Source organism: Magallana gigas, chromosome 9, assembly GCF_963853765.1.
Source record: "Magallana gigas chromosome 9, xbMagGiga1.1, whole genome shotgun sequence".
Classification (NCBI taxonomy): Eukaryota; Metazoa; Mollusca; class Bivalvia; order Ostreida; family Ostreidae; genus Magallana; species Magallana gigas.
In genome coordinates, this window is record NC_088861.1 from 32,803,817 (window position 1) to 33,092,174 (window position 288,358).

Here is a 288,358-nt window from a genome sequence, read left to right on the forward strand (position 1 = left end):
ACCAATGATATGATTATTAATTGGACACATGTATAACGCCCCACTGTTTTATTGTTATCTCTCCTGTTTGACAGATATAAACTGATAATTTCCTACATTCATTTATGTCTATACTTTGCTGAACAAGTGGGGTAAATGGATATACATGGGTACAATCTTATCTGATCATAAACACCATTATAAAAAAGCCACTGCACAGGGATTTTGTTATGAGATATTTAAATACTTCTAGATTTACGCGACACATTAAATATCATTTTGAGTCAAACGGCTCGACTGCGAGGACGTGATTACTTATATACGGTAGGTTATTTACCTGTTAAACTTGCATTTATGTTTTATAGCATTTCTGGACCGATATATTTTTCTTATTTCCCCCCTCCCTCTTTTTCCCTCAATGTAAACGTACAATGTTTAGATTTTGTGTCGTTTAAATTAACTTCGATTATTAGTAACGTTCAAATCTAATAACTTATAACTAAGAATAAATAATTGAGTAGTTACACTGATAGGCGAATCTACTATGGTCAGTACCAAAAAATTGTGTACAAAAAAGTGAAGATATTATTTCCACTATGTAAACATTGAACGTGCCTTTTTTTTTTCCCTCAACAATTTGAATTCCGGGCATATGCGAACAGTATACAAATCTTTTTTATTATGGTAAAAAGAAATTAGAGATGAAATTATGCACCGTTGGATGTAAGGAAAAGTAGGTCAAAAGTACAGCTCCAATGTAAAAAAATATTAAAATTCTTTGTAGAAATACGTGTGGGAAATCACAACCGCATAACAAACTGTTACACTGTGGGATTCTAATAATAATTTTTTTTTCACTGTTTTTCAAAGACAGTTTAGTGTCTTACGGTAAGTAACACATCATACACTTACTGTAAGAAACTAAACATTCTCTGAAAAAAACAGAAAAAAAAACATGTTTAGAATCCCTACAGTAACAATTTTAATGCGTCTTGTGAAACTTTCGATTCCCTGACGAAATCCAATCCTGTGATTTGATAGCAAATTAAAATGACTGTAAATGTTTACGGACCATAAACCAGACTGGTGTATTACCGCCATCTCAGTAGCTAACAACGAGAGGTTATCAGTGTGCAGGGGTACATAGTTGTATTTCCCTCAGTGATATATGTTCATATTTTATTTCGGTACAGTTTATCAACACTAAACATTGTGAAGGTTGTTCCGTGCACAAACCCTAATACGACACAAAATCATTCCTCTTTATTTGTCAACACATGCATTTTTATATATTTAGATAGAGTTTTTGGAAGTTTTTGGAAACATTATACTTCCTAAAGTCGGTAAGATAACTAAGCAATTTATCCCAAAATACCAATCTACATTAAATTTACTTCCTCATATATTCCACATGCATATACTGTTCAGTGTTGGAGACTGTGTGTCATTTTTATTTTAAACTTTTTCGAGATTTTTTTTTTATTTAAGTATGTTGAAAGAAATTCACGTTCTGCACAAACAGCTTATTGGCTCGGGTGTTTTATGCATTGCCCACGGTATTGGGAAATCACTGTGCTCAAAATATAGATAAATTAATCGTTTCTCAATCAATCGATACAGACACGAGTCTAGATTAAATTCAAGTCACAGATTTGCAACTCAATCCACGAATATTGACGTCCAAGTACCTTTACGGTGCCATTTTTTTGTAATACTACACTGAATGATCGCACTGTATCGTTATGTTACTGTTTAAGAGTTACGTTGTAGATGATTGTCGCATGATCGTATATAAGAATAGGACTGCTTCGCCAGATTTTTTTCCGTAGTTACACTTACCCTTTATGAATGTCTTCTACGACAATTGCGATTTACTACACTGTCGATCGTTTGGTGTCTACCTACAATATATAAGGTTAAGCATTATACATTCTTCGCTTTCTGACAGTACAGTCTTTTTTTAGAACACTAAATGTGTGAGATGTCATGAATTCAAATTGATTAAATTAGGACCTTGGTATCTGTTTGAATCATTTTTTATCACAGAAGTTAGTGGCGTTCGTAGTTTCCTTTTACTATTTAAATATTCTTTTTAAATAAACTAGCACTCTCTGTAGGTATATAATAAGTCGTTTAAAGTTACTGCTCAATAGACGCATTCAGGGAGATTTAAATACAAAATAACATAGATAAACATTCGTTTAATCGAATTTGTGTTGAAGAATCACTCAGATATCTCTGTAGGGGTTCGTTAATTTACAGCTATTCAGTTTCTGTTTGTTTTTGTCTGCATGTGTAACTACAAACGTAGTTCACTTCTTTTCTCTCTTTTGACATCAGACGAGTAACTACTGGATGAAAAGGATCGGATGACATATCTGTCAAGGTAAGGAAAGCATATGTACACACATGTACAATACGGTGTGCCTTGTTTCACAGAATGGTACAATTCTTTTACCTGTACATACTTAAGAGCCATAATAATGATTGTAAATAATTTTGGTCCCTTTTTATATTTTACTGAAATATGACTAACTTTGTACATGTTTTAAATTAAACCACTGTGTTAATAATGCATACTGAATGAGACATCAAGTTCAACCATATGTAACATTAATTAAATGACAGCTCTATTGAGACCAGTAAATGTATTTGTAGGACATGAGTTTTGTGGGTGAGGAACGAGAGAGAAGGAGAGTGAGATCACCTCATTTTTTTTTATCTAGACAAAGGTATGATTAACTGTGGTCCATTATCGTTTGTATACCTTTATATATACACCGATTTATGATATTGGTTCAGCACGACCGCTGTCACTCTACATAAATTTTATTTCTTACACCTACTTACATGTATATCAAGATTTCACCCATTACAATTTCAAGTAAAACACTGTACTGATTTTACTTGCAGTGGGCAAATAAAAAAAATAAAAGAAATTGTTAAGTTTACTTTTTTTTCAGTTTTATTTTAATTATATAAAATATATGTATGCGATGATCGTCCTTCGTATTAGCTAAACCACGATGTGTAAGCCTTCCGTTTTCTTTATCTACTTGAGGATCAACTCAAACTTAGGAATCACCAAATCAAATTGTTGGTTACCATTGTCCAAGCAGTTTATTAACAAGCGTGATCGTATAATTTTGTCAAAGTTACAACAATTATAAGCAGTCCAAATCAAAGATCTGCTTAACATCATTTTACATGGATATATGAAATTTTACTTATAATTGACTGAATAGTTCGGCCCATCTATCATGAGTGAACATTTAGTGTTCAATTACCAGAGTTATATTTTATTTCTAAATAAAGTAACAAAACTGTCAGAACTGTCTATCAAAGAGAATGAATGCAGGTTTTGAGTCTCCAAGTTCCAGGTCTCTGAGTCCCCCACCTGGGTATGGGGCATTGCTTACGCATAATACATTCATTAATACATGGTTTTGAGGTTAAAAAGGTTAGATAGATGGAAAAAGCATTACATGGCCAACGTGCAGTATCAAGGCCTTACGTACAATATTAAAAGGTCATATATAAAAGTATACACGAGTTCATGGTTTAAAAGGTTACAAAGAATATATAAAACATGCAATACATGACTCGGTATAGAGTACCAGAGCTATCGATTCAGACACTGAATCTAACAACTTATTTATAAACTCCCAATTTGGATATTATTGTGCCCGCATTCTGCTTCTGGTTGTACAATATTTAGGAATACTGCGCAGTGCTACAAGAGTCACAGAGTTCTTTCTGTTAATCATATCATTACCACAATCCATTGCGCAGTATCTAGGTATACATTAGTATTACAGTGACCAAGTTATAATATTAACAATTCAAGGTCATAACATGGTTATCTGTTTACAGATGTTGTGTAACATTTGTTCAGTAGAAATATAAAAAAATGGCATACACATGTACTTACACATGTATATACACATGTGCACATACAATGTATCGGAAGCCCTGTTTCAGAAAGGGAAATTGGAATGTTAATTCGATTTTGCATATGCATACATTATCTGTTTTGCATTATACATACGAGTATAGTGATTTTAATTGAAAAGCCCGTCAAAAAGAAATAAACAAAACAAACAGTGAACATTAAAAAAAATAAACATTAACAAACCGGCAAAAGGAAAATACAAATTTATCAAGAACAAGATATTGTTGTAAAAAATATCCTATGTAATTATAGTTAAGTTTAAATTGATAAATTTTAAACTTTTAATGTAACAGTTATGATTAACATGAATTTATAATTCATGATATTTTTGATTTTATATTTTGGATTAATTCTAATATTCAATTAGGATTTTCCTCATGTATGAGTAAATTTTATTTTATTTTAGTTTAATAATATCTACTATTTCGCACAATTTCCTTTAAGTATTTTTCGGAAATTCTCTTTGTTAGCTAATTCATTCGCACATCTTTTGTAAACTTAGGATGACATTCCCAGCTGTTAGATACTAAGAAAAACATTCTTATTTCGGTTTCTTTGGAGGTAAATTCCTTTGCGCTTTGGCTTGACACTTCGAAATTCCACATAGATAAACTTATTTACTTTGTTTCGGCTTCGAGTTAATCCTGTCTTTGTTACAGGCCTTCTCCGCGGAAATACGAGTAATTGTTGTAACACCTTCTTTGGCTTAGCTAATAGTGTCAAGCATCAAACAAATTTTGAATTAGAACAAGTCATATCTCAACACCGCAAAGAAATCTGTGACTTGCGAAACCACTTATACCCCAACCATAGCAACGGTTACAACGGACACTACGGGAACGGACACTTCTACCGCTGATAGTTCCTTTCAAACACGAGGACGTGTTTTACCGGAGCGGGAGGATATTATCACAGTGCAAAATTGACTGTTCCATAATTATCTTTATTTCGGACTTTACTTTTATTTTGTCATATATTCTTAGAATTTAATGTTTACAAAGTGAATTAGCCATTGACACTCGGCAGACTCTTTATTTAATTGTTATTACAAATCAGACAGATGTTTCTCCCAAGAACTGCTAATCTCTTGAAACAACATTGCGTAATTATATGCCTTTCATGTCTTGGCCATCAAAGACTCATTGAGTTAATCTAATTATACCTAATACCTGTGAATCTTTCACTCAATTCATTTGATGTCATCAAATTGTCACCTTTACTCATTGTTTAGATTCTTATATATACTGAATCGTATTTGTCAATCTTCAGTTCGGAGGCCTGACGCATTACCGGCCACTTCCGTCTGTGTCGCTTATTTGTTTGTTATTGTTCATCTTTTAAATTCGATTGATAATAAATACGGAATCCTTCATCACTTGGTTTTACTTCTCTGGAATTGCATATTGGTGGACCCTTGGGAATACGACATACATAACCTTCGTTTTTTACTTACGGCCCACAGCGCGCCTCAACCTTATAATTTGTTCCTTTTATGCCAACATTCCCTCACCCGGTTCGTACTGCACACGACCGATGCAGATTCAGAAGAATTCCCTAGCACCGTCACAATTATACTATTGGATTACACGAGTTTTCGGAGGATAGACACAAAGTAAACGTTTCAATGAACATGAAAGGTATTCAAACACCGGGTACCTCTAAAACTAAAAGGTTGTTTAAACGGGCATTTGGGGTTATATATCGATATTCAAATTTACACAATAGAATTTAAACGAGTGTTTTGTACTTTACAACCTCTTGATTAGTTCCGCGCCAATACACTTATTACTTGCATTCTTTATCCACTTATTTCAACGAAAATTTAATTTAAGGGTACAACTAGAAAATCATTGATTGGTGAGTTAATGTTTACACTTTTGCTAAGATAGGAATATCTTTCTGTAGAATATTTACTCAATATGTATATCAAAATATATAGGGTACTTTGAACAGGTCTTTTAAATCTCATGTAACCAGTTGTTTTTTTTTTAATTTACGGCATTTCAGATTGCGAAATGTAAAATAAATTCAGGTAGTTGAAAAACCGTCCTATTCATTGAGGGAAACTCTTCTCTCTCTACCTGGTGTCATTTTTCATCCATGCAGAAAAGGAACGATAGTATATAGAGTATAACATGTACAGCATAGTCTATCCCAATTGATTTAGCCGGCGTTTAAATGGCCGAAAAACCTTTCAAATCTCTTTTGACACAAATAAATCGCAATAAGTCTTTAAGTGAGGATTAAATAATAACAGCGGATGATTTTATACAACTATGTATAATTCGAGAACATACTCAACAAGTTCTAAATACATAAAATGATGTCTAAATTAACTTAAGGATTTTTTAGACTTCAGATAGCTGCTGATTGCTGTTACCGTAGCTGGGATATAATACAATGCATATCTATACATGTACTAGTATTGGAAACTCTTAAATGACTACAAAACTACATGTATATTACATTGTATATTTATCTTAAATCTAAACATTTACTTCCTCCATATATTCAATTCAATCAATAAATATTCAAGTAAAACAATTTCTTTTAACTTATGAACGTCAGAAGCATGTGCATCTTAGCAACCAGGTATCTGAACAAGCAAAATCAATTCGCCGAACTTTTAAAGGTGATCGAGTATTTATTTTCTTATCAGATGATTATACATCATACTTGTATGCTACAAGGGAATATAAAATTAATTTGATTCTAAAGTATAAATTTATCATAAACGTTAAACTGCATTTGGACTATCTTTAAGATGTCTATGGAATACTGAATGATTTTTTTCTGTAATTTGATATCAACATGTATGTGTCAGTCTTCTTTTTTGTAACAATGTGAACTGTCATATGTAATACATTACGCAATGCATGCTTGGGTTGCCGCGTTCGGAACACTGTATATAAAGCACATAGATATAAGTTTTTTCTCGAGTTGCTCCTACTTGCAATCCGAGAGGACCACACTGAAACTATTTATTGAATTACAAACAGTGCGGTGCTTTTAATTTCTCACAAAAAGCAACTGGGCCCCAATACACATTTAAAATCTTGGCTTATGGATTTTAAGGCGAACACAGTGAGAGATGTGCGACTAAAATCTAGTATTACAAGGAAAATTCTTTCTTTAGCTTGAATTTTGTGGCAATTTAATTAATATATGTGACATGTTTTTTTTTCTTTCAGAAACACGTACTGTACAGCTGAACAGGCGTTGGGTGTGGGAAGGATGCTCCTAGTTCACGGAGCAGGAATGAAAAGTGCGTATATACGTTATAAACATTTGCAGTATGACAATTGTATAAATAATATGCTTGCGTGAATAATCAGACGAATTGAAAATTAAATGTTTCTTTAATTTTATTCATAAAAAGTCATTACTTTCCAGTTATTTTTATATAACTTGTTAAAACATTTCAGGCATCAGACTTTGGGTTGATCAGAAGAAAATGCATGCCTGTCCCTCTGTACACGTGGCCACATCGTGCGATCCGTTTTGACTCAAGTTTTTCACAAATGGGTATGTAATAATATTATTATAAAATGAAACGAATATATACAATTAGCAACCATTTGAGGCGTTATGCAAAAGTATAGATATATAATTTGAAGATGTAGCGATGTTTTGCCAGCTTTACTCTCTTTATTTGCACATGTAAGAATCACTGATCCAATGGTGATATGTAACATATTTTTTTTTAATTGACCCTAAAATAACTCGATCTTGTTTGCTATATATTGCGATGTTGTTGTTTTTTTAAATTTATTTGTAGAGATAATTAATTGCAATTATAGCACTTGGCTTTTTAATTGGTTTTGTATGGCAGAGAAATAGTTAAAAAAATAAAAATAATTTTCTGAGTCATTCATGATGCAATATGTAATAGATTAGTAGATTCCAGTTTTGTAATACACAAGGAATAGTATTTTAAAACGCTATTCAAATGTTATTAATTTAGTTCGCAAAAAAAAAAATCACCGGGGGGGGGGGGGGGGGGGGGGGGTTATAATTATGTTTGCCATAGGATTCGGGGGTCTATTTACGCTAATTTTACTGTGTGAATTCAAGATATTTGAATCTTCCAGGGGTGGGGGTAGGGGGTCCGGAACCCGACCCTCTCCCCTTTCTCTCTAGATCCGAACACGAAACATGCAGTTATATTTCGTTCATACTTTTAATCATATACACAGGCACGTAGCATCGTTTTTGAAAGTGGGGGGGGGGGGGGCAGACCCATCCAAAAAATCTTGACAAGCAAAAAAAAAAAAAGAAAAAAAATTTAAATTTTCCAAAAATCTTCCAAATCCTAATCCGTCGGGGGGGGGGGGGGGGGGGGGGGGGCTAGACTCAACTATTCTTCCAAAAAAAAATTCTTCCCTACAAATTTTTTTTCCCCTCCAAATCATGAAATTCCTAATCCGTGGGGGGGGGGGGGGGAGTTCAATTTGACTACTCATTTCCTTATTTTCATATAATTTTTTTACTAGCTTCCAAAACAAGTGGGGGGGGGAGGGGGGGGGCAACTCCATTATAATTCAGTTTTTTATATGTAAATTTTAAAAAATTTGTTGCTGCGAGAAAAAGTGGGGGGGGGGGGGGGCAGGCCCCCCCCTGGCCCCCCCTGATGCTACGTGCCTGATACATGTAGTATTTTGTGAAATATATGCATGCAGTTTTAATACTTGTGCCTTAATTATTTTGTCCTATTTTCCATTACATAGTGTTGAACGTGCAGATTAGAAATCCCATTCTTACGTACCATGGTTCAACGAATTACGGGATCAGTAAAAATCACAATAGCTGCACAGGTAAGTTAAATTGTGTGATTTCACGTTGCATTTTGTAGCATGAGGTCCATATTGGCCTATTGTCTTTAAATTATCTGGTAATTAATCATTTACATGTACAAATATACATGTACATGTTTATGGATATTCTGCTGTCAACTATAATAAAACGATCGGTTTTCATGGCTTTTGAGTAACATATTTGCTTTCTTTTTCATAGTATTTCGTCGTGTCGCTAACTTGCCAATGTAAACAAGTTACTGTCTTGGTCTTGGAAGCTGATGCTTACAAAAAATAGAAAGAAAGAGCCAGCGAGACCGGATCCAATCACTGCTGTTGTGAATAGACGGTGCGCCAGAAAAAAAAAATCTATTACCCGGTCCGCGTAGGTGTGTCGACTCGGAGGAATTCACCTATTTGTGGATTCTTATGAAATACTTTGTTAGGGCTTTTGGTAACGAATTCCAAATGTTAACATCATTATTATTATTATTTTAATTTTGAAATAAAAGTAGAACATTCTCTGTTATAGGCCTAGTTGTTGTCACTATGACTAGGGTTCCATCATGCGTGCAATATCTAAATGAACGACAGGTGCGTTCAGCATGTAACGTGTATATGAGGTACAGTATTTACGGTTTATCTCGTGTCATTATGGCAAATATGTGGGGAATAGGGTAACCTGAATATTTAAGGTCATATACATTCATATTCCACAGCCGAACTACCAATACTTCTATTTCATTATTTGTCTATATAATGATTTTATATATTCTTTATTTTATTTACATGTACTCTTACATAACGTTATGTAGTTAGCGGCTGGAAAATTATGTTTTATTCACTTCGTGTTATGTATCCACTTAAAATATACGCTATCCATTTCTTTAAAACATTTTTGCATTTACAAGTTTAAGAGTTGCCGCATTGCTAGATAAAAACTCTAACGACGTAAGCCGGTTGATTTTATTACTACTTGGTGCGTTTGAGATTGAACTTCAATATCAAACGCACCCATACGGATCAGTCTGATTACCGGAGTTGTCATTGATACAGTTTGGAATCGCATGAGTTTTGCTGTCGATGTGGTTTAAAATAATGTTTCAGAAAAAATAAAACCTGCATAAATTATATAATAAGGCTTCTGTATCATCTTATTAAAAAGAGAGAAAATATAGAGAAAATGTGTGTATTTTTTTGTTGTTACAAAAAGCATAACGTTAATCTACTAAATAACATTATATTTTTCTCAAGGAGAAACTGTGCAAAATATGTGATTATAAAAAGATGCCCCCAAAAACTGATCAAATTGGAGTGTATTGTCTCCAGATGCATCTATCGGATGCTTTCAAGAGCATAAGACTACAATGTACACAATTTCATAAGCTTTTGTTATGTGCACGTGTAATTTTTATTTGACACAAAATCGCAATTTTTTGGCTTTTCGGATTTTAAGTAAAAAACGGTAACATATATCATCCCAAATATTCATTAACCGCTATTATAGTCAATTCCATGTACATTTCATGAACCATTTTGTAATTCCATGCTCCTTTGGTGTTACCGTTTGGCTTTTTAAGGTTTTGGTGTCTTTTGGGGTAACTTGATGTAACCTGGTGTGGACTGAAACCGAAACATAAATTCCACGATGATATCATAATCATAATAGTTGTTTTAAACATCTGCGCCATTAGATTTCCAAGCTTTATATAATTTATATTTTGTAATTACGACTGCACGTTTAATGAAGAATGGATGGTTTTTACAACTCATGCAAACGCATGCGAATAAATCTGGCGATGTTCCTAATGATTGGATCTTGTGTGCAGGTATTCTTATTGGCCCTGTTCTTACAGTTCTGTATTTTGTGTTCGATTCCACTTACGCTGAACTTTCCCCCCAAAGTCAGAAAACTTCAGCACAACATTTTCTGCACTTAAACTGTCACAACAATGCTATTTTGGAACAAAAAAATGATAAAAAATTAAACATGTATACCTAACTCCACTAGCAGTGATAACTAACGGGATTGAAGTTCTCTAATTACAAACAACTTTCAACTGTAAAGGTGTGGATCTTAGTTCTTACAAAGTACCAAACACACGTTATCAAAAAGAAAGGAAGAACAGGTAGCAAAGATAAACTTAAGGATTATCATTTATGGAAAGAAATGTAATTTATTTTAGGTTTCATTCATCATTGATAGACTATGATGACTTTCCATGTTTAGTTTAAAAAACAGTTGAGAAATCAATATAAGAGTTATATGTATTTTAAAACATGATGCTAAATTTAAAATGTCTTATAATTTGCCATGACAAAGCTACAGCTGACAAATCATGTTTAATGTTGAATGGAACCAATACATTTAGGAAAGACACTTTAAGTTTCCATTTAAGAAGTCAGGTTATTAATTATGGCAAGAATAATCAATAAATGACTTTATTTTAGTAATACACAACTGTAGTTTTCAAGTTGGCAATATTTGATCTTTAATATTGAAAATTTTTTGGACAAGTGAAGTTGAAGTTCGGACAAGTAAATATCTTGGTCACTTGTCCGAATGGACAAGTAGGAAAAAAGTTAATGTAGAGCCCTGAAATCTGATACTGCCATCATTATTAAAAAAGGAAATAACTCAATTTTGCAATTTTGGGTTAAAACATGTAATTGAGTTATTCCCCAGACTTGCAGTTTTTTTTGATAATCATGAATTTTCAAAATTAAATGTTCATCTGCCGCATTACACTTTGATTTTTTTCTAGAGAAGCTAAAAGGCTTAATTAAGTTTATTTTTGTTTTTGTTGATCCCATCCAGCTCTTCTGACTCGATATGTCTTCCCCACCCCTTCCTACTTTAATTTTGATAATTGTTTTGGTACATTATTCTTTTAATACTCTTTTTTACTTCTAATGTGCTATTATATTTATATACAATGTACAATACACTTTTAAAAACAAGATTTCCCTAATTTTTATATCAATAACAACAGTCACAACCAAAAGTTTGTGTTCAATGAATGAAATCAAAACATCTAGAACATGCATGGGATAACATGGTTGCACTTAAAATATTACCCATACCAAAACATTCTCACAATTTGCTCATGAGCAGCTCACGTGAGGACTAACAAGATTTCCTCACGTGAGTTGCTCATGTGAGTCTTAAGTGCAATTTAACATGTAAATTAGGTAAAATGCTCACGTGAGAAAAATTCTGCACATGAGCATTTTTTGCTCACGTGAGGAATAGATCTGCTCACCAAGAGTTTTGCTAACATGAGGCTCATGAGGCTTATGAGACTCATGAGGCTCATGTGCAACAGTTGCTCACGTCAAAGACAATGGACAAAAATTGAAATTAAAATCATCAATATATATTTACATCAGTCATTTTAAAAATACAATTTCATACATTGTTTAACATTACATTTACATAAATCCTTAGAAAATTTACCAATAATAAATGCTGGCATGTTGAAACTTGTATTGCAGTTTGATTACACAAAGCAGTGTAGCACACAGACGGACTTGGAAAAAAAATCACAGTTCACAGTAAGCAAAGTTCAATTTAACCATACAAAGTAGTTCATAAGTGCTGCACGAACACTGGCTGCATTACAATCGATCGAGGCATTCGTCTCCAACATTCCAAATGTCCTTTCTTTGACAGTCTCGTGTCTCACATGCTCTCTGATTTCACACATAAACTGTAAACCACACAAACAGCTGACTACCAGAACATCACAATAATATCCAAATTGACACAACCAGACTTCAGCATGTATAACTTCTCCATTACTTAAAATACGTCTTCATTTTTTTTATTGCATCATTCATAAAATCAGCGAGCTTTTCATGGTTTTCTTCAGGTCTGTACAACTCAGGACAGGCCTATTGGAAAGATAAATAAATTTGATATCAGTGAAATTGTTAAAAGTTTTCATATTTCAAGCAGTTTTTAAGAAAATCATTATATAATACTGCAACTATTAATATTATCAGATTCTACACAAGAAAAACATGAACTCTTTTCTTCATGTCATAAAATCGTTAATCAGTCAGTGTTAATAATAAAAAAATGTAGTTAGAATTATTTGTTCAAAAATTATTGTCAAGTAAAATGTCAAAGAAAAAAATAACGTGTGTTTTACATTCGAGACACCGGTATTTGCCCGAGGGTCAGTAATTGTAAATTGTTTAACCCCGTTTTAAAGGTAGATGCTAAGATCACAGTATTTCGTTTCATATTCATTCTAATTACAAACACGTTTAACTGCCATTCAAGTGATTCAAAGAATATATTTTAACAAGTTAATGCTCAACTTACTTGAAGTGCTCATACAGAAGATGCAGGGGGTGTCGACACTCGATTCATTCAATCAGATTCTTCCTCTGTTCAGCCGTGGATTTTTCACACTAAAACACTCCATAGACGAATACCCCATTGACAACGTAGTTTTTAACCTTATCAACCGGTAGTACTGTACAGAATCAGATAATTCCCTTTTTAATTCATTTCACCGTCATCTGTGATGGTAGACAACATGGCGGAATCGAATATGAAAATTGGCGGCTGGCATTTAATCGACCAATGAGCGCGCGCGTAGCTTAGACTGGTTCCCCCGCCACTGCGTTATTTACTTCGTTTTGGGCGGGAGCGAGAACCAGACTAGCAGGTAACTTTACATTAAAACAAAAGTAAAAGTAGAAACAAACAGCTTACGAAAAATCACAATATCAAACGGTTTTGTCAGATTCTCATATCTAAATAGTAAGTTGAGTGATAATTGAATTTAGGAAAAAAAGAATATAACTGTAGTGTTTGTGGACTCGTTCCCCGTACGGGCTATCTATTAGCCGGTGACGTCACCACGCGGGGAATCTGCACGAGCGAGGATTCTACCGCCTGCAGCCAGCGAGAGAGGACATGTGCTAGACGAGGCGACAGGCAAGTCCAGCGGCAACCCACGGATATCATCAGTGATAGTAACTGAGAAATACTATATTGGCACCCAACTCGAGGCCCTGGACTTGCCAGTTATTCCGAGAAATTTTTTTCCCGTAGAGTAAGCCTGTATCATTTTGTTTAGGGAGTTTGAGTAAATCGCGTTGAGGCCGCCATTTTGGGGGCCCTCGCGTGGTCAGCTTACCTGTTAGTGTTTGTAAACATTAAGCCAGTTTTAGCTTTGTGTTACTTGCTTTAATTTATCATCATGTCATTTGAAGAGGCTCTGTTTGCTTTGGGGTTGGATGAGAGATCGCCCCGTTTTATGTCTATGGCTCAGGGTAGGGTTGAGTTGTCACGGGATATTAGGCCCGGCTGTGTGTACGGGCCAGATCCCGTATGTATTGTTAAGCAACCCACATACTTAGGCACTACAAGTCATGTTAGGGTAGGCTATGTTGAGAGAGCACCCCACAGTGATTACATAGGTCCTCCCCATGTTTGGGTTGAGTCTCCTGAAAGATTTGAGGGGGGGAGTGGTGAAACTATAGATCCTGTTCGTTTGTCGGCCAAGGGTTTAAGTTCGCCAGTTGGTGTTAGGGACTTTGTTCCACCTAGTGACTATTTAGGGGTCCCCATTTCACAATGTTCCCATGTGGCCCTTAACCCTGGGGAGGCACCTACTGTCAGGGATACTACTTTATGCCCACCTGAGCCTCAGGGGCAAACCCCAAATTTGTTGGATTTTGACCCCCTTACTACCCAGGATTCATCCCCCAGTACTCCAATGTCCACCGGGCCTACATGGCCCGGATGCAAGTCCTCAGATAGCCAACCTGTCTATTCGCAAGGGGTTACACCAGAGTCTATGGATGTAGGTCAGGGGCAGCAGTATGATAGACCAGTTCAGGCAGTTGATTTAAAGGCCCAGGTTCCACCCACCCAGAACCCCACTGTCCCAGATGCACAGTCTCAGCTCAGTGGTGGCCATCGAGATGATCGGTATTCACCAGGCCCGTTTGTTATGGGCGGGTATTCGGATCATCTGCCTAGTAGTTATCCTGTATTAGTACCTGAGGTCCCCTCCCAACCTTGTCATTTTGGGGGTGAAGGAGGGGGGAGAATGGTACATACATATGAGCCCCCACCACTGAAAGACCTTCAAATGCAAGTCACGCGCGGATTCCCGCAGCGTCTCAATGTCCCTCGGATTACGCGCGGATAACCGCAGCGTATATCCATCCCCTGGAATACTCATGGAGACCAGCAGCAGCCTATGGTTTACCTGGAGATGTGCAGACCCCTGCAGCGCGCTACAACCTCCAAGAGTTTGTTGCACCGCCCACCAGCTACCACAATCCGACAGCCTGGAGCAGGCCGAGGTATAAGGATCTGCATTTTGATGGAAGATCCAGCTGGAAGGCATTCCTGCTCAAGTTTGTTAGACTGTCACGAAGCCAGCGCTGGACAGAGACTGAGCAACACGACCAGTTCTGCTTCTTCCTGGAAGGAACTGCTAGCGAGTACTACACTCTGTTACTAGAGACCAGCCCTGACTTGTGCTTCGCTGACATCCTGAGGATGTTCGACAAGCGCTTTGGCTCAGCAGCGCCTGATTTGGCCCACCAGCTCAACTTCCAGTCAGCAGTCCAAAACAGCGGTGAGTCCCTGAGGCAGTGGTCAGACCGAGTACTGAAGTTGGCTACTCTCGCCTTCCCCCACCTACCGGATGTTCACACTCAGGCTATACCCCGCCTGTGTTATGGGGCAGAGGACCGGGAGGCAGGCCTGTATGCCCTGGATGGCCAGCCCAAGACCGTCGATGAGGCTGTAGACCGGATGCAGTTTTACCGGCATTCCCGACGGGGCAGACCCTCATGCAATGACTACAATGCAGTGAGGAGTTTGGTTGTAGATGAGGAGTCAAGTAAAAGAGATGGGAAAGCCTAGAGTCAGATACGGGAGTTGAAAAGCCGAGTGCAGCATCTTGAGAAGACCCTGAAGGAAGTTCTCGATTCGGTCCGGCTTGGGATCCCGACGACTTGTTTCCCTAGATGGCAACCTGGCCCAAGGACAGGTCAGTGTTTCAGATGCGGAAAGACTGGGCATTTCCGTAAAGAATGTCCTGCTGTCCTTAGACAGAAGGCGGAAGGAAGCGCTGGAAAGGTTGTAGGTCACTCCCTGCGTAGCCGTGGTGCCTGTCAAGGAGTTGCAGATGAAGAGACCAAGACTTGCAGTCAAGCGCCCAGGGGGCAGCTTCGCACTGTGTGCTTACTAACCCAGGATGATGAGGTCAGTTTAAGGAAGCACCCTGCAGATGACTCATGTGTTGTGGACAAGGACGCCCCTTGTCCCAACATAAGGCGCAGGAGGAAGCGTGGTAGGCGTAGGATGCGACACAGGAGACCAAACTTGCTGAAGTCCTTCTCCACAGATCCTGATGTCCCTGAAGGGGAAGTTACTCCAATGGACAGTAATTGTCGGCTGAAAGTGCTGAGCAGCAAGGTGGTTCCTACGGAATCCAAGTGCCCTGAGGCCAAGGGCAAGGATGACATAGTGGGAGACTCTTGGCCCCCAACCCAGGGGGCCGTCTCGAATGATCTGTTTGTCATGGCAGCTCGGACTGCCAGTACAGCCAAGCTGAACATACCAGGAAGCAGTCTTGAGACAGCGGTTGAGGATGTCCATGTTCCTGCAACTAGGAACTCCCTTGCTAGGGAGTCAGTTGGAAGAGGACAGCCTTTAGGAGCAGAACCAAACTTGGAGTATCTCCCTTCTGGTGTCCAGACTAGGGTGACAGACGCACGGGAGATCGCCATCTGGATTGTGCAGGGCGTGTCTCGTGGATCAGACGTAGTAGAGCTGCCCTTCCCGGACTGAACCCGTAACCTAAGAACGACTTGGACTGTCCCTGGATTATCCTTGTTGTGTGTAGAGGCCCTTGTCATTTGGACGGGCCCTGCTCTAGTGACTTAGAATCCCGGCTGTTGCTGGGATTGGTGTTACCGCAGGTGGGACTTGGTTCCCTGGAAGTTATCCCGGCTGTTGCTGGGATGGGGTTCCCACGCCCATTGTTATTTGGTGGTCCCGTTGGTTCTAGATGTGGACCTACTCCCCTCAAGGAAAACGGAGGGGAGTGTAGTGTTTGTGGACTCGTTCCCCGTACGGGCTATCTATTAGCCGGTGACGTCACCACGCGGGGAATCTGCACGAGCGAGGATTCTACCGCCTGCAGCCAGCGAGAGAGGACATGTGCTAGACGAGGCGACAGGCAAGTCCAGCGGCAACCCACGGATATCATCAGTGATAGTGACTGAGAAATACTATATAACGTTACCAAAAAAAACCCAAAAAACCTGACAGTTTGGTGTTCACGAAAAAAAAATGGGGTGCGGGAGGGGGTGTCAAAATGTACTTGTTAACAAAATTTTGCAATTGCTTACGTGAGGAAAAAGGATGTAATTTTTTTTCTTTCATTTTGATTTAACTTTGATACTGCATATACTGACTAAGTCCAATTTACTAACCTCTTGCTCACGTGAGAAAGTTGAAATTAGAAAAAAAATCAATGTATCTGTATAGCCTGTTGCTTACGTGAGCAATTCGAATAGAATTTTGCTCATGAGCAATTAGGTGAGCAAATTTTTGCACATGTGCATTTTGGTTAGTATTTTCCTCCCTAACAGAGACTAACAATCTGCACATGAGCAAAATGAATTCCTACCTAATTTGCATACATTTCTTACTAGATTCTCATGTGCTTCTCATGAGCTGCTCATGAGCATTTGTTAGAATGTTTGGTACGGGTAGATATGTACACACATGGGGGGGGGGGGGGGGGGGAGCGAAGGGACAGAGCCCCTTCTTAAATAGTTGCATAAGTTTTACTGAATATGATCTGACTTACTGTATAGAACTTAACATGCTTTTTCATTGGCTGATCAAAAGTTTTGTGCCAATCAAATACATGTATCACCTGAATCTTTTGTTTAGTTGTTTAGATATCTACATGTACGGTGTCAATTGAAAATGGCATCGCTGTGAACTAAGAGAAAGTATTAACTATTTAAACATCACTTAATAGAATATTTAGTGACTGCTGATGGGATCAAAAAGTGGGTAATGTTCCAAGACTAGATAAATCAGCTATGATACATAGCTATAAATATTTTCTTATACAATTGTACCGAGAAGAGAATCTGTGTCTAGTAAAAATTTAAAGGGACTTTAAAAGGGTCTTATATTCATGCACTTTCAATCTGTTGTATTTTACATGTAATATACATGTATATCTGTCTCTCTTTCAGATATCAATAGCAATAGATGGTTCCTGTCCAGTATCTCCATCAACTGTGGAGATAGTTGATAACTGTCCAGACAGTGAGGAGAGATGGAGGCAGGCTGCAGCAAGGAAGAACTGTACAGCTCATGCCAGCAGTTGTAGTGAACCTGATAGACTTGTGTATCACTGTCTCATCAATTCATTTGTCAATCAAACATTAGAAGTATGCGCATATGGCAGGATCATAGTGTTAGGTAGGATTTGATATATTAGCTCATTTTAAGTGTTTTAAGGCACAATAATGTAACCCCATATTTTTATTTATTTGAAATGTTTTACAGAGACATAAGAGAGTCTTACAACAGTATTCTCTACGATCTTTATATCCGTCTAAAATATTTTGTACAAAATATAGTACTGTGGGTGCATGGACAAATTTGGGGGGGGGGGGTCGCTTTTGAGTGAGGCGTGATGAAATTTTAATTTATGAATAAATCATAAGGTAACTTTATTTACTTTGTATATAAATTTAAAATTAAAATGTTTAACCCCTATTTTAAAACTAATCAATAAAAAGGGCTCAACATGAAGGAATGAAACGCATGGCTCAATGGTCATAGGCATTGGACCAGTATTACCCAAACATTGCTGGTTCAAACCCTGCTGTGGTTTCTTGGTTGTTTGTTCTGCACTTATAGCTCACATTTGACATTTGTTTTTGTATATAGCCAGTTGCTGCACATTGATATTACATATGGATATGCAGCATGCCTTCAACCTGCATTCAACTTGCTTGATTCTCTTACCAAATTTCAGTGTTAAAAAAATTTGGAATATATTAAACATATTAAAGTTTAATTCAAATAAGTAATTTTGGTTGCGATAAAACCAGGACAATTCTTGTCCCAAAGTTCTTTCAAAAAGGCAGTGTTGCCCTCTTTTCCCATCATTTTGCCTCTCCGTCATATAAGTTTCCCATTAAACTATTTTAGCAGCATAGATATAATGATTTACTACAGTTATTGCCAAGATCAAAGAGATGCTGCAGCTTTTTATACCCCCGCTCCGAAGGAGAGGGGGTATACTGTTTTACCCTTGTGTGTCTGTCCGTCTGTCTGTCTGTCCGTCCGTAATAAAAATTTCTGTTGCATTTATCTCAGCAACTATTTATCGCAGATGCTTGAAATTTTATGCCACTTTCTGTTAAATGTCGACTTTGCTTATTTTGCATATTCACATCAGAGCGGGGGTATCACTAGTGAGCATTGGCTCACAGATATCTTGTTTGTCTAGAATATACCACAAATGCTATTAGTTAAATACTGGATCAGAAACACATATTTGCCTCGCATTGATCAATGAGTATGTAAGACCAAATTTAATAAAATTCAAAACCATGTCAATTTCAACTCTGGCTGTTGGTACATAATAGTATGGTACTGGCTGTTCAGAGTACCACCCTTAATAGCACCTTTACTTTGTACCTTTTACATGAAACAAACTGTATATAAAAGTATAGTCTATTATAAATTATATTTAATTTAGTACCCAAGAATTAAAATAAGAATATAAATAAAATGTCTACTCCCTATCAAGTGATTTATAATTAGTGCTGAAACGAATACCATAAATCAGTATTCGAATATTCGTGAGTACTATTCGATTCGTATTCGAATATTCGTAGACGTCATAGACAATATATTAAGCATATATGATAGTTTGTATTACGAAGTGGGTGTATGTGTAGACTGCTTAAACATGTCAGTTCGAAGTTGACACTTAATGCATGAGTATCCATTGAATTGGGTGCACATTTAATTTTTAAGCAAATAGTAATAAACTGATTTTTAAAAAATTTCCATCAACTACAATCAAAAGATTTATTACTTCTTTAATAATATACTGCAGTCCTGACTCCTGGATGAGACCGATACGTAACTTCGTAAGTCAGTCCAAATATTTCCGCCATGTTTGATATTGTATTAATTAAAACAGAAAACTGATAACGCTCATAACTCCGGAAATGTTCTGTTTATTTAAATAAAAAACTGATTATATCGAGGTATCTTTTAGAAAAAAACTTTCGATGTACCTTTTGATATTAACTCTCCGTAGCTCACACTCGTTCAAACAGTTAAGCAATTTTTTTTCTCAGCGTCTGACATAAATTGAAAAATCCAGAATGTTTGTCTCCGTTCGATGTAAACCCTGCTTTTACTTTCAAGGTAAACAAGCATGGCGGAAGAGTCTATTACTGGGTTAAGTAATAGACTCTACCAAGCATGGCAGTCATAGATGGCTTTATATTTACTTTTGTTCCGAGTACAATGAAATAACACGATGCTGCATAGTTTACAGTGCTTGATATGGGTGTTTAACATGTGATCGAATATTTGAATGCTAAATATACATTCGAATATTAGAAAGTTACTATTCATTCGCGAATATTCGAACATTCGTTTCAGCACTATTTATGATAAAACAAACTGTTATGCTTATCTATTTGCAGGTTACTGTACAGAATACAGTTTAGGTGGAAATATTGTTCAACAAAGCTTCAGAGCAACATGTACACAGTTTACAGAAGATCCATGTCCACTTGGATATCCATCAACAGATGCCTACAAGTGTAAGTCATAAATGTTTCTTCAGTTTTCTACTTATCTATGAAATTCATTTAATATGTTATTGTAAAACAAGAATGAGTGAAGACATATATTGCTCAGTCCCCTGTTAGTAAGATTTGTTGCGCAAAATTTTTTGAAAATTTGTTGGTAATAAGGACACAATATTTAAGAAAATGATCACAGGATATTACAATTCCATTGTTTTCCCAGGAATTTTGCCCTTCGTGAAATTATAAAAAATAAACCACAAATACATGTACCGTATTTTCCCGACGATAAGTCGGTATTTTTTTTCTCTGAAGCAGAACACTCGACTTATCGTCTTGATCGACTTGTCTAAGGCTTGATGTCAGAAAATTGTGAAAAAAAATATTTAAAAATCTTGGTTTTAATCATCTTGAGCTGGCTGTGTTATTGAAAATTATGTTGTTGAATTCAATGTTCATCTTTAATTATTATCATTTTCACTCATCTGTTAACACTAGAACACATATTAACAACAGTTATTGAACAATGGTGTATTTTTTTAATCAATTAAAAGTTTTACCGTTCCGTTTTTATAAATACATTGTCACATGATTCCATATATCACTATAGTGGGAAGATAATATTGCGCAGTAAAATTGAAACCAAACTTGGATGGAAAAAAATATTGCAGTAGGTCTGGGGAATGTTTTAAAGTTTTATTATCTTATTAGTAAAGAGTTATTAGTGGAAAGTATAAATAAGAAATATTTTATGGTCAAAATCAATCTTAAAATACGTAATCGGCAATTATCAACTCTATTGTTTATACGGTAGACTGATCCCGGTTGTGTTAATAATCTTGCTAGGGCTGACATCTATACGGCAATTTCACTCACTGTGTACATAAAGAGTACCGTTATAAGAGGGATTATAGTTCATTAATTAATTATTGTCCAATTCTTTGATTATTGTTTAATAAAAAATTTAGGAAACGTATGTATGTCGTATATCGTCATTATCAAGTGGTACAAATGATCGATCTATTTTAACAGTGTCTCTTTAAAATAATAGCGTGTAATTGTATTACTGGATACAAAGTAAACAAGTTTCATAAAATCATAGTAATTGCTATTCTTCTGCACTTGAGATCCCCCTTTGAAGTCCGACACGAGACAGGTGCATGCCTCTGACACCGGAAATTGTTAAACAAACATTGACCACGCGCCGAGTCAACAGGTGGCTGGTTACGTAATGGCGAATACACTGGCGATGGTCAGAGTGGGTGATTATTTTAATGCATGGGAATAAAATATTTCTGTCAAAGTAAGTTTAATTTTGCATAACACCCGATATCGGGAATTGTTTACATTGCAAGCGACTTTGTAGATGTTGTCGGTATTTGAAAATATGATGCATAAATATAAAGAGTAATTGTTTAAATGTGAATCATTAATAATAATTGGTAGCAATATCGGGGACATCGTGGCATCATACACTGATAATGTTACTGCAGTTTTATACACCATTTTGAAGCGATAAGTTCGACGTGTCGTCTGAATCGACGTATCGTAGGATTTTGTTAAAATTTTGGCTAAAAATGAGCAAGTCGATGCAGACGACTCGTCGGGAAAATATGGACAGGTATATAGTTTTGACCAATAATGATAAAACTTTAAAACACTTGGTAGTTGATAACGTTAAAAACATATCTGATCATATTTTTGCAGGGAGTTTTGATGCTGAAAGCTCAGCTCAATAAAGCTTTCTAATCACTTTTTGTCTGGCACTTGTATGTCTGTCTGTCTGTCCATCTGTGTGCCTGTCAAAATGTATGTCTGTCCATCTGTCTGTAAACTTTTCACATTTTTGACTTATTTCTAAGAACTAAGTGATTTAGAGAACAGTTTTTGACTGGTATCTGTAATTATCAATGGGGATGTAAGATAAATACAGTTATCATGAGTAACTGTTCTTATAAATAACTTGTATTGTGGTTAACCCTGCCTACTTTTTGTAAGACCACCTTGATTCTTGAGGCCTTCGGACTGTTTTAATGAACTCTAGAAAAGTCTAGAAATTTATTTTGTTAACTCCGCCCACTATCTCAAAGCACTGCGGTATAGCACAACTTGCAAGCTGATGACATTTTCTTTAGGACAACGCAAGATGGATGACATATGAGACAATCAATTTTGATGAACTTGACATTTTGTGCTATTTACTTAGGACAACATAACTCTTTCACAGATTTGTGATGCAATTAAAAAAGAAGAGGAACTAATTGACTGTATGCTTGAAATCAATTTTGGAAACAGGTTCGTTATGAACATTGATATTCGGTGTCCCCACATGCTGAAATGCGGAATGTAGATATTGAAATGTTTGGAGATTTTGATTTGGACAGAGATAGATTTAGTACCATTAAAATAAAATTAATGATTTTGAAACAAACACTGATGTATCAACAAAGTCGCGTTTTGGAGTAATTTCGGATTTGGAAATAAAGAAGTTTAATTTCAAGTCAAGAAAATCACTGTCAATACAAAGAAAAACACTTGATGGGCACTTGGTGTTTTCAAAAACTGGCACCAAGAGAAAAACAGGAGTGTGTCACTTGAAATTGCAGTACCAGATTGTCTGCGCATGGATGTCTCAACGATGATATATTCATTCACGCGCTTTGTATGTGATGCTCGTAAAAAGGAAGGAATTGAATAACCACCCAAGTCGGTCTATTATCTCGTCTGTGGAATCCGAGGTATTTAAGGGACAACAAGAGACATAACATTAACTTTTTCTCAGACTTGAGATTTGCAAATTTCAGAAAAACTCTCGACGTTAATATGAAGTCTCTCCTATCCAAATGACTAAAAATAAAAGTGAAACAAGTAGACCCAATTACTCAGGGAGAAAAAGAGTTACTATGGGAGAGGGAAGTACTTGGAAACATTTTTAAGACTGCAGAAACTTCGCAATACACTGTCTTCTTTTACATGTGTTAACTTTTCGGGCTGAGCGGATTGGATGAGCATAAAACATAGAGAGTTTTACGGACTCCTGTTAGCAGGCAACCCTATTCGATATGGTGCGCAAGTTGTTGGTGTAAACAAAATAAAGAGCTTCATGAAGATCATATGTAAAAGGATGGTCTTGTTGGAAACTTTACTAACCACAGTCACTGTGGCAAGCGTACTTGTGCCAGTCAGTTGTACAGCGCATGGATGGACAAGCAGGCTATCATGGAGAGAACGGGTCGTCACTGTGGCAAGCGTACTTGTGCCAGTCAGTTGTACAGCGCGTTGCACCATAATAGGGAGGGACGAATTTTTACATCGTAAAATAAAGTTAAAAATCCTTTAAAATGATTTTTCTAAAACGATGAAACTTGAGTGGGATCAAAATCAATTTTATTTCAGAAGAAAACTTGTATTTGTACAGGCTAGTAGATATATCGTAATGCATATTGCTTTTGGGTCTCTTGTACATTTTTTCTTAATCAGTTGTATTGTATTTTTCTTTTGTACAGATCCAAGTTGCTATGGTTTAACAAAAAAGACAACAGCAACGTCTACTCTTTCAACAACAAATGCCACTTATATGAATAAGTATGACATTTATTTATCTTTCAAGTGTTTCAGTAACTGTTATTATAGTAAATTAAATGCTTTCAACTTGTCAATTTCTTGTGAGTCATTCTCATTTTTTTGCAGGATACTTATATAATCTCTACTAGTTGTGAGCAGTGGGGTTAAATTTTGTATGAGTTTTTACCCACTAGGATTTTGAAGATTTGATAATCAAACATAAATGATAATAAGACATGTAAAGACATTAATTTAGAAATAAATTGGACAGGTTTTGGGGCAATTCTTGTGATTTGACTAAACAACAGAAACCTCCTGCTCTCAGTCAAGAAGAAAATATGATATATTATTAACAATACCTTGACTTCAATAAAAAAAATTAACCAATATACATTCTTCATCTTGTTAAAAGAATTCAGGCACGATTTGAGCTGATTCAGAACATTTTAATTGTGTGGAACTATGATATAAATGGGTTATTTAATGGCTCATCAAAATTTGTAAGTCAAAAATTGAGTAACATTAGCAAGATACAGAGTTTGAATTTTTTTGTTTTGTAAATAAACCTCAATTAAGTCGTTTTATAGCTGCAAGTCTGTTAATAATAACTGCATAACTTGATTCTAAAAGGAACCTTTATATAACTGAAATTTGGTTGTCTTTGTTTATCTTAAAGTTTGTTTTTAACATGTTTAAGGATAACATGTTTGGTTCATTGATATTTTTTGCCATCTATTTCAGTGAAAAAAAAGCCGATGGAGGGTCATCAAAAGACTTCCTATTGCCAGTGATTCTAGTTGTAATTGTGGCGTTGATTTTTGCTGTGATTGGCATGTACTTGACTTGGAAAAAAGAGAAATTTTCTTTCTGCAGAAAAAAAGGTAATATTATGATTGATGTTGATGTTATATACCGTGGTTTTATTAGTTTCTCTGGGCATGAATATAACAGCATTCAAGAATACATTTATCCTAGGAAAATGTTTTTATCAATTCATCTTATGTCTAGATATACTGTACACATGGTAAAATGAGAACTTTCGGCACACTACAAATTTAAGCTTTATTGGCATGTAATAGTGTGCCAATGGTTATATAGGAATCACCTTGTCTGTCTGTCCGTCCGTCCATCCCTCTGTTTGTGCTAAACTAGTGTCAAGTCCATATCTTTCTTATGGAGAAGAACTGGAAGTTCCTACATCACACAAAGATTGTTGTCAAGGAAAGTTTTTATTTCACACAAAGATTGCTTATGACCAGCGGGTGTGTCATGACCTTGACCAAAGGTCATTGGGGCAAGTTCAAGGTCATTGTTTTTAAAAATGTCTAATTTCTGTCTGTGTCATGTATTTTATTTAGTGAAATGATTAGAAGGTAAAATTTGACAAAGCTTGCTAATGTTAGCGTACCTCAAGTTAATCATTATTATTAATAATTAATTATTATCCCCCTCCCATTAAATATTTCTTGCCCAAATGTTTTTCATCCTTTTTTATGGCATTGTACAAGGCTCAAAAGCCATTTAGGGATCGTATGACCGGAAGTTCTTCGGAGCTTAACAATGCATACTATCAATAAATCTGCGGAAATGAGTGCAAAGTTTTCTTTTGTATTTGAAGAATAAAAGATGACATACTTCCATTTAGAGCAGAACTATACATCAATATAACAAGTTGGCAGATAAAAAGTATTTGATGTCTTTGATCATGTTCATATTTTATTGTAAACATTATGTCTGGGTTTCAGTTGATGAATACACTTGCACTGAGACACATGCAATAGTAAGGCCTACATACTCAATTTGTTTATAAGATATACCTGCCTGCATGCAAAACAGATTATTTTTTATCCATATCGATCAAATGTTGACAATGCACAAATGTATGATCTTTTAGAAACAAAACTTCTTGCACAGAGCGATAAGTATATCTACAACCAAAAGTAACTTTAAACCAACTACTTTCACTTTTAATTTGTAAAATTTAATGTAAACAACGGGTGCTTTCTTGTAGTTATCTACCCCGATCTTTTCGTTCCATGTCATTTCAACTCATTTGAACCCATATGATAAAAAGAGACATAGTTTTTATCAGCAATAAACAATATGAAGAATTAACTACAATCATACTTTTAATACTTATTAATTTTATTTGCATAGAGAAAAAAATGTTTACAATTTTTTAACTCAAAGAATATTTCTATATATGTAACTTAAGATTTTTAAGTATCGTTCAGAACTTTTTGGGAATAAGGTGAGTCAATTTATAATGAATTCTAACAAAATTAATTATGTGATAAAAACATAATTTTTATTTATTTGAAAGTAGTCGACTAATGTTTTTATCTTTTTATTTGTTTTTAAAAAAGTAAGTATAATTTAAACCAATTTCTAAATGAATGGCCAATAACCAATTTGGAATGATTTTTGAAAAAAAAAAAAATCACACTCCATTTTGATATTTTGATTATTTCAATTGACCGCATAAAATCCATACTAATTTTATTTGTGTTAGATTGACCGCTCGACTCAATTTTTATAAAAATTAATCTCCATCAAAACAGTAAGATAAGTTGGTCTAATGTTAATGTACATACATTTCTTAAGAGCTACAGAATCATAATTTGTTTAAAGGATTTATTTTAGGTCACTTGAGCTATCCATTTTCGTCCGTCGTCTTGCGTTAACAATTTAACATTTTTAACTTCTTCTTAAAAACGACAAGGCTGATTGTTACCATTTTTGGTGTGAGGCATCTCCATAGTAAGAGCTAAATTGCGAAATTCATGGCTCTTCCACCTCCAGGGCGCTACATGGGGGCCAAATATGCCGAAAAAAGCAAAATTTTCAAAAATCTTCTCTTCTTGATGAGGAAAAACCTGGGTCTATGGTGCCCTCTACCAAAATTGTAAAATTCATGGCCCCTCGGTCAAGGGTTCTGGCTCTAGGGTGGGGCCAATATGGCTAAATAATAAAAATATATGAAATCTTAACAAAATTTGTGAAATTCACAACCCCTGGGTCAGGGGTTCAGGACATGGGGGGGGGGGGGCAATATGGCAACATAGTGTTAATGCATATAATGTTTAAAAATTTAAAATCTCTATTCTCACAGATCTGTATAAAAAACTGACTTATAATTATGTTTACCAATGTCTATGTAGCCCTCTACCAAAATTGTGAAATTCATGGCCCCTGGGTCAGGTGTTCTGGCTCTAGGGTGGGGCCAATATGGCCATATAGTAAAAATGTATTAAATCTTAGAAAATCTCCTTCTCTACTCTCATATATATTTGTTAAAAACTAAATGCATGATTATGATGTCCATGAAGCCCTCTACCAGAATTGTGAAATTCATGACCCCTGGGTCAGGGGTTCAGGCTCAAGGGTGGGGCCAATAGGACCATATAGTTAAAATGTATTAAATCTTAGAAAATCTTCTTCTCTATTCCCATATACATGTGTATATTTGTTAAAAACTAAATGCATGATTATGATGTCCATGAGGCCCTCTACCAAAATTGTGAAATTCATGACCCCTGGGTCAGGTGTTCAGACTCTAGGGTGGGGCCAATATGGCCATATAGTAAAAATGTATTAATTAAAATCTGACTCTTAGAAAATCCTCTTCTCTACTCCAATATATATTTGTTAAAAACTAAATGCATGATTATGATGCCCTCTACCAAAATTGTGAAATTCATGGCCCCTGGGTCAGAGGTTCAGGACATGAGGTGGGTGGGGGGGGGGGCAATATGGCAATATAGTGTTAATGCATATAATGTTTAAATAATTTCTTCTCTCTTCTTACACATCTGTATTAAAAACTGACTTATAATTATGTTTACTAGGAAGTCCTCTTCTGAAATTTTAATTTTCATGTCCCCTGAAGTATGGGTTTTGACTCTAGGGCAGGGCCAAAATGGATGTATAGGTGTTAATGCATATAATGTTAAAAATTATCTTCTTAACTCCCACACACCGGAAAGGAAAACTGAATTCATGATTTTCATAGTTTTCATAGTTGTTTTTGACAGATTTTAGGCAGGGAGGTGGTCGTCATTACAAATTTATAATTTTTCTACTCCAGAATGAAACCTAATTAAATGCATATATGAGACCACTCAACAAGTTTGTGTATGGGTTATATGCTACTCAGGTGACCGTTAAGGCCAATTGACCTCTTGTTTTTATAAAATATAATAACTAGCTAGTACAATGTAGTTGAAATGAATATGTACCTATATGCATATTCTCATATATAATTTGATCGTTTTATAAAGTGAGGGGGCAGAACTAAGTTAAAGTGAATTGGAAGTTGACAGTGTACCCGTACCAACAATTTAGTTTATATCTTGCATAGGATCTTATTTTTAGCTCACTGAGACAAAGTCAGAGGGAGCTTATGCTATACCCTCGGCGTCGGCGTTAAGACCTGGTTAAAGTTTTTGTTGCAGGTCCTGTATCTAAGCTATTACTTGTCCTATCTTCACCAAACTTGCACAGATGATGCATCTGGACCTACTTATGGACTTGAAAGACTTGGATGCTGAATCTGATTCATAAATTTCAGATGCTGGAGGAGGTTAAGGTTGTTGGACCAGGTTAAAGTTTTTGTTGCAGGTGCCCTTCGATAGCAATATCTAAGTTACTGCAGGTCTGTACTTCACCAAACTTGCATGGATGGTGTGTCTTATGATACTGATGCACCAGACAGGCTTGAGTGCTGAATCTGAGCAATAGGTTTCGGATGCTGGAGGAGGTTAAGGTTTTTGGACCAGGTTAAAGTTTTTTTGCAGGTACCCTTTGATAGCAATATCTAGTTACTGCTGGTCTGTACTTCACCAAACTTGCATTGACGGTGTGTCTTATGATACTGATGCACCAGGCAGGCTTGAATGCTGAATCTGAGCCATAGGTTTCGGATGCTGGAGGAGGTTAAGGTTTTTAGAGCTGGTTAAAGTTTTTGAAACAGGTGCCCTCTGATTATTATATCTTAGTTATTACTTGTCCTAACTGGATGGTGTGTCCTATGATACAGATACACCTGACAGGCATGGATGTTGAATCTGAGCCATGGGTTGCGGATGCTGGAGCAGGTTAAGGTTTTAATTGCTTGTGCCCTCTGATGATGATATCTTAGTTATTACTGGTCTGAACTTCACCAAACTTGCATAGAGATGCGTCTTATGTATACTGATGCACCTGACAGGCTTGAATGCTGAATCTGAGCCATAGGTTTCGGATGCTGGATGAGGTTTAGTTTTTTGGAACAGGTCACATGTTTTATAGATGATAGCTTGCATATTTGATTAAACTATATTATAAATGAAACGCAGAGGTTGCATTAGATGCAGAGCCTGATCTCCATTATCAAGGATGCTAAAGAAATCTCCTACCTCACTCAAACCTGCTCGATAGATAGATGTGTTTGTTGATAAATGATATAACATGATTCATATGATATAGTATTGTATGGTATGAAACAATATTGTTTAATATGATACAATATAATATCATATTTTATATTATAAAAAGTTATATAATACGATATGATATTGTATCAATTTTTTTGATATTTTATGTTATGATATTGTATCATGATATCGTTATGTATAGTATTGTATATTATGATACAATATTGTATAATATTATATTGTATTATTTATTCATTATTTTATCACATGATTCTATTACATAAGATATTGCAAAGTATAATACTGTATCCTATGATACAATATTGTATAATCTATAATATTGTATCATACGATATTGTATAATATGATTATCATATTGTTTTCTGTAATATAGAATTATATTATATGAAATTGTATAATATGATACTGTAATACTATATAATATCGTATCATACGATATTGTATAATATAATATTGGTTTATAATATTGTATATTATCACATCACATGAAATTGTATTTTATGATATTGTAAAACATATTATATCGTATGATACAATATGTATAATATGATATTATATTTTACTTTATCACATAATATTGTATCATTTGATATGAAACAATGTTGTATCAACTTATATTGTATCATATGATACAATATTATATTATTTATCAAAGATGATACAGTATCATACAATATCATATTATATAATACAGTGTAATATCATATGTTTCAATGTTACGATGTATTATGTAATATGATATTGTAATGTAATACTATATTGTTTTATATATTATGATTATGTGATCAAATACAATGACATATAAACATATGATTATTATACAATTTTTTAACGGATGATATATGATATTTTGTCAAAACAGAATCCATGAATATCCAAGATCATAAAGTATGATTTTCATTTAATATGATAAAGGTGGTCTCATAAGGTGAAGTCTCTTAAGGGCGATGTCTTGTCTCGGTGAGATTTGTAATCTGTGATTACCTACATGTATGTTTGGAAAAAATGGTATTTCATAAGGGTACATTGTCAAAGATTAAGTGTAGGAAAATAAGTGTAAAATTTGGATAGAGTTTATTTTATGGTATTCTTTTTTTTTCTACCGAGGGGCCATATGGCACAATATCCTTTGATCACTAATATAAAGCCATTGTTGCTCAGGTGAGCGATGTGGCCCCATGGGCCTCTTGTTGAGAAAACATGCGTGTTATCTCCTGAATAAATAACTAATGAATAAATAACTCTTAACAACAAGAAATGTTTAAATTGTTTGAAAATGAATGCATTACATGTTCTTAAAACAAACCAATTATGAATTTTGTGTAACATTAAATAAATCTGTTCATTCGTTGATAATTCATATTGCTCAAGAACTTGTTTGCTGAACTGTATATATTAGTAAAGATGAAATGTATTATCTAAATAAATAATTTTTTAAAGATCACAGAAATATATATGAAGAGGAATCAAAGTCTTTGAGAGTCCCAGTGGATACAGAAACAGGTATGAAATTATTTTGTTAAGACTAAGATCACCATACATTGACCAATCATTAATTGTCAATCTTTTTAGTATATCTTTGTGATGTCAATAAATGTGGTCTTGATTCATCTTGTTTACCTTTAACATTTGGTATTAGATTAATAGTTATAGAAAAAATAGACCCTCTAAAATGTAAATAACTTTATAGTACAGAGACTGTACTGAAATACTGCATTTCATATTTTAGAGGACGTTCATATTGCACCATCTGGACAATTCATTGGAAATGGTATTGTATCTTTCTAAATCATCATTCATTGAGTGTTCGTTTCAATGGCAACTGAAAGTTTAGAGCTTGTTTCAAAATACCGTCGATTTTCCCATTTGGTGACAGACTTGTTTTCGTCAGCAGCTCGCGAGATCCAGACGCCCGTCGTTTCGCTGGCATCAAAGACATGCCGCCGAAACTCCTACGTAGTATGACCGCATTAGAGCTGGCTGGGTCCCTTTGCCGGCCTCAGAAAAAAGCCGCTATCTTAACAATAATTCTACATAACTTTTAAAAGAAGGATTGTTTACTATGTATATATATATTGCATGCATATATACATGCGTTTGCTAACAAATATATTTTATATATTGCCTTTAGGTCACCATAGGTCACAGATTATTTACGTGTTTCAATTGTATCCTTACTCTCTATCTCTTTTCTCTCTCATCCAAGTCACGAGCGGTAAATGTCATGATTCCGCCTACTACGGTTTAATTTGACAAGTTTTTTCAGCAAAGATGTTACTGCAAAGCTTCTTACTGTGACGTGAGCGTAGCCTGGTCACGGTAAGACTATTCTTCCAAACACACAAGTAGTTCACTATCTGAATGGGGTTCAGGGGTTAAACCCAGAAAGATGTCGATACTTAAAAGTGCATTATAATTACCTGTAGCACAGTTGGCTTCAACTATAATTAACAACATAACATATTCAACGTGCTATTAAAAGAAAAAAAATGTTTTGAAATCTGCCTCCTCCGTCACGAAAAAGGAAAATCACCCAACCCATTGTCCAACTCAAACTCTTTTTTTTTTAAATCATAAATTTGATATCAATACTCAGACTTGAGACAGAGTATTGACTTTAGAAAAGTTGATGACGGCGGGGCCTAATGAAACCCTGTTTCTCTCTAAGTTTTGCAGTACCCTATCTTTTATGCAGTTGCAAGTATCAACCGCATGCATGTTCTCTCTCTCTCTCTCTCTCTCTCTCTCTCTCTCTCTCTCTCTCTGCTAAGTTACATTTTTATAGAGTCATTTCAAATATGTATATAAATAATACCAAATATATATAATCGTTACCATCTCGTGTGCAACTGCACTGTTTTAGCCTCTTGCGTTGTTGTAGCGGCGGCATGCCTTTGATGCCGGCGAGGTTACCAGCCGACTGAGTCTAGCGAGCGGCTGACGTAAAGACTGTCACGAAGTTAAAAAATCGACGGTACTTTGAAACGAGCTGTAGTTAAATGATAGCAAGTGCAAAGTGAATGTTTATATTTCTTGTTTAATTGGTCCAAATGAGCATCCTTATGTAGGTTGTAAACAGTGGTGATGTATCCAATGCGCAATTTGTGATACATGGGGAAGGGGCATGTTTTCAATTTTGAGCATTTATTTCTAAAATTAACGTAGATGAGAGCTGTTATTAAGAATTTTCATATTATTCACATTACATTGCCTTCAAGGTCATAGAGAGGTATGTTTTTTTTTAAATCAATTGTATTTCAAGTCTCAGTCATTTTCAAACTATATTACAAACTATATCTGAAGATGAAGCTATTAAAGAATCATTGTAGATCAATAGAGAAACGCTTAGCTATCAAACATGATATATATTTATGTCCCAACTGTTGTTACCCAAGTTTATAGATCATTGGTCTTTGTTTTGATTAGTGTTAAAATCATAAAATTTAAATGTTGGGTTTTTTTAGGAATCAAAACCAAAGAAATAAAGATTGTTGATGAGGAAATATTACCTGGTAAGTTTGCATTGGGTTTATTTGTTATTTAAAGCTTAGTACTTAGAATAGTCTCATAAACGTATTTGGTTGCCCCAATAATTTTTTTCATTAATTATATTGTTCACATTTATAAAAACTGAGAAAGTTACTCTCTCTTGCTTTTGAATGAAGCATAACAAACAAATGCCAAGGTCAACCTCACATATAGTAAAATGTCTATCTAATATATATGACTGTTAATACTAGTATATTTGGTCGTTTTCCTACTTCTTTTATGTCATGTTGATTGGCAATGGGAGATGTTTCACTCCTCTATGATGAATGGTTCAAAATGGTTTTCTTTCGTACATTTAATTGAGAAACGTTCAAAGTAATACTGCTAGAAGTGCGCCTTGATCCTCTGTATGACTTTATTAAAGGACCCACAAGTTGTTTATTAACTTAAAACATTTATTAAAGCTCTAAGTATCTGTCTTATGGTTTTAAAGGAGAATCGATAGTAACTTTTATTACAAACTGGTAGGGACCTAGAAAGAAAAAGTTGCCCCAAGAACAACAGAAAAACTTAATTTGAATTAAAAAAAAAACCCACTAAATGCAAGTCTGAGGTCTTTCAATAGCTGAATTAGATTAAAAGACCAACAAATTTATGCAAAACAAATCAAGTTGTGCTGCTTGTTTTCTAACAGTTTACTGTTTTTTTAATTTTTAAGAACATTATTTGAAACCAGAGGAAGATCTATTTGAGGTATGTTTGATTATTTTTTTAAAATTTGACTGTATAAACACCATGGTCTTTGAAATTGTTTGACTTGTAGTCAGTAATGAATATCATAATTTAAATATGCATAAATGTTTTTTCAAAACACCATATAAAGAGTGAATATATGCACATTGTATATGTTCTATCCAAAAACATCAAATATATAATAAATGATCTAACTTCAAAAATAGATATGAAAATTTAATTTAACGATAGAATTTAAATGCTAGAATTTTAATAGATATCGGTATTTGCTCTATTAAGATTTTGATAACTTGATACTTTTTTTTTCAAGGACTGCCAAATATTGCTTAACAGTATCAGTGATGGATTAACAGGACTTGCAATTATCCTTTCTGAAAAGGGCAATGAAGACAACCAACTCGATCTTGCAAACCTACATAATGGGTATGACAACCCAGATTTCTCCTTCTCACAGGAATCAAGACAGACATATGAAGATGATCTTGCAGAAGTGAAATCTACGATTGAATATTTCAATACACGAAGAAATAAACAGGGGGTTTGCAAGGAATGATTTAAATGCAACAATTTGTTTCAAAGTAAAACGTTTAAACGTGAGAATATACTTTATCCACACTTTTTATCGTTTTGTGTATCCAGTGTGATGTCCTTTATCCTGATGCATGAAAGCGTGTATATTATTTATTGGGTTGTCAAGAACGATGAATTAATGAACATATTTCAGTTTATTTAATTTTAGCCCATTAATCAATGCAATTAAGCTAACCTTTTTAATCGTAATATGTTTAGAATTTACGTTTCTTTATACAGTGTAGCTTATATGGGTCATTATCAAAATATTCAGACTTTTGAAAACTGTAAAACATGAGAATATTATTGCTGAAAAAATTACTTTGATTGCAAAAAACACTTTTAACAAACAATGAAGTATAACATCTAAAAATTTGCAAACATTGGAATCTACCATTTTGTTGATAATTAGACTGAAATTTAATGAACTGTGAACATTTTGTCAGTGGTGTAACAGGTATCTAGTATAGGAAAAAATTCTTAAATAAAATAAAATAATTCTTTTAAAATGATGGACATTAAGTTTTTATCAACAAAAATCATTTAAAGTTATCAGAATTAGATAACAGAAAATATTTGACACATTTACATAGTGACCAACATAACATTTGAGACAAAGCCTTGATGTTACTCAACAAATTTTTAATTTGAGCATTAAAAAGAACACAACTGGATTTTTCTTTCAATGGAGCATAAAAAAGACATTACTATAAATGCACTGATGTTTTCATATATACATGTATTATTGTCAGTTAATTTTATTTGGAGAAAAATGTACATGTTACACCACTGATTATTGTGTTTTACCACTGACATAAAAGTTACACCACTGACCTAGCGATAATAAATAAGAGAAAAGCGTGTTAAATTTTGTAAAATAAACTAATTTCTATTTTTGATTGCATTTAAAACATGATAAAATTGATCTTAAATAAAAGTTTTTGTGACTCATTCTTTCATAATCTGAAGATAGACACACTGACAGAAAAATTGCATGTAGATTTTTTTTTACATGAATTCACTCATTTTTTGATGTTATATTTTTTACTATTGGCATCCACACACTTTTATCCACCTTGTACCGAGTTCGAACTTTCTTTGCCTCATCAATCTCACAAACAACATCGTCAATACTATACCAGCTCATATCAATCATACATTTTGGACAATAAAATTGAATTTTCTCCAATTTTTTCCAAAATCAATGCATACAACGCATATACACTTCCTCTTTTTCAATATATGTTTGTTGAAGCTCAGCTAGCATTTGATACCTTTAAGCATTTGAAAGATTTTAGTGTAACATAATAGGGAATGTGAAATCTCAGTGGAATAACATATCTTATAATACACTATAAGTCATTAAAAAGTTTGATTTTTTAATAAAAATAAAATGTGGATAATTTCATTTCTTTATTAGAATAAATTTGTTTTTACTTTTATCTTTTAATCAAGTATTTAAATGAGTAAAACATAATTAGAGCACACAAAATGTCAATGGTGTTTCAAATAATGTCAATGGTGTAACAGGTCTCATTTTCCAGGTTAAGAAAACACAATTGCAGTTAAATAGTCAAACTTTCTTTATTGTGACAGTGTCTAACTTGTAAAATTGATAAATAACAATTGTTCAAAATGCTCAAAATATATATGAAATGGAAGAAAAAGTAAAATAATTAAATAATGTCATGTGGTGTAACAGTTTTTTCAGTTGTGTAACAACAATATATGGTTACACCACTGACCGTTATACCACTGATGTATCCATTGTAAATGTAGCAGTATGACCCAAGAGAATAGATACTACACAAAGCTACATAGCCTATGTTATAATGTGATAAACATTCATTATTTATGTGAAAAACTTTTTTGTTCTTTCATAATAGAAAACCTTAAATAGCACGTTATCCCACTGACACAGTTTACATTGTATTGCATACTAACATTTTTTGCCATATTTTCTATCACAATGATGTCATCACTGATACATTTATCTTTTTAGTAGCAGGTAATGATGTCACTATGATCTGGGGGATTCCAACTGTAGTACAATTTTATTTACTTGATGTATTTTAAGATATTTTTATATAATTTGCCTTGTAACACCAATGACAAAAATTTTTTGTACAAGCATATATCTCATCAAATTCATTGTGAATGTTGTTTTGAAAATTAATGGTGTTTTTTGGAATAAAACATCAATATTATTGAAGATATTGTAGGTTAAAGACGTTGGAAAAATTTAATGACAACATAAATTCACTGAAATCTCATAACAAATAATATTTTTTTTATACTTTAAGCAGTAAAATTTTCGATTTATTTGTTCAATAATATAGGCTGAAGTTTCTAAAACCCAATGGTACTGTATATATTCCCCTGAACATTATTTTTCACCCTTTAAATTGACACTACCACAAAAGGCTGCATATTTTGATAATGACCCATATATATTAACCGTTGCTTGTCAAAACTTTCAACAAATTGTATACTTGTATATACCGATTGGCGTGTGTTAATCTTGATATTGCTGTTGTGTTTTTCTATTATATATAAGTTATTAATATACTTGATGTAGAAGTCAACAATTACCGGTGATTCAAAATAAAGTTAATTTGTGTCATAGTGAGAAACTGGCTTCCAATTTATGCAACAAAGAGTCTACAAAAAGGTGGACAAATATAGTTGGCAGAAGAAAAATGATCATACATCTGTTGAAATAACAAACGAAAGGAACAACTCTTCAAAGGCGGTAAAGCACTTATGTATCCAAAGGTGTCAACTTCACATTTTGACATTCTTTTGTTGAATGTTTTATGCAAATATAATGTGAAAATTGAAAGTGAAGACAATCGAAAGTTTTGTAAAGAGTAAAGCTATTTCTTATGCAATTCTATGTTAGAATCGCAGAATTCACAGTTGTCTTCTTCAGATATTTAATGATCTGTTTGAAAAAGGGGTTATATAGTAGGTTGATATTGGTCCTGTTGATCTTTTGAGTTGTATATTGTTTGAATGTTCAGAAGACGAGGAAGTGTACGCGACCAGAACTCGGAAGCTTATCGCCACACAAACATCAACCTTGCTATCGGACACCTAAAATGGACCTTCCTGTGATCAAATGTTAGGGAACAAGGCCATAACCTTGAAATGCTGCGTCGTATATTTACTGCCAAACTGAAACAGCCAAAGAAAACCACGTTATCCAAGTTTTAATGTCGATAACATTCGAAGGAATGTGTTTCGTTATTAAAGTTTAGTTATCGCTCTTGTTCTTTAACTCCATTTCAGTACATTGACATGTATATTTTTAGCTCAGCAAATGCAAAAAGATAACAGGCAAACAGCCTTCAGAATCAATTGAGTCGTGTTATCCCCTCACACAACTTGTTGCGAAGGGATATAGTATCGCTGATGTGCGTGTATGTATGTATGTATGTGTGTCCATTGTCAGCTCTTTAGCAAAATTCCAAGAAAACCCTCTAATGAATATTCATCAAACTTTGTACACGTCTTTTGCATGGTATTAAGACAAACCTTATTGATTTCCAAGTCAATTGATTCAATGTTTTTTAAATTATAGTAAAAGAAGCGAAGTTAAAACATCAGTTTTATGTACGGCTTGACAAAAGACATTTCCGGTAATTTATGTACGACTTCATGTAAATCGCTACCGTATGCAGTTCAAATCAACAACTTTATATTTTGGGGTTTTTATCTAGTAAAGGAAAAGAAAGCGTTTTGTAGCATTGGAGGGTTAGAAGATTGCCCATAGGTAAAAGTTGAAGCGAGCATGAAATTAAAGTCATCCAATTGACATCCAAACAAGCAGTTGACTTTCGGACAAATTTTCCCGTATTATTTACAATAGAAGTAGTCCAAAATTCAGAGGAGACTTTGACACATATCGCACATTTATCAAGATTGTTTCATATAAATAATAGCTGCATATCTACTACTTTGGGTTGACATACCACAAGCAACTAGAATTGTCCATCAGAGCAGACTACAGATCGCTAGATCTTCAGCTACGACAAATAATATATACGGATCGTTTATGTATGCTTATGTAAAAATGAATGACAAAGTTATCTGTACAAATCAAAGTAAACTCATGCGCTCAGAAATGTATATTTGTATATTATAAGATTTCAAAGTGACATGTAGGTCCAATGGGCCAGGTGTAATTCGATAATGTATAATATTGTATTGTACTTTATACTCATGACATACACATGTCACTATAATAAAATATTTACTTACTTACTTACAATTCAATGGATTCAATACTTTTTAAATTATCGTAAAAAAGCGAAGTTAAAACTTAAAATTTTATGTGCGACTTGACAATAGACATTTCCGGTAATTTTATGTTTGACTTTTAAAAGTAAATCGCTTCCGTATCCATTTCAAATCAAGAATTTGATATTTTTTGATTTTAATGTAGTAAAGGTAATAAAAAAACCCAAACGTTTTGTAGTATTGGAGGGTTAGAAGATTGCCCATAGGTAAAAGTTGAAGCGGGCAATCCGATTGACTTCGAAACAAGTAGTCGACTTTCGGACAAATTTTCCCGTATTACTTATGAGCCGGTCCTATGATATCGCGAAAACATATCTATCAATACGGAAATATTTCCAGAAACTAATGTTATTGTGAGTTTCCTCTCAGTGATGTTTAGCGTCCTCTGTTTACTTTGTCTAAAATATCCTGACGTCAAATGTTAATTAATTTCAGCGCGTGCTACCATACGTAAACAGAAATACCGCGTAGTACCCGCGATATGATATGAAACAAGTATACAATAGAACTAGTCCAAAATTCAGAGGAGACTTTGACACATATCGCACATTTATCACGCGAAGATTGTTTCATATTGATAATAGCTGCATATCTACTACTATGGGTGGACATACCACAAGCAACTAGAATTGTCCATCAGCGCAGAATACAGATCGCTAGATCTTCAGCTACGACAAATAATATATACGGATCGTTTATGTATGCTTATGTAAAAATGAATGTCACTTAATGAATCTAAATTTTTTAACTTTAAAGCTTATGTGTACATGTGTTGAGTTTTTGCTACAAAGTAAACTGAGCAACCACGTGCACGTACAAGTACACCCCTCCCCCCTAATTAATACACCACAAAAGCTATGGGATTAGGATTAAATAGATATTATGATTTCAAAGTGGTTTTTAGAAAGACGTGTCATATTTGTTTTGATCTGATAAGTTTTTTGATCTGAAAAATTGGCATGTATTTTCTTAATTTATGCATTTCCCCCTACAACAAGTCATGTCGCGAGGGGATGCTCCGCTTTGCGGTGCCCTTGTTAATTATCAATTGATCTCACCGCTATGAAAATATCAGGTAGAGAGACAGCTTCCAGATGACTACTGGAGAGTTGTTTTCCCGTACCCTAGTTTTTATGAGCACGGACACTGCGCTACAATATTTCCAAAGTGAATGCTATTAAGTCCATGCTAATAATCTGACGCATCGTCAGTGGTAGAAGTTTATTCTGAACCAGAGCAGCAGGCTGTTGCTGTTATTTTTTTTTTAACTTGTCTTTCTGTCTGCTATAAATTATTAAATATATATTTTCTTTTTAAAAATGCTTCAGTTTGAAAAGAAGTCTTGCTAGTATATATTTGGTAATATATTTATAAATATATTAGTTTATTTGTTCATGTACTTTGATTAATTCATGCAACGGAATATAATAATGTGTGGGTTTTTTTTGACGATCCCTATTAATTATTGCTATAAACTCAAATTCCAAATGGAAATAGCACATCATAAAATACTTAGTCTTGAACAAACTCCTTTTTATTTTTTTTTTCTATTTGGTGGTTGGGGGCTGGAGGGGTTGGGGTTTTGGTTCTTCTTTCTCAGTTGTAGGGTAATTGGTGTTAGAGTTTACGTTGACTACGTCAAGAATTTCATTCATTCAGTTAATTTCTGAATCACCATCAGAATGTTATTTCTTTAAAAAAAACATATTAAGGTGGCTCACTACACCTTGAAATATTTTCTCAAATCAGCAGAAAATTACTTGATTGTGATAGATATCATAATGGATAAGAAATGTGCAATTTTGGATGAAAAATTACATTATCAAAAATTTAGTTCAGTAACAATGAACAAATTAGAGCTCCAGGCGAATTCGAACTCATGATCTGCGGTTCAGAAGCCCAATATGTTAACCACTGACCTATGACGATATACAATCCTGTCGAAGGATAGAAATAGTTTAACAAAACATTTATATCGCCATTTTGTGACGTAGTGTCTTAAAAAGTATAAGTCCAGGTGTAGTGAGGTACCTAACTATCCATACTCTTCTTCTTACTATTTCTTTATCAATTAATACCTTGTTTTATATTATGGAATGAAAACTGACAACAACAAACCGTCAACCGTCTCATAAATCATCTAAGCGAAGTACAAATTCAAAGCAGAGCAAACACGGACCTCTAAAAAATAGATGTGGGGTCGGGTGCCTAGGAAGAGAAAGCATTCCTTGTTGACCGGTGTAATGAAGAATAATGACCCCCGTAGAATAATGACCGGGTGTCATTTTTCTACGTAGAATAATGACCCCCCGGTCATTATTCTTCACAGAAAAATGACCCCCGGTCATTATTCTACGTAGAAAAATGACCCCTTTGCCTGAAGAATAAGTGTCATTTTCATAAAAATGAGCTAGCACACTCCACATGAAGAAAAGTGACCCCTGTAGAATAATGACCCCCTTGTAGATTAAAATTTTTCAGTATATTTTTATTATTATTTGTGAAAAAGTCTTTACAATATTGTAATTTTTACTGCTGCAGTTTACAGAAATTAACAGAAATTATAATTCATATGCAAATAAACTTAAAGTGAAAGAAGGGGTATATATCTTAGAAAATAAAAATCCTTCCGTTATAACAAGATATTGAGGTATTGCATCGGGGTATGGTTGTCATCTTTAACAATTACATTTACATATATCTATGGTGTTCCGATAGGGCCACTTCGACCTAAGTTGCAAGGGCGATAGTGCGAAGGCGAAGGAGCAAAAGTGCGAAGATGCGACGACGAAGCGAGAAGATGTGATGCCTAAAGTGCGAAGGTGCGATGGCGAAGGATACCACTATCGCTCCTTCCCAACTTTGCACTCTGGCCTTCGCATCTTCGCACTTTCGCCTTCGCCTTTTTTGATTGCATTCAGGAAGTCTCGGTCGATTACATAGAATTTAATACAGGCACCGTACTCGGCAATGTTTTCCGATTAATCCATGCTATTATTGGTACGCATGCGCTAGACCATCGCGCTTACTATGAATGTTTATAAATATTTTAATGTGTACATGTAACATATATGTTTACCAGTGCTGGCTTTGCCTAATCATTATCTACACCACACTAAATTTTATGTCTGCCATAATGTGTACATATGCACTTCTAGATTCCTGTCGCTTACCAGCCGTCTGTTTACCGTGGACCAAACACAGTAGCATTCTAATTCCATTATGCGACACTCCTCGCTCATGCATGGATCTAGAGGGGGAGAGGGGGTCCGCCCCCGGAAAATTCATTATTCATAATTTTACGCAGTAAAACGGAAGAGGGAGTCCGGACCCTATCCCCCTGGATAATTTAATTTTATTAATTTTATTTTAAAAAATCCCAAAATATGCCTCGGAACCCTTTAAACGATGGAGAGCTCCGCAATTATAAAACATAGGTAATCACAGATTACAAAGCTCACCGAGACGAGGCATCACCTTTATGAGGCATCCCCTTTATTGGACCACCGTTATCATATTATATGAAAACATCCTTTATGATCTTGGATATTCATGGATTCTGTTTTGACACAATATCGTATATCATCTGTTAAAAAATCGTATGATAATCATATGTCCATATGTTAATCAATACAATAATATAAAATTAAAATTGCATCGATCCTATCATACTTACAATATACCGGTATATCATATAAAACCATAACATACCGTAAAAAATTGTGAGATATGAAATAGTAACGTATGATATGACATTGTATTGTGATATACATTATAGTCGTATTTGATCCAATAATAGAATATCATAAAACATGATACAATATAGTATTATATGAAACAATATCATATTGCAATAATACATCATAACATTGAAACATATGATATTATATTGTATACATGTAATTAAGCATTGAATCATTTTTTTTTTAAAGATGTGGTCTCATAACTGCAACGATTTGCGCATTCAAATTGTATAACGCGCGCTAGCGCGTTATGAAAGTTCGTTTGCACTCATCGTTGCAGTTTTCAAAAAATAATGAATCAATGCTTATATTTACGTTTTTTAAACATGTATTTCCTTACCGCAAATATAGATATGATTCGTTTGTTAAAAGCTCTGTCTTATTCAACGAGTTATGCGAAATTAACGGAATGGCCACTGGAACAGCCGAAATATGCTGACAAAAATAGTGCACAGCGTTTTAAATTCTAATAACACAATTTTATTTTTCTTTCTGTAATTTAATGAATTTTCTCTTGGTAAACTAAGAAATGAATCAATTGAATTCATTTAACTGTCAAAATATATATACATCAATGAAATATTAATCAGCGTAAGTATAATAACAGGTCGTTATCCGGTTTGAAGTCGCGAGAAGAGTCAGTTCCTGTTCTTCAAGAAACACTGAGGGAATACTAAATGTATTCATACGCACCAGATTTGATGATTGGGTCAAAATCAAGCGGGATATAAACCCCTAATATATGGGCCCTAACCTCTTATCAACGGTTTTAGAAACAATCTTTTCTTATTATAATCGAGCAGTGTTCATTATCTATTTAGATTTACTATAGTCAGGTACTCTTCACAAATCTGCTTTAAAAGAATAAAGTCTATTCATGATCACAAAACAACGTAACAACAAATGTTTAGAATATTGATGTTCATGTATTACGTAGAAGAAAACAAAACTAACGCAGAATGATTTTTTTTTAAATCACTTTCCCCAAGAAATGTAAATAAGAAGTATTCATATTCCTACGTTACCTGCCCCTTAGTCTTTTCCCATAAAGATATATACATGTCCTGTTCTCAAATACATGTGATCTACTGTACTTAAGACAGAGTTAGCACAAACGTTTCAAGTGTTCTATGCTTCTAATAGTTTTAATAACTTTAAGCCAATTTGGCATATTTCAAATTCATGGTAATCGATTGATCAAAATATGCATGATTTGCGAAATATACGAAGTGCAATAACTCATTTTGCATTCTTTATTTGTTTTCGATTATCATTATAAATCGAGAGTATTATCAACAGTAACTAGAAAAAATAAAGCAAACAAAATGTCAAGTCTGTAGCGTTATGACCGACTGCTTAACTAACGATAACAACAGAGGTTTTTGATAATTAAATTCAACTTGTGGAGTAAAAGTAATGTAACAATTTTATGTTATGTAGTCATGCGTACGGCCTATAATGACTGTTTGTATAGTTGCTAAGCAACCAGCGAAGATTGTCACATTTACCACAAAGGGTACATGTATATAAACAAGCCGGTCGCAACTACAGCGTTCATTCTCCTATCGGCATTCAAGAAGAATAGAAGAGAGAAATTTCAAGACAAATTAAGACCTAGTTGGTGGATTTTCTTGAAACAGAGGCTTGCCACATTAATACTTGTAATAATACCACTCGTGTAAAGCCGATCTGTAGTGTTGGATATTATAGAAGTTATCTCTTATATTTGTCGTCTCTGGTGTTCTAAAGTACTAGGATAGGGGTACACCTTTGGTTAGAGGTGGTACATTGTCCGTCTTGTAAAAGACGTTATCACAGTGACTGCCTCTGCTAAGAGTTGACCTCTTTTGTAGGCTAGGACGTGTTGCAGGTGATCATTACTGCCTTAATAAAACCAAACTAGTGTTTACCTTGTACATGTAGAGCTATAATGTAATTTCCGATCCAGGCTGACAATATTTAATTTCTTAGTTTAACCCTAAGTAAGGGAAGGCCATTTTGTATATATTTGTATGTCAATTTTTTTTAACAATCATTTTAGAGAGGTAATTTTTTATATTGTAATATTATTATATTAAAATGTATACCCTAGAATTGACTAGCCAATGGACCCCTTGACACGCTAGAGTAATCAGTTATTTTTAATGGACAAACAAAATACTAGAACATACATATAAGTATTAAAATATGAATCATCTTAAATTCCATTCATATGTTTCAATACAAAAATGAAATTGACTCGCACTTATTTCAAAATATAGTTGAAACAAACACAAGAAAAAAATATAGACGCAAGCGTCAATTGGGCCGCCTAAAATATATTTGTTGTATGAATCATCATTAGTTGTTTACATAAAAACTCACCACAAAGAAGAAAAAAGAGAATTGGTTGTACTAATACTCTTTATTGTAAATTTTAATATATTTTTCAGCAACACGTTTTGAAGTGTAACATTTTACTATTATTATTAAGAATCGAGTTTGTTGCTGTAAGCATTTTTAATGGCAATTGTATGACCATCACCATAGAATGAAGTAATGGAGAACACATTGATTTGTACATTATTCTAAGACAAAGTTCAAGTCATCATTATTATCTTGGATATTGAGTACTTCAAACCGATTTTATATTTTGTATTGTATTAAATCTTGTAAGATCATCTGCTCATCCGGTAGAAACTGCACAATTTTAAAGGTAAAAATAAGCTGGATTATATTTTTTTCATCCAAAATGGTATAATAAATCTTATCTACAAATCATTTATGAAGATAATCATCCTTATTTAATTTCATGAGGTTCTCAAGGAAATTAAAAATTAATCCAGTCAGTATAAATTTTCAGGTCTTTCATATTTTTGCGTAAATTATTGATATGGACATCATTTTATTGTATTTTTCTACCACATTTCATATGGAAATATTCATTTGAGGCAGAACAAAGAAATTCAAATATATCATTTATATAAAATGTTATGTCATTCAGGTCTTCAGTATTTCAGGTCACTAGAATGTCCCGTATACCGATCCCAATACAATGAAAAACTCCGAAATTTTCCAAAAAGATAATAGTCTCTGTAAAATCGGTCAAAACAAAAAAATATGTAATTTTTCTTTAGGGCATAAAACATATTTCTACATGCAAATTTACTTGGCGGCCCGTAACAAGTAAAAAAACTTTTTAATAGGTCTACAGTCACTGTGGTAATATAGTCATACACTTTACGAACAATAAAGTTGTGTATCTCAGCAAAAGTGTGGATTACAATCAAATCATAAAAATGTAAATGTATACATATTTATTTTATCTTTACGCATACATATGACTGCAAATCAGAGCTATACCCATACAACTGCAGATTTTCAAAATCAAAAGTAAATGTCAAAGCAAAATCCTCTGAAATGATTTTTATCACATTATTTACTATTTGAGCGGGCCGTTTGGAATGAAAACCATCTTAACGATGTCCAGTTTTATTTTTTATTAACAAATTGTTACTGGCCTTTTTTCAGATTCCCAGTAAGTAACAATTATTCATATTTTCAAGTCATTGTTATTATCTTTATTATTAGTATATTGAAGCTTGATTCGAACAAAAACCTTCATTTAGCTGATTTTTTTTTCTTCTGAATTTGTTATTTAGTTGCCTTTTTTTATCTAAAAGTTTGCATTCAACATGTTTAATGATAACATTATACATCCGTACATTTCAGGAGAGTGTTTGGTTAATTAATATTCTATGCCATCTATTTCTGAACCAGTGAAATACAAGAAGATGGAGGGCCATCAAAAGACTTCCTATTGCCAGTGATTCTAGTTCCTGTTATAGTGTTTATTTCTGCCGTGTTTGCCATGTACTGGAGAAAAAAGAAATGTTCTTTCTTCAGAAAAACAGGTAATATTATCATTGATGTTGATGTTATATACAATGGCTTAGTTAGATTTTTTCTAGACATGATTATTAAATAGAACAGTATTCGAGAATACATTTATCCATGGAAAATGTTTTTATCAGTACATTTTAATTTCATATTTACTGTAAACATGGTAAAATGAGAAAATATGGCACACTACAAATGTAAGCGTCATTGGCATAACTGTTCCTGAGCGCTTAAATTACATGTAATAGTGTGCCAATGGTTATTCATATGTTTTATTTTTTTCACGTTAAAAACAATAAATTCATTCGTTTTGGGGTTTTTTTTATATTAGAAGTGGGTTTACACAAGTTTATTTGTTTACACAATTACACAATCAACAGTATGGGTCATTTCAGCCAAAACATAAATTCATTAATTAAGTTTTATTGCTAACTATACTCCAGCTTTGAAGAAAAAGAAGGTATACTGTTTTACACTTGTGTAGCCAGCTGTCTCTCTGTCTGTCAGTAGGAACTATTTCAGCAACTATTTATCAGAGATGCTCTAAATTTTATCACTTTTAGTTAGGCACACCATATATTATTTTGTTATACCAATCGGATATTTACTTTCTGTTAAACGATGACTTTTGTTTAGTTAGCCTAAATTCTTAAGAAAATTTTCGTTCAAGATTTATCACCATCTATTTATCCCCGATAACGCACTCTTTGTTGAGGAAGGCAAAATGGGTGGATTCATTTCTTAACAAATTTGATATCAACTTCCTGACTTCGCTTATTATCTATATTCACGTCAGGGCGTTCGCGTCGGTTAACGATGGTTTTCTCGGGGTGTCAATTTCAACAGTTACCCTCCCAAACAGGCACTATTTATTTTATTATACTGGATGTCTTATTTTTAAAGAAAATTTTACTGCTTTTATATAAAAACTTAGTGAATTCTGCGGCGAACTGTACGTGCATGATTTACGCCCATGTAACAGTTCGTTATGTTACCCGTTGCCAAGTGTGTCTCTGACGCTGAGGGTAATAGAACGGATTACCAACTGCGTCTAAACCAATCAGAGTTCAGTATTTTACATGAAAGTATATTACTGAACATTGGCTCACAGATAACTTTTAAGAAACCTGCCCTGCGGGCGCCTTATAGTGATCAGTCTGTCTATCTGTCCTTCTGTTTGTCTATCCATCCTAAAGTCAATCTGTCCGTCCAAGATATCTTGTCCAGAACATATCTTCTCTTACCTTGGCCAAATCTGGCTCATACTTCGCCAACTGTTAAAGGGTGTCCAGTGACCATGAATCATCTTGATAGGTAAAAGGTTAGGTCATAGCAGAATTTATCTTATCCTCGTTCGGAACTGTTTTCTCTCCCCTCGATTCAATGTGGCTCATGGTTAAATGTTGTGCAGTGACCTTTAATGATGTTTGAAGGTCAAGTGTCAAGTTCATATCGGATCACACAAAGATCCTTTTCGGTTCCAGTCACGTGATGAGCCGAATATAGTGGGTTTTTTCTGAGCTCTGCTGTTTTTGTCCGATTTTGTTTCTTTTACGACTTTTTTTGAGATTTTGAAGCTTCCAAAATAAATCCAGGGTGAGTGAAATCGCACAAAGTGAATTTCATCGTATTTATGTGTGCAAAGTTGGAATTTGTGTGTTATTTCTCTCCATTTTCCTTTACTTGGACCGTGAGTACTCGCCCACCATGGCACCAACTCAACCGCAGGGAGACCCCGGGCTTGAAAAAAAAAAGTTCTTCGAACGACAAAAAAACTCCTGACAGAAGGTTAGTACAACTTAACCTCAAATCAGTACCTGCATCTATTAAGAATTCTGTCGTGTCTGAAAAAAGTGCCGCAAAAAAAACAAAAAGAAACAGTAGCACGGACTGCGACTCCCCTAATGGCCCCCCTGATTTAGACACTACAGGTGACATTAGGCTAATACACGAAGGCATTGCTGATATTAAAAATACAATGGTCAGAAAAACAGACGTAAAAGAAATCGTAACTTCTATTATCTCCGAATTGAAAGCGAAATAAAAATCGAAATCCTAGCCGAGGTTAAGGCCACGATCATGCCCGAATTAACACAGAGTGTGACAGACAAAATAAAAACAGAGTTTAATGACAAAATAGACACTAAAACAAAAGAATTTGAACATCAAACGAAAGAAATATCCGACGGCTTTCAACTTGAATTTGAAACTCTGCGAGAAAAATTTTCTACACAGGCAAAGGAACTCAGAGAGCTAAAACAAAACTTAAAGGAATGTCAACACGTAGCCGACGCTGCAGTTGTCCTAGCCAACAACAACCAACAATATTCGCAGAAAAGCAATATTAAATTTACTAATTGGCAGGAGAGCGAACATGAGAACCTCCGTTCCGATCTCTGTAGAATTCTGAAGGAGACGGTCAACATAGATCTGGACGCGTCCGACGTATTAGCCATACATAGAGTACCGGGAGGAAACAGAGGAGGACCGCGCCCCGTCATTGCGAAGTTCCGCGACACAGACACAAAAATTAAAGTGATCAAAAATCGTTCCAAAGATGAAATTAAGAAGCGCTTTGTGATGCACGACCACCTGACTCAGATGAACGCGCAACTCATCAAAACTCTAAATCTGGACGAGCGGATCAAAGGCGCGTGGTACTATAACGGCAAAGTATTCGCGGAGGACCACGGTGGGAAGAGGCATCGATTCGACATCTTGGACAAGGTGTCAGATAAAGTCAAACATCGTCATGAGGAACAGCGGAGCAGTTTTTCCAATCGTTAAGATCGGGATCTGGAAACGAAACTTGGACCTTTTGTGATCGGGATCGAAATGTGCATATTAGCGTGTGAGTGTGTGTGTATGAATGTCGTGTTGTGTTTATCGTCTTTACTACCAAATACCAGTTTACCTCACTATTTCACTACCATTAAACTACAGGTAAATTTCTTACATAGTCAACCTTGTTTGTCTACAGTCTCAATGTGTTCAAGTGAACGAAGAGTTATATATACAACATAAAGTCTGTCAATTTTTCATGACATTTATTTTCTATTTTTTTTTCGTTTTGTGATTGTTAGAAATGGCTGACCTCATAAGAATAGCGTCTGTAAACTGTCAGGGCTTAGCTACGAGCTCAAAAAGACAAGATGTACTTAATTATTACAAAAAACAAGGCTACTCTATCTTGTGTTTACAAGACACCCATTTTATACGTGATATTGAGCCACTTATTGAAACTCAGTGGGGTTATAAATGTGTCTTTAATTCTTTTAAGTCAAATTCTAGGGGTGTCAGTATTTTTTTTTAATAACAATTTTGAGTTTAAAATACACAATGAAATGAGGGACGACGATGGAAACTTATTGGCTATTGATACTACCATTGAAGACAATCATGTTACTTTAATAAATATATATGGCCCAAATGCAGATAATCCGGGTTTTTATGAAAAAGTTAGAGATACCTTTTTGAATTTAGACAATGACTATTTTATATTATGTGGGGATTTTAATCTTGTTTTGAACCCAGAGGTGGATACATTCAATTATTGTAACATTGATAACCCAAAAGCCAGAGAAAAGGTATTAGATATTATGAAAAATCTTCAGTTAGTTGATTACTTTAAAATTCTTCATCCTGACAGAAGAATCTATACATGGCGAAAAAAAAATCCTCTGAAGCAAAGTCGCTTGGACTACATTTTAATATCAGAAAGTTTAACAAATATGGTAGAAAAGTTCTCTACTAAGCCTGGGTATAGATCTGATCATTCAGCTGTGGTTTTAGAGCTGAAATTTAATAAATTTTCAAGAGGTCGAGGGCTTTGGAAGTTCAACAACAGTCTTCTCACAGATCAAATATATGTTGAAAAAGTGAAAAAAACTATTTTTGAAGTACGGAATCTATATTTACAAGGTAACAATCTAAATATTTTTCAAAATCATAGCTTATTTCTTGAAGTTCTTCTCATGGAAATTCGGAGCATCACTATTTCATACTCATCATACAAGAAAAAAGAGAGAGATAAATTTGAAAAAATCTTGCTTGAAGAAATTGAAACTATTGAGGCAATGTGTAACATAGATTTGGATCTTTTAGAGGAAAAGAAGTTAAAACTCGAAAGGTTAAGGAAAGAAAAATTACAGGGTCATATCATTAGATCACGAGCAAAATGGGTTGAAGAAGGGGAAAAGCCTAGCAAATATTTTTGTTCTTTAGAATCGCGGAATTTTTTGAATAAAACTATAAAAAAAAAGTAGAAATTGATGATAAAACTATTTATGATCAGTTTGAAATCTTAGATCAGGTCAGAACTTTTTATAAAACCCTTTATGCTAGCAAAGATTCAGATACCATAGATAGCAACTTAGAGGATTTAATACAAAATTTGGGGGTTCCAAAGTTGGACAAAAACACCTCTAATATTTTAGAGAGTAGTATATCTGAGAATGAAATACTTACTGTTTTAAAAGATATGAAAAACAACAAATCACCGGGAAGTGACGGCTTTACAGTAGAATTTTTTTAAGTTTTTCTGGAGGGATCTCAAAGACCATATTGTTTTAGCTGTTAATCATATTTTTGCTAATAGGGAGCTGCCTATATCACAAAGACTTGGAATCATTACATGTCTTCCAAAAGGTGACAAACCTAGGCAATTTTTAAAAAACTGGCGCCCAATTACTCTTTTGAATGTTTCTATAAACTTATTTCAGGGTGCCTTAGTTATAGAATTAAATCCTCCTTAGATTTTTTAATATCGGAAACCCAATCTGGCTTCATTAAGGGTCGTTATATTGGTGAAAATACTAGGTTTGTCTATGATTTATTATCCTTCACTGAGTCTAAAAATATACCTGGTTTACTGGTGCTCATAGATTTTGAGAAAGCTTTTGATTCTATATCCTGGAAATTTATTTATAAAGTTTTAAAATATTTTGGTTTCGGTGAAAATATAATCACTTGGATAAAAATCCTAAACACCAAGATCACAGCTTCTGTTTTACAGTGTGGTGTGCTATCTGAACAATTTCCTATATATATAGGTTGTAGACAAGGCGACCCGATTGCCCCATATCTTTTTATTCTTTGTGCAGAAATATTAGCTATCCTTATTAAACAAAATGTAGATATTAGAGGCATTGTAGCCAATTGAAAAGAACACAAAATATCCCAATATGCTGACGACACAACCTTGGTGCTTGATGGTTCTTCAGAATCTCTTTTTGCTGCTCTGGATACCATAGATCTTTTTTCAACTTTTTCAGGATTGCAGATAAATAGTTCAAAAACAAAAATTGTGTGGATAGGTTCAAAAAAAAATTTCTAAACAAGTATACCATCATACAAGATGGAAACTGGAGTGGGGTTGTACAAAATTCAATCTGCTGGGAATAGAATTCTCTGTTGAGTTAGAAAAAATTGTTAGTCTAAACTATAGTGTTCAAATACCTAAAATCAAAGCTTTAATACAACAGTGGAAAAGGAGAATTCTTACTCCTTTTGGTCGAGTTACTGTAGTTAAAACATTACTTCTTCCAAAACTCAATCACCTTTTTATTTCCTTACCAAGTCCAGATAAAGAAATTATTTCTTCCCTTACCAATCTTTTTTATGAATTTATATGGAATTCAAAAATAGATAAAGTCAAGAGACAACTCATTACTCAAGACTACTTAAAAGGTGGTATTAAAATGTTTGATATTAACAATTTTTTAGTGTCGTTAAAATGTTCAAGGATAAAGAGGTTAACAAAAGATAATAAACCATGGACGGATATGTTTTTAGACATTCATGGCAACAAAGTGGTAAAGCATTTGTTAGACTTTGGTGACAAATATGTACAAAACATAATAAATCATAGTAATAATTTTGGAAAGATGTTTTACACTCATGGTTAAAGGTTTTAAGAACAATTGACTATTCATTATCTACAACAAATGTATGTGCTATGCCAATCTGGTACAATACAAATATATGTGTTGGTAATAAACCTATCATTGTTTATAATTGGTATGAACATGGTATTAAAACTATAGGTGACTTTCTAAATGAAGATGGTCAGTTTTTGAAACAGCATGATTTTGCACAAAATTATAGACTGTCTAATGTATGTACAATGCTATACAACAGTGTTATTAATGCAATATCTAGTTTCCTTAGATCTCAGTCTATAAAAAGATCTGATGTTAGAAAATATTACTATCCATACATTCCATTTTACTTTGAGTATGTTTTACTGTTTGAAAAATGTTCGAAAATCTTGTACAATCTTATTAAAAGTAAAGATATTATACCAAGTTCCATTCAGAAATGGAACACTGAACTATCCATGCAACTAGAAATTAATGTTTCTGTTAAAGAGTTCTTTAAAGTATGTTTTAAAACGAGTGCTGATACCTCAGTACAATGGCTTCAGTACAGAATTCTTTTCAGAATGTTGCCTACAAAATACTATCTTTAAAAAATCAATGTAAGCACTGATGATTGTTGTTCTTTTTGCAAAGAAGATGTAGAAACAATTCAACATGTATTTATTAAATGTTTAGAAATACTGCCATTATGGAATAAACTCAGCATGCATATCTATTGTAAAACTACAAATAGAATTGGATGTAATGTTAATAATGTAATATTTGGTGAAATACCTCTAAATCAGGGTAACAAAGTTGTAAACTTTATAATTTTGTATACCAAACAGTATATTTTTAACTGTTTGAAACAAAAAAAGATCCCTCACTTAAAGGGACTATTACAACATATCTATTTCAAATATAAGGTTGAAAGATACATATCAATTAAATCATGTGAAATGTTAAAATTTGACAAACAATGGTCAAACTGGAAAAATATTTTTGAAATTTAATTCTCCTGTAAACAATTAGAATGTGTTTCGGATATTTATGTGTGCAAGTGTATGAAAGGGTGTGTGAGTGCCAATAAATATTTGCTTTGTCTTTTTGAATTCCTTGTAATAATTATGAAAATGACAATAAAAATTTAATAAAAAAAAAAAAAAATCCTTTTATCACAGCATATATGACATCTCTTCTTAGCCCTTCTTGGCTCATTCTTCACATAAGCAGATCGTTTATGGTGTGCAGTGACATTGAACCAAGTCAATGTGAAATTGAACCAAGTCAATGTGAATGTCTTGACAGATCTCAGTTTTAGACCGTAGATTACTGTAAACACATAATATTTGGCGTGTACGATATTTGGCGAAGATACGTTTTTGGACAAGCTGGGGTGGATTTGAATTAGTGTATTCCCGAATGTGACTATGGATACATGCCATTTAGCCATGTACTTGATTTAGCGGAAGCAGTATTCCGCCTAGAGCGCTAAATAGAATACACAGCCAAATGTAATACGTTTACAGTATTTTTCATCTACTTAATAATGCTCATATTGAACAAATAAACCTGTATGAAAGGGTAGTGAAACTGTATTCAAGGTTTCTGCAAGCTGGAAAATTGCTAATATATAGTTCAACGTTGAATCAATATTCTCTAAAATGCTTTTCATCCTATTGTCCATTATTCAAATAGAACCATTTGAGATTGTCACCATCTCAATGTTGTCTAGTTAGTGTATGTCATAACACCTTCAAAATTGGGCTTCTCACCCATGTCACTTCTATTTAGGCTCTCGTTGTGAAAATATGATCACACCTGGCAATCAAACAGATACAGTAAGAATTGATTAATTTCTAGCTGTCAAATTAAAGGGTTAAAATATATACTTACTGTGCAAACATGTGGTGATCGAAACTAACTGGTAGCATTACGTTTCCCTCACTTTTTATATTTTTAGTTTCGAAACTTTTCTAGTGTTATTCAAGTCACTATGTTAAATTCTAGGTCCGATAACTTAAACATGTTTACCAACAAAAAATATACAACATCTCCAGTAAATGAAGTTTTTATATCTATCTATTGACGGTTTGGTTTAAGTGAGTATATTTTTTTTAACGAGTACACGAGTTGGAAATCAACGTCCTTGTATTTACGTGCTTGAGTACACATAAAATTTAAATTTGAACATAACCTTTGATTAATCAAAAACATATCTTATTTGAATTTTCTATTATTACAATCTAAAAATTCACCGCATACAGAAATCGGTAAATGTATAACATATGAATAAGTTCTAAAACTTGGATTGTTTTCTTTGTCAACTAAAATATTATTTTCAAAATTATCATATTGTTTTAATCATGCAATCCGATAATTTGTTTGTTACAAATTGACAATCAGTTTAAGCGGGAAGCCTCTGTATACTTTAATTATTTTATGTAATTCATTTTGTCCCATCTGAAATTAGCATTGTATGGGTATAAATGCAATCAGGACACTTCTAATTGGTTTTTTTTAGAAACATGCATGTTTTCTCATAAATAAATAACTCACAACAACAAAGAAATGTATGGATTGTTTGAAAATGAATGCAATTTTTGTTCTTACTGAAACAGCCATTGTGCTTTTATAACATTACATGTATATTAATCTATTAATTTGTGGGTGATTTGTATTGCTCAAGAACTATGGTAGTAAATGATGAAATTTGTAATCTAAATAATTAATTTTTTTTATTGATGAAATAAATATATATGATGAGGAATTAAAGTCTTTAAGAGCAACAGAGGATACAAAAACAGGTATGAGATATTCTTTACTCTTAGATCACCACATATTGACCGATAATATATTGTCCATATCCTTAGTATATCTTTATGATGTCAATAACTTTACTCTTGGTTCATTTTGTCGGACTTTAAAACTCGATATTAGATAGGAAAAAGAGAAAACAGTTGCCAAGTTTAAAAGTAAATAACTGTATATTACATAAATTGTACTGAAATACTGGTATTGTATCTTATTTTTCAGAAGACATTCATATTGCACCATCTTGACAAATCATCGGAAATGGTAGTTTACCTATCTAATCATCGTTGAGCGCAATGTTTGTTTCAATGGCAATTGAAAGTTTAGTTTAGTGATAACGTTCAAAATGAATGTTCATATTTCTTGTAAAATTGGTCCTATTTGATCAGCATCCTTAAGTAGTTAGTAAACAGTGATGATGTATCCAATGTGCAGCTTGAAACATGGGAAATGGGCATGTTGTCAATTTTGTAGGTTTATATCTAAAATTAACATAGAGTAGAGCTGTTATAAAGAATGTTCATACTATTCCCATTACATTGCCTTCAAGGTTATAGAGAGATAAATCAGGTTTCAATACACGTCTAAATGACGAAGTATATCCTAAATTTTTTAACAAATTTTCGTCAAAGATTAGTCAGCATCTGTAAATCGCAGATGCTTGACATTTTAACACACTCTTTGTTTTGGTAAGTCTTATGTTGAAATGTCAGGATTCAGTTTTATGCTAATTAGATGTTTCTTTACTATTCAATAACAACGTTGATTATTTGTTATCTTAATTTTTAAACAAATGTTCGTCAAAGATTTCCCAGCAACTATTTGCAGATGCTTGAAATTTTAACATACCCTTGTTTAGGCATGCCATATGGAGAAATTTATTTTAGTAAAAATCAGACGTCAACTTCCTGTTAAATGAAGACTTTGCTTATTTCTTATATTCCTATCGGATAAAAAAGTCAAGTGAACAATGATACGCATATATTTTGTTATTTTAAAGGTTAAATTAGAATTTTTACTCAAAAATAGACATTGGGTGGTCAAAAAATATAATTGAGAATAATCTTAAACATTGACAGAGTTTATTATGCAAAAAGCATTTAAATCGACTGACTAAAATAATAAAACATATCATGTAATTTTTTACTTTATACGTGGATTTTGAGTTTTCAAATATAGTAAAATGTCTCTCTAATATATGGCTTTTATTGTTGGTCGCATTCCTTCTTCTTTGAATATCTTATTACATTTTAGTATTTGCCGAAATAAGTTTTTGATCACTCGATACTTTTTTCCTAGGACTGGCCAACATTGTTTAACGTATCAGTGATGAATTGACAGGACTTGCAATTATCCATTCTGAAAACAGTTATGCAGACAACCAACTCAAACTTGCAAACCTGCCTAATGGGTATAACAAACCAGAGTTATACTTCTTAAAGGAATCAAGACATACATTTGAAGATAATCTTGCATAAGTGAAGTCTTTGGTTGAATATTTCAAAAAACAAAATAATAAACAGAGGATTTTGAAGGAAGGATAAAAGCCGTAACGAGTTGTTTCAAAGTAAAACCGTTTAAATGACTATGTGAAAATACTTATACCGCACTTTTTTATTCGTTTTGTGTTTCTAGTGTGATGTCCTTAAACCATATGCATGTTATTGAATATATACTGATTGACTTGCGTTAATCTTAATATTGCTGTAACAGTTGTGTTTTCTTTTATATTGAAGTTGTTCATTGTTTAACAAATTCAATTTCAACTTCCCGTTAAATGTCTACTTTGCTTATTTTGTATATTAACATCAGAGCGAGGGTATCACTTGTAAGCATTGGCTAACAGATATCTGACTTGTGCCTTTAAAAATCATAACTCCAGTTTTCTGATTTCCAAGGATTACACTGAAAATTGTTATATACCTTAACATGCTTCCACATGGACGCTGTTTGTTTTTATGTCTGATTTGTTCATATAATGTTTAATGCATTTAAATGATGAACACATGTAGACCACCTATTGAATTAAACGTTTCTGATTCACAAGATTGTTAGCATTGTATTATTACATTCAATTTAACACTAGGTATTTTTAAGGACGTTGTTTACGCAGTGTTTGAGTTTTCAAATACAGATTGTTATAAAGTTCAGTGTCTTGAGTAAAATTTGTTCTAAACACAAAAAGTATTTATGAAATGAATCATTATTGACATAATATTCGATATTTTTAATATATTATGGAATAAGGCTAAAAAAAATTAGGTCTTTTAGCAAAACAGAGGAAATTCGCACTCAATTTCGCAGATTTTGTTTTTCCCTTAAAGATTTTTTAGTACTGTAATATTCAAAGTTAAGATGTAATTTTGTTAGTCAACATAATTTTACATATTTTTTTTCTCATTTTTCATTTAGAAGATCGTATGGCATACACTACATGTACAAAAAGATTGAAAAAGCTTAAAAACGAAAAAAGACACCATATCTCAAAATTTTGATCGTTGACCACATATAAACTTTATGCCAGCAATATATTCACTTTTATACTATTTAATAGAATCATCATTCAGGTTTTTTTTTTGTTAAATTGAATCAAAAATGGGTAGGGATTTGAAAACTGATAGAGGTAATTCGGACTGGAATATCTATAAAAATTGGGAGTGAAAAATTAATGCTTAGTATATCAATATAGCTATCAACCGTTTTGGGTATCATTGAATGAACTTTCGCATATTTTGATTGATTAATACAAATATTTTGTTTAACAAATTATTCTTTAAAATTACAATTTAATGCTATATGCAAAATAAATTATTTTTGGTTTATTCAGAAATTTGTCAACGTATTTTTTTTACATGAATACACTGTACACATGTACGATATAGAAAACGTGTAACATGAATAAGAAAAATACAAGACAAGTGCACTCGATAAAATGGTTGCGGGCATTTATTGTTGAAAGAATACAGCCGGTAACATTTAAAAAGCCCAAACCTTTTTTATGTAACATAAATTAGATGTTTTGAATAATGTGTTCCATTAGGTTCCATCCTAATCTCCATGTATTTCATATAATAAATATTCATTATTGTCATGGTCTGGAAACTAAAAAAAAAATAAACAAAGTGTTAAAAGAATCAATTTTGGCAACATTTATATATTCATCAAACATATAATCAATGCAATTTCTTAAGAATATGTTACTGAAAATGTAATATCTTCTAATATTGTACATATAACCTCATTTTGCTTCTATTTTTAAACGAAGCTCACCATTTCTTTATCTTTATATACAATGTTTAAAGACAGTTGCATTACTTTTAGTTTCTTTAAAAGCGTTAAAATGCATTTTAGTCTAACAAAACCCTGAAGATTTGTAAACTTGAATTACAAATGAAATATGTACTATTATACCGATAAATCACATGTGATATACTTTTTAAAGCAAAATAACTTATGTAACAAAATCAGGGTCAATCAAGTCTGTACTATCAACATTCTATGTAGACCTTAATCAGATTGAGGCAATAATAACAGTTACAACAAATCTGAAAAACCCATTTCCAGCATAAGAAATTCATGGGATTTCTACAAATCCCATTATCTTATATTCTATATCCAATATTTGTAGAAACTGACTACATATACTATAAAACACCTGCATTCACATTTTATACCAAAACATGTCGGTTAGTCACATTTTACAACGAAACTTAATTACAAACATTTAGGTATCACCGGTAGTAGAATTAATGCATTGTATGTTTTTTTAAAGGTATTTATCTAGTTGTAAGTATATTCAATGTAAGTATATTCTTACCGTTATATGACTACCCTCTAGCACGTTTTAGATTGTTGGCAAAATCGAGGAATGTTGTCAGGCAATGCATGCTGAGCAATATTTAACGAGATAGGGCTAATAAATAAAAAAAAACTTCGAATTCACATTAATTAACAATTGTTCTGCAACTTTAAATACTTTCAAAAAAGCTTGCCTATAAAAAAACATAAGCTTTTACTTACTTTTTTCGATCTAAACCTCTCTCTCTCTCTCTCTAAATGTGCAAGATTCGAACGGGTCTCGTTAAAATATCGTGAATGATATAGTTTAGACATTCTCGTTTTTTTAGTTAACATTAAAATCAGAACGTGATACAGACAGGTGCTTTCAGCTGTACTGTCTCTTTTAACATGATCACAGCGAGGCATCACCTTTAAAGTTAATGTTCCTTTTTTCTAATAAATCAAAGTAGAAACAATGACTAAATTCTTTTGTACATGTACATTAACTCCAAATATGAGTTAACATATCAGGAAAAGTTAAATCTTAGGAATTGTTGAATTAATTTGATTATAAATTAACAGGTATTAAAAGCATACAATTGTCATATTCAGTGTCCATGCTAAATTGAAATGTACATACGAATACACAGTGATCCCAAAAACATTTCGTTCGTCTGACTTTAGTAGAGCATTTACTTAACGATTAGAAAAATTGACAAATCAGAATCATAATATCGAGAAAGGGATGCTGGTTCCAAAGACAAAACCATATCGACATTTTCATAACTTGAATTCTTTCCGGGCATAATGACACATGACACGTGTTTGTTACTCTATTTGATAGTATTTGTCTGACGTACATGCATACATCAATATACAGAAAAGATATAGATATATCGACACCTCCAAATATTTTGATGAATAATAGAAACGAATCGTTGGTTGAATATGACTCTAATTTTTTATTATTATTATAATACGTGCAACTTTTTGTTGAGAGGGCGTTGTTATCTATAGATAGAAATCCTTTCCCAGAGGTTGTGGTCGTATCTTGAAAAACAAATATAAAAAAAGATAAATAATAATTGGCTACCAAAATAACTTCAATTTCAGTAAGATAGCCGTGGTTATTTTAAACTTCATTACATTAAATTCCTGAAATACAAGACTTTGTCTAAGATATAGGACAATTTTCAAAAAATTTAAAGCTAATTTTTCATTGACTCATTGTGCATAACTAAAATTTTCATCATTTAGTAGCATATTATTTTCTTTTTTTTAACATGTTGAAAATTGTGCTAGAAAATGCTGGAACAGATTTCATTTTTTAAGAATTTGCTATAATATATTTGAAATGTTTCTCAAACGATGTAAGTGTTCCTATGTCTTCTCTGTCTACTATAAAAAATAAATACGTTTGATAAAACCAATTCAATTTATTTCAATATGCGTATTTAATAGGTATATACACTACTAATTTGAGCAATGTCTTAGTAAACACAATATATCTAGTAAAGGTTACGTTTTATAAGTCAATTTGAATATAAAAGACTGGTTGTAAAAAATATTAGTGTTCTCTGACCACTAGATAATTAGAGACTTCCATTATCATCAAAATATTTAATAAAGTAAGGGATATGACTCATTACTGATGTTAGCTCTAGAGAATCAGTAACATATCAGTTGTCTAATTAATCAGGAATCACACTAAGTATATTGCAGATTGGCATCTACTTTCTTGTTTCACATTGAATTATACATTCATTTTGTAGAAATATCTTATAATAATAACCGATGCATTGTCTTATGCTAAAAAAATGTACAAAAGTGAAAATACCTCTGTAAACAATTTGGCATCCAAACGTAACATCACACAAGTCTTTGATACAAGTGCACTTTTGTTGACATTGGTTTCCGAAATAAGGAACAGGACAGGATATCGAGCAGTTGGAGCCATTGTAACCTGGCATACATGCTAGAAAATATAAGGCAAAAATAAATGTCTTTGTTTTTGCTATATATAAAGATAACCCGATGCCTGTTGGGGATATTGTACATTATCATGTTTTAATCGTTTTAAAAACAAACTAATTGAATTGTTAAGAAGTTATATGATGGCAAACTCAAGCTAGTGACAATATACATGTCATGATAATGTGATCTTGTCAGAATTTACTAAATTAATATAGATCCACTATGATGCTTTAAGTAATACAAAAATCGGTATATTCCAAATTTGGTTCGACAAACATATTTATCTTATTCTTGTTAACCATAAAAATAGTAGACGTTTACGTACGGTCGCATAACTGAGTCCAACTATTCCAAAAATAATCCGGACAGCAACCTTTGGAATAGCTGCAATCAATTGCCAGAAAAAGGTTAATCGTTCAAATGTATTGTTGACCAAGGAATGCATAGACATTTAAAAAAAACCACAACTCAAACCTTTGCAAATGAAACAAAATCATACAAACATTTAATCTTATTTATAAAGTCACTCTAATAATATAATAACTACCCTCTACACTGTCCTTGTGTAGGTACACCTGTACAGCCAGTGTATGCTGCAACAAGGATTACGAATTCTGAAAATCTTTCATACGTCATTGGTTGTCGGTTATTTGAATCACCTGCTATTCTAATAGACGTCTAACAATATTGACAGGCAACATGGAACTTTGAGTTTACATGTTATATATATATATATATATATATATATATATATATATATATATATATATATATATATATATATATATATATATATATATATATATATATATATGAGAGAACAACTTCCTTCTTCCTTTCACTTTAGATTAAATTAGTTTTGATTTACTATTTCAGGAAATAATTCATATGACATTATTTAGACGGATTTGTTCTAGCTTTGAAAAGACAGACAGAACAAATTTCAATTTTAATGACCAGACCGAATCAAAAGAAACCAGGTTAATTTTTTTTAACATAACGTCACTTCAGTCTAACTTTGACGATGATAAGTCATATTATTTAAAGTATAATCCGCGTTCTGTATAAATAATCTTTATTAAGAGTAGTGTTCATTTTAAGTGACGTAAATTTGTTGTGTCTGGAGCAGAATAAATGTCAGCGTTGCTCAAACATCTGCATCTTCGCAAGCTAAGGGTTAACGATTCAATCCGCTCCTCCACAACCCTTGGCAAATTTAGACAATAATTTCAGAAATAGCACAGCGCCGTCTAGCGATTGAGTTAAATTTTAGCAGATAACATACGTATTTTCATCTGAGAGGTAAAGGAAGAAATTGTCTTGAAAAAAGAAAAAAAATAAGAATAAGCAAACCCATATATTTGTAACTATATATCGTATGTAATTCATTAATTACGTAAAAATTGTAACAATGAATTTAAATTATGTATATAAACACAACAAACTAAACCGATAATTAATAGATTCCCGGATATCGCCTGGCTTCGCAGCCAATCAGATTCCGTTGCGCAAGTTTTCATTTTCTCGGCTAAATCTGCCAAGGGTTGTAGAGGAGCAGAGTGATTCGTTAACACTTGGCTAGCGAAGATGAAACATCTGGAGAGGAAATTTAAAAAAAATGTCGAAAATTAAATAGCAACAAAACATTAAATGTTAACAAATGTGCATGAAAATTGTCCATGGTATTTATAAGTTGACTATGAAAATATTGAAGAGGTCCACTGTGTAAAAGTTGAAGAGATGTATTGCCACTATAGATATACGTAACTAAGTAGATTTTTTTTTTTGTAAATAAATGTCTTACTTAAAGCCCTTTTGAAAATAAAACATGGAAAAGGTCTGGTAGAGTACAAACAGTATAGTATTTATATTGTAACTTTGAGAATTTTGATGAGAATTTTGAAGAGGCCCTCTTTATAAAATTTGACAAGATGTATTGCCAATATTGATACATATATTTGTGTAGATAATTGCTATTTTGTAAGTAAATGTCATGCTTGAGAACCCTCCGGAGAATAAAACATAAATTAGATTTGCTAGAGTACAAACCGTACACAATGCGCGTAAAACGCAAACCGATGTATCAAATTGGAATTGTTCGTCCATGCTGTCTCTTTCAGAACTTACGGATGGATGGTTAAGGAATTTCTCAGATACGATCAAACCGCCTTTTACTCGCAGATTGAAAAAATAGTTCTTAAAAACTAACAACTGAAGGTGTGATCGTCAGAAAAATGCTTGTTATCGACAGTACACACAGGGATATAACTATTAAAGGGAAAAATAGGTTGATAAAATTATGGCAAAAAAAAAAATAGAACACGAAAACCGTTTTTCTTACATTCAGTCAAGATGCTGTTCATCAATGAAAAACGAATTTTATACACAGTGGGTTATTGCGTCGAAAGTGTCAACAATGGTTATCCATTAAGCCATCTGTACCTGATCAGCAAGATAAATAAACAGGCATTCAGTTACAGTGTTAGATTTCTGACAATTCATATAAATCAAATTCAACAATCTTATTCAACGTTTATTTTTCTTGCATAATACTAACGTTTGTAAGAAGGTTATGATAACGAACGCTTAAGTTGAATATATATTCATCAAAGCTGAACACAACTCATAAATAGGCATCATCTCACAGGTATATTCAATCTTTCGATTTCGTAACATCCGATTACAAACCTTCCATGTTTGGCTGACGAGTATGATCTCTTTCGTGATAAAAGATACAATTGTGCATTTTATTTTGTTTTATGGACATTTTGATAGTAAATATTGCAAAAAACTCTACTTCTTTGTTGAAAGTTTTTTCAGGGCTTCGAAAAAGTGCGTATAAATACGATAATTTCATCGCGACCGAGTAGGACAATGTAAGATATACGTTTACATGTGTGATACCTCTACAACAAAATACTTTGAACTATTAAGGGGTTATGCTGCTTAAAATATATGGATTGTAAGGATAGCGGCGATAAAAGAGAAATGTCAGTGGTGGAAATTTCTTTTTACGAGTGTGTTCTTTAATTATAAAAAAGAAAACAAATTGTAACAAAATATGATAATAATATCATTTCCGCTTTAATGTTGTATAAATCATTGAAAACAACTATCTGTTTAGATTAATCATAAGGGTTTATGTAAATAAAAAAAAAACATCATCAGAAAATGGAAAACTCGTTAACAAACAAGTTATTTTTCTCACTGAGGCACAAACTATTCTAACAATGTGTTTTTTCTACAATAATCGATGTGATTTAATTTAATGTTGTTTTTTATTATTGTTAAAAGTAAAGTGAAAATGAAATGTAAAAGAAATAAAATTATTTTTTTCTGAAACAACAAAAATCAAAAGAGTTGATAAATATACTAGGTCTTCCTATTAATCGAGTAAAACTGTTTCACCGGTTTTACCTAATGCCAGAACAGCGGTACATGTAACAGCATCAGCTATAACATCCTCTAAAAAAAAAGAAGAGGTAAACCTACGTACGCTGTTTGCTGATTTTCCCCTTCCTAGCTTAAGCACTTTCGATTACCCAAACTTCATAGCATGTATACGTAACGGAAATTCATATACAGTGCCAATGCTCCCAAAAATGTAAACAACTACAGTATATAACACGATCAGTCTCCATCATTCAATGATTCAGTAACAGTATGTTTTTATTATCATTTCACATATTGAACATAGCAGTTATATTGAAGATCGATAGATCTTAAACAATTGTTTATATATGGAATATAAACCTACATCAAACTTTAAACCTCTTATGAGGCCAATGATTTAGTTATTGTCCAGGGACCAAAACCTAAACAATATTAGAGAATTGTGGGTACATGTAACGATATGTCAAAATGCTTGCATATACATGTAAGTAAAACCATCAATTAAAACCTTTGAGTGTTTTTAATGAATACACGGGTAAGTTAAGAAGCGTATGACCAATTTAGCGTCTGTAGAATATAAAATTGTAAGACTTAATAAATGTTTTGGCTATTTTTCGTTTAAATAAAAGTCAATGCAAGCCAGATATAAAACAATACTGCCAAGGGTTTCGACACAATAAACATATCAATTAAATGTATACCATCTCCGTTCAATAAAACCATATGTTCCCCTCGGTTTCATAGTTATTCGTATTATTCCCAAAAAACCTTTCACAGGTGTGAAGTTTTGCACGGAAAAGGCATGTGACGTGAAAACAACTCATAATGCAGGTTTCTATCAGCATTTTATCAAATTAAGCATTGATTAGACTATCCATTCATGTTAACGAAGTTCGAAATACGAGGGTTAGTATTGTTTTAGTCAAATTTTTTACATCGTACACAACGGCAGTGGAAAGCCTGGCAAATTAAACAAAGTATAATGAAATACCTTTTTAACGAATATTCCATAAAGTTAACATTTGTCCCAGTATTATCTTGTTCCATTGTCCAAAAATCATACTAAAATACTTTACTAAATTTCTTAGATTTCTCACGTTTTGAATATGTTTACAATGTTTTTGATCATATTTAAACTACATTCTTATTTCATTCATAAAGTCGTCGATGTAAAAATCTACGAAATACAGTATAATATATAAAAAAAAATGTTTACGGAATTTTGTATTAGTTTTTGGTCTGCGCTTTGTTGGTTTGAAATATAAATCGGTCCATAATACATGTAACAAAGTTTTGTTATTTCGTGGAAGGACATGTAACCTCGATTCCAAATGCTCCCTAAACGTATTTCCTGTTTTGTAAAATTGGACCCCAAATGTGGCCCTTAATCCTACCCCTGATGATTATGGGTTTTGTTTTTTTAACAATTTTCAATCTACACTAACTAATGTTGATTTCATTAAAGTTACAGGTTTCTAGGCAAATGTTTTTAAAAAGAATAGTGTTAAAGATTTGTCTCTATAAATTCCTATGTACAAAATTTGATCTACCATTGCAGCCATACCCTATCACCGAGATCATGATTTTAACAAATTTGAATCTGTACTATCTGAGGATGCTTTCACACAAGTTTCGGCTTATCTGGCCGATTTGTTTCTGAAAAAATGTCTCTTATTGTTTCTATGAAAAAAAATTGTCACCCAATTGTAATTGTAACCCAATTATATCCCCTAAAATCATGATTCAAACAAACATGAATCAATTCTCTCTGTCTCCACACAAGTTTCAGCATTTCTGGACGATTATTTTCTGAGAAGATGTATCAAAATGTTTCCTTACTTCTCCTCAAAAGAAGGCTTGACCTTACATTTTAACATACTTGAATTTCCTTTACAAAATGATAGTTTGTGCCAGGTTTTGTTGAAATTTGGTATAAGAGAAAAAGTAGAAATTGTACAAAATGAAATAAAAATGTATACGCTTTACAGACAGACAAACAGATGGACGGACAGATGGAGGCCGTACAAAAAATCATCAGAAAAGTTCACTTGAGCTTTCAGCTCAGTGGACTAAAATAAGAACACCTTATTAGAAAAAATATGCATGTCATCACACTTTTTGAGATGTAAGATAAACATAAACTTGAGCACAATTAATCATAAGAAAGGGGTACTTTTTGGTTAAAAGTAAAATCTTTGAAGGCAGACACTTGTTTATCTTCTTTAATTGGATTGTCAACTGTGGCAAAATATTAAACTACAAACATATTTATAACTAGAGCAAAGCTCGTTGCAAAGCAACGAGTGGGTCATCCGTTAATGTCGGAAGTAAAGCTGGAAGTTCCTGAAAGAAGCAGAGCTCTTAAAGCAACAACAAGAGTAACTAAAATAAAAAGATAAAAAAATCGAATTATTCCTGGTACGACTTAACAAAATCCGAATGATTTTAAGTACGACTTAACAAAAACCTTTTTGATTTTAAGAACGACTTAACAAAAAAAATCCGAATGTGTTTAAGTACGACTTAACAATTATTTTTGGTACGAGTTAACTTTACGATAAACATTATGCTATTTTTTAAACCAAGGACGCGGAATCAAAATTTCCGGAAAAATCAATTTTTAAACCCCGATATCTCTGTAATGCATTGTCCGATTTTAAAACGGTTTTCAGTTTTAGATTCAGCTTAATACGCTCTACAAAAAACATATTCATTTTTGATTTGATCAGAAAATTCATTTTTTCGAAAAATTTGTTTCACTTCCGGTTTCGACCGGAAGTGACAGATTTTCATTTCGAGCCTTATTACAGAGGTAAATCGACCAAATCATAACCATTGAAAATTTCAAGCTTCTATCTTAAAGCGTTTTTGAGAAACGCCGCGGACAAAATGACTTTTTGAAAATTTTAAAAATGACGTCACGTCAAAACGGAAGTGACGTTGTCAAGAAAATTCTAACATCTTTGAGGGATAATAGTTTCACATTACGTCTGAAAGTTTCATTAAAATCGGTTGTAAACTTTTTGAGTTATAAAGCCGAGAAGGAGTCAGAAAAAAAAAGAAAAAGTATAATAACTAGAGCAAAGCTCGTTGCAAAGCAACGAGTGGGTCTTCCGTTAATGTCGGAGGTAAAGCTGGAAGTTCCTGTAAGAAGCAGAGCTCTTTAACCAGTAACAAGAGTACCTAAAATAAAAAGATGAAAAAATCGAATTATTCCTGGTACGACTTAACAAAAACCGAATAATTTTACGTACGACTTAACAAAAACCTTTCCGATTTGAAGAACGACTAAACAAAAAAAATCCGAATGTGTTACAGTACGACTTAACAATTAATTTTTAGGTACAAGTTAATTTAACCAAGAACTTGATACTAATTTCTTAACCAAAAACGCGGAATCAAAATTTCCGGAAAAATAATTTTTTGAACTCGTATATCTCTGTAATGCATCGTCCGATTTTAAAACGGCTTTCAGTGTTAGATTCAGCTAAATAAGTTCTATAAAACACGTATTCATTTTTGATTTGATCAGAAAATTCATTTTTTCGAAAAATTTGATTCCCTTCCGGTTTCGACCGGAAGTGACAGATTTTCATTTCCAGCCTTATAACAGAGGTAAATCGATTAAATCATAACCATTGAAAATTTCAAGCCTCTATCTTAAAGCGTTTTTGAGAAACGCCGCGGACAAAATGACTTTTTGAAAATATTAAAAATGACGTAACGTAAAAACGGAAGTGACGTTTTCAAAGAAACTTGACAAACTTTAAGGTATTATAGTTGCACACAACCTCTGAAAATTTCATCAAAATCGGTTGTAAACTTTTTGAGTTATAAAGCCAAAAAGGAGTCAGAAAAAAAAATAAAAAGAATAATAATAATAATAGAAAGAAACAATAGAATAACAAGAGGGTCTTCCGTTGAAAACGGAAGACCCTAATAATAAAAAGAAACCGAAGAATAACAAGAGGGTCTTCCGTTGAAAACAGAAGACCCTAATTAATTGTTGGGATAAGACGAATTAGAGCATGTAAACATACACCTGAGAGAAAAGTAAAAAACTGTTAATTCCCCTTTTGCATACATAAAATAGATAAAATTAAAAATTTTAAGATGAAAAATAACAACAACAAAATGTCAACCATCTCAAAAATCCATAACTCAAAATACGAATTAAAGCAGAGCAACACAGACCGCTAAAAATAGAGGTAAGATCAGGTGCCTAGGAGGATAAAGAATGCCCTGCTGACCCGCAGTGCCCTCCTTTTCAAAAATGGGTATGTCATGATCGAGGTCAATATCTTAATCGAGAAAATTTCATAATCGGGTAAAAACGAAACAGAAGTTTTTCTCTGATGCTCAAAATACAAACCTTGAGAAAACACGGACTTCAATAACAGTGCCTAGGAGGAATAAGCATCCCCTCCTAAAGGTCGCACACGCCGTGTGCTCATTGTCAAGATCATGAAAAACGAAAGAAACCAAAGTTGGTCTGGTGTATAAATAATGGTCTAACAAGTATGAAAAACGTCAGCCAACATGTATCCAAAGAACTTGCGTAAAGATGATTTTAATCGAGGTTCTTCATATTTTTTTTTTACGTAGCTTGCTTCGTTTAATAAATTGTTCGTAGGTAGAACCTGCTCTTGCATTACAAATAACTTCATAAGTGGGTTAAGATGGTATATTGCTACATAAGGAAGGGAAGTTGACAATGGAAAAATTAAAATCATCATGTTTATTATGTGGTTTTTACGTCTTTTTCTAGTAAAACATCCAAATATGAAACAGATATTTGGTAATCTGTGGTATCTTTTTTCAAGCTCACTGGGATATATTGAGTTAACATAAGAGTGCGAGTGACAGTTGTTAATGGACAAAACATCATTAATATATTTATATGTGAAGTTGAAGGCCACAGCAAGATACACTTACAAGGATAGAATTATGCTATGCTGCAAAAATATCTTGAACCTAACAATAATTCTAATCAGTTTCAGGTTATTGTATTCACATAAATATATAAAACAACCTTGCAGGAAATAAAATTATATGCTGCATTACAACTCATTTTATGAATCTATAATACTATGTGTACAAGTGTATTACACAAACATATTTAATTTGATTGCCATAAACACAAACCATTCACATTTTCCCACGAATTTGTATTGTGGCAGAAGTTTATAAACACAAGCATCATATCGACATATTTCCTTATTAAAATTTTATTTAGTAAATATATATTAAAAATGTGACTGACATCCTATGTAGCTTGTGTGAGATGATTTCTTTGTTATATTTTTAACAGGAAATTTCAAAATACGAAAAAAGTATTTGTCATTTGTTGTTTTATTTAAACGAATGGCACATTGTATGTAAAAACATAACCTGATACATATGAATCTTCATAAAATTTAAATATATAACAAGCTGTTCTATTTGTTGTATTCTTGCATAGGTTTACAAATGAATGATAAAAATCCTCTAATCGTCTTCACATCATTTGCTTGACATTGGCATTTTTTAAAGGAAATATTTATAAACATGATAAAACACTGATTACAGAAACCACATGATATGTTTTATTACGCTTTTAAAATTGTATAATAATATTCTTTTTTTAGGGGGGGGGGGGTTACAGACTTATTATCACAACTGTCACTTTTTTCTGACTTTTATCACAGCGTGACTGTAAAAAAAACATGTCATGTACATTTAACACAATAAATGAGCCTGATGTAAGTAAAGAGTATAACAAAAAAAAACTCCATAAATGTTGCATAATTGTCGAATAAACTCAAGTTGATTCTTAAAGGCCGAACATTTTTACCGGGTGGTAAATCTCAGGTGGGGGCGGGGCTTAATTATATGAGGCCTGAAAGCCTCCGAGGCTTGCAGTCTACCTGTGGTCGTGAACGCTGCTAATCGCTATACACAGGAGGCAAATTAATACACAGGAAATAAAGAATTAGTCAGAATTGGTCTAGGTTTAAATATCTTATTGTTCTAATGACCATACGAAGCGATTTTATACGGAAATGGTATGTGTCGTCCGAATTTTCTCTAAGCACACGTGTGTAAAGCACAATTGAAAAAATGCAGTAAATTAATTCTGCAATATGAGTATAACTCAGTACACTGTGTTTAGCACTTGTCATTGTTTAAAGGTTAATTTTAACAATCATAATCGTATAAGAAAACCATACGATCAGTAAGAATGTGAAATGTGAAGACAGCCATTATACGTCGACAATTAATGGAGTTCGTTTTCCACGGAGTGACGTTTACATGCACCAACTTCTTACCAGTAAATATAGCTTAAGTAGCATATTGTACGTTTGTTGTAAAAAGAAATTTCCATATGTTTTGGAGCTGTCCATGCATTTTCGTGGAACTTATTAGGTCACACACATTCAACATATAATTCAAATATAAATTGTGCGTATTTTCAATCACTAAATAATTATTTTTCATAATCAATTTTAATACTGGTAATGTTGAAAAATCAATTTTCAATTCCCCCTTTAAGGATTACGTTTACTCAGGGGCAAAAAAAAAATCCACTAATAGGAACGAAAAACTACTTATTGTTCATTGTAGCCCCACTATTTTGGTGCTATTTTTCACTTTCAAATATCTAGGTCAATGACCTACTTTTTCTGCTAGTGACCTCTAAATGTTTTTTGAAAAAATTGACAAAATTTGTCAAAATTGTCCACCATTTGCAAGGCTTTCTTTATTTTGTAATTATTAGAAATAATAAAACAATTTGTAGATTGGGAAATGATAAAATATGTAAAGCTTTACTAATTTTATATTTGAATGAATCGTTTTAAGCTCATATTTTAAGTTTGATTTAGTCCGAATTTCCTCTATCAATTTCCAAATTGTACCCATTTTTGATTGAATTTTACAAAAAAAACTGACTAATAGGAGCTCCAAAGCATTGATTGCCTAAAACTGTTTTTATTGTCTGTATTATGTTGACATTAACATTATATGAGGTCAATGATTAAAATTTCGAGATATTTTATCTCGAATCGATTTTATGTATTTGAGAGATTTTTCCAATCCCGTGCCAGCCAGTAATATAAATTTATAGACAAGTAAATACAACCAAAAAATATGTAAAAAGATATGAAAAAACATATAGAATCTTAACTTTTGCAATTTCATTGCAACAGAAAGTTTTTAAAAGAAAATAAGAAATTGAAAAAAATTAGTCCGAATTTCCTCTGTTTTAATATTTATCCACCTTTGTCGGAGCATATCTTCATCAAATAAACAAATCATGGATATCAATATAAATATTTGTTAATAACGTTGTTATTTTGTGTTTTTAAAACAACATAAGACTTCAGATATTGAACTTTGTAAAAATATTTTTTGAAATCTCAAACCCTGAGTAAACGTAATCCTTAATACATGACGGAAGATATCAAAGATAACGTTGTTAATTGCTAGTTAACAGAAATCTGCGGACCTAGCAAGATCACGCTCGAACGATCACGTCAATAAAACTGGGTGCTATTGTTTCAAACTTGATTGACAAGCGGCATCATTTTGAAGTTTGTACAGGTAAAAAATTGGGCGTTTGTAAAATGTTCGGCCTTTAAGTAAACATTTGGACACTTTGATCCTTCCAAATCTCTTTAATTGCGTTAAGGTTACTGTTTTTCTTAACTTATTATGATCTATCTTTGAAATTATTATTTTTATTTCGATCTAAAATTGGTTTATTACAATACCATTGACAGATGATTTTGTCGATATATAGTTCTTCCTGTTTATTCCAATTCTAAATCATATATGAAGAGCAGTACCATTGAGTAACAGAAATAGAATCACTATGTTTATAACTTAGTTTTTCTCTTCCTGTTTCTAATGTCCTTTGAAAAAACGCTTTTACGTGTTATAAATAACGTTAACGAAAAAAAAAATATATTTATACATTTTATGTATCTGTGAAAAATAAAATGAAATAGATGACGTTCAGTGAATTAAAGTTTACAATGCACCGCTAATCCCTTTAATCAGAACAATTCATCAATATTCATTTAGAAGTTTTAACCTAATATTTATTGATAAAAATTTAATTATTCTGAGTGTGTTTAAACATGTAAGCATATATCTTCGAAAATATTTTCTTCTTTTAAGTGACATTGTACCTAACAAAACAACTTTCACAAATGTTGATATTGCTTTTGCTTTGCACCCCCCCCCCCTCAACCAACACACACTTCCAAACGACTTACTTTGTTTTATTTATTATCAAACATAATTCGTATTTTCTTGCAATTGCAACCTATAGAATTGTTATGTTACTTATCGTAAAATACCATGAGAATAATTTTACAGAAATTAGCGCATTTGTCACATCTGTGGTGATTCTTATATGCATGACCCTCTTCCTGTTTGGTCCAGATTCAATCATACTTGAATTTTTTTTCTAAAAATAATACCAGCATTTTCGATAGAAAAAGTGTCGTTTATTTACATCTTATTGCAACAGCTAAGCTGAATATCATGGTTTTTTTTTTATCCATTCCGGCGATTACGGCATGCCGTTTCCCCGCAGCAAGGCAGTTGCCATATTAGGTTATGTCAAATTCGACAAACTTGTAGACTTTACATTTGTCAATTTGTATTGTGTCAGATGATCTATTGACGAGTCTGAAGACATAATTGCAGAAACTAAGGATTGAAAGTGTGAACAGTTGAAGGTTTATATAACTGATGAAAGCAATAATGCTGCAGAATGTGCATCATGCAAAGAAACTGAGTCAAATCTTACACGCGTTTTTGCCCGAGCTTTATAGGTTACACGATCAGAATTACACATATTCATAATCAGTCTCACACACCAACATGATAACATACTTATTCGGATTTACAAGTTTACATGTCTGGATTTTTAAACACGTTTACCCTCCAAACTCTAGAACAAAATGCTTTGAACTGTTAAGGGGTTATGCTGCTTAAAATATATGGATTGTAAGAATAGCGGCAAAGAAGAGAAATATCAGTGGTGGACATTTCTTTTTACGTGTGTGTTCAGCTTTAATTATAAAAAAGATAAAATTTGTAATAAAATATAATGATAATATCATTTTCAATTTAATGTTGCATAAATCATTGAAATTAGCAATCTGTTTAGATTAATCACAGGGGCTTACGTAAATATTATTTTTTAGAAAGTGGAAACCTCGTTAACAAAGAATTTTTTTTTCTAGTGAGGCACAAACTATTTTACCAGTGTTTTTATTCTACAATAATCGATGTGATTTAATTTAATGTTGTTATCAATCATTGTTAAAAGTAAAGTGAAAATGAAATACAAAACAAATAAAACTACTTTTTTTCTGAAATTACAAAAGAGTTGATAAATGTACTAGGTCTTACTAATGGTCGAGTAAAACTGTTTCACTGGTTTCACTTAATGCCAGGTCAACGGTTACCACATCAGCTATAACATCCTCTAAAAAACAAATTAATATTGGTTAACCTACGTACGTTGTTTTTCGCCTTTCCCCTTCCTAGCTATAGCACTTTCATTTACCCAAACTTCATAGAGCACGTAACGGAAACTCATATACAATGCCGATGCTCCCAAAGAGTAAACAACAAAAATATATAACACGATCAGTATCCATAATTCAATAATTCAGTAAAAGCATGTTTTTATTATCATATCACATATTGAACACTGCAGTTATAATGAAGATCAATAGATCTTAAGCAATTGTTTATTCATGGAATATAAACCTATATCAAACTTTAATAACCTCTTGTGGGGCCCCTGATCAAATTATTGTCCAGGGACAAAAATCTAATTAATACTGTTAATTCCTTATATTATGCGAGTATTCCTTGATCCCGCTGGTTTGTATCAAATCGCGAGAATATTAAATCGGGAACGTGGAACTATTCTCCTTATTTCTTATAGTTTTGAACTCTCACATAATAATGGCGAGATTTTAAAATCAGCGAAGAGTGCTTCTCGTGAATTTACGCGGATATTAATTTCTCGCGTTTAATTAGGAATCTACAGTATTAAAGAATTGCATGTGTAACAATATCTCAAAATGCTCGCATATAAGTAACACCATCAATTAAAACATTTGAGTTTTTTTGTGAATACACGTGTAGGTTAAGGAGGCATATGGCCATGCAATTTAGCGTCTGTAAAAAATAAAATCGTAAGACTTAATAACTGTTTTGAATAAGACTTAAAAACTTAATATTTTTCGTTTAAATGAAACAATCAACCTATCAAGTAAATTTACACCATCTCGATTTCATAGTTATTCGTATTGTTCCCAAAAATCCTTTCATAGGTGTTAAGTTTTGCACGGCAAACGGTATGTTACATCAAAACAATTCATAATTCAGGTTTCTAGAAGCATTTATCAATTAAAGCATTGATTAGACTACCCATTCCTGTTAGTATTGTTTTAGTCGAATTTTTCACATCGTAAACAACGGCAGTGGAAACCCTGGCAAAAACAATGTATCAGAAATACTTTTTAACGAAAATTCCATAAAGTTAACATTTGTCCCAGTATTATCTTGTTCCATTGTAAACAAATCATACTAAAATACTTTATTTGATTTCTTAGATTCCTCAAATTCTGAATATGTTTACAATGTTTTTGATCTTATCTAAACTAAGTTCCACTTTCAGTCATAAAGTCGTCGATGTGAAAATCTACGAAATACAGTATAATTTGTAAAAAAAAAAAGAAAAGTTTTTATGGAAATTTGTATTAGTTTCTGGTTTGCGTTCCGTTGTTTTAAAATTTAAATAAGTTAGTAATACATTTAACAAACTTTTGTTATTTCGTGGAATGACATGTAACCTCGTTTCCAAATGCTCCCTAAATATCCCTGCGTACTTCCTGTTGGACCCCCAAATGGGGCCCCATCCTACCCCTGATGATTATGATTTTTTTTTTTTTTTTTTTTTTTTTTTTTTTTTTACAATTTTCAATCTACACTAACTGAAGTTGAATTATTAAAGTTACAGGTTTTCTAGGCATGTTTTTAAAAGAATATTGTTTAAGAATTGTCTCTATAGATTCCTATGTAAAAAATTGATCTACCATTACGCCCATACCCTATCGCCAAGATCATGATTTGAACAAATTTGAATCTGTACTATCTGAGGATGCTTCTACACAAGTTTCGGATTTTCTGACCGATTTGTTTCTGAAAAGAATTTCTCTAATTGTTTCTATGTAAAAATTTGTCACCCAATTGCAATTGTAGCCCCATTATATACCCTGTGATTATGATTCAAACAAACATGAACAATTCTCTCTGCCTCCACATAAGTTTCAGCTTTTCTGGCCAATCATTATATCTGAGAAGATGTATCAAAATGTTTCTTCTCCTTGAAAGAAGGTTTGACCCTTCATTTTAACATGCTTGAATTTCCTTTGCAAAATTATAGTTTGTGCCAGGTTTTGTTGAAATTTGGTATAAGAGAAAAAGTAGTAATTGTAAAAATTAGAATTAAAATGTATACGGTTTACAGACAGACAAACAGACGGACGGAGGCCGGACAAAAAGTCATCCGAAAAGTGTACTTGAGCTTTCAGCTCAGGTGGACTAAAATAAAAACACCTTTTTAGAAAAAAAATATCCATGTCATCACACTTTTTGAGACGTAAGATAAACATAAACTTAAGCACACTTCAGCATAAGAAAAGGGTACTTTTTTGTTAAAAGTAAATCTTTGAAGGCAGAAACTTGTTTATCTTGTTTAATTGGATTGTCAACTGTGGCAAAAAACTAAAACTACAAAGATATGTATAATTAATTGTTGGGATAAGACGAATTAGAGCATGTAAACATACACCTTAGAGAAAAGTAAAAAAGTGTTAATTCCCCTTTTGCATACATAAAATAGATAAAAATTGAAAATTTAGGATAAAAAATTACAATAACAAACTGTCAACCATCTCATAAATCCATACCACAAAATACGAATTAAAGCAGAGCAACACAGACCCCTAAAAAATAGAGGTAGGATCAGGTGCCTAGGAGGATAAAGAATGCCCTGCTGACCCGCAGTGCCCTCCTTTTCAAAAATGGATATGTCATGATCGAGGTCAATACCTTAATCGAGAAAATTTCATAATCGGGTAAAAACGAAACAGACGTTTTTCTGTGATGGTCAAAATACAAACCTTGAGAAAACACGGACCTCAATAACAGTGCCTAGGAGGAATAAGCATCCCCTGCAAAACGGTCGCACACGCCGTGTGCTCATCGTCAAGATCATGAAAAACGAAAGAAACCGAAGTTGGTCTGGTGTATAAATAATGGTCTAGCAAGTATGAAAAACGTCAGCCAACATGTATCCATAGAACTTGCGTAAAGATGATTTTAATCGAGGTTCTTTATATTCTTGTTTTAAAAAACTTATTTTTACGTAGCTTGCTTCGTTTAAAAGATTGTTCGCAGGTAGAACCTGCTCTTGCATAACAAATAACTTCATAAGTAGATTAAGATGGTATATTGCTACATAAGTAAGGGAAGTTGACGATGGAAAAATTAAAATCATCACGTTTATTATGTGGTTTTAAAGTCTGTTTCTAGTAAAACATCCAAATATGAAACAGATGTTTGGTAATCTGTGGTACATGTATCTTTTTTTCAAGCTCACTGGGATATATTGAGTTAACATAAGAGTGTGAGTGACAGTTGTTAATGGACAAAACATCATTAATATATCTATATGTGAAGTTGAAAGCCACAGCAAGATACACTTACACAAGGATAGAATTATGCTTTGCTGCAAAATATATTGAACCTAACAATAATTCTAATTAGTTTCAGGTTATTGTATTCACATAAATATATAAAACAATCTTGCAGGAAAAAAAAATATATTTAAATTATATGCCGCATTACAACTCATTATATGAATCTATAATACTATTTGTACAAGTGTATTACACAAACATATTTAATTTGATTGCCATCAGCACAAACCATTGACATTTTCCCACGAATTTGTATTGTGGCAGAAGTTTATAAATACAAGCATCATATCTCCTTATTAAAATTTTATTTAGTAAATATATATTAAAAATGTGACTGACATCCTTTGTAGCTTGTGTGAGATGATTTCTTTGCTATATTTTTAACAGGAAATTTCAAAATACGAAAAAAGTATTTGTCATTTGTTGTTTTATCTAAACGAATGGCACACTGTATGTAGAAACATAAGCGGATTCATATGAATCATCTTAAAATATATAACAAGCTGTTGTATTTGTTGTATTCTTGCATAGGTTTACAAATGAATGATAAAAATCCTCTAATCGTCTTCATATCATATGCTTGACATTGGCATTTTTTAAAGGAAATATTTATGAACATGATAAAACACTGATTACAGAAACCACATGATATGTTTTATTTAGCTTTTAAAATTGTATAATAATATTCTTTTTTAGGGGGGGGGGGGTGGGCTCAGATTTATTATCACAACTGCCACTTTTTTGACTTTTATCACAGCGTGACTGTAAAAAAACATGTCATGTACATTTAACACAATAAATGAGCCTGATGTAAGTAAAGATTATAACAAATAAGTTTAATTTCTATGAAAATGGATATATACAACTCCATAAATGTTGAATAATTGTCGAATTAACTTTAGTTGATTCTTAAGTAAAAACCCTATTAAAAAGAGATTTGGACACTTTGATCCTTCCAAACCTCTTTAATTGCGTTAAGGTTACTGTTTTTATTAATTTATTATGATATATCTTTGAAAATATTATTTTTTATTTCGATCTAAAATTGGTTTATCACAATACCATTGATTATGCTTGACAGATGATTTTGTCTATAGGTCTTCCTGTTTATTCCAATTCTAAATCATATATGAAGAGCAGTACCAGTGAGTAACAGAAATAGAATCACTATGTTTATAATTTAGTTATTCTCTTCCTGTTTCTAATGTCCTTTGAAAGAACACTTTTACGTGTTATAAATAACGTTAACCAAAAGAAACTAGATGCTGTCATTGGACAGTAATACCCGCACCAAGTGTTTGCCCCTAAATAACACTGTTTTGTACCAGTTTAATTAAAAATGAAGGCCACATGCAAACTCCGGTAATACATTTAAAAATTATAATTTTCATAAGTGAAGGATGAGATCCCTTCCCATATGATAATACACATGAGCAGCACTTTATGTGCAATTTGGGGTTGAACTGTTTGCAGTGAATTTTCAGTTAATCAATAATCTTAACATTTCATGTCATAGAAAGTAAAACGGTCTATATAATTATTACAAACAAAATTTTAAAAATTAAATTATGCCCCCTCACCGTGGCGGTTGCCAGTTTTAGATTTGCTTCTGTGTGCATGTATATGAACATCATCGCGTGCACAGATTTAGAGAAGGGGTGGGAGTGAGGGGTCCAAACACTTGTCCCCCCCATGAAAATTCATTTATATTATCAATTGTAAAATTACCAAAAATACACCTTGGACCCCAATGCTCTTACAGACATGTAAACGCTCTAACCCACTGCGCTTCAATGTTAGGTAACATAATTTGGGGGGGTAAATATTTAATCAATATTTATCATACTTTATTGTTTATCTCAATAGAAAGTATACATAACAATATGCAGGTGTCCTGCACCACCTTAAAGCTGTTATTTACCTAATAAATCGGTGCAAGTGAATTTAAAGAATAGGTCATAAAAATACATGCATGTTACAAATAACTGATCTTTGTCTGAAGTTACGTACACAACACAGGTATGCAGGTATCATTAGCGGGTACTAGTTTTACCCAGCTCTTTGATTAGATGGGTTCGCGTGTATACATGCATGTCTGTGTTTTCCATATGCAGAAAAGGATTAGTTAAGATCAGCTAAAGGAATTCATTATTGTGTTTTAATTGGATTATCATTATGATGCCGACCAATATAGGTAAGCATAATAAATGTAGTAGCAGTAGCACAATATAATGAGATGCCAGCATACATAAGTTCTACATGTACTTTCACTTTCTAAATGTGATCTCCCTTTGACAGCATACTGTATCATCATCTTTTAATATTTAAATAAGCTTATCATCGTTACCTATTCTATCGAATTTGTAAAGTTTCTGTCATTTTAGTTGCAAAAGTATTTTTTTTCATTTGTCAGACTTGCACTATTGAGTTGACCCCATCTTGACCCTGTATAAACAAATTTGTGTATTACATGTAAGTAAGTGTACTAGACACTTAATTATCATTTTTATATGAGTTATAATAGGAAGGAAGGAGTATTTCTTTCTTAATGTATTATAATGCATCAAATACAATGTAGGTCATGACCTTATGGGACTATAGTTTGTCTTAAGATATCTTGGATTCACATTTTGCTTAATTGCTTGATATTTATAAATACCTCAGGGTTCAAACGATGTTCATTCAAAAGTATAAAAAATGTCCAAGATTTCTCAGTCGAAACGCCCCTGTAAAGCCCCTTTCACAATTGGCGCACGACAACTTTACACCACTTTGCGATCGAAATTTTTTAGCTTCGCACGAGCTCTCGCATACGTTGCACGAGCCCTCGCTTACGTTGCACGAGCTCTCGCATTCGTTGCATACGTTTTACTGGTCGCATCAAGTCTCCTCTGAATAGTGGACATGCACACTATTCAGACGCGACCCAACGCAATCCAAATTATCGCAGTGCAACGCACGAACATTAGTACGAACGTTTTACAACGTTTTGTGTATTCGCAAGAGTGATACACAATTTATAAAGATCGTAAGATAAATCGCTGGTGTTTTACGTCTGTTTTGCGACCTTAAGACTGTTGCTCAACGTATCCCATGTAATCTTGCAACGTTTTACTATCATTGCACGACTTATCAGCCTCAATATACCATGCTTTACTATTAGTATATATACCCTTTATAAGTATCTCTGTTTCAGAACAAAATTAACAATATTCATTTATTGCATGATGGTGAGGGAAATACATGTATGAAGATCTATTCCCTCAAGAAAAATCATATTTCCCGAGGGCTTCGCCCGAGAGAAATTTGTTTTTTTTCTGGGGAATAAATCCTCATATTACCTGAACATTAATGAAATAAACGTTTTATAATACCAAGCAACATATGATTACACGAAATACGTTGATTTCTAATAATGTTTTACTTTTCAACAGTTGCAACATTAACGTCGTGATTGTTTGATTTCCCATGCAACTGTCTTACTTTTCTTTCATAAATCATAGATAGTTAAGTTGGTTCTGAGATATAAAGAGAATCATAATTATTAAATATTTTTTTATTTAATCATATTTGTCTACATCGTATGCTCATATCTGCTTATTCATTCCTATGATATCTCCATGTCACGTGACTTTCTAGACCAATCAGATATAATAGAATAATCATTTTGAGGTATAATAATAAATGCTGCTGCATATCTGTACCTTCTTGGGCCTCATCTTTTCCCGCTTCCAACTATGTCTACTGAATATGGGCGGTGTACATGCCCCCACTGACTCGCACGATCATTCGTACCATGGAAGGCATAATCGCACGTCCAATCACATTGGCGCACGTTCAATCGTCCGATCATCTAGTCTCTCGCGCGTTCATATCGTATTATCTTTCAACAGTTGCTTTCATTGTACAACAGTCGCATATAGACGCAAGATATATCGCAAGATTCGATGCGTTTACATCGCACAACGCTCGCTTAGATCGTGCGAAATTCGTACGAATACTTTTTTCAGATGCGATTATTTCGGCAACAATTGGCGATTCATATCTATTTTTTCGGTTGCACGAATATTTGGTCGCTTCTGCTCGTGCGCCAATTGTGAAAGGGGCATAAGCTTATCAGGTTTCAATACAATGCTAAAAAATGTGATATGTCTACGGAGATTTTTTTTGGCAGCAAGCCCGGATGATAACGTTGAAAAATTGCGCGATGTATTCCGAGTGTATTCCGAATGGAGAAAATATTTAAACATTCCCCATTATAAATCTCCGTTAGGAATCTGTTTTCGTTCCTGTGAATTTTTCTGAGTGACAGTTGAAAATGTGTCAATGAAATTATCTTGGAATTATCCCTTTCAACTATTACAATTGCACTTCTTTCACAGGTATGTGTATTTTGTTTTAAAATCGTCCAGATGTGCTGCATAAATATCTTGGGACAGACTATAACTGTTCTGACCCCACGAAACAGGAAAATACAAAATATCTTCTAATGTCATTATGATGCATCAAATGGTGTAAAGTACATTAATGACCCCCAGCTAGGTGTTGTCTTTAACTCGCTTTGCCCGAGTAAGTGCATCGGAGAGTTGATTAAAATCAACTCCCAATAAAGTATTTTATCTTATTCATATGTTACAGTAGTGTTTGATCCATGTGGGTAATTTCTAGCCTAATGATGTCACTGCTTTGTTTAGGAGACGTTACAATTGCCCCAAATAGGCGAATACACATGCATATAACATTTTGTTTATAAATCTTAAAAATTGAATTAAGCAATTTCAAAATGTTAATGTGCATCAGGAGAAAAAAAACAATCAAGAAATGATTTAAAATTTGCTACTGCAAACATGTCAGAATGTATTAAGAAGACTGAATCTTAACAACCATGTTGGATTGGGGGGGGGGGGGTGAATGTGGAGTATAAACATTTATAATTTGAATCATTTGTTATTAATTTTAACTTGTCAATGCATACTATTTATTGATCCCAAGGTAGAAATATGACCTCTGATCATATCTCAATAGATCATTTGTCAATTATGCAAGGTGTAATGTAAATTTTTTTAAGAATAACATTTTTTACCAGTTTATAAAAGTTTTTAGACACCCAAATTATATTTTGATTTAATAGATCATTCGACAATTAAGGGGAGAGGGCCGGTTTATATTTGAGCTTGTTTGGGGGTGGGGGTTCCAAGTCATATATTTGACAATTTTTTAATGTAATTTAAAATAAGACTAAGCCACACAACAGTCATGAACATGAATAGTATAGAACAAAACACAAACTAATACATGTATATATACATAGGAAGTATTACAAAACATAGATGATTGATCTACTAGTATATCTGGGTTCCTCAATTAAATCATATATCATGTACATATTATATTATTGTTTCTTTGTTCAAGGCGTTTCAGATGGTATGTAGGTCATGATCCCAAGTGCTCTTCCTGATATTATCAAATATCATAAAAACCATTGAGATCCCCACCTTAATCCAAAGATATTCAAAGATATTATTCCTCCTTAGGTCATGGCGCATCAGATCATTATGGCATGTAAGTCATGACCCTAACGGGTGTCAAAAGGGTGTTGGGTCTAACATTGAACCTTGTAGGAAGAATCGTAGACTCTTTTTTAAATGGTAACTTGAAAACAGACAAAGATAATAATATAGGGTTTTCATAATCATATATTGACTGTTACTGGCAATATATAGGGTTTATTAGATCTGACCCCTGGGGGTCATCCCCACCCCCCAGGAATTTGAAATTACCGTATATCTCAGAAACTGTTATAATCATGACCCCTTAACCATATATATTCATGTTTCTGATGTCAAAGGGCATCAAATGTTATGTAGGTCATGTGCCCTGTGGGTGATCCTGACCCCCTCAAACAGCAAGTCCCTTAATATCTTCAAAACAGTTGAGATCCCCACCCTTAAACCATATATATTCTTGTTCCTTGTGTCAAGGTGCATCAAACGGTATGTAGGTCATGGGCCCCGGGGTGGTCATGACCCCCCTCGAACAGGAAGTACAAGAATATCTCGAAAACGGTTGAGATCCCCACCCTTTAACCATATATTTTCTTGATCCTTAAAGGGCATCAAAAGATATGTAGGTAATGGGCCTCAGGGTTAAATTTAATTTTTCAAAACCGTAATGCACATCTACATTGATCTATGGAACAGTTCCTATCATATCCCAAGATATGATGTGTCTATCCATTAAATCATAAAAGGAGTTCTAGGATCTATGTCTTTTTGAAGTGATATACGTCAATTTACTGCTACTTTTTGACTCCCTGGATGAAATTTAAATTTTAAAAACCTTACTGCACATCTATAGAACAGTCCCTATCATATCCCAAGAAATAATGTGTCTATCCATTAAATCATAAGAGGAGTTCTGGAATCTATTGGGGTTTTTTTGAGTGATAAACGTCAATTTTCTGTTACTATTTGACTCCCTGGATAAAATTTAGATTTTTAAAATCTTATTGCACATCTATAGGACAGCCCCAATTATATCCCAAGAGATGACCTAGCTACCCCAAAAAATGTAAGAGGAGTTCTAGGAGCCATACTTTTTTTTGTAAAAAAAACATCATTTTTTTGTTGCCTACTGATCCCCTTAATAAAAAAAAAAGTCTGGAACCTGATCACACTTCAATATGACACCCCCAATCATATTCTAAAAGATCATTTGGCTACTGCAAAAAGAAAATGACGTTTTTGAAACCAGTTTTTTTGTAAAAAAAAAAAAAAAAAAAAAAACGTTATTTTTTAGCAATTATTTGACCCCCAGGACAAAATTGAAAATTCTGAAACCTTATTGCGCATCTATAGCATATCCTAAAACATATTCCAAGACATGATTTGTCTACTAATGAAAATGTAGGAGGAGTTCGAGGAAGAAGGTTTTTTGTGAAAAAACGTCATTTTTTACCAATTATTTGACCCCCAGGACCACCAGAGAATTTTTGAAACCTTTTTACAAAACAACATGACACCCCAAATCAAACTCCTAGAGTTCAGATTGCTGGTTATAAGATGTAAAAGCAGTTTGAGAAAGTAAAACGTGACAGACGGACGGACGGACGGACGGACGGAACAGAGTAATAACAATATACCCTAACTTTCTTTAGAAAGTGCGGGTATAATTATATTAATACATTTTATGTATCTGTGAAAAATAAAAAAAAATAGATGCAGCGCCGATCCCTTTAATCTAAACAATTCATCAATATTCATTTAGAAGTTTTAACCTAATATTAATTGATAAAAATTTAATTATATTGAGTGTGTTTATAAGCATGATAGATCTTCGAAAATATTTTCTTCTTTTAAGTGACATTGTACCTAACAAAACAACTTTCACAAATGTAGATATTGCTTTTGCTTTGAAACCTCCCCCCAACCATCACACACATCAAAATGACTCACCTTGTTTTATTTATTATACAACATGATTCGTATTTTCTTGCAACCTAAAGAATTGTTATGTTTGATAATATAGTTTTAAGTTTATTGAGCGCAATTTCGAAGAGAGTGTTTTGTAAAGCGTTTATTGGTCAGAAATAGTTCTAAAATATAATAAAATATTACAGTGAATAAATGTTGACAGGGTAAATCAAATTATATCATAAATTGAACATTTGTTAGATTGTGATAATACAAAGCGAAATGACGGTTTGTTATTTTGTTTTGTAATTGAAATTACATAATAACATACATGTAATATATATGACTTTCTAAAATCTTTATTAAAGCGTTAGTTAGTATCCATCTATAAAATTACAAATACTTTTGTACATTTAGAAACCTGTTATGTGAATGCAAATTATAACGTATAATCAAATTATAGAAATTTCTGTACAGAATAAACTTTACATATAGGGGTACCGCGTAATTTCGCACCTTGTTAAGATTCGCCCCCGATGTCGAGGCGGGTATAATTGTATTACTTCTTTGACATTCGTTTAAAATATTGGTGGGAAAACTAAAATGTTTTGGCAAATCAGAAATTGCCCTATGTACATTTTCAATAATTTTCATGAGGTTTGTTTTGTTTACAATCGATGCATAACATGCGGGTTGAATAAACTCAATAATTTTGGGGACGTAGCTTGACGATCCCCCTATTTTGCCAAATAAAGAAATTATTTTCATTTACTTTGAATATTTCTAACTTTGAAAGAAGATCGATAGTTTGGTGTAAAAAAAAGGTGGGAGTCTATGATTTTCTAAGATAACTGGTTTCTATATAGAATCATCTGATTTTGCAAAAAACCAAAAATCGGACTAAGCAATTTTAAAAAAAAAGGTAAATGAATGCCTATCTATAAGAATATCATGCATATGTTACTCAATTCTTTACTCATTTGTAAGACACTCGTTTTGAATTCCTTTTCATACTCATTAATAAATAGCATTGTGTTATCGACTGAATTCGTACATAAATCGCCACAGCGATACTTTTATAATAATTTTATTTTTCCTTAAGTATAGTTAGTGAAATTTAGTTAATATTGTGACAATGAGATGTGGTTTAGCTTATTATTCGTATGAGAAGTCATTCGTATGAGAAGCCACTGGAACACGAACACCCAATTAACTAGAACAAAAACGCTGACTATATTGGCTTGAGTAAACTAAATGACAGAATAACCAAACATAATTTGCTTGTGAAATTTACATTGTTATGACAAATATTTTCTTTTAAAATCCCTATAGTCAATAATTATGCAAACACTTTTACAACAGGGTATGCTTACGTATTATTGCACTAACTGTGTACCTTTCTAGGTCAAGTGTTGTCACTTATGAATTTGTTATGAATAAAATGATAATTATACTTTGAATACTCTTTCCTTGATATCATTTGTAGACAAGCAAAAAATATGTAAACGGCACGATTCCACATTTGGGGAAACTATATAGAATATTGAAGTTTCCGATAGTTGTGTTTTGCTTACTCTACAGATCAAATTTCAATCTTTTAATTTTTCACATTTTCACGTTTTTGTGTTATTTTCTAAGTAATACCAACACCAACGTTCATTTAAATTCTCACAAATAAGGAAACGACTAAAAACCAAAGCACATCTGTTTCAACATTGCTTCCTTGACATCGAATCTCAAAGATTGTATCCAGTATCGGTATTAGGTAATTCGACCTCCATTTGATCAGGCACAGCTGTTTCATACCGTTTAAAAGTATGGAAACTTTAATAATTTGTTCAACATCACTAAAAAAAGAAATACATTGTAGATTGTTTGCTTTGATAATGTTTAAGTCGTTTTTATTGTTTTAAATGCCGATATAAGTTAAAGTTATTTATCATTTAAGTTTTTGGTACATGTTATAAAAAAGAGAATGCCATATCCTACTTCATTTTAGGTGAGTGATTTATACAAAAGTAGAGCTATTGATACATCTTAATATTAACTTGTTTACGTATCATCAAATATATTCAAATTAACTCCTATCTATTCTTAGGAATAGCATGTATCCATTGTATAGTACAGTTCTTTGTACGAAAATCGTGTTCGATCGCATTTTATCATCTAAAAGTAAGTTGTTATCGTTGAGTTATTGACTGATTTCGTACATGAACCGCCACAACTTGTATATAACTCAGAAAACATTATAAATTGCCAAACAGACATAGACGATTTGTGTAGTTTCATAAGTACAATTGAAAACCTGTAATTATAATCATTCGTAGTAAATATTACAACAAACTCCCGACGTTCACCTTAGTTTTCACACATTAAACAACGACTAAGAACCAAAGCACATCTGTTTTACATTCATGTTTCTTCCTTGACTCAAAGATTTTATCAGAATTTAGTTTATCCGATATTTATCCGATATCCGTTTGATGAAGCACAGATGTTTCATATAGTTTTATAAATATAGAAACTTTAATAATTTGTTTAACATCATTTTAAAAGGAAATTCATTGTAGATGTTTTGCTTAGATAATGTTCTATTAGTTCGCATTGTGTTAAATGCCGATAATAGTGAAAGTTAACTATCATTTAAACTTTTAATGAAAAAAGAGTATGCTTTATACTACGGCATTTAGAAGTAGAGCTATGATATATCTAATTAATATTAGGTTATTTTTAAGTACATGTTTCAGAAAATGTATATTCAATTGAATATAGTTTAATTTCAATTAGTCGCAGTAAATATTGTGCCAGCAAGACGTGGCTTAATTTCTTACTCTATGGCATGTCAAACATTACAATATTTTATCTTTTCAATATGTATTGAATAATGATTTATTTGTATTCTATAAATTTTAACTTTCATGATATAACTTCAATTTGAATTCTATAATTCATATTGGTTTTCTTTAACTTTTTTCATTTCTTTGGTATGTTTTATTTGCATTGTTTACATTCCAATTGTATAATATGACTTTAGATAACATAAATTTCAAAACGATATTGGATAACTTTATACAAAAACTCGATAAAATCTTTAAGTTTCGACGTCAAGGAAGCAACGTAGAAACAGATGTGCCGTGGTGTTTAGTTGTCTCTTAATTTGCAAAAATTCAAGTGAACGTCGGGGTTTGTATTAATGCGTGAATATCACGAAAACGATTGCACTCCGATAAAAAATAATTCAGTGTGAAAAACTAACAGGTTTGATCTTTTCCTTTGTAATAAGCAAAACAGAACTATTTAAAAACTTCAATACTCCATATATTTTCGAATTCCATGCATGTGGTATGGAATCGTGGCGAAGTCTTTTTTGGTGATTGTCTACAAACGATGTGAAGCAAAGACAATTTAAAATATATTTATCTTTTTGTATTTATAACAGAGTCAAAAGTCACTACATATGAATTTGAAATAGAATAGGAAAAGTATACAGGAAATGTCATAATACGTATTAATAACCTGTTGTGAATGCGTTTAAATGATAATTGATAATTACAATAAAATTTCATTTAAACTGGAAGTTTTGGAAAATAAGGAACACTATAGGTTCCTGGGACCCAATTTGACCAAATATAATGGTTGGGTCCCTTGTGTAAGCTAGCATTTAAAATTACTATGATCCTTATTACCGTTTAATATATTAATTGCATAGTATACCTCAATAGGCTAGTAAAACATGTTAAATGTCATTTAAACTTTTTTTCGGAAATTTCGTTAGGGACAATATGAATTTAATTTTTTTTAAATAAGAAAATTACAAACGTTATTGTAAAATAAAGTAAAAAAGCAATTGCACTGGGACGCTACATAGTACACCTGTCTTGATGATGTATTGTTTAAGGGTTGAATATAATTAAGTTGGATTCGACTATTCTATTTTTTTTATTGATGTGTACATGTATGATTAGCCGTAAGTCCAAATGTTGTTTGTTACATGTACACTTATCATTATCAGTGCTCGTCTTATCCCTAGACTGCAAAGCAGAGTAAGACTGGTAAACGTGTTTTATGAAATATTGTCAAAATCTCAGGATTACAAAAAATAAGGACAAACAAACAGTGTTCATACACGGAATAATTAAAGGCAGTGCCTCAAAGACGACGTCTTAACGTACAGGCATCCGATAGGGCCATAACTATGCTACAAACTGGAATGTCACAAAATGCAGTTGGTAGATTGATGAACAGGCCACAAAGCGTCATTGATCAGTTGTGGCGAAGGTTGTAGGAAGCAGGATTAGCCCAGGAAAGACCTCAAATTAGAACACCACGCTTTTCGACCGCCTAGCAGGACTGTAACTAGTACTACAAGCACAGCGAATCCGACTTAAGGATTACGTTTACTCAGATTTAACTCACAAAACTAACGGTGTTAATATTTCAAATCAAACTTGCAGGAATTGGCTTTTCGATGCTAATCCATAAGCAAAACGGCCTGATACACGCCCAAATAAATGCAGACTTAATGCAGATCACAAAGCTAGGAGACGAGAGTTTGCAAGAAATTATGCAAAACGTTAAATCCGTCGCTTGACACGGAACTCCTTATGGACTTATCTAAATTCTGTGTGTATTTTAATGATTTTAATGATAGACGGCGTGTGGAGACAGAAGAATGAACATTTTTGTGGATGTTGGAAAACATTTTTGTTCAGGGCACATTGTAGCTATACGACATCAAAAATGAAGCACTGACAGTTATCAAATACAGAAATGAGATTCTTTAATTGTGAGATCTTTTGCTGGGGACATGGGCGTATACTTTGTTTTAATATAATAAGTACGCCAGACCTTGCATCTAGAACTGGTACCTTGAGGGAAAGACTTTTGAGAAAATGAAACGGCCTTTGAAGTCAGCAGACCTTATTCCTTTCGAACATGGCAATATATAAGGTATATAAAGGATTCTGCTACATCGAGTACTTATCAACTTTTGAAGTCGAGTTTGTACTATACAATTCAATAAATCAAAAGACTACACTCGGGGTGCAAGTGGAGTTTGCTTTTTTATATTCAAATATTTAATCGTGCAATTGCATAATACTTAAGGAATCATTCTTTGAATATTATGAGGTGATGATTTCTATCGGGGCGTGTTAAAATCTATCATACATACATTCGGCCTATATTGGATATAATCACGCCCCGACCAAATTTATCACATCATACATGTACTACTAGAAGAATGATTCCTTATTCCTTAAATACATGTTAGTCACAAATTAAGCTTAAATACAACGTTGAAATTGAATAGATATACTGAAAGACAGTTTTATTTTCCAACAGTAAAATTCTCTCTTTCGTTTTTCGGCAATGATCGCTACCTACCTTCAAAACCCGAATGAGTCATCAAAGAGAACAGTTTATTGTTTATATTTGCATCTTTCTTTTAACAAATTAATTGATTGTCAAGTAAAATTCACCAAATTGCTGTCCATGTTCATCAGTACGTTAGCTTAAATAAACAGCCTCATCGTCTCCTAAGGGAGATTGAGTCTGACATCATCATGATTATTTCATGCAGTCCGTGATTTTTCTTAGGTTGCTGTAAGTTTCGGCCAATCGATAAACAGGGTGCATACATTTCAGTCCTGTCAGTTTCTACAACTGTTCTAAAGAACTATTAATTAACTTCAAGTTTTCGTTAGAAATAGTGGGAATCATTCTTGATAGATGTAAATCTAAATCAATGAACACTGATTAGACCGTGCTGATGATTCCAAGACTTTTTTGTGCAAAATGATTATATCCTAACTTTTTTTGAATGTGTAAAAGCATTACATTTCATAATCAGTTACACTGAATCTTCCCACACCAATGACCCCCTCGCGCTAACATCCGTGCCAATGAGAGATATTAATATAAGTTGTAGAACTTGTTTATCAATCGTTGTAAAATAAATAAAGTTCAGTTCAGTTCAGTTCAGTTACATTTAACTCCACAATGTATCCCACTACATGTAGTTCGTCTTGACAAACCATTCAAGATGCATAAGAAGAATAGGTGATTCACTTGTAAATATGAGGGTCTTAGCCACTTAGATAATTCAGTTCTTAATAAATAATGCGGTTACAACTTGAATTTTATGATAAGTAGATAATTTCAATAATAGGTTACACTTGCAGCGCCACTATGACCATTTGGGTTGTAGTATATATTGAAATCTGTAATTACTTCAAGAAAACGCCCATTAACGTACATGTTTCATGCGTTATACATGCATCCACTTTTTGAATCAGGAATGTAGCCACCACCCCCCCCCCCCCCCCCACACACACACACACACACACACACACACATACTCAATCCCTTCTCTGATCTTTGATACTCTGTTAACTCGGCTGATTATTGCGCTGAATTTTTTGGGGTATGAGAGTAAGGTATACTGACCAATTAAGTATCTTAACATGCTACCACATCGACATTGTTTATATGTGTGATTTTTTTTCTTTTTTTTTTCATTCTTTATGCATTTAAATGATGAACCTTCCTGATTCACGATATTGGTTTCATTGTACTACTTAAGTAAACTATGACAAATTTTGATAATTCTTGAAGAAATGTACATTTTGTTGTCGAAATGTAGACATTGCGCTCAGTTTGAACTATAGTTCGTTTTTTTTTTATTTTAAAGAATATGGTAATGTAATGGGAGATTTAGAAGACACCAACGGACCGCAGGAAAAAAAATATCAGAAAAAAAGGTTCGAAAAAGTGAGAGGAAAAAAAGTTGTTACTTTTTTAATTATGCAAGTTGTATATAATGTAATAAAACCCGTTTTAGTGGATGAAAAAGGTCTTAAAAGAAATAAAGAAGATATACGTCCAGAAGCGAAGTGCATGTACATAAAACCACGGGTTCATGAAAGCATTACTTAGTGTTCATTAACACAATGAATTGTTGCTTCAAAAAAATTCTAATCTACAGAAATAAAGCATTGAAAAAAAACCCAATGATATGATTAGTGATTGGACTATTCACAAACAAAAATTATCTCTCCTGTTTGACAAATATAAACTATAAATCTCCGACATGCATTTATGTCTATACGTTGCAGAACAAGTGGGGTAAATGGATATACAAGGGTACAATCTTATCTGATCATAAACACCATTATAAAAAAGCCACTGCACGGGAATTTTGTTATTGGATATTTAAATATTTCTAGATAGATATACGCGATACATTAAATATCATTTTGAGTCAAACGGCTCGACTGCGAGGACATGATTACTTATATACGGTAGGTTATTTACCTGAGTGTTAAACTTGCATTAACGTGTTGTAGCATTTCTTGACCGATATCTTTTTCTTATTTCCTCCCTCCCTCTTTTTCCCTCAATGTAGACGTACAATGTTTAGATTTTGTACCGTTTAAATTAACTTTGATTATTGGTAACGTTCAAAACTAAGGATAAATAAATGTGTTGTTACACTGATAGGCGAATCTAGTTTGTTCAGTACCAAAAATTGTGTACAAAAAAGTGAATAAAAAATTATTTCCACTATATAAACATTGAACGTGCATTTTTTTTTACCCTCAACAATGTGAATTCCAGGCATATGCGAACAGTATACAGATCCTTTTTATTATCATGGTAAAAAGAAATTAGAGATGAAAGTATGCACCGTTGAATGTAAGGAAAAGTCGGTCAAAAGTGCAGCTTCAATGTAATAATGATTTTTTTTCACTGTTTTCAGAGACAGTTTAACTTCTTACGGTAAGTAAAAAAAGATTATTATTAGAATCCCTACATTAACAGTATTAATGCGTCTTGTAAAACTTTCGATTCCCTGTCGAAATTCAATCCTGTGATTTGATAGCAAATTAAAATGACTGTAATGTTTACGGACCATAATCATACCGGTGTCTCGCCGCCATCTCAGTAGCTATCAACGAGAGGTTATCAGTGTGCAGATTTACATAGTTGTATTTACCTCAGTGATATATGTTCATATATTATTTCGGTACAGTTTATCAACACTAAACATTGTGAAGGTTGTTCCGTGCACTAATACGACACAAAATCATTCCTCTTTATTTGTCAACACATGCATGTTGTGTCTGTTGTACCCGTATAAAACAGGTAACATTTTATTTTTTTAGATAAAGTTTTTGGAAGTTTTGGAAACATTATACTTTCTAAAGTCGGTAAGATAATTTGCAATTGGTAATTGGAAATTGGCAATTTATCCCAAAATACCAATCTACATTAAATTATTCCACATGCATATACTGTTCAGTGTTGGAGACTGTGTGTCAATTTTATTTAAACTTTTTCGAGAAATTTTTTTAAAAATATAAGTATGTTGAAAGAAATTCACGTTCTGCACAAACAGCTTATTGACTCGGGTGTTTTATGCATTGCCCACGGTATGGGGAAACCACTGTGCTCAAAATATAAATAAATTAATCGTTTCTCAATCAATCGATACAGACACGAGTCTAGATCAAATTCGAGTCACAGATTTGCAACTCAATCCACGAGTATTGACGTCCAAGTAACTTTACGGTGCCATTTTTTGTAATACTACACTGAATGATCGCACTTTATCGTTATGTTACTGTTGAAGACTGTATGTTAGTATACATGGACTAGGATGATAGACCATACGATTCAAAGAAGCGTAGTTACACTGTAGATGATTGTCGCATGATCGAATAAGAATAGTACTGTTTCGCCAAAGTTTTGCCGTAGTTTCAATTACCCTTTATGAATGTCTTCTACGACAATTGCGTTTTACTACACTGTCGATCGTTCGGTGTAAACCTACACTATACAAGGTTAAGCATTATGCATTTTTCGCTTTCCGACAGTACAGTCCTTTTTTAGAACACTTACAAAAATCGTGAGAGGTCATGAATTCAAATTGATTAAATTAGGACTTTGGTATCTGTTTGAATCATTTTTATGAGCAAAACTTGGTGGTGTACCTGTACGTACTTTCCTTTTACATATACCCAATTTAATTTATTCTTTTTATACTTAAAACTAGCACTCTCGGTAGATATATAATAAGTCGTTTAAAGTTACTGCTCAATAGACGCATTCAGGGAGATTTAAATACAAAATAACATAGATAAACATTTAGTTTAATCGAATTTGCGTTGAAGATCGAATCACTCGATATCTCTGTAGGGGTTCATTAATTTACAGCTATTTAGTTTTTGTTTGGTTTTTTTATTGTCTGCATGTTTAACTACAAACATATTTTACTTCTTTTTCTCTTTTTTGACACCAGACGAGTTACTACTCGCGACTGCTATGGATAAAAAGGATCGGGTGACATATTTTTCAAGGTAAAGACAGGATATGTGTACATATGTACAAAACGGTGTGCCTTGTTTCACAGAATGGTACAATTCTTTTACCTTTACATACTTAAGACCATAATAATGATTGTAAATAAGTTTGACCCCTTTTCATATTTTACTGTAATATGACTAAATTTGTACATGTTTTAAATTAAACCACTATGTTTATAATGCATACTGACTGAGACATCAACCATATGGCACGGATGATGCCTAAGCTTATAGATGTAACATTATTTAAATGACAGCTCTATTGAGCCCAGAAAATGTATTTGTAGGTCATGAGTTTTGTGGTATGGAACAAGCGAGAAGGAGAGTGAGATCACCTCATTCTTTTTTATCAAGACAAATGTATGATTAACTGTGGTCCATTATCGTTTGTATACCTTGATATAGACACCGATTTATGATATTGGTTCAGCACGAGCGCTGTCATTCTACATAATTTTTACTTCTTACACCTACTTACATGTACATCAAGATTTCACCCATTACAATTTCAAGTAAGACACTGTATTGATTTTACTTGCAGTGGGCAAATAATATCATTTAGGTATATGAAAATTTGTTCAGTTCACCTTTTTTCAGTTTTATTTCAATTATATAAAATGAATTAATGCGATGATCGTCCTTCATATTAGCTAAACGACGATGTGTATGCCTTCTGTCTTCTTGATCTTCTTGAGGATCAACTCAAACTTAGGAATCACCAAATCCAATTGTTGGTTACCAAGCAGTTTATTAACAAGCGTGATCGTATAGTTTTGTCAAAGTTACAACAATTATAAGCAGCCCAAATCAAAGATCTGCTTAACATCATTTTACATGGATATATGAAATTTTACTTATAATTGACTAAATAGTTCAGCCCATCTATCATGAGTGAACATTTAGTGTTCAATTACCAGAGTTATATTTTATTTCTAAATAAAGTAACAAAACTATCAGAACTGTCTATCAAAGAGTATGGATGCAGGTTTTGAGTCTCCGAGTTCCAGGTCTCTGAGTCCCCCACCTGGGTATGGGGCATTGCTTACGCATAATACATTCATTAATACATGGCTTTGAGGTTAAAAAGGTTAAACAGATGGAAAAAGCATTACATGGCCAACTTGCAGTATCAATGCCTTACGTACAATATTAAAAGGTCATATATAAAAGTATACATGAGTTCATTGTTTAAAAGGTTACAAAGAATATATAAAACATGCAATACATGACTCGGTATAGAGTACCAGAGCTATCGATTCAGACACAGAATCTGACAACTTAATTATAAACTCCCAATTTGGATATTATTGTGCCCGCATTTTGCACCTGGTTGTACAATATTTAGGAATACTGCGCAGTGCTACAAGAGTCACAGCGTTCTTTCTGCTAATCATATCATTACCGCAATCCATTGCCCAGTATCTAGGTATATATAAGTATCACAGTGACCAAGTTGTAATATTAACAATTCAAGGTCATAACATGGTTATCTGTTTACATATGTTGTGTAACACTTGTTCAGTAGAAATATGAAAAAATGGCATACACATGTACTTACACATGTATATACACATGTGCACATACAATGTATCGGAAGCCCTGTTGGAGGTTGAGGGAGGTTGGAATGTTAATTCGATTTTGCATATGCATATATGATCTGTTTTGCATTATACATACGAGTATAGTGATTTTAATTGAAAAGCCCGTCAAAAAGAAATAAACAAAACAAACAAACAGTGAAAATAAAAAAAATAAAAAACATTAACAAACCGGCAAAAGGAAAATACAAATTTATCAAAATCAAGATGTTGTGGTAAAATCCTATGTAATTTTACTATTGGATTACACGAGTTTTCGGAGGATAGACACAAAGTAAACGTTTCAATGAACATGAAAGGTAATCAAACACCGGGTACCTCTAAAACTAAAAGGTTGTTTAAAAGGGCATGTGGGGGTTAGATATCGATATTCAAATCTACACAATAGAATTTAAAGAGAGTGTTTTGTATTTTACAACCTCTTGATTAGTTCCGCGCCAATACACGTATTACATTGTGTACTTGCATTCTTTATCCACTTATTTCAAGGAAAATTTAATTTAAGGGTACAACTAGAAAATCATTGATTGGTGCGTTAATATTTACACTTTTGCTAAGATAGGAATATCTTTCTGTAAAATATTTACTCAATATGTTTATCAAAATATATATACAGTAGGGTACTTTGAACAGGTCTTTTAAATCTCATGTAACCAGTTTTTTTTTTTTTATTTACGGCATTTCAGATTGCGAAATGTAAAATAAATTCAGGTAGTTGAAAAACCGTCCTATTCATTCAGGGAAACTCTTCTCTCTCTACCTGGTGTCATTTTTCATCCATGCAGAAAAGCAACGATACTTAAAGTATAACATGTACAGCTTAGTCTATCCCAATTGATTTAGCCGGTGTAATGAAGAATAATGACCCCCGTAGAATAATGACCGGGGGTCATTTTTCTACGTAGAAAAATGACCCCCCGGTCATTATTCTACGCAGAAAAATGACCCCCCGGTCATTATTCTACGTAGAAAAATGACCCCTTTGCCTGAAGAATAAGTGTCATTTTCATAAAAATGAGCACACTCCACATGAAGAAAAGTGACCCCTGTAGAATAATGACCCCCTTGAAGATTAAAGTTTTTCAGTATATTTTTTTATTATTTGTGAAATAGTCTTTACATTGTTGTAAATTTTTACTGCTGAAGTTTACAGAAAGTAACAGAAATTATAATTCATATTCAAATAAACTTAAAGTGAACGAAGGAGTTTATCTTAGAAAATAAAAATCCTTCCGTTATAACAAGATATTGACGTATTGCATCGGGGTATGGTTGTCATCTTAACAATTACATTTACATATATCTATGGTGTTCCGATAGGGCCACTTCGACCTTAGGGCGAAGATGCGAAGTTGCAAAGGCGATAGTGCGAAGGCGAAAGAGCAAAAGTGCGAAGATGCGACAACGAAGCGCGATGCCTAAAGTGCGAAGGTGCAAAGGCGAAGGAGCGATACTTCCCAACTTTGCACTCTGGCCTTCGCATCTTTGCACTTTCGCCTTCGCCTTTTTTGATTGCATTCAGCAAGTTTCGGTCGATTACATAGAATTTAATACAGGCACCGTTCTCGCCAAGGTTTTCCGATTAATCCATGCTATTATTGGTACGCATGCGCTAGGACATCGCGCTTACTATGAATGTTTATAAATATTTTAATGTGTACATGCAACATATATGTTTACCAGTGCTGGCTATGCCTAATCATTATCTACTCCACACAAAATTTAATGTCCGCCATGATGTGTACATGTGCACTTCCAGACTCCTGTCACTTACCAGCCGTCTGTTTACCGTGGACCAAACACTGTAACAATGTAATTTCATTATGCGACACTCTTTGCTCATGCATGGATCTAGAGGGGGATTGGGGGGATTGGGGGTCCGCCCCCCGGAAAATTCAATATTAATAATTTCACGCAGTAAAAGGGGAGAGGGAGTCCGGACCCCATCCCCCTGGATAATTTTATTTTATTAATTTTATAAAAATAAAATTTCCAAAATATGCCTCGGAATCCTTTAAACGATGGAGAGCTCCGCAATTATAAAACATAGGTAATCACAGATTACAAAGCTCACCGAGACAAGGCATCACCTTTATGAGGTATAACCTTTATGAGACCACCTTTATCGTATTATATGAAAACCATCCTTTATTATCTTGGATATTCATGGATTCTGGTTTGAAACAATATCGTATATCATCTGTCAAAAAATTGTATGTTAATCATATGTTCATATGTTAATCAATACAATAATATAAAATTAAAATTGCATCCTATCATAATTACAATATATATCATATAATACCATAAAATACCGTAAAAAAATTGTGAGATATGATATTGTAACGTATGAAATGACATTGTATTGTGTTATACATTATTGTATTTGATCAAACAATACTATATCATAAAACGTAATACAATATAGTATTATATGAAACAATATCAAACTGCAATAATATATCATAACATTGAAACATATGATATTATATTGTATAATTAAGCATTGAATCATTATTGTTTGAAAGATGTGGTCTCATAACTGCAACGGTGTGTGCATACAAATTGTATAACGCGCGCTAGCGCGTTATGAAAATTTGTTTGCACTCATTGTTGCAGTTATGAGACCACATCTTTCAAAAAATAATGATTCAATGCTTATATTTACGTTTTTTAAACATGTATTTCCTTCCCTCAAATATAATTTTTTTAAAAGGCTCTGTCTTATTCAAAAAGTAATGCGAAATAACAGAGTGGCCACTGGAACAGCTACAATATGCTGACAAAAATAGTACGCAGCGTTTTAAATTCTAATAACATTTTATTTTTCTTTCTGTAATTTAATGAATTTACTCTTGGTATACTAAGAAATTAATCAATTGAATTCATTTAACTGTCAAAATATATTTACATCAATGAAATATTTATCAGCGTAAGTATAATATGAGGTCGTTATCCGGTTTGAAGTCGCGAGAAGAGTCAGTTCTTGTTCTTCGAGAAATACTGAAGAAATACTTAATGTGTTCAAACGCACCAGATTTGGTGAGTAAGTCTTCTGTGTTGTGTCTAAATATCACTAAAATTAACCAATGCAATTTAATAGAAGGAAAGAAAGTGAATGTAAACATTATAGTATGATTTTGTATTGTATGATACTGTATCATATTTGATACATGATATGATATTGTATTATATAATACAATATAATCTGATAAACATTGTATCATATCAAATGAAACAATATCATGTGATAAAGTAAAATATAATATAATACAATCATACTATACACATTGTATCATATGATACAATAATATATATTAAAATCTCATAAAATACAATTTCATGTGATATGATAATTTATTACATACTTAGTAATAAATACAGGTTTTTTGGCACATGTGATACAGATGACAACACAAATCCGAATCGGCCTCCAGGGCTGATACAGGTTATCAGCCCTCCAGGGCTTCACACCCCTTGCGGAACTCTTCTGCCTTTTTTCGCTTCGGCATTTTTGCATGTTTACAGACGAAAAATGAAACATTTTCAGTTACAGTCGACATTTTTACGTGCAGTTGAAAAATGCTAGCAAATGTTTTAAAGCAGTCAACTTTTAAAACCTGATGAAATTCCGTTCTGTAGCTTCATATTTGTTAAAACAAGAAGAACTCATATTTTTATTAAATACATGTACATGTCCAGACTTTTTTCAAATGATATGAATAATCAATTTGTTCAAGTTGATGGGTTTTCTTTTTAAATTTATTACTAAGTATGTAATAAATATAACAATAGATACCCTTTTCCATATCACAGCTTGTATCAGCCCTCGACCAATATCAAGCCTCGGGCCTTCGGCCCTCGGGCTGATACAAGCTGTGATATGGAAAAGGGTATGTATTATTCTCTATATATCATATAAACCAATATAATATTATACAATATCGTATGATACGATATTTTATAATATTACAATATAATAGGGATCATGTTACATCATTTAACAACAACTACATCTATCTATCAAGCAGGTTTGAGTGAGGTAGGAGATTTCTTTAGCATCCTTGATAATGGAGATCAGTCTCTGCATCTGAAGCAACCTCTGCGTTTCATTTATAATATAGTTAAATCAACTATGCAAGCTATCTATCTAGCTATAAAACATGTGACCTGTTCCAAAAAACTAAACCTCATCAAGAATCATAAACCTGTGGCTCTGATTTAGCATTCAAGCCTGTCAGGTGCATCAGAATCATAAGACTATATCAATGCAAAATTGGTGAAGTTAGGACCAGTAATAACTAAGATATCGTCATCAGAGGGCACCTGTTTCAAAAACTTTAACCAGCTCTTAAAATCTTAACCTCCTCCAGCATCCGAAACCTGTGGTTCAGATTCAGCATTTTAGCCTGTCAGGTGCATCACTATAATAAGACGCACCATCCATACAAGTTCAATGAAGTAAGGACCAGTAGTAACTAAGATATTATCACTAGAGGGCACCTGCAACAGAAACTTTAACCAGCTCCAAAAACCTTTACCCCCTACTGCATCCGAAACCTATAGCTCAGATTCAGCACTCAAGCCTGTCTGGTGTATCAGTATCATAAGACACACCATCCATGCAAGTTTGGTGAAGTACGGACCAGCAGTAACTTAGATATTGCTATTTAAGGCACCTGCAACAAAAACTCTAACCTGCTCCAAAAACCTTAACCTCCTCCAGCATCTGAAAATTAGGAACCAGATTCAGTAGGTCCAGATGCATCCTCCATGTAACTTTGATGAAGAGCTATAGTAATAGCTTAGATACAGGAGCTGCAACTTAAACTTTAACCAGCTCCGGACGCCGACGCCGGGGGTATAGCATATGCTCCCCTTGACTTCGTCTCGGTGAGCTAAAAAGGCGAAAGCGCGAAGATTCGAAGGCTAGAGTGCGAAGTCGCAAAGGCGAAGAAGCGGTAGTAGTATCACTTCTTCGTCTTCGCATCTTCGCGCTTCGCCGTCGCATCTTCTATATTCTTCATATTGTTCATGAATTATATTTCCGCAATACAAACTGCTGGGTATACAAGTGCATCACCCAGAATTAATGATTTAACCAAAACTATGTAAAGTTTACTCCACTGTTAGGCATTATAACCAAGCTGAAGTTAGAGCCATTACGCCAATAGAGATTAACGGCCAATAAGGAAATTCGTCAAAGTACTGAGAGTACGCGTATGGAAAACATATTTTAATTTATCATCGGCATACTTTAGTAAGTTTAGTTAATAGCAAGATGATTAATGCATCACTAGTTGGATGAGCATTGGTAACGTTGGATACAATAAAGATCGTGTGATCAAAATCAAGCGGGATAAAAACCCCTAACATGGGTCCTAACCTCTTATCAACGCTTTTAGAAACAATCTTTTCTTATTATAATCGATCAGTGTTTATCATCTATTAAGATTTACTATAGTCACAAATTTGCTCTAAAAAGAATAAAGTCTATCCATGATCACAAATACAACATTACAACAAATGTTTAGAATATTGATGTTCATGTATTACGTAGAAGAAAACAAAACTAACGCAGAATGCTTTTTTTAAAAATCACTTTCCCCAAGAAATGTAATTAGAAGTATTCATATTCCTACGTTACCTGCCCCTAAGTCTTTTTCCATAAAGATATATACATGTATCATTCTTCGATTGACAATTCATTCACCAATGAATATTGCTTATATCATTACAACAATTATTCTTTCATGATTATTGTTCGTAAATTATCACACAATATCCTCATTGTGTATGAATTTTTCTTTATATGCGTCATTTCCCGCCGTTTGTCGACGAGAGAAGTGACGTAACTGTTAACAATCAATTTGTGGCAATGTAAGAGAGTTTTGCGTGTGCTTGCTACGGATAGGAAAAACTATATACAATGTACAGCGATTTATTTACAAGATCGGTGTTTATAACTTCAAAATCAGTTGAACAGAGTGAAAAATTAAGTAATTTCAAAGTCATATCTTGGATACGGGGTAACCAATTTCTATTCATGTTTACGGGGGGGGGGGGGGGGGGGTCATTTTTCTATGGGGGTCATTTTTCTTCATGTTTAACATGAAGAAAAACAACCCCTGGGTCTTTTTTCTTCAGAAAAATCCAATTTTTCTTCAGCTAGGGGGGTCATCATTCTACGTAGAAAAATGACCCCCGGTCATTATTCTACGGGGGTCATTATACTTCATTACACCGGCGTTTAAATGGCCAAAAAACCTTTCAAATCTCTTTTGACAGATAAATCGCAATAAGTCTTTAAGTGAGGATTACATAATAACAACAGGTGATTTAATACATATATGTATAATTCGAGAACAGAATTAACAAGTCCTAAATACATAAAATGATGTCTAAATTAACTTTAGGGTTTTTTAGACTTCAGATAGCTGCTGATTGTTGTTACCGTAGCTGGGAACAATGCATATCCACATGTACTAGAATTGGAAACTTTTAAGTGACTACAAAACTACATGTATATTACATTGCATATTTATCTTAAATCTAAACATATACTCCCTCCGTATATTCAATTCAATCAATAAACATTCAAGTGAAAAAACAATTCCTTTTAACTTATAAAAGTCAGAAGCATGACTTGTGCATTCTGTATATTCAGTTCAATCGATAAACATTCAAGTAAAACAATTTCTTTTAACCTATGAAAGTCAGAAGCATGTGCATCTTAGCAACCAAATATCTGCACAAGCAAAATCAATTCGCCAAACTCTTAAAGGTGATCGAGGATTTATTTTCTTATCAAATGATCATACATTTACATCATTCATCATACTTGTAAGCTACAAGGGAATATAAAATTAATTTGATTCTAAAGTATAAATTTATCATGAACGTTAAACTGCATTTGGACTATCTTTAAGATGCCTAGGGAATACCGAATAATTTTTTCTGTAAATTGATATCAACATGTATGTGTCAGTCTTCTTTTTTTGTAACAATATGAACTGTCAAATGTAATACATTACGCAATGCATGCTTGGGTTGCTGCGTTCGGAACACTGTATATAAAGCACATAGATATAAGTTTTTTATCGAGTTGCTCTTACTTGCAATCCGAGAGGACCACACTGAAACTATTAATTGAATTACAAACAGTGCGGTGTTTTTAATTACTCACAAAAAGCAACTGGGCCCCAATACACATTTAAAATCTTGGCTTATGGATTTTAAAGGGGCATGGTCACGATTTTGGTCAAATTCAATTTTACTGTTTTTATTATTTACAATGCTTTAGGAATGTATTTATAATAATCATGTGAAATTTGAGAGTCAGGCGAATAATTTTGAGCTAGATCCAAAGCTCACAATTCTTTGTCATGTAAACAAGGCTCGTGCCCTGTTTTTGTTTACGTAGGTTCAATATACCTGTCAAAAATATTTTTTCAAGCTGATTTGTCTATCTTCCTTTTCATTTTAAGAATAAATAAACAGTTCCTAACGTTTAACACAATTATTTCTGGTCTAAAACTAGAATTTTTAATTCAACATTCAAAATATAAACAAGAGCTTTGTTTACATAGCAAAGAATTGTAAGCTCTGTAACTCGCTTATAAATCAACGGATTATACTCAAATTTTAGTTGCCTATTAAAAACTACCTACTGAAGCATTGTAAACATTAAAATCGGACAAATCATTTTTGACCAAAATCGTGACCATGCCCCTTTAAAGCGAATACAGTGAGAGATGTGCGACTAAAATGTACACATGAATCATGGATTAGGGACCTTGATAGTCTATTATGATACTAATACCTTCTCATAATGGCTTCATCATCCAGATAATCATAGGAATTATCAATGTCCCTAAACACTTTGTCACGTCTGATACACCGATTTCGCCAGATGAGTAATAACATGAGCGTGACAATTGTCCCAAACATTGCCCGACATAGGATATGTCATAAGTTTAAGAAACTTTCTTAAATTAAGATTCTTTCGTAAACACAACTTTGACCGAAAAAGTGCCTCAAGTCTATTTTAGTCCTAAGATAGATTCATAGAGATCTCAGCATGCGTGCAAATTATTTCGTTACAGTCCGTTGTTTGTAAACAAACACAAGACTCCTCGCGCTGTAACCCCCCCCCCCCCCCAAAAAAAAAGAAGAAAAAAGAAGCAACGATGATTCTGGTCTCTGTATCTCCCTGTGACTTATCTTCTGGTTTTCAGATGGATTTATAGTAGCTACTTATGTATTCATTATTTGTCACTCCTACCTTTGAATTAAGTTGAATCAAATTACCTGGTTGATAATTATGCTTTTATCTTTTAATCTGTTTAACGTATGAGAGCGGGGTGTCTGTAAAACTTTGAAATAACGTAAATGTGAAATGAATTCAGTAAGCTAAACGAGTTTTGTGTAGGTCCTAATTGGTGATAAACGGCCATAATTATAAACCTATAAGCAAAAGTTTATTTAGATTTGCTGTCAGAGTATGCAATGCCGGGCATTAACAGCGACATATGTATATATATTCTGTGCTTACTGCTTTTATTTAAGTATTGCATCCTTATTTTTTGAAAGATATAGTCTCATAACTGCAACGGTGTGGGCTTACAAATTGAATAACGCGCGTTTGATTTTCGCTTGTGACGTTGTATTTATCAGCGTTCAAGGTTTGTGACGTCACAATTAAAACTCGTGATTTAACCTTTTAGTACCCTGACTATGTTATGCTGCTATATCTGCAGTAGCTTTACATGCAAAATATATGTGGAATGTAAATTTATCAAAATGAGTGGAGACACAGATGTACAGTTCTACAAAAAATTGATTTAATTGAAAAGATATATGATTTGTGATAAAACCAGTCAATCAGTTTAAGAGCATTTGACCATCGAGGCGTTTTGCATTGTAGATAAAACATACACCTCATAACACGAAAGGTTATCAAAATTTTCTGAAGGATGCAAAGCTACAAAATGTGATAAAAGTTGACAGGTGTTCATGTGATATTCCTCTTCGTTATAGAACACGGGAATTATTTTACATATGTACCCAGTCAATTCTTACCTGTGTGTTTAATGTGTTCTGTAACAGGATATTGTGTCACTTTTGCTACTTTTTTAACTTACGAATGTGAACCGTCAATTGTCAATTGTAACATTTCCAAAGCTTGTGTTGTCGGCATGCAGGAGTCGCGGAGTGGATTTATATGTTAATGCTGGGACATCATACAGCACAGAAATCGTACCTCGTGATATATCCTTTTTTAGACTCTTAGAAGCCGACATCGGCATCGATCTCACTGAAGTTTGAATTGTTCCTCTATCGAATCTTGGTTTTAAGGCGTGTGTGTGGATTATCATTCTAAACGTTCGTTCAATATGAGAGATATGCGACTTCAATTAAGTTATTACAAGGGAGGTCGATTTTGTTATGTTTGACGTTTGGTTTTTAACAAGACATGTAACGTGCTGAACTTGCTTAAACCGATATCTTTTACTTCGATGTAAAATTAAGAGACATTGAGACAGTCATGGGTGTATCGACACATTACACAGATGCAAGCAGGTGGGTTCACGTGTGAAATCTAAACAGGGACAAGTTACAATGCAGATGTGCGTATGTTCAACAATCTACTTGCGTTTTAATGCATGTACATATAGTACACTTTGATTTTGTTTCTTGTATCCATACATGTCAATTTTTTTCTGTTGACGTTTCAGGTGTTCTAATTTGGAATGATCAGGGGATATGCCATGATTGTACCTATTTATAGGCTCGTGCAATCCGTTTTGACTTGGTTTTTTCCAAGATAGGTACGTCACTATTTAAACATAAACAGAATGTTTTTTAGTTGTGTTTAGTTTATTTTTTTCTCATTTGGCTATAATAATTCGCTTTACATGGTTAGTATTTCTTTGCTTTGCGCCCCATATAACCGATTGCTGATTGGAAGCAATTAGGGATATGATTTAGTGACACTACAAACTACAAGAGAGAGAGAGAGAGAGAGAGAGAGAGAGAGAGAATCTTAGATGTTTCTATATATTCGGTTCGTTTGGAGCTTTATCAAAACAGTAGTGTAGAAAGATCATAGGCGACCGAGAAGCCAAATTGAGACAGATTAATTGGGACTTTTTAAAACTTTTTTAACTCGAAGATATTTGGATTGAAAAATGTTGATTCCCTTCCATACATTACCTGTCTAATTCTCTTCCTTTGAAATACACTTACTCTATATCGAAAGAGAACCGCTTAAAGTGACATCTCAACGGACTATTCAGTGGTGTTAAAATACAAATAAAACATAGATAACATCAGTATTAATCAAATTGGCGTTGAATAATGGAGACAGATATCTCGGTAGGGATCTATTAATTTGCAAATGTTCAGTGAATCTGTATTTGCGTTCTGCATGAAGAAGCAGAAAGTTTGCTTCTTTCACAGTTCTATTTTTCGCCAAACAGGAGAAGTTCTAGCATTGAAGAAAAGGGTGTAGATCAAATTATCTCAAGGTAAGAACAGAATATACGTATAACATAACAAACGGTTTATTACCACTAGCTATCGCCAGATTGTGGATGGTATTGATAAATTATCGGTATTAACAAAATACAGAATTGAGATACTATACTTGATCTTTTTGATGCACATTTCCCCACTGTTGAAATGAATTACAAGTAAACGAAAATTATAAATAAATCAACATGTCTGAACCGAGTCAAATGTACATATGCATATGTAATGTCGATATTTGGAAGATCTTACATGTATCTGCTTAACTCAGGTGACCTATTGCTATCTGTTTTCGTCCGCCGTCGTGCGTTATGCGTCGTCCGTCGTGCGTTAACATTTAAACATTTTAAGCTACTGAACCGCTTTTAATCAATTTTGGCATAAAGCATTTATGGATGAACGGGAGTAAACATCGTGAAATTCATGGCCCCTGCCCCCCCCCCGGGGGGGGGGGGAGCTGAGGGTGGGAGTAAAACCATCAAAAACCATAAAAATTAATGCAATCTTTAAAAATCTTCTTTTTACTCCTGGGCATCAAACAGTTAAACTGTTGGTAAAAAGCATTGAACCCTCTACCAAATTGTGAAATTTATGGCCCCATTGTCACAGGTTCTGGTGTAAACTAAGTACATAGTATGCCTCTTCCAAAATTGTGAATTTTATGGCCCCTGGATCATGGGTTCTGTTTCTAGGGCGAGGCTCTAATGATTATATAGTGAAAATACATTAATTCTTTGTAAATTTTCTCCGTTGCTCCTGGGTATTTTAAAAGCTCATTAACTAAGTACGTATAGCTATAATGAGGAAGACTTACATACTTACTTATGCCTGCTACCCCTTCTGGGGCATAGGCCGCTGGCAAGATTTCTCCATGCCCCTCTATCCTGTGCAATCTGTTCAGTCTCTATATCCGTCTCTAAATCTCTCCGCCAGGTGTTTCTTGGCCTACCCCTCTTTCGTTTTCCTTTGGGGTTTCCAGGATAGGGCTTGCCTCATGATGTTATCTTGTGGTGCGTAGTGAATACCCTATCCACCCCCACCTTCTCTTCATTATTTCTTCCTCAATAGGAGCTTGGCTTGTTCTCTGCCACAAATCTGTGTTACTTATTTTGTCATGTCATCTGATCTGGAGGGTACGTCTCAGACATGAGTTGGTAAAAGTATGGATCCTGTTTGTTGTAGATACATTCATCCTCCATGTTTCTGAGCCATACAGGAGCACTGTCTTTACATTTTAGGGCAGGGTTTTAAATATCTAATAGGGTGGGGTGGTGTAATTCCGACTGCTTATATATTTTTTGTACTTAAGATTTGTTCAATTATGTCACAGTGTGTTATGCTAAATTTTTTCAATATTTGTTTTTAGAATTAGAAAGTTAATTGGATTAAACCGTCTCGGAATATTAAAAATGATTTCATTAGCCCTGTAATTAATTAAAATGCACATGAATATACATTGCAAACTCCACACTGCAGTTACCCAGGTCACCGAGAAGACCCTTGGGCCTCTTGATTACACTTAGAATGCTTAGGTTTTATTTCACTTGCTTTTAAGAGAGAGAGAGAGAGAGAGAGAGAGAGAGAGAGAGAGAGAGAGAGAGAGAGAGAGAGAGAGAGGGGGGTCCACCTTATTGGTTTACAGTGTGTCTATAAAACAGTTTGACACGTCAAACGTTTCTGTTGATTGATGTCTAAAGACACCGAATCGTATTATGGCTATACCAAGGTCGCTATGGAACAAAATGATCTTTATTAACTAACTGACGTTTAGCTACAGGTCTGTACCTCCAGGTCTGAAAAATTCGGATAGACGATCTGGGAACTACAATTCTGTACGTAAACGTTTTAAAAAGTTGTAATTTATGTCGCAAAAAATTTCGCTAGTTTTGATTTATTCCGAATTTTTTTTTCCAGACCGGGAGCGACAGACTTACTGCTAACTGACATTATATATGATTTCAACGACTGAAATCAAATAAATGATTGAATTGAAATTTATATATGGATGTAAATTGCGACTAGTAAATGTGTGTTGCATGTCGGTATTACCTGCGGGTCAGAGTTTGTCTTGTGACCGTGTAGATTCTTAGTGTAAATATTTAACAGTATATAAATAGTGCCTGTTTGGGAGGGTAACAGTTGAAATTGACACCCCGAGAAAACCATTGTCAACCGACGCGAAGCGGAGGTTGACAATGGTTTTCGAGGGGTGTTAATTTCAACTGTTATCCTCCCAAACAGGCATTATTTATTTTGTTATACTGAATGTCTTAATTTTTAAGAAAATTTTACTGCTTTTATATAGGAATAACGTGAATTCTACAGCGAACCGTACGTGCATAATTTTCGCGCATGTAACATTTTTAATTTTACCCGTTGCTTAGTGCGTTGCTAACGCTGAGGGTAATAGAAAATATTATTAACTGCGTCTTAACCAATCAGATTTCAGTATTTAATATGAAAGTATAACAATCAACAATGTTTTTTTTTTCTTCATTAACATAACCAAAGTTGAAATGAAATATATGTATTTTACAGACAATTAGCGAAATCATATACAATTACTCCACTGTTAAATAGGCAATTAAATTCAAACAAATAAAGTAGATTTTGCTTTCATGATAAACAATTCTTCAGACATGAATATTAATCAAAGTTGTTTAAAGGTCATCCAAGGTTAACTACTATAATTCATTTACATGGAAGAAGTAAAAGGAGTGTTGTTTCCAAACAATCGGTATAAGATTAAATAGCGTAAACTTGCGCAGCGGTGATGCACCAATTACTAGCATTCTGCTATTTGAATTGAAATGATGTACATGTACTACCGGTAGTATACTTTTCAGGGGGTGCAAAGGCAAAATCAATAAATTGAGGTTTAAACAGTGATACTTTTTATATAAAGACATGCCTAGATTAAATATTTACAGTCAAGTTAACCTTGCTCTAAATTTGTATAGGACATATTGAACGGGTATTTTAAATCAATCATATTTTCCTAACCATGCAGTGTTTTCTTTATCATGATGAATGTTGAAATTTACCGAAATGAGAAATGCAGGTTCATGTAAGAGTTAAACCGTGCCAACCATAAAAGGACACAAAAGCGACTGGCGGACAATGTTTATCTCGTGTCATTTTACCTCCCAAAAACCTAAAAAAAAAAAAGAAGTAAATCATGCACACTATACCTCGGCTGATATTTCAACCACGAATAAATATATAGGTAACAAAATGCAAAACAACTTTGGAATCTTTTACCATTCATGATCAGGTATCTCACTCTTTAAGATTGAATGACAGCGACAGTGGCATTCATGTATTATTTGAGAACAGACTTCATTAAAAAAGAGCCCTCAACAACATATATACTGCATTTGATAGTTACACTAAACCAAGTTCACATTACATTGAACAATTTAACTTGCTGTTTATTACGCCACACTGTATTTGATTCATGTAGTTACACTGAACCAAGTTCATGTCTTTATAACTTATTATAACTTGTTGTTAATTACGCTGGGCACAATCGTTTTAAGATCTAGTGGACATTTTATCTATGTGTTGGAATTTAGATATAACAGTGGGCAAACTATTAAATATCGATATACACCACTTTATAAATGAATATTTCTACTAATAAACATTTATCTAAAAAAAATCCAAAACACCGATTGGTACAACTACAAGAAGAGCGAACCCAACTCCTTACGATTACATACTTGTGTATATACTAGATTCATAATGCATCGGTATATACATGTAGAACAAGAAATTTTAAGTTTTTCCCCCTCTCTTCCCCATTGGACAAACAATGTGATGTTATTGTTGTCACGCAATTTCTTGTTAATATGCATAACGTAGCTGACAGAATTGAACGTGACACTATCGGAAAAAGCTAACCGTTCTGATAATAATTATGTTTGCCTGGGTTGGAAGGGGTTCCATTTCTAGAATTGCTCATGTGACTTAAGGATTGAAAACAGCAGTTACATATGTATACGTAAAGGTAGGAATAAGCTAACGTTCATACCAAACTCAGATTATGATGCATTCCCCCAGCTAGAGTTTCTCTTTATCTACATGTATGGAAGTCGGTTATTCGGGCAACTATAGGTAAATGTGAATTGATTCCACCTTTCTATAAAATATGCAAAGTAGTTATTTTTTCTTATCTGATGTCATATTGTACAAAATGTATCATGCCAGTATGCTACTAGACTTAAATTTGTTTACTAAGGATACACGTGCATAAACTATCATGAAATGTCAATCAACGAAACAAAACACAAGAACGTATATAATCTGTACTTGGTACCCCTTTTTAAAAGGAAGAAGAAGTGCTTGTAAAACAATATCCATTCAGATATATATAATAAGTAATTAAACTAAAATATTCAGTTCACGGAATATTAGTACCCAAAGCTATTAGATAATACAAATGTACGTATACACTATTATCACTTTAATCTCGGTTATCGACTTATCGTGTGTGTGTGTATATATATATATATATATATATATATATATATATATATATATATATATATATATATATATATATATATATATATATATATATATATATATATATATATATATGCAAAATCGTCCTCAAGATGCAAAGGATTTCCTTAGATGTTTCCTAAGATAGAACTTAAGATATGCCTAAGTTATAACTTAGGAAGTACCTAAAATTTGTCATACCTGTTTCGCAAAAGTTTCATAACGTATCTTAGAATAAAATGTAAGCCACTTTCATATCATATTGTTAATTCTAATTAATACTGTTTCATTTAAATTCTTCTCAGTATGACACAAATGTAAACTTTTTAAGTGAATGTAAAAAGTCATTCCCTTATTCACCTAGAAACATCTGAGAAAAAAATGTAACACGTGCATGTAAATAGAATGCAAAAAGTGTTGTGTCTATGTACATCTACTGAAATTTATTTAGATAATTTTACTTACTTTTTAGGTATACGATAGATTTCTTCATTGGTTAATAAAAAGATGTAAATATAGACAATTAATACAATGCGTTGATGGTTCATGAGGTTTATACAGGTACATGTAGCGTTCATTGTTAAAAATAAATGAAAAATAACGTAACCCGGGTACCGTCATACCCCGCATTGATCGATCACCAAAGAAGGCATTTTTATTGTTTAAATGCACAGCTAAAGGCATAACCCCCCCCCCCCCCACACACACACACACACACACGCCAATATATGTCCTATTGATCCTAGATGCTGCTTCCCAGAGTGTCTAGCAGTGTTCCGTCTTTTGAATTATTATTTATGTTTTCTATGTTAATTGAGCATTAACAGAGAACGTCGATTATCATAATTGGAAAAAATGTCAAACCCATGCACTGGTTCTCGGTATGTTCTAAACTATTCAGTATGTACACTGTACCGTAAAGGTTATCGACTTAGATACACCAGATATACTTTCTTCATACAAAAAAATTAAGAACATTAAATCTTGAAATATAAGCATGCGTGTATATAAAACTACATGTGTCTTCTCAAGTGTTTAAGGTGAGAGATGTGCTACATATACCACTGCCATTGTAAAGGAATTCATTTCTTTGCTAAAACTTCCCGCATTTTAATTATGCTTTACACTATTTTTATTTTACAGAAATGATGTTTTCGTGCTGCGAAATGCGTCAATATCTGATATGGCGGGGAAGAAAAGAGGCAAGCGAGTGTAAAAACCAACTATTCAAAATACATATTTTTACTTAGTCTGGATATATGGGGGAAGATGTCTGCGTGGAAAAGGGTTCAAAATCTCGTATGTTACTTATGTGTATTGAGTAAACATGTATATGCAAGCGATATAATGTGGAATGATTATATTATATAGTTATATAACTATTTTCAATTATACAAGTTAGTATGTTTATACGCATAATTTATGCTCTATAGATTTTTTTCCTAAAATTTTAATTTATTGGTGCATGACATTTCGGTCAATTGTAATAACCTAAACATGATAATGAAGTTCTATCCGTTATCTTTTTCAACATGAGTACAATAAGTAATTATTTACATGAATGTTTTTAAGAAGGATTTTGTTAATTAGTTTCCTTGAAGGTCGGACGACACGTTCCTCAAAAAATGAAAATCATTATTATTTATTATCATTTTTAAAATGATTTATTGGAATCAAATTGCATATTCTAGTATCTTGCACAAATGCCTGGTAATTAAGGTACCCTCATTTTTTGCAAGAAAGCTTGTCAAGGTAGTAGTAGTAGTAAATCAATAACAAATTCCTGTAAAAGGTTATGTAAATATGAGGAACGTGTCATCTGGCTTTAAAGAAGGTACATTTTCAAAATATACAAATTTGTGCTTAGTAATTTTTACTGTAGGGTCACGGATCCTGTGGATAGCATTTCTCTCTTAAAAATTTGTTTTTAAACATTTGCGCTATCCGGTGTCCTGCTGCATGCTTTAACAGGTTTATAATAGTAATAATAATAGTTTATTTCCAATTTTGGGCCCAGAGGGCATACAAGATTACAGATATTAGATAGAAATGCCTAAAAGATAGATTCTACATATAAAAATAGTCCATACACAACAGTCCATACATAACAGGTTTATTACCTAGATTTCAGATACATGTACAATGTAAAATAAATAGTTTCTAGAATCGATATTTTAAAATTATATGAATTAATCATAAGTTTTATTTTGTTTTTAAACATCAATTCATTTCAATTCAACAGTGTTTGGGCATACAGCTGAGAGATTGCAGACATACGTATGTAACATACATGCATGGTTGAGCGAAATACCGGATCCGGCAGTGCCAGCTGAATTAGCCAAATAAAATATTAGCTTATTAATAGGTATATAAATTTATTTTTAACATGTGCGGAATTTTTTTCAAGGGGGGGGGGGGGGGGGTTATTGTGTTTATGGGAGGGGGGGGGGGGGTTCCGAATAAAATAATAATAAAAATAATAAATCCCCTCCTCCCCCCCCCCCTTGATCCGCGCATGTGTACTTGTATATGTTTGACGTGCTCTGTCAGGATTTACTTTAAATAATAATAACATTCTGAAAATTTCTTAATGGAAATCTTGTAATATGGTTGCCGTAGTTCTCTGTGAATAGTCTTTTTCGAAAGGGGTTTGTGGGATGTTGCGGATCTGCGTACCCTAACATCGCAAGCATTAGATTTTTAACAATTAAAGGAGATCTAGATACCAAAACTTATTTTCCTTTTGTGATATACATGTACTTTGATGAAAAGGGGGGGGGGGGGTGTGCTTGGTCCCGTTTCTACGTTTACGGTCGAGTAGTTTGAAATCATTCATCAAAAGCAGGTGGTTTTATCATTATATTTAATGTAATGTGTTTTTTTTATTACGTCTTTACAAACACTGACACAGCCAATCTTACAAAAGTAATTTTAAGCATATTTTTATTTCATCGGAGGTAGACCAGATCCATACGATGCGGGTATGAAATAGACGCTCAAAGTCAGGTGCCGAACGAGTTAGAGCTCCCATCTGTAATGCACAGGCTAGTCGCCATGCACCACACCTTAATTAAACTGATTCGTATCGATGTTACGGAATCGCCCGAGGTTTGCCGAATGGAATAACTAAAAAGGTAGCGATATGCGGTCCGAGCCGGGATTTTCAAAAATCGGGTTTTTGTAGATTGCTGGAATTTTACGTATTTGTACTGCATGAAAACTTCAAAAGTACTTATCTATAACAACATAAAATGTCTCCGCTGAAAGTTTTACAAGTAAACAGTTTTTCTAAAGATAGCCGATTGTAATTTCACTATGGAATCCGGCCCATATTTTGTTGCCCATTTTAGTCGCACTCGGTAACAAAGAACTTTTTCTAAAATTTGGTCAGAAAAACCACATAATCTAGTTTATTTTAATTATTTTATCAGTAAGTACATTGTACAAAGCTTCTTTGCATTTATTTAATTTTTCCAAAAAATGCTCATGATTAGAAACCGAAACCTGTGCAGTGGCCATAATACCCCATGATTCTGATCATTGTTTCACGTACATTTTAGATGCTAAGAATACTTTTCTGTCCATTTTTCGTCAAATTTTTTTTTTTAAAATAGAAAGATAGATCAGCTACAATAATGAGTGGATTCCAGAATCGCATGCGATTAAACTTGATCGCAATGCTGTTTGTAATACTTGGACATGGACTTTGGGTAAATATTTTTGCGTCGCGTTGCTCATGCCATGCATTGTATCAAAGTGTAAGATACCAAATGTCTAACCGTCTTCTTCCACAGGAGAAAAGGCTGTCATGCAATAAAAATATGTGACCATGGTGACCAATCTGCACATTTTTGATATTTGTTTAAGATGCTACTTTGAGTACATCTCAATAATTATCCAGAGTTAATCTATAATATGCTAGCTAATCTTAACGATAGAACATTCTATCTAATCCAAGCACTGCTGCCTCAATGCCAGCTTTTAAAATTTAAAATGATTTGATACATGTATGAAAGATTAAATCTAAATTAATATTAAAAAGAATATATAAATACACACCCATCTCTCACTTACAAGAACAGAAAATAAGAGGACTAAATGGCATAGATTTATAAGTGATTAATAAGGTATTGTTAATGGTAACATATGAAGTGTAATCTTACTTGTTTCAAAATTTAAATTTCTCTGACTGTCAAGTTTTGGATTCTTTTTGCTAAACATTTGTGTCAATTAAGTTAACCATGTTAACAGTGTGCAGTATCATCAACTTTCATTGTTTAGGTAATAGTTAGTTAGATCATATTGAGTAAGATTTATGCAACTAAGATGGAGATGGAGGGAGGGAAGCAACCGAGCCCCTTCTTAATCGCGTAAATTTAACTTAATATGATCTAACTTACTTAGAACATAACCCCTTTTTTCATTAGCTGATCAAAATTTCTAAACTAATCAATTATCTCTCTTTTGTTTACCGCTTTTTAAGCTGTCAATCGAAATTTGACGTTGCTGTAAACTTAACGAAATTCTTAATGATTAAAAACATCACTTAATAGGAAATATAGTGACTGCTGATTGGATGAAAAAGTGGGTCATGTTCTAATTCCCGGTTAAAAACACTTGAAGCTTAAGTGTTATGTACTGTTTATACTTATTGTCATGAAGTGGTCTGTATAAGGCACCTTGCAAGTGTTCAATTAAGTTTAATGTAATAGAACTGCTTTTATTGCATGTATATATAGGTATAGGTCTGACATTTAAATTTATTTATTGATTCCATTGGAGCATGATGGTCAAAGATTAGATGGTCAAAGATTACTGATAAGCTTCTTTAAATCATCTTTATAATATAAGCTCTTTGACTTAGTACATTTATTAAAATAAATGACTTTGAATGACCGTATTGACAAGTCTGTTTAAATTGTGAAGTGAAGGAATACATGTGTGTTCAAAATATTAGGAGACTACTGTGGTATAAACAATGTTAAAGATTGTTTACCTATTTAATTTGTTTAACAGTCATTTACTGCTTTAATGTATGATGCATAGGTTTTAACATGGCAAATCATTTAACATGTATACATATAGTTATTCAGTACATGTATGACTTCCTGATCCACTCAAAGGCACTTACAGGGTAATTATTTGTTTGATAAATTGGTCATCCCCATGCACAGATCTAATTCCCCAGGGGGATCCAAAGGATAATTTTGTTCATCAGGGGCTGTTAGAGGCCACTTTGCAGTAACTTTCTAAGGTTGAATTTTTCAGAGGGGGGAGGGGCATACTAACTCACTCCCCACCCCCCCCCCCCCCCTACTATAAGAATCCCTTGCATGATTCTTTCGACCTTACAACAAGGGCCTCTTCTTCCATTAAGTACATATACATGTATGATATCATTTTTTTCTTTTGAATATGTTATTTAGTTGTATTTTTAAAAAGAATATTGAACATTAAGAAAAAAATCATTATTTCCTAATGTATAAATACCTAACTGTGGGATAAATGATGGAAGTTGATGTGTCCAAGTAGCGTAGTGGACATTGCACTCACTTCTCACGGAGTTCGATCTTTGTGATCGACAGTGGTTGTATATGATAGGGTATGGCGGTTGCCCGCTTGGACATATGGGTTCTCTTCGGGTTCTCCGGCTTCTTCCCACACCAATGACCCCTCGCGCTAACATCCGTGCCAACAAGAGATATTAATATAAGTTGTAGAACTTGTTTATCAATTGTTGTAAAATAAATAAAGTTCACTTTAGAAGTTGATGTGTTTAGTACCTGAGTAGATTAATTAAGTATATTTGTATTGGAAGCATGCCAGAACTTGATTCATGGATTAGATAAAACCATGACCTGTTTAAATAGTAGAGAGTCTAAGATCTTATACATGTATCATGATAGTAAAAGGTGATAGGGATCTCTCAAATCTGTGTTATTGTTTATCTTTTTCCATTTAAAATACAGAGTGTACGTTGTGTTTATTTGTCTTTGATATTGTTTACAGACCAGTAGACAGTTTTACCTATTTATACATATTAAATATCTATTATAATACCTGTCCGATATAATTTTAAAAGATCCAACCTGTCAAACATTTATATCAATCAGGACTTCAATTTTATTGATAAAACAAATAAACACATAATATTGTAAACATTTTGACATTTTTTCTTGTAAATCTTTCAATTATATGTCTGTATGTAGTAAATTCTTTTCTGGTTATTTGCAGTCTTTATGTATAGTATGCATTATTTATTAAAAGTTAAAGCATTCTGTCATTGATTTATCTCACTAACATAAGTACCAATTCAAAGTTCATGCTGAACTAGCTCAGTGTATGAAATCATAATATCTAGAACTTACATGGAATAAAATGGTTGCACACATGAACTATGATACTTATAGCTATAATTCTGTTCTTACCGAGAAGAAAATCTGTATCTAGTAAGAATTTAAAGGTACCATTAAAGGGTCTTATACTCATACACTTTCAGTCTATTTTATATTAATATACCCAGTATGTATCTTTCTCTTTCAGGAATCAATAGCAATAAGTGACTCCTGTTCAGTATCAAGATCAACTGTGCAGGCTGTAGATGACTGTCCTGACACTGAGGAGCAATGGAGGGAGGCTGCAGTGAGAAAGAACTGCTCAGTCTATGCCAGTCACTGTGATGAACCTAGGAGTCTTGTGTATCACTGTGTCATCAATGCATTTGTTAATCAGACGCTAGAAGTATGCGCCTATAGCAGGATCATAGTGTCGGGTAGGATTTGATATATTAGCTAATTTTACATGTTTTATGGCACAATAATGTATAAACCCTCTATTTTTACTTAGATATTTTCCAGAGAGACTTGCAACAATATTAATTATGTAGGATCTTTATATTTCTTTTAAATAGGGCCATCCTTAAAAAATTGTTCGTTTTGAATCACCGGCTGGAGGTTTCTAGACCCGGGAAAGAGGGAGGGGAATTTTTTTTTTAACTTGAATTTAACTAATTGAAAATTGGTAAAAATAAAAATATCCATATAAAAAAAGTTGGAGGTATTTCAATGAGGCGGGAGGCAATTCCGAACAAACAATAATTATATTGGCCTTCTATGTATAACATTATATATTTTTTTTTTTACAAAATATAATATTGTGGAACACTTTGAGGAAATTAAAAAAAAAAAAAAAACACTTTAGAGTCAGGCAAGATGAAATTCTATTTTATGATTAAATAATAAGGTAACCAAATTTACATTGTTAATACATTTAATACCACTTAACTAATCAGTAAAAGAAATACTTCAGGGCCCAACATTTATAAGTGCAACACATGGCTCAGTGGTCATAGAGATTAGACCAGTAACCCAAAGGTCGCTGGTTCTAACCCCACATTGATCATGAGTAAAGATACATATAGCTAGAATGTAAAAATTCAACACCAAATTTAAAAATCTTGTCAATTTCAAGTCTATTATGCGACTGTTCTCTCAGGACCTCCAAAACAATCTGTTATACCCCTGCTCCTTAGGAGGTGGGGTATCCTGTTTTATCATACTGTTTCTGTCTGTCCATCAATGTGTCTGTCTGTCCATAAAAAAAATTGTCAAAGATTTCTCAGCAATTATACCTTGTAGAGGCTTAGAATTTAAGACACTCTTTGTTAAGGCATGCCATATATTGGAATTCGTTTTTGAACAATAATCTTTAAATTAAAGTGTAATATTAAAAATAATATTTAATTACCCTACAATTAAAAAGAATATAAATTAAATATCATGCTATATAATATAGTGATTTATTAATGATACAAACTGTTATGCTTACAATGTATCTATTTGCAGGTTACTGTACAGAATACAATTTAGGTGGAAATATTATTCAACAAAGCTTCAGAACAAACTGTACACAGTTTACAAAAAATCCATGTCCACTTGGATACCAATCAACAGATGCCTACAAGTGTAAGTTTTAGATGTTACTTCAATTTTCTACTCATCTATGAACATACAGCCAACTCTATATATATTGAAATGCAGGGGACCATTCAGGTTATTTCAATTTATCCGGAATTCAATACAGGTAACTCTCGATAGCTCGAAGTCCATGGGACCAGGGAAAAACTTTGAGGTTTCAAGAGTTCGAGTTTTCAAGAGTTCGGAATTTTCCGGCTTGACGGACGGGTTTTAAAATTGGTCTTAGCAGATGTTATTATGAAGCCATTTATTTAGTTCTAACCTTACGCACGTGCTAAATACAGAACTGGGTGTTTTAAAAAGCGAAATACAAACATATATTGAATAAATTCATGATAATTATTTATTTTATCCATCATGTTAAGACCAGAATGTTTAATACTACTGGACTGCGAGACAACATGTCATAAATGAGATACAAGTAACTGAGTGTCACCCATTGTTCCCACTGTACGGGTCCTTCACCAGCTGTTTGAACTTGTTAAGCATTACTCATTATAATGACAATGATGCTGACAAGCATAATTTTTACAGTTTTATAATTCTAAAATTTGACCAAGGCTCAATAATTTCTCATTTTCATTGCGTCTCCAAATTATCGTAAACTAGTTCATATTTATAGTGTCCAAAAGTAAAGTTTTTCTTTTCTGTGCGCTGCGGTGTTAAGGAAGCATATGGGCAATTTAGTGTCTTATTTTGACTGTTATATTCAAAATCGTGAAATTAATAGACTATTTTAAATAAGATCAAAAACTTAGTATTATCCTTTAAAATAGATGTCAGTGCAATAAAATTTGGTAGTACATTACATTGGTGCATTATCATGTGACAACTATAAATAGCTTACATATATTCCTTAGTAACATAAAATGAGATAGAACAACACTACCCCACGGTTTCCAAATTCAAATAAACATACCAAGTGAAGGCAAAACATCTCAGTTCAATCAAAACCGCTGCTAGAATTCTATGTTCTTCTTAATTAAATAGTTATTCATCCGGCTCTCGTAAAACCTTCCCAACTTTTATAAAGTTTGCACGGAAAACGGTATGTTGCATCAAAACAACACACAACATGCGATTCTAGCAGCACTTTTCAATTTAAGCATTGATCAAACTAACGATAAGTTTAGAATTGCAAGTTCAGTATATAGTTTACTTTCTATGATACATGTTCTTTTTATGCGTTTATTTACAACCAGGGACATGAAAGCAACTATCGAAAGTCTCGTGTGACGCGATTTCAAAAGTCACAAACCCTTTGACTCTTTGCTACAACTGATGCACGTCACCTTAATTTTTTTAACAGAAATATCAGGAAGATGTAGAAGGACTTTATGAGGCATTCGAACACTTAAAATCATCATTTACCATAGATTCAACTGAACTTTTTTTCATATTAACAGCTGCATCCTTTGTATAAAGGGACTTATCTGATGCTGGGATGACAAGGGGGCGGATTTCAAATTCTAACTGAACCACCCCCATTTTTTCTAATCTATAAACCTTCCTCCTGCATTTTTGGCATAACATGTCACCAATGCACACATTCTTTGTAAAGAACGACTGCATCTACTTAGCAGTACTTCTCTCACAATTGTACCATTTTCTATAGATGCTCTGGAAAAGCAAATGCAACAGTTTTTGCTCGGCATTATTTTTTTAACGTGGCACCTGTTTTGAGCTACACACAGTGAATGATTCTTGTCCTCAAACTAAGCATGCTTACACTAAGGTATAGTTCCGGTTGATTGCTTTTACATGTAGTTAAGAATATATTTTTTTCTTCGATATCTTTAATTCAAAGAGCAATGGTGCATTAAAGGAAGAAGATCAAAATTGAATATACAAAATGCACAATTCTGCTTAAAAAAGAAAATGCGTTTATAAATGTCGTTAATTTGAAAAAAAGAAAATGTGCCCACAGATGGAATTGATCCAGGGCACAAAAAAAATCTACATTTACAGAGTTAGCGGTTTAACCTACTGGGCTATCTAGAACTTGCACTCTTCAGTGTAAAGATAGACTACTATGATAGAAATCAGTGTAGAACTTTCCAAAATTTTTGTCGTATTTTTTGCAAAATTCAACCCCCAGTGCCCCTTAAAAAATTAAATTCTATGATCTTAATTTATTCCTTTGAACAAAACATATCAAAATATCTTAGATTTTTGTTAGGGGCAGGCGGTCCTGAAAGATATCTAGACCAAAAACCATGCAGAATTGTACCATTTTACTGAGAAAATGCTGTTTTCACCAACTTTGAAGATTAATAATAAAATTGCAAGAGCAACATGATAGGTTCAAAATGCAATTCGAAAAATTTAGAAATATGTACAATAGAAAATAACAAAAAAACTTCGATTTTCAAAAGTGATTTTTTCCAAGAAATCCATATCCCCTATAGGTCAATTCAATTGATATTCACAAAAGATCCTTTTATGTCTCCCAAGGTAGGGGTTTTGAATCTAGGGCAGGGCCAAAACAGTCATATAATGTATAGGGTAGGGGTTCTTACTGCAGGGTGTGGCCAAAATGGTCATTTAGTGATAAACAAATAGACTTGTTAATAGTAAAGTAATACATGATGATTGGCTTACCAAAATCACTGATAACTAGTGATAAGCGGTACATGTAAAATGATATTTGGATAAATGCCAGATGGTGATGAATTAATAAAGGTTGAGTATTGAAAACCTGAAGCATGAAAAGTGAGACAAGAAGGTAGATGTTTCTGGTTATTTTTTTTGGGGGGGGGGGGGGGTTAAATGCCCAAGGAGAGAGTTTCTGTCTGGCCCCTGGGGATTGGGGATGGAAGGTTGTTTTAAATTCATCATGTATACTATCCATCCTACTTTAGTTTATCTATGAAAAAATACACATAAAACCTATCTTGAAAGTTAACAAATATGCCAGGGAAATTATTATGCATTCACCCCTTCGAAGAAGGGAGGGCATATTGCTTTGCTGCTGTCTGTTGGTCGGTGTGTTAGTCGGCTTACCAACAGTTTCCGTTCATTTTCTTCGCAAAGGATGCACATATTGAAATCAAGTTTAGTATACAGGTTTATCATAATGATATATAGGTCAAGTTCGATTTTAGGTACGATTGAGCAATTTTTTACAAAGTTGTGCCCCTTGGACGTAGAAAAATTCCAGCTATTTGCAGTTTCCATTCATTTTCTTCGCAGAGGATGCACATATTACATATAAAATTTTGTATATATTTTTAGCTCACCTGAGCCAAAGGCTCAAGTGAGCTTTTCTGATCACAATTTGTCCGTTGTCTGTCGTCGTTGTCGTCATTGTAAACTTTTCACATTTTCATCTTCTTCTCAAGAACCACTGGGCAGATTTCAACCAAATTTGGCACAAAGCACCACTAGGTGAAGAGGATTCAAGTTTGTTCAAATGAAGGGCCACGCCTTCTTTAAAGGGGAGATAATTGAGAATTATTGAAAATGTGTTGGTATTTTTCAAAAATCTTCTCAAAAACTATTCGGCCTGAAAAGCTTAAATGGTGTGGAGGCATCCTCAGATAGTGTAGATTCAAGTTTGTTCAAATCATGGTCCCCGGGGGTAGGGAGGGGCCACAAGAGGGGGATCAAGTTTTACATAGGAATATATAGAGAAAATCTTTAAAAATCTTCTTCTCAAAAATATAAGGCCAGTAAAGCTCAAATTAAAATGGAAGCATCCTCAGGTAGTGTAGATTCAAGTTTGTTCAAATCATGGTCCCTGGGGGTAGTGTGGGGCCACAATTGGGGGATCAAGTTTTACAAAGGAATATATAGAGAAAATCTTTAAAAATCTTCTTCTCAAAAACTATTAGGCCAGGAAAGCTCAAATTAAAATGGAAGCATCCTCAGGTAGTGTAGATTAAAGTTTGTTCAAATCATGGTCCCTGGTGGTAGGGAGAGGCCACAAGAAGGGGATCAAGTTTTACATAGGAATATATAGAGAAAATCTTTAAAGGGTACCTGCAGCCCAGCCGATGTGAAATATATGTTAAAGAGTTTATTTACCAAAGTTTAATGCAAAAAACCCCATAAAAATCGGTGCAAAAATAACGGAGTTACGCCTCTTCAAAGTGGCTATTTTTACCTGCTTTGGGAAATTTAATCAAGAGAAAAAAGAATTAGGCGATAACGAGGCTTCAGCGGAAGTGACGTCACGAGGTCAACGGGAGGGAAATTTCCTTACAAAGCTATACAAATTAAATTCGATTTTTCAGCCAAAATGATCGATATAGGTCTAATGTTTTGACGTATCTTGTTATTTTAAGTATTGTAGATCTAGAAATTTGTATCCGTTATTATTTTATTACAATCAGATTTCTTTTTAAAGGATTTTAAAATTTGTTATTCTCGTCGCCTTTTTACCGATGAATACGATATCTTGAAACGCTTACATGGGCTGATTTATGTTCATTATTCATTTTTTGATTACATAATATCTTTCACACACGAGTGATCCGAGACAATGACACAGGTAAACAGGTAAACTAACGAAGCCACTGCTCAAGACACACGTGTATCTGGGGGTATGTATACACAAGGTACACGAGTCTGGTGAACAAAGAGAGTTTCACACCTCTAGACTGGTAAATTGATTTGTGTATAATTAGCTACTCAATTGTTAAAAGATAAAACAGAAAAATAAATTAGACTGTGTAAAATCAAGCATTCGTCAGCTAAAACATGTGTATAGTCCGTCAATCAGTAATTAAAGAATCATGCATGATACTATTAAATGGTAAAACTAATGTTCGAAGTAAATGCCTTTATTGTTACTTATCTAATCACTAAAATAATGACCAAAGTTACAATTCAGCAATTGAAACCTTTTTTATGTGATCAAGTAATTATTTCGGAAGTAATTACGGTGGTCTTTATAATTTCTTATTTTATAAAGTGCAACTTTCTTTCGAGCGCTATGGTCAGCAATTAACCTCTTTAAATACATGTAACTCCGTATAGCTTAAATTGTAATACTGACAACGAATCATTATGAAATCTAAATAAACTGTAACATTTTGACAAAGGATGTAAATAAATGTAAAATTAAATTCCATTATCGTATTTTTAAAAGAATACGAGACAGACTTAATCATGCAGCCATCTTGGACTTTCGCCTTGATCCGTTAATAATCCCGTGTATGTTTGTTAAAGAATGCATACTGTTTTGATTTTTATTGGTCCGATATCAATATTATTGAATAATCGGGCGACATCATTTGTAATTTTATGCCTTATACGAGGAAGAGACCCCGAGTTACCTTTTACGAAATATCATTAATATGTATTATCAATATTATTAATCAGTTAATAATGTCACTGGGAAATCATTCGAAAGAATGGCAATATTAACAAAATATGTTTCTTATAACAATAATGCTTTGATTAATTGTCATTTCGCTCCATATGGTGTGCATTTATATGTAAAATGTGTTACACATTTGACGAAATTCATGAAGCAAACAATTATCCGAATTCGGCATTTTTGTTCGATAAAATACAGGTTAAACTCAAACAACAGTATAATTAGTCATCCAGGGTTGATAAGGAAATAAAACAACAGAAAAAAATGTTCATATATCGATAAAACATTGCAAGAAAACGAACAGTTTTCACACGATATTCCAGTTTCTCATACAGCGGCGTTGACCCCGTGACGTCACAGTTCATCTCGCGCCAAATCGGCTTGATTCAAAACTCGTTCAGGTGTGAAATCGGGTTTTCCCCAAATATCTCGAAAACTACTTATGCGATCGCTGTAAAATTTTCAGGATGATGTTTTTACACATAGATCTCCATTATATCAAAAATTGACCGGCACTGCAGGTACCCTTTAAAAATCTTCTTCTCAATAACTATTAGGCCAGGAAAGCTTAAATTAAAATGGAAGCATCCTCAGGTAGTGTAGATTCAAGTTTGTTCAAATCATGGTCCCTGGGGGTAGGGAGGGGCCACAAGAGGGGGATCAAGTTTTACATAGGAATATATAGAGAAAATCTTTAAAAATCTTCTTCTCAAAAACTATTAGGCCAGGAAAACTCAAATTTAAATGGAAGCACCCTCAGGTAGTGTAGGTTAAAATTGTTAAAATCATGGTCCCTGGGGGTAGGGAGGGGCCACAAGAGGGGGATCAAGTTATACATAGGAATATATAGAGACAATCTTTAAAAATCTTCTTCTCAAAAACTATTAGGCCAGGAAAGCTCAAATTAAAATGGAAGCATCCTCAGGTAGTGAAGATTCAAGTTTGTTCAAATCATGGTAACCGGGGTAGGGTGGGGCCACAAGAGGGGGATCAAGTTTTACATAGGAATATATAGAGAGAATCTTTAAAAATCTTCTTCTCAAAAACTATTAGGCCAGGAAAGCTCAAATTAAAATGGAAGCATCCTCAGGTAGTGTAGATTCAAGTTTGTTCAAATTATGGTAACCGGGGTAGGGTGGGGCCACAAGAGAGGGATCAAGTTTTACATAGGAATATATAGAGAAAATCTTTAAAAATCTTCTTCTCAAAAACTATTAGGCCAGGAAAGCTCAAATTAAAATGGAAGCATCCTCAGGTAGTGTAGATTCAAGTTTGTTCAAATCATGGTAACCGGGGTAGGGTGGGGCCACAATTGGGGGATCAAGTTTTACATAGGAGTATATAGAAAAAATCTTTAAAAAAAATTCTTCTAAAAACAATTTGGCCAAGAAAGCTCAAATTGGCGTGTAACCATCCTCAGATAATGTAGATTCAAGTTTATTCCAATCATGGTCCCTGGGGGTAGGGTGGGGCCACAATGGGGGATACATTTTTATATCTAGAGAAAATCTTTAAAAATCTTCCTCTCAAAACTATTAGGCCAGGAAAGCCCAAATTTGAGTGGAAGCATCCCCAGATCGTATAGATTCAAGTTTGTTTGAATAATAGTCCAGGGGTTATGGTGAGGCCACAATGGGGGATGACTTTTTACATAGGAATATATTGAGAGAATCTTTAAAAATCTTCTCTTTAAAGACTATTTGGCTAGAAGAAGCTTAAACTTGTGTAGAGGCATCCTCGGGTAGTGTAAATTCAAGTTTGCAAAATCACAGTCCCTAGTGGTAGGGCGGGGCTGTGATGGCGGTTTGAATTTTTACATAGGAATATACAGAGAAAATCTTTAAAAATATTCTGCGAAAGTTTTCGGTCCCAAACTCAGTACTTAGTGTGAAAGCACAGGTTATGCAGATTAAAGTTTGATGAAACCATGATTCCCTAGAGAAAAGGGGGGCCGCGAAATGGGAGGGGGCGGGGGGGGGGGGGGTACTGTGGTTTCATCAATATTCATTGAATACCAATTTTCGTGGATTTCATTGTTAATTTGATCCTTGAAATTAAATGTTCATTGAAATTCACTTTCAACAAACATTTTGTATTGATAGGATCATTGGCCACGAAATTATGTATCCTTGAAACTGTGGTTTTCAGAAAATCCACGAAAATTGATACCCACGAAAATTAATGAAACCACAGTATATAGGAATAGAGAAAAATCTTCTTACAGGTACAACAACAAAAAGGGCTTGGTATTTACCAAAAAAAGAGGTGGATAAAAATTGGCAGATTTTCAACTTTTTTTAGCAAGATCTATTGTACTTAGTTGCCAAGATATTTTGATACTGTAATGGTAATTTGATCAGAATTAAGGCAATTGTTGCTCAGGTGAGCGATGTGGCCCCTGGGCCTCTTGTTATCATAATAATATCTAGGTCAAGTTTAATTTTGGGTACAATCGAGCATTTTTGGACAGAGTTGTAAAAATTTCAATTATTTGTAGTTTCCGTAGTTTTCTTCGCAGATGTTTCCAAGGGAGGGGGCATAAGTGTTTATCAGTCTTGCACCCATTCAATATCAGGTCATGCACTTTATTATGACCAGATCTTAAAGTTTTGCATCAAAATAATGAGTTTCATAGTCCTTTTTTTAAATATTTCAGACAGGGGGTGGTTGTCATTACAGTATTTTACATGTAATTTTTCTTTACTCCAGAATGAAACTTAAAACAACATGAATAAGTGCATATAATTATATAAGATTCCTTGATATGTCTGTGTATGGGCTATGGTAATCAGGTGACCGTTAAGGCCTGTTTGCCCCTTGTTTACCATTCATGATTGAACCCTGAATTTATATAGTGTATAACATGATTAAATCATTTTCACACCACAATATCATTCTTCCTCTAGGTACCCTATTTTAGGGTGAAAAAAAATGTGCAAATTCAATCTAAATCAATGAATATTTAAAAATTAAAATACAGTTCCACAAAAATTGGTCCCATGGAAATAAATGATTCTTCACCGAAAGCTTTCAATTGTTATGTGATGTTTTCATAGATATATGCAGGGTTACCAAAAAAGAGGTTGCGTTGTTAACTTTCAGAATTATTTTGGCAGTCGATCGATCTGTTCATGACTATTCTAGCAGTACTGATTTAAGTTAATTAAAAACTTTAAGTTTAACATATTTAATATTAATAATTAATAATGATCTGGGCCTCAGGATAGTAAGTGGAATTTCTGCTTTTAAATGTTGCACCAGGAATACAATATAAAAGCTAATCATGGTATTATAGAACTGCAAGCATCTAATCATGAGTTTCACCCCCAGAAATTTGGATTTACAAAAAAAGTATTTTAAGCATGTTTAGTTCAAATCTTTTTTGTTAATGGATGTGGAGTGGGCAAATAAAACAATTTTAATGGTGACCTTTTGTGAATATTAATTTCAGTGCAGAAGAAGTATTGTATTTGAACAGGCTAGTAGATAGTAATGCATATTGCTTGGGGGCCACTTGTACATTTTGTCTAGATCAGTTGTATTGTATTTTTCTTTTGGTACAGATCCAGGTTGCTATGAGTTGACAAAAAAGACAACAGCAATAACTACTCTATCAACAACAAATGCCACTGATGTGAATAAGTATGCAATTTATTCAACTTTGTTTCATTAACTTTTACAGTAGTTAATAGTACATTCAACTTGTCATTTTCTTTTGAGTTATCATCATCTTTTGCAGGATATATAATTTTTGTTAGCTGTGAGAAGTGGGGTTAAATCTTGTATGCCTATTTACCCACGAGGTTTTTGAGAATTTATGTCATTTATATTAAACATAAATGACTGTCACAATAAAATGTGTAATGAAATTTGAAATCATTTGGACAGGTTTGGGGGCAGTTCTTGTAAATAGACTTAACAACAGAAACCTGCTTGCAGTCAAAAAGAAACTATCAATGGTATATTATAATCAATACCATGAATACTACATTATAAAAAAAATTGAAGCAATATACATTTTTCATCTTGTTAAAGGGATTAAGACATGATTTGAGCTTAAAATTTTAAATTTTATTTCTCTGTTTTCAGCTCACCTGAACCAAAGGTTCAAGTGAGGTTTTTTGACCACCTGGTGTCTGTTGCCATCCGTCCATCTGTAAACATTTCACATTTTCAACTTCTTCTCTAAAACCACTGGGCCAAATTTAACCAAATTTGGTACAGTGCATCCTTATTGGAAGGGAATGTAAATTATCAAAATAAAGGGCACAACCCTTTTTAAAGGGGAGATAATTGCGAAACAGTGAGTATAGGGTGTGTGTCTTTAAAAATCTTTTTCTCAAGAACCACTGCACCAGAAATGACAATATTTACACAAAAGCTTGTATATATAGTGAAAATAATTCTAAATTGTTAAAATCATGACCCTCGGACCAAAACTCAGGGGCCCCAGGCGGGGTTCAAAGTTACACATATAAAGACATAGGAAAAATGTTTAAAAATCTTCTTCTCAAGAACCGCTGCACCAGATATGCCAATATTTACGCAAAAGCTAGTATATATAGTGAAGATTCTAAATTGTAAAACTTGTGACCCAGGACCAAAACTTAAGGACCCCAAGCGGGGTTCAAATTTTACATATTATTATATAGGAAAATGTTTAAAAATCTTCTTTTCAAGAACTACAATGCAACAGTTTGGGATATTACTATGCATACATCCTTAGATAATGTAGATTCTAATTTGTAAAAATTGAGACTCCTGGACTAATACTGGGGCACCAAGAGGGGTTAAAAATTTAACATTTTAAAAAATATAAAGAAAACGTTTAAAAATGTTCTTCTCGAGAACTACAATGTTACAGTTTGTAAAATTACTATGCATGCCTCCGTGGCTTATGTAGATTCTTATTTGGTAAAATCATAATCCCCGAACTAATACTGGGGCCCCAAGAGGGGTCAAAGTTTAATATAGAAATAGGTAACATGTTAAAAAATCTTCTTGTGAATGCTACAATTTTTGAGATTACTTTGCATACAACTTTGGATAATGTAGAGTCAATAGTTCTAAAATAGTGACCCATGAACTAATACTGGGGGCCAAAGATGGTTTAAAAGTTTAATGTAGAAGTATACATGTATATGGAAAATGTTTAAAAATCTTCTTCTCGAGAATTACAATGCTTCATTTTGTCAGATCGCAACATAAGGATCCTCAAATAATATAGATTCTAAACTATAAAAGCCGTGACCCTCAATTTCATACTGGGGACCACAAGAGGAGTTCAAAGTTTAAAATGTTTAAAAGTTTTTTTCTAGTGAACTTTATGCTTCAATTTGTGAGATTACTATGCAAACATCCTTAAATAATGTAGATTCTAAACTAATAAAGCTGTGACCACTGGACTAATACTAGGGCCACAAGAGGGGTTCAAAGTTAATACATATGGAAACTGTTTTCAAAAAGTTTTTCTCCAGAACTATAATGGTACAGTTTGTGAGATTACTATGCAAGGATCCTCAAATAGTGTAAATTCTAAATTGTTAAAGCCAACCATGAACCTCGGATGAATATTGGGGCCCCAGAAAGGGGATCGAAGTTTAAAATAGAAATAACATATGCTACGAAATAGAATGTTACAAGGAACTGCTGTTCAAGTGAGCGATGTGGCCCATGGGCCTCTTGTTAATGTTTAATAGGGGTATTTTTAATGCCTTGTCTTTAAAAATGAAATATTGAGTAATGTCAAGCAATATACAGAGTTTAAAATTATTTGTTTTGTAAACAAAGCTTAAGTCTGATAGATTTTTACATTGTCTTTTATTGGTATAAGTTTCAATGAAATGTTGCTTTTTAGCTCACCAGGCTCCGATTTCACAATCTCAAATCACGAGAAAATACTTTGCTGAGATTTTTCTCAAATTGCATTTTACAAATCAAACTTAGTCATTTCTCAGCTGAGTTGAATTTTTCAAATCACTGAGACGAAGTCAGGGGGAGCTTATGCTATACCCCTGGCATCGGCGTTGGCGTCCGGACCTGGTTAAAGTTTTGTTTGCAGGTCCTGTATCTAAGTTATTACTTTAAAAATTATTTTAAAAAATTATTAATTTAATTCAATTGATGCATTCATACATTAAATAGATGAAACGTGTTGTAATTATGTTAGCTAAATGACAAATAACAGTGACAGTCTCTGTATTTCTGTGAATTTTGGGGGTATTAGTACAACTCTTTGACCTAATTACAACCGTTATGTAGAGGTTCTTATTTTTTTTTAAAGATAACTGTAAACAAAGGGTTTTGTGATTATTTTAGCATTAAATTGGCGGAGTTATTAACTAATTACAACTTTGAAAGAAATAAACATTGGTTGCACAGCATGTGGTTGCATCATCCGTATATTACTACTAAAGATAAGACACCATTTGAATGTCTCAGTGATTTCCTATTATAAAACACAGGTTTGACATGAGCAGCTGGACAATTTTTGAATATTTTTTTTTTAATGCAAATTTTTGAGTCGGCGGATCCTTAAAACTATAAATCAAATTATGGTCGCCTAACTTCACCAAACTTGCATGGATGGTGTGTCTTATGATACTGATGCACCAGACAGGCTTGAATGCTGAATCTGAGCCATAGGTTTCGGATGCTAGAGGAGGTTAAGGTTTTTAGAGCTGGTTAAAGTTTTTGGAGCAGGTGCCCTCTGATGAATATATCTTAGTTATTCCTGGTCCTAACCTAACAAAACTTGCATGAATGGTGTCTTATGATACTGATGCACCAAACAGGCATTAATGCTGAATATGAGCCATAGGTTTCGGATGCTGGAGGAGGTTAAGGTTTTTAAAGCTGGTTAAAGTTTTTGGAGCAGGTGCCCTCTCATGAATATATAACTTAGTTATTACTGTTCCTAATGTAACAAAACTTGCATGAATGGTGTCTTATGATACTGATGCACCAAACAGGCTTGAATGCTGAATCTGAGCCATAGGTTTCGGATGCTGGAGGAGGTTAAGGGTTTTAGAGCTGATTAAAGTTTTTGGAGCAGGTGCCCTCTGATGAATATATCTTAGTTATTACTGGTCCTAACGTCATAAAAGTCGCATGGATGTGAGCTTAAGTTGTCTGTTGTCTGTCTGTCCATATGTATGTTCGTCTGTTAGCTTTTCACATTTTCAACATCTTCTTAAGAACCACTGCACCCTACGGCAAAATGGATTCAAAGTTGTGAAATTTAAGGACCACGCCCTTTTAACAGGGGATAAAATTATAAATTGTTGAAATTTTTTTATAAATCGTCTTTTCAAAAACCATTTGGCCAGGAAAGCGAAAACTTATGTGGAGTCATCCTAAGTTAGTGTTAATTCAGAGTTATGAAAATCATGACAGCCAGAGCTAGGGGGGATCAAATTTTTACATAGGAATATATAGAGTAAATTTACAAAAATCTTCTCCTTAGAAACCAATCAGCAGGAAAGCTGAAACTTGTGTAGAAGAAGCATTCTCAGATAGTAAAGATTCAAAGTTGTGAAAATCATGACCCCCTGGGTTAGGGTGGGGCCAAAATTAATTGTCAAATTTTTACATAGGAATATATAGCATAAATCTTTAAAAATCTTCTAAAAAAATACTCAGCCTGGAAAGCTGAAACTTGTTTGAAAGCATCCTCAGGTAGGATAGATTTGAATTTGTTAAAACCTAGTTCCCGGGGGTAGGATGTTGCCAAAGGGGGGGGGGGGCAATTTTTTTATATTGGAATATATAGAGTAAATTTTTAAAAATATTATTCTCAGATACTATTCAGCCAGAAAATCTGAAACTTGTGTGGAAGCATTCCCAGGTGGTGTTGATTCAAAGTTGTGAAAATCATGACCCCCGTGGTTAGGGTGGGGCCACAATGTTGGAAAGGGGGGGGGTGAAATTTTACATAGGAATTTGTAGAGTAAATCTTTGAAAATATTCTTCACATAAACCAATCAGCAAGGAACGCTGAAACCTGTGTGGAAGTATTATCAGGTAGTGTAAATTCAAAGTTGTGAAAATCATGACCTCTGGGGGTAGAGTTGGGCCACAATTTGGGGGGGGGGGGGGTTCAAATTTCTACATAGGAATATATATAGAGTAAATCTTAAAAAATCTTCTCAGAAACCATCTTCTCAGAAACCAATAAATTTGTGTGGAAGCAACCTATTGTACTGTTGATTCAAAGTTGTAAAAATCATGACTCCCGGGTTAGGGTGGGGCCACAATCGGTGGTCAAATTTTTACATAGGAATATATAAAGTATAATTTTAAATATCTTCTTCTGAGAAAATAGTCAGCCGGGTAATTCTTAAAAATTGTTTAGACTTTGGCCCCTAAACAATTCTTGGGCCTCAAAAGGGGTTCAGAGTTTGAAGTAGGTTTATATCCTTTGTATAAACAATTGTTTAGGATCTTTTTTAGAACTGCAATGCTCAACATGTGTTATTACTATAAAATCATTCTGTTAGAAATAGGAATAATGATAATAAACATAATATTCAGGGGCAAAAATGATTTTTATTCACATGTATAAACAGGATCTACATGTATTATACTACATTGTTCAGATAGTTTGTTTTATGACTCAAAGCTGATTTTATCATACTATTGTGCTCAGGTGAGCGATGTGGCCCAGTGGCCTTTTGTTATAAAGAGGAAAATGGGCTTTAGTACAATAGCATGATAGAGTGATATGCCTGTCAATACTTTGATTAGAATATAGCTCTTTAAACATCTCATGTGATGATGTGTCATTTTTCAGTTATAGTCTGTCCCAAGTTATTGCTTCCATCACTTTTTGATGATTTTAATAAACATACACCTGTACACATACCTGTGAAAGAAGTACAGTTGAAATCAATGATATGGAGAATATTTGAGATATCTTCATTGACAAATTATCCTTTTTCATTCATAAATTAAAGTTTACAGGAACAAAAACAAATTTCTTACAAAGATTTATAATTAGAAATGTTTACATCTTTTCTCCACTCAGAAGTAATCTGGACATATTGAGCAATTTTCAAATGTTATTATCCGGGCTGTTTCATGGCTGATGCAATGCAAAATCCTGTAGACTTTCTATTTTGGGATGTGTATTGAAACCTGAAGCGGAAGAGGGGGCGTTTCAAAACAAATAATCTGGACATTTTTTATATTAATAGATAAACGTAGTTTGAGCTCGAATTTCCATAGGCCAGACTACAAATCACTTGATCTTTATCTTTTAATTTGAGGAATGGAGCATTTTGAAGTAGAATTTTTTTCATTCACTATAGGAATTGTTTAAATAAAATACAATGTCTAATTAATAAGTAGTTGACTTGAGGGAAAAAATGTACCTTTATGCTCTCATGTATTTTGATCGCTTTATAAAGTGGTGGGTGGGTGGGGGAACTAAACTAAAGGGAACTGGAGATTAGCTGTGAACCCCAACCGAAAATTTAGTTACATATATTGCATGTGATCTTATTTTCAGTAAAAATGGTTTTCCATTAACTTAAGGTAAATATGTCAAAGATTAAGTATATATAAAAAAAAGTAAAGTTAGGATATTTATTTTATGTCAATCTACCGAGGGGCCATATGGCACAATATCCTTCGAACGCCCATATAAAGCAAGTGTTGCTCAGGTAACCGATGTGGCCAATGGGCCTCTTGTATTTCCTAAAACAAATGTTGGTATCAAGTAGCCTAACTATGACTGTATTTAAAGACAAATCACTTAAACAAAGAGACTACTGTACTATCTATAATTAGCGCTGCAGGGGCTTTGAAAATTTAGAAAAAAGGGGCGGTGTTAATATTAATTGGTATTCGTATTAAAATATATTCTGTGATATGTATACTTCAAGAAATGTTTAAAATAATGTTCAAATTAAGAAAACTCCTATTAGTAAGTGATTGTTATACTCAAGTCATATTTATTGATTTATTTCCATAAAAAATGAAAGAAATTGATCCATACACAATTGGTAGGTAACTGTAACGTTCAGGAAATATTCATAATGAAGTTGTTCATAGAATGTTAGTTATCTTTTGACACTAGAAACTCTTCTTTATATACAAATTACTTTACTCTTCCATAGTGTCATTTTCACTTTCTTTTTGTAATCATGGTAATTAATGGGCATCTTTTGATATAAATTATGTAAAATACAGACAATCCATTGATTTAGGTATACAGGGACTAGAACCATTATGTGTTCCAACTTTTTTAGGAACCAGCATTTACACCCAATGATAGACTAAAAACTTTATTATAGGTTCAAAAGGGGACCCATTTTCCGACAATTAAAACAAGTTGGAGGGGGTACTTATAGGGGCAGGGGCGCTTAAATACTAGGGATAATATGGTAACTACATGTACTTTAAAAATCATCACAACATTACATCTATATTTCAGGATAGTGTTTGGTTTATTGATATTTGTACCATCTATTTCAGTGATAAACAAGCAGTAGAGTCATCAATAGTCATCATATTGCCAGTGATTCTAGTAGTTTTGGTGTTGATTGTTGTGTTTGGCATGTACTTGATACTCAACTGGGGAAAAGAGAAATGTTCTATTTTCAGAAAAAAAGGTAATATTATAATTAATGTTGATTTTATACTGACACTAGTTTTATTAGTTTTTCTGTGTCGTCGTGAATGATTTTTCATGGAAATCAATTATTAAAAATCACAGCATTCATGAATAAATTTAACCATGGACAATGTTTCTATCAATACATTTTTAGCTCACCTGAGCTGAAAGCTCAAGTAAGCTATTCTGATCACATTTTGTCTGTCGTCCGTCTGTCTGTCTGTCTGTCCGTCCGTCCGTCTGTCTGTAAACTTTTCACATTTTCAACATCTTCTCAAGAACCACTGGGCCAATTTCAACCAAACTTGGCACAAAGCATTCTTAGCCTAAGGGGATTTAAAGTTGTGAAAATTAAGGACCACGCCCTTTTGCAAAGGAAGATAATTAGGAATTTATGAAAATTTTCGAGAAATTTTCAAAAATCTTCTTCTCATGAACCATAAGACCAGGAAAGCTGAAACTTGTGTAGAAGCATCCTCAGGTAGTGTAGATTCTAATTTGTGAAATTCATGACCCCCGGGGGTAGGGTGGGGCCACAATGGGGGGTCGAAATTTAACATAGGAATATATAGAGTAAATCTTAAAAAATATTCTTCTCATGAACCATAAGACCAGGAAAGCTGAAACTTGTGTGGAAGCATCCTCAGGTAGTGTAGATTCATTGTTGTGAAAATCATGACCGCCGGGGGTAGGGTGGGGCCACAATTGGGGGTCGAAATTTAACATAGGAATATATAGAGTAAATCTTTAAAAATCTCCTTCTCATGAACCATAAGACCAGGAAAGCTGAAACTTGTGTGGAAGCATCCTCAGGTAGTGTAGATTCATTGTTGTGAAAATCATGACCGCCGGGGGTAGGGTGGGGCCACAATTGGGTGTCGAAATTTAACATAGGAATATATAGAGTAAATCTTTTAAAAATCTCCTTCTCATGAACCATATAACCAGGAAAGCTGAAACTTGTGTGGAAGCATCCTCAGGTAGTGTAGATTCTAATTTGTGAAAATCATGATCCCCGGGGGTAGGGTGGGGCCACAATGGGGAATCGAAGTTTTACATAGGAATATATAGAGTAAATCTTTAAAAATCTTTTTCTCAGAAACTAATTAGCCAGGAAAGCTGAAACTTGTGTGGAAGCAATCTCTGGTAGTGTAAATTCATAGTTGTGAAAATCATGATCCCCAGGAGTAGGGTGGGGCCACAATGGGGTGTCGAAGTTTAACATAGGAATATATAGAGTAAATCTTTAAAAATCTTCTTCTCAGAAACTAATCAGCCAGGTAAGCTGAAACTTATGTGGAAGCGTCCTCAGGTAGTGTAGATTCTAATTTGTGAAATTCATGACCCCCGGGGGTAGGGTGGGGCCACAATGGATGGTCATAGTTTTACATAGGAATATACAGAGTAAATCTTTAAAAATCTTCTTCTCATGAACCATAAGACCAGGAAAGCTGAAACTTGTGTGGAAGCATCCTCAGGTAGTGTAGATTCATTGTTGTGAAAATCATGACCGCCGGGGGTAGGGTGGGGCCACAATTGGGGGTCGAAATTTAACATAGGAATATATAGAGTAAATCTTTAAAAATCTCCTTCTCATGAACCATAAGACCAGGAAAGCTGAAACTTGTGTGGAAGCATCCTCAGGTAGTGTAGATTCATAGTTGTGAAAATCATAACCCCCGAGAGTAGGCTGGGGCCTTATTGGTTGGTTGAAGTTATACATAGGAATATATAGAGTAAATCTTTAAAAATCTTTTTCTCAGAAACTAATTAGCCAGAAAAGCTGAAACTTGACTGGAAGCATCCTCAGGTAGTGTAGATTCAAAGTTGTGAAAATCATGACCCCCGGGGGTAGGGTGGGGCCACAATGGGGGGTCGAAGTTTTACATAGGAATATATAGAGTAAATCTTTAAAAATCTTCTTCTCAGAAACTAATTAGCCAGAAAAGCTGAAACTTGTGTGAAAGCATCCTCAGGTAGTGTAGATTCATAGTTGTGAAAATCATAACCCCCGAGAGTAGGCTGGGGCCTTATTGGTTGGTTGAAGTTATACATAGGAATATATAGAGTAAATCTTTAAAAATCTTTTTCTCAGAAACTAATTAGCCAGAAAAGCTGAAACTTGACTGGAAGCATCCTCAGGTAGTGTAGATTCAAAGTTGTGAAAATCATGACCCCCGGGGGTAGGGTGGGGCCACAATGGGGGGTCGAAGTTTTACATAGGAATATATAGAGTAAATCTTTAAAAATCTTCTTCTCAGAAACTAATTAGCCAGAAAAGCTGAAACTTGTGTGAAAGCATCCTCAGGTAGTGTAGATACAAAGTTGTGAAAATCATGATCCCCGGGGGTAGGGTGGGGCCACAATGGGGAATCGAAGTTTTACATAGGAATATATAGAGAATTTTGCTTTGAAATAAACATGCATAGCGGGAAGCATGGCGGGGGATCTTCAATGGCGGTACCGCCATGCAAAATCGGCCTGGGGAAAACAGTCTAAAAATGGTAGGATCGGGCCATTTTTGTAGGTTAGGTCGGGTTACCCGAAACACACAAATTTTTTTGTTAGGCCTAGTGTAAATTCAAAGTTGTGAAAATCATGATCCCCGGGGGTAGGGTGGGGCCACAATGGGTGGTCGAAGTTTTACATAGGAATATATAGAGTAAATCTTTAAAAATCTTCTTCTCAGAAACTAATCAGCCAGGAAAGCTGAAACTTGTGTGGAAGCATTCTCAGGTACTGTAGATTCATAGTTGTGAGAATCATGATCCCCAGGAGTAGGGTAGGGCCACAATGGGGTGTCGAAGTTTAACATAGGAATATATAGAGTAAATCTTTAAAAAGCTTCTTCTCAGAAACTAATCAGCCAGGTAAGCTGAAACTTATGTGGAAGCGTCCTCAGGTAGTGTAAATTCAAAGTTGTGAAAATCATGATCCCCGGGGGTAGGGTGGGGCCACAATGGGGGGTCAAAGTTTAACAAAGGTATATATATATGGTAAATCTTTAAAAATCTTCTTCTCAGAAACTAATCAGCCAGATGATTCTTTATAATTGTTAAGACTTTGGCCCCAGGACAATTCTTTGGCCTCACAAGAAGGTTCAGAGTTTGATGTACGTTTATATCCCATATATAAACAATTGTTAAGGATCTTTTTGAGAACTGCAATACTCAACATATGATATGACTATAAAATCATCCTGTTAGAAAAGGGACTAATGATTATAAACATAAGAATATCCAGGGGAAAAATGGATTTTATTTATACAGGATCTACATGTATTATTATACATTGTCCAGATAGTTTGTATTATGACTCCATTAATCTGATTTTATCATACCTATTGTTCCTCAGGTGAGCGATGTGGCCCATGGGCCTCTTGTTTAGCTCACCTGAGCCAAAGGCTCAAGTGAGCTTTTCTGATCACAATTTGTCCGTTGTCTGTCGTTGTCCTCGTTAACTTTTCACATTTTCATCTTTTTTTCCAAGAACCACTGGGTAGATTTCAACCGAATTTGGCACAAAGCACCACTAGGTGAAGAGGAAACAAGTTTGTTCAAATGAAGTGCCACGCTCTCTTTAAAGGGGAGATAATTGAGAATTATTGAAAAGGAGTATGTGCGGTATGGTCAAATATCTACCCCCGATTTCAACCAATTTTTAAATAGTATTGTATAAAAATGAAATCTTCACAAATCATTGTAAAGAGGATGCCTATAAATTTAATCTTGATTTTAGTCATCATTGCTCACTCGCTGTTTATCTATGACCTAGTTCCCGCAAATTTGCAAACAAATGAAGATATTCTCATTTTTGCTCTATATTTTGCATTCGGAAGTATAGAGCGCAGGTCTGCTCAAGTGCGATTTTAACATATGTTTTTCTTCAGATAGTTATACATATTATACTAAAAAATGGTACTTGAGCAAGCCTGCGTTCGATGTTTCCCAGTCGAAAAACCATCGGAAAACACCCATATTTTGCTACAAAACATCAATTTATCAAAATAATGCAATATTCATGACGTCATTTCTACATTATGACGTCACTGTGGTGATAACCTTTTACACCTTTATTTCCAATATGATTTTAACATTCACTTTATTTTAAAGTTCTTTCTAAAACTTTGATTGGGGGGGGGGGGGCAAAAATTGCATAAAACCGCACTTAGTCCTTTGTTGGTATTTTTCAAAAATCTTCTTTGAGTGGAAGCATCCTCAGATAGTGTAGATTCAAGTTTGTTCAAATCATGGTCCCCAGGGGTAGGTTGGGGCTACAATAGGGGGATCAAGTTTTACATAGGAATATATAGAGAAAATCTTTAAAAAATCTTCTTCTCAAAAACTGTTAGGCCAGGAACGCTCAAATTAGAAGCAGTGTAGATTCGAGTTTATTCAAATCATGGTCCCCGGGGGGTAGGGTGGGGCCACAATTGTGGGATAAATTATTACATAGGAATATATAGAGACAATTTCTTTTAAAAACCATTTGGCCAAGAAAGCTCAAATTGGCGTGTAACCATCCTCAGATAATGTAGATTCAAGTTTGTTTAAATCATGGTCCCTGGGGGTAGGGAGGGGCCACAATAGGGGACACATTTTTATATATACTAGAGAAAATCTTTAAAAGTCTTCTTCTCAAAACTATTAGGCCAGGAAAGCCCAAATTTGAGTGGAAGCATCCCCAGATCATAAAGATTCAAGTTTGTTTAAATAATAGCCCAGGGGTAGGGTGAGGCCACAACGGGGGATGAATTTTTACTTAGGAATATATAGAGAAAATCTTTCAAAATCTTCTTTTTAAAGACTATTTGGCCAGAAAAGCTTTAACTTGTGTAGAGGCATCCTCGGGTAGTGTAAACCTAGTGGTAGGGCGGGGCAGTGATGGCGGGCTCGACATTAACGCTTGTCCGCTTGTCCGGTACCAGTTAAAAAAATATGCGGACAAGTGAATATTGCTGGCCACTTGTCCGACTGGACAAGTGCATTTTTTATGTAAAGAAGTCTCCAACATTTAACCCTTGCTCTGCTGCGCGCACATATATGTGCGCATTACAGAGTGTGCGCTACCAGGCGGGGCGCACATATATGTGCGTTTCAATGAAAAACAGACGATCAGATTTTGTCTGGATGATTTTTTTTTATATTGCTCTTATTTTCCGGTAAAAGTCTCGGAAATATATAATACTGGTCCATAATTTCAAGATTTATTAAAATAAAGTGATGTTTGGTTACATTTTTTTTGCATTTTTCTCCAGTAAGTAATGTGTTGTATCGGCGCCATTTTTAAAAGTGAAAGCGATAGTAGACGCCGACATTCGGGACCCTGATATGAATCAACCGATAAATTTTATCGCATGTTTATATCCCTCTTGTATTTATTAATGTTCATATCAAGTACACTTATATTTCTTTTTCTTCATTATATAATTTTTACGCATTTATTGATAGTATTTTTCTAATGTTATATGGAACATTTTGTATACAGTTAAAAATAGATGTAGGTGGATTCCACCTCGTATTATTCTTATAATTTTCAATACTAAAAGAAGAAAGAATCGATAAACACTAGCTTAATTGCCTTTCACGTTTAAAATTTGTATTACCATAACAAAACAATGGTGTAACACCTATGCTTTATTATTTGGAAATTTGGAGGGAAATTTAGTTAATGATATAGGCGTTTAAACAACGCGACAGAAATGGCTGCTGCACACGTGTTTTCGTTGTTGGTGTCTGGTGATCTAATTACGTAAATAGGAGATAATACTATAGCAAGGATAGTAAATCTAACATTTAAAAGGTATATACAAACACACCATTCTTCGTATAAACTAGTTTAAAGGAAATAACGCCGCAATCTTAGGAAGCACTTGATCTAACGGCACCGGAAGTTGAGATATGACGCGGCGATCAGCTGTTTTGTATCGTTTGGACTACCGATGATATATTGGCAAAAATATCCATTTTTATAAATTAAACAATGAAATCTATTGCTTGTTTTCGTTTTTTCAGTGTTAATACAAACTGAATTGAGTGGAATATTTGTTTGTTTCAAGAGAGATATACAATTAAACCCTGTTGAAAATATGTAAACAATATGCCCTATAGACGTTATGGCCGACAGAGATAACATAATAGAAGAAATCTTTGCAGATAGCGATAGTGACGATGAGGACAATTTTGAAGGCTTTGATTTAGAGGATTTAAATACTACAGAATTAGATGATGAATCAATTCATGCCAATTACAATGTTTTGAATAGTGAACTTTGGAATGAAGGTGATAGGACTCCCTTACCGTTAAGTTTTGAGCAGGAACCAGGTTTACAAAAAGAAGTTTCTGATTCTGATTCTCCGATCGAATATTTTGAACTTTTTTTAGATGACTTTGATTACCAAAATATCTCTGATGAAACAAACAAATACGCTGATCAATTTCTTGCAAACAAACAGTTAAAGGAAAAATCTCGCTTTAAAAAATGGAGGGATACAACAGCTTTAGAGATGAAGAAGTTCTTTGCCATTGTTATAGCAATGGCCATCATAACACAAATGGATATTTCCGAATACTGGACCGTTAATCCAGTGACATCAACTCCCTTTTCCCCCAGTGTTATGTCCAGGGATAGGTTTTTACTCCTTCTTGCCTTTCTTCATTTAAACGACAATGATAAATATATTCCACGTGGAGTCGAGGGCCATGAACCTCTATTTAAACTGGGCCCCCTATACCATAGAATCCTTACAAAGTTTCGTTCTGTTTACAAACCCAACCAAGCATTGGCCATTGACGAAAGTATGGTTGCCTGGCGAGGCAACTTATCATTTCGTGTTTATAGTCCAGACAAACCAGTCAAATATGGGTTAAAAGCATATGTTTTGTGTGACTCAGAAAATGCATATTGTTTGAGATTTAAATTATATACTGGTAAAAAATCTGTACAGCCATCAGAAAACGGGGCAACATATGATCTTATAATGGATTTAATGAGAAACTGTTTTGAAAAAGGGCATATTCTTTATTGCGACAATTACAACAGTTCACCGCGTCTTTTTATGGATCTGTGGGTCCTCGGGACAGGAGCAACTGGAACTGTACGCAGTTACAGGAAAGGTATCCCAGACAAATTAAAGAAAGCTCAGCTTAGCAACAGAGGGGACACAGCAACCATGTCATATGGACCTTTGAGCTGCTTAAAATATCTAGATGCAAAGGCTGTGTACCTAATAAGCACCACTGACACCTCTGTCAATGTGGAAACTAGAAGACCTGACTTTATGAGAAATCATGAAGCAAAAGTTAGGCCTTCCATGGTTCATGTCTATGATCAAAAAATGGGTGCTGTTGATAGGAGCAACCAAATGGTGGAAAATTATAAACTTGGCATCAAAACTATGAAATGGTGGAAAAAACTTATTTTCCATATTATCAATATTGCAATTGTAAATTCTTATATTTTGTACAAAGAAAATTGCAGTTTCAACAATGCCATGGTTCAGCGCCATTTCCGAAGAAAGCTCGTTGAGCAGCTCATCCAGAGCTCTGGAGGGAGCATTTCAACACCACTTGGACGACCTGCCCCCAGAGTTCTGGAGAGACTTACAGGGAGACATTTTTTGGAAAAGTTGATGGAAGGAGGAAAACCTCTTCATCGCCAGTGCATTGTTTGTGGACCAGCAGAGAGGGAGATGCTACCCCGATTAAGACCAGGAGAGAAGCGGAAAAGGCGATGTGGCCACATGACCAGCTACAAATGCAGACAGTGTAATGTGTCGCTATGCATTTCTCCTTGCTTTGAGATTTATCATACAAAGCAGGAATTCCTTTTGGCCTACAAGAGAAGTCGATTGAGTTCAAATTCCTCAACAGAAGAGTAATTTCAATTGTATAAACTATACATGTAAGAGGAAAGCCAGAGTTCTTTTTATTGAAGGTTAATTGAGCTTTTGTTATTGTGGTACATGTCTTTTCCGCTTTTCTCTCTGTGTGAAATAAGTATGATATAGAATAGAAATGCTTTCATGATTATATAAATAAAAAAGAAAAGAAAGTTTTGTGATAAGTTTATCCGTAGTTTCGTTATAAGTTTATGGATTAGTTATTTTGAATTTCAATCCCGACATCAAATTGCAATGCAATTGAGTTACTCTTGATCGGGATTGAAGTTCACTAATTTCAAGCAACTTTCAAGGTGTGGATCTTAGTTCTTACAAAGTACCAAACACATATGTTAAGAAAAAGAAAGGAAGAAAAGGTAGCAAAGATAAAGGATTATGGAAAGCAATGTAACTTATTTTAGGTTTCATTCATCATTGATAGACTATGATGACTTTCCATGTTTAGTTTAAAAAACAGCTGCGAAATCAATATAACAGTTACACGTATTTTTATACCTGATGCTGATGAATTTTTACATAGGAATACGAGGGTTGTTCGGATATTATTGAGACATTTACTCTTATTTCCTTGGGGAAAAAGATAAATCCTTGAAATTTCACCAAAACGTACACATGGATAGGGTTTATCAATGTAAAAAAATTATTGTCCATAGCATGATTGGATCATTCCTGGTAAGCTGACTTAATTGCCATCGCCCAGGAACCCGGCGCAACCGCAAACCTAATACCGCAACGTCATTTTGACGCTTCTTATTGATCCTATGTTTTAAAAACCTAACAAACGAAGGGAAATAAGAATTAATTCTTCATTTCTCATCTTTTGTTTACATTTCAAGATGGCAACATTCGCATATTCCCTCCATTCTTGATTTTGTGGAAAAAAATCGGGTCATTTCTAACTGAAAGTAAAATTACTGTGAAATGTCTCCTACAGTGATTCTGTGTACATATTTTAGAACTGTTTACATCAGTTAGTGTGTAAAAAGTACTTGATATTTAGTCACTTTGTCTGAATTCTAGCTAAACAATTAGTGAAAAAAGACGATAAACTGAAGTTCTTTATCCCTTGCCATCGTATAGTTTTTGTTAAAGCAGTTGGGTGGTATTAAAATGTCTTTTTCCGAAATTTCCATCAATTTGATGTATATTCGCTGCGCCGCCTTGACGTTAAATTTATATATAGTGTCGTTTTCTAATTCCTATTGCTTGGTAAATATATCTGTACCATATCCGTATTTCAACTCAAACACTCGTGAAACTTGATCAAAAGTTAGTCACAATAAATAGCGAATTGGACATATATAATCTGATATCTTTTAGCATAAGCTGCAAGTTTGCGGACACTTAGATAGACGATGTTTTAGTTTTCTTGTTCTCCGAGTTTATGCTTGCGCCGGGTACCCCGACCACCGATTTGTTAATCTAGCGTTGTAAACAAAATATTAAACATTTTTTAATTATTACTTTCTTTTATTATTTGTTAAGGTTTCTTCAATGTACATGCCAACTTTCACCATAATTCGTCACTTAGAAAAGGAAATATCCATGTTGTCTCAATAGTTTCCGAACAACCCTCGTATATAGAGAAGACCTTTAAAAATATTCTGGGAAAGTTTTCAGTCCAAAACTCAGTACTTAGTGTGAAAGCACAGGTTATGCAGATTAAAGTTTGATGAAACCATGATTCCCTAGAGAAAAAAGGGGCCACGAAAGGGGGGGGGGTTATATAGGAAAAGAGAAAAATTTTCTTACAGGTGCAACAACAAAAGGGGCTTGGTATTAACCAAAAAATAAGAGGTGGATAAAAATTGGCAGATTTTCAATTTTTTTCAGCAGGATCTAATGTACTCGTTTGTCAAGATATTTTAATACTGTAATGGTAATTTGATCAGAATTAAGGCAATTGTTGCTCAGGTGAGCGATGTGGCCCCTGGGCCTCTTGTTTAGATATACTGTAAAACGCGAAAATATGGCACTCTACAAATTTAACGCCTTCTGAGCAACTGCAACTGAGTGCTAATGGTTATCCATCTGTATTAAATATCTTTAAACCTGATATACGGTATTGGAATTGTCTTGTCCATTTGCCTGTGTGTCTCTCTGTCTGTTGGAATTCATTTTGATACTTATCAGATAATGACAACTTATATTATTTTTGATCTAAATTGTCAAGCAAGTTTTTGTCAAAGATTTCTTGCAAACAATTCGTCGCAAATGGTTGACATTTTAAAACACTGTTTAAGTATGCCATATGGTGGGATTCACTTTTGAACAAAATCGATGTCACTGCTTGTTCATTGTCGATTTTCCTTGTTTTGTATATCCACATCAGAGTTTGGGTATTACCTGTGAGCACAGATATCATGTTGTTTGATATATTTATACCCGCACTTTCTAAAGAAAGTTCGGGTATATTGTTGTTACCCTGTTCCGTCCGTCCGTCCGTCCGTCCGTCTGTCACGTTTTACTTTCTCAAACTGCTCTTACATCTTATAAACCAGCAAACTGAACTCTTGGAGTTTGATTTGGGGTATCATGTTGTTTTGTAAAAAGGTTTCAAAAATTCTCTGTTAGTCCTGGGGGTCAAATAATTAGTAAAAAATGACGTTTTTTCACAAAAAACCTTCTTCCTCGAACTCCTCCTACATTTTCAAAAGTAGACAAATCATCTTTTGGAATATGTTTTAGGGTATCCTATAGATGCGCAATAAGGTTTCGGAATTTTCAATTTTGTCCTGGGGGTCATTTAATGGCTAAAAAATGACGTTTTTTTTTTTACAAAAAAACTGGTTTAAAAAACGTCATTTTTTAAAGCAGTAGCCAAATGATCTTCTAGAATATGATTGGGGGTGTCATATTGAGGCATGATCAGGTTCCATAATTTTTTTTTTAATTAAGGGGATCAGTGGGCAACAAAAAATGACGTTTTTTGGCAAAAAAAATATGGTTCCCAGAACTCCTCTTACAACTTTTGGAGTAGCTACGTCATCTCTTGGGATATAATTGGGGCTGTCCTATAGATGTGCAATAAGGTTTTAAAAATTTAAATTTCATCCTGGGAGTCAAATAGTAGCAGAAAATTGACGTTTATCACTAAATAACAAACATTGATCCAAGAGCTCCTCTTATGATTTAATGGATAGACAATCATATCTTGGGATATGATAGGGACTGTTCTACAGATGTGCAGTAAGGTTTTCAAAATTTAAATTTCATCCAGGGAGTCAAAATGTAGCAGAAAATTGACGTTTATCACTTAAAAAAAAACATAGATCCTAGAACTCCTTTTATGATTTAATGGATAGACACATCATATCTTGGGATATAAAAGGAACTGTTCCATAGATGAGCATTACGGTTTTGAAAAATTAAATTTAACCCTGAGGCCCATTACCTACCGGTACATACCTTTTGATGCCCTTTAAGGATCAAGAATATATATGGTTAAGGGGTGGGGATCTCAACCGTTTTCGAGATATTCGTGCACTTCCTGTTCAAGGGGGGTCATGACCACCCCCGGGGCCCATGACCTACATACCGTTTGATGCCCCTTGACACAAGGAACAAGAATATATATGGTTTAAGGGTGGGGATCTCAACTGTTTTGAAGATATTAAGGGACTTGCTGTTTGAGGGCGTCAGGACCACCCACAGGGCCCATGACCTACATAACATTTGATGCCCCTTGACATCAGAAACATGAATATATATGGTTTAGGGGTCATGATTATAACAGTTTCTGAGATATATGGTAATTTCAAATTCCTGGGTGGTGGGGATGACCCCAGGGGTCAGATCTAATAAACCCTATATATTGCCAGTAACAGCCAATATATGATTATGAAAACCCTATATTATTATCTTTGTCCATTTTCAAGTTACCATTTACATTAGAGTCTATGATTCTTCCTACAAGGTTCAATGTTAGACCCCACACCCTTTTGACACCCCCCTCCCCCCCCCTCCCCCGAAAAGTGGTTGTCTAACCCAAAATGAGAAAAATCAAACCAGGGTGCACAACTAGATTTGCAGGCCTATCATATCCTAGAGTTTTGTACAATTATGTTCAGCCATCTCTGAGAAACAAGTTCAGAGCGGGAAAGAGGAAAAAGAAGATGAAGAATATATACATGTATTAAGAACCGTACAAAAACAAAAGTCTCCAAACTTCATTCAGGAGACTTAATAATTAATAAAGATTAAATAGAGATAGGATCATCAAACATCAATAATTTAAAGATAATTGACAATTTCTGATTCTAAGGGGGTCAGGATGACCCCTTAGGGTCATGACTTACATGCCATAATGATCTGATGCGCCTGCATGACCTTAGGAGGAATAATATCTTTGGATTAAGGTGGGGATCTCAATGGTTTTTATGATATTTGATAATTTCAGGAAGAGCACTTGGGATCATGACCTACATACCATCTTAAATGCCTTGAACAAAGAAACAATAATATAATATGTACATGATATATGATTCAATTTAAGAACCCAGATATAGATCAATCCTCTGTTTTGTAATACTTCCTATGTATATATACATGTACATGTATTAGTTTGTGTTTTGTTCTATACTATTCATGTTCATGACTGTAGTATGCTTAGTCTTATTTTAAATTACAATAAAAAGTTGTCAAATATATGACTTGGAACCCCCACTCCCAAACAAACTCAAATATAAACTGTTCTCTCTCCCCCCCCCCCCCCCCTCCCCCCCCCCCTTCCTTGTCGAATAATCTATTAAAATCAAAATATAATTTGGGTGTCTAAAAACTTTTATAAACTGGTAAAAAATGTTATTCTTAAAAAAAATTACATTACACCTTGCAAAATGATCTATTGAGATACGATCAGAGGTCATATTTCTACCTTGGGATCAATAAGTAGTATTCATTGACAAGTTAAAATTAATTAATAACAATAAATGATTCAAATTATAAATGTTTATACTCAACATTCATCCCCCCCCCAATCTAACCTGCTTATAAAGATTCAGTCTTCTTAATACATTCTTACATGTGTACAGTAGCAAAGTTTAAATCATTTCTTGATTGCTTTTTCTCTCATGATTCACATTAACATTTTGGAAATTGCTTAATTCAATTTTTAAGATTTATAAACAAAATGTTATATGCATCACTGCCATGTGTATTCACCTATTTGGGGCAATTGTAAAGTCTCCTAAACAAAGCAGTGACATCATTAGGCTAGGAATTACCCACATATGGATCAAACACTACTGTATAACATATGAATAAGATAAAATACATTATTATTTCTAGTTCTAAAACGTCAGGGTGTCTCCAAGGGGGCATAATCTTACAATACAATTTTACGCGCAATGACACAAAGAGCAAAAATAAATTAAACGGTTTAGGGATGAGGATCTCAGATCTCAGAAGTTAACAAAATATACAGTACTGTATCATATCATTTCCTATTTCATAAAGACGGGGGGATGGGGGGGGGGGGGGGTTAAAGACAACACCTGGGGGTCATTAATGTACTTTACAGCAGTTGATGCATCATAATGACTTTAGAAGATATTTTGTATTTTCCTGTTTCGTGGGGTCAGAACAGTCCCATAAGGTCATGACCTACATTGTATTTGATGCATTATAATACATTAAGAAAGAAATACTCCTTCCTTCCTATTATTACTCATATAAAAAATATAAGTGTCTACACTTACTTACATATGTAATACACAAATTTAATAAGAAATTGTTTATACAGGGTCAATATGGGGTCAACTCAACAGTGCATGCAGTCTGACAAATGAAAAAAAATAACTTTTGCAACTAAAATGACAGAAACTTTACAAATGCGATAGGATAGGTAATGATGATAAGCTTATTTAAATATTAAAAGATGATGATAAAGTATGCTGTCAAAGGGAGATTACATTTAGAAAGTGAAAGTAGAACTTATATACATGTGTATGTATGCTGGCAGGAATCCCATGCTGGCATCTTATTATATTGTGCTACTGCTACTACATGTATTATGCTTACCTAAATTGGTCAACATCATAATGATAATCCAATTAAAACACAATAATGAATTCCTTTAGCTGATCTTAACTACCGTAATCCTTTTCTGCATACGGAAAACACAGACATGTATGTATGGGTGTTGCTAAAACGCGGAACGGAAAACGGAACGGAATGGAAAATATCATCACGTTTATCGCTTAAAAAGGGTATAGACTGGCCAGAAACGATTTACTTTGTATCTTTTATTTATATCTAATGAATGATTATCAACATGTTGCTATCTTACTAATATTCATATGAATGTCTATCAATTATAGCATTGTATTCATTCGGCTTTAGTTGAGTACGAAACGGAAAAATCAAATGTATACGAATTGTGAAACATTAACATGATTAAACGAGCAAATTAGCTATAACTTTTTACTTATTTCTCTTATATGGTATTGCTGGCATATTAGCGTAACGTACGCAGTTAGTGAAAACGTTTTATGCGTGTTTTGAGTATTTTTATATTATTTTCAAATATGATGTACATGTATATACTTACATCAAAATTGAATTTTCGGTGTTCTAGACGATCTTTTATCATACAGACGATACAGTATCATTGAGATGGAAGAAAAAAACTGTAGGACTGACGACATTAAAAAATTAAAATACAGTAAAAATTAAAATACCCGGTAATTTGTGAAACTAGTACTTTGTGAAACTAGTATTTTTAGCAATGCAATTTTGTTTACGTTTGCATTACAAAGCATGCAGTTGTTTATTCCAGCAGCTATATACATATGATCCGAATAGAGAGCTCTAGACGTTGCCTGGTTTGATTTTCCGATTATATATTGGGACTATAGTCTGTCGATCCCAAAATATTCATGCAGCACATTTGGACGATTTATAATGGAAAATGTTGACATCTTTTCTCCATTTGGAAGTCACTCAGAAGACCTTGCACAATTTTTCAACACTATCATCCGGATCTGTTAAAATGCAAAACCCCGTAGACTTCTTTATTTTTAGCTGTGTATTTATACCAGCTGATAAGCTAGAGAGGACGTTTTAAAGAAAGAATAATGAGAATGTTTATTGCTTCTAAAAGAGAATCGCTTGAACCCTGAGGTATATATAAATATACAGCAAAAAGTGAATCGAGGATATTTTGGGACAGAATATAGTGGTCAATGCATGTACTGTTAATTTTGAGGAAATAAATATTCTTGAATAAATAATCTAATATTGCTAATCTTTCCAAAAAAATTAAAAAGGTACATAAAGTATATCGTTTTGGCATACTTAAGAAATCTATGAGGTAAATAACATTAGATAAGATTTTCCGTTTTCCTTCCGTTCCGTTTTCCGTTCCGCGTTTTAGCAACACCCATGTATGTATACACGTGAACCCATCTAATCGAAGAGCTGGGTAAAACTAGTATCCGCTAATGAGACATGCAAACCTGTGTTGTGTACGTAACTTCAGACAAAGATCAGTCATTTGTAACATGCATGTATTTTTAGGACCTATTCTTCAAATCCACTTGCACTATATTATTAGGTAAATAACAGCTTTAAAGTGATGCAGGACACCTGCATAGTGTGATGTACATGTATACTTCCTATTGAGATAAACAATAAAGTATGTTGAATATTGATTAAATATTTACCCCCCAAATAATGTTACCTAACATTGAAGCGCAATGGGTTAGAGCGTTTACATGTCTGTAAGAGCATTGGGGTCCAAGGTGTATTTTTGGTAATTTACGAATTTTCATGGGGAAGGGGGGGGGGGGTCTGGACCCCTCACTCCCACCCCTTCTCTAAATCTGTGCACACGATGATGTTCATGTAGGCACACAGAAGCAAATCTAAAACCGGCAACCGCCACGGGGAGGGGGCATAATTTAATTTTTAATTTTGTTTGTAATAATTACGGTATATAGACCATTATACTTCCTATGACATAAAATGTTAAGATTATTGATTAACTGAAAATTCACTGCAAACAATTCTACCCCAAATTGCACATAAAGTGCTGCTCATGTTACGATGTGTATTATCATATGGGCAGGGATCTCATCCTTCAGTTATGAAAATTATAATTTTTAAATGTATTACCGGAGTTTGCATGTAGCCTTCATTTTTAATTAAACAGGTACAAAACAGTGTTATTTAGGGGCAAACACATGGTGCGGGTATTACTGTCTAATGACAGCATCTAGTTATGTCTGTTCATGTTAAAATGAACTGGAGTTGATAAACCATTTTTAATTTATCGAGATAGTGATGATGTGTTCCGTTAGAGAGTTTGTATACCCCTGCTCCGAAGAAGAGGGGGTATACTGTTTTACCCTTGTGCGTCTGTCTGTCAGTCTGTCCGTCCATAACAAAAATATCTGTCGCATTTATCTTAGCAACTATTTATCGCAGATGCTTAAAATTTTTACACAGTGTTTGTTAAGGCATGCCATATCGTGGGATATATTTTTGTACCAATCGGACGTCAACTTCCTGTTAAATAATGACTTTGTTTATTTTTCAATCCAAAGTTTTCAAACAAATTTTCATCAAAGATTTCTCAGCAACTATTTATCGCAGATGCTTGAAATGTTTACACAATATTTGTATAGGCATGCCATATTGTGGGATATATTTCTGTATCAATCGGACGTCAACTTCCTGTTAAATAATGACTTTGTTTATTTTTAGCCAAAAATTTCAAACAAATTTTCGTCAAAGATTTCTCAGCAGCTGTTCATCGCAAATGCTTGAAATTAACACACTATTTGTTTAGGCATGCCATATTGTGGGATGTATTTCTGTACCAATTGGATGCCAGCTTTCTGTTAAATGTCAACTTTGCTTATTTTGCATATTCACATCAGAGCGGGGGTATCACTAGTGAGCATTGGCTCACAGATATCTTGTTTTTACCTCGTATTCCATATAATATTATACATTATTGTTCCATATAATACAATATTGTACCATAGAATACAATTTAATATCAATAAATGAAATATCATATCTGATGATATAATAACATATAATATTATGATATCATATCATATTATATGGTATTGTATCATATTGCATGATACAATATCGTATTGTATGATATTGTACAATATCATTTGTTTTATACATCATTTGTATGATACAATATTATATTGAAGCTTGATATATTTAGTTTTATATTGTATTATATTTTATATATAAAAACACACACTAGTATTAAGTAATATACAATTCAATGTTGTATTGTATCATGGTAGATTAATATTGTATCATACAATATGGTATGATATTTACATATACATAAAGTATGATTATTATTCAATTTTGTATTATATGATTTTATATGATATTGTTTTAAACCCAACAACAATATCCAATATTTTGATAAAAGGAATCACTAACTCTGATTTTCACATAGTCACATGTATTATAATCATTAGACAAGATGGTCTCATAAATGCGATGCCTCGTCTTGGTAATCTGTAACAGTAATTACCTATGTTTAGTTACTAATATTAGTCTTTAATACCAGCATCTACATGTTCAATATACATTGTATAAGTTACACGAATATGTAATTTAATTTCCTTTTTGTTGAGATTTATTTGTTTTTGAGAAAAACAAAAACATACCTCAACAAAAAGAAATGTATGACTTCTATGAAAATGAGAGCAATCCATGTACTAATAAAAAACAACAACAATGAATATTTTGTAACATAATATAGTTAAGGTTTTCCGCTTGGAGCGGAAAACCTTACTATTATTCTGAAAAAAATTTCAAATTTCTTATTATTTTTTTTTTCTTCTAGACGCCAACTTTGATCCTTAATATCTCGCTCGTTTGTTCATCGATTGTTTTGAAATTTTCAGGACTGATAACATGCCGCGTGATGTTGTCGTTGCATATTTTAGTTGAGGAAAATCCCTATCCGGTTTTGAGTTATTCCCCTTTTAGAAAAATTTAACGACTTCTTTTGTCCAGGGGGGTTTAGCTTCAATGATGATTGGCAGAGTCTCAAAGATGGGCTGGTTTGGAAGCTGATACATTGAATTTGTGCGAGATATATTTCATTTATTATTTAAATGCAAATAAAAGGGGTGGTATAGATGTTGAAACAAAGGTAAGAAAAAAAATCAAAAAAATTCGCGTATTTTCCGTGTTAGTTTTCTACCTGATAAAAATTTGTTATAACATGTATTTTAAAAGTTCTTGGTCTTACCAAGACCTTTCATTCGGTATACCGAAAAAGGGGCTGGCCCCTATAATTAGGGAGTTAGAGGCGTCCAAAGTTTCTTGTCAATAACTTAAAAAGGAATAAAAATTTCTAATGCATTATTGAAGCAAAGTTGTAAAGAAATTAATTTTGAATCCTTCCATGGTATTCAATTTAATGTTTTCGTAATTTATAGTCAGTATTTGCAGAAACAATTGTTGTCAGTTCGGTCCATTTTTGTGGGGGTGCGCACGTTTATGAGGTTAACAAAGGGCTTCTTGTAATGCACTAACTGATACATGTAGCGCGCAAAAATAATTCCACATAAAATTCCCAAATGTTTTTATTCATATGTACATTTTTAATTCATAAAGATGAACCTCTTTGACCTTATTTTTGTTGTTTGTTTCATTACTGTGCCCCTGTCTATATTTAGATGCATTGCGAGACTCAGGTAACCGATCGATAGGCGAGTCGCTAGCTGTATTCAGGCCGTCGCCTAGACGACAGACTGGTGCATGTGCTTGTAGAGCTTGACGTACACGTTTAACGCCCCACTGTGTTACTGTAACAGAGTTTCAGTGTGTTCAGATGTGTTAATAAAATGGTTCCAATGCATGGTAATTAAACTCAACTTTTCTACAATACGTATACACGGCCGTCTTATAAAGCACAATGTGTATCACTGGCATGACAAATGTACGCTAGCAATTTAAACGAACGCGGGATTGCTGCCGATAAAAGCAAAAAAAAAAAATACTGATTTGCGATGGATATAATATAATTATCATCGTGGAGATGATTTTAAAAAGTGAACTTAATATTCGTATACGATAATATTTGAATCCAAAGACGCTAGTTTTAAGTTACGGTTATTAGGGATATTAATTATGACTTGCCCCGCGTTTCACGTTTTTTTCTTGCAAAACATCTACAAACGAAAATACCAAACAACCTTCAGCAGCAACTTATAAATTATTTATTCCATACACAATTCTAAAGAGGTAATTAAATAAATTTTATAAATGCTTTATACTTGTACTCGCTATATCTTCCATGGAAAAAAGTGGCATGGAAAAAATGTTGTTCAATGTTCATCAAATACGCTGTAGCCTTAACAATCGAAAATAATTATCAAACTGTATATTGATAGATTGACATATCAACAAACATTCAGACCCCGTCACCTGCAATGTGTTTTTGTTACAAGTTCTATAAAATGTAGACTCAATGACTGAAATCTTTACCGTTTTCCGTCTGGGTTATTTTGAATCACGTGTGTACGTTATGTGTAGCCATATAGATAAACTCTTTAAGTGTTTAATTTTTAAAAGAAATTGTGTACATGCAGAGCAATGCAATGCTAGGACAATTAAATTCCAACAATGAATATGGTGAGGCCGGTCGGACTGATACTGGTTCTGCTTGTTCTAGAAATAGCGAATGTAAGACGAAGTATTGGGGTGTTATATTTTAAACAAATATAAGTATTGCGTTCTTAAAAGCTTTCATTACTCAACAAAGTATTTTATTGGAAGCATTCTTAGTTACCTTAGCTGAATATATGTACCGCTCGGTCTGTATCCCGGAAAAATTGACTACCATCCGACATTTTTTATACAAGGTCTACAGACTTGCAGCTAACATTACATGTACCTTTAAAAATACATTTTAGAATTTGCCGCTGTTTATAAATTCATTAAAAAGACGCGCAGAATCAAGTGTTAATATGTCGTTTGATTTGGGATTTATGACGTCTATTTATATTGTTTTCATTAAAATTATTTTATTATTTCAAGCTTGTGGGTGGAATGAAATCAGTTTCGCATGTTATATTACATAAACATGTCCTCTCCCCACTTTTTCTCGCAGCAACTATTTTTTAAAAATTTACATAAAAAATTGAATTATCATGGAGTTGCCCCCCCCCCCCCCCCCCGTTTTAGGTAGCATATAAAAAATTGGTATGAAAATCATGAAATTATGAGTGAAATTTTGAAAATTTTGGAAAATTCAAAATTCTTCTTTTTTCTTTTTCTTTTTTTGCTTGTCAAGATTTGTTGGATGAGTTTGCCCTCCCCCCTTTCAAAAACGATGCTACGTGCCTGGAAATTACTCATTTCTTTATTCCCCTCTTTAATAAACAAAACAAACCAACAGACATAACCGATCAAGATAAATATAATTACATGTATCAAAAATAAACTCAAAAAACAAACTACACATTCATCCTTCACCCACAATATTGCCTTTTCGATATTTGTCATCGTTGCAGACCCGTGTACCAATCTGTTAAGTAGGTGCTTGCACGACAAAGAACCCCTTGCTGATCTACATATTCATTAACGCATACAAAGAAAAAATATATTTTGATTTTTTTTTTTGATGTAAAAAAAAGGAGAAGAAATTGATTCTCAGTTTCTCTTTATGCCTATTTGTTAGCGGTCAATCTAAGTTCATTTTGAATATCCTTTTGTAATTTAAAAAATGCGATGTAAATTTTTTTTTCATGCAATATTTCGGATAAAGCAATGAAGAGTTGTTTCTTGAAATTTTATTAGACCATAAAATTGTAAATTGCTAACATTGAAAATTGTGCCCGATTTCGTTCTTTTTTTTAAGGTAAAACTTTATTGATTTAAAAAATGATTCTTTGAGACAAACAAATTGACATAATCGATAATCAATCTTTAACTGCAGGTCTGTAGCTTTTAGTCTGAAAAAGAATCGGATGGGCGACCTAGGACACAGATCGTCCATCCGAATTTCTTGAAAATTGCCATTTCTTTCGTACGCGGACGCAATACTCACCGAGACTAAATGGTTCGTATCTTAAGTTTTAAGTTTTAACTGCTTTGAAAGGTAATATTGGTTTTCTGATAATTATGAACATGAATAATTAAATAAAAATGGTTAAAATTACAGTAAAATTACCGACATCGGTCTTCTCCATGCGCGGATCTAGAAGTGGAAGGGTTCCAGACCCCCCCCCCCCCCCAGCGAAATTTCTTTCAATTACGTGTACATTATAAACTTACCAAATATGCATCGGACATCCCTTGGCAAACTCAAATAACCGTCAGACTTTTCAACCCCCACCCCGGAAAAATTGTTTGGTCCGCGCATGTTCCCCCTCCTCGAAATACAAAATTATTCTTCAAAACCCCCTGTAAAATTTCCAGGATCTCCGCATATATACTAAGAGATTCGTTGGCGCTTGCGTTCGATAAAAATGCGTGTAAAACGTTTGCCAATGGTCGTTTTACCTTCGTACCGGACATAACCACAGTCCCACTCTGTGAATGAAATGCGGCGAATCAAACTAGAGACAACGTGTTAAGATCTGTATTTGCTTATAATCATGTAGTATCATCGTGCAAAATGCACTGTTCAATTACATTTTTTTTTGGACTTTACTTGTAAAATTCAACATCTGTTTCGTAATTTTTTCTCACAGTTTATTTCTTACAAAGTTAATATTTATTTAGTGATTGACACTTTTCAGACTTTATATGTGATTTCAAAGAGACAAAGTGTCATGTGTCAAGGACTGTTAATATCGTGCAATTATCAGATTTTCATTTCTTGGACATCAAAGACTCATTGAGTTTATTTAATTATTTTATATATCTGTAAACCTTTCACTCAGCTTACTTATATCATTACCTGTCAATTTATACTCATTGTTAAGATTCTTATAAATAGTTATGTACAATTGTCAATGCACAGTCTGGAATACGGCGGCCAGCCCCGGCCACGTCCGACTCTCCCAGAGTCTTGAGTCCGGAGGCCACTTCTGGCCATATCCGACTTGTTTGTAACATGTCTGTCTGTTAAATTGTTATAATGTTGCCATCGTTGAGTCTCGTCCAATTTATGTGGAATCCTGCATCAATTGCCTGTTTATTTCTCTGGAACTGTATACTGGTGGACCTTCGGGAATACGGCAAACCTACCCTTCGTTTTAGCTTACGGCCCACAGCGCGCCACAACCTTATACCTTATACACTTTACGCCAACATTCCCTCACCCGGTTCGCACGACCGATGCAGATCCAGACGAATTCTCTAGCACCGAATATAATAATTTGTTTCTCAGTGTTTATACATCTAATATTGTACTATGGTTAGCTATCAATTTTTTGTAATACGTCACAAGTATGACGCAGCTACGACGGAAAACCTAATCGTTGCTTGCAACGAGCTCGTCTCTAGTTTTATTTATATTGCTCAAGAACTATGATGTGTTTGCTGAACTGAAGTATGGTTACCGTAGTAAATGATGAAACGTATATTAATCTAAATGATTTTATTGTTTATAGATCCAAAAATTATATATGAAGAGGAATCATTGCCTTTTAGGGTCACAGTGAACACAGAAACAGGTATGATACATTCCTTTAGATCATTACATATTCAACAGATCATTTGTTGTCAATATTCAATTGGTCCTAAATGAGCATCCTTATGCAGGTTGTAAACAGTGATGATGTATTCACTGTTCAACTTGGGAAACATGGGAAAAAGGCATGTTTTCAATCTGCACATATATTTCTAAAATTAACAAACGAATGTAGAACTGTTATAAAGAATTTTCATATTGCATAGCCTTCAAGGTCATAGAGAGGTAAGCTATTTTGATATTATTATATTGTATTTCAAGTCTCAGTAATTTTCAAATTATATTTGGAATATCCGAAGATGAAGCTATTAAAGAATAATTGTAGACCAATAGAGATATGTTTTAGATACACATGATATACATTTATGTGCTACAGTACCCGCAACGTTATTTTTTACAATCCTATCCTTTCGTATCGTGTATCAATCCTATCGTATCGTGCATGTATACTGTTCTATCGTGCGTTAATTATACCCCCGCAAACGAAGTTTAGGGGGGTATATTGTCACTCTGTCCGTCTGTCTGTCCGTCCGTTCGTCTGTCCGTCTGTCCGTCTGTCTGTAGACGCAACTTTGTCCCCCCTAAAGAATTTTTTATTACTGCATGGAACAGTTTGAAAATTTGTACATATGTGGAACACCATCTGAAGATGTGCACCTGCAATTTTTTTTAAGATCAGACAAGATTTAATGATTTTATGACAGTTTTCATTTTCCTTATTCTATATATTGTACACTAATGTTGAAAAATAAGGGAGGTAATCCTTACAGATTTTATTAATTAATTAATAGAAAACACTCTAAATATATTTATATAAATACATCCAGATGGAGTTTTTTGTCTTTATGTCTTAATTAATAAAAAAAAATATTTTTTATAAGTATTCTATCAACTGACAATTCAAAGTTTTTCTTTGTCAATGATAAATTCTTAGGAGCTAATAAGAACATCAAAGACAAGTGTGGCTGAATTCATTTGTCCCAAGGGAGCCATTATCTGAGCCATGGTTCAGATGGAGAATGTGTTTAGGGGAAATTGATAATCTGTAAAATGGGTGATGGTTTTGGGGCTATTTTAAAACTGTTTCATGTAAACCAAAAGGTCTATCATTATAAGGAAATAAATAATATAATTATTAATAAAGAAGTTAAACTATTTTTAGAGGTTGTTTAAATTTATTTGTCAAGTAAATTGATGAAGTAACCCTATTGGGCATTATGAAATGAAATTCAAAATTACTGATATGATTGTAGTGTTTTAGCAATTTTAAAATTGTTTGTAATATTAAATTATCTTTTTTTTTTACATATTTTTACATAGTATGGTAATTATGGTAATGTTTTGGGAGTTTATTAAATTTAACAAGTTCATCAAAGAAAATCATAGTCCTATGGGATCAATTTTCTGATATGGAGTTCCATTGTGCCATAGGAGAAAGTGAGGAAAATTTGAAACAACTAATTGCATCTGTCAAGACTCTTATTAGAAAGATATTGAAAGTTTTATCAACAGAAGAGCATTGCTTGGCTACCGGTATTTCTATTCACTGCAAAGGGAGGGGTTATTGTCATTTTGTTGGTTTTTCTTTAAATCAATTAAATTAAAAAAATATATCATCAAATACATACATTTGTAAATGTATTACTGTTATAGATATGTATTTACAGTGAAATTCTGACAATTTTGATTTTGATTTTTCTTTGTTAACTAACTTTTTTTTTTTTTACAATTCTAGAAATTTTTTTTTGTATGTGTTCCAAGCCTTTATTATTCAATTCAATTATTTGTCCCATTTGAAATTAGCCTAGCGGGGGTATTAGTCCCATTAGGACAGTTCTAGTTCTATCCTATCGTGCGTGTATACTGTTCTATCGTGCGTCAATCCTATCCTATCGTGCGTTAATCCTATCAGGTTTATCGTTTAATTTCAACAGTTCTTCCGTTTATCCTATCGTGTTAATCATTGTGTTAATCGTTTCGTGTCTTTTCATAAGCAAGTAAATTTATTACTAAGTTGCAACTTGTTCGGTGCGCCGTATACGAATATTTATCGAACAAGAATTGTAAAATCCTATCCAACATTCCGCCAGGATACTAATTTTTAAATGTGTTAGATCAAAATTAACCAATATTATATGTAAATCATATCTGTTAACATTGGAAATGAAAAACGAAGTTCTTAGGAACAAGGTAACATATTTACCTGTATATCGAATATATTAAATCGTACGCAGAGTGTATACCTGCGTAAACATTAACTGTTATGCAATATAATTTTGTTGCATTATATTTTACAGAAACAAAACTATTTATGATATAATTTATATTGAAATAAAACCCGAGTTGTTTTTTGAACCCGTTATTTTCCGTGTGATATTTGATTTCAGGCTGAAATATTCTCGACAATCAGCTAGGGTGTGTGGTAATGAAAACAATTTTAACAAATCGTACGCAGAATGTGTATCTGCGTAGATATTTATTTAACTTGTCTGTAATAATTCGTTTTAATGCATCATTCTCTTATACAGAGAGAAACGTACTTATGATAGATTTTATATTTACTTTATACAAGAGTTGGATTTATATAATTAAACCCGCTATGTTCTGAGTGATTTAATCTCGGGCTGAAATATTCGCGGCGATCGGCTAGGGTGTTCGGTAATAAAAAAAAATTCTATCAATACAGAAAATTTATTGATCATTAAAGCTCATAATTTTAGTTGAAAAAAAATTAACTGGTCATTTTTATACATTCTATAAATGATGCAGCGATGATTAACAACTCGGCAATTGTTACTAAAAAGAAATTCCACGTAAATCTTTATTTGTACGTGTTCTCTCTCAAATTCTGCCATTATCAGTTTGTTCGTAAATATCGTTTAAAGCGATCATACGTTTATCATGAACATCGTTTATCCTTTCCTATCGTGTGTCAATCCTATCATATCCTGCGTGTATACTGTTCTATCGTGCGTTAATCCTATCCTTTCGTGCGTGTATACTGTTCTATCGTGCGTTAATGCTATCCTATCGTGCGTGAATGCTATCCTATCGTTTATCTTGTAAAAAATAACGTTGCGGGTACTGTAACTGTTGTTGCCCAAGTTGGTTGATCAGAAGAAAATGTTTTGTTTTAATCATTGTTAAAACCATAGTTTTTAGCTCACCTGAACTAAAAGCTCAAGTATGCTTTTCTGATTACATTTCGTCTGTCGTCCGTCTGTCCATCTGTCTGTCCGTAAACTTTTCACATTTTCAACATCTTCTCAAGAACTGCTGGGCCAATTTCAATCAAACTTGGCACAAATCATCTTTAGGCAAAGGGAATTCAAAGTTTTGAAAACAAGAGCCACATCCTTTTCACGGGGAGATAATTAGAAATTAATGAAAAAAATTGAGAAATCTTCAAAAATCTTCTCAATAACCATTGAGCCAGGAAAGCTGAAACTTGTGTGTTGGCATCCTCAGGTAGTGTAGATTCAAAGTTGTGAAAATCATGACCCCCGAGGGTAGGATGGGGCCACATTGGGGGTGTTGGTGTGAAAGTTTTACATAGGAATAGATAGAGTAAATCTTTAAAAATCTTCTTCTCAGAATTTAATCAGCCAGATGATTCTTCATAATTGTTAAGACTTTGGCTCCAGGACAATTCTTCGGCCTCACAAGAACGTTCAGAGTTTGATGTAGCTTTATATCCCATATACATGTATACACAATCGTTAAGGATCTTTTTGAGAATGCAATACTCAACATGTGATATGAATATAGAATCATCCTGTTAGAAAAGGGACTAAAGATTATAAACATAAGAATATCCAGGGGGAAAGATAGGTTTAAAATTTATTTATACAGGATCTACATGTATTATTGAACATTGTCCAGATAGTTTGTATTATGACTCCATTAAGCTGATTTTATCATACCTATTGTTCCTCAGGTAAGCGATGTGGCCCATGGGCCTCTTGTTTAAAATGTTATATATTTTTTTTAAAGAAATCAAAACAAGAAAAATAAAGATTGTTAATGAAGAAATATTACCTGGTAAGTTTTCATTGGGTTTTATTTGTTAATAAAAACTTACATAGGGTCATAAAAGTATTTGGTCGTCACATTATTTTTGGTCATTCTTTAATTGTTAAACAGATTTATAAACTGAGAGAGTTACTGCCTGTTGCTTTTGGCATTCAAAATGTAAATCTATACTTTACCTGTATAAAAAAATAATGATAAAAGAATGCATAAAATACACTTGGCTTTTGAAAAAAAAATTCGAGAGAACTCTCTTAATATTATGAACTGATGTATCATGGCCATTTTGAACGTTGTATTATCAAATTTGGTCAGCATGTTAGTAGTAGTTAGTAGTCTGTATGCGGTAATTAACCCAGATAAATTTGTAATAAAATGTACCGTTAATGATCTTGACCTTGACATGTCATTTTGATCAGCCAAGAACATGAAGACAGACATTTCCTTGCAAGTGGTACTAAACTTTGTCCAAAGATATCTTCGATTCATATTTAACTTAATTCCTCGATGATCATAAATACAGTGTACCCCACGTTTCAAACAATGAACATTCAAAAGTATGAAAATATTCCAAGATTTATATTTTGAAATGCCCCTCTAGCCTTTCAGGTTTCAAAATATGGCTAAAAAAGTAAAAAAAGTAACTTTATATATATATAGGATCTCTCATGTTTTGCGATGGTATATGATTGTTATCAAGCGAATTGTGTGTTTTTTTTATCCTAATGCCTTGGAGAGGGGATAAAAAACACACAACTCGTTGGATAAAAATCATATACCATCGCAAATCACATGTTTTACCTCATCTTTTGTTAAATCTCAATTGTTTTTATAAAATTATAATTGTTAGCTGCACAACACATTTACTACAAAACGTCAACAACTTTATGCACAGAAAAAAGTTCCTTAAAGGGAAAGGTCAGGTATAACTCATCTCTAGTGAAATAGATAAAAAAAAGTTTGTTTAAAAAATCCACCATATACTTTATCTCATGATCTCATCTTATGCCATTAAACTTGGTATAATTATCTGGTCATTGTTAAATCTCCTGCAAGCCCATTGAGGCTGCCGTGATAGCATCTATGTGACGTCAGCATACCACTTCGATAAACTGACCCACTTATTGTATAACATAACTCTGCAAGAATTGCGCAAAAAAAATATATTTGGGATAGTTACTTATGCATTTAAACCTGAATATACTGAAGAAGTTGAAAATCTCCCTTCCGATAATAAATCATTAAGTCAAATTATTCCAACATTAAAGAAATGGTGTTCCTGTAGACAGTTTGAGGTCATGCCCACTGCCGAGGAATGCATGTGTTGTAAACACTGCGATTATACAACAGAGAATATGGGGAGATAGGTTGTATAACTGACCATGACCAATTTGATCTTCTAATTCTTAACCCAGATGTTTTTTCCATGACTATTATTCAATTTATGATGTTTAAGAAACAACAAGGATGTGTAACTTACCTAGACACTGACCATCTGAACTGTTAAGAACTGTGAATGGGGTATGCTGACATCACAAAACATTGGAAGTTATCGGGATGCTGCGATAAAACGCGATGATAAGCCACAACATATTTAACTCTAAACAATGGAGAGCATCAAAATGGCAGCTCACATGACTTTGTCAAACTTTGATATTCAATCAGTGATTGTTGCTGAATTATGATCATGTTAAGAAGAATTTAGTGGTTGACATTATTTTTATGGTAAATATAAATATTTCAACTCTTCTTTACTTTTGCCTGACCTTTCCCTCTAAAGATAAACAAACAAACATTTCATTCTTTTATAAATTCTTGGAAAAAATAAAACAGCATTACATGCTTCTCAATTATAACTCTACACTTTTCAACTGAATTGTTTTGTTACTTTTTCATTCTATGTCAATCATCCGCCTGAAGCTACGTACTGTTTAATGTCTAATTATGACGCCATGTGGCGTAAGAACGCACAAAATGTTATCCCATGAGTGATATCCAAATCATATTGAGATAAACATGATATAATTTTGGGTTATGTCACGGAGGTGACCGGCAATTCTTTATATCTACACATATTTGAAAGTCGGCTTGAAACTATTTACAAGTTTATTCACATCACTAAAGAAAAGTCACATTACATATTATGTTTAATCCATGTGCACCTTGAATCTCCAACTCTATTCCTTACTCTATTCTACACCCCTCTCTCTAATCTCTAAAGCTCATCATATATATACTATTAGGCTCCAATTGATGATTATCTTTAATCATTAGCTCCAATCTATTAATTAATTAGCTCCATTTCTACATCTATCTCTATAAAATTCTAATCATCTTGTCTGAACTCTAACTTGACCTTGGCTCCCAATTCTACTTACAATAGCTCCCATAGCTCCAATAATTAAAAGCCCATAAAACTTGACCACTCTAGACATTAATCCATTCTTAATTACCCAAACACAGCTTGATCTGTCTGAACAGTGTATTCTCAAATCTGTAACTCTATATAAATCACTATTAACAAATACACTAAAATTTACCCCTCATCATTCCTCCCCCTCATCTTTTATATAACTGTCCTCAGTTTATGACTACTATAACTGTAAACTAAAACTACAAAAAAACTACCACTAAGAATACCCGATTAGAAATAATAAAAAAAAAAACTCCACTAAACTACTTAAACATTAAGTATATACACCTCACAAATTAATGATCAAAATTCTCTACCCACTACCTTAATTTTTGATCTCAGTACTACTAATAAATGATTCTATTAAAAGAAGTGCACAAAAGAATTAAACAACAAAACATCAATTATACAATAGTAAAATAATATCTTTAACTGTTCATAGGACTCGTAACAATTTTAACTGTCAATTCACGAAAATAATAATCCAATTAATCGAAGTACTTAAATGTCCAAATCACTAACAAATATTTTCTGCGGATACAAATCGATTTCTTAAATTGTCCATATGTTCTGGTACTTCATTTAAAATGTTTTCGGCTACGGCGGAGAAGGTACAAGTCCTTCACTGTAACTGATTTCTGTCTCTCTTTCTATCGATTGGTGCCCGTCCAGATAGGTATGTTGAAATTTCTTTAAAGTCAAAGTGATACACATTATTTCACGAGTGTCAATTTTACTAGTATGGGGGACATCTGATGAACTATCTGATGGTACTCCATTATCCTCTTGAATCATGACATCTTCTTCTTCGTCTTCGCGGTGCACAGTATCTTCATCCTCTCCTAAATTCAGGATATATTCTTCGTCTGCATAATTTTCTGCGTTCATGGTATATTCCTCTTCCTCCATATCGTTTTCTTTCCCAGACTGCAGACGGTCCATTGTTTCTTCTAATGAGGTTAAGGATATTTCACTTACAGGTGAATATGGATTGTCAAAAAATTCTTCAAAGTCGTTGTCATTTTCGTCGGAAATGTCTGAATACAGATCATTGGTAACAGTAACAAATACTGGCTCTTCATAGGGACTGCAATGATCCGTTTTCAAATGTTGATTTAAGGCATATTTTCTTCCAAAAATTCTCCCACATGTTGTTACAGGGCATTGATGATGGAATCTTCCATGTCCATGAATTTCTCTGTTATGACGATAAAGATTTTTTCTATGTTTAAATTTCCGATCACAAAGTGAACAATATTCAGTAGAATGAGGATAATCCATGAGTATTCGAAGAAGGCAAATGTAAGTTTGAGTTTTCTGATGAAGTTCTTCAGTATATATAGTGTCGAATGTCAAATTCAAATTAATGTGTTTTGGGAGCCACACACAATGAATCTTGGAGCCATCCAGATGGTTTTGGAGCACTGGTCACTTTAATGTACATTATACAAGTTACGGTTCCTGTCAAATTATCTGCATATCCATTCAACAAATTAAGAAATTTCACAGTTTTCTACTACATTTCTTCTTATTCAAATAACATTACATTAGTTTCTTCTTTGACGGTAAGCAGCACCTCGACCTTTATAATTTCTTTCAAATTCCTCTAATAAATCTCCTGGGACCAATGAAGAATCTACCCATGCACTTTCCTTTTCATCGTTCTTATACTTAACAAAATATTTTGCCTCTGCTCTTCCCTTTTTATTTCTAGACCACAATTTATCACAAACTTCCACAATCTCATCATTTGATTCATTTACAGGATCCTCTTCAATTTCATCATTTGTTCTGTTTCCTTCTTCCTGATGACAGACTTCGTTTTCATCTAAAGAATTATCTTCATCGGCACATTGATCTTCACAATATTGTAAATTTGGCGGTAAATCTTCAGGATCAACAAATATTTTCATTCTGTTTGCATGTATAATTTGCTGTCTCTTTTTGTTATCGCAACTTTCCACTTTGAAATTCACAGGAGATGTTTTCTCTATAACACGATGCGGTCCATTCCAAGGATGTATCAATTTACTTGTAAGACCTGGCTTTGTTACTGGTAAATAAATCCAAACTCGATCTCCTATGCTAAAATCTGGTTCTCTTGCATTTTTATCCTGATGTTGTTTTTGTTTTTGTTGCGCAAGTTCAATATTGTTCTTTACTAAGGTGAAAGCCTCATTTAGTCTCTGGATTATAACACTTTTGTAGTCATCAACATCAGTATATAGTCTTGTTGGTTCAGACAATGCCACATCAATCGGTAGTCGCGCATCACGTCCATAAACTAAATAAAATGGTGTCTCCTGAATAGTTTCTTGTAAACTTGTCCTATACGCAAATAACACATAAGGAATATAAACATCCCAATCACGCTGATGATCATTCACAAACATTGACAGCATAGTTGCTAAGGTTTCATTAAACTTCTCTACCAATCCATCGCACTGAGGATGGTAAGCAGTTGTAAATATCTTCTTTGTATTCACTATTTCACAAACTTCCTTCATCAAACTCGAAGTGAAGTTACGTCCTCTATCAGAAAGTAATGTGCGAGGAGCTGAGTGTCGACAAATTATCTCTTCTACGAACAATTTTGCTGTGGTTTTTGCATCTGCGTTTGAAATTGCGAACGCTTCCACCCATCTTGTTAAGTAGTCTGAAAACACAACGATGTAACGATTTCCTTTCAAACTTGGTGGTAATGGCCCTAAAACATCAACAGCCACTCTGTCAAATGGTCCATCCACAGGTATAGGTAACATTGGAGCTCTTTTTCTTCCCTTAGGTGTTTTTCGACTAGCACAGTTTACACAAGATTTACACCAAAAATCTATGTCTCTATACATTCCTTCCCAAAAGAATCTTTCTCTTATCTTGTAATACGTTTTATGAAATGCCAAGTGTCCTGCTGTATGGTCATCATGACACCAGGTTAAAACTTCATCTATCAATGTTCTTGGAATAACTAATCTCCTTCTAACCTCCTTGCGCTTTCCTTTAGCATCTGGAGCCCATATATGATAAAGCACGTCATCCACCATCTCATAAAATGAAACGGAAGCCATAACTCTTTTAGCTCTCTCCTCATCTGTAGGAAGCTCATTGCATTTCAGGTAGTTCATTATATCACGTAACTTTGGATCCTTCTTCTGCATTTCACTGATGTTCTTTGTTTGTAGTTTTTCTGGTAATTCCTCAAGAGTCATGATACTTTGTGTCTCTTTTCCCGATCTTGACAACCCATCTGCATTTCCATGCTTCTTTCCAGGTTTGTACTGAATCTCAACATCATATTCTTGTATAGCCAATGCCCATCTCGCTAATCGTCCACTTGGATTCTTTATCCCCATGAGCCATCGTAATGGATTATGATCTGTTATAACAGTAAATTTGTGCCCTAACAAATACTGTCTGAATATTCCAATTCCCCACACAACAGCTAAAGCTTCCTTTTCAATAACAGGATAGTTAAGTTCACTCTTCTTTAAACTTCTACTGGCATATGCAATTGGACGCTCTCCAACATCTGTGTCTTGTGACAAGACTACTCCCAAACCCTGATCACTTGCATCAGTACAGAGCTTAAATGGTTTTTCAAAATCAGGAAAACACAACACAGGAGCTTCGGTCATCAACTCTTTCAATTTCTGAAAAGCCTCTTCACATTTCTCATTCCAAGCAAATAAAGTCTCTTTATGTAACAGTTTATTTAACGGGTCTGCAATTTTCGCGAAATTGGGAATTAATTTTCGATAATATGACGCCAATCCAAGGAATGCTCTCAAAAACTTCACGGAAGTTGGTCTCGGAAATTTACGCACGGCCTCTACTTTCTTTGGATCTGCTTTTACTCCTCCAGATGTTACAATATGTCCAAGAAATTCCACTTCAGTTTTGAAAAATGAACACTTTTTCTTTTTCAATTTCAAATTCGCTCCCCTTAATCTTGTAAACACTTCTTCAATTCTTTCTATATGCTCATCGAAGGTTTCCGAGAAAACAATAATATCATCAATATATGCCAACGCCATTTTCCACTGTATTCCTGATAGAACCAGATCCATCAGCCTCTGAAATGTACCAGGCCCATTGCACAATCCAAACGGAAGACAGTTAAATTCATATAACCCCTCCGAGGTTACAAATGCAGTTTTCTCTTTATCCTCTTCACGAACAGGTACATTCCAATAACCTGTTAATACATCCATAACAGAAAAGTACTTTGCTTTCTGGAACACTTCCAACATTTCATCTATTCTAGGCAAGGGATATACATCCTTCCTAGTGACTGCATTCAACTTTCTGTAATCTATACAAAATCTATAACTCCCATCAGCCTTTTTCACCAAAACCACTGGTGATCCCCATGGACTACTTGAGGGCCTTATTACTTCTTTTTCCAACATACTCTTAATCTGTTTTCTTACTTCTTCCTTCTGTGCAAATGGTATTGAATATGGGCGTTGTTTTATGGGATGAGCATCTCCCGTGTCAATATGGTGACTAACTAAACTTGTTTCTCCCAGATCATTATCATCTTTGGCGAATACATCTTGGTACTTTCTAAACATCCTTGTAAGTCTCTCATTCTGTTCCTTGGACATACCTTCTTTGTCTATATCTAAATCCTTTAAAAGATCAGGATCGTTTCTTTCCTTTGATTCTAATATTTCATTCACTGGATAACTGTCACGAATTTCATCTACTTCACAGAAACTCCCGATGTTCACCTTCTTATGTAGAATTACAGGCTTAGTTGACGAATTTACGACGGAAATAGCCATTTGGTCACTGGCTTTTGTTAACACTCTTGCTGGCATTATGTTATACTTTTCAATGAACTCAATCTTCGGCTCCACAATTCCCAATTTTCCATGAAATTCCGAACTAACTCTTGCAACACACATTACTTGAGATCTTGCAGGTATTTCTATCTTTTCCATCAAATGTACGGAACACCTTATATCTTGACTGTCACTCCAAAATTTCACATAATGTCCATTCCAGTTCACAGAACCATCCTTCATATCAAGAATTGCACCCACTTTATTCATAACATCAGTTCCTATAATCACATCATAGCACAAATTCCTTGCAACCAACACATTATGTTTAAACAGTTCACCGTTCACTTCAATTTCACACTCCACTATTCCTTCAACATTAATTGCCTGTCCAGTTGCTGATACAATTCGTTTATCTGTTGACGTTAATTTAGTTCTGAGTTCAGGACCAATAAATCTTTCACTTATCAAAGAAACAACTGCTCCAGTATCCAACATTAAAATTGCATCAATTCCAAATATTTTCCCTTGAATTTGAATCCCCTGATAGTCACTTTTTACAAGTGAAGTTATTTTTCCAATGTTTTTGACATTTTCCTCAATTTTTACTTTTAATTTTGATTCTTCATTGTCTTTTTCTGATGAACTTTTATCAGAGGTATTTCTTCCTTTTCCACCATTGACCACCTTACCCTCTTCTAAGGGGGTCTGTTTTAGTTTAAACCAGTACGTTGAGGAGCTCTTGTGAATTTTCTTGTAGTGCTTGGTGCAAATTGACAATCTCTAGCAAGGTGATTGGGTCGTCCGCAAACATAACAACTCCGGGTCTGACGATTCCTTATCTGATTACTGTTTTGTGGTTGAACATTTCGGGTATATGGTAAGCGTTTCATATTCATGATGTTTAGACCATCCAGTTTCTCTGCAATCTTGTCAAGCTTCCCTGTCATCTTCTCAAAGGAATCCATTAATATTTTCATCTCGCTCGCCACTACGTTGACTTTGGAAGGTTCTGGCTGACTGCTGGTGATTAATTGCTCATTACATTCTTCTCTTTTTGCTATCCTAAAAGCCTGTTCAAAACTCTGGGGGTCGGCCATCATAACATATCTTCTTAACTCGGGACGTAAGCCTTGTAAGAAATGCTCCATGACAAGCCTGTCATGCTCATCTAAAGAAACCCCTCCATGTGCGCGTCTAGCTAACTTCAGAATAGAGCTTCCATAATCTTCAACATTTTCTCTAGGTAATTGTTTCCTTTGGAATAGCTCGGTGTAATACATTCTTTGTAACTCTTTAGGACAAAATCTCTCCTTCATACGATCAACCAACCTATCGAAATCTTCTTGAATATCTTGATCCAAATCTTCATAAAAATCAGCTGCACGGCCTCTCAAATATGCAGGTAGCAATTCGACTTTTCTGTCTGGTCCCCATCTATTAGCTCGACCTATCCTTTCAAATGTTTTAATCCAATTCTCAAAATCTTCGCCAACATCTCCATAGAATTTAGAAGGAGTTACATTTGATTTTGTTTCCGTTGCTTCTCTCATAGTTACCATCCTTGGAGACGGGGATGGTATTGGTGATAAACTTCTTTGTCTTCCTTTTCTTCCCATTTTTATGATAACAAATTAGGTCCAAAATGAATGTTAATTTTTTCCATATCCTGATTCCTAATTAATCCCACAGAATCAGAATAAGGATCCCACTTCTGACACCAAAAATGTCACGGAGGTGACCGGCAATTCTTTATATCTACACATATTTGAAAGTCGGCTTGAAACTATTTACAAGTTTATTCACATCACTAAAGAAAAGTCACATTACATATTATGTTTAATCCATGTGCACCTTGAATCTCCAACTCTATTCCTTACTCTATTCTACACCCCTCTCTCTAATCTCTAAAGCTCATCATATATATACTATTAGGCTCCAATTGATGATTATCTTTAATCATTAGCTCCAATCTATTAATTAATTAGCTCCATTTCTACATCTATCTCTATAAAATTCTAATCATCTTGTCTGAACTCTAACTTGACCTTGGCTCCCAATTCTACTTACAATAGCTCCCATAGCTCCAATAATTAAAAGCCCATAAAACTTGACCACTCTAGACATTAATCCATTCTTAATTACCCAAACACAGCTTGATCTGTCTGAACAGTGTATTCTCAAATCTGTAACTCTATATAAATCACTATTAACAAATACACTAAAATTTACCCCTCATCATTTATATCTGAAGATGAAAATGAAAGCGCTTACGTTTTACTGTGATTTTGTGTTTTTATTTATTTAAGATTTCTATAATTTTATTCGACCACTGACTTTTTTCACCAAAAAAAAAAACCAAAAAAAAAAAATATATATATATATATAAAACTTAGAAAATGATTAAAGCATCATCATTAAAAAAGCAGACATAGGGAGCGCTGTGGTCATAATGGATTGTGAATATTACAAATCATTATGCCTTTCTATACTAGAAAATTGTACATACTATGAAAAACAACCATCATATGAAAGTAAGGAGGTCATGCTAAAACTAAAAACTATTATAAATGAATACAGACAACAGCTGACAGAGAAGGAAACCAAATATTTGTTGTCATTTAACATTAAAACTAATAACTTTTATGGTTTGCCTAAAATACATAAAAGCCAGACCATTAAGGACAAGTGCAAAGTTTCTGAATCTACATACATCAACGTTACAAATCCAGATGATATCACAATTAGACCCATAGTTGTAGGATCAACGTGTGAAACCCACAGAATAAGTAACCTATTGGATATTCTATGAATCCTTATATTCCCAAAGTTGAGAGTTATATAAAAGACACTGTTGATTTTCTCAATATCATTCCTGAAAAAATCAACCCTCAATCAATTCTTGTTTCATTTGAGGTCACCAACCTGTATTCTTTTATTCAACACGATCTTGGACTTATTGCCGTAGAACATTTAATTGAAAAAGTTCCCAATCTTTTACATAACATATTTTCCAAAGACTTAGTTTTAAAAAGTCCTCAACTAATATTGGAAAACAATTTTATACATTTCAATGTTATTATGTACAAACAAAAATTAGGCACAGCCTTGGGAACGAAAGTTGCTCTAAATTATGCCACACTTGTACCAGGTTATTTAGAAGAAAACTATTCTCAAACATTCAAGACAGATTTAATCACGACTATGAAGCGTGATAGAAGATATCTATCGATAGATAGATAGATAGATAGATAGATATAGTATTTTTATTCATATTTCTTATTTTGAAGAACATTATTTAAAACCAGAAGAAAATCCAATGGAGGTACATTTGTTTATTTTTTTTAATCATTTGAGTGTATAAATAACATGGTGTTTGCAATTGTTAGTTCATGATTGAAGTATTGCATAAAAATTCCAAAAAAACATATTAGGGGTGAACATTTTATATGTTGATATCAAGAAACAATCAAATATAAATGATATAATTTTAAAAATAGATTATATGATAATTTAAACAATACAATTTCAGTTGATTTTTTTTTTAAAGTTTTTATGCTGTTTTTAATATTTGCTCTTAAAAGATTTTAATAAATCGATACTCTTTTTCTAAGAACTGTCAAATATTGCTTAACCGTATCAGTGATGGATTAACAGGACTTACAATTATCCATTCCGAAAACAGCAATGCAGACAACCAACTCGTTCTTGCAAACGTACATAATGGATATGACAACCCAGTGTTATCCTTCTCACAGGAATCAAGACATACATTTGAAAATGATCTTGCACAAGATTCACGTTCAATAAAAGAAGAATTTATTTGCCTTTTTGATCGTTTTGTATATCTGTTGTAATATCCTTAAACATGATGCATGAAAGCGTGTATGTTTTTTATCGGATTGTCAAGGAAAGATGGATTAATGAATCTATATCAGTATATTTATTTTTACCATATCAATTAAGGCAATTATGCTAACTTTTGTTATGTGTATATATGTGTAGAATTTACGTTTCTTTATACAGTCTACCTTATATACAAATGTATCATTATTAAATTTAAACGGTAAAAAAATTGACATCATCATGGAAATTGTAGATACGTGTAATAAATGATAATGTTATGAATAAAAATTTTCTGATCTTTCGGAAGTAGATGGGCTCCTTTATTAATATATGTGTAAGTAATAGAGTTTACAAGTAAGAGCATATTTTTTGTTATGAATTTCAGCTAATTGTATATAAATATATGTCGATTGGCTTGCGTGAATCTTAATATTACTGTTGTGTTTTTTCCTTTATATATAAGTTTTTAAAGTTGTTGATGTATAAATCAACGATAACCGGTGATTCAAAATAAAGTGATTGTTTGTCAAATTGAGTTACTGGCTTAAAATTATGCAATAAGGAGACAAATGAATTTGACAGAAGAGATATCATCATACGTCTGTTGAAATAACAAACGAAAGGAACAACCCTTTAAAGGTGGTAAAATACCATTGTATCCAATGGTGTCAATTTCAATTTTAACATTCTGTTGAAGATTTGTGCAAATATTGTGTTAAAACTAAAAGTGGAATGGTATCAAAAACTTAGTTGACTCTTGTTAGAATTACTGAATTTACTGTTTCCATCTGCAGGTATGTTTTAATGATCTGTTTACTCTATACCTAAAAAGATTATATTGCTATATGTTGATATTGTTTTGATCTGCATGTTGTTTGGATGATCAGAAGACCAAGAGGTGTACGATCAGTACTCGGAAACGTATTGTTACATGAACACCAACCTTGCTAACAGACGCTCTTAGATAGGCCCTACTGAGTTCAAAGGTCAGGAAACAAGATCATAACCATAAGGTGCTCCTTAGTTATATTTACTGCCAAACTGAAATGCCAAAGAAAACCATGTGATCTAAATTCGTATACCAATACCATTCGAAGGAATGTGTTTAGCAATTAAAATTATCTTTCTTGTTCTTTAATACCATTTATACGTATGTATATCTTTAACTTAGCAAATGCAGAAAAAAGGTACTAACACCGATGTTCTTGCTTGTAAGCTCACCTGAACAGAAGGTTCATGTGAGCTTTTCTGATTACCTGTTGTCGGATTGTTAAGTACAGGTTCACGTACGAATCAGGCAATATCGAAATTTTGCGATAAGAGCTCAAGCATAAAATCAAATCAAATTTTAACCTATAAACAACTGGAATTTATAGTAATGTGTGTACAGGATTATTTTTATATATTCTGTCTCGTTGTCGAATACGGACCCCATATATTGACACGGCGCACCAGTTTGACGCCATGCAAGTCTTACTAAAACTGCATAGATTATTATACAATTTAAAAAAAACCCAGCAAGCCTTATGTGAAAATTTGATTATAACTAGTTACTTAACTCAATCAGCACAATTATTTCCAATATTAAAAAGTATTGAAAAGTTTGAGTTCCGAGTTTAAATTGCCGTTAAAATTAGCAAATACGAGTAAAATTTAGTTGTCTTTCTTGGTTGATTCACAATATCGTCGCTACATGTCGCCTCGTTGCTACAAACGCTAGTGCGTGAGAATGAAAGTTCGAGAAGAAGACACGTTTTTGGGACATTACGCAAACAGTTTCTCCATTCTGTATAAAGCCTATCCAGAAAAAAACAGCCCCAGTGACCATTTGTAATTATGGCAGAGACATAACAAGACATCTGCAAAGTTTAAAACTTAGTGATGGCCGACAAACAACCAGTCAACCAGCAAACGGACAGCGAAGGAAGTCATACCCTAAAGAACCACATTATTTAGGTATACCATTGCATATCCACGCTATACATGTTGAATACAATAAGTTTATTAAACAGAGATGTAAATTAACTAACAATAGCAGTGAGTTTATCGTTTTATTTATTTCACTCATATGTCGGTGATCATACTGGTTTTCCCCGAATCCATTTTTAGAACATGTAAGCGATTGATGCAATTGTCCGGACACTTAGATATAATATTGCATACTTTACGAATGTATAGTTTCATTTACAGCTCTAATTATAAAAGGTGCGTTATTATACCTTGATTCGAATAAATGTACTGCAGTAGCCTTTCACTGCCCTTTGTTTTCAGATACATTAAAAATGATGTTTCTCTACAAGAATATTAGAAACTGTAATTCATGTTAATGCTACAAGCAACTATTTAAACACTCAATCTTGAATGAAAAGTTCCACAGTGTAGTTTTTTTTTTCACAGCTGCTTTTCATTGTGGGATAGGCGGGTTTTTTCCTTCACTAAACTTACACATAAATCCATTATCTATGGTAAAAAAAAAAACTTATAGGAGTAACATAAGGGGGTAACGTTATAGAATACCTGTCAATATTGATGTGAATAAAAGTATATTATAATCAAAACACTTTCACATTTGAGAAATTTCTACTTTTACAATATTTGACCAATAATATAATTTTATGAAATAATTGCAAAGGTAAAATAATGATTAAGTCATTTCCACCCCTCATTTTATATCGGTAATTGGCTGTATTCCGGTAGAGATCCCCACCCCTATATGTACATGTATATTCTTAGATGCAGCTCATGATAAGACATGGTGATTACTTCGGTATGCAAATTAATGCATCTCTTATCCCGTGTTTTTATAATTCATTGGTCAAATAACTTTAAAACAGTTTACACCCCACCCTCAACCATTATTCATTTTTTTATTGAATTTTTCACTTTGACAACATATTTATGTACATACATAACATATCTTGAATTTATGTTTATATAATCATCTTGGAAAGTTTTTAACTATTTGATTATTCTATATTATACAGTTCTTATGTTGTGAAAGTTTATTTTTTTTTTTTTTTGGGGGGGGGGGGGGGGGGGGGAGAGTAAATACAGGGCAGAGAGCGAGGAAAAGGATTGGGCCATTGTTCACATATGTACATAAATTATCAACCATAATCATGTGATAGGTCCCTGTTCTATAAGGATACTTAAAAGAGGAAAAAGGGATAAAACACAAAAATATCCAAAAAATAAATAAATCACAAGTTAAAACAAGATTGAGATGAGACACAATAGAGAGACAATTTAACAATATACACTGTAGTGTTACAGTTTATCACATATTTTTGCCAATGGCTTTCATACTCCTTATATCTACAATTTTTCATTAAGGTCTTCCGTTTCCAACGGAAGACCTTTCTATTATTGTGCGGGTTAAGATTATTCTTATTTTTCTTTTTCTTTTTTCTTCCTAGACGCGAACTTTGAGGCTTCATATCGTGCTCATTTCTGAACGGTTTTTGCTCAAATTTTCAGGGCTAATGGACTTTACAAAACACTATCTTCATCAATTCATAAAAGTTAGAATTCCCTTTTCGTTAACGAGTTATTCCCCTTTTAAATTTTTTAGGGCCTTTGGTTTCCAGACAAAGGCTCCGAGACTATGATAGCAGGCATGCGCGGATCCAGAAAATTTTTCCAGGGGGGGTCTGAAGGATAATTGTGTTTGCCAGGGGGGGTCCGAGGCATATTTTCGCGATAATTTTACTATGTAAATTTAATAAATTTTCATTTTCCAGGGGGGGGGGGGGGTCGGGACCCCCCCGACCCCCCCCCCCCCCTCTAGATCCGCGCATGATAGCAGGGAATGGGAATCCAACGAATTTGAATAACAAAGACATTGAAGTTGTATACATCGGTTTTTGTTTTTGGATTACGTTCCTTATTTAGGAAAAGGTAGGGGGTCAAAAAACAGGATTCCGAAATGTTCAAAAATTTAAACATATTTTCCTTTATATCTTTTTAACGAAAAATATTTTGTTAAGACATGCCCTTACCAAAATATAAGGCCTCTGGCAAACAGTTGCCGCAAATTTGCAGAGAGGTTGCTGCAAATTTGCGACAAACAGTTGCAGCAAATTTGCGGCAAGTTCAGAATTCGTATGCAAATTAGCTTCTGGCAAACTGTTTGCTGCAAAGTTGCGGCAAGTTCAAAATTCGTATGCAAATTAGCTTCTGGGAAACTGTTTGCGGCAAAGTTGCGGCAAGTTCAGAATTCGTATGCAAATTAGCTTCTGGCAAACTGTTTGCGGCAAATGTGCAGCAAGTTCAGAATTCGTATGCAAATTAGCTTCCGGCAAACTGTTTGCGGCAAATTTGCCGCAAGCTTACAGATAGACATAGCAACTTTTAGATACTACAACATAAGAAAAACAATTAATAAACACTAATAATCATTTAATAATGAGTTACTAATACATGTACTATGCTTTTCAATCAATTAACAAATAACTTCTACTGGTGATTGACAAAGATGTTGTTTAACTTAAACAGTTGCAGCAAAATTAGAGATAAAGGACACAAGTAATTAACTTAAAATTTTACACATTTTATAAATTTCAAAAATAAACACAAAACTGATGAACAAACCATACTGAAATTTGACAAATAGTACTCAACCGATAGGTGATGATTTGTTGCTGCAGATCGATAAACTTGAATGCAGTTTGATCACAACATGCATGCACAGATGGACTTGTAAAAAGTTCACAATGAGCGAAGTTTAAACCATATACCATATTTTTCGGAAATTAGGTCGATACTTTACCGGTAGTTCACAATTAAGCCCTGCACGGTCACTGGTCATGTTACAATTAATCACAGATTCTTTAAGGCATTCTCGATGTCTTTTTTATGACGGTCTACTGTACGTGCTCTCCGATTTAATTTCACACATAAACAATATCACACAAATAGCCGAATATCACAATAATACCCACAATGGAATGGTCAGACTTCAGCACTGTTGTTTATATGCTTTTCTACGTTAGTCTTACACAAATTCTGTCCTCACTCTTTTTTGGTTGCATCATTTGATCATAAAATCAGTGGGTTTTTTTTTTTTTTTGCATGGTTTTCTTTAGGTCTGTGTAACCCAGTCACCAGGGCAGACACCTATTGGGAAGATAAATGGATTTCATATAAGCACAATTGTTTTCAGATTAAAACAAGTTAGCCTATCATATACTTACTCAATCTATAAATCTATATAAAGCTACAAATTTGCACCAGGCCTACTCTAACTCTGACTATGCGAGTAGAACATGAATTCTTTTATTTAAGTAATAAAAATGTAAATCATATAAAATGTACTTTTACACTATGTAATGATAATTTCCTAAATTTGGCGTTGTTTAAATAAATTTTAATCGTTTGTTCATGCATCACAACGATGTCAATAACGAGCGTTTTGCTCGATTCGACACCCCGCATTGTCATAGGGACGGCCTTATACTGTTAAACTCATTATAAAAGATCACAGTCTTTCGTTTTATATTCCAATAACTGTTTAAACTGCCATTCAACGAATATGTTTTCATTACTTCACTTACTTTTTCAAAAACGTGCTCATGATCATGCAGATGGTGCATGCAGTGGCCTTGGGTGTTGAGACTCGATTCATTCACTTATATTCGTCCTCTGTTTAGCCGTGGATTCGTCCTCTGTTTAGCCGTGGATTTTCCTAAAGTAAACACTCAATTGACAATGTTTCTTTTACCTTGTGCACAGCCTTATTCCCTTATTTTCATTCACTCTACCATCTCGGTGATGGCAGACAACATGGCAGCATCGAATGTGAAAATTGGCGGCTAGCTATTGATCGACCAATCAGCGCGTGCGTAGCTTAACATTGAAACAAAAGTAAAAGTAGAAACAAACACTGAACAGCATAACGTTACGGAAAACTCTTCAATCTACATGATTCAACATCAAGCGGTTTATATACTCAAATCCAAGTTGACTGATATTTGAACGTAGGAAAAAAGAATATAGCATAACAAAAGAACAGACAGGTTGGTGTTCACGTAATACGTGGGGTCTGGGGGGGGGGGGGGGGTTCATTATGAAGCATCATGCGATTAAAGTTGATCTTATTTTCGTAATAATAAACATTTTTATCGAGACTATCTTAGAATAAAACTTAAATTTAAAAATATTAATTAGATTTATTTTTTCTCTATACACAAATTATAAAAGCAATTCATTATAATTGACAGTCTTAAATTTGTGCTGAATGTGTATATGAAATTGTATAAGTCTTATTTCTGGTAAAGCTTTGGCAAGCTTATTAAGTAAAAAAAAACAGAGAAAAAAGAAGAAATGTTTGTGATAAACTTCTGGCAAATTTTTAGGTGTTTGCCAAAAGTTTGCCACTTCTGGTGAAGAAGCTGCAAACATAATTGGGTGTCTGGTAAACTTTTGGCAAAATATAAGAGGTTTACCAGAAGTTCGCTACTACTGGCAAAGATCGGCAAACAAGTTCTAAAGTTTTCTGGTAAACTAATCAGTTTACCGAAAATTTGCGGCAAGTTTGCTGCAACTTTGCCGCAAACAATTCATTTTGGTAAGGGTGTAGAATAAAAGTTGTGCAGAATATCAAGGGCTTTCATTTGACACCAATAAAAAAGGGCTGGCCCCTTAAATCAAGGGCCAATAGTCCCTAAAAGTTTTTGCTTAATAACTCAAAACGGTTAGGATTTTGATATGGATGTTGCCGGAAAAGTTGTTTGTTGGGATCTCATAAAGGTCGTAACAATATTATTTTGTAAGTGATTTGTGTAGTATGAGTGTAAAAAGCTTTACATGTTGACATGTACCTGTTTTCATTTGACGAGTTAACGAAAGTCTTTGTGCGTACAACTGGCATAAAGTTGCCACAGAAAGTATGCTGGTTTATACAGGAGGCATTAATTTATAAGAATTTTTTTTTTGTTGGAGTACATGCTTTTTTTTTAGGAGTTTAAGTCATTGTTGTTAAGTTCTTATAGTGCACAATCATTAAAAACGGCAATTGGGAAACAAAACATTCTTTTTCTTTTCTATTTAACCACAAAATATGGAATTAAAAAACTCTATGCATTACATTTTATTTATTAACTCCATGCATTTAAAATCTACCTTGAATCAGAACTGTGTGTGTGTGTGTGTACCATTACGTAAGCTCTCCCTCGCCCGCGGCCGAGAAAATCGGTCACTATGCTCGCGGCTGTAGCGGTCAGCGGTTATCTAATACACGAGAGCTGTGTCTCTCATATACATGTATGAGTTTATTTAGCCGCGAACTCGATAATTGGTTTCGTTTTGATTACACATAATTTTTTTAAACGATTGGGTGTCAATTAAGAAATTGTTCAGTTAATTAATAAAAGCAATGTCATTCTCAATCTAAAGCAATAATAGACACAGATCAATTGTGGGTTTTAAGTTTGAAATGAATAACTTCTATTTGATAGAGTATGGTCATTATACTGCAAACTTTTGAAATCTTCCTGGGCTCTGAACTGTGCCTGTCTGTGCGTTGTACATGTACCTTTACGTAATATATCCTTCGCCAACGGCCGATGAGATCAGCCACGGCTGCACTACCTAGCGGTGATTAAGCGGGTATTTAATACACAAGATTCTCACACCGCGATGCACACTTACATTCATATGAACGTGTTTGAGTTAATATAGCCGTAAAAACTGGAACTGCTTTAATTTAATCCTATAAAAGTTTGTCCATCTTGTATTTATTCAATTGAACATTTGAGTGTAAATGAATATTAATGAGCGATATTACTCCAAATCGTAAACATCGTACATGTAAGACATAAATTAATGGTTAGTTTGTTTATGTAAAATATTTTAGAAACTGCACAAATAATGTTTTAAATCAACCCCACCACACACACACACAAATAGTAAACCTTTAAATGATGATCATCCCTCGCACATGGCTGAGGAGAACCGGCGCGAGTGGACAAATTATCCGGGGTCGGTTCGTGTTCTTCTACATGTACCTTATCGCGCGTTCATGTTTCATATTTTGCACGGACACAACTATATTTTATTATGTTTTCAACTATTATATTCGTTTAAGATGAAAAGATAAATTCATTAAACTTGTACAGTTGATTAAGCATTGATTTATAGATAGCATACAAGGTAGTTTAAAAATCAAATTATAATCAAAGTTCCATGTAACATGTTTGCAGAAGGTGCTAGCACGATAAAAAAATGTCCTGAATTGAGGCATTCGATGATTTTTAAAAAAAAAAATTCACATGAATTTTAAACAACTTTAGATTAGATTCTATCGGTCACATATTAATCACTTCTGTAGTTTTTCTACATGGTCGTTCGTTTCTTTGTAGAAGCGAACTCATTGCTGCCCCCTCCCGCCCCGCTGACAGGAGCTCGCGCTGGACTTTTTTAATTGTCAAAACGATATCAAGATCTATCGAAAATCATTTTTGGTGGCTTCTTCTCATGTGTAACATTTTGTTTCACTTTCCCACCCGTTTGTTTATTCGGTCAGTCTGTGTAAATTCAATCGCCACATGCGACCGAGAATCTTGTGTCGCTTCAGCGCACACAGCTCGAAACATATATAGCCCCAGGTCATCAATTGTTATATAATTGAGTAACTGTTGGAATGGTGCTTTTACATATAATAATAAATAATAAAATCATCCAGAAAAAAAGTTACCGTAACTCAATAGTCAATACCAAAAATAAAATCCGTATGATTGCTAACTGAAATCGGTTTTTCAGTATTCGGCGGGATTTGATTTTTCTGCTAACATTAGTATTTTTATTGGTTTCAGAGATTACGATGTAAAAACACAAACAGTAAATACTGTTGATTTTATTTACATTGATAATGTTGAAAAATATTTAAAATTAAATTAGTTACATTCGTAAGATAAAGATGTTCTACGAACAACTGATTATTTTTTTCCTATGTCGTATCATCGCGCGTAAATAAGTATGTTCTGTACATATATATACATGAACCCAGAAAAAATTCAAATGATTACACAAAAAAGAAATTGTAATTAGTATTTCGGAATTTTTTTCTGAAAGTAATTTCACATTGTATTGAAAAGAACAAGAAATAAAAATGATTTAAATTTTTGACTCAATATTCGTATATATTACCGGCACTTCGTACATATGCAACAGCGTACAGTGTATAGATTATTATAATCTGTTCGAATTAAGTACCATGCGTAAAGATTCCCATAATAATTACTAGTAATTGCATGACTGTGTACATTGTAGGCAAATCCCTGTGTGTTAATTACTTCTAAGACTCTTTGTTTTCCATTAACAGTGGTTTAAATAATTTTCAGATAATTAATAAAAAAAAATTTTGTCATTTGAATTGTATGCTTCATCAAATACTGATTCCGATTACCTTGAAGTCATTAATTTTCCATTGGCTATTGACAAAAAAAGAGACGCTTGACCATCCAATGAAAACAAATACACAGAGGTTGATTGACAGGTTCAGCCTGGTGCAGGAGACACCCGATGTCCGAGGTTATGTGTGCTGCTTGTACAAAGTCGAATGGTCTCAGTAAGAGTTATCGATGTAAATAAATAAAAAAAATATAGATGCTTGTCAAAACATGATCGTTTAAGTTACAGCGAAGTACATTGAAGCGTTAAATAGGGGTTTACTCCAGAAAAGGTTCTACCTAATGTTTTCACTGACCTTTGTCCAATCAGATCGTAGCTGGGCGGAGTTAAGACATTGTCGCTCGTGACTTGAATGAGAGAAAGAAAAGAGAGAGGAGAGAGAGAGTTGAGAAAATTATAAGTGGTGCCGATAAAGGCATAATCATTAGTTATAGACTTGCAAACAAATTAATTAAGGTCTGTATATAAAAATTACATGTATATCCTATATTGTATAACTTTAAAGCTTTTTAAAGAACGATTCTGAAAATTTCTTTGGCCGCGCGCCGTCGACAACATGCACATGGATAAGAATGACGTAGCTTATATTCAACTAAATTTCCTAGCATGGAGTCCGAGAATACGGACATTAAATATTTTAAAATGCGAACGAATAATCACTTATGAACATGATGAATTTAGATGTAGTGTAAAGGAAAGGCAACGAAGGCGGATGCTTAGTGGAAAAGTAAAACGTCTAAGGTAAAGAATGTTTCACACTGAGTAACCATGAAGAAAGTTTTTATACAAAGTAAATTTACAACCTATGTTTAATTCCAGGAAGATTCGGCAAACTTTGATTTAATTATTTACGGTAACACTTGTAATAAAAACAGTTTCTTAAATATTCGTACAGTCTTCGATGTTTGACATTACCTTATCCTATTACTGATCTATAGATAGACATCGTTGTTCCCTGGTTAATGAATGTCAAAACACTTCAAAGTTTCATAAATTTATAAGATATACTATGTCCCGAGTTTTTTCTTCCACCACTTTTTGCTTGATATTTCAATAATAGTAAATACCTTTGTGCTCAAACTACGTTCATCCACTTATATGAAAAATGTCCAGATTATATGTGTTGAAACGCCCCCTCTACCGCTTCAGGTTTCAATACACATCCCAATATTGAAAGTCTACGGGGATTTTGCATTGCATCAGCTATTAATAAGCCCGGATGATAACGTTTAAAAATTGCGCGAGGTATCCCGAGTACTTCCGAATGGAGAAAAGATGTAAACATTTCCCATTATAAATCTCCGCAAGAAAATTGTTTTCGTTCCTGTGAAATTTTATGAGTGAAAATTGTTCAATGAAGATATCTTGGATATATTCCCTTTCATCAATTGAAAGTGAATTGAAGTGTCAGTGAGTTCCGAATGAAATCTGATGAATGTTTCACGCGGTTCTCGCACGCTTTGCCCGAAACGATTTACACGCTTTGCCCGAAACGCTAAACGGTTTACACGAAACGCTTCACAATCACACGAAACGCTAAACGGTTTACACGAAACGTTTCTCGCACGTAAGTCGCACGTTTTTGGTGTAGTAGTACGTTGCAGGGTCTGTAAATTTTGTCATCACGCAACAATTCTAAACTTGCACATAGTTTTCAAAAATTTAGAAATATTTTTAAATAAAGAAGTTATCTTAGAGAAAAGGTTACGTGTTTTGTAGGCGGGTTCGGTTTTTAAATCAAAGTACTGATGTACTGACGAGAGTTGATTTTATCGAATATTATATATTTATTTTAAAATCAACGATATGCTAGTTTGCTTGGCAAGTAGTTTATGATCTGCATTTGAATTATGCACATTTTTATAATATGAATTCTCTTACTTTTCCGACTAGAATTTCGAGAAAACCTCTAATGAATCATGTTGTGTAATATTTTAAAATAAAATTGATTTCATCAAACTATGTTTTGGTATTCCAAATATTTCAAAAATTGTATGGATCCAACCAATAATGAACTCTAGTCTCGTTCAACCAGATGCTTGGCTGTCTCCGTTAATCTCTGACAAGTAAGAGATACCAGGTCACGTGATAGCTTGATGATGCGACCTCTAAATATAGACTGACTCTCTACTTGCCGGAGATGTAAGGAGACAGCCGATGGTTGAACGAGACTATATATTGAACTCTGGCGTAGGAATACACACGACTAAAAAAAACTTCAAATTGTTCGTACCATTTCAAATCTGACTATTTCCAAGGTATTTATAAAAAAAGTTTCCTTTAAAAAAGGCGATGATTTGTGCTTAGGTGTAAACACAGTTTCAGTTTCGGTATGAAAGAGTAACTGCATAGGACAGTTGATTAAAATCAACTCCCAAAAAACACAATTCCTCACATGAATCATGAGTACATGTAACAATGCGTGCTACCCTCTGAAAATTTAACTCGCCATTAAACATCTCATTTTTTAAAGAATGTTTGAAACGATTACATAAACTGTGTTCGACAGATAGTTTTCCCAAAACATTTTCTTTTTTTCTTTTTCAAAACACGTTTTATATACAGGCTTTCAATCACAACACATTTTTATAACAAAAGCAGAACTGAAAGTTTAGTCATTATAAATTATTGACACCATATCACATACATTTTCAACTAGCAGCAACAACGGAAGACCTACTCGTGACTTTGCCACGAGCTCAGCTCTAGTTAGCACATATTTTTTGGTCAAGGGTCTTTCCATATAACATTTTTTAATCCATGTATATTTGGATTTGCATTACTTTTGTATTTACAAGAAAAAAATGTTGCTTCACAATAAGAAATTATATCAAGTTAAAAAATCTATAAATATCTCTATTTTTATATTTTCCAAAGAGAAACTGTAACCAATGTAGTTTCAAAAATGATTATTGTGTAAATTTAAAAGGGAGTTCAAAAATTTTGTTCGAGGTTTCTTGTGCATAATTATGACCCTTTTCTCTCCATTTCGATATAGATCGATGTACATGTTTCTCTCTTTAATCTAATGATATGTTGTACATAAGTTTGCAGCCTTTACAATTATTATTAAACAATAGGATATGGTTAGGGATAACAGGACCATATTCTTTTATTATTTGTAAGTTTGGTATGTATAAATCTAACTATTATATTTGTTGCTGGTATTTGAAGATCTATTCAATTAATGTAACGGTTTGGCAAGTATCCCCTCTTGTTTTCCCCCATTCCCATGCAACCATTCATAAAAGGTCATAACGGCTGAGATCCCATTGCAGAAGTTCAAATCCTCTTTAATTAATTCATCTAGATTAAATTGGTTTAATAGTGCCTAAGGGTCCACAACTGGCCCTACCTCCTTCAGTTTTACCAATCCACCCAACCGTTAACTTTCCCTACTTACTGATTCTACCTTTTAGACTTGAATAGGAAGCAATGTTTTATCTAATAAATTTTATTGACATGACTGGTGTATTAATATAATATTCTGTTTTATATTAAATACATGTATAAAAAGTAGCATTATTTCTTTCTATTTCAGGATTCAGAACCTTGACAATCATGCACAGACCCTGTCACAAGCATTAAACTGGACTGATGGGGCAGAAGATATCTTACAGAATGTTAGTCGAAGAATGTGCTGACTCAGTGCTTAATCTGGGCAGTCTGAGAAATTAAAACAATTGATTATGTTAGGACCTTATACACACCAAAAGATAAATAACTTACAAACTCATTAACTATCAAACTACATGTATATGAGGAAATAACTAACATTGAATTTCGCACTCAATTTTTTTTCAGTAATGTAAAAAAAAAACCTATGTTATGTATAACAGTAATTACATGTAGATGTATCACTAATTTATGTAGAAGATGAGTGCATAATATATGACCCTTTCTTACTGACTGTCCATTATAAAGAAAGAATTAAAAAAATTTATATCTCAATACTTTTAACAAAAATTATGTGTTATTAAGGTGGCTCTATACACCACTTTTTGATGACGCAGTACGCAAAAAAGTAAATCTGGAAGCATGCAATTCCGGTACTGGCTGATTTAAACTAAGGCGAATTGTATGGGAACCGCTCTTTTGAAAAATTTGTTAAATGAATAGATTTAATTTGATAATTTGAAAATTCATTAATTACAAGTAATGTGTTATGTGACACTTTCACGTTGTGTGGTATTATTTATCGAAATAAACAATAAAATCAAGAATAATTTTTTAAATAGTTTCTTTCCCATTATAGATATCTTATACCGTAGCGCAGTGGGTTAGTGGGTTCACTACAAACCTGTAGGTCATGAGTTCGATTCCCGTTGTGAACAGTAAATTTTTTAACTTTCCAAAATTTTCTAAAACATATTTTTTGGTGGAATACTGTGAAAGAAAATTCTAAACCGGTGAAAATATTTCAATTATAATATACTTTAATGCACATTAATATCGACACCTTAAGGGGATGGGAGGGTTGCTTTGAATTTCTCTCAGGTTGGGATACATAAATCCTATAAGCCTAGTCAATATACCCCTTTATTTATTTGACTTAGTTTTGCATTAAAGCGAATATATTCATTTATACAGTCCTATAATGAAATATGTATGTATTTATCATTCCAGCATTATATTTAATTTTCTTCAACTCAGAAATGAAAAGTCCCCAAGGTGTTTGGGCCTTGGGACTTAGGAACGATAACCCTTACCTGAGGAACTTTCGTACCAAATAAAATTTAAAATATTTGTTTGTGTTTATTTGCATTGATTTTCATTCAATTTTTTATGTCACATTTATTAAAATACATTTTCTTATAACATCAAGCAACTTTTTCAGATGATTTGTCAACAGAGTAAGAAAATATGAAAAATTATGTTTAGGGGAAATACTTTAAAAAATTGCAATTGTAACATTCTTGAATGTTAAGAAGTGTTATATATTTTTTTATGTGTCCGAAGGAAATGTCCATCATATGTCCAAAAAATTCCTCTCCATTTGTTAATAGCTGTCTTTTTAAAAAATATTTTACAAAAACACGAAAAAACATTAAAAAATTCTTTAAAAATACCTATAGTATCCCTATCATCATTTTAATATTTGATAAGTATATGTTTTGTGGTCTTCTATTGAAAATTGGAATAAACTGTGGGTGTATAGAGCCACCTTAACAAAGGAAGACAAATTTAATTGCGTGGTTAATATCCAAGGAAGAAAGAACAATTACTATGCAGTCTATTGGTTGATGCTCGGTTATACATGTACATATAATATGTGTGAAACATGTTGACATGAACGGTTGTTTTAATCATACTACCTAGAAATATATATTAATATATATCTATATAATAAATATATACATGAATAACGGGAATGAACAATGCTTATTTTGTTTTGTTACATTTTGGAATATAAAGCATGCCCTTACAGGATTAAACTATATCTAGTGTACATAATTTATATACTATAATAAGGTTACAATAATTACGCTTACAATAGATTCACGCTTACTGAGGTACCCCCTCCCCCCTCCCCCCCCCCCCTCCAAGTCTAAAAACATTCTAAAGGACTATATATGGTTTGAGCCTAAAATGGCCCCCTAAAATGAACATTGTCATTTTACTGTATTTTTTTGTTTTATTTGTACAAATATACATTTGTAGTTTTTTCAGAATTTTTATTTTGATTTTAAAGCCCACAATTAAAAAAAATGACATCATAAAGTTTACCTTTTCCCGCCATTTTCTCATTTTTTGCATAAAACGGCTTGTTTTGATGCAGTTTTTCTTTAAGGACACATTGAGCGACTGCTTGAACAAACAAAATATTTTCACCAAAGATGTGAGTATCTCCCCAATACTTATAAGAGACAAAAAGTTCGTTCTTGTTCAAAGAGTCGCTCTATATTTCCCATTCGAAAAAAGACAAGAAAAATGTCAATTTTTGATTGATTTTGATTGAATTATATAAAAAAAGCGTCACTTCTGACGTCATGTACAGCCAGTGAGTGCATATAAATCAAATAAATAGGTGAACACATATTTCATGTCATCTCTTTTATAAAACAACACAACAAATTAATGTACCCGAATCATTTAAAAAATAGCGAATTTTGGACGCTGGAATTATTCCTGACGACTGGCGAGCTGCCAACATTGTCCCAGTCTTCAAAAAAGGAGAAAAACACAAAGCTTCTAATTATCGGCCAGTCACATTGACTTCAATCTGCTGCAAACTATTGGAACATATTGTTCACAGCACCATCATGGATCACTTTGACCGCCACCAGATCCTTTGTGACCATCAACATGGTTTCAGATCCAAAAGATCTTGTGAAACACAACTCCTGATAACACTAGACGAAATTGGCAAGAATTTAGACCAAGGAGAACAGACAGACATCATCCTGCTTGATTTCTCCAAAGCCTTTGACAAAGTGCCCCACAAGAGACTCCTCCAAAAAATGGACTATTACGGAATACGTGGAGTAACACTCAAATGGATACAAGACTTCCTAAGCAAGAGAACACAATCCGTATTGCTTGAAGGGAATAAGTCTGGCCCCCTAGACGTTATCTCAGGGGTGCCTCAGGGAACAGTCATCGGACCCCTATTATTTCTGGCTTACATTAATGACCTGCCACAATCAACATCTTCTGAGGCAAGGTTATTTGCAGACGATTGCCTAGTTTATAGGAAAATAAAGAACGTGAAGGAATTTGCAGACGATTGCCTAGTTTATAGGAAAAAAAGAACGTGAAGGATAGCGAGACACTTCTAGACGACCTTAACAAATTCCAAGAGTGGTAATCACGATGGCAGATGAATTTCAATCCTGAGAAGTGCATCATGATACGGATTACTTACAAAAGAAACCCACTGATAAGGAACTACCAACTACATGGTCACACACTAGATGCAGTCGAGCATGGGAAATACCTGGGAGTCACCATAAACTATGACCTACAGTGGATGAGACATATCAACCAGACAGTAGGCAAAGCATCAAGGACACTAGGCTTTCTGAGAAGGAACCTAGGACGGTGTAAACCAGAAGTCAAAGCCAACGCCTACATCACCATGGTCAGACCAACCCTGGAATACGCCTCCACTGTATGGGACCCTTATCAAGATAACCCTGAAAAAGATCTAGAACAAGTACAGAGAAGGGCAGCTAGGCTCGTGTACAATGAATACCAAGACGTATCCCCAGGCTGTGTCAGCTCCTTAATGGATATACTAAATTGGGAGCCTCTTAATGATCGCCGCTGCAAAGACCAACTCACCATGGCATACAAGATCCGCAATAGATTGGTGGATATTGACCCCTCTAATTATTACAAACCCGGAGATTCAAGGACCAGAGGAGGCCACCGCATACACCAACAGCGCACTCTAAAAGATCAATACAGGTACTCCTTCTTCCCAAGATCAACCAGGGAATGGAACACTCTACCGGAAAAAGCCACAACAGCAGCTACACTAGAAGAGTTCAGGCCAGCCTTACCATCCTGCCAGCAGCCTTACCATCCTGCCAGAGGCTTTGACAGGAGCTTCACACACCTAGAACTCCTTTGACCCCAGATGTACATCGTTTTTTATTTGTCAATAATTTTCTTGTAAATAGTTTTTATTAAGTGAGGAGGGACCTCATGATTTAACGAGCAATAGTCATTTATACACTCAAGAAGAGTCCGACTCTGTACTGAAAGAAGAAGAAGAAGAAGAAGAAGAAGAAGAAGAAGTCAACAACCCTCTACATGTTGACCGTATTCCAAATTATGTAAAAATGATATGAATTCTTCAAAAGTACATGTAGGTTCAGGTATCATTAACCACCGTGACAAAACATTGTGTATGTAAGTTTTTAAATATGTATACACATTACTCACTATAAACATGATAAACAGCAGGTCGGACATGTCTTCCTTTTCCCTGTTTGCTATTGAGGTCTTGTTACAGTCGGTTCAAGCATATCTTTTACAACATACACCATAGCTTAGCATAACATTGAAATCTCATAGCATAGCATTGGAATCTCATACCATAGCATACAATCTCATAGAACCGCATTTGTCATATCATACCATAGCATACCATAGCATAGCATACAACATTCTTTTAACTCGGTTTTAAATGTTTTTAAATGAAAAAATAAATGTTTACATAACAGATTTGTGGTAAATTATGGCTTCTTATTAATTTACTTCGAAATGTGTGGAACTCTTCTGTGTATGGAGGCGTTTTTATTCAAATCTCATAGCATACCATAGCATAGCATAGTATACCATATCATTAAGCCCTTCATTTCAATTTCTCATAGCCTAGCATACAAATCTCATAACATAGCATACAAATCTCATAGCATATCATTAAAATCGCATACCATAGCATAGCATAAATTTGTAAAAGATATGCATGGAATGACTGTAACATAGGCTACTTCTATTACTTTTTGATAGACATACTTATATGTTGTTTTAAGATTTGTGTTACATCATTAGATATTGTTGAAAACTAAACTTTTGATAACTTAATGAAAGTATCTTTTAGAACGCAGAGAAAATTCGGAATACGTTTGATACACTATATTTGGTATTCCGATCCCGATCAATAATGATATAAGATCACAATTTTACACAGGCAGTGGATTAAAACAATAACATTTCCACATACATGAAATCAAAGTCTAATCCTTGTTTTTGAATGAAACTAATAATATGCAATATAATTATATCATTACTCTTAGATACATGTAAAACTGATAAAAAATTTTTTTCATTTTGTGTAGGAATCCCACATGATTGCTTAGATTATGTAAACTGTCTGTTAATTTTTAAAAACTTTTTATAATGTAAAAAATTATTTCAAAATCTCCTTTATTCATTTATTTATAACACATTGTCATGTATGCTTGCTGTTTTTTTTAAAAAGAGACATAACAATGATCGTTTTTCTCTAATTTTAAAGACTGTATGGCTAATTATGGTCATGGTTGCCATGGAAACCAATGAGATACTACCTCTGTAACATGAGAAAACAAAAGTTGGCATTGTCTTCACTTCATACTAACATTTTTGAACAAATGAATTAAATATAAATCCTGTTGCAACTTTGTACTTTAGTGTTTTTATTGTGTTTAAAGACTGTGACAGAGTGATTCTATTTTTAGTAACACAGCTTCGCAATTATGCATGAATCACTAAAAAATTTATCTTTTTTGGAGAGCACTTGTTTATACTGTTCTCAAATTAAATTATAATTACAATACGAAATATATGACTTATCACTGTTTGCCTGATTCTTACGTGAACTTGTACTTAAAATCGGACTAATACTGGGTCTCCAAGAGGTGTTCGACGTCAAACATAAAAATATGAAGGGAAAATGTTAAAAAAAATATTCTCAAAAACGACAATGCTTCAATTTGCGAAATTGCTATGCAAGCATCCTCATATGATAAAGATTCTAATCGTAACCCCGGACTGATACTGGGGCCCCAACGGGGGTTCACAATTTTACATAGAAATACATTATAGAGAAAATCTTCGAAAATATTCCTTTCAAGAACTACAGTTATGCTACTATTTGTGAAATTACTAGGCAAGCATACTAAAATAGTGTATAATCTAAATTGTTAAAATTGTGACCCCCAGACAAATACTGGGGTCCCAAGAGGGGTTCAAAGTTTAACATAGAAATATACATGGAACACGTTTCTAAATATTCTTCCCAAGAACTACAATACTGCAATTTGTGAGACTATTATGCAATTATTCTCAAAGCGTCCTTAAATAATGAAGATTTTAAATTGTAAAAAATACTAGGGCCCCAAGAGATCTTCTTCTCAAGAACTACAATACTACAATTTGCGAGATTACGATGCAAGCATCCTAAGATATAATTTAAATTCTAAATTGTAAAAATTGTAACCCCGGACTAATACTAGGGCCAAAGGAGTGGTTTAAAGTTTAAAGAAAATATATAGGGAAATTGTTTAAAAACTGAATTAAGCGTTTTGTTTGGTTACCAATTATTATTCTACATACGACAGTCAACTGCGAGCTGCCAGCTTCCTGCTTACATCCAGATGTTCATATTTTAAAGGTTACTTGAGTACGTGAATTGACTGCTCATTGCTAATGGTTTTCTTGTTTCTGCGCTTGTGCAAGTTCAAAAGCTATATAAGAAGGGACATTCAAAACGCAATCCAGGTTAAGGTGATATACCTTAGAAATTTAATTTATGATATTATCACTTTGATCATCGGTATCTTATGTTATTCAATTATTGCTGTTTTTGAGGTCAATACGATGATTTAGCTACTCGATAAGTACAATATTTACTGGCCTAAAGGCGAGGTGAATATTGAACTTTGAGGGTTGATTAATCATCGTATTGAGCGAAAAAAAAACCCAGCAAAAATTGGTTTATAATATAATTCAGCGAGGAATTTATACAGAAATATCAAACTGTGAAAGAAATTTCATCACCTTTCAGTTTGAAACCATAGCTTAACACGCAATATTCCAATGGACGACATAAATTGGATTACCAATGAATTTTTAGAAATTCCCAATTCAGTTTTAGTCCAATTTTGAACAAAATTGATCAAAAGTTATACTGACCTCCTAGGTCACGTGCAGATGAATACAACGTTTTATTTGTTCTTGATTGTTGAATAAAAGTCAATGAGAGAGCTAGGAATTAATCAATCATATATTGATTTTATTTATAAGGGGTGTTAATTTGTAACAAGGGCATTGTTCCTGTCCGGGTTGTTTATAAAGTTCCGGGATTGTATATGGTGTTTTTTGGACTGTAGCTCAAGGTTTGTGGAACTTGGCAAAGTAATGTCCTAAATTCGCTATTGGATGATACTGCTGTGGTGTGGCAAGGACGAGTAAAGAAACCCGGATTCAACCTCTTTATAATATGGACTTTAATGATATCATTATATTGATCCCTTGGATCTTATTTTTTCCAACTTGCTGACACCTGACATGTACCCTATCCAAGGTGTTACATGTATCCTGGAAAGACTTCTCCTCTACATTGGGAATAGCCAGTGTCCAAATCTGAATAAAAAGATAGGTACAAAAAAAACTTCCAGACGACTACTGTTTATTCAATATGTAATTACACTTTTAAAATATTGATGAATAGGAAATGACAGTTCTACGCCACCCCCTCCCTCATATAGGGATATATAGCGCATCCCTCACTTCATCCCTCTCAATGAATTGTATAGCGAGTCTATTTTTAGACCGGGGATTTAAATTACCTGTGCAACACCGTTATAAATGAATTGTATAGCGAGTCTATTTTTAGACCGGGGAGTAAATTGGAAAATCCAAATCTTAAATAATATATAAGATACTTCCTTTCAATCATTATCGCATAATCAATCGAAATCATGGATTGGAAAGAACATTTGAAATCAATCTATTTTGATGTGAAAAACCCTTTAAGTTATTCGGGTCCAACCAAGATTTATCGTTATCTGAAAAAAGAGGGAAAATATAATGTTGGTTTGTCAGCCATAAAGCAATGGCTACAAGACATCGATGCTTACAGTCTCCAGCGGCCACAGAGATACAAGATCAAAACCAATATGGTGATTTTGCAAGGATTAGACTTTCTTTGGGATGCAGATTTAGCGGATGTCACTTCCCTTTCCAAACAAAATGTTGACTTGAAATTTCTGCTTGTTGCAATTGATGATTTTTCTCCATACGCTTGGGGTAGACCTTTGGAGAATTAGAAACACGAAAGTATAATAGATGCTTTGAAAGAAATATTTGAAGAAGGTAGAATTCCTTCTGAACTGCGTTCAGATAAAGGAACAGAGTGGATTAATAGATGGACCGAGCAGTATCTAAAGAGAAAAAAAGGTACATCATTTCGTCACGCAAAATGTCACCCATGCTAACTATGCAGAGAGGTTCATCAGGACATTAAAAGTCATGATGTATCGCTACTTCACGCATAGTCGCATATTCAGATATGTTGAATTTTTACAAGACATCGTTCAAAATTATAACAACCGACCACATAGGTCCCTGAATGGTCTTTCTCCAAGAGATGTGAACAAAATAAATGAAGATATCCTTTGTATTTGGATGTGTTGAAACCCACTGTAATACGAAAGATAAATTATAACCCACATAAACGATTCAAATTTAAAGTGGGTGACTATGTCAGATTGTCGGGAATCAAGCATACTTTCCAGAGAGATTACGAACAAAAATGGACCGAGGAAGTGTTTATTGTCGACAGATGATTTTTACGTCAAGGAATACCTGTATACAAAGTGGTTGATTACAGTAAAGATCCTATTGACGGAACCTTTTATGAAGCAGAACTGCAGAGGGTTAACAAAACAAGAGGCGACTTGTGGAAAATAGAGAGGGATTAAAAAGACGCATGCGCAGAGGTCAGACGGAAGTGTTGGTCATATGGCAAGGATATCCCAAAAAATTAAATTCCTGGGTTAATGAGGATGAATTACTGGATATATAAGAGGCAAAGTTAAATTTTATTCATTATATCCAAGACAGTCATGCAGTCAACATCGTGCCCTGTTTGCCAACGAACATTTTCCAGGTATGATAACATGAAAAGGCATGAACGTATTGCTCATGGAACAAACCAACCATATCCTCAACGCATTGGAGCGTATCCTCAAATCTCTGAAGCGTATCCTCCTCCTAATTTCACGCAGCCTCCTCCTCCTCCTCCTCCTCCTCCTCCTCCTCCTCCTCCTCCTAAGGACTTGCCTCAAAGAAATCAGTCATCGGAAGTTCAGATGTTTGAATTTATTCACCCTTTCACGATGATTGTCGCGGGACCGACGATGTCGGGAAAATCCACGTGGATCAAGGAACTATTATTTCACAAAGATCAGCTGATAAGCCCAGTTCCAGAGAAAATCTTGTGGATTTATAAGCGATGGCATCCCCTATATGATGAACTGAAGTACAGGATTCCGGGTATAATATTTATTCAAGGCATAACAGAAAACATAAAAACGGATGCATTTATCAACCCCAGGCAAAAAACTGTCCTGATCATTGACGACATGATGAAGGATGCAACTGAAGACAAGGAGATCTGTAAGCTGTTTACAGAGGGTGCACACCATCGCAATCTAAGTATGATCTGCATCATGCAGAATTTGTTCAACAAAGGCAAAGAAAATCGAACGATTAGTTTAAACAGTCAATATATAGTTCTGTTTAAAAATCCGAGGGATCGACAACAGATCGGAATCCTAGCCCGACAGATGCACCCTGGAAATGCAAAGAAGCTTCTAGACGTTTATGAAAAAGCAGTGTTAATTCCGTATGGGGTATTGGTGTTAGACTTAAAGCAAACAACCCCAGAATCAAAGCTGTTTCAGATGAACATAATTGAATCCTATATAAGAGTGCAAGAACAGTTTGGACGTCATTTGACCACAGCATATCAAACAGAGCAGACGTCTCCAGGTAACTCACCTTTCTACAAAATCCTAACACAGTCGATCAAAGTGAGAAGATGGCTTACCAGAAATCAATGCAGGATTATGATGATAAAGGTTTATCATTTTATCAAAGAAAACCAGTGGGATCATCTGATGATATGAAAACTTATCCTTGGCCAACGCAACTAAATACGAGACATATGTATTCCGAGGAGAAATACCCGTCATGCACTGAATGCGGAACCATGTATGCCAGCTCTTATGATTAACAACGTCATATTAAAAATGGTTGTCTAATGGATGAAAATTCTGATGAAAACGACACCATGTCTGATGTCAATGACGAGGATGATGACAGAGGATTCACGTCCCTCATCAACGAAGTATGGGAGGAAAATCAGCCTTAGTTCGACAAAAAATTAGGTCACTTTATGGAGGAAAACTCAAACCTCTCAAAAACTGAAGCTCGAGAGGAAGTAAGCGAAATGATGTTACCCAAAGACAGGAACTTGCTTCTTAAGAAGTATACAAGAATTTTTATAATCTTTGTACAATTGAATCAAAGCAAACTCCACCGCGACATCCAGAAGGAAGTATCAACCCTCATGGAGAAAAGGGATATAGATCTTGAAAGGGCAATTTCCCGTGTTCTTAATAAGCATAGACAAGAGTTTGATCAACTGTTGGAAGCCGATGATAGTTTTTACGAGGACAATATCAGAGAGGAGTCTGGCGACGAGGAAATGGATGAATAATTTATACAAGTTATGTTACATAATTTAACAAGAAAACAGAGTCCTTGTTTAAGTTCCCAATTCTTTATTGTCAAATTGATATGTAACATGATGACAATGTATGTACATATTGTATAACAAGTGAATCACATTCAATACTGTACAAAATGAATAAAACTGTGGCAAAATATAAAATATTTGTTTGTTATATATAATATTTTTAACATTGGTGGTCTTATGCAGCAGTATCAAATGGTTTAATCGTATAATGGCCATGGGCCAAGGTGTGTATACCAGAGTCTAGAACGAATCGTTTGTCATCATAGGGACTTAATGTTGTTTTGCAAACGGATACAGAAAACAGCCGATGGTTGTAGCTTCTGATCATATTCATAGAATGACGCATGGAGCAATAATCATAGAGGGCTTGCTTATAAGCCTGATGTTTTAAATGTTTGTCGATCACACATTTTTTGACCCCTTTAGCCGTCTTCTTCTCCATGCCATCATACAATAGACTGTTCATCTTTGGCCTAAGACCAATGAATTCTTCAATCGGTTTTCCTCCGCACTCATCCTTTATTTTACCAAGGACCTCACAGTTTGTTTTGGAATAAAGAAAATGATTTTTGCCGAAATTACTTGTATCAAACAAGGATGCATTTCGAAATATATCTTGATACAGATCATCGGTTTGAATTTCATAGCATAGGCTATCAGTATCCGTAAACAAAAGACTCGCCTTTTCTCCGTAGTTGGATTTGACAAAGTCGTAGTGAAACTCAAACATGAGCAGTTTAGCGAGGTGAAGAATACAAAACCCAGCATAAATGGGGCGATTCAGAACAATAATGCTTTTTCTGAGATTGACGGCCACCACGTCTTCATTGAATATCTTACAAGATTGAAAGTGGAGCTTAGCATATACCTTACGTAAACTCTTTTTGGTGTGCACCAATTCAACATTCTCTCTCTTACTCATGTTCGCCATGGTTTCCCCAAAGACAGAGTTATTCATAAGTTTATAAAAATCTTTTTCAAAGTCTGTTAAAGCCTGTGATCTCTTTTTTGTATTAAAATCAATGTATGACTTCAATAAGGAGACTGTGTAAATACTAGAACCCTGTGGATTTTGGATAATACAAGGCCTTTTGATAGATAGTAGTTTAGATTACGATAGTGAAGAACGTAATTTTCTTTATCATTGAGGTTTGGCACTCGTTTTGAAGTACTTCCTTTGATGCCCAACTTCTCTCTAAGCATCAGACTATGAGAGGACAGCATATCATCTGTGATGGTCTTGAGTTCTGGAGCAAGAGGATAATCACTGTAATTATCATGCAATGAAGTAGGATATTGTGGATCCACTCTAGTATATATCCAGTGTCCGAGTCATCCGATATATTCATGACATCAAAAGTTTCTATTTGCTCTGGTGTGCACCAGGCAAAGTCCTTCTTGGGCAGGAACCTTGACATGCTAGTACCCTATAGGTTATTCATGTCTAAATACGTTAGCCAGATTTCGGTTCTGAAGGGTCATAATCAGAGACCATGGGGTTGTTCGCTTTGGCATATTTCTTAGAGATCATGGATACACCTCCTCTAATCCCTTGTTCGATCAGTCAGACCATGTCAATGTCTTCAAAGAGCTGTAATTAGACCATTGTCATTTCCAACATAGCCTCCCATGCAAGACCGGGCGAAGTATAGAAATAAGCAGGATCCAAATGATATGCATCTAAACATAGTTCTCTAAAATTCTCAAATACATCAGAGAGCAGTAACACATCAGATTTTAGGTACAAATCATGGTAATCTCCCATGTTTATCATGTTAAAGATTTTCAATACGTTTTCAGCATTAGCAAAGTCAGTTTATTGTAAAATGCTGTGACTGGCGGTAGCTCGCTGTCATAAAAGCGATCCCAGGAGGACATATAGTCATAGGGATAAACACCTTTCCTAAGGAGTAAGTCTCTCTCAATCTCAGATGGAAAATGTCGGGATAAATTTTGAAACCTAGATCCCCCTTCTTTGGCCAGATTTGTAACTAAAGTGTCCAGAGAGGCATTTAGAAATTGCAGTTAATCAATAAAACGCAAATTATCGAGTCAAAATCCATGTGGGCAGAAGTTACAATAGAACGTTTCTCCATCATGTCTAGTTCTATCCCCCATTAGCCTGCTCATTTTTCTGATAAGACAATAATGCCTCGTTTCTTCCTTTGAAAAACGGAGAAGGTTCACATGATGTTTTGCTAGTCGCTTGTCTGTTATTTGAAGAGGAAAAATATCATTCTTTTCAAGACCAAATACATTAATCGATATGTTGTTCTTTTTCTCGCAATGTTTAATTTGAGACAAAGGTAACGGAAAGTCTAATCCCTCGGTATTCAGTTCATGTTCATACTTTGCATAGTTTGACACACGTGCGGGGTGATTTGAATAACTAATAGAATGAAGGAAGGCTAAAACCGACCAAAGAAAACATTTTTTATCATCATTTTGTATGTTGAGTACGGCCTGTTTCTTTGCAATTTTTAGAGGCAAGGGAAGATAACTGCTCCCCAATAGAGGAGTAAATTCTACGGTGTTGAATTCAATTTTGAGGATCTGATCAATAGACCAGCCACTCTCCCTCTCAAAATGTTGATAGCTTACATACAAGTTTTTGTAAGCTTGGGCCAGCTGCTCTTTCATCTCCACTCCATTTGTAAGTGTAAAATTGATAGATCGAAATGTAGGGTCAACATACACGGCCTCGTTATTTTGATTGTATTTAACAAATTTAACAAACAAAGTCAAAAACCATTTGATACCTCGCTTTGACCATAAAGTTGTGTGAAGTAGATATTGGATTCTTTGACTGCTGTCCTTAAAAAATTGCAAAATGTCCCATAGATTTCCTGGGCTGGGTTCCAGTACGGTCGTCTCTACTGCTCCTTCCAATGCAGACTAACTACCGTCACCTCTCTGTGCATTCCATCTTTCCGTCTTTTCAAACAAGTATCACAGACGTCAGTTAGCTGGCTATAAAATCTCTCTGGTAAAGGACGGTGACACCGTCGACATTCACGACCTGCTTCTGAACACATTTGACAAAATTTCTTCTCTGGAAGAAGATGCTTTTGTTGAGTGCACCAGTTGCATTTTCCTGTAGATTCTGTATTTATTTCCTGCTCTGGATTCTGTATAGAATCAGCAACATTCAAAGATTCTGTAGTTCGTTGTTTTTTCGGTGGTTGAGATATCTCTTCAGACTTGCGTTTATTTGATTCCTTCTGGGAACGATTTTCTTTGTTTTGATCCGCCCCTCTGATAAGTGTGTGTATCCATGTGTTGGTTGAGGTTATTTCGCCTGCTGAATTTTAAATGACAGATTGGACATTCATTATCGTAGGGCGATCCGTGCATTGAATGCTTTTCCGCAGTCTTCACACCTGTGCTCGCTGATCCGCTCCATTGGCGCGCAAGTTGTATGTCTGATAAGATAACTCTAAATCGTAATTGTTTAATTATATATACGCCCACCCTCTCTGCAAGCAAACTGATTAGTGATATCTGGACTAAAATTTTAATTTAAATACCGTACACCGGAAAACCTACTGTTTCTATTTTAATAATAACGGTATTGCACAACTACGGCGGCGTGGAAGGGCCATATGAAAAAGTTATTTGTTCGGACGAATAAGTTATTTGTCCGGACGAATTAGGTTATTTGTTCGGACGAATTACGATTTGTTTGGACGAATTACGATTTGTTCGGACGAATAAGTTATTTGTTCGGACAAATTAGGATTTGTTCTGACGAATTACGTATTTGCTCGGATGAATTAGGTTTGTTCGGACGAATTACGTGTTTGTTCGGATGAATAAATTACTTGTCCGGACGAATTAGAATTTGTTCGGGCGAATTAGGATTTGTTCGAACGAATAAGTTTCTTGTTCGGACGAATTAAGATTTGATCGGACAAATAAGTTATTTGTTCGGACGAATTAAGAGTTTTTCGAACAAATTAGGATTTGTTTGTACGAATTAGGATTTGTTCGGATGAATAAGGTATTTGTTTGGATGACTAAGCTATTTGTTCGGACCAATTAGGATTTGTTCGGATGAATTACGTATTTGTTCGGACGAATAAGTTATTTGTTTGGACAAATTAAGATTTTTTCGGACGAATAAGTTATTTGTTCGAAGGAATAAGCTATTTGACAAAGACCTGTAATGCGATTAGTATTATCTTCCTTTGTCAAAACATTTTGGCTTTTTATTTTGCAATAATATGGGTATCGTAATTTGCCACTGTATTTTTAAGTGTTCGTCATTTTTTTAGGAAGTTGTCAGATGTAAAAAAAAAATGATGAAAATTAGCAAATAAACATAAATAAATACTAGACTCTTGTTGCTATAGCAAAAAAAGGTCTTCCGTTCCTCACGTTAACATCTGTACAAAAACAAAATTCTCTTGTAAACAGAAAATGGATATATAGTATATACTGTACAGGAATTACCAAGAAATACACAAAAGAAAAAGACAAAAAGTCAATTTCTGATTACTTTCTGTGGCGACCGAAAGTTTCGCCGGATCATACACTGCACGAAAAGTCGCGTTTAATATAATTTTATAATTTCGTTTACCAAATTATATTTCCTGTTTTAAATATAATTTGCGTATAACGTTATTTTATATGGGAAATATAATGTCATATAATTGATTGAATTTTTTTTACGCGTATGATTAGATTTAATGCAATATACAACGAAAATAATGTAGTTTAATTGAAAAAATTAAACGTTTCGTTTAAAAGAATTTACATGCATTAGTATATACGTTTATACATTAAATTTAATTATGTTTCTGGCATTAAATATATGTTATCAATAATGTGTCAATAATGTTACTTTATACCAAATAAAATATTGTGGTTTTTTTACGTACTCCTTACTGCAAAAAAGACAACATCGTTTATATTAAAGTATCTTATATTATGCTCTGATTTAATAGTGGGAGGAAACGGAACGTAAAACACAAAAACCCCAAATGTTTACGTTTTTCAGACACATATTAGTAAATTTGATACTTTCCTATAAGTTCAACTACATATGTTTGATTAGCATTATAAAAAACGTGATAAATGATGTGTCACTACTACATCATTTTATTAAGAATAAAATATTGTTAAAATCACTGATGAAAAAATCAAAATATAAAAAATCCAATATTATGCTCTAAAAGTAGGTGGAAAAGGTTCTCAGAGAGAGAGAGAGAGAGAGAGAGAGAGAGATTACCTTTATAACCAGAGAGAGAGAGAGATCCTTAAACATCGAGTTATAGAGGACTCTCTCTCTCTCTCTCTCTCTCTCTCTCTCTCTCTCTGATAGTCTTAACGCACTACATAAAATTAAAATTTTATTTGAATCAGATCTTTTAATGTACATAAATATATGAAATTGAGAATCAAAAGCATAATTAATTATTTATTCAAACATTCTGATATTGGGCTGTACACAGTCTTTAAAATTCTAAATTCTTCCCAATAGGTACTATGAATATTACATTCCTATTCCCCACTTTGCCTTGAGCGTAAACAAATTTGCATCGAATTCGTTGAATGGGGAGAAATATCGATGGACCACTGTCATAAAAATTATTAGAACACCAAACTTCAACAGGTGCCCCACAATGTTTCTTCAGCTCTAAATTTGGTGCTAGCCATGTGATTTTAGCTAGGATGTGTACCACACTCCTCCCATTCACAACAAGATTATGACGCAAGAAATACTCTACGATCCCTGGCCACAACCGGTCGTCATTCTCGGCAACGATTTGTCCGTTTCCTGCGTTCCAATTTGACATTGCGTAAGCAGAGCGACAATATCTTGACTTAATTGATCCAATGGTTTCATTTCCTAAAGACACTGCCTTGAATTTCATAAACGATATTGAACACAGGAAATCGTAATCATCATTCAGTTGATAAACTATTTTGTACATTTGTTTAAAAAAATGTTTCTCAACGTCATCAAGAACTGCATGGGAGCCATGTTTCAAATCTACATTTTCAATATCATCCCATTTTTGTAGGCGTTTGATGAACGAGGGAAGAGACATTGAAATGAGATCCATCTTTTTTGAATCACTCAAGTAACGACTGTTCGTTTCCTTTTCTTGTGTCAAACTCTCAAAGACATGAAGAAATTCTTCTTTGAAATATTCTGGATAATTAATTTCGGAGATCATGGAATTTCTATTGAAACGCCTCATCAGTTGCAACTCTATTGATCTGTTGTTGTTAGGAAGTGTTCCCAGATAACCATTGTATCGTTCAAAACTATATAACCAAAATGAATGTACCGGTCCATAGTCTAGCATACAATCTGCAATGTGTGCATGTAGATGCATATTAGGTGTTATATAGTTAGTTCCGTAACATTCTTCAACCCCTTTACAAAATGCCAGTAAATATTGGTCTATCAATTTTATATCATCTTTTGAAATTGACCGCGAGCATAAGAGCCTGCTTGCCAGAACGAACAATCGCCAGTGGTGTAATAGCCTATCTGGTATCTGTCCTTTTAAGGCATACACGGAAAATATGTTAGTCCAGTGCATCCACTGTTCTGCGGTGAATCCACCAAAAGATGAAGAAATTGCGGTATCTTTCCCAATGATGCTGGTGTTTCAATGGTGTCGACCCTTTTCTGAATGGTTTCAAAAGAATCCTCTAATATTGTCCCTGTAGATAGCCATACTTTGATTATATGCTTTGCTGACCCCAGATACATGTTGTGCATGGGATTAATAATTGACATACGGATGGGGTCAAAATAACTCAAACGGCTGAGTTCTGAAAACCTAACACCTGTGTTACTCTCTAAATTCACCTTTTCAGTTTTGGTTTTCGCTCCCAACACTTTCTCTATGCGAAAATTGTGGTTCTATATTTCTCTTTTCTGCCACTGATCTCTATCAAAACCGGAATAGTCTTTATTTCCTACTGTTCCAGGAAACTCTTTATAACACTTCGAACAACCTAGATTAGCAGTGTGTCCCAGAAACCCGCACAGCTTCCTTGTCGCAGGCACATCGCAACCTACACACATAACAGCTAGTTTGACAATGACACTCTCATTTGTATAAGCCGAGAAAGCTTCAAACCCTTTGCTCCATGCTTCTTCTAACTCGTTAACAAGTGGTTTGACAAATGTATTTGTACTGGTTTCCTTGCCCATATCTGGAATTATACCTATGAGAATGACATTTTCTAATTTGAATCGTAAATGTCTGGGTAGGTTGAGAACTACAGCATATATTACACCAATAGAGTATTTTACGTGTTGAAAAGGCTGAAACCAATCAAGATTAAGCATAAGGCCAAATGAATGATCTGAAGCCAAAAAATTGCTGTATTTTTCTGTGTTGAAGTCTTTCCATACCTGCCCATCGTATACATCAAAGTACATATCTGTAGGTATATTTCGTTGTCGCCAAGAGTTACAGAATTGAACAAAATGTTTTCGTTGCAGAAATCGTTTGATAGTTTCAGTGATTGGTTTATAACAATATAATTTATATGGGTAAAGCTTCTCGTCTCCATTTGATAGCTTTACCAATCTCATTAAAGGTTCCTTGCACTTTGTTCGTCTACCTTTCTGAGTATGATTATGAAATGCTACGTATGTGCAATTAGCAGATGCCCCCTTCCTTCCACAACCATTGAACTTTCTTGAAGAGTGTACAATGAACAACATTTTTTGCAAACAACAAACTTTTTAAAATTGTCAAGCCTTAAATTTAGAGATTTCCATAGCATATACAATGTCCCAGGGAATATAGCTGGCAGACTGTAGAAAACGGGATGTGCTTTGCATAACTCCGACAAAAATGTGAAGACAAAGATCAAAAGCTGATTAATTGCTGTGTCCGATATCATATTCACACTCTGCCATGTACAGATGAAGAGATAAAACCATATTGTCAATGACGTAATAGACGTGCAATGTGTACTGTTTGAATCTACTTTTTTTGGAACTTCTTGTACATCCTCGATATCCATCTGAAGATCATCTGTAGAAATAGCGTTCCAAACTTCTTCCTCTGAATCACTATTATTCCCTTCTGTTATATCTTCATCTGGTAGTTTACAAAGGCGCTTTCGAATAAATTCTCGCATACCATCTCTTAATTTCTCGATGTTGCTACTATCACCGCACTCATCCGACTCATTATCATCGAGCAGATTAGGTGCGAAAGAATTGTCATTAAAAATTTCATCATCATTTGTTGGAGTGTTAGTTGACAGTACTGAATTTTTAATTCCACATGTCCATTTATTGTCTTGAAAGTATTTTGGTTTGTGCAAAGAAAAAAAAATAAGATCTGGAATATTGAGTTTTACAACCCTCACATGTTTTTCTTGTTCTTATTTTTTTTAATGTTATATTTTCATTCCATACTTCGTCAATAGAGCCTTTCCTTTTCTCAGTGGCCATTTTGAAGGTAAATCGGAAATTTGGAAACAACATAAACTTTAATAATTAGGCACTAGACTCGGCCAATTCAGCATCTTTGAAAGTACCTGTGGAATAAATAAATGCAGTCCGTTAAAACCAGGCGTATACTTAATGCAAGTTCTATGGTACCACAATCATTCTAGTACATACACTAATTAGTAGTAATATTAGAAAGCAAAATAAATTCAAAAGTTTGGAACCTTGATATTTAAAAAAAAAATCGTAAACATCATGGAACTGAAAATTAAGTACTGTCGTTTTAAAATTCAATATTTTGTTACCAGAAAATTAATGATAATGTGTCCGAAATCACTAGTGAGGCTGATTTTGGAAATTGATTGCTTGATGTACTTGTAGTAAATTTCGCCAGTATGCCCTGCGATTCTATACTTGACCCAATCTAAATGGACTTCACTTATAGAATTATTAAATGTATTTCATTTCAGTTGGTTTTCTCAATACTTTTAATTAATTAATCAAAATCGCTAAAATATTAGAATTGACTTTAAATCCTTGTTCTTTAATTCGTAAAACCTTTGAAAAAAACAAACAATTAAACAAACACCCGAAGTTTATTTAATACAATTTTCCAGTAACCGCCCTATGAATTTTATTGTTCAATCTCTTAAATTCCATCCATTTCAAATATAAAGGATCGCGCTCAAAAGGCATAAGATCCTGTTCGTGACATATAATTTTACTGTCAGACTGGTGACTTTTCTTTTTCTCGGAATTATTACTTCTTGTTGGGTTTTGTTCAATTCATCATCACTCTTACACGTGGATGTAACTGTTGGATTCGCTGTTTTTTGTATGTTTTCCTCTACCTTTTTATGCTGCCTTCGTCTTTTCCTGTAAGCTTTTTGGTATCTGCCTGGTGTCGTCCCATGACATTAATAATTTAGTGTTCTGAAATTTAAAAAAAAATCATAAAGTCAAAAAAATATATATTAGGTTTATATATTTGATAAGAGAGAGAGAGAGAGAGAGAGAGAGAGAGAGAGAGAGAGAGAGAGAGAGAGAGAGAGAGATTTTAAAGAATTTTACTTTATAATACTGAGCCGTATTTGCAAATAATTCAAAATTAATCATTTTTGTTATTATATGTTAAATATAATTTCATAGTACATTAAAAAGAATTTTTATTTTCAAATCTGTTATATGCCTATTGTTGCTGAAAAAAAGTTTGACTTCTACGCGCATGTGAAACAAATTTAGCCAATCAAAAATCGAGAGAATTCTGAGCCCGCCAAACAGTGCTGAAAAACCATGTCGGACTCAAGCGAAGTCGATCTATCGGAATTTAGTGAAGACAATGAATCCTCATCATGCTCTTGGTCTAATGAATCATCCGACTCATATATAGACGAGATTGTCAGGAAAAAATCCATCGGCAAGACCATTCAGAAAGCGTCGAAAAGAAAGAAAAATACACCTCAACACCAGGCAGTGAAAGCGATCTCGAGTAGCACTAACAAGATGGCGAAAAAGTCGTTATTTGCGTGTACATCAACATCAAAGAGTGTTCAACGTGACCTACCACAGCTAGATGACTCCTATGAGGCTAGTATGTCCCCCACCTCTGTCACGGGCTCATCAACCTTGGGACTACCAACAATCACGGCAACGCTGAATCGGAGAATTTTATCCACTGCTCCCGCAACGTCAGTCCTTAGCCCCACAACGTCAGTCCTTAGCCCCACAACGTCAGTCCTTAGCCCGTCAACTTCAGTTCTTGGCTACTCAGCTTCAGTTTTTGGCAGCACTTCGGGGATATGTTCGCCAGTCAGTAGTTACAGTGGTTTGGTGAGTATCGATAAACACGTGCTCTTGGCAATTTGATAGATAATTACTTCCCCTTATTAAAATGATTATTTCCCTTGCAAGTTTTACAGTCAACTCGTACCCGAAATGACTCGTATCCAAACCCATCTGTAATCAAATAGTCCAGTGAAAAATGAGTTCAAACTTCAATTATATTATTATCAGAAACTGTCCATTAAATCAATAGATTTAGCTATGTAGCTTGAACTACCTACATAGATTTATTTACCTACCGAAAAGTAGGTTTATTTAGCTATATGTACTTTAAAATTAGGCCTATGCTTTTCTGTTATATTCATGAGCATTTGTTCAAAAAGTTGCACTTGGATGCAGCTGTAATTTTCAACTGTCAACTGATCTGAAAACAATTCATGAAAAGATTACTAATAAAAATAATAGTCTTTCAGTGCAATTACATTTGTCAGAGTTCTTAAGTTTTAAGGCTATGTATAACTGTTTATGTGAACACATAAACAGTTATACACAGCCTTAAAACTTAAGAACTTACTACCAAACACCTACATCTTATAAAAATGAAATAACAAAGAAGTTCGAACAGTTCTAGTTAATATGATTGGTAATAATTCAGCATATCGTTAATTAATCATACTTATACATGCCTCATTGCACACAAGGTGTTATACACTTATTCATACAATAGAAATGCATGTTTTGCTTAAAACCTCTCAAAAGCAGCCATATTAATATGTTTTGCGGTGCTACCGTTCTGGCGAGCGCAGCAAGAATTACACATACCTTGCATCATTGTCAACTTATAGTTTTATTTAGGTATCAATGAACGTCAAAGAATATTTGAGAGAGTATTGCTCTACAATAAGTATGCCAAAGGTACTAATTTTAATGGTTATGATACATACAGCGCAAACCCCTACCCCGAGAGAGAGAGAGAGAGAGAGAGAGAGAGAGAGAGAGAGAGAGAGAGAGAGAGAGAGCCCGGTACCTGTTTGTAGGTGTGTAATTTCCCACTTTTAAATTTAATGGTCCGACTATATGCAATATCTACATATTTTTTTTGACCTGTTTATTTTTTCATTTTATTCCTTTTTATATAGTTCAAAATGTCCTATTGTTTATTTCCTCCCTATTCATATACTTACCTGCCTACTGTACATGCATGCACAATTAGCTTAAAAATGGATTGATATGACAGTAAAGTATGGCTCTCGCTAGTATATATATATATATATATATATATATATATATATATATATATATATATATATATATATATATATATATATATATATATATATATATAATCTTTATATTAAAAAAAGATTAAAAACAAATCATATGTCAATAAGGCAGGTATCGCAGTCTATACTGAAATAGCCAGTACATTCATTACAAATGTTTGATCCACCTCTAAATTTATCGCGGGAAATATAGCGCGAGTGAACTGTGACGTCATCCACGACTCTGTCCGTCTTTGTTTACGTTTCTCGACTCAATACGAAGGTATGGAAGCATGAAACAAATCTTTTGAGTCTCGCCAAAGTATATGCAGTACTCAAAACGTGTCTTCAAACTTTAAGTCACCGTAAATTACGAGTTAAAAGTCGGCCATTTTTGGCATAGCACCACGGGTGAAAATATTAGAGAGCATTATGGGACGTAGACAAAAAATTTTGTTTGATGAACTGTAGGTTTAGCTCGTTCTTTTTCCCGCGCACACTGGTTCTTAGAGCTCGCTTCGCTCACCGGCGCTGCGCGCCGGCGAGCTGCGCTCACTATAACTGTTTTTGCTCTGGGTTGCTTTTCTAAAACTACACAGTACAAATATAGGTTGACATGCAGTTTCTTGCAATTATTTGTCTGTTTTACATAAAAAGCAAAATGTCATAGATAGCTAAATAAACCTACTTCAGGTAGGTAAATCAAGCTATGTAGCTAAATCTATAGTGATTGTACTGTATGAACCTGATAGAACTATTTGCTAGAAATATTGAAAATTTAGATAAAAGTTTCACTGAGGACATAGTGATATCATGTAAATGTTATCAGTAGTCTTGCAAGTTTTGTGCAGAACAAAATAGTATTTCTTAAGAAATAATCAAAAACAAGGTCTTAATAATAATTCAGTTTAAAAATCCTGACACAGGTTTGGCTACTCATTATAAGTCACTCCTCTTTGGCAAACTTAAAGGTCAGTCCGAGATGACATTCAGTTATCTCATAATATCTAATTAATTGAAACTATATCAGAGGCTAAGCTTATCTGAATATCTTTTATATTATAATATCGAAATGTCATTCTTTACAAGGACAAATTTATTATGAGTTAATTGAATTGGGTACAAGTCAGTTTGGGTATGACTTCACTTGATTCCCCTTAGAATAACTCTTCATTTTCTGTATTCTAAACTAAAAGTATTTTCACTAATATTTTGATATTGAATATACAGGACCAGCATCAGGGCCTCCTTACGAAGCTGATGAAGATTGAGTCTCAGCAAGACAAAATCCTAGAAGGACAAAAAGAAATAATAACTTTACTTTCTGGAAGTAATTTATCTGAAAAGAAAGGGAATAGGAAGGTCAAAATCTGTGTACCTAACCATGTCCGTGTAAGTATATACGATGTCTTTATAATATAGACCTGATCTGTCTCATTTAATATATAAACGCGTGCAGAAAAAAATCTTGAATTGAAAGAAGAATTTTTTTTATTGATGAATCTATTAAAGCTTTATTAGGCTTTGCTAGAATTATGGTTTTTTGGGGGTGGGGGCGTGAGAGAAAACTAAGGATTAAATTAGTAAATTGTGTGGTATTTTCACTAATATTTTGATATTGAATATACAGGACCAGCATCAGGGCCTCTTTACGAAGCTGATGAAGATTGAGTCTCAGCAAGACAAAATCCTAGAAGGACAAAAAGAAATAATAACTTTACTTTCTGGAAGTAATTTATCTGAAAAGAAAGGGAATAGGAAGGTCAAAATCTGTGTACCTAACCATGTCCGTGTAAGTATATACGATGTCTTTATAATATAGACCTGATCTGTCTCATTTAATATATAAACGCGTGCAGAAAAAAATCTTGAATTGAAAGAAGAATTTTTTTTATTGATGAATCTATTAAAAGCTTTATTAGGCTTTGCTAGAATTATGGTTTTTTGGGGGTGGGGGCGTGAGAGAAAACTAAGGATTAAATTAGTAAATTGTGTGGTAATACTCTCTGACAAGAAACAAATAATTGAAAGATTAGGCTACATCCAGGGTTGTCTCTAAAAATTGAAGTAGAAGGGAGAAATAAAAATGTAGAAGGGGATCTGGAGGTCTACCTTATAGCTAGATTGTGTTTGAAATACAATAATAGCCGGGTAATTACGTCGTCAAACACATGCAATAATAGCCGGGTAATTACGTCACTTTAGGCGGGGAAACTCCCCGCCTCCCGGGTCTTAGAGACAACCCTGAGTCATCTGAACACAACATTTAATGAAGCATTGGCTAAAGTTAATATAAGGAATTGGGTTAAAAAGCTGTTAATTTTCTTTGTATGTCTGATTTTTCACACCTAAAACTCATGGTGTTCTGTATTTCTTATTTTCTTATTGATTTTTTTTTTTGCATATGTTGTTGAAATGTAATATTGCTCTGACAATACATGCATATAATTGATAATTTGTTTCACATAAATAAGTACTATAGTATTAATGGTTTGCAAATTCATGTTTATTCAATCATTTATACACATCCAAAAGATTTGTGTAACACATATAACACACAGGCTAATTATACTGTGATATCTGAATATCAGCATATTTGTAATCGCATCATGGCTTTTCACTAGTGAATGCATACTTTCAGACTGCTGTGCACGATGGATTCTCTCATGGAACTTCCATGGGACTGCAGTGGAATGTAAAATCCAACGATGGAAACCAAACATTGAAGTAAAATTTTAAAAGAATTTATAATTTTTATATATATATATATATATATATATATATATATATATATATATATATATATATATATATATATATATATATATATATATATATATATATACTTTTGAGCTCACAAGAGCTGAATTAAAGCTTGGTCGAGTGAAGTGAGCTTTTCTGGTCATATTTCATCGTCTTCCTCAATTCTAGCTGTCTTTCTGTTCAACCATCAAAAATAAAAAATAAATTAATATATGGGGAACATTAAAAAAATCAAAAACCTTAATGTTGAAGCAACCTCTGGTAAAGTAGCTTTTAGTTTGTTCAAATTATTGTATTGCTTTCCTGTTTTCCATGGTATGTGACAAGAAGTCCATTTATCAAACATGTTGAAACAAAATATCATATAACCATATTCTATTTGGCACCCAATAGTATTGATATGAATGATATGATACATACTAGTATGAAAATTAAACTGACAGATGACATCCTAATCACACAAAGGAATATTATCTGTGTGATTATTAATTCTTTAATTATAAATGTATATTAAATCATATTTACTTGTTCCTTGTCAAAGATATGCTACATTAACATGTGTAGGGCAATAGAAAGTGTTTGGAGATCATGATCATGACCTTATAAGGTGAACACACCCTTTCCCCATCCCTCCCCTCCTGCTTTTGGTGATTGCACGGTCATTGGACTGGTTCAAAAGAGTGATGTCACTCTTGTATCTTCAGTATGAAGTATTTTGAAAAAATATTTTATTGATAAACAAGAGCAAATAATTTTTGTGTAAATGTAATTCAGGTAATTTAATAAGAGATGATCTTATGTTTCAGACCTTCATCAGATGTCAATAAAGAGATGGCGGAACATATTTGTCAGTATGTCCTTGGTATATACCCCGATTGCAAAGCATTTGTGAAAGGTCAGTACATAGCTCTTTTAATTTAAATGTTAAGTTATAAAATAATAATTCCAAAATTTTTGGGTAGAGTTGGATATATGTCATTCTTAATAGCTTGGCTATTGGGTTTAATTAACCATTAAGCCATTTGTTAGGTCGGGCACAAACTATAGCTTTTGGTTTATCAAGCTCTTCTAAAAACCAACGCTCTACTGACTGAGCTAAAGGGTAACCCACTAGCTAATACTAGTAGGAGCGCGGCAGTACTGCTTTTACTTTTTGAGGAAGTTACAATATTAAGTAATAAAAAGAAAAAAGGTCAATTAAGCTATTCAGAATTATCTTGATAAGACTATATAGCTAAATCAATCGATTTATCTAAATGGAGGTTGATTGGTGGACTTTCATAAGCCAGAGATCTGGGGTTCAATTTCAAGGAGGCCATACTTTTCTTTGTTACATACCGTAATGTCGCGTGTTTAACACACAATTTTTACAGCCAATATTTGATCAAAAGTGGGGGCTGGGTGTTGTACATACGTTGGCCTGAAATTTTGCCCATTTTTTTCAAGCCGTGTTTCGTGATACCACGGTAGTAGCAGTGATTGGGAAGGACCTGCCCCACACGCCATAGTTGCATTAAAGAAAAAAAAATGGCGCATTAAATCAATTGCTCTAAGCGCCAAAGTGTGCATTCAAAATTCTCATCGGTAATAACAGTTTTAGCGATGTTCGCTGGAAATTCACTCAGTACGACTTGCGTAATCGTCTTTTAGGACCTTAATACATTCATTTTAAAACATTAAATTTCATTGGTCGTGTTTGGTAAAACAGAATTAAACAACCAATAAAACGTTTCCACTCATTTATTCGTGGTCTTAAACAAGATCATTCCAGAATTTCCTCCGAAAGAGAAGTTTAAGTCGCCCAGGCACGAATTCCGAGTTCTCAATAAAATTATGATTATCTAATTGAAATTACCTTTTTATAGCCTCAATTAATCCCTGTTGTGATTATTAAAACTCGCAAATGTCTTTTCATGCTTATCGATAAGGGTAATAAATTAACACGGGTAATTAATGCAAACACACTGTACATTGAAAATTACAGCTGATGTTTATTAATTTAAGTGTTGATACTACAATTAGTTGTAGCTTGTAATTAGTTAATAACTCGCAAAATTAATGTTTAAATAAAAAGAAAAACTCTTTCCTTAAGTTATCTTAAAAAAAAAGATTCTCTACATAATGGTAATACATGTAATTGGGTCAAAGGGTTTGACTAATACCTCCAAAAAACACAGAAGTACAGAGACTGATTTTATTTATCATTTAATTAGCAAACACCATTACAAAACATTGCATCAATGAAATGTATAAACACGTCAAATAAATGAAATTTAACCAATTGGTTATATAAGTTTTTAAATTTTATAGAAGTTGTTTTGCTCAAGGTTGGACCTTGATACTTTCAATTTTACAAAATGTCCCCAGTGAATAAATATATGGCCCTTTCATTATGAAAATGGCCCATTAAAATTAATAATTGTGGGGCCATCGTCCCATTGACATTTTTGGCCTCCCCAATCACTGCTGAGTAGTGACTGCGGATATCGCGTGTTTTGCAAATTGTACGAGTGTTTACTAAATTTACTGCATTAGAAATACCTTTTTCTTAGTTTTATTTCCATGTATTGAAATATTTATCCTCTCTCAACACTATTTCGTGCATCCAACGAGTTTAAATATCGCCAGTGTATTCGCCATTACGTAAGCAGCTACCTGTTGACTCGACGCTGGTCAATATTTGTTTTACAATTTCCGGTGTCAGAAGCAAATGTGTTTTAAAGTGCATAAAGATTAGCAATTATTCTGATTTTATTAAACTTGATTACTTTGTGTCCAGTTATGCAGTTAAACGTTATTGCTTTACATATAGACACTGTTAAAAATACATTGATCATTTGTACGAGTCTTGCTAATGACGATATACGACATACATACGTTTCCTCACAATCAATGAGTTTGGCTAGTAAATGATTCCAGAGTGTCTTTTTGGTGCTAGAACCATTATGACGTCATAATTGATTTGAAGAGTCTTTTCCCATACTTTACGGCTTTAAAGGAATTACCTAGAAAATTAAACAATTTCTTGGCGCATTTTATGTTAAATCATGGGAAAAGTAATCCCGATACCTATATTTAATTTAACATCATTTTTGAAGAGGAGGTCAAGAGCTAGTTTGATTCCATTTTTGGAGAGACTGTAGGCATTCTAGATATGTTTTATTACTAAAAAATGAACAAAACTCCAAAATTTGTTCCTTATTTCCTTCATATTTCATTGAAAATTAAAGTCTTAAACATGATTTTTCATTGTGTTTACCAAAAATTTTAGGCTATTAATATTGTATTGAAAGAATTTATATCTTAAATTTTATTATTCTGTAGACACCTTTCATTTACTAGACCTTGACCTTAAATCATCTCTTTTGAAGTTGTTTTGGTTTATTTTTCTGCAGTTTCAGATATTATAATTTTTGGTGCAATGTTATATTTTAGATGCAATAAACAGATATTTTCAATCAATGCTAGACAAAGAAAGGCGGATAAGGAAGGGGCGAGTTGATTCCTTCAAAAAGGGAATGGTTCTTTATCAAAGGAAAAAAAGGGTATGCCTTAATTGCACTGCATATTTTAAGAGTTAAAGTTTTAATTTATCTGGACATATACATTATACAATTTGTTCAATAAGCGTAAGATTTCTTCTATTTTAATGTGTAGGATTATATTCAATGACTCTTCTATTAATTTGAACTTACCCTTAGGATTAAAAAGGAGTATTGACATATAAGTTACATTAGCAGACAAGGCAAGAAGTTTAAAGACAAGTATAGGGCACATTGCTTTGCTGCTGTTGGTTGGTCAGTCCACCAACAATTTCCATTCATTTTCTTTGCAGGGGTTTCACCTATAGATATGAAACTAGACATACAGATTTATAATAATATCTAGAAAAGTTCAATTTTGGGTCTAATCAATAATTTTTTTATTGACTTATGCACCTTAGACTTGAAAAAAAATCAGTTATTTGGGAGAAGGGGGCACATGTGTTTAACAAACATCTCTTGTTTTTAAGATATATAGTCTCATACATGTAGCTGCAACAGTGTGTGCAGACAAACTTTCATGATGTGCAAACACCTGTTACTCAGTTTGTTATCTTTAAAAAAATAATGATATAGTGCTTAGATAAATTTTCTAAGGAATTTAAAATAAAAGGCCTAACCTTTTACCAGCTGATTTAACTTTTTTTAGTCAGTATGTGTGTGTATACATGTGTATATATGTTGTAGAAAATAGAAGCTAGACAGGCTGCATTGAAACATAAAACCTCCTGGGATGAGGAGAAAAAAGCCCAAGTCCAAGCTGTACTTCATGTTGATTATATGTCGTCAGAATACGAAAACGAATCAGAAGACGATGCAGTATATGAAATTACTAATCTAAAATGGCGTTCTGAAGAATGTCTGAAAATCTTCAAAGACTTGGATACTAAAAGTTCAACTATTAAATCCAAACGTTCAAAACGACAAAGCGTAAAGCGCGTAAGGACCAACAGAGATTCCCTTAGAGAAAAACCAGACGATGTTTCAGAAGAACAGAGATGGGCCATTCGAGATTGAAAAAAAAAATTGCTACTGACGTGTATAAATAGCTGAAAGCTCAAGTGAGCTTTTCTGATCACTTTTTGTACGGCGTCCATTCGTCCATCTGTCTGTAAACATTTTACATTTTCCCCTTCTGTTTCAGAACCACTAAGCCAATTTCAACCAAACTTGGCAAAAGCATCCTTAGGTAAAGGGGATTAACGTTTGTAAACATCAAGGGTCACACAATCTTTAAAAGGGGGGGGGGGGGGTAATAAAAAATCCTTCAAAATTTGAAACTATTTTTTAAAAATCTTCTTAAAAACGAATTAGCCATTGAAGCTGAAACTAATGTAATATCATTCTTGGTTAGGGTAGAATTAAGTTTGATAAAATCATGATGCACAGGGGTAGATTTGGGCCACAGTTGTTGGGTAGAATTTTCACATCGGCATAAAATTAGTATAATCTTCAAAGAAATACTTAACAATAAATCAGGCAGAAAAGCTGTAACTTGTGTGGCAGCATCCTCAGATGGGGAAGAAATTATGATCCGGGTAGCTTGGGGTCGAGGGGGGGGGGGGTCAAAGTTTTACATAATCTGCAGAGAAAAAAAATCTTTAAAAATCATTTTTTAAAACACAGTTTGACTAGTGTAACTTTAGTCAGTCAAGATAGTGTGGATTGAAATTTGTAAAAATTACAATGTTAATAAGGAGTAGGGTTAGGCCACAAGGAGGGGGGGGGTCAGTTTTACAAAGATAAAACAATTAATTATTCACAAAAACTCAAATGCTATTATGTGGGGTTTTACTGATGTGCAAGCATTTGATATTTACAATTCTTGGGCCTCACAGGAGGTTCAAAGTTTGATGTAGGTTTATAATAGACATGTATATATAAAGAGTTGTTTAAGATTTTGTTTTTTAAGAACTGCAATGCTCAATATATGATATGACTGTAAAAAAAAAATTCTGTTACAAATGAGGTTAATGATAAACCTAATAATATGCAGGGAAATTTTTTCAAACAGGATCTACATGTATTATAAGACATTGTTTAGATATTTTGTATATGACTCCATTAAGCTGATTTTATTATGTCTATTGTTGCTCAGGTGAGCGGTGTGGCATATCTGCCTCTTGTTGCAATGCTTTTTTACTGAATTGGATATGACACATTGAACTGTTATATCAAAAAGTATTCATAGTGTATTTTTTTATCGTTTCAGATTTTTTTTCTGATTAAAATTTGGCCATATTTTCAATGTTTGTCAGATTGGCTTATTGTGTAGTACATATATTTTTGCTCTCGAGTTATTTACATGTATATTTAAGCTTAAATTCAGTAATTAGTGCATGCATCTTTATTGTGAAATAGAAAACAATACAAGGGTATTTTGAAAAGGTGCTCTGCTGGCAGTAAGTTGCAGATCTTGATACCCAAGTAAGAGAAAGGTGGTGTCTCAGACCGATCCTTTTGCTCTTGCTTGTGGGCGAGTGAGGCTTCCCTGTCAAAGGCTTATATTAGTTTTAATTCATAGATCAAATTATAAACTTAACATATTTTTGAGTGATACAAAATGGTTATTTTATTTAATATTTTGCAGATTGTTTCTATTGGTTAAAATGTTAAAGACTATTTTTTTGTAATTTATTGAGTAAAGAGTTTTTTTTAAAGGAATACATGTATGATCATATGGGCAGTTATAATTATACAGGACTCAAAACTCTTTGTATGTACATCTTTTAGAGCTTATTCCTAAAACTTGGGCCTAGGCTAGAAAATTATATACAGAAAGAATTATATCAAAATTTCCTGCATCCCAGTTTAAAATTGTTTTATAAAATTGTATATAGTTTAACCTAATGATGTAGAATTGAATAAAAATGGGTATTGAGAGATCAAATACCAACTGTTCCATACTGTTTTGTGCAATTCTGATGTTTTTCTTTTTTTTAAATTGAGACAACCAAATGTTTATATAAAATTTGTTGTATTTTAAACTGTTAACAAAAGGTACTGATCGATTAAACTTGATGCAGTTTAGAACTCGGTCATATTTTTTCCTTGTTTAATGATATATTAACTTAATGAGTAGCATGCATGCACATACAATTTTTTATCTCAAGTTATTTCAATGCACATGTTTGTACAATTTCACTTATATAACTAAGTAACTTTAAAGTGTACAGAAATTCATTGTAAAAAAAAATACATGAGACGATGCAAGAGTACTTTCAAAGGTCTAGATCTTTGCTGGCAGTAAGTTGCAGATCTTGATACCCAAGTTAGAGAAAGGTGGCGTCTTGGACCGATCCTTTTGCTCTTGCTTGTGGGCGAGTGAGGCTTCCCTGTCAGTTTCTCGTTGATGCAAGAAATAACATTTGTTATCTTATTAGGATAGACTTGAATAATTTGTATTGAAAGTGAAACTTTATATGTGTTATTTTGTTATTCAAATCTGATATTGCTTTTAATAATTACAGTAATATTGTACTTGTCCAGCTGTTTTTGCTAATCGAGTTTTTTAAAATGAAAAAGCAAAGAATTTCGATCCATGTTTTAAATACATCATTTCTCCATATCATATCATTTTAAATATAGCATTTCAATCGAGAACTCTGATCTGTTTGCATGCGAGTTGTATACTACAAAGTTAAAGTTTGAATGAAAAAATGCTATTTTCAAAATACATGAAAATGGACAGATTTTTTTGATGATACACATTTGTGTTTGTGTGTGTGTATTTAAGCTACCATTGAACAAGTAACAAAATCTGATTACTTCAATTTAGTCAAATTTCAACAATTGCTTTTCAAGTTGCAGTTGAACAGTTTAATTAGAGAGCATAACTTTATCCACATGCGTTATAGTGGAAAATTGACTTTTTCTCTTATTTTATGTTGAATATAAAAAATAAGCAAGTTACTAGGAAATTATAGCTTGTTATGTGCAGACCAGTTACAGTCGTTTTTTTTTCTACCAGTCCAGATAGACTGCATTGTTTCCAATTTATGTGTATTGCACTGCATTTGCTTATGTCAAATAAGTGTGTTTTTCAAAATTCCAAATTCTGAGTTTTACTTTAGTATTTTTAACTTTATCAGAAGTTATAATTGTAATAGCATCAATTCCATATGGAGTATATATTGTAATTTTCTAAATTGTGACACTCATACTAAAATTTTGAAATATTTTGCTTCGTAAGAAAACTTGTATCTTTTTTAAATATCATTGAGACATTTGACATGCAATAAAATCGAATCATAAGTGGACTTGTGTGATTTTAATTTTCCAAAAAAATTGCAAAAACATAATTTCAAAGAAAACAACTGGATGTTTTCATTTCTAGATAAAGATATTATTTCATTAAACGAGAATAATAATGGCGTAAAATATAAAGAATTCTAGCTGATATCAGCAGGTTTTATCCAAATATTCTCGTCACATAAACAAGAGGTATAATGAAGTTTATGAAAGCATCTTATTTGAATGTATTTGGAAGTTTACGAATCCCGTATATTATTGAATTTTTGACAATTTTATAATGTAAAGTGTAAATTAAACAAGAACTAACAATGAAGTTTAAGTTCTACATTAAATTAAATTAACCAAACAAATTTAATATATCCATTAAATTTACTTTTCTTTTGCATGTTTAATGAAAATTAAACGTTTTATATACAAAAGGTATAATGTTAGTTTACGGAACACATAAATCTGTACGTATGAGTAAGTTTACAATTTTTCCAACTTTATTAAATTTGTTCTTTTACGGAACCCAGTAAACTTGAATTAAATGCTAATTATTTTATATTGTTTACTGGCACACAATATGTAATTCTACATATTTAAATTTTAAATAATCGCAACGTTTAAATTGCATTTAAGGAGAAATTAAACGCGAGTTTTCGTGCAGTGATACAGAACATAGTAAAGATATCTTTATACATTATTTTGTCTTTTCTCAGAGTTAGGATGTTCAAGTTTTTGTTAGTTATATTATCTCGTTGAGAAAAGGTTTTTGTAGGTTTTTGTCTGAAAAACTGTTTGAAAGTGATTTAAGAAATTAAAAGTAGATATTTAAGTGCATTTACCTACGGTACGTTACTGTTCATCAAATTGAAAAAAATGTTTAAAAAATATAAAGTTAAAAAATGAAAACTTCTATTGCTTGAACGCTTTGAGTGAGAACCGAAAGTGACGTACGACCAAATAAAACCTTTAAAAGACATGTTCAATCAAATGTCCATTATCCATATAAATTTTGTGTCTTGATCTCTCACAGTTTCTGAAATTTTGTTGATACTTTGTTTTTATAAAAGAAAGCAACCTGAGATATTTGAGATGTCTTACCGGAAGTAAAACTTTTTATGTTTTTTACCATGTGTAGATGACCTTTCGTATCTCTATTGCTAAAATGTTACTTCCATGCTAAATAACCAACATATATTAAAAAGACAAAATTGGATATACTTCCTATGACGACTGGAAGTCACGCCGGATAAAACAAAATGGTGTTAAAACATGTACATACATAAGTCTATCATCCTACAAAGTTTGGTTGTTCAAGTCGTTACTGTTGAAATAAGGTTTTTTGTCTCGGGACAGGAAACGGACCAATGGAAGTGCTCAATGTAAATTGTATTAAAAATATTTCTTGTATGCTTGCTTATTGTACATTATTGTTCATTTATCTAACTAAAAATATCAAACTAAAACAATTAAACTGGTAAACAGCTCGATTTTTTTTAACTCTTCCGGTGAGGACTAGAAGTGACGAAAGACAAAATGAAACCAGTTAAACATATTTTCAATCAAATGTCTATCATCCATTAAAGTTCCGTGTCTTGGTCGCTGATAGTTTCTGAGATCACACGGGTACAACATGTGTTTTAAAAAAGCTACCTGAGATAATTGAGATGTCTCACAGGAAGTAGATTTTTTTTGTTGATTTGACATCGCATAGTTGACCTATGTATAGATTTATACTTATATTTTTATCTGATGGAAAAGGAATTTAATGCGTAACAATAATTATTTTTGATGTGCTTCCGGTGACGACCGGAAGTGACGACAAACACAACAAAATAATTTAAACACATCTACATACGCAGGTCTATCATCCCACAGAGTTTTGATGTTCAAGTATTTGCCGATTTTAAGATATTGAGGGAACAAGGTTTCTTGACGCGGGACAGGAAACGGACGACCGGAAATAATTTTTTTAAAAATGAGAAAAGCCTCGAGATATTATCATTTTCTATCAGTCCTGAAAATTTCATGAAAATCAATCAAGCCATCTCTGAGAAATTCTGCCGGCAAAAAAGGGAAAAAAAGGAAGAAACAAACAAAGAGAGAAACTAGACGCTCGTTGCTAGCAACGAAACGTCTTCCGTTTGAGTGCATCATAAAATACACTATAGGAATATTTGTTTGGTTTTTTTCTATCATTTCTAAGCACGTCATCAAATTCCATTTCATCCTCTATAAGAAATTTAATAGACATATAATTGTGCTTTAATCATAATATAAAAAGTCGCTATTATTGTGATTTCTATATTCTATATTTTACAAGCTGAATCTGATTTGTAAAAAAGTGCATAAACTTCATTCAATTAATATGTTAACTTTGTAAACTGGCGGTCTCCCTAAGGCTCCCTAACCAGCAAGGTTACATAATTAAGACTGCAGAAGACTGCGGACTGGCAAGATTGGACATATACAGCGTACGTTCATTTCACCTGTTACAGTCAAAACATTTGAAATGGGAACAAATTGACGCAGACGTCTGAGAAAACATTGGATTGAAGCTGTTGTTATAAGAAGTATTATCAATCCACCTCAGCATTTCTTACTTGCTATATAAGTTAATAGAAAAATATTTTCTTTCATCAATTATTTTAAGTATTTCATCAGCAAATTTAAGAGGATCCCAATCCGAGAGAAATTATACGCTTGGCGATAACTCATCATAAGTATGAAATCAAGTCGGAGCATTGTTGAAACGGGGTTGATTCCTAGAGGAGAATAGTTTCAAAATCCGATTTAATAAGTTAATACTAAACCCAGAAAAACATTGCCGCTGTTATTGTATACAGATATGCGCGTATGTTGTTTATCTAGCTATATACCTACAAATAATATATATTACCTATATCGACAGAGTTGAATTTTTCTGAGGTACGTAAATATCGTAGAAAAGTTTACAATCAAATATGAGTTGGAACAGACGGTTGTGATGCAGTAAGGGGATTTATCGTATTATTACGTTTCTGACTCAGGGCCTCAAATTCTAGAATTTGGGAGAGAGAGAGAGAGAGAGAGAGAGAGAGAGAGAGAGAGAGAGAGAGAGAGAGAGATATCAGAAATCGATCTGGTAAAAAAATTGATTATCTTTTATCTGCGTCTTTCATATCTGAGTTATTTTTTCCTATTTGTCTCAATTTTATTGTTGCCGACTAGATTAATAATTCTCCTAAGTCGGCAAATAGAATAACATACATCTAACAAATGTAGTATGGTTAATTAGTTAATTATCCCCCTTTTCCCAAATCCACCCGCTATCCCAGTGTTACGCCTTAATGATCTGTGTTAAGCAATCGGTTAATAAAATAGGAAATTAATGAATTTTTGACCTGGATGCTTTATCAATAGATATAATAAATCTCGCTATTGGTCGAATGTATGTAGACCTTTGTAAATGTTTATAAACTTGAGACAGATTTTAAATGACTATAATCCGATGCACCCTGCCGTAGTGACTTTTGTAACGGTTTTTCAAGTTACAAATAAAATAATCAGTTTATAATTCGTGAGTTCGCTTAGATTTCCTTCCTAAGAATCAAGTAAGTATCAACAAATGCAACGAAGATTCAACTGCCAATAGAACACGCAGTAATAATAATATTTTTCTAAGGCCTACCTTGGCTATTTGATTGTAGAACAACTAACAAGAATCAAAATACAAAATTAACCTATAATCAACTATCCGTAGACTGTGGATTTAAACAAACAATTCTGTTTGCTACCACTGTGCTACACAACCACTATCAATTCACCAATACATGGTCAGTCGAAAGTCACCAAGACACAATCGAAGTCACAAAGACACTATCAAGTCACTAAGACACAAGTTACAGAAGCAGGGTTAAGAACTGAGTGGTCTAGCTAACAATTCTGTTGCTTTCCGACACAGCTCAAATCCCTGTTCTGTAGAACTCTAACCGAAGAGTTTCGCCAGAAGACCGGTTGAGTCGTTCACAGATTGAAAAACTCTCAGAATGATCGAGTGGCTGTATATATACCCTGCAAGTTCTTACTGATTGGTCTAATCATGCATCATTTCTATTGGGTATACTGATTATCACGGATTGGCCGAAAATCGAGGCATCTGATTGGTTAAACACCTGATACATTTCAATCCGGAAGTAAAATCATTACATTACCCACGCCTTCGAAAAAAAATATGCGTCCTCGCATTCCAAAATAAAACATAAGTTTCATTGAACACATTTATTAAAAACTGATATGATAATAGTGATTGTTTAAAGGTGCCTCCTACTAAACATTCGTAATCTTTAGTAATACTCAAAACTGTCCTTAGTGATTTCTTTCACTGTTCCATTGTCCTTGAAATATACAACAATTGTTTTAGTCACTTTAGTGTGCCTGGGGAAATATGTCTGAACAGAAGTACAATGGACATTGTATAATCTTTCCTGAGAGTTAGCTTAACTTTAGGCATGATCTACGAAACAATAGAACTAAAATGAACAGTAGTCATCAAGATAGGCTGGTCGTTTTGTGCGTCTTTTACTTGTTGTCATACCACTGTCACGTTTCTCATCGTTAATCTGATTGGAAGTGGCTGCGTCCTGCTTATTAGAGGTTACTTCTTTGTCTTGCTCTCCTCTCAAAACTTGTTTCACAACTGGTCGGATTCGATCAGTATGTATGACCTGATGTGTTCCTCTGGCACCACAATTGACTTTGTATGTTACGTTTGTACATTTTTCAATCACCTCAAAGGGACCCTGCCAGTAAGAAAAGAACTTAGGCGATGTTCCTGCTTTTCGCCTTGGAAACTACACATCAACTTTATCGCCTTTATTAAAAGATTGCCAATTGAGTTTCCGGTCGTGGTACCATTTCTGCCTTTGTATATTGTCGTTCATGAATTTTCTCACGATGGTATGGGCCTCTTCTAGTTTTTCCTGCAGTTCCCAAACACATCTGTTTTGAGGGATTCTTTTCATGGATGATGGCATCTCATAAACAATATCAAGAGGTGTAGCAACTTCTCGACCTAACATCATCATGTTTGGTGTCGTGCATGTAGTTCGTGGACAGCTGATCTGTAGGCCATCATTACGTATGGAAGGTGATCGTCCCAGTCATTGTGATGTTCATCAACATATGCAGATAACATATTGGCAAGAGTTTTATTAAATCTCTCAACCACACCATCCGAATGTGGGTGGTAAGGGGTTGTATGAGTTTTCTATATGTTAAATAATCTGCACATTTCTAAAAACTACTGGCTTTCGAATTGAACGCCCTGATCAGAATGGATCACATTGGGTGTCCCATATCTTGTAATGACTTCTTACACAATTATTTTAGCAACAGTTGCTGCCTCCATATTTGCCATTGGAAAACTTTCCGTCTATATTGTAAAGTAATCCGATACAACTAGTATATATCGGTTACCTTTGTTTGACATTGGAAGTTCACCCAATATATCTGTAGCGATACGTTCTAAGGGGGTACCGCAAGTGACAACTTGCATTGGCGCCTTCTTATTCGTTGATGGTGCTTTGCGTCGTTGGCATTTCTCACAACCAGCAATGTACTGTTTCACGTCTTTCTGCAGTCCAGGCCAGTAAAATTTTAATTTCACCTTTTCTAAAGTTTTTCTAAAACCTAAATGAGCAGAAGTTCGTTCGTCATGAAATTGACTAAGCACAGTTCGGCGCTCACTGTATGGCAACACAGCCTGATACATGTACAAAACTTTCCCATTTTTGCAAGTTTTCTTTCTAAACAAAACATCATCTCTAATCTCAAGAGCATCCCAATGTGCGCAAATGCCTTTAACAAATTGACTATAGCTAGATAGTTCTTCAGAGTTTGGTTTTATGCCCGAAGCAACCCACTTTGACACCTGAGCGATATCAGAGTCAACTGCTTGTTTGTTCTTCAACGAATCGTCATCTTTAGATGGTGGGCATGAAATAGAATTCACCATACTCTTTTCTTCAGCACAACACGTTTTTACAAGGTATTCTGCTAAGTGCGTCTGTATTTTTATGCTTGTTACCCGCTCTATGTTCAATGATAATTTGAAAATTACTCAGACTTTCAAACCATCTGGCAAGTTGACCCTCTGGATTTTTGCAGTTCAATAGCCATTTTAGAGAGCTGTGATCTGTTCTCACTAGAAATTCTTTACCATACAGATAGTGTTTGTAATATTTGGTAAAGTGGACGACAGCTAAAAGTTCCTTCCTTGTGACGCAGTACTTGCGTTCTGCTTTTGACAATGTTCGACTAGCGTATGCAATTACCCTCTCCATACCATTGTGTACCTGGGAAAGAACTGCTCCAATTGCCACATCACTCGCATCTGTGTCCAGTATAAATGGTTTGGAAAAATCAGGATGCACAAGAACTGGTGCTAAGATGAGTGCTCGTCGTAATGAATCAAACGAATCTTGACATGGTTTGGTCCACACAAATTTTGTTCCGTTTTCTGTCAGTCTATTCAAGGGTTTTGCTATTGTAGCAAAGTTTGGTATGAAACGTCTGTAATAGCTACAGAGCCCTAAAAAACTCTTTACCTCAGTAAGGTTTATGGGGATTGACCAATCTTCTACCGCTGAAATCTTAGATGGGTCTGTACTGATCCTGTTTTCAGAAACTACATGACCAAGGAACTGTACAGTTTTGTGAAACAGATGACATTTCTTCGCCTTTAGTTTTATATTTGATGACAATAACCTATCAAATACTTGTTTAAGGTTGTCTAACATGTTTTCAAATGTTTTCCCAATAACGATAATGTCATCAAGGTAAACTAAACATCTCTGCCATTGCAAACCGCTCAAGACTGTCTCCATCAGCCTTTCAAAGGTCGCCGGGGCGTTGCAAAGGCCAAATGGCATTACGTTAAAGTGAAATAAACCCCTCTTTGTTGCAAAGGCAGTTTTCAGTTTGTCAGAGTCATCCATTTTAACCTGCCAGTAACCTGAACACAAATCAAGGGTTGAAAACCACTTTGAACCTGAAAGACTGTCTAAAGAGTCATCAATTCTAGGCAGTGGATAGGCATCTTTGACAGTGGTGGCATTTAATCGCCTGTAGTCCACACAGACCTTTTCGTTAGGTTAATGGAAATCAATCACTGATTCAACATTACTTAAATTGGCAATAAATGTACCAGGGTAGACTATCTGGTTGTCTTCAGAAAGGTTCATCATTCTCACGGGGATCTCACCATTTTTCAAGTAGCCAACTGACCTTGCTACTAAAGCTTTTCCAGATTAAACAAATTGTTCAGCTGGTTCCACTAAGCCTAATATTTCTTTGTTCTGATAGCTCTCAGGGATTCCCGTAACACAACAATAAGTAACGACTTCGCTTCTTGCAGGTATCGCTACTGTTTCTTTGGCTGCTATTCTAAAACAGCCTATCTTGCCAACAAATTCAACTTTGTAGCACATGTCCTGCACATTGAAATACCCATTTGGTACATCAACAGTACATTTGTATTTTTTCATGAAATCCAATCCTATGACCCATCAACAGATAAGTCCGTAACAATAACTTCCTGAGTGTAAGTTGTATCGCCCATATTGATGTTTATCAATGTTTTCCCTAAAACTCTAAGGTTTGTTCCACTTGCTGATGAAACTACTTGATCAGTGTGAAACAATACAGGTTTTGATTTGATGGTTTCATATACTCTACTTGATAACACAGACAGTGTAGCCCCTGTGTCAACCAACAAATTTGTTTTAACACTATGTATGAGTGCTTTTACATACATGCCAGCTTCGGGATTATTTTGATGAATCCCAACTTGAGCACACCTAGACCTGATGCTCTTAAATGAGTTCTGTACAGGACGTCTTTTACCATAGGTATTGTTTCGTCTCTGAGACGATTGTGATCGAGAACTTCTATCATATCTAGCAATATTAACATTTCCCTGTGGACACTCTGCCTGTAAATGATACTTTGATCCACATACATAACAGTTTCTGTTGCCAACAGGATTGGGTTTTTTGATATTTGTGGACTTTTGGGACATGTTTAACTTCATTGCATTAACTTCTTTTCGGAGGTTTACTATATGGTTCTTAAGTTCTTCAAAAAGCTTATTTGAAGGAGAATCTGCAGATGTCACTTGAACACTTTCAGACTTATTTGTTTGCAATGGTCTTAAATGAGACTCAGCTTCTAGCATTCTACGATCTGATTTTACAAATGCTTCTATTTCTACTGCATGCTGAATCGCATCATTGAGGTTTACTGGCCTTGCTTGTTTTACCCGTAACCTCATATCGAAGTCCATAAGAGCATATATGAATTGCTCTTTTGCCAAAGTTTCTCTAACATCTACTGGAGCTGTAGGATAAGCTAAGTTAGTTAGCCTTCTAATTGACTGTCCGAGCTCTGGCAAAGTTTCTGCTGCTCTCTGTTTGCGTTCCCTTAATTGGGTTCTATAGAGATCGTTTTGATTTGAGGGTGAGAATCTTTCTTCAAGGGCAATCACTAAAAGTGCATAATCGTGTTTCTGAGCGTAAGGCAAAATACCCTGAGCCTGACCTCTCAATGAAACTGCTAAGTAGAGTCCCTTTTCTCGCTCGTTCCAATTATTAAGCATGGCACATGCATCAAAATGCGAACGATAATCCAACCAGGATCCTGTGCCATCAAATGTTGCAGGTTTGATATGTGACTGATACTTTTTATCTCCTTAGTCTCTTGTATTCTTATTTTCATCAACTGCATTAACCCGACCAGATTTTCTACGATGTGTAATGTTAATATCTGGTTCGTTTTGTGATAATGGGGTTGACGCAAAATGATCTTGGTCGTATTTGTCATAAGGCGACCTTGCACCCGGCATCAACTCATCTTGCCATGATACATTTGCAGTAGGGCATGTTTTAGGCTTTATATCGCCGTGATAGTCTATAACTGAAGAATCCGACACAAATCCTGAATCTCGTGGTTTTTTATTCGTTTGTGGCTCATGAGTGTCAGAGTTGACTTTATCTATAGCACTAGCGTTATGAATATTGAAACTTTCATCTTTTAACTCTTGAAGTTTTTGTTCAATAAAAGATATCTCTTTGTCTATGTCGTCTATGTTAGTCATATCTATGTTTTAGATTATGCCACAATAAAATGTCATAAACAATCGTCGATAAAAGTGAAACAATTACACGGATTTTATTCAACAAATTATACAAACTCTTAACTTCACTAGCATGAAAACATCAAATAAACTGAACTGTACTTCATATCTATTTCACGGCGATTACTACGTTTGAAATAAATCAAAAGATTGTACTTGATATACAAACACCGCTGCCACCAAATTTGTAACGGTTTTTCAAGTTACAAATAAAATAATCAGTTTATTATTCGTGAGTTCGCTTAGGTTTCCTTCCTAAGAATCAAGTAAGAATCAACAAATGCAACGAAGACTTCAACTGCCAATAGAACACGCAGTAATAATAATATTTTTCTAGGGCCTACCTTGGCTATTTGATTGTAGAACAACTAACAAGAATCAAAATACAAAATTAACCTATAATCAACTATCCGTAGACTGTGGATTTAAACAAACAATTCTGTTTGCTACCACTGTGCTACACAACCACTATCAATTCACCAATACACGGTCAGTCGAAAGTCACCAAGACACAATCGAAGTCACAAAGACACTATCAAGTCACTAAGACACAAGTCACAGAAGCAGGGTTAAGAACTGAGTGGTCTAGCTAAAAATTCTGTTGCTTTCCGACACAGCTCAAATCCCTGTTCTGTAGAACTCTAACCAAAGAGTTTCGCCAGAAGACTGTTTGAGTCGTTCACAGATTGAAAAACTCTCAGAATGATCGAGTTGCTGTATATATACCCTGCAAGTTCTTACTGATTGGTCTAATCATGCATCATTTCTATTGGGTATACTGATTATCACGGATTGGCCGAAAATGGAGGCATCTGATTGGTTAAACACCGGATACATTTCAATCCGGAAGTAAAATCATTACATTTTTTATCAAAAGGGAAAAATCCAACTTTTTGTTTTAACAGCATTTTTCCCCGATCGGCGTTTCCATCTGTCTATTCCTAAGCTCAAACACACATATACACGCGTGATCAATTTACACATTTTATCGCAGTCACCAGGTTTTCTTAATCCCAGACTGACAACAGATTTGTGTCTGTAAATAGACATGCACAAAGGAAGACAAGGTACACCGTCTATAATAAAAATGATTTTTTAGCGTTGACTTTCAATCAGTGAGAAAACAATCATTAAACAACGAGAGAGATATTTTCGTTTTTTAAAGTGTTCAGGAAATCAATATATAAGCAACATATAAGCATCAATAAACACATGTATATATGCATGCATGCATCTGTATATGTAAATATATACTAAACGGTACTTCTTTTAAAGCATTTTAGAGTACTTAAAACCTTGGTGTATTGCTAAATTTTGTGTGCATACATTGAGATGTCGGCATTTCTTTGATGCCGACAAAACAACCTAGCGAACCCTAATGCGGTCGTACTGCACTTCGGCGGCATGTCTTTGATGCCGGCGATTCGACGAGCGTCTTAATTTAGCGAACTGCTAACAGAAACGAGTTCTGTATTTGTATTGAAAAAAAAGCCGCTATTATTTTAATATATGATAAAAATCAAATAGAAAACATTAAAAATCAATCATTTTAAAGATAAACTCGTTAAACAAAACACGATTAAGAAAAAAAAATTCGGAACTTGGGGAGTGAACCCGGGTTGCATGGGCATAAGTCCACCACTCTAACGACTGAGCTACGCAGACTCTCGCTTCATGACTTTGGAGCCCAAAATCTCGAGAATGCGTGGATAGATCTTAAAACAAATTTCATATCCGAACGTTTTAAGAACGTCTCTGTCGAATAAAAGAAAAAAAAACCAAGAAAAAAAAATATTGAAAAATTAAGGTTTTTCATTTCCTTCCGGTGACGACCGGAAGTGTCGGTGAACGTTTGAATATGCGAGAGACACTGCGGCTGGAGACTCTCTGCCATCCCTGAAAGCTTGAAAGTTTAATCTTTTAGAATTTTTTAGAAAAATATGCCACAAACAGAAACATAAAATCTTTAATATCTCGGGACAAGAAGTAATGATAAAAAAAGAAATGATCGACAAGTTTCTTACAATTTTGTCTTGACTAAGTTCTGAAAATTTCACGAAAATCGGCTGAAGCATTTTTGAGAAAACCTTACAGAAAAAAAAAATAATAAACTAGACGCTCGTTGCGAGCAACAATAGGTCTTCCGTTTGAATACACATTAAATAGGGTATCGAGACAGTTTCTTTCATTTATCAACATCTTCTCAAATTCCAGTAAGCCTCTCTAAAGATTTCAACAGACATATCTTAAGATTAGGAAAGGACGCTGTTACTGTGATTTTTTTTATAAAATTCAAACAAAACTTATGAAAATTCATCATTTTCAAGGATAACTTTTTGCATCGAAACACACTTAAGAAAGAAAAAAAAGATTCGGCATTTGGGGATTGAACCCGGGTCGCCTGGAGACTCCAACGTGGATCAATTCTAGAACAAAAATACATAATCAGTATTCAATATTTAAAATCAATACAAGTTGAACAATAAAATGTTTCTGCTTTCTTCCGGTGATAACTGGAAGTGACGGCGGACGTTCGGATGTGCGAAGTGCACTGCAGCTGAACAAAAACAATCATCACTGAAATTTTGAGAAACAAAGAGAGAAGCTTGGCTTAGCGAAGTAAGATTACTGAATTTAAAATCCAATGATATTCCGAAAAATTTACTGACGTTGTCTGACATTAACTATACATTAACTGTACTTCATCGTACCTTTTACTAACTACCACTGTACCGCACTGTACAGTCCTACTGAAGCACTGTACGGCACTGTCGAGGGAACTGACCAGCACTGTACCTTACTATACACATGTACCATGAATTTGAAAAATAAAATCTTTCTCAAAATCTTCAGTATGATTTTTTCGTCGATATTCATTTTTATTATGATAAATATAGCTTTAACATTTTATAGAAAGAGAAGAATGCATTCATTCAAATTGTTTAATCATTTACTTATTTTTATTGTTATTGAATGTTACGATCACAAAATAATGATATATTCTTTCACAGGCATTTAGCACCATTTTAAAAAGTGGGGGGGGGGGGCAAAAAAATTCCTAATCTGTGAGGGAGGTAACGTAGTCCGTAGTATACTTGTAACTTCAATTAATTTTTGAAATGTGATTTCTACAAGAAAAGGGGGGTGGGGGAGCACGCCCCCCTCCCCCCCCCCCCCCCCCAGATCCTACCTCCCTGTATAAGATAACTTTTCTAGCTGGAAGATGAATATTTAAAATTAAATCTGATTTTTAAAAGGTGCCTGAATTTTATATAGGTATGTTATTTCGTGAACGGTCATACTAAGACCGTGGAACATTAACTGATCAGATTGGAAATAGATAGCTTACGTCAATTTTACGTCAATTTTCAATTACAGTCAAAACATTTGAAATGGGTGCGAACAAATTTATGCAGACGTCTGAGAAAACATTAGATTGATCTGTTTTTATAAGAAGTGTATTATCAATCCACCTCATCATTTCTATCTTGCTATCAAAGTTAATAGAAAAACAATTTCTTTCATCAATAATTTGGGAAGATCCCCACCCGAGTATGAAATCAAGTGGGGGCAATGTTGAAACGGGCTTTATTCCCAGAGGAGAAAATTTAATTGAAATTCCAATTTAATAAATTAATATTATACCCGGATGAAAATTTTCGCTATGTTTATTTATACGGATAAGCCCGTTAATTGTTTATCTAGCTATACACTTACAAAAAGAAATCAATTATATCGAGATCTTGAAGGTCTTTGAGGTACGTAAATTTTGTAGGCTGTGTTGTCAAAACTGTGTTGGAACTGGCGGTTGTGATACTGTACGGGTATTTATCGTGCTTTTACCTTTCTGACTCGTGGCCTCAAATTTCAGCACTAGATATACTTGTACGTTAGAGAGAAAGAGAGAGAGAGAGAGAGAGAGAGAGAGAGAGAGAGAGAGAGAGAGAGAGAGAGAGAGTTTTCATAGTGTTTTATAGTGTTCAGGAAATCAATATATAAGCAGCATATGTCAATACACGCATGTATACATTCATGAACGTATCTATATATGTGAATAAAAACTTGTCAGTCCTCCTTTTAAAACCATGTAGAATACTTAAAACGTGGGTGCATTAACATTGCTAAATGTGTGTGCATACAGTCATTGAGATTGCGGCATTTCCTTGATGCCGGCAATGCAACCCAGCCAACTCTACTGCAGTCGTACTGCAGGGGTACTTCAGCGGCACGTCTTTAATGCCGGAGATGCGACAAGCGTTTGAATTTAGCGAACTGCTGACAGAAACGAGCTATCTGTTTATACTAAAAAAAAGCCGCTACTATTTTCATTCATAATAAGAATAAAATGAAAAACATCAAAATACATCATTTTAAAGATAAGATCGTTAAACTTAACACAATCAAGGAAGAAAAAAAATTCGGCACTCGGGGACTGAACCCGGGTCGCCTGGGCACAAGTCCAACATTATAACGACTGAGCTACTCGGACTCTCGCTTCAGGACTTTGGAGCCCAAAATACAAAGAATGCAGGATCGATTTTAAGACCGATTTCATATTCTGAATTTATTTGAGCGTCTCTTTTAAATAGTAACATAAAATATTTTCAAAACAAAAATAAATGAAAAATTAAGGTTTTTCATTTCCTTCCGGTGACGACGGGAAGTGACGGCGGACGTTTGGATATGTAAGAGACTCTGCGGCTAAAGACCCTCTACCACAACGGAAAATTTGAAAGTTTTATCTTTGATACTTTTTGAGAAAACGCGTAAAAAAGCAAAATCATAAAATCTTTAATATCTCGGGACCGGAAGTGACGACCAAAAATTTGATCGAAAAATTCCCTACAAATTTTGTGCTCAGTGAGGTCTGAAAGTTTCATGAAAATCGGCTAAAGCGTTTTTGTGAAAACGTCAAAGAAAAAAAAAATGATAATAGAGGAAAAGAAACAAAGCAATAACGATAAGGTATTCCGTTGAAACGGAAGACCTTAAAAACACTACAATCACTTTAAGGTCTTCCGTTGGAAACGGAAGACCTTAATTAATCATCATTTGATCGTTGTTATTGGCGACAATATTTTACTTTATTTTCTTCACAAGAAGCATGCACTCTGTAGCTCTGCTAAACAGTAGCGAAATCTGTTTAAAATTAACAAGCAATATCATTATAATATTACTACAAATGTTCTCGATTTCCAGATATTCCTAAAATTTTAAAATCAAACGTGTTTAAACATACTTTAAGGCAGATCGTTATATTGTAAATTGGAAATTTTGACTTTACAGTCAAATTGATAAATCATTCTATGCTTCAAAAATTAAGATACACTTACATTTTTTGCGAAATGCTTTTATTGTGATTTTAAAAATAAGTCATCAGCATTTTGTTTTCACTGTTATACGACAGCATGCATAAATCATTAAAAATCAAAGGCCGGAACGGCCATAAAGGCGTCGAGCTGACATGTTCTTTTATATAGAAAGATACCAATAATTTGATTTTTGTACTAATATAGTCGTATATCAAATAATGTTTGAATAAAAAAGTAAATGAATTGTGTTTAAAAATGTGTTGCTTTAAAAACAAAAATCAGTAAATTTCCTTATGAAATAGGTAGTGATGCTTTTATAATTAAATACAAAAACCTTATCATGGTTACAAGAATCAAAAAAGAAATTTCATAGTTAAAATATAAATTATTTTCTTTCTGCTTTAAACAGTCTTTGAACAATTTCCACAGGTTTATAATTTGAGTACATCAACAGTGTGTCCCTAATTATAATAATAAAACATACTTTTATTTATTTCAATTCCCGTGTGAAACAAGATCACTATGGTATGGTTGTTTACAAACAAATCCACAACACGTGCTATCTAAAATGCTTGACCAAACCAACTACATTATCTATTTATTGCAACAAAATCAGTAGATATGTTTATCGCTTACAATTATATTGGAGACCGAGCCCATTTATCAAATTAATTTACAAATCGAATTGTTTTATTTCTATTGGACACGGTCTCCACTTAAAAGGTAAGCGATAAACTTAAATAATATTAAGTGAATTTTTTCACCTTATTGTATTCATCCGCCATTTCTTGATTAATCAAAATACTTATGCAATGAGTTGTCAATAACCAGGGAGGCAAAGTCGGGGTTTTTGTACACAATTTAGTTGAATAAATGGAATAAAATTCTTGTAATACGTTTAATAATTTAAAGAACTTATTTCGTATGCGCATTTTAAAGGCGGTGCAGAGCATGACTTTTTGAAAGATTGCCAATCCAGACGATCGCTAGAAGGCTGCTGAGCATTAACTCGACGCCTTAAAAATTATGCATTCTATAACAGACATATCCAAATTATACACCATTTCAGAATTCTGAGTAAGTGCATTTTTCTCAATAACGAACAATATGATTCTTTACATGTATTTTCATATCAATCGATATATTTTTAACCCTTTCTTTCCGACTTAGCGCTTTTCAGTACTTTCAGTACTTTGATTTACTTATTTCTTTATCAAATTATACTAAAGGGTGTTAAGAAAGTTCGTTCTGGTTGTAAATTGACAAAAAAAGATTGATAAAAGCAATAGTTTTGTTTCAAATTCACACTGGTTATGCTAGAGAATTTTCTCTCAGCATATCATCAGTTATCCTCCCCTACATGTATGTGCACTCTCTGGTGGTGTCATAGAGTGATGTAAACATTTATGTTTATTATGTCATCGAACAAAATGACGAGTTCGGTGAAAAAGCAGAGGTCTTGCACAAGTGTCGATACTGTCAACGAACGAGCCTAGGCTTTGGCTTTATTAGATGCAGGATGTGGCTAAACAACTGTGTAAAAGTGAGCGATGGGTAACAACGTGGAGACCAAGGCGAGAGCAAAAAAAAACAGCTCACCGACCAACTGAGATCGGGCCGACCGTCGAAAATACTAGGCGTAGTAAAAAGGAAAGTCGAGAACATAAAATACAAAAGAGGAAAATCAACAAAGAAATACAGCAAGGAACTCAAGAACTCGGGCTTTAATGTAAGTCATGTGACTGTGTTTAATTATTTACGGAAAGTAAAAAAAAATGGAAGGCATTTAGGCGATCAAGAAATCATCTTCTGACAAAAACACAACGACAAACAAGATAGAAATTTGTTCGTGATCACAAGCACTTGACAGCTGAAGACTGGGAGAACTACATCTTCAGTGACGAATCTTCAAAATATCTAGATCTGTTTCATGTTCCAAACCGACAAGACGATGTTGTGTGGGGGTCCCAGTCGGATGAGGTACCCGACGTCAGCTGCGTCAAGTCAAGCACCAAAGTCATGATCTGGGGTGAAGTGGGAGTTAACGGTTTGTCAAAGCTAAAATTGTTCCATCCGGCAAAACTATAAATGCAAAATATAATGTGGATAAGATTCTTCAAAAAGAACTTAAACCTGCACTGAATCGACAAAAAAGAACACTGGCAGGATTGATGAACGAAAGTTGGTTCAATATCCAGGACACGCTACGTTTGTTCAAGATGGTGCGACACCTCACACTGTCCTAGTAACACAGAATTGGTGTAAAGATAATTTACCAAACTTTATTTCGAAAGGCCGGGCAATTCCCCAGATCTAAACTACATAGAAAATCTCTGAAGTATTCTGGACATTGAGGCCTACAAGGATCCGCGCCCGACATCCATGGACCAATTACGCCGCCGTCTTCAACGAGCATGGAGGGAGATACCTTAGAAACATTTGATTTCTTTTATTCATTCAATGCCAAACAAAATTAAAAATGTACTGAAAAACAAAGGTGGTCTATCTGGTTATTAAAAATAAAAAAAAATTACAAACGAGTTGTTAATTAATGAATCAAGGCTAAAATAAATCACGGAACGAACTTTCTTAACAGCCTTTATATTTTTTTTTTATATTATTGTTAACCAAATTCATATTAATACAAAAATCAAACGAAAAACAATGAATAATTTTTTTCTTTTTTTTCTTTCAATTGATGCATTCCAGCTTATTTGATTTACGAGCGTTGCCTTTCTTAGAAAAAAATATAAAGGATAATGGTAAATAGGTAGTTTTAGAAAATACGAAATTTGAGTAACGTGCTTGATTCCAGTATACATCAGTCTGTAAACTATATCGAGATACGGCGGACATGTAAGAGTTCTACATATCAAAGCGAACATGCAGGCAAAACTGTGCGTCATTGCAAAACAGTTTTCATAACACGCCGCATCAAAGTAAATCATGGTAGATATACTATATTTTCGGTTTATTTGATGTTTTCAGTTGCATTTTACGTTTATATATATGTATATCCTTATCCGTGGGGGGGGGGGGGGGGAGGGGGGGGGGTTGCTGGCGTAGTGTATAACTTCAATTTCACTCCTCATTTCCTTATTTATTTTCATATCAATTTTTTACATACTCCCAAAAAAGTGGGGGGGGGGGGGGGGGGCAACTCCATGATAATTCTATTTTTTATATGTAAATATCAAAAAATTTGTTGCTGCGAGAAAAAGTTGCTCCCTGATGCTACGTGCCTGTATTCTTTCTGACGTGTGTAATGATGCCATTTAGGTACATGTAGAGGTTGAACTTTCATGAGCTTTATGTGGTTTAATATACAAGTGTCTGTACACACATTGAAAACGTTCGTGCATTATACTGACATCGTATCACAATTAAAAATTACAATTATTGGTTTCCTGTTGCCGATATGAAAAATATCTCAGCATTCTCGTATGATGAATTGTTTCCGGGAACATTTTCATAAGTGTTCACTATGCCAAAAGTTTTATGTTGTCGATCATAAATACACACAGCGGAGTACATGCAGATCAAAAGTATATCGACACATCCAAATATTTTTATACACAATATTATTTCATTATTCACTGTACTTGACTGCTGCGTTTTATTATCTTCATTGTTCCTGTCTGTTGACACAACATCATTTTCCAAAAAGAAAACAGTGTTGTTTTCTATAGCAATGGAAGTGTTCTTTTCTACATTGAATATTTTCTGTGAAGCTGTCGTATCGTTTTCTGAATAAAGGAAACAACAAATAAAGTTAGTTTCACGATGCTAAAAATTCCACAACATAAGGCTGTCCCGTAAAAATAGCCTTAATATTGTTACTTGTAACTATACATATGAAAATATGTTACAGTATTATAAAAAAAGAGTGATAGATATATAGCGGGGAAAGTAAGTTTATCGTGAATCTGGTAAAATCCTACGTTTTATGTAACAGTGAAATTTCTTATTGTTTGACCTTACTTAGATTCAGTTCTTGCATGGTGCTAATTGCAATGTGACATATGGTGGCACGGGACAGGTCTTTTTTTTATACAATTCATTGTAGCCAGGGGAACTCTGTAACTAATATTTCCTCAGTTCCCATTCAGATCAAATACCTTTTAATCACTTTTTATAGGGACAATCACCAATTTCTGAAAAAAAAAAATACTAGTCAAAACCTTTAAACTTTTTTACATACTGGTTTTTATGAGATTTTGACCCTTTCATATTTTGCTAATTTTTCATGACTTTTCAGCTGTTTAGACCCCCCCACCCCGCTAATTCCCTGTGAATGATTGGCCTTTTGTACCATGAGCATGTTGGACAATCACATGTTAGAAATTTACCATTGTATTGTTTACAATGTCGTATCCACCTACTTTTCGTGTTATTTTAAATCCCCTCCGTCACTTGCAATTTTACTGAGTAAAGTCAACACAACAGTCATAGCCGCAGGTTTCCCATTTTACTTCTGATTCTTGTGTACCTAACATATGGGACCTACATATTGCATGTCAATTTCAACAAGAGACACCCCTCTAACTAATGATAATCATTAAAAATCATTTAATGAATTTTAGCAACACTCATAAGCCTTCAAGTATAGCAACTCTCAATTTTACAAAATATACTTTATCCGAAACTGTCTCTTGCTACATATACCCTTTGAGAAGAAAATTCCTTGTATTGTACATGTTCCATAAATTAAAATTGGAATGCAACAATTGTTATTGTGTTACTAAATGAAAATTACTGATGTTTCTCACAATTACATGTATGTAATTAGTTTAGCAATGTAGCAATAGAATAAATACGCAAGAGCAGATAATAAGTCCATAACTATTTAATTTATCCCTATTTAGTTACTAAGGCAGATATTTTCTTAATGTACTCTATAATGTTTGTATCGTAGACAAACGATTTCTTTGGAAGTCTTTACCCCAAACGATTGTTGTAATTGTCACTAAGACAAATGTATTATCTTGTTGCTAAACACTTCTAGAAAAATGCATTTTAGAAAATGATATGGTTAAATATTTGTTTTTCAAAGACGTTTTTGTTTACTCACGTAAATCGATTAAAGCGCTATTTCACATTCATGTGATGTTTGATTCTTTTTTTTTTAATCGAGTTATATTTTAAAAGAAATAAATCAAGCTACTGTGGTTTCATCAATATTCGTTGAATACCAATTTTCGTGAATTTCGTTTTTAAGTTGATCCACGAAATTAAATTTTCATTGAAGTTCAATTTCAACTAATATTTTGTATTGAGAGGATCATTGGCCACGAAATTACGTATCCTCGAAACTGTGGTTTTTAGAAATTCCACGAAAATTGATACCCACGAAAATTAATGAAACCACAGTATGTGTTTTTTAACAATAAAATTGAAATGATGTACAAGTTTTGACATGTTATAATACTGATTGTAGATTTTTCCTTAACACCGTTTTGTGTGACTGTGCATTATTATTTTTCAAAACGAATATGACAGGAGATTTTATAAATAACACTTAAGTTAAAATATAATCTACAATAATTGTCAATTTCATTTCCTCACTGCAATATTTGTATTTTATGGCCAAAAGTTCATCTAGTCATAACATCATTTTAAAAGCTGACTATTGTCCTTAATATCAAAATATGAACCAAATTAATACATTTTCATTTTTGTGGTCATTGAAAAAAATATGATTACCTTTTGATCGTTCTATACATCCTGTAGAAACATCACACAAATCTCTGCTACAGTTGCAACTTCTTTGACATTTTACTCCAAAATAAGGATAAGGACACAAAATTGAACAGTTCACTCCATTGTAACCCGGCATGCATTCTATAATAGATAATTCATGCATATACATTAATGTGTATTCTCGCTATTATATCCCCAAGAAATAAAAATCACTTGAATGCAATTGCAAGGAAATCGTAATACGAAATTTGTATGTAATTATGGGCAGTGATTATCAATTTGAATATATACATTCTAGAAAGTAGATAATGAATCCATACATGTAATTCTAACATGCCTTATATATATATATATATATATATATATATATATATATATATATATATATATATATATATATATATATATATATATATATAAATCATAGAAAAACCTCAGTGGTCGGTGAAATATATATAAAACTTAAAAAAATGAAAACACAAAGATCGAGTAAAACATAAGCGCTTTCATTTTCTTCAGATGTTTTACAATACTAACATGGTAACGTTTGTTATGCTATAATAATCTACTTTGGTCATATTTTGAACAATACAAAACAAAGTGTTCCTCATCTTGAACAAACAATTTGCAAAAAATACACAGACGTTTTTCTCCTCGAATAGGAGGTTTAGGATATCTACCAATTTCAGTAAATAATAAGTAAGCACTGATTCTTAGTTTTGTTAGGACAGATCTGTCACATTTTTTAAAAGGTGGTTTCAAGTAATGTTGTTGTTCGTATTCATTTTGGTTTACAATGTTCCTATAAAAAGACAATTTTCTAGAGTCAGCGTTATATATATTGTTTAGTTGTTCATGTATTTTGTTTTTATTATGTTCTTTTAACTTGTTTTTTTTAATTTTGTGACAGATATTCAAAGAACTGATATTTAATTTGTGTAGCAATAAAGACAGTTTTCATTGCCAAGATGTTCTAGAAGACATTTTTTGTCTTCTTTTAAAGTAGATGGTAATTATTATAGTTATTTGTGTATTCCATATCTTCCAGTCTCTTATAAAATTTCAACATATTCTCAATACATTGATAATACAAAAGAAATTGTCATAATTCACATAAAACAGCAAGATTTGATGCTTTTCTGTGTACCCCTTAGATGTCTTTGAAAATAAGATGTTGTGTTTTTTTAAAAATGGAACTTGTTCTGAAGACATTAAATCACATTTGAAGTCGGATATCCATATTTCACACCCATAAGTCATTATAAGTATTATTATTGACTAATATAATTTAAATATAATTTCCACAGAGAAATTAATATCTGCAGGAAAATTTGTTTGTTTTCAAAGCATAATATGCCTCTTTTGCGCGTTCTGATAGTTGTTCGGCTGCAAATGTAAATACAACACCAAGATTTTTATATTCATTTGTTATGTAAGTAATTAGGTGTTTGTCATAAAATCTTACAAAGTCTCATCAACTGTTTTACCATTGAAAACTATAATATTTGTTTTTTTCCATATTGACACACAGTTTCCAGTCAGAACAATATTTTCCTAAAACATCTAAACAGTTTTGTAAACCAACGTTAACTGATGAATCTGATGCAAGAATGAGATCATTAGTAGTAAATCAAAAGAGCATATACTTCTGGAATGCAAGTGGCAGTAATACCGAAAAGTACACAATAAAATGTATACTTTGATTTTTTTGTAAGGTCTATTCTGATATAATTTGTTTTAACAAATAATATTTACATTCCAAATATTTTTTGCATGTAAAGTGTCTGAAAAGGTACTGCAGTTATAAGACCGTAACACACAAAAGGTACTCAAAGGTTAGAATGACTAGTTTTATTTAGACGTCATAAACGTTGAACGCTGTAAAATGCAACGTCACAAGCGAAAATCAAAGTTCACGCTTGCGGCTGTTACAGTGGCTCTTCCATTAGTTTGAACTTACCCTTAGGATAAAACTTTGACCTATAAATCACATTTGCAGACAAGGCAAGAATTTAAAAAAAAATGTAAATATAAGCATTAAATCATTATTTTTTGAAAGATATTGTCTCATAACTGCAGCGGTGTGTGCATACAAATTTTCATAATCAATTTGTATGCACACACCGCTGCAGTTATGAGACTATATCTTTCAAAAAATAATGATTCAATGCTTTAATATATACAACAATACTATTTACCTGGTATAAATCATAGAAATAAAAATGAAATATAAATATATTTCATAGCACCCGTATTATTTGGATTGTATTTTTGGGTAATCTCAATATTTGAGTTATCTGTATTTAATTAAAAAATATTCAGTTCAACAATGAAATAGACAAACGTACGCTCGCATTTCTGAGTCTCTGAATTCCAAGACCAATCCGGGCAGCAGTTTTTGAAATAACTACAATTCGAAATATGAAACTATAGTATAGTACAACGATTTCAATGAAAAATATAACAGTGATATTTTTTGCATTTAAAATTCAAACATTTCAAAAGTCAACGCTAATTTTTGTTAATTTAATCATGGAGATTGCTTATAAGTTACATTAAAAAAAATTAAAGGCCATTTCTCTGTAAATATCAAACTTCATATTCCATATTATGATACAAGTTGGTCAACCTTAAACTGTTGCTATGAGGACTGGTTACATTGGAAACAGAAGCAAAATATATTTTAAGAAATGGTCATTCTAAGTTTTTTGAAGACAAATTGCAACTGATTACAATAGTTTTAGCTATACAAAATAAATAATTAGATCAAAGTATTGTGAATTTTCAATTATAGAAAATCATTCATGGTCAAATAAATAGATAAAAAGTGTTACCATGGCAACTAAACAGCACTTCAAGAAATAGCTCGTTTGATGCGTAAAATTGATGTTATATTGTGGAATAAACAAATATGTCTCGAAGAATAAGCTATATTTGGGCTCGTGTCGAAAACTTGAAGAGTGTTCAGCAAGCCTAGCCCTCCGTCACGTTTTCTTAACCCGCCTAAATATAGCTTAATTCATTTATTTCAAGACAGTAACCATGTATTTTATAATACTAGCCCTTAATATGTAATGTTTTATATTTATTTATTACTTAAATACGTCTGAATGTTTTAATAATACTATAAAGATCAGCATTTCCGCCTTTGGCAAATAAAAATAGCAATTATCTGACAAATCTGGGAAATTCGGCATAAAAAACAACTTTGATAAGACCCCTGGAACAAACCAGGAGGTAAAAGGATTTTTTTTATTTGACCATTTGATGCCTTTTAGCAATAACTTTAATATGTAGAACAGAAAAAGAAATCCCTAGTTTAAAAAAAAATGTAAAAAATGTGCAAAATTGATACATTTCAAGCAAAATCCCATAGGGTCATATGTTAAAAATTAACAAACTTTGAGATGACCCCCTAAACAAACGGTGTGGTAAATGTCTTATTTTTTTTTTATCTTAAAATGATAATTATATCAGTAAAAATTCAAGTTAAAAATTTCATTAAAAAAATCTAGGGCAGAACAAATTAGACCTGGCCCCAAGATCATGAAGCAGTCTTAGACTTAAGTCAAATTTTATACACTGTCTTACTGTCTTGCGATTGACAACATCGAGAAAATGAAATGCTATTTGAAAGTGTCTCTATATTATGTTGATAGTTACAAAGTTTAAGTGTAATTTTATGACATATCATAATTATATCAAAGATTGCAATTTAGACTTAAGTCTAAATATGCTTCACGATCCTGAGGCCCGGCCTCGTTAAATCAATAATTGGGTGGGTACATTGCCTGCGTGCCTGCATAAGAAAACTGAAATCCGCTGCTATAGTAACAACACTACAAATCACAACATTCTGCTTGTTTTGAGGTACTTTTGAAGAATTCTTACCCATGCCTGTAACATGATACCTCAAGATAAATTTAATAAAAAAACCCGACATGTCCTTAATGTTCACGCGATATCAGTTGAAACTGCTAAATGTATTCGGCCAAAAAAGAAGAAAGAACACGACCGTTGCCATGTCGTTTTGAACAATTAACAAGTTATATTGGTTTTCTTTAATCCACATATTTCCTTAGCAACGGTAGTTTTAAGATGCTGAATAATGCTAAAATATCTATTTTGTAAGAGTTTGGCAAGTTTCCCACAAAAAACAACATAAAAAGTTTTAAATTGTGTTTAAAACATACATTTTTCTTTACAAAATTACACGAACTTTGATTTTTATTTCATTTTACCTTATTTTAACTTTGTTATAAGTACCATAGCATCAATGGTCATTCTTATTTTACATATCTTATATCTATAAGTATTGTTTAATAATAACTTTTATTGTATTTAAAACATGCGAAAAAATCATGTTTTGGATTTTGATTTGCCCACCAATGTCTTTCTATAATTTGAAAATTGACCATATAGTTAAAAAAAGATTATATTTAATAACTGAGATAAGCTTTACATATTACTTTAAAGTTGCTAAGATTTGCCATTTTCTATCTTTGGTCTCCGTTAACATGGCAACTGTAGCCCATAACAACAAATTTATGGTACTTATTAGTACCTACATGTACCTATTACAAAATAATGTATCATTGTATGCAATATAAAGAAAATTGGTGACGATGCGTGCCGGAACCCCTATATACAATTTTGATAAATACAGAAAAGTAATCATACATGTAATTTTTAAATGAAAATTGTAATGCTCACCCTTCACATCTTGAACCTTCACACATTGAGCACAATGATAATATTGATACTATTATTGCTAACTTTTCAAACGATTCTCTTTCTAGATGAGTTACACTTATAACCATCCTAGTCGAAAATTGAACGAGTAAAACAGACAAAACCACAATAATTCGTTTTAAATAAACTCAATAATTGGTTTACTTCCCTCTTCCTTCCTTCAGTGATAAACAAATTATTATTGATTTTCTGCACTTTACATATACAGTATCTTTTTGAAATATTTATTAGAAGCAGGTTGATAATGATTCGAATGATTATCAGAAAATGTAAAAGGGGAAGTATTTTAAAAGTATTTGGTACGCATCTTGATGTGGGTGATACCTGCACAATACGTTTTGACTGATCAGGAAAGACCTCATTTAAATATTGAGTGATAAATATTTTAGCTCGGCTTTTTGGAAAGCAAAATTCTGGCTGTATGTAGACAAATGACAATATTATTGGTTGTTCATTGAATTCAGTCACTCTCTGACGATTCGCCGCCGGAATTAAAAGCACAAGAGAGAGAGAGAGAGAGAGAGAGAGAGAGAGAGAGAGAGAGAGAGAGAGAGAGAGAGAGAGAGTAGGGGGCGGCTGCCATTGTCCATAAAGCCTATAAGTGTTTGGAACACCAACATTTTTAAAAAAAATGCTGTATCTCATACAATTGTTTCATGAAATATTTTGAATTACTTGAATGTCATGATTAAATAGAAACATTTTTAGGGTGAACGGTTACTAAAAGGAGTACACCCGTAGTAGTTAACAGTACTGATTTTATAATGATGCATCATGCCTGAATTGTAATATGAAAATAATCCGCCGTATAACCACTGAAACATGTTATATCCTTTTTTATAGCAAAAAGAGAAAAAAACACACCATAAACCAGCATGATAAATATTGTCATATGATTGCTTGCGTTGACTAGATTCACTTAATGCTATCTTCGACCTGCCATTGTTTGAATTTACATGCATAAAAAAAAAATCTTGTCGAAATTTCTACTGTGCCAAAACATCTATTGCAATTTCAATTAGTTTTTAAAAACAGTTTTTGTTATATCATATGCAATTGGTTATGAAGTTAAATTGAATCCAAACTTCCTAGTATATCATTATTCATAATTATTTGTCGCATATAGAACTATTACACAGTTCGGATAGAACTAATATATAACACGTTTAGGGGCTTAATATTTAACAATTGTTTTCTTCGGATTGAAAAGTCATACTTTCATTGATTTCAACATATCATGTGACTGCCTGATTTATCTCTATGTCCGTTCGGGGAGAATTAAATTTCGGCAACATGGCCGTCCTTGGCCGACGCTTCGCTTACTAGTTTCAAAATTTCATATTACAGAGCTCACGGCAGCTGTGACTGGTGTGCAGAGGATGCTCACTCCTCCTAGGCACCTGATCCTACCTCTGTCTTTTTGGAGGTTCGCTCTGCTTTGAATTTGTATTTCGTTTCATTGATTTTTGAGATAGTTGACGGTTTGGTATTGTCTTATAGAGTATAGAGTAGCTGCCCTTTGCAGAGAAAAGGGAGAAAACGTTTTAAATTAAATAGCATCAAAACATTGTAAGTAAACATGGGTGAAGCGACGATTTTCAATGAGTATTTGAAAGGTGAGATTGGTAATTTTGAAAACTAAGTTGAATTTTATTTTGTCATTATAGTGCATACATGTATCAGTTTTGATTGTTATTTTATTTTACGTTCGTTTGGTTTTTTTTAAGGAGCATGGTCGCCATCTTAAGCTTGGACAATTTTCAGTTTCTCAATGTCAATAATTACGATGCATAATTAATGTGTCTCAAATGGTCAGTCAAAACCTTAACACCAGTTCTCAACTTAAAAGCGAGAACACAGTGCTCACAATTCTTTGGTTGACTCGTGTCATGTAATGGTCGCTTTGAGAAGTCATGATCATGTTTACAACCTAATATGCAATCATTCAGTACAATTGCACGGACTTTGTTTACATTACAAACAAATGTGAGCTCTGTATTTCATTACAAACTACGGTAAAATTAATATTTAAGCTGATGATTAGACATATCATAGAAATAAACCCTAATGATGACCCTTTAAGCTAAACAGGAACTGTTTGTTTTAGGTCGTTTTATGTTTAATGTATGCATTCTTATGCACGTATGCGTATGTGATAATATGTCAGTTATTTGAATGTGTGCGGTATATTTTAGTGTGTTATACATGTAGATAAGGCGAATTATTTTGACATCTTGATCAAAATAACCAATATGTAAAGTTCTTAGAAATAAATAGTTCCTTACTGTAATGTGCTCCGTCAGGATGAACCGAGAACGGAAACACGGAAAATTGATATCAAATGCAGTGAGAAGAAAAAAGGAAACCAGATTAAAGAGAAAAAGGAAAAAAGAGAAATATTTCATCAATACATTCCAGTGTATGATTGCTGTAACACTAAAAATAATTTGTGAAAAAGTATACCTGAATCAGATATACATATTACATCCTACATTTAGTATGATAATGCAATATTCAAAAGTACATCAGTTAAAAAGTTTATTTATTTCATCAATCTGTTTCATATATAAATCAAAATTATCAAACTATACCCACGGTACTTAAGTTTCAATGCTAAAATAGCGACACGGAACACAACACCTGTTTTCATGGAAAATATCAAAAATGCAAATCAGGAACACAACCTAAGTTAATCATACACTGTAAATGATTGCGAGGATTGTCGTGTGAACCACCAATGTGTGGAACATATACACTATCTGAGTGGATTAATTGCTTCCTGCTAATCCACTTTCATAGGTCAGCAAAGAATGCTTACCATCTAAGTTAATTACAAATAATATCGTATATTTGAAAAAAATGTACATTTTTCGAACAAAAGAAGCCAAACAGCAAATCTAAACTTATTCGATAAGAAATAATAAAATCATGACAAATGTATTAATTTCTTACATGAATAGTGGGTCAAAAGTAGTGACTGGCCATGTTTTAATTATACGAGTCTGCAGACGGATATGCTGGGTGGTGCAAACATTTTAAACGGGATACTTATATCACACCATAACTCCGAATTTGGCTGATTTAGGAAGTCATTAATTAAACATTTACATACAACATTTGATCGTGTCATTGATATTGAATATATTTATAGCAAGGTTGAATGTAGCTCTAATCAGTAAATAATTACTTGTAAAATTCTATAATCTGTGACAGAGATCTATAATAAAACCCCAGAAAATAACATATTTCATGGCAGCAATGACTTTGATAACAGGAGAACAAAACAGGTTAAACACTCAAAAGTATTCTATAACAATTACATAGTTAAGATCTTCCGTTTCCAACGGAAGACCTTATAGTGATTGTTAGGTTTTTTCTTTCTTTCTTCTTATTATTTGTTTCCCCTTTTTGTATCGTGAATATCTCAGATATATCTTAATAGATTTTCCTAGAATTTTTAGTGATGATTGAAATTAAAAAGATCTAGAAGTTTTTGATTTAAGTTTTTCTTAATACACTTCTGTTCGTCCGTTTCCTGTCCCGCGACGAAAAGCTTGTCACCTCCAGATCTCAAAAATGGTAAAGACATGAACATCCAAACTTTGTGGGATGGTAGACCTTTAGCTGTAGATGTGTTTAAACTATTTTGTTTTGTTCGTCGTAACTTTCGGTTGTCAACGGAAGCACTTCAAAAAATATTATTTTTACGTATTCAATTCCTTTTCCATAGAATAAATACATAAGTATAAATCGATGCAAATGTTATCTATGCGAAGTCAAATCAACAAAAAAATTCTACTTCCGGTGAGATATCTCAATTATCTCGGGAAGCTTTTTTTAAACACATTTTGTACCTGCGAGATCTTAGAAACTGTAAGTGATTAAGACACGAAACTTTAATGGATGATATACATTTGATTGAAAATGTGTTTAACCGGTTTCATTTTGTCTTCAGTCACCTCCGGTCCACACCGCAAAAGTTCAAACAAATCGAGCTGTTCATCACTTTAACTGTTTTTCTTTGATATTTTGAATAAGTTAAATAAACAAAAATGTACAAAAGACAAGTATACAAGAAACATTTAATACAATTTACATTGAGTACTTCCGTTTGTCCGTTTCCTGTCCCCAGACAAAAAACCTTATTTCGACAAGATCTCAAAAACGGTAACGACTAGAACAGCTAAACTTTGTAGGATGATAGATCTATATATGTACATGTGTTTAAATTATTTTGTTTTATCCGGCGTAACTTCCGGTCGTCACAGTAAGTACACCCAATTTTGATTTTAAAAAAATATTTTGGTTATGTAGCATGGAAGTAACATTCTAGCTATAGAAATTCAAAAGGTCGTTAACACACGGTAAAACAAACCCAAAAAAGTTCTACTTCCGGTGAGACATCTCAAATATCTCAGGTAGCCTTCTTTTTAAAACAAAGTACCCACAAGATCTCAAAAACTGTGAGAGATCAAAAAACAAGATTTATACTGATAATGGACATTTAATTGAACATGTTTTTGACGAGTTTCATTTGGTCTTACGTCACTTCCGGCTCTCACTTGGAGCGTTCAAGCTCAAGACTTTTTTTTAACTTTAGATTTTTTTTTAACATTTTACTCAGTGTGTACCGAAGGTAAACGTACTAAACTATCTACTTTTAATTTCTTTAAATACTTCCGGTTGTCTGTTTCCGGTCCTGAGATAAAATCCTTTTATCAACGAGATATTATAAGAAAACAAAACTTGAAAATCCAATCTTTGAGGAAAGACAAAACACTGTTTACTATGTTCTAAATGATCCGGCGTAACTTCCGGTCGTCACGGAAAGTACTCAAAAATTGAAATTTAGTCTCTTTGTTTTGTTTAGCTATACAAATAATTTCTAAGAATATTTTTTACAGTTTATATTGTATCAATTTTTTTTTAAAAAGAGAAAGTGATTTTTATTTGCAGATTGCTACATGCGGAACGGAAGACCTTTTTGTTGCTATAGCAACAAGAGTCTAGTAATGTATATTTTTGTTTCGAATTGCACTCAATTTATCATATTAGACACAAAATGTGCTCAGAGGAAAAGTGATTGCTAAATGATGTCATTTGAATGTAGAGAGGGAATTACACGTGTACTTCACAAGACCATAAGCACAAACATATAGTATCAATCTTAGATTAGAAACCAAAATTACTCTTTGCTATAGATAAAAGAAGACAGAGATTTAAAAATGCATCAAACTTACATTACCTTTTTTATCGGGGTACAAGGTATGCAATCGAATTTGGCGAATATCATTTGAATGAAACGAATTCCCTTTATGAAGACCTTATTCAGTATACTATTATTAATAAGTTAATAATTAATCACAGGTCGCCATGACGAGGCTGTAAAATTTGATATCCCATCAAGACTACACACACTTCAAACTTAATTTAATGAATGGTAAAAAAATGCTTGAAAAAGGTTTTAACTATCAACAATCAATTTTAATTTTAGTTTATTGTTAGCAAAGAAAATATAAATCAAACAACTCTGGACCAGAGTTAATATTTGATCACATGTATATTATAACAACACAAGCTCACTGGGCTCCTGTCAGCTGGGTTACATGTAACAACACAGAGGAGTGAGAAAAGTGAAATTGTGAAATTCGTATTGACATTCTGATATATGGTTATGTTTAGTTTAGATGTTCATTACTCTTTTAGTCATAGTGTTTGATAAAAAGTAAATGTATCACTAACACTGTATATAAGTAGCAATTGCCATCATTTTAATCGTGCTAACAACATATGTAAAAATATTTATAAAATAAACCCCTAAAACCACATCCACGTTTAAACTTGGCTAAATGGTATTTTATTTTTTAAGCAAGAAAATGGTTTCTTTTGGATTTGAAAGAAATCAGAGTAAAATGGTGCTCAAAAATGTATTTTCTATGTTATGTTCAAGCTAACTAAGCAATAATAGTGATAGCTTTATAATGTTTCCCCCATAAATAAACGCAGTTGTTCAAAAGTGATGTTTGCATTTGCACAAGGAAGATGAAGGCAAAACGTTATTTTAGCAATTAAAATTATTTTCGTATTTAGGCGTTTCGTAGTTGGTAACGTGCTCACACCCTTTTTAACATCCAGTTTCTTCCTTAAATAATATTTATGTTCAATACTGTATAGGAATTTTTAAATTTTAAAGTTGTTAAACGGAAGCATTCGCCACCGTTTTATTTTTGCCCCTTACGCCTTAGTTTTAACGAGATAATTCTATGGCTAAAACGTTTCTGTAAACCCATCTTAAGCTGAGATAACTCAAGACGGGACAAAAAAATTTCCGAGTGAAGAAGCGAAAATAAATTTGTATACATTATATCATAAAATAACGATACTTTGTTCTTAATTTTATTTTTAAACAATTCTTATCGATAGCTATTTTTTACTCTCTCTCTCTCTCTCTCTCTCTCTCTCTCTCTCTCTCTCTCTCTTTCTTTCTTTTTTGGATAACTACTTTATGTCAACTCTTATCTTAACAATTTGCAACATATATGAATTGTATTTGTATATTTATTTTTAACAATGCCAACTAAACCATATCTAATAAAATTGTTAAAAGAAAGTTATATATTTTTATTAAGGTTATTAAGGGACTATATTTTGTGACAAACGGTTTTAAGGAAGAAAATGAACAATTGTCATAACTCAATAGTTTTAGAGTATTGTATCTTTAGCTTCCTAATTTTCAGCGTAGCCTAAACTTCCAGATAATTTGTGTATTAAGATATATTCATGTCCTGAAAAACATTTTGAACAATATTTTGATATTTCTATCGATATATTTTGACATATTTAGCTTATATTTCAGAGAAGTCAAGCTTTTTTTTTTTTTTTACCTAAAATTAGCTTATTTCAAGTCATAACTTAATTTTTGAGAAGTGAACCCCATTTATTTTTCTTTTTTTACTTTGATATGAGAAATTAAATGTATAAATAAAATTATGTCTGTTTGTATACAAAGTTTGGGAAAATGATATTACTCTTAATTTTTGATTTGCGATATAATTCTATTACTCCATAATTTTGTAACAATCTTACATTTGCTGTTGTATTCATTATATACTGGCATTTAAAGTCATAAGTAAAGCAATATAACAGAGGTAACAAATTCAAGAGAAGTGAAGGGCTTGCTAGTGCAAATAAATGTAAGACAAGTTGTATCGTGATTATTTTGCAATTATCTTAAAGGAGAAAAAGGACATGTAAGTGTCATGTAAGGACCAATCTTAGCCTAAATTACATGTTGCATCACGTATACACATCGTCTAGGAAATGACCACTTGCAATTGTAATTAGAAGACATTAATTTTTTTACTACCCTCAATTTCAATTCACTTGTGATTAAATAGTACTCAAATTATCAAATTTATAAACTTGCACTCTCGCATCCGCCTTTAGTGATAACTGAATTAAAAAAAACGTTAGGACGTGTTGTCGAATAAGCACTACAAATGAGCAATTATTTGTTACGAAAATATTATGTAAATGATATTTTTAAAATGTGAAAAGCAAAGATTTTTTAGGCAGTTTGACATTTGTATGATTGATATAGTTCTTCCGTTTAAAATTTACTTGCTACTAAAATAAACATTCATATATCACTACTGGCTCTAAAAAACCCTATCCGTATGAAAACCCCCTGTCTTCCCATGTCACCAACTGTGTTTTCACTGTCATCCTCTGTGCCCCCATGTACACATCTCTTGTGAACCACTGTTCGCCCCTGTCACCCACTGTTCGCCCCTGTCATCCCCTGTAAGCCACTATTTACCCTGTGCATGCCCCTGACATCCCCTGTTCGGTCTAAGTAAATGAATAGCTTTTAATTAATTCAGGTTTTAAAAAAATCATATTTAGCATTCCTGTTTTAGACGGTGCTTATTTTCCTTTGCATTTCATAGAGGGCAATATTGTTGCGGACGTGAAATTTTTGACTCCACATTGACACAAATCAAGATATTTTATTACATGCATTTAAACAAATGACCGTTTTGTGCAATTTGTAAAAAAAAAATAATAATAAAATAAAAATAAGTGGAAGAGTGCGTGAAATCTGCAATGTTCTGTGCCATGTATCCTGCCTGAGCAACATGATCAGCACGTTCAGATAACCACACACCGATCTAAATGATCACCTATATTTTGACTGTTTTGCCCAGGGTTGTGATGCATACAATTAAAAAGTCTATAAGAAGGTCATGTAAATAGAGAGAGAGAGAGAGAGAGAGAGAGAGAGAGAGAGAGAGTTGTTTTTTTCGGAAGGGGGATTAGACCGGTCTATTGACACTTTTAACTTCCGTCAGTGTGCATTTTCCAGTTTAGTTATAATATACATGCATTATTGTATAGAAATGTCCTCATGCATGTAGATCAATGATACGTTTAATGAATGATTTAATGCATGACTTTATACAAATGCCGGTAACGGGGTAACATAAATACAAACATGCATTATCTTAAACAATGTGCCGTGTTTCTGATTAGAAGTATATAATACATTTATTTAAATTTGATTTGACAGGGGCTCTTAGAGCCAGTAGTGTATATGACCAATCTGTGATACGTTAATGAATACTTAGTAGATGCCCTATAAAGTATTCAAAAAATAACAACTTGCATTTTGGCGATTATATCTAGTTTCGTGGGATTAAATGAAACCTTCAATCTTACGTAACCAATTTATTAATATGTATGTTTGAAAAATAATCATTAAATTATATCTACTCCTTAAAAAGTGTTTTCTCTACAAAGTTTCTGGAAATATATATTAAGTCGCAGAATCGAACCTAATAACATGTTAAAATTGCTGTTCCATGTATGTTTCATACCCCTGGCTGAAAGCGTATTTACTGGCTTTGCAGCGCACACATATACTTTATAAAAATAGATATCAATATGAAAATAGATATAAGCATTTATTGCTTTATTCTGGATGCCGTCGGTACTGTTACACACCATGAGGTGCCGACAAATTATCAAACCATATTATAGGTGTATTACAGGACCGACGAGTTTCAAAAATAAATTTTCAATTCTTAAATATATCACTGATATGATATTTTAAGTTTTTAAACTATTTCACGGTTTAAGTTTTCTAGATATATTACTAGAGTTATTTGTCTTAATTTACATATAAATATGTTACAAATGGCACACACATAATATACACAATATCTACATGCAGTACTTTTACGTTATTGATATCTGTGCAAGCATTATCTTCAATTCAATTTCATAAAATTGACATGCATTTCTGAAAATTGCACGTACATACATTATCATTAACCTTTGAGTGTTAAACATTTCGTATGCACTTTATACCTTGAACATTCAAAATCAATTGCTAAGGTTAAAATGATTTATTGTTTGTAAACAATTCCTTAAATTAAATTATTTTTCCAAAAGTAACAATGTCCACACATATTGAATACAAAGTAAAAATTCAAAAATTCTCAATGTTTAAATAAAAACATGTAAATGAAGACTTGAATTGTTTAATCTTATGTAAACCATATTATAGGTGTATTACAGGACCGACGAGTTTCAAAAATAAATTTTCAATTCTTAAATATATCACTGATATGATATTTTAAGTTTTTAAACTATTTCACGGTTTAAGTTTTCTAGATATATTACTAGAGTTATTTGTCTTAATTTACATATAAATATGTTACAAATGGCACACACATAATATACACAATATCTACATGCAGTACTTTTACGTTATTGATATCTGTGCAAGCATTATCTTCAATTCAATTTCATAAAATTGACATGCATTTCTGAAAATTGCACGTACATACATTATCATTAACCTTTGAGTGTTAAACATTTCGTATGCACTTTATACCTTGAACATTCAAAATCAATTGCTAAGGTTAAAATGATTTATTGTTTGTAAACAATTCCTTAAATTAAATTATTTTTCCAAAAGTAACAATGTCCACACATATTGAATACAAAGTAAAAATTCAAAAATTCTCAATGTTTAAATAAAAACATGTAAATGAAGACTTGAATTGTTTAATCTTATGTAATAGTTTTATCAAATACTAGTATATGGTGATAAAGTGACAAATGTTATACTGTTGTCCGTCCCGGTTTTCGTGCTGCGTAGAGATTGAATGAAAATTGACTCCTTCTTGATGGAATACTAGTCCATAGCAAGTTAACTTTAACGTAAAATAATACCAATTTTAGCTGGGTGGACTGGGAAATGTAAATAGGGAGCCTTGTATGCTTTCTTCTTTACCTATTCTTTTTTACTAAGTGCAATCAATATCGAAAGCTTCTACAAAAATTTAAAAACATTTTTAACATATATAAGTTAAAATTAATAAGATGAAAAAATCGTGGAAATAAATAGTTCCTTACTGTAATGAGCTCTGTCTGGCACGACGGGGAAAATAATCCATGATTTATTAGCGGGAGAAATAAAACGAGAAATACATAAGAGGAATGATTACATATAAATAGAAATAACAATGCATGGATTTTGTAACGCCAAAATTAAAGTATTTTAAGAAGTATACTTAGCTGATACATTTAAATCCACGTAAGTACGAATCGATCATCTCAAAGGCTAAATAAATGAATGGTAATAATTGCTGCGTAAAATCCAATCAAACAGTTCCGAAACCATTTTATAGAAAAACATTTACTTCCAATAAGAACTTAGATACTGACTCAGAGATATTAAAACTTTCTTTGGGCACGGACATAAAACTATCTCAAACTAATCAGATCTGACTTGACAAACGTCCTGTTTTAGTTGATTAAACCACAATAAAGCAAATTTTTGCCATTGGAAGATGGGTATTAAGATTTAGAATATAAGTGTTGCCGCAGTTAGGGCAACTTCTTTTGTATCCACGAGGCAACGTTGTCTTGCAGAGAATGGTCATTAATCTCACTAATATTATAGTGTTCATTTTTTTTGTGTGTGGCATGTCAGGAGTGACATTAAACCTTCATATGGTACTTTGTCGATTTTTACAAACACTTTAAAAAAATATCCATCATTATTAACTATAGAAAACAATGACGCTAGCGCAAATAGAACGGCCGTAATCCCCATAATGTTCTTAACAAAGTTGAGGACATCTGACGATTTAAAAAAATGATTGAAGTGCAAGAAAACACAATACAACTTCATTTTGTCATTATAAATAATTTTGATTAATTTTCAGAGTTGATTTTGTTTAACCACACGCTCTTGTTGAGCAAAGCTACGTTGCGTAGACAAGTTGTTCTGTTATACTAGATGTTGATTAAAATGATCCATATAAAGGCAGAGTCACTGTCTACTTTCATATCATAAAATTGACCTTCTAGCGGCCGTTATTAGTAACAGTTGTATGCATGGATTGTGTTTTATGTCATTAACAAATATTATGCACTTTTGTCCGTGAAAATATTTAATGTTACATTTTGTCTTATAATGAAATATTTACAATACTTTATCTATCATTTTTACTAATACATGATAACTGAAAGGTTATTTACTTGATGAATTTAATTTGGCATAAACCAATATTATCAAACCATTTCCAATATACTTCACGTTTCAATGTTGTAATTAGCTTTATACATGTAGATCACAACACCTGTTTGCACGGAAAAATCAAAAAATGTAGGAAGAACTCTTATTTATTTGTGGAAAATTTTTTAATCGTTTTTGAATCAACGTGTTATTCGGTCCATTTCATTTCTACTTGATGTGCATATGATATAATATTTTGATATATAATTAGATATGTTTACAACTCAAAACCTCCAAGCACTCCAACAATGTTGGTAACATCCAATTCAGTTGAAGAGGGACTTTCAAATATAAATTAGACGATGTATGTGAGTATTGCTGCGTGAACCCTCAATGTAGAAAATATACGATTTCTGAGTGGATCAACTGCTTCCTGCTTATCCACGTTCATGTTATTAAGCAAATGTTTTGCCACTATTACAGATGTATGTTTTTTTGAAAATGTTTTTCAAAAATCATCCATAAACATACATGCATATATTTATGTATAGTAGCCTCATAAACTACCTTTTTTTATAAAAATAATGGCAAAAGTGCAAACTGACTTTTTAAAAAAAATCATACAGACGGAGATGGCCGGTGGTGCAATTCCTTTACATACACCTCTTAACATGTCACTTAATTTCGTTAATCTACGAAGTCATTAATAAATGTTTTTACCAAAATGTTCCATGCCATTGGCTTTGAATAGACACGGGTTGAAATCGTTTTTGGCTCTCATGTTTTGTAAAGCTACGTACGCTACACTCACTGGTGATGATGACACTTTGATTTTGTTTTTGTGTTTGTTTTTCATTGAAGGAAACCAAAATAAAGTGTTGCTTAAATGTATCATTTTTGTCATGTTTAAGCCAATAAAGCAATGGTAATTATCCCCATAAATAAACACAGCTGTTCAAAAGCGATGTATACAATTACAAAGGGAAAATGAAGCTGAAATGTAATTCTAACTTAATTACAAGTATTTGATATTTGTTGTCTTTTTGTGTTTTATCCCTGGATACATGCACTCAATATACTTTTAAAATGCCCTGTTTCTTTCTTATACAATATCTTAATTCAATTAAAGATAAAGTAATTGTATTATTATAATGCCCTTATTTCGTTTTTAATTCTGTATGAATGTTTTCGATGTCTTAGTGGTTTGCCTGTGTATCGTTATGATTCCGTTGACGAGTATGACGTAGCATTTGACCTGTGTATTATGCATTTGTTATTTAAATATTTTCATACAAATAATTAATCTTTAGTATTGAAATAGTTGGTCACGACAGGCAGTGGACTTCCTGTAGTTCTTCTTTATTTTCCCCACACATGCCTTGGTTGTTTACCTTGCGGCCATTTTTCTTATTCATCTTTCTTGGAATTACCCCTAGTTCCGTATTCTATTTTTGTAACGAAGTACCTTTTGGCGGATAAATTTAATTTACTTGTTTATAACGATTATAAAATACTTGTAAGTTATTATTTTTATTTTTAATAACTAACATTAAATTATTTTACTTATTTACTGTACTGTAATATTTTAACGTTAATTGATACGAGACCGAGATTCTGTTACGGGATTGGGATTAACTATGATTGGATAATCTTTTTAACGGGATGAGATTAACATATCTTATTGGTTATAATTTATCGTCTGCTTTTGGCACTCTATAAATACCCGGACACTGAGAAACGGGTGCTCTCTCCTTTTTGTTGTGTGTTTGGAAAGCGCACACATATTTTTGCAGCGTATTATAAGGTGTGTACTGTTTCAGTATCTAAGTGACTAAAGTACATTTATAGTTATAGGGTTTAATTAATTATTATTACTAGTGAAAGTGCTAGTTTAATTCGTATTTACTAATTCAGTACTAGTTATTTCGATATATAGAGAGTTAGGGAATATTTTCGCTGTATACTACATGTAGTAGTTGTAACTAGTAGCGAATATATTAATTCGTATTTTATCGAGAGCCTTTAAGTTTTATTTTGGTCGGGGGATTTTACGTATGGGATATAATTTTGTGTCGGTAATTGTACCGATTGTGCCATCGTCCAAAGGGTTGGGACTTGTCTGATTTTTTTTTGAACGGCGTTGTTATTTGTGTCATGTTATTTATGGTTGAATAAATTATAAACTTTACATCGTTTTGTTCTCTACACAAGGCAAACGTTCTGAGCGTTCCATCCGAGCGATGCTTTTTACTTTCTTTTTTGCATGATTTGCCTATGGGTTTTTTTTCGGTTTTTTTGTCTGCCTTTCTGTGTCTATTTATCTTCACCTAATCTCATGTCATACTCCCTCTATCTATGTATGTCCTCAATGTTGTTTATTTTAGATTGAACATATACGATTCATTTTGTTAATTAAAGAACATTTAGCACAATATCGACCTCTTTAGGCCATTTCCTTATTGATGACTTTTGATTTTTTTATGATTTGAACGTTGCAATTATATATCAACATGAGCAATGTTTGCGTTTTAACAATTATAATCATTTTATTTTAAAGATTAAACAAGATGTTAATAATTAACAACACAATTAGTAATTTATGTTTCAAGATTTTTTTTGCTTCACAAAATGTCGATAATGTTCACGACCTACATCTATATATTCATGTTATAAATGTGCTAATATAGAACTATATTAAGATTTTAAAGATAAGTTTAGTAAAAAGCTTAAATGTACAAGGAAATGTAAGGCACGCAGTATTGTGATTGTTGTTCAATTATTATAAAAGAGAATGCTGAGGCCTACACGTACCATGTAGGGATCATTCTGGGCCTAAATTACAAGTTGATTCACATATACGCCACGCCTTTCCTTATTCATTGTTTATAAATCAGGGAAACAAATAATTCTTATTAGCAAACCTTAGTTTTATCTTTGACCTCAATTTTTAAAACACTTGTTTAAAAAGTGAATATTTTATGAATTTTTTAAAACATGCACTTTTGCACCCGCTTCTCATAATGATTTTCTTAAGTAAATACACTTCAAGAAAGAGGTGTCAAATAAGCGCTACAAATGAACAGTTATTTGTTACGAATATGTGATGAACATGATATACTTAACATATAAATTTAAAGATCATTGAGGCAGCTTGCCATTTGAATGATTAATATGATTCTTCCATTTTAAATTTATTTGCTACAAACATTTCAAATAAATGACCGATCTGTGATACGTAAAGGAATACTTAGAAGATGCCCTATGAAGTAAGAATCTAACATATATAAAATGTTCCTCGCGAATTGCCGATTTCCCCGTCTAGCTCTAAAAGCATTACGACTGTTTTCAAGGACAGTCTTACGTAATATATCACAGGAATGATATTTTAGTTTTTCATACTATTTCACGAAATAAGTTGTCTAGATAAAACCGTCGATGAAGTTGTCTTGATTTTGCATATAAATATGTTACAACTAACACACACAGACGTATAGATTATTTTTACATTACTTATATACTATATTATCTATGTACATATATCATGCATTTAATTGAATATGATAAATACCCATTTCTGCAAATCGCACGTATATTCATTATCAATGAATTTTGAGTGTTGAACATTCTTCTATATTTACATTTGCAAAGTTTCTTTATATGAACCTCTAGAATAGCGAAAACGTTCATTCTGGGTGAACTTTTTTTAATGACGTCACAGTGATCATAGCACGCTCCTTTTGCTGGTCGGTTAAATAAAATCTCAATAGTTTTAACAATTCCGACGGTTTTTTTTTTAGAATGTAAATTAAAGTAATAAACAGGAATGCTAGAAATTTCACAGGAATTTGAATTCGGTTGTTACGTGACCATATCGTCTGAGAAGCACTTCGCGCAGTATAGGATATGCATATCCTGGTGAACGTTTTAACTTAGCAATACAAATAAATTAATAAGGTTTACCGAGTTATTGTTTCTAAAAAAAATTACAATTTTTTTTTTTTTTCAAAATAAACGAAGTTTATATAAAGAATGCAAAATCTAAGTAAACATTTCCAAACACTCAATTTTGCAAAATATGTTAACAAAGACTTGAATTTCTATTAAATTAAAAAAAATACAGTTTTATCCAATGTTTGTGATGTTAAATTAGATTGTTCTCTGGCTCTTGTACCGTGGTGATAAGAGCTTGAGAGGAAGTTGACTTCTCCTGGATGGGACATTAGTCTATTGCATGTTAATTCCATGCGTATTGTACTACGCAATTTTAGCTGGATGAACTGAGACGATACAGGTAGGGAGCATCGTATGTTCGATTCCCTATCTTAACTTTGAATTTGTTGCACTTAATGTCAAAACGCCTCTACAGTGCTATAAACATAGTGTGTACATAAACAATGTATAAGTTATTTTCAAAAACAAAACTTGTAAAAATCGTGCAAATAAAAAGTTACATACTGAAATGAGCTCTGTCTGGCACGACGGGGTAGAAAATCCACGATTAATTAGCGAAAGAAACAGAATGAGAAATACATTAAAGGAATGTTTATATATAAATAGAAATAACAATCCCCGGTGTTTCTAACGCCAAAATTAAAAATGTTTAAGAAGTTTACCTAGTTGATACACTTAAATTCACGTAGGTAAGAATCGACCATCTGAAAGGCAAGATAAACGATTGCTAATAATTGCTGCGTAAAATCGAAACAAACAGTCCCAAAACCATCTCATAAAAGTATATTTATGCCCAATAAGAGGTTAGATACAGACTCAGAGATATGAAAACTTTCCTTCTGGCATGGACATAAAAACGTCTCAGACTAACCAGATCTGACTGGACAAACGTCCTGTTTTGGTCGATAAAACCCACATTAAAGCTATTAGTTATGACATTGGAAGATGGGTATTATGATTTAGAAAAATCTGTGCTATGTGTGTTGCCGCAAGTAGGAGAACGTACATTGTATCCACAAAGCAAAGTTGTCTTGAAGAGACTGGTCATTTATCACACTAGTATTCTGGTGGTCATTTTTATTTTGAGTGTGTGTCATGTCAGGGGTTAAAGTTCAACAAAGTTTTGCACAAAAGACTACTTTTTTAAATAAATGAATACCAATAAACACAATACCAATACATTTTTGCATTATAAATAATTTTGATTAGTTTTCACAGTTGATTTTGTTTAACCACAGGTCCTCTTTGAGCTAAACGGCGTTGCGAATACAAGTTGTTCTGCAACAGTATACGCTGATAACAATGCTTCATATAATTGTGTGCAGAGTTACTTTTTACATTCATTTAAAAAAAATCGACCTGAAAGGCAGTGGCTGATGATGAAAAAACCCAGTTTTTTTTGTATGGATTGTAGTTTGTATTATAAAAAATATTCGGGAAACACTTTGGTCAGTATACATAATTATTTAATTAGACATTTGGTTTTATAACGAAATAGTTAAAATAGTCTGTGCATTATTTGTACTGATTTGACATTAACAAATACTGTCACATATTTTCCAATATACTTCATTTTTCAATGTTGTGATCTTTTTAGCTATTTAGATCACAACACCTGTTTTCACGGAAAAATAAAAATATATATATGTACAGGATAACACTCTGATATGTTTAGTTTTCGTGAGAATATTAATCATATTTTTATCAATGTGTTATTACAGTTCTAGATCTATTTTCACTTGATGTACATAAGATGTGATATTTCATTGAATTTAACACAATTAACTTATTTCTATCTAATTAGATATGTTTACTACTCAGCACATCCATTAACTGTAAGAATGCTGATACAATTTAATTTAGTTGACAAAAGGGACATTCAAATAAAATTGCAAATTAGACGATGTATGTACTTTGGACTGTGTGAACCCTCAATGTAGAAAACATCCGATTTATGAGTGAATTAATTGCTTCCTGTCAATCCACTTTCATAAGTCATTAAACAAATACTTAGCAACTAATTAAATATGTCTGGCATTTTTTACTTCAAAATTAATAATTTTCGAACAACATACATAAACATAAGTGTTTACAAATAATAATCTTTAAAAAATATTTTTTCTTCTGTAGATGAAAAGGCAAAAGTGATAACTTGCTGTTTTTTTAAAATCATGCAGACCGCTCTAGATGCCCGGTGGTGCAATTCCTTAAAATGCAACATTTGATATAAAACTTAATCTCGCTGATCTAGGCAGTCATTAACAAACATTTTTATCCAAAATGTTTCATTTCAGAGGTTTTGAAAAAGCAAAAGTTGAAATCGATATTTTGCTCGCATGTCTTTTAAACCTATACATGCTATACTCGCTTGTGTTGATGTGACATTTTGATTTTTAAGATAAGAATTCGTTGTCATGTTACTTTGAAGGAACCCATTAAATAAGTTCTAAAAAATTAATTCATTTTGTCATGTTCAAGACAACTAAACAATGATATTATCCCCCGCCCCCTAACAAAAAAGGTAGTCAACAGTGATGTATACAATTGCAAAGGGAAATAAAACTTGAAAAGCATTCACAATCACTAATATTTGACAATTTTTATAGCGATTATTAAATTCAAATATGCCCGCATCCTACTTTAAAAATGTCCAGTTTCTTTCTTATATCTATATCTAAGTTCCATTTATGATAAAATAACGGTACTTTTCACTCTCTCTCGGCAACATTCGCCTACTTTTCACTTTCTCGCGGCAACATTTGCCTACAGAACTTTTTTCTCCTTGTTGTTCTCCTTCTTGTCACTGTTTATCTCCGTCTAATTTTTACAAATGCTCTCTATTTATTTATGTATCTCTCCTCAATGTCACTGATTTTAGATTCATGTAACAATTAATTATTTGATTGAAGAACATTTAACATATTGTCGATCTCAATAAGCCATATACCTATTTTTTCACGGCTTTAGAATTAATTATGATGCAAATATTGCGTTTTGTGTTAACTTGAGGAATTTTTGCTTTTTTGTATTTATGTACATTTCACTTAAAAACGAGATAAGGTGTTTATTATAAACATCATGGTTAGCAATTTATGTTTCAAGATTATATTGCTTAACATAATTTCAATAATGTTCACGACCTTTATTTCTACCTATGTAACATCATGTAATAACTGTGCTACTAATAAAATATAGCTATGATGATATCAATATTTTCAAGATAAATTAATTGAAGAGCTTCACAGTACAAGGACATGATTATTGTTCAATTGTTAAAAATGAGAAAGAGGACATGTAAGTACATATACCATGTAAGGACCGATCTGAGCCTAAATTACACATTGAATCACATATATACTATGCCTTCCCTTATACATGTACATTGTATAACATTTTGGAAAATGAACACTTCTAATGAGCAGACTTTAGTTATCTCATAGACCTCAATTTAAGGATCACTTGTTTAAAAGTGCTTAAATTATCAAGTTTATAAACACACACACTCTCGCATCCGCCTGCCCTGATGACTTCCTTGAATTAAATAATTTTCGAGGACGTAATGTCGAATTACTGCTATAGATGAGCGATTTTTGTTCAAGAATGCAATGTAAATGATATATTAATAAAATGAAATGCAGTTATCATTTATGCAGTTTTTTTTTATCTGTTTGAATTTTATCAATAATTTTTTGTTTCCATATAGACTTAGATATTAGTTAGCAGGTAACTAAAATAGACATTCTTGATTACACTATATTTCATCCTTAGTAACGTAGAGGTAGAGATGCACTTTAAAGTAAAGGATTATCATATGTAAAATGTGCGTTGCATTTAGAGATGTTCCCACTCTAGCTCTGATGCTATTGATTTATTGAACCTTCTTATGCAATCATGCATTGTATACCACAGATATGACATTTAAGGACTTCATACTATTTTACGGCAAAGTTTTTCATAAGATAAAATAGCAGGTTAAATTGGTGTTTTTTTTTATAGAAAATAAAACAGAAATAGGTATAAAACATGTCCACATCGGTTTTATATTTATACTATCTATGTGCACGTTCTCTTTTATAAGATTATTTCAGCTTGTATTAATTTTGTAAAAAGTGACACTTTTATTGGTAAATTAATTGAATCTCAGTGTTAAACACTTCTCTTTACACTTTGTACTTTGAACAGTAATAAATAGTTGTTCAAGTTGGGCAATATTAAATTGTTCATTCTAAAATGATAATTGTACCTATGTATCATATTAATTTTAGAAATGTCACTAAAAATTCAAACATTTTCAGATAATAAATCATCACAAAATTCTAATTGTATATTTTAACTAGGATTGTTAAACTCTTTAATAAATGCTACGATGTTATGTTTATTTAATATTTGTAGTAACACTTGGAACAATATAATAGTTGACTTGATGTATCCACACGTTTTTTGTAAATAAATAAAGATATACACCGTTGTTGCTAAACACGGACGAATTAAATGCAATCATGTGACCAAGACAATCAACAGTAAACTTTAGGTAGTTCGATTAGTATATTGTATTTGTGCACAAAGTGAAGGTCTTGTGTAAATACGGCACGGACGAGTGTATAATGACAATTTATTATCATCTCCAAATAACGCCATTTTACCGTAAGGAAGATAACTCTTATTGGTGACTGCACGGCCACAAGTGATTGTACATGTGTAAGTACGGGATGAACGAGCACATACTGACAACATATTCATTCCATTTGATAAAAATGGATACGAAAGAAAGGACACTACAAAGATATATTTAAATAAATTAGCATGTTCTGTTTTAAGCATCTACGTGACCATTTGTGCATAGATACATCATTTGTTATTGTCTGAAAGCAAAAGCATAATGTTTTCATGCAGTCATAAAAAATGCATCACATATCTGATTTTTATTGCAATTATTTCAGTTGTTTTATACTGGTACTGTACCAGTTATCGGCTAAGACCAGTTATCGGCTATCCTGATAGTTCGGGTTTATAGCACGGGGCAATCCAAGATTGTTTTATTCAGTCGTCTTTTTCGAATAAAGAAAAGTAAGTTTGCTTGAAAACTTTCTTGAATATGTTTTATACATGAACTTAAACGATCATTGTTTACCGCTGATTTTACAGCTTTGCACTTTCAGCAGTGGGGAAAATGACGTAATAAGTTAAAAATAGAATGTTACTTCTTTTTGATACTTTCTTTTATCCCTTCTTTGATTTGACATATAATATCAATACATATAACATATACATGTATAAACAAAAGGAATTCATTAATTTCCGAGAGATTCGTAGCGCAGTTGAACGCATGATTGCACAATTATGTATTGAATAGTCTACGATTTGGTGGATTACCGTATTATAATAAACGAATAATTTTGTTTATAATGTATCACAACCCCGACTACTTTAGTCTGACCCCACAAGGGGCATAATTCAAAGTACATTTTGCAGAGTATATAATCATCATGTACAGGGATTTTATACTATGTTATTGTTATGAAGCCGATAACTGGTACAGTAGATCGTAAAAACTCGGCAAATTCGGGGCCTGCTAAAAAGCACAAAACAAGATGTTTGGGGTTCTAAAAAATGATATAAACTAACAAATTGATAAATAAGGAGTTAATTATTTAATGTATGGCAAGTTTTATCCAAAAATATTAAGAAATAAGAAAATACGACAAGAAAACATTAAATTTTAGCCGATAACTGGTACAGTACCAGTAGAGTCCTTTGTAGAGTCCTTTATAATTGTTCATAATCTAGATTTTATCGTCTCTTTCATATTAAATACATCCTTGATAGCAAGGTTTAAAAGTGAAAGTTAACTTGTAAAAGTATAATATTCTTTCAACATTTTTAAAGAAATTTATGATTAATAACAATAATAGAGGCACACACACACGTAAGTTGTATGACATAAACTATTGTATTGTCATCTTGTGAATATTGATCAATTAGAGCAATGTACTAAGATCATACGAAATATTTTCATTTAAACTGATATTTTTAAGTGATAAAAAGTAGCCAGTATTTTGTAAAGGAAAAAAAAAACAGGGGCAATACGACTTATCACATTTTCTTCCTTTTCATCATTCAAATCAAGTTACCAATTTCAATGTTGGAAGCGTACATTTTCTATTTCCTTACACGTCACAATAGTGGTAATGTCCATTTATTCAGATCCAACAAAGTATTTAATCTGTGCAAATAAATAGGAAGCAATAAGAATAAAAATGGCAACATCTGTATCACACCTCATATCAAACCGATACTCCAATATCAGCACCCCAGGCCACCTCGCGATGGCAGAAGCCCAGAGTGCTGTTATTGGTCGATGATTGTTTTTGGTGTGATATAGATTTTGACACGATTTTTGGTTTTTATAATATATTATATTTGAATAAATAAAAAGAATTTTTTCATGTAAAAATATTCAGATTAATACTATTTTCCTATCTCGAAAACGACCTGTTTTCATTGCACAAATACCATGTACATCTTTTTGCGAAATATTTAAGATATTGCCGCGGAAATGATTTGGGTACAAAAAAAAGAATAAATGCAGTACTGATAATTTCACCCTCACGGACTAATAAGGTCAATCGACTCTATTTGTTTTCACTGATTAACATATATGCTATAATTTAATTTCCTTAAATAAAGAGGAAATCAAATACTTGTTACAACCCAGGAAACACTGCAGTTTTTAGATAACGATATAACGACTTCCTGAGAAAAATAAGTTTCAATGTGCTACAACCCAGGAAACACTGCAGTTTTTAGATAACGATTTAACGACTTCCTGAGAAAAATAAGTTTCAATGTGCTAATAAACTAAACCCTTTAAATTCTCGCAATAATTTAAAAAAATGCACTTCAAGCAGAATTTGATGCTCGATCCTAACAACACACTCTCTATTTTGTTTTTTAAAAGTAACAAATAAATAGCAAATATATTCTGGAAAAGAAATGAAGATATAAACAATAGTTTTGTTTTTTATTACTGTTTGCAAAGTATCCTTAATCAGAAAATCATTTTCATCACAGTCGATTTTGAATCACATGTCTCTTAACACAACACAAGATAAAGCCCCTGTTCATAATGTTGATAAAACTATGCAATAAGAAAAGAAACGATTTTTTTTAAATTAGATTATTATTATTAGTTGTCATAATCAGAGTTATTATAATGAGTAAATGTACATGTATCTGTAACACATAGTATACATGTACATGTTACAATTGTCATTGTTTACAGCATGTTCACATCCTCTGAAAAAGAAAATATAGAGAAAAAAAATACGCTAAACAAATGAAATGTGTTGCATCAAAAGAATTTTAAATTGGGATATTTTTTTTTCTCCATAAATCGCCAAAAAGACGAATATTAGATCCTCTGAAGAGAAATAAAAAACAGCTACACCTAGGTTCAAATATCAGTGCTAGTAAAACTGCATTTAAGCATAGAATAAGTTCTTCCATTTATTCAATGACTGAGTGTTAACGGAAGGTTGGTGTATGACAGAACTATGCCATTCAGTCACATTTAGCTACGTACCTTTTAGTCATATTTCTTTCAGTTGAATAACAGAACTCCATCCTGTGGAATCAGACTAAAAAACGTACAGTTCAGGGGTCATTCATAAAGTCAAAGTCTAATTAAAGACGAAATTCTGTGTAAGGCACAACAAAAAGGGTATGTTTTTGATCTTTTCGTTATCAAAATCAAAAAGTACATATTTTTCATACAGTTTTTTAGATACATACAGTCACATTTTTGTCAAATCATATTTATAATTTAGAAAAGTATTTCAAGTTTAAATGATTCTCTATTCACAAAAGTAATTGTTGGTCTAAGTTTATTATATTTTTAATTTACAAACGTTTTACAATTGAAATCCTTCTCTTTTACGGGAGACAAACGGGGTACCGAATACCTTGCTCTTTTCACAGAATGTTTAACTTCACAAAAACGCTACCGATAAATCATTATGCAAAAATGTTTTCTCGACATATGATACTCTTTTTACGAATGTTTAATGGATTAATTCTACTGTGAATAAAATATATCGTTATTTACAGCTTTCTAAGTCGGGGGAGTTTATCATTTATCCAAATTTTTTCTGACGAAATAACAAAATTGTTTACAACTGGAGCCTATTGCGTAGCATTAAGATATTGTATGAATTACACAATAACCACGTTACAAACACTTGCTAAATTGGTAAAGAAGAAGAAGAACCGTACGTGTAAATAGTTTAGCTTCCTTTTTGATGTAATTTTATAAACTACATCCATGTATACAAACTCTCTCTCTCTCTCTCTCTCTCTCTCTCTCTCTCTCTCTCTCTCTCTCTCTCGTATTTAATGACAATAAAATCAAATAATAAATGAATGTATGCGTTTATTGTAAGCCTCAGTTAAATCTGATCGTACGTGTTTGGTAATCGTGTGGGTGCTACGAGTTTTGCCAGTCTTGGCTCCAATGGCATGGCTGATCGTAGCGTTAAAAATCGTGTTTTTGTCTTTTTTGTTAAAAAAGACAAATGGACGTGCAGGTTGTAGATGTCATGTACACATTGTTTAAGACGAGTTGGCACTTGCAACGTGCGATACTCTTAGGCAGCATACTTCCGTCATTATTGTGCACCAGACATATGTTTGCCTTGCGAATTGGAGTAAAACATTCACATCTTTGGTCAATTGCAAGTCAATCGTGCTTGCGTTTTTCCTTGTCTCACGATAGCTGCACGGACAATATTTTTTTTTTGTACTAATAAAAAACCCTTTTTACTTTGGGCAAAGACCTCGTAGAAAATGAAGACTATCAGTATGTAAATCCTGCTGTTTTAAAAACAATTTATGTTTTGAATGTAATGCTATGAAATATTGAAAACTTCTCTGAACTTCTTGTTGAACTTCACATTTTTTTTTTTCGAAAAAGCTTTGAAAAACCATAAAATCAAAAGAAAAAAAAACTCACGATGAATTACTTTGTTTAACAAATGTTATTCTCGGAGGAGTGACACCATTTGCACTTCACTCATTCTATACATCAAAGGCTACACATTTTTTTCTGATATTCTGATTTTGATACAATTATTTAAACAGTTTTATAAAGTTTTAATGGTCATACATTGTATGAGATGACAATCGATGCTTTCAAAATGGAGATAATACTCCACTTACAAAGATTGTCATCCTTACGAAAACAACAACTTTCTTCAATAGGATGTGGTAAAGTGTTTTAGCATTTGGTGTCAGTTAAAATATCGTTCTACGCGTTAATTTCATTTTTTTCCTTTTTACTTCGAAATAAAATGTTTATGATTATACCATAGCAAGCTTGCAAGTCAAAGTAATCGGACCGCAGATTACACGACACATACCTTTATTATTGATCCATATTATATCTCTTTCAACAGAACTGGTTTGGGACGTTCTCTTTAGCAGATCTTTAAAGTAAAGACTGGAAAATATACTATTTGAGGCTTCTTTAACTATTGTCCTGACGAAATCAAACTCTTGTTTTTGTGTTTGTCATGGCATTTGTCACCTTTTATCAAAGTTATATAAATGCATTCTCAATAGAGAAATATATAAAAAAAAAAAAAAACATGTTAACATTTTTGTAGATGAGTTAATTTGAAAATAGAATTTTTTTTACGTGATTAAAATTACTGAAATGTTGCTCAGAAGCTTTCTTTACGTACCAACCAAGCTCATCTTCATGAGAACTTATAGAAAATGCTTTCTATTTCTAATAACTTCAAGAGAACAAAAAAAAAAAAATAAAAAAAAAATCAACTTCAAATCATAATAAAACATCCAAATCATAGCTTTGTGCAATTATCAACATGACGTCTTGAATATGAGCTTTTGATCTGTTTGAAAGTTAATATAAACATTATCTTTCATTTCAACAGGTTCATGTAAGACAGATGCTTAGAAATGTAAAGAAAGAGAAGTTTACACCTGTTGTTAGGATTTTGCATCAAATAGACACATCACAGGTGTCATTGCTACAGTGGTAACAACGTTATTGTTGACAAGCCAATCGTGTTAAATAGTTCGTGTAACGTGGGTGATCGTTCGTGTAACGTGCGGGATCGTGCGTGTATCAGGAAAAATAGTTTGCGTTTTTTACCGTGCGAGTTCGTGCGTGATCGTGCGGTTTTTTCGTTTCGTTACTTTTTTACGGAATGTCGGGATTTATTCTTAAAACAACGACAAGTAGATTTTGTAAAACAATGTGAATTTTAAACTTTTTTTAATAAAAGAACATTGAAAGTTGTTAACATTCATTCTCTCTTTCGTGGTTAAATACATAAATCAAGTATTTCCACAGCTCATTCAGTCCTTTGTTCGGTCGAGTTAGTTTTGCATAAAGTTATAGTCAGCTTATATCAAGCATCCATTGTGTCTTGACACATAATTTTAATCATATTAGCAAAAGCGACACATTGAATGAAAGCGGTCAAGCTTACCCACTCCCCGTTTTAAACTAAACGATTATCCCCAACGTTTTTTTTTTCAAATGAGAATACGATACGCATTCCTATCTGGTACAAAGTGTAAACATTTGGTTGAAATAATTTTTTATAGACGCTTTAAAATTTAGAATAAATAGAAATGAATCAATTATGTACCGTAAATAATGAAAATATTCAATGTGTAAAATCGGAACAAGGTAACAAATTACCTCTATCCCGCCCCACATAATCAAATCGTACGTAAGGGAACTGTATTACATAAACAGTCAACTCGTATGTAAATAACTTTGTATAGTTGATGCATTATCTTTATTTCATTTACACTTAAGTTATTATTCGTTATGGAGACAAAAAATTAATTTGTGTATGAATCATATTTTTTGTATGGATGTGTAAATTGTTTACTCGTAAAATAAAAAAAAACAGTGGATAGCTACTGTACATGCCGCTTTTCAATAAAACACAAACATAAAGCGATACAAATTAAAGCAATGCGTTTTCTTAATTCTAATCTTAAAAATTAATTTTGATTTTGCGTGTTTTATGGTGTAGAATCGTTCGGTTGCGTGTTTTATCGTTTTTGTTTGTGTATATTGAAAATTCAGTAAGTTAGTGATCGTCCGTGTATCGTCCGTGATCGTTCGTGTATCGTGCGTGATCGTTCGTGTATCAGAATCGTGCGTGTCGTTTGTCAACAATAACGTTGCTACCACTGTACAGTCACAATATTCTTGACATTTGCTTCCATATGTATGATAAGGACATCTAGTCGTACAATACGGTCCACTGTATCCTGGCATACATTCTAAATAAAAAATAAACTTTAATGTTTATCTGGAGACATTTCTCTCGTTTTATTTTTGCCCCTTTTGTCTTCGTTTTCAGCCGCCCAAATAAAGACTGGGCGAATTGAAAAGAATTTTTTGATAAGTGTGTTCAACAGAAAGATCATCCACTACTAATGGTGTCTAGGTGAATTCAAGACAGGACAAAAAACCGTTTGCAAATGATTAAAATACAACTGTACAAATATATACAACCAATACAAAAAAAAAACAAACAAAAAACCCACCCTCAATAAATAAAAACAAGTAAAAACAGAATACAAAACAAAACAATCAACAAAAATCCAAGTGATATTTCAATCATGAAATACGATGAAGCTAGCCTGATTGGGACGATGAATGTATGTTATGTTCTGTTTTACTTTTAATAATTTCAGCTAAAATGAATTTATCAAATTTCATTTGTGTTATCATAACTTATAACATATATAATACCTACATTATATAATACCTTACTTTTACAGGTGTAGGTAACGGAGTTCAAATAAAATCCAAAGCAGCATATTACGGTGGTACTACTTAAAATAGAATTGAAAATAGAAATCAACTCTACAAACACTAAATGATACACGTGGATGCCACCTACCTGATTTTTTTTTCAATATTTAAAGCATGAAACAAGAAATCAATTTGAATTTACGTGAGTAAGTAAAAGGATAAATCCAAATATAAATCAGATTATGGATTTTTTTAAAGATCTGTATGAAGTTTCGAACTTTACGAAACAATAACAAACGAGAATAGTTGTATATTTTCTGATTTCAAATTTTTTAATCTTAATAGATATATTTGGACATGTTCCCAACACCATTCATTATCAAGGTAAATCTCTGGAAATCCGTCATCATTAAGTGATAAAAACTGAAATTATGAATACGGTACACATGTATATATAATAGTACATATAATTTTACTGCCACCTATTAAACCTAAAATTATAAAATTATGCGATTCTCTAAAAAGCAATTGTCTGTGAACCACATCGAAAACAAGATTTCTAAGCTTCGCAGATAAAGGGGAGTTACGTCTTGTTTTAAAAGATTATTGATTATCTGCCATTCTGATCATGATGTGATTCTTGTGGTAACAGGTACAGTAAAACACGGTTATAACGAAGTCCCTGGGACGGGCAATTTTACTTCGTTATAAGCGTAATTCGTTATATCCGTCAAGTTTACAACATATAATGCAGTCACGGGGAATGAAATTCACTTCGCTGTAAGCGTCAATTCATTATAAGCGTGTTCGCTATAACCGTGTTTTACTGTACATGTTTTATTGTTTAAAGTAATGATAATAGGAGTAATCCTAACAGACATAATTATTAAAAATATATCAGTACCAGGCTCAGATCATCATAAAAGATTTATTGTTGTGTGTATATGAGAAACTAAGTGTTGATAATAATTCCATACATGTATTTTCCTCCCACTTGTCTAATGTTTTGTATTTAGACGTACTTTATAATTCAACATGTAGACAATGCAGTTGAGAATATTATTCGTTAAGACAAAATTAAGATTCAAAAAAAATAAATAAATAACGAGAAGAAACACGTATGACTTTTCTTAGAGTTGCCGATACAAAGATGTCTTTATATCTTTCTTGTTGTAAGAAAAAATTGTTCATTTTTCTTGAAACAATGTATTAGTATACTGTACTACATACATGTACTATAAAATAAGAAAGTATCCATCGAAAGATATTACTAAAACCCCGCAGTGTACCTAATCATCAAATACAAAAACGAATTAAATAATAAGCCAAAACAAACAACCAAAAACAAAAAAACAAACAAACAACAAACAAACAAATAGCTTCCAGAACACGAATGTGAAAAAATGAAAATGGAAATTCTAATTTGAAATAAATACAGTGAATGGAAAACAATGAAGTATTTTCTTACTTTTTACAGATTCCACAGAATCCTCTTACACTAATTGCAAACAATATTGATAACAAGTAGTTAATTCTACTTTTGCAATTCACAAACATCACGGTGACTAGAACGATATAATTACACGTATACGCTACATGTAATTTAGGACAAATACCAGTATATGAATCAAGCATGGTTGTTCTTATTAATTTTGTTCAATTTGGAAATTAATTTATTAAACTTGAATTTCCTTCCTCGTTTCTGTATAAAACAAATAATGATACTAAAACAGTATCAGGTCGGAAATGTATTCGTAATTAAGTTCTTTCGGTGTTTCTGCTGGTTACCCTAAATATTACATGCATGTTTTGTGTTTTCACAATATATACAGACATATTAAACTATTTTTAAGTTACACAACTCGAATTTAAGTACAACTTCATGTACATTAGTTAAGTCTTTGTTGATGATACATCGAAATTTTTTGACTTTTTTGTTGTTCTTCGTGTAGAAACACTGTGTTCAAGAAACAAGTTTATATAGTAGCAATGCATCTTAATGTTTTGATACAAAAAAAAAAGTAACGAGGATTTTTATATGTATGTATTGTGTACAGTAATTTATCAAATTCAATGATCAAAATATCATTTACCAGTATATATGAGGTTCATTACCATAATAAAGAAAGATAAGGCAATTACATTCTGAGAGATAACTCTTGCTTGTTTACTACACAAATTGATCGATGAATCTACTCCCTTGAAGGACACATAGGTGATAAAGCTTTACGATGGGACTACGGATTACCAGTGTCACCTGACCAAACTCTGCAGGGTTTTTTTTTGTAAAACGTCGAGGGCGGAATTTTATATGTTCAAAATCACGTCTAAATTTGTTTTTACAAGGATACTAATTTTTCATTGATAAACCATGGTTAATCGTTAGATCCATGAAAATTGAATATTGTTAAATCGAAAAAGACAATTTTTCTGATGTGGTGACTAGCTTACATTTTAGATTCATTGTTTACATTTTAGATCATCATCAGGTAGAAAATGCAGTGGTATATTCTTTTCGTTGTCCTTTTTGCTTGCTGTGTTAAAGCTATCAAAGAAGCCAACAGCTATGGAGAAAAGGAGGACAACAAAGAGTTAACGGTACATAAATAAATTATAGTTGAATAAACTATTGTATAGAAAAGAATATGACCTGAAGTTAACAGCACTGTTTTATATAATTCCGTAGATCCCTTTAGCAATGCAAAATCTTGTTTTGGGAACACTGAAACTGAGATAATTCTACAACTTGAAGACCATTCTAGAAAATTTCTTATTTTCCGTAAACAATTCTTTGGTTTTTTTTTCATTTAAAATGGAAAACATTGATTCCTATGAGGATGGAAAATATTTTTACAAAGAATTCTTCGCACCCGAACGACAAAAAATAATCAATGATTTAACCAGTTTAAGAGATGAAATACAGCAAGAAGGAAGCATGCAGAAGTCGAAGGCTGTAACGTATTCTCGTGCTGGTATTGTAGGAGGGGTTTAAGTACTTTGGGGCTATTTAGAGGCCCCTCTGCCCTCAGCGGTTTTGACAACGTGCGGTGCTGTTGTAGGTATGACATCCTTTGTTGCTAACCTGCTATATAAAGATAGGAAGTTTAATTTGTTCGAGAAAAAGATTAACCATGCTGGAAAGCGTTAAGAGAGATATGAGAGACTTTGTTCAGAGATGAATGAATATTTGTTACCATTGAAAAGGGACATTAAATTAATGCAAGAGAAAATTAATGCGTTTCAAAGACAAGAAAATATTTATGGACAGGAAGTGTTGAAAGGATTTTCAATCCTACAAGATTCGAATATGCTTAAGAAATTGGAATTGCTCAATATAAAATCATTGATAACTCAGAGCGATAAGATATCCGAACTCATAAAGTTAGGCCATGTTGAAATGTTTTCATCTATTGCAAAGAAACTGGCTTCAATACCCTCCGAAGTATTAGGTGCAACAACAGTTATATCAATCATTGGGAATATCAGGTCTATAAGTTTTGACGAGGATGATCTTACAGATTATTAACTTGGGAGGCTTTGCACTGAGGCACAAAAATTAGATAACGTAATCGATGAGATCAAATATGAAGAGGCTCATTTCAGAAGATATTTTGATTAACAAGTTCCTTCACATTTTAAATTCACAAACACGTATGCAAGTACGCATGTACGCGCATGCAGTTTTAATCCAAAGTACTGAAGTACTGACGGGAGTTGATTTTATCGATTATCATTAATTCAAAATCAACGATATGTGATTTTGCATGGCAAGTAGTATCAGTAATCTAAATATTTCTGAAAAATTGTATGGATCCAGGCAAGATTGAACTCCTGTCTTGTTTAACCAAACGCTCGGCTGTCTCTGTTTATCTCCGACAAGCAAGAAAGACTGTTTTGTCGGATATTAATTAAGGTAGTCCATCCATAACTATCATATTCCATATCTAATAGATTGTACGTTTGATCAATGTGATTTTAAGGAGTTTATTAAATTTTAAAGAATCACCTTTGAAATCTTAAAAAAAATTAATATTAATAAATTTATCCTATGTTGAAGTTAACATTGAAGTCTATGGGAAAAATGCATTTTTAAATATATTGCAATTTTCTCATATTTCTCTTGGTAAACAGTTGCAAAAGCTTTCGCCTTCTTCGAATATGCTAAAATAATTCATAGTTTACCATACATATTTTCAGAAAGTGATTTTTAAAACTTTTCCTAAAGGGCAGATAACTCTTTAAAAAAATTTGAGTGCAAAAAGTTCATTTAATTGACTATACGTATACGCTAGTTTGGTTTTATGTCAGCTTCAAAATAGCTTTAAAATACGTATTTGATGTAGTATAGATCAATCAAAATTGTTTAGTATGCCTTAGTTATGGATGGACTACCTTAACGGAGACAGCCAAGCGTTTGGTTGAACGAGACTACATTGAACTTTGGCGTAGGAATACATACGACTTTAAAAAAAATATCTAAACTGTTTGTACAATTTGAAATCTTATTATTTTCATGGCATTAATAAATAAGAAAAACAATGCTTCAAAATACATAGCATCGAATTTATCGATTATTTTCAAGAATTAGGTGTTGTCAGCGGTATTGATTTGTGCTTAGGTCCAAACACTGTTTCACTTTCGCTTTGCCCGAGTAAGTGCATAGGAGAGTTGATTAAAAGCAACTCCCCAAAAGTAATAAATTTTGTTGATTTTGTTTATTGGTGATGCAAAGTGTTTTTACGTATAGTTTTAGGGTCCCTATTGTTTCTATGATTATTGAAATTTGATGCAAAAAATATTGTAAAATTGTACTTGTTTATATAATAAAGCTTTTTGTTTGTGCAATCTATATAAACATTGGATGATTAATCATTTATGTTTACCTAACAAATTAAAGTGTTTGAATGCTTTAGATGGACATTGACTTAAGTTTTATTCTTGTAAACGTTTTTGTTATGACTGTTTTATCTAACTCTTGATTTCAAAATCCACGTTTTGGTTCTATTTTCAAAACATCATGGTATTACTGCAGAATCAAGACGTACTATTTACTTATTTTGACTTATTTTTAAGACCTTTTTTGTTGACTCTTATTCCTTTGTTTTATCGGCTTTTTTTTTAGAAGAAAATATATTGTAAATGATAGAATATGTTCTATTTAATCTTTAGTTATCGTATCCATATATCCATATATTCGCTGATATTTGAAATATAATACTGTAAATTCCTAATTAAATGCGAGAAATGAATATCCGCGTAAAATCGCAAGAAACCAGTTTCGCGAATTTTAAAATCTCGCTTTTAATCTCTAGCCATATATGTAGACTACATGAAAGTATGGTAACATTTCGGCATTTGCGATTTAATATTCTCGCAATTTGATGAAAAACCGTTGAATCGTGGAATTAAGTACTCGTGTAAGAAAAGGAATCTACAGTAAGTGAAATATTAAGCAGTGGGATGAAATACCCTACCCTTTCTATTCAGTTAAAAAGAGTTTTGGGTTTATTGTTTTATGACAATTTTTAAAATATAATTACTTGTCGTTATAGCATTATTCAAGATGAAATGTGTTGATAACGAATAGTGTTCAAATAAATAAGTCCAAAAGATAAACAAATATCAGGCGCAGAGCAAAAAATGGACCTCTACAAAAATAGATGTAGCATCGGGTGCCATGGAGGAGTAAACATCCTCTGCTGACAGGTCACACTCGCCGTGTGCGCCGTGTCGTAATCAGGAAAACGTAGTTAATTACAAGAAATCCTGAAATTCTGAGAGACTTTGTAGTATTTTTCATTTAAGTTTGTATCCCTCATCAATGTACATGTAACATGATTAGCATGGGCCAATGTTCAGTTATAGTCGTACAGTAAGCTGTTGATTATCGGGACTATATTAGATTGTTCTTTGTTATCATTTGAGATCTAAACTCTGTCAAACAATAATCGTACGTTAGCAATTTCTTCTTTGTATTTACACATGTGTTTGAATTCTGAACGCCAAACCAACAAGGAAGTATGATTTGACCGTACTGTAAATTGTTTATCATTCTCAATCAAAAACACATTTGATATAAGATTGATATAGAAGTATGTTGAATTATATCCACATGTACATATTTGAACCATTCACATAAGGAGAAATGTTATATAAAAGACACGTGGTCTCTTTCAGAGATCTTTGTGTTATATTTTGGAGATTTATTAAGTGACAGCTGTTATTTTGTACATTGATCAAATTTGTTTGTCAATATTTTAGTTGACAAGTAAAACTTGAAACTGAGTCACAAAACATATAAAATTACAAGCTTTCAAAAGATTTGCTGAACAAAATTCCGTTTTTTTATTTTTGTTATGGAAACAAACTTTATCTATGCAGTCAATGGTTATTATGAGTTTAAATTACAGAATGTTAATTATATATTTACCATTATGTGTCAGCAGATATAAAAACATGATGTGCTTAAACAGGATGTGTGATTCATCCTGTAAAGGTTGCACGTTATGTTTCGCCTGTAGTTGTCTGCACCTTGATAAATGGTTAAGGTCGTTGTCGCATTGAGTGTTGAGATACGTAAAATCAGGCAAGCAAAGTCATCGTTCCTTCCTTGAATTGACATCTTTAGAGCAATGTAGGGATTGAACATCATTCACCTGCACGTTTTAGCTTATTAATTGCTAAATTGTCGCATCATTTCATTTTGCAAGGTGTTCGTCGTAAAACATGAATATAGGTAAATCGGTTAAAACTTGAATTTTTTAATTTGGTCGTTAAATTGCTAGTCAATGTCATCATTATCTTGTAAAGCGATTAACACATGCAGTTGGCGTCCATTGTTTGAAGTTACCACACAATATCATTGTATTTTATAATGTTAATTGCCTATTAAAGATTTAATTATGGGAACTATGCAAATATTAGTATTAAGGAAACACATCGCGTTATAAGTATTTGCTTTACAATATACTTTTGATTCGTTGAAAAGCGGAATGCATGGTAGCCATGCACTGTTTTGTTTATACGAGTAAACGATATGATAGGATCCATAGACCAATTCAATTGATTTCTCTCCATAAGGAATATTAACTAACATCATAAGTTAAAGAAAATTAATTGTAAATGAACATAAAGAAATAAACATAATGTATAGATTCACGATATTTTTTACGTTCAAGTTGATGTTGTTGTGATTCAGCCCTCTTACGTACGATTTAGTTGTGCGAGAAACAGGTACATGTAAATTTTGATTTTAGAAATCCCGTATTTACATAATATACGGTTCAAAATTGATTGAATCTGATTAAGTCTAAATTTTAAAGCGTCTAAAGAAATTTTAATCCAAAGAATGTTTAATCAGTGTAATAAACGCACTGTGTGTCAGCCAAATGAAACACAACTTGTTCAAACGCCGTGGAAGCGCAGTGAGAGCGCGATAGAGACGCAGTGAGATCGCAAAAAACTCCGTGAATTCTCCGTGCAAGCGCAAATGACATATCACTGCGTCTACACTGCGATTAGCTGCGTTCCTTGAGCGCGCCAACGGAGTTCTCATGGCGCTGTTGGAGACCTTACGGCGCTGTCACGGCGACCTCACTACGCTTTTACGGCGTGTTTATCAGAGCGCATAGCCACGGCGCGTACTTTCTGCATGTTCAAAATGCGCGCAGTCGCATGGCGTTCTAATATGTTCAAGGCGATCCCACCGCGAAGGAGGAAAGCGTTATTGCATTGTTACGGCGCTGTAGGAGACTCTAATGCGTTTACCTAGGCGTTTTACATTATTTAAGGACGCAGGGGGATCGCCGTGAGGACGCAGCTCCAGTGTAACAGGGGTTTAAGTTTTGAAAATGTGTAAGCGTTACTGATTTCATTCAACGTACTAATATGATTAAAATCATGTGTCAGTATATAGCGGATACTTTAAAGGCGCATGGTCACGACGATTCTGGTCAAATTCTAATTATAGGTTTTTATTATTTACAATGCTTTAAAAATGCATTTCTAATGATCACATAACTTGTTATAAGCAAGATACAGGGCTCACAATTCTTTGTCGTGCCCTGTTTTTGTTTACATAGGTTCAATTTACCAGTAAAAATCTTTTTCCAGCTTACTTGTCTATCATTTTATTTATTTTAAGCATAGATAAACAGTTCCTAACGTTTAGTACATTCATTTTAGGTTTAAGCCTGGAATTTTTACTTCAACGTTCAAAAGGTAAACAAATGCCTTGTTTACATAGCGAAGAATTTCAAGCTCTGTAACTCGCTTATAACTCGCTTATAACTCAACAAATGACACTCAGATTTCGGTTGCCTATTAAAATGCCTTTCTGAAGCATTGTAAATTTTAAAATAGGAAAAATAATTGTTGACCAAAATCGTGACCATGCCCCTTTAAATACATGTACTAGTAGTCTAATTTATGAAATCATGCAAAACTCGCTCGACTTACAGTCAGTTCAAGCATAAATTTTACAACATACACCATAGCATAGCAATGAAATCTCATAGCATAGCATTGAAATTCCATAGCATTGCATTGGAATATCATACCATAGCATACAATCTCATATAATCTCATTCGTCATATCATACCATAGCATACCATAGCATACAACATGATTTTACTGGGTTTTAAATGGTTTCGCAGATTAGTGGTTACATTTGGCTTTTTATCATTAAACTTCCAAATGAGTGGAACTCTTCTGTGTATGGAGGCGTTTTTATTAAAATCTCATTGCGTACCATGGTAGAGAAGCCCTTCATTTCAATTTCTCAAAGCATAGCATACAAATCTCATAGCATTGCATTGAAATCTCACAGCATATCATTGAAATCGCATACCATAGAATAGCATTAAATTGTAAAAGATATGCATGGAATGACTGTATCAACGGATTAAATGAGTTGTTGAAATACGAACTATTAAATGACGAAAGAGAAAATATTTTATAAAGAGATTAGCGATGACATGATACATTAATGTAAACAATTGTTGGTATTCTTCTAGCTGCAATAATGTAGCCCTCTCCGATTTTTTTATATCTGATGTTTACTGGAGAGGGCTACAATTCCACAGGATCTCCTTAATGGTGCAAAAATAATTTTTTAATGCGGCTGACTTCGGTCTAAAAAGATCGATTTTACATTTGACTTCCTTTAGATAAAATGAGTTTTTAATTCAGGTTGAACATATTAACCGTATATAAACCAAAACCAGATGAAACACATCAGCATGTTTACCAGTCGTCTTTTTCAGCAGCCATGACAGTTCTCGCGTGGTTTTATGGGATGTACGCTTGGAGTTTTGATGGGCTTGATAACGTGAATGTCAGTGTAAATAATCGATCTTACCTCGTTATATCATTAAAACATCGTTTAAAGAAATGGTATATAATGGAAAATTCATATTTACCGCGTTAATTATGTTTAAAATAGGGGAATTCCTATATTCAGTTCAAGATCCGCTCCTGAATTCTCATTGGCTGTCCAAAAATAAAACCGGTCAAGGTCAGTAAACATGGCGGACAAATTCAACTTTCGTTGTTGAAATACACGAAAAATAACCGATATATGGACTATACTTGATATTTTTGGATTAATTTATGCCATATACATCTACAACGTTTGAGTTCAGGTAAGAAATGCAAATCTTATTGTCATATATAAACGATTTGAGACGAAATCGTTGCGGGAGTTATTCACTCCCGCACTTGCACCATTACGGATATCATATGGAGTTGTAGCCCTCTCCCCAAAAAAAAAAAAATCGGGAGAGGGCTACATTATTGCAGCTAGTATTCTTCTTTCAAAACGTTATGCATTCACATTCATTTTTTTTTTAACTTTCTTGTCGTTGTTTGAGAAAAATACCTGGCTTTCCGTAAAAAATACAAAACGAAAAGACCGCACGATTACTCACAGTAAACAATTCAAAATTAATTTGTTTCTGATACATGCATGATTTCGCACGATACACGAACGATCACCCACGGTACGCGAGCAATTAAACAAGATTGGTTTATTAACAATAACGTTATAACCATTAAGCTTCTTTTCGTTTATTACTTTTTATTGTAGGTGCGTCTTTAAAAAAAATCCCCTTCGAAATTAATTCAATGACGAGACAAATAACCTGCAATCTCGTTTGCGTGACAAAAATAATGCTTACGTAATAACCTGAATACCAAAACATGATACTTGCTCTCTAATATTTAATTCAACCGCCTAGGACAGGTAAGATTAACATTGCATCGATATCGTCCCGGTTTTTAGAAGTTTATCTAAATTGTGTCGGCGCATATTGCTTCAGTTGGCGATTTATTTCTCGGACAGGTAAGACATAGATAACAAACGGGAGAAATTTGTCAGTTAATAAGAAAAGTTATAAAAAATTCGAAATTATGTTCACTAACATTGGTTTGATGTTTATAATAACTTTACATTTTGCAGTACTGGCTGGGGTAATATAACGTATGAAATTGCATTCGCAACATGGCAAACAGTTACCTTTCCTCTTCGATTCCATTAAATTCGCCCTATATCACATTCCCCGACTTGCTGAAAAGAAGAGCAAATGAAACACCAAACAAAGCTGCATATATATTTATTGACGAAGAGAAGAAAAAAATCGTTTTGACGTTTCAAGACCTTTACACAAAGGCTGTTAATTTTGCAAAAGCTTTGGTAAGTTTTGGATTCCAAAAAGGGGATACCATTGGTCTAAGTGGAAGAAATGTTCCCGAATGGCTGATTGCAAATTTTGGCATACAAATGGCAGGAGGGTGTGTTCTATGTCTACCATTTTGCTACAAATCAAGTGATCTTGTTAGGCTACTCAATAGTCTTGCACCTGTTAAAGCTTTGATAATAGATCCGGGTTTGGACGATGATAACTTAGAAACCGCTATGAAAATCACTAATCATGCATATTCTGATGGCAAAACAAGTTCTGATGATGTACCTACCCTGGAACATTTGATTCTTTTCAATCGAAGCAAAAAAGCATCAATTAAATGCACGGTGGACGATTTATGCACCAAAGAGTTTGAAGTTGACTTACCCCGACTCGACCCGGAGGATTTAGGACTCATTCTTCTGACATCAGGCAGCACGGGCATTTCAAAGGCAATTCCACATTCCCAACATGTATTAGTTATCATGTGCTGGCTTTTCGTGGGGATATCTGAATCAAATAACGATTCTGACATTTTCTATAGTGATAGGGCTTTCTTTTGGGGAGGCGGCTATCCCCAGTTTGAGATGGGATGTGGTGCAACCCGGGTTACCCTTTGCAATTCTTTGCAGTTTCCTTCAGCATTCGATGCAACTGAAGCTGTATGTGAGATAATCATGAACGAGAAGGCAACGTTAGCATACATGGTTCCTTCGATGCTAGAAATCATCCTGAAAAGAAAAATGCCTTTAAGAATCAACAAAATTATTACAGGCAGTTCTCCTGTTTTCTCATCTCTTTTTGAATGCATTGGGGAAATTTGCGATGAACTTCAGGTTGTCTATGGTATGACTGAAATTGCTGCAATTGCTTCTATGACGTTCAATGCAGAAAATAAAACAGGCTTGAATGGTCTATTGAGTCTCAGGCCCTTACCTGGGGTTGAAATGAAGGTTACGGATGACGAAAGATTTTTGCAACCGGTTGGAAAGAGAGGCAACATCTACATAAGAACAGTAAAAATATTTAATGGGTACCTTAACCATAAATGCCAACCTAGTTTGGAAGATTATTTGTTAAAAAGTGGTTGGATGTTTTCAGAAGATGGTGGTTATGTAACAGATGAGAATACCATCGTGGTTGAAGGTAGATTCAAAGATGTTATTGAAGTGTTAGGACGTAAGATATTTCCATATGAAATCGAAGACGTGATCAAATGTAATCCCAGTGTGCTCGACGTGATTGTAATTCCGGTTAAAGAGAAGGAGTCCGGAGATCGCCTTCCTGGTGCGGCAATTATCTACAAAAAAGGATGTGAAGAAACAAAGGAATGTATGCAGAACTTCATCAGAAAAGAGTTTAATATCACAAGGGAAAGCCGTATGTCAGAGATGATGTACGTTCCACAGATCATCCATATATTTCAGGAATTTCCCCTGATGAATAACGGAAAACCCGACAGACGTGGCATCAAGCAACTTATGCAAGAAAGCATTGATGAGACTAAATATGAATGCGTATTCTAGAACGAACGGCATATGATATGTTAAAATGCACCTACCAACGGACATCTGTATTTTATATCAAGAGCAGTGAAGTAATTTTGAAAATCTTGCTCCAGCTTCTGTGAAGTTTCAAAATGTTTTGGGGCCATTTCTGTTGATTGCTTTAATTTTACAGTTACATGTATGTAAGGACGTAATTTCGTTTATTATCTTATATCTACAAAAGGATATATGACTTTATAGCACTAATTTATTAATTCTTGGAAGATGTTAATTGGTGGATGCGAGGTACCCACGAATTCCACGGATACTGTACCACCACGAAAACTAATTATTCTGCAGTATATTCTGTGACTTTATGATAAAATATTTATCTTGCTGCATTGTGCAAAATCAATCAGTATGAGCATGTAATCGAATTTAACATTTGTTAATCAGTGTTTTGTCTAATACAACGCTTCTTAGATATATTTTATTTGCCAACAAATATAATCAGATTAGACTTTATGCAGATGTGCATATCGAATGTTTAAAATGCAACGGGAGCGTATGTGCATAAAGCTTAAACACTTGCGATGATTATGATCACATTCTAAGAATTTCCTATAAAACAAGCAAAACTTACACAATGTTAAATGGTATTAGGCCAATTTGCAGAACGATCAAATACATATTATCTTTAAACGTAGGTTTCGAAGTTATTAAATAACGCTGCACCTCGCTTTTTTTTTTATCGCTGCCGTGTTTTTGCGTATCAAATGTATTGGGTGGAGTAAGCCTTTGTCAAGATCACGTTGCTAATCTACCATGCTATTACATGTAGAACAACCGTAAGAAGCATGTATGATTCAAAGAAAAGACGTATAATTAAATGCATTTTTTAAATCTTCACTTAATATATAGTAGATACACCTTTATTTGATTCAGTTTCACCTGATTGGAAAATTCTTTCGATTTTCTAATTGAGCAATTGAAGCGCTCGTTATACACACTTCATTCAGACATTTACGCGAAACAATTACTGGTGTATTCAGATTTCTTTTATCTTTACAATCTATTCTATTTATGATATTTCTAGATATAACTATTAATTAGATAATTTGATCGTACAAATCGTATTTTCCAGGTTTTTTTTTTATTGCAATTAAATTAAGTATTTGGATGATACATGTATCAACTTTTTTTTCATTTGTTAAATAAAACAATTTGCCATAAAGTTTGACGAAATTAAAAAAAAAAACAAAACAAAGAAAGAGTATCAAGTAAGGTCCAAAATTGTCTGGGGTTATTTTAGGCACGTAGTGACGTGACATCTAGCAGGTACAATTGTTTACTTAGTTAATACAATCGATAAGCAAAGAGGTCTTTACGAATATTGCGTAGATTAGCTAACTGAGATAGGGTTTGCAACTGAAAATAGTCTTAAACAAACCAATAAGATAAAACAAGACCTTTAAAAATACCTGCTGGGGAAGAATAATCAAGGCAGTGTTTTCACGAACTCTGGTTTACGGTGGTTCACGAATTCATTAAATCAGCTACTTTACAGTCACTAATAATCAAAAACACTTACAAATTATATATTTTTGTCTTTGGCCGAGTTGATAAAAGCGATCAGAGACCTGGTTTCATTATAAAGTATTGTTTAAACTCTTTAAAATAATTCAAAATAGAAAAGAAGCCTTCATTAATTTCTCTTGTTTACGATTTTGAACAGGTAGTAATATTTTTCCCCCTACATTTGACAACTGGGTCCTTTTGTTTAGCTGATCAAAATTATACTTATAATTATATGTAAGACATAATATCTTAAATGCCTATGTATGCATACATTAACTATAAGGTCTTAGGAAGCAAACATCATTGTCTTCTGAGAACTTTATTATGTTGGAATTGTAACAAGATATGCAGATCAATAAATAGATCGGTTTTTTTTTATTTTGACAGTTTTACATTCAAACCGCATTCCAGTTATGAAATCTGATTCTGCTTCGAAAGGGAAAAAAACACGCACAAACACACAGAAAATCAATTTTATTTAATTTTTAGACAACAAACATATTCCATACCTTTGGGTAGTATATAGAACATCATAATGGGGGATATTCAACGTTGATTATATTTTGTTGTTAAGATAAAGCTTTTGGTTTGGTTTTAAATTGCCAATTCACTGGGAGCTAGTTCAAACAGCGGACTGTGAAAGGTGAGACTGCTGATACACTATCCTCAAGATCTAGGTCAGATCCAATCCTACGATGTCTATGTCGGTATGGTTTACATGTACCTTTAAACATTCTACCAAACATTGTGGTTTCATTAATATTCAAGGGTATCAATTTTCGTAGATTAAGTGAAAATCACACATTTAAGGACACGTAAATTCGTCCCCAATGACCCTATCAATACAAAAATGTTAGTTCAAATTGCACTTCGACGAACATTTAATTTCGTGGATGAATTCAACAACGAAATCCACGAAAATTGGTATTCAACGAATTTTGATGAAACCACAGTATTGGATATCATTTAAATGGCAATCATTTTACTGCATGGCTTCAAAATTAAAAAAAAAGAACGAAAGAAGTGTAACAGGAGTTAAATTATGTGATTGTTTGAAACTGCCCCTCTTTGCTACATGTAATGGTAACTTGTATCTTTAAAAAAAACGAGACTGGGGCGCATCAACACATTTAGATAAGTTTAGAAAAAGTAAAAAGACAATCTGTATGATATATGTTACATTGTAATACGGAGGTAATTCAAAATATTTGTTCACTTTGACCTAATACGCTGCAAAGAAAGAAAAAAAAATATGGATAAAACACGGTTTAATGAATTCAACTCTTTGTCGGCCATTTGTCGCTTTTTGTACGTAGAAAGAAAAGTAGTGTTGATTAATGTAAATGTATCGTTATATATTGACACTTTAAATCAAATGAATTTTATTAATCACATTTTTTTAAATAAAATGTTAATTTGGATAATACACATTTTTTATTTTATTATAGATTATGAAAACGCACTGTTTATGTATAAACATTAGGAAACTACATACCAAACGGACTATTTAATGTCATTTTAGTAATTAGTACCGACCTATTTTATGTTCATGTGTATAAGGACTACATGTAACATATAAATAATTGTGCCTAAACATGTATCATCTATCATTAAACGTCTACATTTTCGACCTTACATGAATTAATTGAAATGGAATCGCTGCATAATACAACCAAATTAAGTTCATCGTGATCAGTAATGATTTTAATGTCAGTACTTTGTACAAACACCCAATGTTTCTAAATTCAGATTTTGTTTAGAGGTTTATTAAGGAAGTTCCATCATGTTAGATAAGTAGATATACATATCCAATAAAATATAATATTTAAAGGACGAATTTATATTTAAAAGGTAGTTTATCCTTTGAAAACTATGCATTGACACGTATACGTAAAATAAAATCCTAGATTCCTGTAATGAAATAATACAGATACTGTTGAATAATAATTAAAAAAAAAATTGACTATGGTGCATTAAACAACGTAACAAATAATTGGAAAACAAGAAAACGTTTCGATGCAAATTAAAAACAAATTCCAGACACATCATAATTTTTTTTCGTCCTTAGTTTTTGTATTACATGTAATATGATTAAACAAATAGAAAATATATGAGTTGGTATAACAATTATAGAGTCTTGTTTCATGAGACACAAATGGCCAAGGACATGGACTTTTTGATTAAATTTATTGTTTGATATCATTTTTACATGTACCACAAGTATCAATAGCTAAGCTTGTTGCTAATGTATTTCGAGCCAGAAAAATGCAACCATAAGAATTTTCTTACACAATCTAGACCTCAACGTAGTCTCTTTGTAAAAGGTGACATGCTTAATTTATAAATACATGTGTAATTTCATATCAACGTGTTGCAGAAATCCATGTAAAAATACTGCTTCCATCACACCATAGTCGAAGTTCATTTTAATAAACATTTTATTTTCGAAAAATAGCACAACCCCTGTATTATGGAAGTAAACACAAGGGAAAGACACACGGCATCTCTGATGCATTAAACACGCATTGGGTTATCGTTCGTTGTCTATTATCGAACAATGTTTTAGCTTGGATTAAATCAAAAGTAATTGTCAAATAACAACACCAGTTTACGAGTTTTAAAATACTTGTGATTATGATCTGAGACATGTTTTGTTAATTTTTACTTCTATGAGAGGCATTTGTAGTTTGTAAACACAATGCTACAATGATTTCAACTCTTTTTCGGCTATTTGTTGCTTTTCATATATTGTACGTAGAAAGAAAAGTAGTGTTGATTAATGTAAGTGTATCGTTACATATTGACACTTTAAATCAAATGAATTTTATTAATCACATTTGTTTTTACAAAATGTTAATTTGGATAATACACATTTGTATCTTATAATAAATTTTGAAAACGCACTGTTAATAGATAAACATTAGGAAACTACATACCAAACGGACTATTTAATGTCAATTTAGTAATTAGTACCGACCTCGTTTATGTCCATGTGTATAAGGACTATCATATACATAATTGTGACTAAACATGTATCATCTATCATTAAACGTCCACATTTTCGACCTTACATGAATTAATTGAAATGGAATCGCTGCATAATACAACCAAATTAAGTTCATCGTGATAATTAATGAATTTAATGTCTGGACTTTGTACAACCACTCAAATATTTTCTAAATTCAGATTTTGTTTAGAGGTTTATTTGCATGTACTTATTAAGGAAGTTCCATCATGTTATATAAGGAGATATAAATATAAAAAAAAAAAATATAATATTTTAAGGACGAACTAGTTTATCCTTAGAAAACTTTGCATTGACACGTATACGTAAAATGAAATCCTAGATTCCTGTTATGAAATATTACAGATACTTGAAAAAATTAACTATGGTGCAATAAACAACGTAACAAATAATGGAAAACAAGAACACAGTTCGATGCAAATTAAGAACAAATCCCAGACTCATCATAATTTTTTTTTCGTCCTTAGTTTTTGTATTACATGTAATATGATTAAACAAATAGAAAATATATGAGTTGGTATAACAATTATAGAGTCTTGTTTCATGAGACACAAATGGCCAAGGACATGGACTTTTTGATTAAATTTATTGTTTGATATCATTTTTACATGTACCACAAGTATTAATAGCTAAGCTTGTTTCTAATATATTTTGAGCCAGAAAAATGCAACCATAAGAATTTTCTTACACAATCTAGACCTCAACGTAGTCTCTTTGTAAAAGGTGACATGCTTAATTTTATAAATACATGTATAATTTTAAATCAACGTGTTGCAGAAATCCATGTAAGAATACTGCTTCCATCATACCATAGTCGAAGTTCATTTTAATAAACATTTTATTTTCGAAAAATAACACAACCTCTGTATTATGGAAGTAAACACAAGGGAAAGACACGCGGTATCTCTGATGCATTAAACACACTTTGGGTTATCGTTCGTTGCCTATTTTCGAACAATGTATTAGCTTAGATTCAATCGAAAGTAATTGTCAAATAACAACACCAGTTTACGGGTACTAAGATACTTGTGATTATGATCTGAGACATGTTTTGTTAATTTTTACTTCTATGAGAGGAATCTGTAGTTTGTAAACACAATACTACAATGATACGATCCATTCAATAATAATTTGTTATAATACTATTTCCGAAACAAAACAAAAAAGTTTTAAGTGTATATATTCATGCCATAGATTATATTTATTTGTTAGGCGTAGCTGAAATTGAATGATATTTTCCATCTGACAAATTTATCCCGCGTTTTAACCAATTACTATACTGAACATTAAAATAAAGCACAATAAAATGTCTCTTTCGATTTTATGAAAACACGATAACGTAATCGAGGGACCAACCTGCTTTGTGTCAGATTTATACGTTATAGATACACCAAAACATAAGACATATTGCGATATTAAAACAGAAAATCAAATAAACAGATATTTCCGAAAGATACACACACGTACAATTTAATTTTTTTTTTTTAATTACTGACCAGGATAAAGATCTAAAGAAAGATTGACAAAAAGAGACAAAAGGAATGACTAGGAGACAAATATAAAGATGAAAAGATTATATGTACATACATGTAGATACAGATACATGTAAGCAGGATTAGATAATAACGACATACATGTACTGACAAGATAATTAGGGTTTTCCGTTTTTCAACGGAAAACCCTTCTGTTATTCTACTGTTTCTTATTAGGGTCTTCCGTTTTCAACGGAAGACCCTCTTGTTATTCTTCGGTTTCTTTTTATTAGGGTCTTCCGTTTTCAACGGAAGACCCTCTTGTTATTCTTCGGTTTCTTTTTATTATTATTATACTTTTTCTTTTTTTTTCTGACTCCTTCTCGGCTTT

General features: G+C 33.3%; 3 protein-coding genes, 4 long non-coding RNA genes and 1 pseudogene across 9 annotated transcripts; 3 read left to right on the forward strand and 5 right to left on the reverse strand.

The window, feature by feature from the left end:
- Positions 1-10,323: 10,323 nt before the first annotated feature.
- Positions 10,324-172,352, forward strand: LOC105317134 (uncharacterized). 3 transcript variants are annotated; one of them, XM_066070834.1, is made up of 10 exons: positions 10,324-10,553; positions 17,980-18,208; positions 20,464-20,583; positions 24,075-24,153; positions 24,874-25,013; positions 31,008-31,070; positions 31,297-31,338; positions 33,032-33,079; positions 171,269-171,303; positions 171,593-172,352. In XM_066070834.1, exons 1-10 carry the CDS (start codon positions 10,476-10,478, stop codon positions 171,833-171,835), a joined length of 1,077 nt encoding a protein of 358 aa, XP_065926906.1. In that variant the 5' UTR covers positions 10,324-10,475; the 3' UTR covers positions 171,836-172,352. The 3 variants fall into 3 exon arrangements, with proteins under 3 accessions (XP_065926906.1, XP_065926907.1, XP_065926905.1); XM_066070835.1 differs by having other exon boundaries at positions 10,325-10,553; positions 171,636-172,352; XM_066070833.1 differs by lacking the exons at positions 171,269-171,303; positions 171,593-172,352 and adding exons at positions 33,775-33,809; positions 34,120-37,012 and having other exon boundaries at positions 10,327-10,553.
- Positions 104,216-127,794, forward strand: LOC105328148 (uncharacterized). Its single transcript, XM_066071327.1, has 11 exons — positions 104,216-104,852; positions 105,008-105,100; positions 105,752-105,799; positions 111,450-111,605; positions 112,549-112,671; positions 113,268-113,440; positions 113,921-114,016; positions 116,850-117,078; positions 118,151-118,270; positions 127,169-127,247; positions 127,695-127,794. Exons 7-11 carry the CDS (start codon positions 113,942-113,944, stop codon positions 127,792-127,794), a joined length of 603 nt encoding a protein of 200 aa, XP_065927399.1. The 5' UTR covers positions 104,216-104,852; positions 105,008-105,100; positions 105,752-105,799; positions 111,450-111,605; positions 112,549-112,671; positions 113,268-113,440; positions 113,921-113,941.
- A 3,855-nt stretch (positions 172,353-176,207) lies between the features above and the next one.
- On the reverse strand, positions 176,208-178,397 carry LOC105337652 (uncharacterized). Its single transcript, XR_010709820.1, has 2 exons — positions 177,377-178,397; positions 176,208-176,939 (listed from the first exon to the last, which is right to left on the reverse strand). It is a non-coding gene; the product is annotated as an uncharacterized lncRNA (long non-coding RNA).
- Positions 178,398-196,942: 18,545 nt separating this feature from the next.
- LOC136271891 (uncharacterized) lies at positions 196,943-202,663 on the reverse strand (annotated as a pseudogene).
- Positions 202,664-235,284: 32,621 nt separating this feature from the next.
- On the reverse strand, positions 235,285-242,530 carry LOC136271150 (uncharacterized). The gene is made up of 4 exons (XR_010708997.1): positions 242,406-242,530; positions 240,041-240,099; positions 237,696-237,833; positions 235,285-235,738 (listed from the first exon to the last, which is right to left on the reverse strand). It is a non-coding gene; the product is annotated as an uncharacterized lncRNA (long non-coding RNA).
- Positions 242,531-264,932: 22,402 nt separating this feature from the next.
- On the reverse strand, positions 264,933-267,972 carry LOC136271125 (uncharacterized). The gene is made up of 3 exons (XR_010708957.1): positions 267,339-267,972; positions 265,508-265,562; positions 264,933-265,221 (listed from the first exon to the last, which is right to left on the reverse strand). It is a non-coding gene; the product is annotated as an uncharacterized lncRNA (long non-coding RNA).
- A 1,191-nt stretch (positions 267,973-269,163) lies between these two features.
- LOC136271151 (uncharacterized) lies at positions 269,164-271,362 on the reverse strand. The gene is made up of 3 exons (XR_010708998.1): positions 271,194-271,362; positions 269,744-269,805; positions 269,164-269,247 (listed from the first exon to the last, which is right to left on the reverse strand). It is a non-coding gene; the product is annotated as an uncharacterized lncRNA (long non-coding RNA).
- Positions 271,363-279,942: 8,580 nt separating this feature from the next.
- LOC105332081 (uncharacterized) lies at positions 279,943-282,598 on the forward strand. Its single transcript, XM_011434520.4, has 2 exons — positions 279,943-280,065; positions 280,183-282,598. Exon 2 carries the CDS (start codon positions 280,225-280,227, stop codon positions 281,929-281,931), a length of 1,707 nt encoding a protein of 568 aa, XP_011432822.3. The 5' UTR covers positions 279,943-280,065; positions 280,183-280,224; the 3' UTR covers positions 281,932-282,598.
- The last annotated feature ends 5,760 nt before the right edge of the window (positions 282,599-288,358 follow it).

Excerpts from the sequence above, each read along its gene's own strand:
- LOC105317134 (XM_066070834.1), top strand. The coding sequence starts at position 10,476 with ATGGATGGTTTTTACAACTCATGCAAACGCATGCGAATAAATCTGGCG. Across the intron at positions 18,209-20,463 it reads TGGCAGGATCATAGTGTTAG|GTTACTGTACAGAATACAGT; the intron begins GTAGGATTTGAT and ends ATCTATTTGCAG. Across the intron at positions 171,304-171,592 it reads CAGAAGAAAATCCAATGGAG|AACTGTCAAATATTGCTTAA; the intron begins GTACATTTGTTT and ends TCTTTTTCTAAG.
- LOC105328148 (XM_066071327.1), top strand. The coding sequence starts at position 113,942 with ATGAGTGGATTCCAGAATCGCATGCGATTAAACTTGATCGCAATGCTG. Across the intron at positions 117,079-118,150 it reads TAGCAGGATCATAGTGTCGG|GTTACTGTACAGAATACAAT; the intron begins GTAGGATTTGAT and ends ATCTATTTGCAG. Across the intron at positions 118,271-127,168 it reads ATCAACAGATGCCTACAAGT|ATCCAGGTTGCTATGAGTTG; the intron begins GTAAGTTTTAGA and ends CTTTTGGTACAG.
- LOC105332081 (XM_011434520.4), top strand. The coding sequence starts at position 280,225 with ATGGCAAACAGTTACCTTTCCTCTTCGATTCCATTAAATTCGCCCTAT.